A 258,149-nucleotide genomic window follows, 5' to 3' on the forward strand; every position below is an offset into this window, starting at 1 on the left:
GCACGCACTCCGTAGCGGATGGGAAGTCACGTTATAGCTAGAAGAGTACAACACCTCTGCTAGTAGAGCATCGTTCTCTGTTATTAAAGCTCTATATGACTCACTCCCATTCTCTGAAAGGGACCACCTCCTACAAGTGCTAGATTTTCGCTCTCAAACCACGCGGTCTGTAACTAACCCAGGAAAAGTAATCAAACACGCTGGCCATCTCCCATCAAGTGCACCCTATGATTAGACTTGGTGTACCGACCTACAGTTCATGTACTGTCCAAGCGAACGGACTTATAATAGGAGCGGTCTTCCTGCTGAGAGGTACCATGCCTAAAGCAGTCGCTACAGTTGCTACGAGACGAAGGACAAAACACGCCTCGGAGAGAATCCAAGCTCATCTCTCTCTCCGGCAACAACTAACATAAGCAAAGACGCCGAACAAGCATAAAATACAACTCTTGCGATGCAGTTGGGTTCAGTTATTTTGGAAGAGTTTTTCAAGGTCAAAGGTAGATGGGAGACGTATGTATAACGACCATGGAAAGAAAGAGAAAACACTTGAAGGAAAGGAAGAGGATCATCACGACAGGGTGTAATTTTGAATTAGAATTTTAAGACAATAACGTCATAGGATGAAATAGATGGAGCGAGAAGGATTTTGTTGAACGTGTTTTATAGATACAAAAGAGAAGTTTAACGTTTGATTCCACAACTCTCAGAGACTTGAGAAAGACATCGTAGTGCCTGTTAGCAATATCTTAGTGTCAATTTGATTTTAAATGCGAATTCCACTCCCGAAATATAAGCAAGACAGAAGTAAGGATTAGATGCAGGTTTCCTTGTCAAAGTGTGGGTCTTTTTAGGCACTTCAGGCCTCCAAGAAGAAAGGTAAATAGTGATCTCATTCGAATACATAAAAATGCGCGAGCGCGTACACACACACACACACACACACACACACACACACACACACACACACACACACACACACACAGTGTATGTCTATCGAGTCAGTCAGAAAAGTTATGTCAGGAAATGGACTGGTTGGCCGAGTATTAACGAACCCGCTCTCTAATCAACACGGGTTCGAAACTAGACAGAGCTACAGATGATCGTGATTATCTTCAGTGGTAGATGAATTTCGAGGACTCGTTGTGAAACCACCTCCATGCTGATTGGAAGACTGAAGTGGCTTGGAAAAGTTCCATGTTTAGTCTATAGTAATTTTTTTATAGTAAATCCCGTAGTCCACCCCGATCTGAAATGTTAAATGGAAAATTCGAGAAATCAACATTTTATAAGTTTTAAATTGCACGCCGTTCTGAGTAGTTCTCGGTTATTAGATCGACTGTCGCGGGATCGCAACGCTTGTGTTCAAGTAACCCCTTACTTGACTTAATAATGGCCTCAAAGTGCAAGGGCAGTGATGCTGGCAACTGTGATAAGCCAAAGAGAAGGCGTCAAAGGTTTCCCTTTGGCTTCTTTTTAAGTGCAAAAGGTGAAAGTTCTCGATTCATAAAATAATAAATAAATAATAAAAATAAACACATGCTGAGGTTGTTAAGATTCCATTCACATTCAGGTAACTTTTATTACGGTATGTTGTTATAATTGTTCTATTTTATTATTAGTTATTGATTTCAATACTTTAATGACTTCTTGTAAATACAGTTTCTGTCCGTTAGTCAACTGTATACTGGTAGAAACACACAAGTGATTTTGAAGAAAACCCTGAACACGCTGGCATAATATTGACTAAAGCCAATATTATGCCAGCGTGTGTTCTTATAGCCGGTTTTACGTCATGAAAAACAATTTTGAGGGAGGTAGACCACGCAACATTTGTGTGGAGGATTAAGTCACCTTCCGGCGAAAGTTCTTGTAAGGGTACCTATTGTTCTAAGAAGGCATTCGAACCAGTTTTTTTCCAAAACCGAGGGCATCGTCAGTCATATCACTAACCGAACTATTGAGGTTTCTTTAAACAAATCATAAACTAATTATTACCATCTTTTGCCATCTTTACGTCACAACATTAATAATGTGAAATAACTTATTTTATTTAAAACTGACATAACACATTACGTCAAAAAATATTAAATGCAATTGATGAATATCAGCAGTCTTGCTAGAATGGCGTGTTTATTCTTGGTCTCGGTAAGCATCTCCACAGTAAACGCCATTACAGACATCGTCTTAATTAATGTTTTTATAAAGATCTCGATAATATCGTTATTAACCCAAACCTATTGCGCATTACTTAATAAACTGTGTGAATGTGTATTTCTTTCTCTCTCTCCATTCGCACTATGGTTGTTGAAGTGAACAACCAAAAGGTAATAACGTCAAGTTCTTTTGACCTCATTTCATCGGAACATCTTTTAATCTCTCCGACAACGTTCGTTCTATCAGACTTCAAAGTCCTGGTTCTACTATTATATAGGCCGTAGTTTAATCTCTGAGTTTCGCCTTGTTTCATTTAGCGTTTTTTTTTTGTTTTCTTTCTTTTAATGTCGGAGACTAAAATTTTCATGCTCTGCTTTGGACATGACATCTTCCGGCGATATCAGGCTAGCAGCTGTGTGTGCGTACGTATGTGGGCGTGTGTGTGTGATTCATATTTACAAAGTAGGGCAGGGATACATCATTTTAAATCCGAAGAGGTCCTTGTAGAAAGTCACTTTATATCTTGAGACTTTCGGGAGTTTTCTTAAATCACCTTGAGAAATAGGTCCCCACAACACCGAGGTCTTTCTTTTAAGAGTACATGCATAATGAAACTTGATTCGTAGCAATTTTCTAAGGAATAATGGAAACTGACAGTTTACAAACTAGACCTACTTTTATTAACTGATTTCTTAAATGAATAATGGCGAATATAACAATAAAGATTAGAATCATTTTAAGTTATATTTAAAATTTAAACAGATGAAACTTGTGACGATCGCGAATTCAAAAGGAGAAACAGTTTTAATTCATTTTATCGCAATTTATACCGTTATGTTACATCATAGCATTGTACGTTTAATACCTTTCTTACCATCTCAATGTTCTATTGTTGCGCAACAATGATTCTGGCATTATCATCTTAATTGTTGTGATATTTACTGTAAAGCAACGGTTGTAGCATCGCTGTTTAGATGACAAAAATAACAGAAACAATTACCTTCATTGTTTAGTTTTGTTTCGATGAAATTATTTTTCACCCATAGTTACCCAAACAGGAAATACACTAAACGGTAAGATTACTTTTAATATTAATCTCAGACATAGGAGGTTTTAAAATCTGGTGCGCATTAGCTCAGCGTGTGAACAAAATATGGTATGTTTTGTCTTCTCTCTGATTATGGGATTTTTCTTGTCTGACTGGTGTATTCTTGGTGCACAAATATTCCTGGCGTCAATCTCACAAAATAGTAAGTCAAGTTCCTGGTCGAAGAATGAATGTATGGGAAAAGTAACTACGTCAACTGTTGGTGTGCCTCCTTTGCACGCTGTGAAGCAGGCCCTTCCTTTGGTTGGAAAGGGATGGGTTCGACTTGAACACGGGGAATATTTATGAGGACTTCAAGATGAAAAAAAATATTTTTTTTCATCCTTATATTTTTAGTGTATTTAAAGCAGCCAAAAGTCTATTGATGGCAATTAATAAAAAATTAAACATGTTTTTAACCATGAAAATAAGTAGATCATTAAACAATGTCATTCAAACTGAATGACGTCACACAACAAACAGCAATAGATGCACATTGTTAATGATGCAGTAGTTCCGGGACATTTACTATTCTCAAAGTTCCAGAAATAAACTTTTTTTTTTTTTTTTATAACACTTGGGAGGCCGATGAAGGTGTCGTTTCCAACAGAACTCCGAGCCTTCGTAAATCCAACCCCAAAACACGTTAAGTAACCCTTAATTGTTACTGACAACAAATTGAAACTAATAATAACCGTAAATAATAAACGAGTTCGGCAATAAATGACAGATAAAACTGAGTTTTTTCTATAATCAAGATGCTACATTATCCAGACGGATAGAGCGAATGCGATGATGAAATAACTGTAATAAAAGATTTATTAAGATGGATAGAAGGTACCCCCTCTCCAGTTTTGGTGGGTTGTAAGAAAACTACAGACAGACAATAGAGGCGGGGGCCCTTACGTAGGAACACGTGCTGAATGCTTATATCTCGAGCTAGGGCACTTCCGCTAATGAAAAGGTTTTGGGGGCGTTTGGCCTTAATGCACGGTTTCAACGCCTTTACTAGCCAAACCATTCATTTACTTTGTTACAACAGCACAACAATAGATTTTAAAGGCCAAGCTGTTTTTTCCTATGCCTGCGTAATAATAGTACTCTTCGAGGGTGGTGGACGCCTAATCGTCCATCCACACACGTGACAGCCCAGGTTTTAGTGGACCACTCCCACGACCTAAGGAAAGTATCCGAAACAAGCAATCCATGCTCTTCTTCCTCCGAAAAAATCCATTCTGTGAACACTTAGTAATGGAAACTGCCAATTTATGGAACTATGTGGGTGGGGAGGGACAGAAAAAATAACATTTGTTTTCCGCCGGGAGTTGTCAGTAGTTTCTCGGTCTTCTTTTTGCTTTAATAAACTTCGTGAAGTTTCCGTAGAAGCGTCTGACCTATATACAGCATTGGATGAAATGGAGGAAATCTTCATCCGGTGGTACGAGAAGATTTATGATCCTCGCGACATCGCAGTAGGTCGTTGCTGCAAGGTGCGCAGATCTAATTACAAGCACTTAAAATCATAGCTTTTAGGTGAATTTTGGGAATTATTGCATTTTTCTAGCCGCTTCTCACTGGTTACAATATTTAAGTCACTACGGTAGCATCTTATGGGTTCTCTCCCACCTTTGTTTCAACTTAACAATTTGAAGAAAACTAATGTTTAATTTATGCATGGAGTGCAGTTCGTAGACCCACAGTCATCATGATTAAACAAATTTCTTCTATGAAAATTTCTCAAAATTTGCAAAAAAAAAATTTTTTTTTTCAGCCTATCCAGCGTTTTTTGAACATGAACACTGACATGTCTCGTGACAATAACAAAATAGGAGAGAAAAATAAATGTTTAAAAAGGAGAAAAAATAACATTTCTCTCTTTATCAGGTACATAAAGTCTCGAACGTGTAATAGGAAGAACTGTAATCTTTAATTTCTTTTTTTACAGGCGATTTCTTTCAAGAACAAATAGCATTTTGATAACTAAAGTATCAAAATAATATTATCAATAATATTATTAATATTATTACAACTGTTGTTGAAATTGAAAACAAGATAATATGCTTTGGAAAAAATAAATAACATTCAAGAGGTGAATACCATTTATTTCCATTAACAAGAACTGGTTAAATTTAATTAAAATGTTAATTAATTAAAATAGTAATTAAAATTAATTTAATTAAGAAGAACTGGTTAAAATAGAAAGCAAAATTTTATGAAAAGTTCAAACTGCTGGCTTACGTGAAACTACTGGAAAACCATAGCAATATGAAATGACATAGCTCGTGTCGCTAAGTTACTGTTAAAATTTAATTATATTTTTAATGTTTTATTCTACTTGTACAATTAATGCTTGTGACATATAAAAACTCGAAGTAATTTGTTCAGTTTAAAACACTAAGTAGGTCCTAAAAAAATTGTCTTCATAGCAGCTAGTCGGCCGAGTGATTAGCGACAGGTTGTGGATTAAAATCCAGTCGTGGGCGTGGATGTTTTTAGGTGGAAAATGAATTTCGTTGTTCGGTATGATCACCGTCATTGATTGGAAGTCTGAGGTGACAAAAAATTCAAGGTTTCGTTTTTAGAGCTGGGTTTTCAGACCAGGTAAAAGTGAATAAAAATAATAAATATAAATAAAAATAAAAATACAAAAAAAAATCCTTAGTCCACCCCCGATACTAATGTACTGTAGGTTTATAATTTTTTGTGGGTGGAAGATGTAGAAAAACAAAGAGAAGAAAAAACAGCGGATGCAATACTAAATACGCTGAAGGAACTAATAAAAAATGGAGTGGTCTTTATTTTTCAAAAGGAAAAAAAAAATGGGACCAGTTTCCTTCATAATCAATTTTGGAATAGCGAATTCTTACTACAAAAAAATCTTACTAAAATTTTTACCAAAGTAAACTGTTTTACTTTGGCATTTTATAACAGAAATGTGTGTTATTGTTCACGATCAATTTATGGTTAATACACAGAATATTTCTTTTAAAAAAAAAAAAGATAAACAGTAAAATGCAGAACAGTTTCGCATCTTGAAACTGAGGCGAGTTTCTGCGAAAACTTAAAACAGATGATGATGAGACCAAAATACGTCACAATGACGGGTGATTGAGTTTAATACGTTGAGAGAAAGGCGGGGAAATACTTTTTTTTTTTTTTTTTTTTTTTTTGTAAACAGTATTTTATTAGTGACACTTCATACCACATAACTAATGTAAGATGTTAAACAATACTGAGAAAAAGGATAGCGGAGAAAAACAACTGCATTAAAATGGTGAGGACTTATCAGCTAGTACGTTTTATTTATAAGGAACAAATAAGATCACACTTGGAAATTTTATTGAACAAATGTTAGCGAAAGAACAAGTCATGGAAGAAACTAAAGGTTCTAATTAACAACCATGTGTGTGTGCGCGCGCCCTTTATTGGTACAGCTTGCCATTTCTTAGATCTATTTTTATATAATTATTGGGTTCGCTGTTAGGCGAGGCGACTTAAAGTAACCTAAGACTTCCGTCACTTATAGGAAAAATAAATTATTGGACCTTTAATAAAAAAAAAAAAAGGTATTTACACACTGGGAATAGGGCTGATCGCTTATACCATTAAAATCAATTACGATGATCATACCCGAAAGGTCATCCGTAACACGACACGATATTTGTCTTGCAGTGGAAAACACCAGGGGTCGAATCCTATCTAGGGCTTAAGGAATCTTTAAAAAGATGATTTTTCAGCAAAAAGAAGGTTGTATGGTCTCATAGTAGCAGTTTTTTTTCTCTCATAAACTCAAATTTTTTGACATAATATACCGACGTTGTGGGTTGCTTCCCTGTAATCCCAACCAACGAATGCTTTCAACAAATAATTTCACTTATTATAAGTAAGAAAAAACGAAGATGGCAAATAAGAAAAAGGATAATTTGAAGCAATGATTCAAGTTACTGCTCATTATTACACGTGATTGGGTAGGATGAACACAAATACAATTAATACAAAATGCAATTACATTCTTAAAAACAGAAAAAATAATTTCTTATAAATACAAGATCCCAATAATAATAATAAATTTAATCTTTGACCTCAAGTCCTTTTTTTTTTTTTTTCTGTCTGTGACAAAAGCAAATTTTTTTTTTTTTTTTTTTCATTTTAAGCACGAGCTCTTTTGTTATAAGTAGGTGTGAACGCATTACTTTCTTCCACCCTTTTCAAACTTCTCCCGTAATGAATCCTAGGGTTTACCTTTAACGATTCGCTGCACGTTATCACTGCATTTAGTCAGTGATTTATGGTTGTTAATCCTTATCAGTTTAAATATCACCGAAACGTTTTTAGGAGACAAAATACTGATGAACCATACTCTACACTAATCTCGGTATTGCAGAAGTGTTTTATAATGAAGGTTAAACAGGGTCAATTATTTATTTCTTCCTCGGACCGGTTACGAAACGAGCACTTGTGATTACCAACGCTAAAATTTTACATTCCAACACTCGCTATCTTTTAATTCCAACAGCTACTTAAAGGCAGTCATAGCGAGGTGCAAAATAGAGATCATGAACTCCCTTATATTGAATTGGATCTCGGAATGTGCGCAATTCTCTTCACTTGGTGCCTAGAAAGGTCTCATTAATGACTAATAGGGACCAACTACAGCCCCAAGTAAAAACAGGAGTAGGATGGGCAGTTTTCTTGTTCGCTTTGCCTTCAGTGGTCTGCCGGTGCAGTTAAGGATTTCAATTACGTTCCTCAGGAGGACAGGTATCGCACACCTACCTACTGATAGTGTTTCACCCTCCCAAGGGACATCCCTAGTAGATCTGACACAGATAACGAAAATAACAGCATAGCTAACCTATCGTTATGTCCTTAATGGCGCTCTTAAGGCACGCATGGTAACCTGCCCAGCAAAGTTATATCAAGAGAAAGAACAATTATTTATATCTACGGATATATCTAAACTTAGTTATGTCTAAGAGGGAGGCGAACATTCGAAGCTGCCTTGGCAAACCTTTCTTATTTAATATTTCACAGACGTCTATGTGCCTATTAAAAAAAGTGTCTAAACGTTTTTCGAATTATTCAGGAATACCACAAAAACATGTACAACAGTCAATAGAAAAATGGAAAAGATCCTTTTTAATATCCGCTAAAGAGATTTTTTTTGGTGTAGCTCCCAATTATTTATCATATTGCATTGTTACGTAATGCTACATGATGACAACTGAGCATTACGTAATAATGTCCATTGTTACGCAGTGCTCAGTAACGTAACAATGTCCATTGAATGTGTAATTTAATTGGTTCAAATATTTCTGCTTAAAAAGGGTATTGTAGACACCGCACAACATGAGACAAAGAAGCATAAAGTAAATAAATTAATATAAAAAAGTGAAGTAATTTAAAATACCTTATATAGAAATCCTTGCCAAAGACTTCTGTAAGTCAAGAACTCCTCTAAAAATAATACAGTTTTTCATTAACTGATTAAGTATTAATACCCCCTACAATGATGACATCATCGAAGGTTTGGTTTTGTGTAAAATTAAGTATCATTTAAATGCAAGTGTTGTCTACAAAGAGGTCATAAACACTAGGATTGCTATACGTACACCATAAACACGCTATTCCTGGTTTTACAGTAGTATGCATACGATACTGACAGATCTTCCTGGAAACAGATATTTCTTCCTTACTCAGCTTATGAATTATTGCTCTAAACATGAAAGCTGCACCTACAGGCCGTGGGAAAGGAGCTTCGTTACCTGTTCAACCAGACATGCGCACAAAATCCTCTTAAACGCAGACATTAGGGTAGTGCAGGACATTGTTACACCATGGGATGATGTGTTAAACTGAACAAAGGCATCTGTGTCGAACAACTTGCTTCAACACCTTAAGAGAACTTTATATGCTGCTCTATTCGTCTGCACCATTAAAGAAAGGATGTGCAAAGAGCTCGTGCGCAAGCAGTTAACATACATATAACCAACATACGTGATATATTTAACCAATAAGGAACACTAACCTGAACGTTTTTGTGTATGCAACAGACAAATTCGTAGCAATATGTCACCCACACCATGCCCGTCATCATCGCCAACACAGCGGGAGACCACCCACGTTAAAGAGCGAAAACCCCAAAATTCATCGATATAGAAGCCAGCTAAAAAGTGAAGGGTAATAATAATAGACAGGTAGTTATACAAATATCTGTCTTTCAGTGCATGCCCTGCACTAACATGTGAATTATCTCCCTTCGGGTACCATCAAATGCATCACTGAAGGTGTGTTGAACGCAATCATTTAAAGTGACGTCACCTCCATTGCATAAGACTATTAATAATACAATTTGAAAGAGTTGACTGTATTTGTTTTTCTGTTACCTGTTATATTAGCTAATACATAAGCTGCTAAATCATGTGAAATGATAAAAAAACACTCCTGTGGAAGGACTGAATTCTATCTTCATCCCTACCCTCTTTGAGTAGACTAGATAGTTTAATAAAAATGTGTTCTGCCGTCTGATGCCTCTTGGTTTAATTGTGATGCAATAAATTCAATGCAATACAATAAACATTGTGACGTAATAATGAGACAATCCTTTGTGAATTTCTGCTTAAAAACGGTCTGATATATCAATAATCCTCAATAAACGATGTTGTTAGCAAGGTAACTGATTATCTACTTTAATAATTTGACAAAATAGCAAAACATAAAATTAATAAACTTTATCAGTGATGGTATTTAGTTCATAGAGAAAAAAAAGAATAAGTCGTTAAATGGATTTATCCAGTTTAATTTTAAACATAATTTTTTTGGGGGGGAAAAAAAAACCTCTCTCACTCCCGTATTAGAATTCTAGAAATGAAGTCCTAAATAGAGACTAGAGCCGTTTTTGTATTTCAGTATAATAGAAGAAACCGCATTCTTAGGACCGTAAGTTAAGATGGGCTTTCTATCAATTACATCAAAGAACACTCGTAATGAAGAACAAATTTTGAAACATCAGAAAGTATGAAATGTAATAAATTGAATAATATAAAAAAAAAGGAAAGACTGTACTTTATTAGACGCTTATTTCGGAACTATTTTCGCCGTTTAATAGTGCCGAATGAATTTTCGGAATGTCCACCAACCAAACGAAGCTATGCATGCAACACTCGACTAAGACAGAGATAGACCCATACAGGTCTTAATCACAGCGATCTTGATAGCGTAATTACATCGTGATTATATCTTTGGTATCCATAGACAATATGACTTGCACGTGTTGCTGTAGGAGACTAAACAGACCGAGCTAAGTTACCATTTTTCATTATTGTCACTTGGTTGCGTTTTAAGCCCAAACAGGTCATAACCTCCTACTAGTCAAAGCTTTTTACCAGACTAGAAATACCCACTCCCGATCCGCCCTCTGACCCGGTTGTGAGCCTCGCCCATTGCTGTCCGGCCCTTCTCCCCCCCCCCCCCAATCCAGCTTTGATGTGTTATTTCCCGTATCTCCCTAGCGGCGCGTGAGCTATTCGGGAATTCCAATATTGTACCAGAAGCCACGACAATATTGTATTCCAGTCCACAGGCCGCAAGGAGGGGAGGCAGACATGACTGGGGTTGATTCACAATGAGATTCTTTAGGCCCAGTGTGTACTTAAGTAACTTTTCCTTGATTAATTACTGCCTTCGCCCTCAGCTGCCGCAAAAACGTGGTGGGCCACCTGGAAGACGGGGTGGCCCGACAGTCGTCCTGTAATTAATTGAGGTCCACGTTTAAATATCAACGGACCACCTACCTATAGGGGAAGGGGAGGGAAATGTGTGCTTTAGTCACACTTCACTCCTTACGAGTGAATGCAGAAATATTCTCCGTACAATAGTTGGTCATTACACGCCGTAAAATTGCAAAAGTGATCACAGTTCTTTTTTCTTTTTTTTTTTTTTTTGGTTGTTGCACGTGCGCCACAAAAGAAGTGAGCGCGCGCGTGTGTGTGTGTGTATTCGCGCGCGCGCGCGCGCGAATGAACTCGCAACGGCTCGAGTCCTTTCGTGTTTTGATTTATACATAAGGGTTAAACGCCGTCATTACACATTTCAGTGAGAAAGGTTAAACCTCGTGACCCATCAACGGTTAAGCGACAATCGCTACCCATTATGAGATTTCGCCAGGGGTCAACGTGAAAATCGTAAATCGTGAAAGTTTAATTTGTTTTTAATTTACTTATTTTTCGGAGGTCATCTTTTACCACCCAGTGTTCATCCCTGTAAATTCCGTCTGGTACGCTAACGCTCCTTATCGTCGTCCGACTATGGCTGTCGGTGTCCCTCCCCCTCTCAATTCATCTTTCGTCCCTTATGGTCCAGCTCGGACCGGCTCCTTATCATGGAAAGGGTGGCAGCACTGTCACTCTATATGCGAAGTACGGAGCGCAGAGGAGACAATTTGTGGTCACGCGTGGGGTGGAGTAGGGGAGTTGTTGAGAAACTGCTGGCGGATGTTCCTATGCATCTGAACAGCAGTCTATACCGTTCCAGGAGAATAAACGACCAGGTTATAAACCCAATGGTTCATTCCCCCCCCCTTGATTTAGAATCTTTATTCGAAATAGGCGATTTTATGTGTAATGTAGATAATTGAGTTGGAAAGACAATTCTCGAAATCGTCGTTGGCTGAAGCTTCAGTACGTGTTTATAATGCAAGATCCTAATTAGAAGTGAGCGAAATATATTTTACATGTTAGTCAATGCACCGCAAAGATAAGCTACTAAAAATCTGCCATGAGTTAAAGCTCTTCCTTAAAGCTCTTCCAATTTGATTACGTCGATAAAATCTTTTAAATTAGAAGGTGCTAAGTTCGGTCTCCCTTCAATGCAATCTTCTGCTGCGTCTGTTTGGAAGGTGGCATTTAAGTTCATAATGATGGCTTCAAGGTCTCACTAAGATTTATATATTATGTATTACAGCTGTGAGTTAGTCTAGAAGGGTCGGTCGGTGTTGACCTAATAAATCTCTCCACTGTAACTACAGGGTTAGACTTGAGAGTTATGAGTTCAAGTAATTTGGAAAGATCTCCTTTGCAAAGAACATTCACCAAAGAGCTAAAATGAGTTATGCGTACTGTGATGGGTGACGTCGAGGGTTATGAGGGGTGATGGCAATTAGATCCTGCCACAAACAAGAGATCTATGGGTAGGTGACACGCACGTGCGAAAAAAATATAAATATTACTTCGTTATTGCGTTGTCTACAAGGAGTTCCTTCTTAAACATGTGCTACAGTTTCAATTTCTCCTACTTTAACTCTCGTAGCAAAGCGCAAAGGTTTGCGAACTACTATTTAGAGCTTCATCCCAATTTCCTTCATTAGTTTTAAACAGCGGTTTCTAGACTCTCCAGTGGCGTCCCCTGTAGGAAACATTTTTAATCAATCTGCCTTCTATCCATAATTATATTGTCATATATGAATTTATATAAATGAGTGTAAATTTCTTATACTTCTTGAAGTAGGCGTACGAAATTTCGTCATTGGTATGCAAACTTTAGCCAACAAATTTCGATTTGCAGTTCTGTATTATTATCGTAATAGTCATCTTATCTAAAGTACAACGAATAAATTAATACGTGGATTTTTTTGTACGTCAAACATTTTTGCAGCTGGAAAGTCACATCAAACTATTGTTAACTTTATTCATTGGACGATAATTACTTCTTTAAAAAAAAAAAATTGAATTCAGAAATTATTCCTAAGAAGTTGTATTAGTTCTTAAGAAATTATTATTAGGAATTCTTTTCCCCCAAAAAAGTTTTTAATAACTACAAAAGAGGCTAAGTAGTCCAACATTAAGAGTATTTGTTGAAAAATAATAACTCCCTCTCATAAATACCAGAAACAACCACAAAATTATCCACTTTACATTCCCTAAAAAAGCTGATTAAGCGTAATAACAATTGTCCACAAATGCGGATAGAAATTAGATTTTACATACGCTCTCTACGTCTGTAAAATTCTTCATTAAGACAACAGGAAGTGAGAACAATCCTCTGCTCATCATTACACTCAGTTTTACTGAATCGCGCTGCTCTGTTTCTGCCATTCCAGTTTATGGAATAAGTTCGTTCTTTAGATCCTTGACTCGTCTATCCAATAAATCAGAAAAATAAGCGTTAACTTTGCTCATCCTGATGAAATTTATCTTTAAGTAAACTTCATTCAGAAAAAAAGGACATTCCGGTCTTCACTTCCTCATTTCGACATGCTAGCTTTAAAAATAGACATACAGAGTGCCCGTCAACGTATGTAGAAGCTTTCAGGTGGTCTGTTTTAGAGGAGGTTCCTACCGAATATTTTTCTCGCGATTTATGACCACAAGTGAGGACAGCTAATTCTCTCCCTCGAGTGATATTTCTGGGTGGTCATTTGACAACATCCATATAGCAAATTATTAATGAATATTATACCATTAATAGATTTAAAGTAATCTCAGTTAAACTTATTTTTCCTCAACATATATCGAGGAAGAAACAGATATCACGAATCTTTAGTACATCCTGATTGCACTTGCATTGTCGACATAGGCAGAAAAACAGTTACCACTACTTTAAGAGTTAGTGGAAATATTATAATCAGTTTTTTTTTTCGTTTATCAAAAGATTTATGATATTACGTTTGTCGTGGTCCAGACTTTTGTAGAATAATTGCAATCAGAGAATGGTAACTTCAGAGACTAATAGTCGATGGAATGAAGGAAGAGAAGAAGCTGATTTGATACGCTTAGCGTGTCGAGTTGGTGTTGATCATCTATTTCACTTATAATACGCTAAGAAGAAATGTTGGATGCTTGCTCAAAGGAGCAGCCAGAGGGAATAAATGTAAAAAAAATATAAAGTAGAAAGCTTATGTGAAATACTGTTGGGGTGAGTCTGTATGCGCGTGAAAGAGAGAAGTCACCGACTGATCAGTAGTCAAATTGTTCTCTTCTGCACAGCACATGGAATGAATTTTTTTTTTTTCATTTGCACGCATTCAATTTAGTGGACAACTGGGAATTGAGCACACCGTTAAAAATGCTTAAAATCTTCAATAATACGATATCAATTCACAATATATCAGAACCCCATTTCAGCACCCTTGATTAGGTCGTAAATTTCATCATCCTGATACGAGGGTGGTAACGTAACTCGACCTTGATTCGGTGCTTTCTAACATTGCCATTAAGCTTTCATTTTCGACGATGGTTTTCGTAAAAAGGTTAATCATCTTTTATTTATTCAACGATGATATTTAATTAACATAAAAAAATAAAAACCCGAAGTTATTTATTTTTATTATTTATATAATCCAAAATCCCTGCTCCAGAGACCTAACATGGAACTTTTTCAAAGTTCCCAATAAGCTGACGATGATTTCCCACTTGGAAATAAAATTCATATTTCACCTAATGGCTGCCACAAATATTCAGGCCTAAAAGGGAAATTCGAACCCGCAACTATTGGTTGGAGAGCAACTCTGTTACCACTCGCCCAGCAAGCAGGCCGGCATTTACAGACGTTGCATTTGCAGGCAATAGTTACTTTATGAATTAGCTCATTTTTGGCAGAAAACTTTACATTGCAAATTACTTGGTTCGATAGTTTAACTTGTGAGGAATCATTTGATCTGAACACCGATTTCCCATTAATGATATATTTAATTAAAAGAATACACAGTCCATGTGAGATTCTAATGCACTATATTCTCTACTTTTATTTACGTATAACCCACTTCGAAACAGTTTTCCAAATCACTGAATCATCTTCCAATAGTTCCTTAACAGACAAAGGATGATCAGAAAATCATCCACATTCTTATCGTCTTCTCCTGGTCATAATTTTTTTTACAATCATTTTTGATTTCATCTAAATGAACGAATATTCAATATTATATTCCTCAAGAATTCTCATTGAGACGTATTTCTTCTGCAGTTTCTCTTTCCCTTTCGGAGCAACCAAACCGGCTGCGTTACACTTTTTGGCCCATCGATCAACGTGCCACGAGCTATTTGGTTTAGAACGTTGACACTACGTACCGGGGGTTGGGGATTCAGATTTATAGACGCCAGCCATCGGTGACAGGTTTTCGCGCGTGACATAGCACTATCGAAACGTACGACTTGTTCGTTATCCATTTACAGTAATGGAACGTCTCTGTGACTAATTATCTTATTCCTCGAGACAAGAGGCGGCTCTCTGGCACCACTACCACCATGCTAATTAGGAAGCTCAAAGCAAGTCACCTCCGGAGATCAAGGATGTGCAGGCGTGGCTCTCTCTCTCTCTCCTCGCTTCATGTCCTTCGTTGGCCTTGTCTGCTGGTCGCCGAAATCTGCATGGGATGCACGTGAGTCCCCACCAGCACCATCAAAGCTTCATTTGGAAACCCCTCCCCTTCTGTTTCGCGTGCTCCGATAAGTGGTTGTGATGATGAACTCGGAAAAGTTTTTCACGGCTTTCCTATGAAGCCTGCAATAGTTTATATAAACATGCGCTAAGTGGATTCCGTTTCTTTTTTCTTTTTCTCTCCCCTACATTATGCAATGAGAGCTCCTTAAGTTTCGAACTATTAAGTGTAATAACAAAAAAGCGTTTTAACAGCTTATAAAAAAATATTATCGGAGTTCCAGATTGGAAAACAACAAATCATTGTTTTCCAGTATGGAACGATTTTTAAAATATTGTTTTGATCTGATCTAACGCATCATAATATTAATTTAAATCCATCTACAACTTTCAGCGTAAAAAACTCTGATATTTAAAGATAATTAGTAAATCTCCACTTTATCAAAGCAAGCGTTATGAAACAGTTCAAGCAGTCAAATGTTAGAAAAACTGTGCAGCACAATAATTAAAATTCGTATAACTCAATCCGATTGTTGTGATGCAACATTTTTTGTATTGTTGTGACGGCATTGCACAACCCAATTGTTCACCCCTCAAATATGACTAAGAGTTAGTTCAAAAATGGAAGAATGACCTGCATATTTTGCCAATCTGGTTTTCAATCATGGGGTGTCGTGTGAAGTGGTAATTCAAGTAGGACAAAACTAGATGTTATCTGGTTAAAAGAGCACATCAACTTCCCCCCCCCCGCTCCCGATTAATGACAGGCTACTTCTGGAAGTAGTGATGCAGCATACTGTTCCATTTTATTCGATCTTCTATTAAACTAAGAATCATTCAAATTCCTTTCACGGCCTTAATATGAAGGCCAGAACATTTCCTGTAGACTGTTATATCCTAAATTTCTTGGGTGTATCGGGAGACGTTGGGTGTTTCCATTGCTTAACTTGTAATTTATTCTCAGGGTCAAAAATGATGCACCAAGGTCTTATCCAAGGTATTATACCTTGGATAAGACATCTGAAATATCTTGGTCTTCCTCCAATGATCGAAAACACTTTTTTTCATGATGCAACGATATTCTGGCATGCTGAGATGCACTCTTTAAATATTAACAATAGTTTTAGATACCATTTGGGAGAATTACTGATTCTCGGTTTATAATTTTACACATCTATTTTCAATAATAAAATCATGAGATTTAGTGATCTTTCTTATAATCACTACAGTAATTAGTCTTTTCATTACAATTGTCATATTTCTGATTTTAAGATCGTTATACATAAATACTTCATCAAAAATAATTCTGAATTTCCCACGATCAAATGTTGCACATGCTCTCAAATGTATGTGGCCTCCCTCGATGAGTCTCTGACTCCCTGGAAGTCTCTCTTAATAATAATAAAATAATAATAATATCACCAAACGTAGCGCCATCTATCGAGTGGAGCCCTACATTGTGAATAGTGTTTTTGAGCTTACTCTAAGGTTATAAACCTGTTGGATATTTTTTTTTCGTGGGTTGGCGAATAGTTAAATAATCAAGAACCTTAACAGAAACTGAAGGTTAAACTTTAAACTTCCATTAAATAGAGTAGCGAGGATGGCCTGAGATCTCGCGAATGAAATTTATCTCGCCTAGAGTCATTTACAAACAGACATGGTTACAGTGGGATTAGAACCAAACCCTATTAAATGGAGAACGAAAGATATACAAACTGGCAAAAGAACTTTTAAGGAGAGCTTAAAATTATTGTCAAGGAAACAAAACGATAGCTATTATGTTTTAATGTGCTCGTGTTCTCCTGGATGGTTTCCTGTTTTGTAGGATGAAAAATATTCCTGGGAGGAAAAGCCCTGCCACTTTCACTAGGAGTCCAGCTAACTCACATTCAGTTGAATGTCCATATTCGCGTCCCAGTAATGAGCTGCGCACTTGCTATGGAAGAGCAGCTGCATCCGAGACAAAAGTCTGCTATTGCAATCACCATGGATCAGTCATGATGCGTTAAAAGTCCAAGATATGGAGAAAGGAACCAATCTTCGTTCTTTTTATGTAAGGTGGATGGACAAATGCAACAGATAACCGGAAAATTGCTTAATCCTAAAGGCATCATCCAACATGAAGTTTGGTGGCAGGGTTGTCATAGTTTCTAGCTGTTTTTCCTGGTATGGATTCGAACTGTTTGTTCTTCCTGGCTGATACACAACACTTCTGGATGGTGCAATATTCTTCCTGTACTGTGGAAGTTTTACTTGAATAGACTTTCAACGTAGCAATGCACATATCATACTTCAGGTGCAACATGATGAGGAAAACTAAATGGGTTTACAGAGTCCCGATTTTAACCTAACAGGACGCCTTTAAGAGGTAATTTGAAACTTCCTTCAATATTACCATTAGTCCATGTACCAATATTGGACTTACTTCTTCTATCCGCATCCTACGTTCCGATTATTCTTCGTTTTCACGCACTAGTGGAGAATATTCTTAGAACACGCATCACACTATTTGTGGTGCGTGTAATTTTGGTATCTCCGAAATAGGGTGCTGCTCCAGTATTTATTTCACTGCAGTAAGAGCAACTGGTGAGTCAAATTTTAGATCCCTATGATTATTCAAGTTCTGCTGCAGGAAGCTACACATGCCGGCCACTGAGTCACTTACGCAGCGCGTATGCAAAAGACTGTCACGTGCATCATGACGTATTCTCGGCAACTATTTAAGAATGCTACTGGTCAATAATCGTCAATAGTGTTGATCACAATGTGAAAAACAAAGGATCTTTCGGAGTTCGATAAAGGGCTTACTGTGGATGTTCGTCTGCATGCAGCTACGATTTTGAAAACAGCACAGCTGACTGGTTTGCTAAAAGGTGTGAAATCATATATAGGTGTTTAATCAGTGGGAAAATAACCCTCAGTTTGTCTGAAAGGCGTAACTGTGGTCTTCTGTGAGGAAGTCCACGGTTTCGCCTGCACTCTTTCTAACCATCCTTCGAGTAGAAATGCCATCTCTTCGATGAATTTTAGTTAGTTTACTTTGGCATTGAAAACTTTATGTAGTTTTCATTTACAGAAGTCCCTATTTATTCATACATCCCTTTTGACTAAGATAATTTTTCTTTGATGAAGATGTTTAAAATGTAAGTAAAATTTAAGTACTCAAGTTTCCATATTACAAAATTCAACGACTGGAACACTTTGAAGAGAATGTCAAAAAAAAAAAAAACATCAAAACTATTGCAAAATTCCTGAACCTCAAACAACCTAATGATTTTTATGTACACAGAATTCTAAATATAAGAGCTAAATTTCGTCACTCGAACGAAGGGAGCTTTATTTTGGGGAGGGGGGGGGATAGATGAAATATAATCGTACCGAGTGGCCGAACAAGTGACCTCCTGCTAAATTATGTGTAGGACTATTGTGATACCTAGTTTCTATTCCAATGCTGTAACCTATCGATTGAGTGAAGTAACGCCTTGCGAAGGTAGGGCAGTTTTATATGCTTCAAGTAGGCGGAAACAGGATGTGGGGGCGGAAAAGGCTATTTATAAGGTGCCTTCTGCACACTTTCCTCGTGTGGACACAACGCAGAGTTGCTTCAGCCCACACCATCAAAATGTTTATAACCATCTCGTCAAGAAATATTTGAACAGAAAACAAAGCTTGTCCGTGTTAACAACTAAAACATGGCGACCTTCGAAACTAGATTATTAGTTATCAGTTATTAATCATTTCTGGATATGCAGTGAGTGGGTATTGTTAAGTGAAACAAAGCAAACTACACAAACGAGGCCATTGTTTACTCTTTTGGACAACACTCGCACAGAGAATAGCAATAAACCCCATCTGTTCGAATTGACCAATTATCCGCTTTGCTAGAAGCGTAATGCCTCGCCTCTATGACTGTTTTAAAGTAGAGGAAGACGTACACCATTCAGACAATGGATGTAATGCGCAGTAAAATGAATTTTTCGTTGAATCGGCGATAAGCAGATAGGAAAGGAGATGTTTCTCCGATTAACTCAGTAGTTTCCCTCTAGACTTCAAGATGAAAGTTACCAAAACATCAATATCTTAATGAGTTTGAAGTGGGGGGGGGGGGTAAACTAATTTTTGGAAAAGCAAGGAACCACATTAAGAGTATATACAATTTACCTTTCTGTGTTTAGTGAATTGTATGCGATTTACGCACGAAAGGCTCTATAACAATAATACATTAGTAGTGAGCGAGTTAAAATTTCTTTTATTGCTTTAGTCTTATTTTTTACATAATCTGGAAACCTGTTCTGGAACCTTTTAAGCACTTCAATAAGCAGGGCGATGAAGTTAATCCCACCTAAAGACAACCACAACTGCTCCCAGCGGAATTTGAACCACTCGACCACTCGGTCGGCGATACAACTTTTACTTGAGTAAAAGCAGCATTGATGTCACTTTGTAGCATTCATGGTACGGTTTATGGGTATCAGGTCTCCATGAGATTCCTAGGAAAACATCTCCCATACAATGATACTGCCGTCTCTTATCTATTATTGCTGGAAGAATATGACCTCGGGGTGATCGACGCCTTAGGTTTTCGGATGAATCTCGTTTTCTGCATATCTGGATTCATCCGAAAAGGCAACTTTTTTATCTTTCAGTCTTCAATAATCCAGTGACTTTCAGATGCAAATTATCGTCATCGTATAAGTACCCGGACGGGACACTAATCCCAGCGGCTTATATTGTCTATAGTACTTTCCACTATGGTGAGAGAATCCACCATTTGTCCTACTGTTGAATTCCATGATCAATAGTTTGTCGTTTATGAGCATGCACAAGAAGGAAACCTGCATTCATTTACCACCAGCATGGATGAGGAGTGAACCCCACGACTGGTCCGACGATTGATGTTCTGCCCAATATACTTCGACCCGTGGAACCTTAACCACAGCAGTCCACCAACAGCTTGCAATATTCAGTTTTCTGGATAATACCACCCTTCAACCGCAAACTCTACAGTCCTACTTTTCCGATGTCATGATCACGTCTTGTTGTCCATGTTGATCAGCAACTATGTACGTCGCACACTTCCTGAATCTTGCAAATTGGCTTCCACTCTGATACGGATACCACCTGGCGGTCAAAATGGGTGATTGTGAACTTCTATTTATTCGTCCTCTTCTTCTTTCTTCCTCTGCGCGTTTATCCTGCTTCCAATGCAGGGTCAGCGATGCGACTTTTGTTAGTACAACCCCTCCATTCCATATTTCCCACTCCTCCATCCGGCCCCGCCGGGATGGAGATGTATTTTTGACTGTAACAGCGTGTGTTCACGGGGATGGTATGCGTGTTTTGAAGTGCGAAAAACCCGAGTTTCCGGGTTAAAAAAAACCGTATAAGACCGGCTAACTCATATTTAGTCGAAAGAGACCAGATAAAGGTTCCTCACGTGACTGACGGGAATCTAGCCCAGGTTTTTCCGAACAAAGGGCTTCGTCTATACTGACTGAGCTACGGAGGCTCTAACTTCCATTTATTTGTTCAAAGGATTTAAATCAATTCTTCACTGGGTGTTTTTTCAGGTTTGTTTCGTTAAGTTTAGTGCCATGGGTAAAATGTATTGTAAATGGTAAACTACTTAAAAATGTATCAGAATGAAGAGCTGTTGTTCGTTAAATATGTTAATTGCTCATTTCACAATTTACTCTGATTAAATTTACTACGATTTCGCATATTATACTTCTGCTTTGCTTACTGAATCTACAATTAATAAAAATAGTGTAATGAATAGCAACCTGCCACAATGTTGCGAGTAACGAACTGACAGGTTCACCACAACGTGTTCGATTTGCTAGTAAACGGTGGCTAATAAAAGGTGACGTCATCGGTAGACAGATTGCATTACAGAATACCGAGTGCAGTTTGTGCTGAAGGCAGACTAACTCCTGAACCACAAAGGGTAGTATCACATATCGAAGTTTGTTTTCTAACTAATGCATTCTTAGAAATATTTAAAAGAAAAACAACAAACTAATCAAAACGAACGTGTATACTTCGTTATGACAGAAAAAGATATTCATGCAGATGCTTTTATATTATATGTGTACACGTCTTAATTTTTTTAAGTTGTCAATTTTTTATCAAATAAATTAACCTTAAGTACAAGACACTTTGACTTAAAACTAATTAGAAATTTGTTTTTCTTTTAAAATTAATTCTGCAGTCGCAGAAGGGTGTGATGGGAGAACCTTTCCTGTTAATGAAATATCGCATAACCGATGATCGATGGCTGAAAATCGCCATCGCTAAATAGAGGCGTAAGCAGTGAACGGTTACCTCGATGGTTATTAAATTAAAATCGAATCAAACATGGATTTTTAAACTTTCCTCAGTGGAAATGTTATCTATCAATAAACATACGCCTTATTTATCGACAGCGTAAGGGCTGCATTCTTTCTTAGGAGTAAGGATTAGCTTCCTGTACCAAACTACCATCCCATATTCTAATTTAAGAGACGGTCGTTAGTAGTCTTAGAACTTGTATAGATTAAACTAGGTTGTTTATCTCTACATGAGGCATAAAGTAGTCGAAAGATGACCAGAATTATGTTCTACAGAACAAGTTTTAAAACTAGGAGAAACTAAATAAGCTTGCAGCCGAATATTTCAGTGAATATTTCAATAATTTCAAGCATAGTCGCAAAACCTGTTACTTAGTACAAAATAAAACAGAACTCGAGAATCTCATAACATAGTCATGGTTTACAAGTTTATTTTTATATAGTACGTACAGTAGATTCCTGAGGTACACTTTTTAGCAATTATCGGATATCAATGCGATTATCACGAATGAGAAGGTTATCAAAACTGTGTGCAGTCTTTCGCTAAAATTAAGTACGGCATTGTGATTTGCCGATGGGTTTGATTCCATATTTGTATAAATTTAAAAAAAAAAAAATGTCCAAGAGGGAATTATTTTGAGAAATGAGCTCACGAACGATGAAAACTGACCATAAAAGTACACCCCCCGTCCAAAAAAGAAACCGAACTTTTCGAAAATAGAAGAAACTAGTGGCGCCACCTGTTGTGTTTTTTTGTTGTCGAAAGCGGCAACTTTCATTAGTGTTGTGTCAACTGTTTATGACATTAGAAGCCAAGTTATAGTGCCACGAGTGATAGTGTGTTTTGACAAACGGTCGGTCGTCACGATATTCATGCCCTACGCGACGAATCTCGCTATCAATCGTTTCAAAACTTCGAGATAAAACTCACCATTGACCGTTTGGCCAGACGAAAAGAATTCTTTGTGGACAATACCATTGGAATCGTAGAAACAAATCAGCATTGTCTTTACTTTTGACTTCTCCAAGCGACTTGGAGAAGTCAAAGTACGGAATAAACATTCATCACCGAATGTTTTTTGAAGCAGTTGATGTGTTTCGGTAAAACTTTTACCAAGTTTAACACAAAAGTTAATCGCGGCTCTCTGTTCGAAACTCATTTTCCGACCGTTCGTCAAAAGACACTGTCACTCTTGGCACTGTAACTCGGCTTCTAATGAAACAAATGTCATAAACAGTTGACACAAAACTAATGAAGGTTGCCGCTTTCGACAACAAAAAGGTACAACAGGGGACGCCAGTAGTTTCTTCTATTTTCGAAAAGTTCGGTTTCGTTTTGGACAGAGGGTGTAAATTAACGTAAAATTGCATCTGTTCAAAAGAAGGAATATTTGAAATTGTCAACAGCGTTTTAGTAGCCATCTGATAATCCTCAGAGCTCAAAAGTATTTAAAGAAAAATAAAGACTAGATGAGCTTTTATTGTGAAAGACAAATTTAAGGTCTGTTGAACTAGAAAGAATTTAATTTCTCCTTAAAGACGTACCGAATCAGAGATTCATAAAAAAACGAAAAATTTCAACATTTGAAATGTGGTCAAAAAAAAAAAAAAAAAACATGCAATGAAACTTATTAAGGCTGTAAAAAATTTAGAAGTAACTAGATGACTGTGTTTTCAAGATATTGAAATATTTTTAAAATTTCAATAATTTCACTATCAGCCAGTGCTGATTACAATACAGACTTCTCTTTTTCATTTATACACTCAAGAATTATTAAAATAAATGTAAGAAAAATGACACGATGTCAGAGAAAATGTTCCGCTGAATGATCCAAGATTTGCAAACACAACTCCAAATTTAGAAAATAAACTTTACTGCAATGTTTAATGGTGGAAGGCCCATCATAAAAAGTCCATCTAAGGTGGTAATGCCATGAACTCCACGGTTTTCTCAATGCCTACTTCCTGTCCAACCAACTTACATGTAACTTACTAACTCGAGGTCGGTTTTATGTGTTTAAGTAAATATAAGTTTTTGAACAAAAACTTTTTTGGCTTTCAAATCTGGGAAGGTCACGCATAAAGGTGTGTCCACTTCAAGAATAAATCATGACCTGTATAAAGGAGAATTGTTTTAAGCACACCAAGAAACAGTTTCCCTATTTTACAAATGCCTTGTGTTCATTTCCCACGTAGACATAATTGCAATTGCAATTTATTTCAACTATCTTCATTAGGTTTTTCAGATTGGTTTTCTTGTTCTTAATTTATGAGATCTCCCTAGTAGGATCAGGAGAACTATACGCCTAAAGATAGATAGGTAAGAAAATCATAAGACAATAATAAAACGCTTAAGTGTCGTAACTATGACAACACAAGAATGTCTCCGTCGCTGCTTAGCTACGGAAGAAACGTTTTCTAGGAAAAACTCAACGGAGAGGGATTTTTGAGACCGGAAAGGAATTGGCAACGAATAAAATTAAAAACAGAACTGGAAAGAGTACTTTGAAGGTCCTTCAAATTGCCGGTTTTCAAATCTTCAGAATATTTTTGAAGCACTAGTTACTACTGGATTAGTCATTATGTGTGCGTAACTGGGAATGAATCTCACACAGAATCCTGTTGAAACTCTCATTAAATGGAATATTATTATATTTAGTGTTTAGGATTTCTGAAAACATTGATAACATTAGTTGCATCCTCCAAAGTTTGGTTCCGATCGGACCACATTAGTGGCATACAGCAAGCAGACTAAGTGTTCAGGTATATAAATGCCAAAAAATGGTCCTACGCACAGTCGGTGCAATAACAACTAATCACCATACAATAACTGTCAAGTTCTCTTTAAATATAATGCATGACTCTACCCTTAATATCATTACTGATTCTGAAACATCGGAAAACACTGAAGTGGTAAACGGAAATCCTTTGAAGCAGCCTTTTGCTTCAAGGCATTTTTTCCTCCCGGAAACTCTAGTTTTTCATCCCGAAAAAACAGGAAAACAGGCCAGCAGAACATATCATTGGTTTCTTTGGCGCTAATTCCTTCTTCTTATTATTCCTTCTCTCCTCTTTTACCTTGCAGTGCCGAGGATTTCTCTACATTTAACCGCTACCGTAAGGATAAGATGGTTGGCCATATGCCTCCCGGTGTGTCCTATATCTGTAGATGCGAGTGTTCACTGGTCGGTTTGCCTGTTCTAGTAAACGAAAAACCCGAGTTTCCGAGTGAGACCGCTAACTCACCTTTAGTCGAAAGAGACCAGATGAAAGTTCCTCACGCCACTGACGGGAATCGAATCCAGGTCTTTCCGACTAAAGGGCTTCGTCTATACCGATTGAGCTACGGAGACTCTGGCGCTAATTCCAATCAACCCAATCCCTCTTCTCTGTCACTATGACTAAAGAATTTAAAGCAATATTATTCATAAAAAGAAAATATTTTCCATATTCACGCTCCACGACGATAAAACTTCTGCTTTTTTTTTTTCTATAAATGCTAAAAATGATGCCAGTAGCCTTGAGAGATGTTTGTGGGACACCATCATTTCTGCGATGCACCATTTTTGAAGTCTTTACGGAAACCTTCAGTGGCAGATCGTCTTCTCAAATTTAGCTTCTCTTTTTTTCCTCCACAATCCGAAATTCTTATGTAAAGTTATAAATAAAAAGAAAACCCACTGCGCATGTCCATATGCATTGTTGACCAGCACGAACCAACACAGTTTATGGGTGTATGTTTAGCGCTCTCCCACATCTTTCTCAAACACTTTTAACGGTATTTTTTTTTACCTTCGTTTACTCTTTCTTCTAGCAATTTCACTGTCAGTACACACCCCACCTAAGATGTTTCTTCTTTTACACATTTTTGTGCAATATTTTCCTTAATGTTCCTCAACAATAAAGGAACCAGCGACCAGAGCCTATTGTTTCTGTCGGAAACATGAAAGACCGCAAGTGACCTGCTATATAATTATCGCCTTTCTATACAGATTTAGTCGGCCTTCTAAACTCGTTCTCAGGGTGTAGAAGCCTGGTCATCCTTCATTAAATATCACGCCTTTGCCTGTGACGTCATATCCACTAAGCTACATATTTACCAGATAAGTAAAGAAGTTTTTTTTTTGACAGGACACCTATCTGTATACAGTAAAAGCCGAAATCGCATCCGTTTGTATTTAAGACGGTTTGCAAACTCTTCTGTCTTTTCCTTAAGGAAAAGCACAAGTGCAGGAATTTTTAAAAAAATATTCTGCACAGTACTGTGCTGAAGCAGGTTTCAATTGGGGTACGCACAGTCCTTTTCTGAGGACCTCAAATGAAAAAACAATTTCCATTAAAAGTCTATTGGATAAATTCGAACAGAACAACAATTAACAAAAAAAAAAAAAAAAAAATTGTTGCGTAATTTCAATTGTTGGTCAATTGAACTATACTGGCATTCTTATTTCTACTACCTAACATATCTCATAACATACAGAATATGCCAAACTCGGTCCTTGAAATGCCTTAGATTGGCTAGTTAATCGAATTGTTTCTTCATACAAGTCGACTTAAAGAAACTCTTATGTCAACGATGTAATGACACTTACGAAATTTCGGTCATGTTAAAAATGTTACCCATGTTATATGGCCTACAGATAATTTCTAACTATCGAAGTCTTGTTTATCGTTGTTTGCATCTTTAAACTGTCCGATTTTAAAGTAGTCCGAAGTATCTTTCATAGTGTGTACTTGATTAGTACTTTATTTTTATTGTTAATGCTAGTATAAAACCATAGAGGGCGTTTTCTCCTGAGAATTGGGTTCCGACAATGCTATATACTTTGCTTCTTTTTTTTTTTTTACTTTTTATACTAAAAAGCCGCTTTTCGATGAAATTATATTCATTACTTGTTTAATAATCCATGTTTGGAAATTTCCATTCAGTATACTTAACAGGAAAACGAACACTTGTTCGTTTTCCTGTTAAGTATACTGAATGGATACATGTTCCCGAAGGACTGTCCTCTTATCCCACATTCAAGATTTATTTTTCCTTTGACACTTCCACAGTAACCAGAATATTTCGTGTTCTGCAACTCAACAAAATGTATCATTGGTTGATTTTCTTATTTGAAAAAATTGTCAGCTAGTAAGTCTGCTTTAAAATCATCATTCAAGATGACAGGTTACGAATATGCTCTCTTGTAAATAGCTACCAGATTCTCCCCCACCCAACTCCCCAGTTTGGATTTCCTTACCAAATAACCTCCCGCAGTATTTCTCAAAATAATCTGCGATATTGAAATGTCTAAGCAGAGACAAAAACCGAGCAATCGTAACACCTCTGTCTATTATGAAGAACAGATACTACGCTTCAGTTTTAGCCTCTTAGTATATTATAAGAAGGGAACGGAGTTAGTCATAATTTATATGTAGATTGCGCATGTCTCATTGCATGCTAATAATGAGATTAAATAAATTCGATAAATAAACTTCAAAATTTCATGTCAAGTACTAATTTTGTTAATCGCTTGACGAGATTTGCAACTACAGTATTCCTTTATTAGTGTAGCCTTTGGTGATCTACGTGTAGTAACTTATTGTTAATAAGTTAACAATAAGTTGCTTGTTAACAATAAGGTACTGTTATTGTTCATGAATATTAACAATATTTATTAACTATGTTATTTATTAATAACAATGTTAATAAATCTTTGTGCTCTACCAATCACTTCTATTTTCTTTTGTCTAGTTGGTATTTAAAGCCTGTTTTCGCTTTTAAAGTCGGTTTTCGCTTTGTGTTGTTATGGAGGCGGAGACAAAGCAATTCCTGTGCCACCAAAAAGGGGAAAAGAGCATAGAAGGCGGAGATCACTCTTCCTGGAAAAAAATGCCCGTATATGCACCTATGTATATGCAACGGCAGAGAACATCTTACTCCGTTTTCTTGTTCTTACTTCTGAACAAGCTTTCTCATATCAGAAATATTAAAACAAATGAAAGCAACCATACTTTGTCTATCGGTAAAGAAAACTGCGAGAATGCGAAAAATTCTGCCAAGAAAAAAGAAAGAAAGAAATAATAATAAATAATAAACATAAATAAACAAAAGAAACAAATAAATTAAATTAAAAATGATAAAATAAAAAAAATTAATATATAAACTAATAAATAATAATAATAAAATATTGGATGCCAGTGGCTTGATAATAATAATAATAAATCCTTAGCCAATCCACAATATTAATGCATTATAAGTTTCGTGGGTTGAATTCTCACTAAAAACAAAAGCATACGTCAGTTGTAAAATGTTTTTACTGATAAAGATTTGATCAAGAAATGCAAAACAGTATCATCCTCAACCTGAGTAGTCTAAACCTGTCGACTAATCATATACGATGTTAAAATTTTGCTATTTCATAAAATAAAAAAACAACAACATCGGAACTCACGGAGTGTTATACCTGGAGTTCAAGTATTAACATTGTTTACTTCGAAAACTGAATCAGAAATGAAACCCACACATTTATTTGGAAAATGGGGAAAATATACTTTTTCTCTGATTCATCGATAACTGCTGGCATTTCCAGATTTAATATTTAGTGCTTATCGTTGTTAACTATTAAAAAGAGGTAGTTTACAAAAAAAAAAAAAAAAAAAAATCTGTCGTTAGACTGGATATCGTTTACAAAATTTCCCATTCACGACCGCTTTTTAGTGTACCATTCAGCACCCTTATTTGTTATGTTATTCCAACGATCACGAACCTTACCTGTTGGGAAGATGAAGTTAATCATTCGAAGCATTTATGCATCTAAAAAAGGAAGATAATACGAATGCACCGAGAAGTGTTTGGGCTTTGATGCTTACAATTTCCTCTCTCCATAAAAGTATCTTTCTTTTGTTATATCAGCACACGTGTACTGATATAAAGATGGACGTCAGATGAACATCTAACAGAATTTACAAATAAAAATCAGAGAAGAGAACTGATAGATGGGAATATATCGAGTGAAAAAAGTGGGCAGTTTGCCTTTAGTGGTCAAAATTCTAAATTATTGAAACGTTACTGTGCACTCTTAAAAGTGCAACTCTCTTTAAGAATTTCTATTTCCCAATCGGGAGACTTTATCTAGGAGGAGAATCTTCATCTCTTTCCCCTACTTCCGTTTACCGTGATCTGTATTTGTAGTGCAGATAAAGCATCGTTTCCTAATGCGCAATGGCATTACTTAATAACAGGACAATTTAATGGCAGAGCAACTCTCTAAATGGCGGTTTCGGGCACCGCTTAAGTTGGTGTGATTTTTATCGAAGTCAGTAATGCCGAACAAGGCAAAAGGTGAATTTATGATTGATCGCCCCAATCCTGACGCCCAGCCAATTTCCTCTCTGCACTTCACCTTTGTCTCTGATAAGAACGTATCATTTTCTCCGCAGACCGAGAGCAATTACGAATAAATCTTTGGTCATAATATGGTAATAGCGACCCCTTATTAAGAAGTTGGTTTCTTGTGTACGTTAATATTTGATGAATAATTGCACAATATAGAATTCATGAAGTGGGTTTGTATCTTCATCCGTTTAAAACCATTTCATTTCTTTCCTGTAAGATGTCCTTTCTTAATCCAAAATTACCAGCAGACAACTCAACGATTAATTATGTCGTATGAGTTATTCAATCGTTTGATTAAAATCGTTTTGTTGTTTTAAGTCGCTTGTGTTATTAAAATTTCAAGCGCGTCTGGTGATAAACGCGGCGTTTTAAAATAACAGAACGGTATGGTGGCTCCCTCTATTGCTCTACTTGGGTATTAAAGTGATGTTGATTTAGTTTCTATTTTACACACCAGATGGCACAAGTAAATAGATCTATGGAGACGGTTAAGACAAAAATTACCTAAATGATTACATTGAAAGAGGCGATTTATGGCACTTTTTATGCCTATTAGAAACTCATTATTATTGTTAAAAGGCATTCATAAATTTCGCCAACTGATTCCGTATCATATCGATTTTAAGGCTGATTGTCAAATAATACACATATATGAAAAACAAATGAAAAACAAAAAATGTTTTAAAATATTTTTTTTTCGGTATTATTTTGTTAATTTGATTTTATTTCTTATGATATTTTTATTGTGTATAAAATGAAATTAATATTTTTTATTTTACTGATCGGTGAGTTCCCTAATTTTTTTGTTTATTTCTAAATTTTTTTTACTTTTTACAATTTTATGATTTTATCATCATTTTTTATATTTTTTTACAAAACTGGCAATAGGGTAGGTCAGTGAGTAAGGGCACCAAATTTAAAAAACATTTATTTGTTTTTAATCTTTGACTGTTTTTGTTCGCACTTGAGACACTCGTGGAGTTGTTGCGATGCTGGTTTGGAAGGGTTACTCCCCCCCTCCCCCCTCCCCCCCTCCCAAAAAAAAAAAATCGTGGGAAGGAGTGTTGAATCGTGCATCCAGCGAATGAATTGTTGCCTCTCATCCGATGACAGAAGTTGTGAAAAGCTTTGAAAGATGAGCAAAGGTCAAAATGAAGTAAAAATCGAGCAATATACTGCTTGACGCCCAACCTCCTCCTGCTAAAAAAACTATCGAAACAGCGCAAATTTTCCAGCGAAACATTTTTCTCGCGATAAATTGTTGGCAAAAAATCTCGATGGTCATATAAGGGAATGAAATTATGACAAAAGTCGTTTTGCATAACCTCGCATTTTCAGCTGAGTGAAGTAAGAAAATGATATTTGAATTATGAACGAAAATAAATTAATCTTGTAAACACCATCTTCATCATATGGAATTTCTGAAATTTAATATGAAGATTAATTGCAACCGATTGTGAAAAAAGTGATGAACACTAAAAATACCGCATATGCATATCTAAATACATGTAAATCTGCACGCGCATAAACTTGCCAGTAGTAACCTGGCAGCCAAATACGACTTGCTACATTGTTAGGAATTGCAATAATAAACTTCTAGGAAGTTTATTATTGCAATTCCTAACAATGTAGCAAGCAGACGAGAGATGCCACTCATCCCATTGTTAGCGCGCTTACTCATCTTTCTCGTGCAAAGCCCATCATATCAGATTTCATTTCTTTAATGAAGGGAAATGATTACGTCATTCGCTTTACTTCCGGTAAATTGAGAATTTGTTTTTAAATTATACTCTTATCATCTTTCTCTATAGTCACCAGTTGAGAAATCGATTTATTTTTTAATCCTTAACTACTCTACATTTGGAAAGCAACAGGCTTTCATGTTATTTACTTTTCAGTTAAACACGAACTGAATTTATAATCTCCCGTTTTTCGTTATGGTGACAATCAATGCAACAATGGTATCCTTGTACAGCAATCATTCACTTCTGGGAGTGCACAAGGCAAGCGAATTAAATGAACGAAACGCATTTAATTCCTTTGCTCAACTTTGTGTCGCACACATGAACCGATTTATCGCAAGAGTTTCCTCCCGCCCACTGGTGAGTGATTAAAAATCTCCGTGCGCGCGCAACAATTCATGTCAACAGACGCTGTCAACTGCGGTTTCACAAACAGCACGAAGAATAGCGTTGTGTGTTGTGACCAAATCCTAGAAAAGTATGAACAGCACGTTACTATCGAAAACACTTCGAAAGAGGTCAATAGACTACGTGAATGAAACAAACGAATGGGAAAATTCATTGCAAAGTGATTGACTATTTTTTTTTCTTATCTACAGGGTGTCCCAAAATTCACGCAAGAAGTAATTTTGATAGAAAACACAGGTTTTTAATTAAAAATTGTAATTTCTTATTGATTCATAAAGTATACAGTATAGGGTTATGCATGGAATAGCATATCGGGTAAATGGCCTCCACGGCTTTGCTGGCACATATGCACTTTTGTCGAAATTTTCCATGACCGTTTTGCATAAATGTGACTGAATTTCGTTGATACAGCGCTCAATTTCCTCCTTCAAGGCGTGGGTGGTCGTGGGCTTGTTGGCATAAGCCTTAGACTTCAAAAAACCCCAAAGAAAAAAGTCCAACGGCTTTAAGTCACATGATCTGGGCGGCCAATTCTGATCACCAAAACGGGAAATTACACGGCCAGGAAATGACTCATGCAGTAATTGAATTGTTTTTCGGGCTGTATGGCATGTGGCACCGTCTTGTTGAAACCAGATGTCGTCCACATCCATATCTTGCAATTTAGGCACAAAAAACTGGATTATCATGTCGCGATAGCGAGCACCATTAACTGTTAATGCCTTACCAGCCGCATTTTCGAAGAAGAATGGACCGATGATGCCTCCAGCCCAAAATCCGCACCAAATAGTGACACGTTGTGGATGCATTTGTTTCTCAACAATCACTCGTGAATTTTCTGAACCCCGAATGCGACAATTTTGTCGATTAACGAAGCCATCAAGATGAAAATGAGCCTCATCGCTAAAGATGATTTTGTTCGAAAAATAAGCATCCACTTGTTGTTGTTCCATAATCCATTCAACGAACTCTCTTCGCTGTGTGTGGTCAGTAGGCTTCAGTTCTTGAGTCAATTGAACTTTGTAAGCATAAAGATGCAAATCTTTCGTGAGAATACGCTGTAGAGAGCTTCTCGAAATGCCCAATTCAAGACCACGGTGACGAATTGATGTTCCTGGACTCTCAGCAACGCTCTCACGAACTGCTTCGATGTTTTCTGTTGAACGACTAGTTGAAGGACGGCCAGAGTGTATAAGATCACTAATTGATCCAGTTTCCTTGAATTTTTTAATTAACCTTTTCACAGTTGATGAAGTTAAATCACTATTCCGACCATATTTTGTACGAAAATTTCGAACTGTAGCTGCCAAACCTTCATTATTTTTAAAATATTGCTCAACAATGAAAATGCGTTGTTCTTTCGTGTAGCACTCCATTTTTAATAACCCTGAACTGTACGCCGTCACGCTGTCTTTTTTTTCCCTCGTTGGCAACACTTTACCGCACAAATGGCGCTAAATTTAAATCTTGCGTGAATTTTGGGACACCCTTTAGATGTACGTAGCGAATGTGATATGGTTAAAGGCTATTTAATACCCAATTGGATTCTCTTTTTTCTCCGGGACCAGAAAATTTCCTCTGGGTTCTCCGGTTTTTTACATCTTCCATTTATAAATGTTTGTAAACGGGTCCTTTCGATGCTAAATGTCGATACTAACATACTGAAATTGTTAAGAAGTCAAATTTTCTTCCAACGAATAAGATATCGTTCATTATCTTCCGATGTTTCTTTTTTCTTGTCGATTAACTAACTTCCCTTGTCAGATCTCCTGCGCAACTTTGCATATTGCATGTCATCGCCGTAAGCGAACGAACTAATTAAACTCATTTCGCATAATGACATCTCGCGGTGCCGTCTCTCCTTTATCTTTTAACTTTCCTGACGATGTTGTACTTCTTATCTCTTTTAATGACCAATGCTGGTTGTAAACCCTAATTTCGCTAATTGCCTTAATTTTCTGCTTACAGCTGAAGTAATGTTCCTTCGTTCATTCCGACGTTTCCGCTGCAGTGTTTGTAGTCATTTGCTGATGAATCGTGGAACGCAAAGTAATCGCACTGTATTATTCATTTAAGTAAAAGATCATCCATCTGGGTTTAATTACTTGTTTTGTACTTGGCCAATTCTTTCTGTTTGAAAAGAGTCAAACATCTTACTAAACTGCTTGTGTGTGAGAGAGAGAGAGAGAGCGTGCTAGGTGTGACGAAGTTTCACGTTAAAAAAAAAAAAAACCTGAAAAGAATGTGATCGATGGTTGGTGATAAGAGGGAATGTTCATCCCTAGATTGCGATTAGATATACTGAATGCATGTGTTAATCAGCTCGATGATATTAATGGTGTTTAACACTTAATTAAGCATCCCGTGTATTAAACTTACCGCAAAATAAGTTAATCTGTCTTATTTCAACTCTATGAACAAGCCCACTAATGCCAGTTCGTTATAAGGTCTTTGCACTGAGATATTTGAAGATGCATTGAAGATCCGAGCTTCATCAACGCATCTCTTTAAAACAGCGTAATTGTTGTTTTAAAGAGATGCGTTCAGCAAATAGTTCATCAAAATAATTTAATGGCCAGTGACGTCATTAACTGAACAATCGAACTCAAGGTCATTTATGATTTTTTTTTTCGTGTTATTTATAATGCACATAATTTCCAACCTTGTTTTTTTTTTTCCTGTGGGATCGTAAGTGCGAATGTACTGCTTCGTATTAAAATTCAAATAAAGCAAGAGATTTTAAAAAAGGTTGAAAATATTATATTTCATTTATATAATATAAGCTTGCATAAAAAAACTCTAAAAAATGCATCCGCTGAAGACATTTAATCTAATTATCGAAGAGAAATGTGATCCCGCATTTTCTTGAAATCTTTTAAAATGAAAGAGTAGCCAACCTAACTCACCTTCTCAATTCAATAATCTCCCACTCACCAATCCCCTTTCAACAACTTAGTTCTCTTCAATTCCAGCTTTCTATGATTTTTCATGTAATGAACGAAGAGCCCTGATATTAAATGAACTCGTTTTTTTGTAGCTTTGTAACTTTTTGATACAATCAACGACTGGACTGAAGAACCCTATCGTCAGATATTTCCATTTTGTTGTGAATTTAAAGCGAAACTTGCTTATGTATAATTTCCGAGGTTATAGGGGGAAAAAATTCAGAACCTTAAGTCTGGTTGCACTAATAGACAGAGGTTCATTTTTATTACCCGGATTTTTTTATCTGCATGTAGACCAGACAGTAGATACAACCATCAAATTCCTGCTACGTACACCCAAAGATCGTAACATCTCCAGGGAGTCCAAGGACTCATCGCGGGAAGGCAATCTATTCAACTTCGCTAAATACGTTCACCCTCTCCACTACTACTTAATTCTTCAACAACGACACTACTACCATCAACGCCATCTATTGCCCATCATTACCAACAACAGTATTTTTTGTCTGTAAATTGCGTGTGTTCTCTAGGCTGCTTTGCCTGTAAGTGGGCTGAAAAACCCGAGTTTACACGAGAAAAACCCTGCTACCACCGCACGAGATTGGCTAACCCACCTCCAATTGAAAAATCCCATATAAGGATTCCCTCGTCATGACGAGAATCGAACCCAGGTCTTTTCCAATCGAAGGGCGCAATGTTCCGCTGTTCTTCCAATTGCGCTACGGAGGCACTAATTAGATCTTGCTCTTTTCTTGATATCAAACATCTGTTTTGTCCTCCTTTCCTCGCCCAATCTGTTTAAGCGATAAATCGCATAAAAGGCGATTTAGTCGCTTAAATCAATATCACATTAGAAACAATATCTAAAAGGGAAGTGATAAACCCTATAGAGAAGATGAAAAGCGGGATAGAATGCGGTAATGAGAGATGCTTAAGACAACTAAAGGAATTGCCACTAGTCAATTGCGTGGGATCTTTCATAATGTGACAGACTAAAAAGATACGCAGGCAGTGGAGAGAAGCAATGACATCTATCATTCCAAGACAACATCGCACTAAACGTGAAAGGTGGACGGGAATGAGTCTACTGTCAAAATCCGTAATTTTTTTTCGTTACATTTTGATAAAAGAAATTAAAAGTGGAATAGAAATGAAATTAAGGAATTAGCGGGTTGGTTTTAGAAGTGGTTGAAGTATTATACACTACGTTTACTTTACGAAATATCACTGAACAACGTATAGAATTTACAACTTCAAATAGCACAGTTTTGATATTATCAAACACTGACACACAAGCAAAATTAGAAAGATCAAAAAAGGAAGGCCTAAATTAACTTGACAAATGATAGCAGAAAGAGGATGACAGGTTGGGAGAGTTGCAGAAGTGGCAAAGTTATTCGCACAAAAAGATGAAGTTAACTGAAGATGGCGGATGTTGGTCTTGTGTGTCGCTTGCAACGAAGAGGATGGGCAGAGGTTAAACACATTTATAGACATGATATTGTGATACAGTAGCTGTGCCTAACTAGCCAAGATTATAACCAAAACCAAATCAATTCACTTGGTCTGTTACTATTATTTGAAAAAAGCAAGATTCCGATTTTTTTTTTTTTTTTTTGCACTTTCGTTTATGTTTGACAGGATTGGGATTTATATTTCAAATTTCAAGCAATGTGGCAAAGTGAAAGGTTATGCATTTTGGGGTGAAAAGATTAGCAGCAGTATACCACATTGGTGGAACTGTATTCCAGGAGATTGAGGCCAGTTGTGTTGGTGGATAGGGAGATGAAGTTTAGGAGGCACATTGCAAAAGTGGCTAAATCAGCTCATCAACTCACTTGGTTGTTGAAGAATACTTTGACGAGTAGAGACAAGCAAGTTATTGTTCCTCTGTACCGAGCCTTGATAAGACCTCATCTCGACTGCTGTACCGAGATTTGGCCACCTAGGTTTCTTCTTGATGGGGAGGAGGTGGAGAGGATCCAGAGGCAAGTGACCAAGATGATAGCAGGTCTATGGAATGAACCTTATGAGAACAGGTTGAAGATTTGTGGGTTGCAGAAACTAGTTGATAGGCGGAAAAGGGGAGACATGATTGAGACATTCAAATTGCTAAAAGGATTCTATAGGATTAATTCAGATGATATTTTTGAGATCAGGACTGGTGGTGGGAGAACTAGGGGACACCGATGGAAACTGGGCAAGAGTGTGGTTAGCAAGGGTGTTAGAGCTGGGTTCTTTACTTTTAGAGTGGTAAATGAGTGGAATAAGCTGCCAGAGTCTGTTGTGGGTGCTATGACGGTGAACGAGTTCAAGGCAAGGTATGATAGATACTGTGAGAATGTATTCGCATACTTGTGTGGACATGATGTTTAGGGCCTCCCTCGATGAGTCTAAGGACTCCTGGAGTCTCCCGAAATAATAATAATAATAATAATAATTTTTAGCGAAGAGAGGTTATCATTTTTATCAGTCAAACATTATGACACAAGGCAGCATCGATCATTTCAATCACGAAGCATCGATCATTTATATCATGTTATAATAATTCCCAATACTGAAAGACTATTCCACGATTAATATATTCATTTATAATGAACTGGGAAGAGCGAATAGAATACTTACCCCAGGTCAAGTATTATCGGGGCTTCAACAGTTTGTATAAAAATATGGCTTAAAAACGGATTGTATTTTCGACAGCAATGTGTTCAAAGTATTCTTAAAGTTAAATTAAAACCCTAAAACTCGGTATTCATTGCGTATTCTTATAAGGTCGAACAACAGCGGAGAGCAGGCAGTTGGAATGCATGCTGTAGAGCGACGAATCACGGTATTCCCTCTTCACATCAGAAGAACGCGTATGAGTACTGCGGCTGGTTTTTATTTCAGATTTTTTTTTGGCCAACAACTTTACTCTAATGCATGAAAAAGGAATAGCACGTGCTGTTTTTGATGTTCTGGTCAATATTGGTTTACCATTCTGTGGAATTCTAGGTTTAATATCAAAGTGGTGGGTTATCGCCAGTCTGGTTGGCACGTGGATAACGAACTCGCTTTTCGATCAACAGGCTGTGGACTCGAATAATTTGGCAGTTCGACTCTATATTTGTGAAGGCCTTTAGATAGCTGATGCTTTTCGTCGTCCGTGTGAGACCCTCACGCGATTTACTGCAGACCTCCATTACAAGCAATACATTAAAGGCCCTGCCAAAGCCAGAATAAAATAATCTTGCTTTTTCAAGGCATAAAGCACAAATTCGATTACTTAAATTAAGGGGATATTAAATCCCACATAGTTTTAAAACCGAATAAGAAACTCAAAGATTGGAATCAGAGAGTTTCTTGCCGAATATAGTAAACTATAAAGTATCGGCGACAGTAGCGTTAGCCAATGCAAGTGATCCTAGTACGTAGTACAATACCGGACGACTCGTTGCAAAGGTGGGGGAAGTTCAGATCGCTATTCTTAGGTATTTTCCATAATGTAAAAACACATTTCCTAGGAAATGTATGCTGTTATTACATTATGGAGGGAGGTCACTACCCAGACCGGTTTCAACCTTTTTTGAGGCTTCATCAGTGAGTAGTTAGACCAATTAATACTAAAGGGTATAGCGAAAAGAACTTATATACTCTGCGAACGAGTTTTCCAAACAGGTGCAACCATTAAGTTACTTAAGTATAAAGAGCTAATAAGCTTCGTTTCGGCAATGAAAACATTACTTAAATTAAGGGGATATTAAATCCCACATAGTGATCTGAACTTCCCCCACCTTTGCAACGAGTCGTCCGGTATTGTACTACGTACTAGGATCATTTGCATTGGCTAACGCTAGTGTCGCCGATACTTTATAGTTTACTATATTCGGCAAGAAACTCTCTGATTCCAATCTTTGAGTTTCTTATTCGGTTTTAAAACTATGTGGGAATTAATATCCCCTTAATTTAAGTAATGTTTTCATTGCCGAAATGAAGCTTATTAGCTCTTTATACTTAAGTAACAAATTCAGTTGTTTATTAAGACAGCAAAAAGCCTGATTTGGAGTTTTACTAATAACATAAGTTGGGTCAGAACATATTAATTTTCTTCGCCAATGAATTAAAAGATTTAAGACAACTGATGTTTCATTAATCGTAAATGTTCAGAAATGTTTAGTTCGCATCTCAAAACCAATCTTGGCCTAATATTCCCACCGCCAATGTCGCAGCTGATCGGTAAGTCAACTCATCGACATCACCGATGAACTGAGAGTAACTGCCTTAACAGCTTATTATCATCATTCTATTCAAACAACAAATTAATATCTCATCGATTTAATTATTAAATATTTTCTATTTACTATTAGTATTATTTTATCGAACTATTAATTAGCTGTCCCACCATTCTAATTCGCCGTGGGGCCAGTCGAACTGTCCCCTCCTAGTGTTTTGTTCCGCAATCCATGTCAATTGCGCTATCGGACTGGAAAAGAAAAGTAACAAAAAGTCCTCTGATCAATACAATATATATATATATTGAAAGAAAGTTTTTATACCCTAGCAGATCAATGATATCACTTATATCCTATTTTAGCCAAGGTTTGCAGCCATGGCAAAATTTACTCATAAATCACTACTAATCATTGGGGTTCCGCTAACAAGTCCGAAATAGTCGTTTTTGGATCAGTGCATTGCAAACAAGATTGAATCAGACATCTATTTTTATCAACAATAACAAGTTTAATTTCTGACACATAATTATACATATCACTTGAAATCACAAGATTCATTTCATAAAAGGTAATTCTTAGTCTTTCTCAATCACTCAACTTGGTTTCTATTAAATTCTCTCAAACTTACTTCAACAAGCATACTTTATAATACAAATATCAAAAAGTTAAACCCATAACATGAGATCGTTAGTTGCGCTTGACATTCCTAATTTAGCATCAATCAAAAATACCACATACATGTTTACAAATATATCTCTTAGAATCTCATTCCTTTCAAACACTTAATCATAATCTAGGCAATCAATATTTATACAGTCCACCTCATTGAGTTTCAAACATTCCAATGATACGATAGCAGGAACATACTCTATCATAAAATTCAATCTTAAGTACACATATAATCAACTAAAGAAATTTCAATAGCTCAATCATTTCTCCAAGGGAAATTAACTGCACTCATGCTTCACTCATTGGCGATTTACACACATTTACGAGAAATATTAACACTCTAAATACTATCTCCTTAAACTAGACAATTTAGCAGTTTGATAGGGAATTCTTTCTTTATTCACAAACAATAAATGAATATGTAGACTCACATGGGTTTCTTCCCATCTTGCATGTCTTCCGTCCTTCTGGTTTCTTATTCCGGCGCTTGAGTGGGGTTTCTCTCCTTCGTTCCGTGTTTTGGAATTCTCCTCGAAGCGACACCAGGCACCGATGAGTAGTCGTAGCAGCAGGCGAGATATAGGGTAGGCGTTCCGGCGTCTTGAACTGCCCGGCAAAGGATTTCTGCATAGGCCTGGTCGCACTTATTCGACTACAGGACCTTTACGGCAAGATTTCTCCTTAACTATCGCTTCCGGATATCTTCGGCTGTGACTGGAACGACGTCGGTGGATGGGTCTCTCTCCCCCCTCCGGAACTTACACCTCTGGTCCTCTCTCGTGGATGGTTCACTGAGGATGAAGAAAAGGAAGCCCTTCTCATCTTCGAACCAACCCTTTTATACACCAGAGTCCCTGCACCTTAGTAAGTTTTTGGGACCCCTAGCGTCCTCGTGCGAGTCTTGCTAGTAGTTTGGAGAACCCTGTATAATGTTTCTCGAAAATTCGCCGACAATCTTACTTCCTCCCTTTACTGCCTTAATCTTGCCTTCCTTTTTGATTCGCGCCGCGCCCTCTCAATATTGACCTTGAAGGTCACCTGCGATGGGTCTTGCAAACAATCTTCAAAAGACATGCCGAATTTCGGGCGATGCTCTTGGTTTCAATACTTCTATATATCCCTTCTTAAACAATGAGCGAGTTAATTCCCTTTGGGCTTATTTTGCTCTTTATACAGATGGCTTTACATAGAGAACTAAAATATACATTTTTACAAGAAAATTTAGGTGAATTCCTACTGTAAAAAGTCAATGTTTTTAGATAATTTATTTTGGCAACATCGAATTTTTACAGCAATACGATGACATCTTGCAGCAAACGTGAAAAATGTGGCTATAAATAATAAGCTAAATGTGGGCAACTTTAATAACTCTACAACAATATTATTTTCTCTTACATAGTTAAGAAATATGAGTATCTTTCTTAATTAGATGCTTAAACTGCAGTGTTCCCCCCCCTTTGAAATAACAGTGTCATTATACGTAAAACAATTCGATTTATTCAAACGTAGATTCACTTTCTAAATATTGAATAATATTTATTTGCTGTTCTTTTCATCGATTTTGATTTCAAAAGTGCCATCTGTGAATTTAGTTCAATTATCGGATTAAGTTAACTGGGCTGTCAAAAAAAACCTATTAGTTGTACATGGCCTCCCTCGATGAGTCCCTGGCTCCCTGGAGGTCTCTCTTAATAATAATAATACCCGTTCCATGAGAAGGTTATTTTCAGACCACATTATTTGACTAAATTCACCCCTCCTATCTAAGAATTAATTCTGATCTGCTCTTCTGTAGTCTTTTATTTCGAGTCTAAGATTTTGACCGTATACTTTCTTCTTCAAGAAATTAGTACCATCACCGATTACAGACGTCCCTTACAGAACATTATCCCCACACTTTCGAGGTTCCAATGTGTACCTTTCACGCTAACTTCAACTTCTCCGATCACCCTAATAAGAAACGTTAGCGGAGCGTCTGACATCGCTTGACTCCTTGATATTAAACACTGACGAGGCTGCAGCGTCGTAACACAAACATACAGCTTCCTGTTCATTTGATGATCCACATTTAGACAGCGATTGCTGTTTCTGTCCCGACAAACATTAGAACTTCTTTCCCCCCCCATGATCATAATACTCTTCCTGACTAACTCCCAACTAATTAATGTCTTCTCTACATCACCTTTTGTCACTGGCGAAACAGCCCTCTCCACCATCGCCACAGTATCCTGCGGTTTACATTTGCCGCGTGCTCGCTTACGTAATTGGGTTATTGTTGACATTATGACACGACTCGTTGTGCGTCACATTCGAGACCGATGACGTCAGGTCTCTGAAAGAGCACGAAAAAAAAAAAAAGGCGAGGGGGTGCAAGGACATACGTCCGATGACGGACTTTGACATGACTCACTAGAGCCGTCTGTCGTTCCCCACCCCCATAAGGAACTGACATACCGACTCGGATTTGACCGGATACGTTATCTCACTGGAAGACCCCTCTGTGACCTTCCCACCCACATAGGTCATGCATGAAGATAGGAAAATTAATGTTGTTAACTTTGTTATAACATGAATTATGGGAACAGTGCTTGTTCAAAACTTTACAGCCAAAATCTATTATTATTTAAGATATCCCCTCCACGTGTCGTATAAACATCCCTGCCATGGAATTTATTTCTCACCTATCAAAACGTGGCGGCTTAAATTAATGAATTCTATCAATGGAATCATCCCTGTCCATCTTTTCCTGTTATGCGCATCCCCTGCAGGATGCTTTCACCGCTCACCATATGTGTTATACCGGAAAGCACGATTTCCAAGTTCAGTTTTGTTTGAAATGATTCTTCTATGCACGAGTTATTAATCTTTGAAAATACCACGTTACTGCAAATCCCAAATGAGTTTAAAATTACTTAATATTCACAAAACTTCAAATAATTATCTAAGGAGTTCAAAATATATTCATCTCCAAATGAGCGCTATAATTTTTAAAGAAAATTATTTTGGTATCTCTTCTTTAAACACATATTCTTTATAATAACTATAGTTATTTCCTCTTTAAAATGAAAATTTCTATTTAACATAACTAATAAATGGCCATCCTGCTGGTCTAATATTTAAATCAACTGTTTATTAATAGGCCACATTGCTTCTTATCCGATCAGAAGCAATAGCCTTCCATGAAAAGATCAGCTCATTCTTGAAAGCCTCAAAAGTTTCTCGTCTTCCCTTCACCCCCCCCCCCCAGACAGGATGTAAATTTAAACTTCCCATTAACAACGACAAATATTGCCGTATCCTAAAAACTGCGCGGCAAAACAAAAATGAACTATAATCTGAAAAACCGATTACTTCAGGTTAGTTGCTTGGAACAATAACAATGACTAATAAACTGAAACATAAGTTACAGATATTGAAATCCAGGCCGTTACGTGAAATATCTGTGACAAACCTTCTTGTACAACAAATGACATCATATCTACGGCGATGACATACGCAAAGGAAGGCATAATCTGGAATACCACGTCTAAATTGAGCGACAGGGAGTTGATGCAATCTTTATTTAGGATATGAGTCCTTGAATAATATTTTAATTGCAACTTGGGCTAGAAAATCACCAATACACACGTACTAGCAACTCATTTATATCAGTGCACACGCATCTCACATCTTTGGCCGTAAGTTTATAGTTTTGAATGCTGAGATCATGCCAAACAGTAGACTATAACACTACATAGTCTGAATTACAAAAATGCTTTATACTATATTATCTAATAATTAGTTGCAAAAAAATCTAAGGTAGCTTAAATGCATCTCCCTCAATTATTGTGCTTAATCATTCAGTATTAAATCCATACTTTAAAATGTTGAAAATTGCTGCAATAGTTCGATGGAATATTTTATGTTGCAGATGATTCAATGCAAAAAGATTATTCTTAGATTTCAAGCAGGATATGAATATAAAAGCTGTACTAACAGAAATCAAAGCGTATGCGGTTATAATATAGAAAGAGGTTCGGATATTCTAAGTAGACTAATTCTTGAAACCTTAGAGAAGTGGTTACCTCCAATCAGATGATCAATTAATTGGCACCCGGTTCTTACGACCGATTAATGAAGGTAAAATCGGAACTTTCGGGTCTATGATTTAACATGTAGTGACAAGACTGTTATCGCCAATCTTGGTTGTTCTTTCCGCTGTGTTCTCCTTTATTTTTAAAGTATAGAACCATAAAGTGGATCTAAAAGTGACGCACGCTGCAAAAAATGTATAAAGTTCTCTCAAACTTCACTTCATCCATCAAAGCTGACAGTTCTAAATAAAGACTTGTGAGAAAATTTTAAACCTCGAAGATTTCATCCTAGGAAAATACGCAATAAAGTTTAATGCATGTCTGATGGTGTACTTAGGGGGGGGGGGGAATGATGCCATGATAATATCTGAAGTCCTGTAATTAGAATTAGTAAATAAAGAAATCATTTGGAGGGCATACAAAACTAATGTTAAAAATATACATTTCATTTCCAGTCAGAGACGCAGTTGGACAAAGCGAAACTAATAATGGACTTAAATGCACTCGTATTAACGTATTTAAAAGATAAGACACTACGCCCTCTAAGTGCTATAACACACATACCACAACACGTAACCCTAACCTGACTTCATCGAAGGATTATAACTTGCAAGGTTGTTAGCAGTGCTTGTCATGTAATGTTGCACGCAATGTCTTTTAACGCACTGAGATATCGCGTTTTCTCTAGCGTTCTTCGATAGTTTAACATCGCGTCTTCTCTTAAACGAAAATCAGTCCGAATCGGACTCACACTCGGCAGCACATCTGAATATACTCGTATAAGGCATGTACTATCTGATCAAAAATATCCGGAAGTTTGCTCATCCCAATTCTCGCTCTTCTAGTACGAAAGGCATTAATATGGAGTTAGTCTACCCTTTGCTGTTGTAACAGCCTTCGGTCTTTGGGAAGGCTTTCCAATAGATTTTTGGTGCGTGCTGCGGTAATTTCCTTCCAGTTAAATGTAAGGAAATTATCGCAGGGTCTGTTAAATGGAATTTAGATCAGGGCTTTGTGCAGACCAGTCAAGTTCTTAAACACCCAGTTTATCACTCCACAGACCTCGCTTTGTGGGCGTGGATAATTCTGGAATTATCTAGAATGCCATGCAAAGCTGCAGAGTTGATTCCCGTAACTGAATCTAGGAGGCCCAGCCCCGAACCATGAGAAACAGTCCTAGACCTTGATTCTTCCTCCACCAGACTTAAAAGTTGGCATAATACATTTACCAGATAGCGATCTAGCATCCTCCAAACCCAGACTCTCCTTCACTTTAAGGAACGCGTTTTCACTGCTCCAGAGTTCAATGACGGCGAGCTTTACACCATTCCACTCGACGCTGCTCTATCTGTTGTTAGGCGTGTGTGTGTGTGAGACTGCGAGGCTATGGAAACTTACGTTTTGTTCTTTAGCTGTTGACGAAGTTGTGAAGTTGACGTTTCTTGCAGAGGCATTTCAGAATTCGGTAGCGAATGTTTCCATCGAGAAAAGGCAATTTTTTTTGGCACATGCGCTTCGCGTAAATATTCTAAACAATGCGCTTCAGTATTGGCAGTCGCGCTAATCATTCTACGTTGCCTATTAGGTCGCGATTGTGCTATTGTCGCTCTTAAGCGTTTCTACTTCACAATAACATTACTTATAGTTGATCGGGAAGGCCGCAATTGGGCAGAAATTTCCCGAACAAGGTTGACGCAAAGGTGATAACTCTGTGAACGTGCCGCGTCGAAAATTACAGAGCTCTTCAGCCTATTTTACTCCTAATGTTGATCTATGGACACTGCGTTTCCTTCTATACCTGTTTGAGTTACGGCTGTGATATTTCTAGCCATATCCATTACTACGAAGAAGTATCCGGATATTTTTGATCAACAGTACAAGTTGAAAATAAATCGTCTGCCTTAATTTGAGCAAACTGTCCTTTCTCAACATTCTGATTGCTTACTAATGTTTTTTAACTCAAAATTATCTTTTTATATAAAAACCCCCTCAAATAGCTACCGCAGCCGCACATGGACACCTAACAACAGATAGGGTAGCGTTGAATGGAATGGTGTAAAGCTCGCCGTCATTGGACTCTGGACAATTAACCCTAAAAAATAATTAGAAACGACACCTTGAAGTTAACATTCGCAAGAACATTTGTCATGAGAAGATATGTCTGCTTGTTTAATGCAAATTCTATTAGAACCGTTATATAAAAGAAATCACTTGCTCTATTGTTAACCCGTCTTTATTATTTTTTCATATATTTTCTTCTAAATTTTTTGCTCTTTGGTTTTAAGAACATTCAGAGTTACTACGTCACAGAAGTTCCAATACTATGAAAGTATTCTGTAAGTCTTTCATGGTTTTCTATATTTTTTGCATATAAGCTTATAATTTTTGCTTATAAGCTGCGAAATCTTGCGTTAAAAAAAAGGCGGGGAAAACATGATAATTTTTCTTTGATATTTTATCATCCGGTTTCAGTCTTATAATTCTCCTTAATATTCCACGTGGCTTGTCTGAGGTTTGTAAGAAGTTGAATTTAATTATTGCATAAGAAGCTTTCGTTAGCTCCACGTTTATGAGATATTTGAAAATGTGTTGAGTCTTCGTGAAAAGTGGTATTTATTAGGATATTTTGACAAAAATTAAAATTGCATCCTTTCATACGGAAGTACATGATGAATCGGATAGGTGCTGTTCGCTTACTGCTAGCTATATAACTAGAAACAGAAATTCCAAAGTGAGAATAACCGATACATACAGTTATATATAAACTTCTGAATTTTTCTTACTACATGTAGCCGTAAAAAAAAAAAAAAAAAAAAAAAAAAAATATATATATATTGGAAATATAACGATGTCAATAATCAATTCTTCGCTGTCGAGGCTTCATTTTAAAGTTTAAAATAATAAAATTATTTTCCTTGTATTCCTTTACACTAACGTAGGATTTATTATCGAATCTGAATTAATAAACGATTATAAAATATTTTGGAATTTATTTTTGTAATACTAATTTGCAACAGTTCTGAATGAGTAAAATCACATAATAAAAAAATGTGGTTTGTTTAGTAGTCACTATTAAAGTTGCCAAAAGATGGCGCCAACTACGGCTCACAGAAATCCAAGAACAACCAATGGAACGTTCGACTTGCAGGAAAGTTTATTGTTCAGATGGGAGAAAAAATATGGAGGATAAGTTAGTTTTAGTATGATTCAATCTCTTATAGCATCTAGTATACAATAGCTATTATATGTCTAAAGAATTAAATTGAACTATACAAATATGAAATGACCTGATTAAATTTAATCAGGACTTATTCAAGTCAAAAAAATAAATTAAAGTCAAAGAGAATGAGTTTATACAAAATGTTGTCTGCGCGTGCGCAGATGTTGACTGCGCATACCTGTTTTTTTTTTTTTCCTTAGTTGTTAACTAAAGTTTTTCTTTTCACGTAAGCATATTGAGTTAAAAAAAGCAACGCAATCTTGATGCATTTAAAGTCGTATCTTTTTTTTTTTTAATGCATAAGATAAAAAGTATCAGAGCATAGATTGTTACTTGATACCGGTAGTTGCATTGTGACTACACTCACCCTCCCCCCCCCCCTCTTGACAGCGATAGCAATGCACTTATAATCTGAATGATAAAAGTCTCAAGTTATTAAACACAATAGATGACTCACTTTCAAAACTATTCATAAAAGGTACAGTCATGAATCGATGACTAATAGGTATCAGATGAGCAGTACATACGCTAATTATACACGGTTTTTTTTTTTTTTTTTTTTTTTTTTTAATTGTATGAAGGTCTATAATTTTTGTTTACTTTACGCTTCTTGACACTAAAAACTGTGGCATGTTTTTTTTTTTATGGAAATTCATTATTAAAAAACAGTCTTGGTTTTGGTTTTTCTAGTTTCAACGACAGTCTTATTATTGGTAACGATTCCCGTTTATCTATTTTCGATATGCGCCACCTTGTGAGATTCTCGTTAACTAATTCTTCAACAAAAGGATGGGAATAAAGAGTGTCTGCTGAGAAGTACTATTTCAGTCAGTCTTTCTCCTAATCTTCGTTCTCTTAATAGACGTTGCTTCATAAATCGCATGAATCACTAGAATACTGTAAGCTACAGCTGTTTATCAGGAAAACCAGGATGCTATCGGATGTTATCTTTGTTGTGGTTGGCTACGCGCAGTTCCTATGTTGACCCTACAAACGGTGATATCAGGAACGTGCACTTCACTTCCTGTGACTCACAAGAGTAACTATAGAAACGTCGCGAAGGTATCTTTCACGCAGAGATTAAGGACAGTTGATGTAGTCATAAGGAGGGAGTTGAGAAGCTGGACTTTCTACCAGAACAAGATGTAAACACGTCTTTTTCGTTTGTTTGAGAATAAATACACAAAGATTTCATAAAAATTTTCTGCTTTGTATCGCTTTGAACTAGTTTTTATTCCAGATTCAAATAGAATTTAAATAAATGTAAATTTATAACTCAAAAACTGAATACCGTAATTAAAATTTCGGGAAGATTTTTTCAATTTTTATTTTCTATTAATTACAAGTAATTGAAACTTGGAAACCACTCGAGTGTGAGAATCGGATAATTAAAAGATTTGTCACAGAACAGATAACGTAGGTCGCTGGTGGACCCGCCCACAGTATGTTTGCTTGCTGTAAATATTGATTCTTCACTAAAGCAATTCCAATCTCAACTTCACTGATTTTTTTCTTTCTTTTTGAAAGAAAACTTACACAACTGCTCTCAGTCTCGTCTTGATTTGTGGAATTACCATCTATCTAATTCTCATCTTTCATTTCCTGCCGTTTCAGTAAGCTTTCATCCTTTCTTTTAAAAATGCGATTTTTTTTTTCATTTTAAGGCTCTAATTTCCTTTTTTTTTTGTCTATATTAAATTTGCCAAAAAAAAAAAGTTAATTGAACTTAAAATGAAAACTTTGAAGATATCAGACTCAAGCTGAATAACATCTTTTTTTTTTTTTTTGGATTGTTTGTTTGTTTTCATGTCCATTCATGGAGAAATTCCTTATCAGAACTAAGCATTCTGCAGATTTTCTAACTAATAAATGGTGATTATGGAATTTTCCAGTATCAGTCAAAAAGCGATGTTTCGCTGAATGTACCAACCTTTGAATGCTCAGAGGAACTCTATTTTTCTCTCGTTGCATATTATTTGGAATTATGGATCAATACATCTTTCAGCAGACTTCATTCGTGAAGTTGTTTTTTTTTTTTTTTTGCTGAAATGGAGCAAAAAAAAAAAAAAACAGCTTCATATCGCAAAAATATTCTTCCTTAATCCAGATTCAAATACAATTTAAATAGATGTAAATTTCATCTCAGTAATTATCAATCTCTAAATTACTCTTATTCTAAATTATATTCAGTAAAATTAGATACTTTTCTAAACTGGAAGCAGTAAATCTCGGGCTTGCCATTTTTTTTTTTAGACAGGTGCAATCTTACAAATGAATCTGGTGTTAATTTTTTTTTCTTTCTTTCCCGCCACCCATGGCGCCAATCATCAGCTGAAGAATGTTTGTTTACTATATTTTATCACTAATTAAAATATAAAATTTATATATTTAATAGTTTAAAAAAAATTGAGAACGCATCAGGAACTCCATCGAGAACTTCTTGACAGTAGAAACGTTACTGAGTTATAAAATCAATGGACTTTTTTTCGTCCATTAATCACATGATTAACTGATTAATTCCATTAGTAGTTATTTCAAGATTCTAATTCATTTAATTTTACCCTCATGAATATGTATCTACGTAACAGATGTTTCACTTGAATTCATTTTAATTTTCGCTCTCAAAACTGATGACGTCACAATAAAGTATGAAAAAAAAAAAATCTTAGATTTTAGTGGCCATGTTGCAAGACAAAGCGTAACAGAAGAGCAATAATTCTAAGAAAACAAAAAAAAAGCAAACACAATAAATAAATACAATAAAGAAAACTATGGTATGTCTACAAGAGAAATCGTTCTATCTACGGCAGTTCAGTGAAAGTTGACCCTTTCTTTGTATTCCCAGAATGCACGCTTCCTGTTTAAATACTGTTTGATCACCTGACTCATTCTTCTAACCAGTCTGCTTACAAATGAGACTCCAAGAAAGGTTCTTTTATTCTTAATAGAATACAAAGACCAAAAAAAAAAAAAAAAAAAAAAGCAATTTCGTATCTCTTCTTAAACAAACAAGTACGTCGGAAGTTAAGCTGTGCGAACACCTCAACGGAGAGCCCAGGTCACCTACCGGAGAGTTGGCGGTTTCTATTTTAATTTCCAGGCATTGGGAAAGTGCGACTTGGCAAAGTTTCTGTGGCTGCTTGGTCAATATTCTTAGTCTGGAGGCCTGTCAAGAAAACTCTAATTTGTTACGTTGAAATAGGTTATTGACCAACAGTCATAGCGCTTCGCTCGCGCGTGGGCTGATGCCGTTAACTCTCCGCTCCCCCCCCTCCTCTGTGACTCGACGTTGCTAGAAGTCGGTCTCAACAACCTTGTAAAGATTCCTCACGTGCTGGATGATGCTTCCACCAAACTTCTACAAAGCTTGTCCCCTTTTTTTAGAATCAGCATCTGTTTACTGCGTTTGGTGAGACACGGTCGACGAATGATGGATTGTGCTACTCCTCGTTCGTTTTGTGCATCGATGGCATGACTCATGCAAGACAATTTTAATTGGGGGGGGGGTCAATTATATAACTGATTTTCGTTATTTTTAAAAATTAGTTAGTCTGAAGGCTAATAGATGGAGTTATGTTCGAGGAAGACGAGATGTAGCGAACAAATCTACTTTTGGATAATTTCATTTAAACTGACTGAGTAGAATTATCTGCGAGTTCACCAATTAGTTACTGGCTAGGCAATATTATCACAGTTTTACACTTAAACGTGCAATGATCTTGTTAAAAAAATGAAAGTTGCCTTTAGGGTTAAGAATATTTAACATTAATTAAATTAAATAAATCTTTAATATTATTATAAGTAAAAACTAATCTTTATTCAATGAAAAAAAAATACATATATCTTCGCTGTCTTCACCTTTCGTTTTCTCACCTTGGAGCAGAGGGTAGCTAGGGATGGGCGGAGGGGACGATCCGCCCCGGGTAACACCTTGAACCTTTTTGAACTCTTGCAACTAATTCTAAAATACAGTCTCGAGAACTCAGTTCCAAATATTATAATATTGCGAATTTTCCTCACAATTGCAGAAGTGTTGCTAGTTGTGAGAGGAGTTTTTCTAAATAAAATTGATTAAGAATTACCTACATGACTATGACATAGACTTCGACAATGTCATCGACGATTTTGCTAACAGAAGAGCAAGAAAACTAACATTTTAGAATGATGAAATTAAAGTTTTACTTCAAAAATAAACATACTGTTTTAACTTATTCCCAATACGTCGTTTTGACTTTTTTTTTTTTTTTTTTGTAGTATATTTGGTGTTTGGGATGGCAAAAGCTCTAGCTACACCACTGCCTTGGAGACCCCCTCTCTACATTAGTTGAGATAAAAATTAAAGGCAATAATTACTATAATAATTACTATATAAAGCACTCGTAGTTCTGCCAAAGAGCAGATGCATGAAAGAACAAAAAAAAAGCAAGACAAAACAAAAGGTGCAGTATCAATTCCTTGATAGCGAGCTCGGCGATTCACTTCTGGCAAATGTTGACTTGTAATAGTTACTTGACCATGCGAAAACAGAACACCATCTATCCCAGAGAACCAAACAATTATTTTCTAGTGGAAAATCAAAGTTAAATTTCTTTTTTTTTTTAAACTCAGTATGCAATCATTCATAAAAACTAATACTTTGCACTAGCGCCACCTATCAGTTGTTGCACTGGATAACGCTGATTTCTTATCTAAGAATTTTGAGCTGCTCTTCATATTTTAATCTATGTCGTACACTTCTATTTCTTAGGGGGGGGGGGGGAGAATGAACATTTCAGCAGCGTAAATTCTAAAATTTTATCTGTAGGCGATAAATCGTCTACGGATAAAAAACAAAATAACAGTGATGCCATCTTCAGCACTCTACCACCTGTCCTAATGTAAATAGTAGTATTACGTCATACTATGATGTCTCAACAATAAGTTTTATAAGTCTCTCGTAGAGAATCTTGTGCACTCAATAAAGTTACTGAAGCGAATTCTGCCTTGCATATTGTTAATTGACCCCAGCTTATCCTAATGGTTATATCAGCAGTATTTTGTTACGTGTATCACCAAGAAACTGGGAATGCAGCGCTTATCCGAAACGTCCAGCTTCTGGCTACATAGTAGCTATACAACTGATGTAATTGACTATTATGAAATGGTAGCTAATGAATATTTAGATAGCGAGCATATTCTGACACATCACGTGCTCCATACCGGACTTGTATTTTACAGTATCGCGTGTGTATGCACGCGCTAATTGTTATATTCAACTGTAATGAAACCAGTACTATTATATCAATGCAACAAAGTGCTTTGGACACGATTCAAGAAACTTTTAGAGGGTTGTTTTGAATAACTTCGTCAAAAATGGACAAAGATTGTTTAGAAGGTACCGTAACAAAACAAACATTCGTGTTAAAAGAGATGTTATTCTGTAAGAATTTGTATGAAAAGTCCGACTGTGGATCATTTGCGTACTACCTAGGTAGCACATTATTTTCAATTCGTTTCAGTTCCCCTTTACTAACCCACCCACCCACCCACTGCCCGTGATTCACTACAACTGATATAACCTACTTAGAGGTTGTCAACCGCTTAGCCAACTGTAAACAGCTTTCGAAATGTGAAGGGGTTGATAAAAATGTTTGTCTTGCGTCTGCTACATTGTAAACAAAAATTTTTGATGTTGGATTCATCTCGCGGAATAATTTAATGAGGTTGTTTCAAAAACACTGCAGGACTCTGCTAGGAAAATAGAAAGTAATGTAGGTATTGAGATCATTTCAGTGCGGACATCTTTTCGTGACTAACTTAGGAAAATCTGTTTAGGTACTTGAAACTCTCTACCAACTCAAATTAAATGGTTTTGTAACATGAAGATGGGAATTTGTACATTAACTGTCCACTTGTTCTGTAACAGCTTTAAAAGAGTATTATATACAAGGGACCTCTTTCAAATTTAACTCTTTAAACTGACCAAACAACTCTGCCAAAAAGTTAAGCAATGTTTGCCAGACTACAATTTCGTAAATCTTGGCCGTTATGTATTACAGTTTCTCTTTGGATTTGAGATGCTCCTTCCTTTGCATTTTACGTTAATGTGCAGCTGCTCATTAAGTTGTCTGTACAATGAAGGTAGTTTGCGCATTTGAATTTTAGTAGACTCGATACTGCGCAAATATATTTTGATGTCGGAACTCATTTAGATGCGGGATTGGTTTCTGTGGTTGAGACTGCGCCATCAGAAGGAAAAATGGGATGCTGTTATCCAACCCGGGTAGATGTCGGTCTTCGTTATCTTATCACGTGTTAGATACACTCCAACGTACGCTAATTTCGGAAAGCAAAGACTGCATTTAATGCAAACAGAGTCCATTGTTCTTTAATGCGTTCTTTTCTTCTTTTCATACTCAAAGGGAGATTTTAAACAAAACTGAGCACCGGAATAGCATGTGTTAAGATTTCGTTTCCATTAAAAATAATTTCAATTAAATAAAGTACGTACTTAATATAATTAACGCAACGTGTAGAAAATGCTCATGCTGTTAATACCGTAAATTGATAAAAATCATTATGCGATCTCACTTTCAAAATTGCTGAATTGTTAGTGATGTAAAATGCATTTACTTTTGCATTTGCCAGGATATAAAAAAAAAAAAAAAAAAAAACAGCGAGGGGAGTGGGGCAAAGATGTAGAAAATACTTCAGACATTACCACTCTTAAAGTTGGGCGATTGCCTGGGGGGTGTTAAGTCTTGAGAAAGACAGGTTCGTAATATCTTGATACACGTCACAATTTCGAAGTACCTCCTACTGACTTGGTTATAATTGAGCTTAAAAAAATCGGTTACTGATGAAAAAAAAAAAATGTTCGGGAAGAATCTTGAACGCAGAAGGGTGTCGGGGATGATTCTTGCCTCGGGCGACCTTTGATCTAAAACGAGCTGACCTCTGCACTATTTGTGCCTGTGTAAGATGCATCGTAAGGTCTACCATGAAGGTGCATGCAGGTTGGAATTGGCTGACGATGAGCCCATAAATGTGACTTGATAACTAGGAAATTTCAGATAATAAAAAGCTAATTTGTCTTAATCTCCAGTTCATTTTATTAAGTGTTTTCACTAATATAAGTCAGTTATTTTAAATATGAACTTCTAAATCTAGTTATCGAAATGCAGTTCAACAATAACAGCATACTATATTACTGTCTTCATATAATTAGGCTTAGCTAACAATTGCAGTTCTACAATAACAGAAATTTCATTGTTAATTAGGCTTAGCTGACAATGAAATCAATTTTTTTCTGCTAAAAGTTATTCCTATTATATCTGTTATTTATTACAACGAACAACAAGATATTACACCACCCTTTTGTTACTATGCAAACTAACTAACTTAGAGAGTTCCTCTAATTAAATCATAATTGCAACTGCACGCATGATGCGGTGATTTTTCTGGCACTTTCATTTCCGCCAAGGGGACTTCCTGTGAGATAATTGCCATGATTTGAAAGCCGGGGCAGGGGGAAAAACGGCTGATTCAACTGCCACATTTTAAAACGGGCGGGAAATTCTCTTTCTTTCGCTAGCCGACGCCACGCCAGGTGCTACAACATGCCTAAGCTACGTGAAATAGGAACTACGGACCTGTTGCCCAAATAATGATTCACACGTTGACCTTCGTTGGGCGAGTTATATTTAGAAAGTAACACTCATACACTGAATATTCAAATACAAGGACAGACAATGGGGGATATGCAACGAATTATGTTGGGATTATGCTACTGTTGGAAAGCAGTTCCGTTCACACGCTAAGAATGCCGTTACATTTAGAGAATTCTCTAGGTTGCAGATTATTTGAAAATAGTTCTTTTTAGAGCATTCAATCGTTTCTGATTTAAATACAATCAGGACATGCAAGGTGTATTACATCTAACTGGATGAATTCCCGTTATGAATTTTTTTTTCCAAGAATGTGAAACTGCACAGCACGCAATCACACTCCTAGAATTATACGATAAAAATCCCAATTAAGAAGTAGTTTATTTTCATTGATCATCAACGTTGAATAATTCGGCTATCTACTTGCATGTTACCCAAACATTAAGCATCTTTACAGGGGCATATTTTTGTGCTTCAGCAATTTGCCGCTCTTCGACAAATTTTTTTCGCTTCCCTTTGTTTTTCTTCGGCAATTTTTTTTTTTTTTTTTTTTGCTGCGTTTCCTTCGAAGAAGCAAGTCTCAGTCTGCGGGTCGTTTTGTTACACTGATTGACGATGTTACTCCTCGTCAATCGGTCTAGCAAATACGGGCAGACAATTATTCTGCAGCTGATTTTCTTATAACTTGAAGAAACATGATATTCAACCAGGTTTTGCTGATTGGGTTTTTTAGTTGCTTATTGATGCATGATTAATGTTTAACGGATTTAATGCAGCATGTGGCCCGAAATAAGACTTGTTATTGGAATAGGATCCTTATTGTCAACAAGTTTTGCAAAGTAAGCCTGAGCAAAGTGAAAAATTTAATCCAAAACATTGGCATTGCAGTAATATCCATAAAAAAAATCAATGACACAAATGATGAAATATGAATACGGTATTTAATATTATCTGGAAGGGAGGAATCACGTTTACCGAATTAAAATTAACTCTGACATGCGTGCCTTAACTGTAAACGATTTAGATGATGTGATTATCAGTTAGAAATATCGTGCTGCCATCCATTGACAAAAAAAAAAATATTTAGATAAGGCATAATTATATGCAATATGGACGTCATTGAAGCTATACATGTCTGCAGAACAACTTTAAGAAAATATTTCAGTCGCTCTCAATCCCGACCTTCCTCACTGAAACCGATTAATAACTCCCTGGTGAAGTGGACGACCACCTCACACTCATTTCCTACTGGATATAAGAAAAGACATTTTGATATTCAAATAACCAGAAACGCCTAATAACAACACGATGTTTAACTCGCCTTTTATTTCAGAATTGAATAATCGTCAATGACCATTGTTGCACGATAGCAAAAACTATCGTGCAACAATGATCATTTAATTGCATGCTATTCTCTTAGATTGGAACTGACAGGGCACATTCACAATTTTATTTGATGCGAGTGGGATGGTTACCGAAGCGATTAAACATACACTGAAGGAGGTGCCCAACAGTTCTTTTGATTGCTGATCAGTCTAAAATAAAAGACAATTGGAATAATATAACTGGAGCGTTTGAGAGGCTTGCAGGATTTAACGTCCCTCCAAGGGTTACTTAAATCCCATAGGCTTCCTAAAAGCTAAAATACCGTGGGTGGACAAAGTATAATTGAAAAATGCAATCTTGCTATTGTATGCAAATTTAATTATTCTTTCGTAATGTATAATTGAAATAGTTTTATGACGGTATCAAGAAGAAATTTTAATGTAGGTAAGTAGTAATTAAAAAAAATGCGCTCGTTTTTCATTTCTCTTAATTTAAATGATGGATGAATGGTGAAAATTATTACATTAAGAATAATATCACTCATCTTAAAACATTCACCACATTTGGAAGTGAATTACAACAATGTTACCTGAGTGGATCACCAAAAGCAAAGATATAGCACACCACATGGGAAATCTTGACGATACAATTAAGAGAGAGAAAAACTGCCACTTACAAATTAAAGGTAAACTTAGCTTTATTTTGCAGCAACTCAAAACGCACGAGAAAAAAAAAAAATTAAGTTCTATCACTAACATGCCACTTGTGGAATTACATTGGTTGATATGACGAAAGAGAAATGAAAAATGTTATAATAACAAGTTGTGGAAAGAAGCAATCAGGTGTGTCGGTGCCATCAAACGTACACCCAATGGATTATGAGGATTTTATTGCAAACATACAAGTACTCGTACAGTGACAAAGAATCCCATAATAAAATGGTAAATAATAGTATGCAAATTACTGTGAAAGATGCTTCTGTAGAGTAGTGGAATTATTTCGTTTGGGAAAATTATCTCTTCTTTTTATCTAATTTTTTGTACAATGTAAGAAAAAAAAAAAAAAAATCCTTTACCTGTCATCAGTTGTTTGTAGTTATTTTTGATTATTATGATTTAGTTATTTTTGTATCCATACATTAATAAACATAATAAAATGCTTAAAAGCTTCCTGTTTGACTAATAGATGGCGCTGATACTTATCAGCACTTATTAAACGTCTATAAAAAAATAGAGATAATCGTAAAACTAAATTCATATTATTTTGCTCAGTTATGAACAAATATTTATTCCTCTCTCTCTCTCTCTCTTTTTTTATTCATTCATTCAAATGTGGTTAGACCAGTCCGTTGAATCGAAGTTCTTCTAATAGCGATGCACCAAGGTATTCATTCCAAACTCAATGAATACAATAAAAAATAAAGCAGCTTACGCAGACGACTTTTACCGTTAATCTCCTGGGGATGTCTCGTGCCTCCCACGTACTTCTGGAATTCCTACGAGTACAGTCCTGCACTAAACCACAAACACGCTGCCACTGTTTTAGATAGCGTTATTTTAGGATAAATAATATATTATTATCCCAATGGGATAAATAACATTAGGCTTATTGTACACTATGGAGTGTTGGATAATTTTCCTGTAACAGCATTTGCTGCGGCTGCTTGAAAATCCTAAATAACCAGAGACTATAAGAAGTGCATCTGTCGTTCTTAATTTCGAACCACAATCTCTAGAAGAATGGAAAAAAAATTCAGCGTTGTTCACGCGGTATACTTGAATTAATAAATTATCAGTAAGGAATTTATTATTAATGTAATTGTTGGTTAAAAATAAATAAATAGGTGACTGTCCAGAGACCCTTGTTGGCTTTGGATACAGGGACAGATGTAATGATTTCTGCAGTGCTACGGTATATTTAATAATTAGGGAAATATTCAACCCACCATTTTTTTGGATTTTTTGTGCATTTATTTAGCGAGTTCTTTTAGACGAATCACATTAACTTTTTTTTTTCCAAGAAAAAAAAATTCTTGTAACACTTCGATTACAGTACAAAGGAAATTTATTTATTTTTTTTTGTCGAAATTTTTCCACAAAAAAAAAATAAATAAAATAAGATGTACTAATTAGAATCGAAGGGGAAATGAAAGAATGAGTAAACATAAACTGGAAAATTAATAATGAAACTTTAATTTATTCTAAGCCATTATAATACATAAAATAATAGTATAATGATTATGAGAACTCAAAAAAATAAAGAGTATTTTTTTATTATATTAATATTTACAAATATATAGCATTTAAACCAAATGAAACCGAAATGAAAATATTATTAGAACAAATCAAATATTTATACAGTTTAAAATAGTATAAAGTCTCATTAATAACCATCGCAGAAATTTAGAGCGCCTCCTATTAGTTTGAATTTGTTTGTGTTTGTGTTGAAATAAAATACATCTATTTTTTTGGGGGGGGAATGTCTATATTTTGGGGAATTTTTTAAATGCCAATGATAATATTTTGGGGTAAAAAATATATTATATTAATATGTTAAGATATATGTATATACTTACATAATATAATTAAAATAATTTTAAGTAATTTACCGTAATTGTAATATTTTATTTTTTCCCTACACTTGATAACGTTTATTGTTAACCAGCTTGCCAAAATTTGGACTCAAAGATTGAGAGCATACAACCTTCATTATGGCAGAAAGATTGACGATTTTCTAGTTTGGGACAATGGAGAAGTAATTTAGAATATACTCTTTTAAATGATTTTGAAACAAATCCAGTTTTGATCTAAAACTTGCCAATGCATCATACATGTGTGTTATTAACTGATCTTTCCCCTGAAGTTTGACATTTAAATCATTCAAATGTCCTGTAATATCAACTAAGAATGCCAGATCTTGTACTCATGTCTGATAATTAAGAAATGCAACATCATGATTTTTGTTTTCTAGGAACAGTTTGATCTCCTCTAAAAGTAAAAACAGCTTTTTAAAATCTTATGACAAGATAACCAATGAATTTCTGTGTAATAAGTAGTCCTTCATATTCACTCTCCAAGTCTTTAAGAAATTGTGCAATCTGGCGGTGATTGAGGCCTCTGGATCGGATGAAGTTCACAGTATTTGTCACAGGCTTGAGTACGCTGCTCATTTCCAATACTTTGGAGCACAGGACCTGCTGATGAATGATGCAGTGGAAAGATTGCAGTTTGAATGTCTGGATACATTTTTGAAATTGCGATATAAATTTTTATTATTGTAATTATATTATAGTAGGTCGTTGCATCTATATTGTAACTATAAATGTTGTACGAAAACGAATAAATTGAATGCTTAAATCGATATTTCTGTTTTATTATAAAAAGCAACTTTTTTTTTGTATCTTTCCTTGAGGCGTCACGGGCCGCAAGAAATTCGTTTGGTGACCGCATGCGGCCGCGAGAGTCGCCAGTTGAATACCCCTGCGGTAACGTATCAGACAGTGATTAGAGCAAGTCTGACAGGGAAGGCTCACCATTTAAATAAATCTTCTTCCTTTGTACAACCATAAGCACAATGGTGACATTTATTTGCAAGTCGCGAGCATATGATGGTAATTTTTGTGAATAGGCCTTTGTGCTGGACAAGATCTAAAGCATTAGCAATAGCTTGAGCCGCCACAGATTTTGTCAAACCTTTTCAAAGCTCGAATCCATACATGGATGATATTGATGACAAGGAGATCTGTTGTAGATCAAGAGTGGCAGAATAAATATTGATGGTCAATGACAATCTGGTGGGATTCTAGGTAATGAATTAATTGATTGTTGAAGGCTTTCTTCATTATTTTCGATAGAACTGAGATGAGTGCAATGAGACGATAGTTGGATGGTTTTCATATCTTCTTTCCTTGGGATTGGTTGGATATAAGCTTATTTAAATGCTGAGCACAGATTCCAAATGAGTATAAAAGATTGTAAAGATAAAGGTTGGGTGTTAGTTTGGGAGCAAAAATGTTAAGCACAACTGGTGGATACCATCAGACCCAGATGATAGTTGGTGTCCAAACAATTAATGCTTCTTCCGATGGCTTTCTGACAAAAGACCAGAAGAGGCACACAGCGTGTGGTTCTTAGTAATGTTAGGGGGGGAACGTTGCATTTATTAATAATGTGAGAATCGGAGGGAAAGAATGATGCTAGGAGGTCAGGCTTCTCTTTGAATGATGTTGCCATGGTACCTTTGGATGTAAGAGAGGTGTGAAACAGAAGTAGTATTCAATGGCTTTTTGACGAACATTCTTTTTATCTTTTTTTTTTGGGGGGGGGATTTCCATGCATTAAAGGTTGCAAACCTATAGTACAAAGTACCGTAAGCTGACTAAATATTTTTATTTTTATTAATTTTTCATATTTTCTGCATTTTATTTATTGTTTACGTAATCTAGAATCCTTTGGAGATCAAGCATAGAATTTTTCCAAGCTACTTCACACCTCCAATTTGGTCGACCAGGCTGGAATTTGATGAATAGGCAAGTTTGTTGCACTATTCCCTTTCAAAGTGAGATTTGGAGTCGGCTTCACTGTAGGTTTGAGTGAGATGCTGGAGTTTTGGTTTCCAGACATTTGTGATACGCAGAATTCTCTCTATTTCTCTCTCTCTCTCTCTCTTTATCGATCTACTCTGGAACGCTTATTGGAAAATCAAGATTTGGTTAGTGGTGTGACGTTTTGGGCGGAATGAAAGATGAAATCCTGGATTCCAGTCGGAACCAGTTATAGAGCTTTGATCTCTTGTTTGCTCCAGATTATTTTTAAATTTTTTTAAATTTTTCTACTCTTAAATGAAGGCATTCTCTGTAATTAAAGATCAATTGAATTTCTATATTAACAATTATATATCTTTTATTTATTTGAGGGATAAAAGTGAAGTTGTTTGGATTCTGCCAAGTGTGTCTTGCATCTTGCAAACCTCGTTAGAAAAGTGTCTAGAAGAATTTTTTAAGTGCATGCCTTGATACGAATCCACTTCCTCTCAAAAGTATACATCTTATTAACTAATCCACAAAAGTGTGAATGAATAAAAAAAAATAAAATAAAAACAAAAAACTCACCTCCTTGTGTTTGGAAGAGCTCAAAAAAGAAAATCAAATTTCAATGCTACGAAGGACGAGTTATAAGGGCTAAAAAAAATGGAACAAATGAAGTCAAAGAAAATGTAATTTTTCTTACGTATGAGCAAGTATCTAATTTGGCTTGACAAAAGAATTTCACTCCTTTTTTTAAGCTAATGAGCGTTTTAAAAAGTCCAGTCGTTTATGGAAGTAAAAAAAAAAAAAAAAAACATATTGTATGTTACGATGTCAGTTTCTTTCCCAAGAAGCACTCGAGCCACAAAAATCAATTATGATAATTGTTTGTGACGCAAATTACCACAAGGGGAATCCCCGATTTTTTTTTTTTTTTAAACATAATGAAAGATGGTGAAACTGGTATTTTAGATTAATTGCGATGGTTTGTGGCAAACGAGTTTTCACTCTTAACTGTATTATTAAATAAATTAGAACCCGAAACACAAAACTTTTGGATTCTGGAACATCGCAGTATTTCACTTGAAGCGAACTCTCATTAGTTATGGGGTGTGTCACAACCTTATCTGCATCCTTATAAAAAAAAAAAAAAAAAAAGGGGGGGGGGGAAGCTACATGTAGCCTCAAGCAAGGAGAATGAAAAGCAGACGACCTTGACTACTGTCTACCCCACTTTGAGAACATTAGCGGCCATTCTTACCCTCCAAAACAGAGTGTGGTACCCCTTATCACAGCAAATGACTCACCCTCCAAGTACATTCGTCTGCTAGCGAAGTCTTCAAAGCAGCACACAAGCGGTCTTTAAACAAGAAGAGAAAGAAAGAGAGAGAGTGAGTGAATCATGCGCATTTATTTCCATGCTCTTGTTTTGACATGCCGCATTCTTTAGTTCTGAGTTCATTGCCTCATATAAGGTTCCGTGTTAGTATGTCAAGGAGAAACCAGTCGGTATCTTCAAAAAAATAAAAAATAAAATAAAATAAATTTATTGAGTTTTTAACGGCTCAAATGTTTAATTAATAGGATTGTCTTGGGTCGAAACATTAGTAAGAATTATTAACTTAGCTTCCTGTTTAGATGGAAGTTAGCTAATGACGAGGATAGCTGTCGCTTCCCATATAAGACAACGATTGCCTACACATTTCGATGCAGTGAGTATCGTAATCGCTTCTGAAAGCGACACATTAGTCATCATTTAATGAGATATTCGGGCCAAGCTCATACCAAAACTGACGCAATGGCTATTGTTCAGTCATATCACAATCTAACATGTCACAACCGATATCTGCAGTTAAAAAAGTCGATGTATTTCTCTACAGTTAAATTTCCTGAAGAAAGTTTAGTTTTTCCTTACGGAATAAGCATTAAACCTCTTTAAGGATGTTAGTGTTTGTAATTCTGTACTAAACAACAACAAAAAAGTGATCGTGAACTAAATCTTCTAGTTGATTTGTGGAGATGTTGCGCTAATCTCCGAAAGGTTGATTAGCGCATCGCTTCCAAAATATTCAGCTCTAAAGATGGGAGCAGAAACACAACCATATCTTCATCCATTCGTTTTCATGCTTTTGGTTTTTGTTCTTCTTCTATATTCTTTTTCTTCTTCCGCCCAAATATGTGGGAACGCTGAAATTGTAAGAGTAAGAAGCGATCAGTGCGAGCATCTTTCTTTCCTTCCTTCCTTGTTTTAGTTTATGTTTAAACCCCTCAATGTACTTTCGAAACCGAATCCAAGCATTGGATGGTTAATCTTCGTTCCAGTAGTCTCTTATGTCTGTATACTGCGTATGTTCTTCTGGTCAGTTTTCCTGTTTCACGGCATGAAAAAAACCGAATTTCCAGGAGGGAAACTCTGTACCTTCGTATGAGATCGGCTGCTCACCTTCAGATGAAAAGTCGTGAAAAACATTTTTTCACGTCAAACGCGCAATTCGAACCCAGGTCCTTCCAACGAAATGGAATCGTTGAAACGGACTGACTTACGAAGACTCTCAGTCTGTACGGACTCGTTTATTTTGTGCTTTAAAAGCCGAATGGCAATTTAAAATATTCTTTAGACCAACTGTTTTAAACAAACAAACATCAAGAAACATCTTATAAGTCCGTTAGGGAAGAGATATTTGTGCAAAGGTAACAGAAGAACAATAAAATCAAAATAATAAAATTAATTTTAGATGCAAAATTAACGCTAGATTTTGGGTACTAATTTGGCAACGATAACCAGAGCTATTTCTAATATAAAGTACTTAAAATAGAGTTAAGAGATTGGTAGGATGGAGATGCTTATTATATAATGCTGTCTGGTTTAGATTCGGATCAATAACAAACTTGATGATATTAATGTATTGGTGCTACTTTTTTTAATTAACGTAATATTCGGAAGTTAAGAATTAATAGCGGTAATAGTCAAATGGATGTGTAATCTTATTAAGCAAGAAATTCGTAAGAAAAGGACGATGTGAAAGGAATTCAATTTGCATAAGGACGATGTCAGTTATGAGCAGCAGGCAAGAATAGTCACAACTGTTGTATACAACGCAAAGTTTGAGTATGAAAACAACTAGCTCTGCGTGCTAAGGAGAACCCCTTAAGAATTTATCGATATGCTGCTGAATATGAAAGAAAACCTCTTCTGAATGCCGATGTGTGAGGGTGACAGATGCAGGAAAGGTTCAACTAATGAATGCCCGTTGGTGTATGAGAGGGAAGTATTACAGCTGTTGCACAAACTGAATAAGAATTCAACAATAGGAACTGAATATCAACACGGATGCTAAAAGAGTGTCTGAACTGTTATTCCTCTGACCAGGCTATATATATATATAATTTGACTCTCTGAATAGGGAATATTTTCCAGGAGTGGAAAGGATGTGTGCTAATCCTATTGCATAAGGGTGATGCAAAGGTTGATGTGTCTAACTATTGACCTATCAGGTATCTGTATGTAATGGTGAAGATTTTAGAAAACTTGGCAAGAGACCATATACAAATGTGAGTTGACAGAGAATCTGTACTTCACAGTGAAAGCATTAGTTTACTAAGGGAAGGTCATGTGTTAGCAACTTGCTCACATTCTATAGTAATGTTACCTTTGATTTAGACGAGGGAAATGGATACACCATGACACTTTTGGATTTTGCTAAGGCTTTGACAGAATACACCATGAAATACTGTTGCATACATTCGAGAATGTGGGACTGGATTATAGAATATTAGCGTGGATAAGAGGATGGCTTACTAACAGATATCAAAAAGTGGTATGAGGGGTGTGAGTCAAAAGGTTCAGCACTTGGTTCACTGTTATTCAGTCAGTAATGACATTGAGAAGGATTTGACAAGCTATTTGCTTGTCAAATCCATCAGCAAATACAGCTATTTGCTGATGATGCAAATATAATTAGGATAATCAGGAATGCCACTGACATGCAGAATGATATAAGATGGAATTTTTGGCATGTGAAAATGGTTATCAGTTTAATGTTAGGAATATAAAATTATGCATTTTGGTGTAATAATATATCTAGTGGCGTATTATATTGGTGGGATTAGCCTAGAAGAAACTGATCATGCTGGGGATCTGGGGATTTCAGTAGATAGTGCCGTATAGCAAAGATTGCAAGTACAACTTAGATGATAATTACAATGATGAAAGGAACCTTAACATGCAAAGGCCTTGATAAAACCTCACTTGGACTATTGTGCGCAGGCCTGATCTCCTAGTATCTATGGTGATTCTGATAAAGTGGAGAGAGAGAGTGTGCAAAGGAGAGTGCTAAACATGATATCAGGATTATGCAATACTGATTATGAAGACAGATTGAGAATTTGTAGACTGCAGACACTAGCAAACAGGAGAAAGAGGGGTGATATGATTGAGACTTACAAACTTTTGAAAGGGTCACACAGGATTTTAGTTGATGGAATTTTTCAATTTCTGGAGGGTGGGGAAAGGACAAGAGGGCAGCTGGTTCATTCTCAGCTTTCCTTGGAAGCTGAGAATGAATGCCTCAAGAAGGGGATTAGCGCTAGATTTTTCTCTCATGGAGTGGCGCGTGATTGGAATAGAATCCATTGGATGTTGTGTGTGCAAGCGGTGTGAATGAATTCAAGAATAAGTATGATACTGGTGCGTGTGTGTAGTATGTGGCCTCCCTCGATGAGTCCTTGACTCCTTATTGGTCTCACATAATAATAATAATAATAATAATAATTACTTCTTCGTAGAAATGATTCAGACATATTTAAAAGGGATAAATCCGATTCAATTCTTAATATCGCTTGGATAAAGGTTGGCTGAGTGTTAGCGTATCCGCTCTCCAGCCAAATGGCCGCGGGTTCGAATCCCGCCGTGGGCATGATGTTTGTGATTGTCTATGAAAATACTAGTGGTGGTGGCGGTAGATGGTGGTTATGTAGTTGCCATTTGTGGGTGGATTGAGTGGTGTAGACGGCGTTGTAGGTTAGGTGTCCTCCCTCGATGAGTCTTTGGACTCCCTGGCGGTGTCACGTAATAATAATAAAAAGAGTCTGAATATATTAAAATACCAAACATTTATGAAGATAACGTAATATTTGTTTTTCGCCATGCGAAAAAATGATTTGTGAAAGTTAATGAATGATAGTGATGCTAATGGAGTTGGTAATGTTGATAACAGAACTTGAAAATGTGATGAAGAAAGTGTCTTCAAAAGATAGATCAAAGAAATCGCTTAAAATCACTCTTTTGGGTAAAAAAAAAATACAGTTTATAGACATTGACCATCGATGTTTTACTCAATCCTTACTTAATTTCACTTCATTATTTAAATACCCAATTTTAATCCTGTGACTAAACTGTCACACCAAAACAAATGTAGAATCCCTAATAACCAAAAATTAATTTTGTGGGCGCTTGCATCATAGGATCTGGAAATTATAATAATACAGTTTTTCACTCACTGGGAGTAGCAAATTATTTTTCCTATTTCCCACTGGAAAAATTGCATGATAGTTAAAGGATTCTGTAACCTTAATGTAATGGTGGCGCTGCTGTGAGTGTAAACTGTAAACGATCTTTTCACACTATTTTCCGCATTGTATCATTTCTCGAGCAGTAGTAGCATGAAGTGGTGACAGAATCCAAAGCTTCGATGTGTGGGATACGGGCACAGGTCCTTGTCCGCACATTACATCTTTATTTAATTGCGTTCCCTGTGACATGTTTGTTTTAGTAGTTAGGTGAACGAACTCATTCAGCAATCAAAGGTTCTTTCATCCAACTTTAAGAAGAAATAAGTACTTCCTGGAATAAGAAGTAGAATATCTAAATAATTCACTCTTAGAACAGGCCATAACTAGAAAAACTAAGCTATTCAATATTGCTATTCCGAATGTCAAGTCAATGACAAAAACAACATCCGAAGATTTTACTTTTAACTTCCGGTTTTCTTTACACACGTAAAAATTAAATAAACAGTGGTTTTGGAAGGTTGCTTATTTAGTGAATAATTTATACTTGCGTTTACTTTTCCTTGATTATTTTAATCACGTGATAATATGATCTCCGAGAATTAAATAATTGATTGTTTAACTTAAACAAAGAACTTCGTTATTCAAGTTAACGATAAGTTGCTCAAAGACCTATAACGTTCTTCCTGTTTGACAGAGCAGCATAGTTCCAAGGTTGCGCGCGTGAAATCGAAAAATAAGAACAACGACAAAAGTTTGAAACTAATACTTACGCTAACAAATAAAAGCATCGGATGATCCATCTCAGGATTACTTTGACTTCTCTTTATGGACACAAATTAGCAAAACTGTTAACATGGACTTCCTGCACGACTCTTTGAAAGCAAAGATTTAATCTTCAACTGGTAATGAACTTAAGAGCTGGTTAATTTCAACCAAAATTATCCTTTTTTTTTATTTCTATTTAGTCTTTGAAATCAAACAAGTCTGAAACAAGCTATCAAGTTAGTAGAACCTTCAAAAAATGATGTATCCTTCCGGATTATGCTAAAATCACTTCATTCTTAACAAAGTTAGGATAAGAAATGTGGATTCCCCCCCCCCTTTCTTAACAAAATGTTAATTGGCAGAAAAAGAAAGTAAATAATGCATTTATTATGAGATTATTTGTAAAGTAATATTGCTTATATGGCTTTCTTTCGTTTAGTTTCTTAACGTTTATTACTTTAGTTTTATTCAAAAATGAAGAATGTATGTGAATATGACTATAGCTAATTTTAAAGAATATGGTCACTTCAACGAAATGAGAGAGGAACAATTAGCAAAAAAAAAAAAAAAAAAAATCGGAGTAATACTTAATTTCTGACTTAAACTAACCAATTTCTGAAGATGTATCGAAAAGGTACGAAACAATAACTGCTCTGAACAACTATTAACCCACAAATTACGGATCTTCCCAACACTGTCCTCGCATTCGAGATGATTTTCCTAAGAATGCTTGGCTCAGTGATGTTGATTAAAGACCCAACTCTCGCTAATTCACTCCACTCTCTTTCTTTCCCACAGATGTTCGTTTTTCTACAAATATTTCCATGGTTGCCTCTTCTTCAGAAACTGACATCCGTAATTTTCCCCCCACGCTCCACTAAATCTTTGCAGGCACGTAGATCGACTAGTCATCATCCTTCACACTTCAACTCCAAACTCATTTGTTCGCTTCCTTCGCCGATGCCCTTTTGGAAACAACCTCCCATTTTTATGTATTTCCTGAAGATTACAATCTCAAGTCATCGAGTCGAATATTCACACGTTTTCATTTCTCATTAACTTTCAGTCCATACACGATAATTATAGTCTGGAAACTGTGTGTGTGTGTGTGGGGGGGGGTCCATAATAATTGTATAATTAAAAAATAAGTCTATTTAATAATTTTAATATAACAGTTTTAATCCAATAAAAGCATGTTAAAGTTTTTGTATCTCACAACAAATAATTAGCAACGTGATCTGCTGTTAGGCATTTACGTTTTTGTCAAAGTATTTTGTAGAATCGATGCAGATCGTGTGGTTTGTTCTTTCCATAACGGGCTATGATTAGTCTGTTGTCTCCCGTTCTCACCTCAGTCGCAAAAAACGGAAAACTACGGACTACAGTCCCTAAAAAAAGTGACTCATCCAGGTACTTGCCTCTCGTCAGCTTTGCGGTTATCAGCTGCATCGCTTAGTTCGTTCTATAACCGTCGCTTTCCCCTCATCCAGCTGGCAGAACACTTGACGTATTCCTGTATTGTTTGATGGCAATAATCAGTGGCGTGTTGGCTAGCGTTCGTGAAGTAGAACTCGTGAAATGACGTAACAATAGCGTTTAACGCTTTTATTTAACGTATTCAATGAAAAAGTCGTCTGAAATAATAGAGCCCTCGCAAATATGACACTTCATATAAACAATGATTCGCCTCCTTTAACACACCTTCTAGAGTACGGAAATCAGTAGAGACCAAAAGAGCCTTTGGGACACGTGCATGCAGGGCAGTGTCCCGCAGTTCAAGACTCTTCTTCCCCTTCCCCCACAGCACGAAAGAAATATGCGAGTCCGTGATCGACATTAGCAGTGTTCACTTTTGAAGAATCCCCTCCGGTTATTGAATATGCTCTTAGCGTGAAATAACGAAGAATTATCTCTTCTGTGTATCTTATCATTAGATAGTAATTAGCTATTTTCACGGACCGAACATTAGCGTAATAACAACGTAATCAGTGCCCTCTTGCACACTGCAGTGTTGTGTACTTTTGCAAATTACTTTTCCCATTTGCAAATGAAAGGTTTCGTTCACTTCTTAACTTCATTAAAGCATTCATTACTTCATAAAAATTAAGACTACGGGAAAGCAGTCGAGTTAGAAAGTCGTTTACGCGGTTCTAAGATGTTATTTGTCTTTTGTTAGGACTTATTTCTTTGACAGCGCAGTCATTCCGTCTTGACGTATGTCGCGTTGGGATGTTGCGATCCTCGCACGGTTGAAATCGTCTTGAACTTCGTTCCAATCAAGAGGCTAAATTAGCTATGACGTTGATAACGCCCATGTCATTTATTAAGACGGTTTTCAGATATCCGTAGCAGCTGTTAATTAGGATTGCACTTTGAAAACAGATTTAAAGACCGATTCGTAACAAGGCAAGACTGACAAAGAAACAAAATCTAACGGGAGTCTCTCTCTTTATATTTCTCACGCACACAGACACAAATTTCTGATGAACCTGATGCTAAAAATTTAATTTTCACAATCTAATTTTCACCCATTAGATGACCATTTAAATATTCCGTAAATAAATCATTGCGATATGATAAACTAAAGGCGTTAAAATGAAGTATTGTTAGAAATCATTCCAGGCATTATTATTGCATTGTTGCGAAAAGCAAAGCATTCAGATAACATTGATTGTTTAAACAGAGGGCTCTCAACAATGTTCAGAAATATTATTTGGAGTAATGAAAATTTAAATATTTTTTCAACGCAATATTTTTAATCTCTGCAAAAGCAGAGTCCTTTTCCATGCAATCATTCCTTAACTGGTTTAGCAATTTCCGTCATTTTTCAACTCCCCCATTGTTGCACTAGTCCGAGACAGGAAACGTAGTCCCATAGTGCGACACAACACACACACCCCGTACGATTTACTTATACTAGCAGTAGATAGACAACCAATAACGTAAGTGATTTCCTACAGGTTTTCGGTTGTTTCGTGCGACGAGCGGGTTCGTTGTGTCATGCACAGTTACCTAGGCTGCGACCTTCAAATACCCTTCATAGAATAGCTCTTAACTTATCATAAACCTCTTGCACATCAACTGCAGCTGAGCTCATCTTTTCATTCACGCGTATTACTACGACAGCACGAGTACTTTTAAGAAAAGCAGTTCTTTATTCAAGCGTGGAGTGTGTCATGAGTTTTTTAAGTGTGCGACGTTTGCGTGTTGTGTGTGTGTGCGCGCGAGCAAGCGAGATGGAGTACATTTCGAAATTGAAAAACTGGCTAAACTGTACATCGGATAAAAAATAAGCAAAAAAAAAAAAAAAATGCCGTTGGATTGCTTGTTAACAAAAATGTCTTTGATAGATTAAATAATTGTCTGGATATGTATTGAAAGTGTCACGTGATGTATAAGTATTACGTAATCAACCACAACAATTAAAAATAATTGTAACAATAGCTTAAAGAATTCCTCTTGCACAAAGTTACTTGTTCGTTTCCCAGTGGAGTGTTGCTATTTGTCCAACACCTCCTTCCCTACCATCGCTGTCAAGCTCCCTTCATTGAAGGGAAGTGTGAATGCCAAAGTAGCAATTAATTCTTTAATTGTATCGCGAGATGGGACAGAATCCTACTCCAGTCATGAATTATACCCTCGTTCCATTGTTGCAGTGAAATCGATTCACGCGCGATGACGTTTGTTTGTGAGTCAGTGCTTGTTAAGCAGTTGATTGTTCGACTTGGTGGGACAAAGCTAAAAGGAAAGCCATTCAATTGGTGTATCTGTCGCGATGCTCAGTCTCAATTACACGCCGGGCACCAGTATCCGCTAATTCTTCTCGTTCGAGTGTGTGTGACGTAACATATCCCGTACTAGCCCATTCAGTGGACTGCTCAAGTCTTCCATTAGTGCCTGCACGTCACAGCAATAAAACAGCTAATTACAGCACGAATTATAACCACTCGTTGAGCTGCTATGAAGAGCGGTAATTGAACGAATGCTTAAAATGCTGACGAGAACACTTGACCAGCTGGATTCAGAAAGATAAGTTTACACAAAAGGTCGAATTTAAGTGAGCAACATCCGTTTTCGAGATATAAGACAAACATAATCCATGTCTGAACTGTTCGATGAATTTAACGCTTTCTAGCACAATTAATTTCTCAAATTAATAGTCTTTCAACAACACGAATTAAATTCTAATAAATAAATTCCACGAATTATCCTTAACTATTCCCTAAAATGTAGAAATGGGCGCCACAGTTTTAGTTGGAAATTTCACGACATCATAATAAATAAATGCTCGGGTTGAACACTTTTGACTTTGCACAGAAGGTAATAACCAGTCAAAGTTGCATAACTTTCAACGATACCATTTTCCTTCCACATAAAGATGTTCCTTAGTGTTTAAAAAAAAAAAAAAAAAAAAAAAAAAGAAAACGAAAAAAAAAAAAAAAACCCGTTGCTAAACTGAAATATGTAAAGACAGCTGTAGTGGATGCAACCAGAAATCATCATATATGGAGGAATACAAGTTCTACGATTGTGGCACTGTTTAATTCCGAAAGACTGATCGGGGGGTGGAACAGAGCTCTCATGTTATCCATCTTTAAAAGGGGAAATAAAACTGAACGCGAGAATTACAGAGGTATTTCCCTAATGATTGTTCCTGGTAATATTTATGCCAGCACACTTGGAGAGCCTGTGTAGCTTAGCGGAAGTGGCGTTTACACTCTACAGCGCTTGACCGCACGACGAAAGGCGTTCGAATCTAGTCGCCGACTACAGGAACTTTTTCTAAGCCTTTTCTCGACCAGTTCCAGAGTTAGTCGATCTCTGGCACGGGCTAGCGGGTTTTTTCTCCCGGAAACTCTGGTTTTTCGTCCCGTAAACTCAAGAAAATCGGCTGTCAAACCCACACTATTTTCAGACATTCAAAATATTGTGTTAGGGTTAGGGACCACCAGATGGCGGCATTTACTAGCCGTCTTCTTCACTGCGTGCCGATTAATTAGTGATAGCCTTGGGCCAGCTATCTCTGATTGGGTACCAGTGGAGATTGAACTGCCCACTCAGTCTCCAAAAGTTAGATGGGATAAAACAGCCTCGCTTACTCCCTATACGGGAACAAAAAAGGCGTTAACTGATTTTTTTTTTTTTTACTTTAGAAGACAATAAGAAAAATTACAAAGAAAATCTCGAAGAAGAACAAGCTGAGTTCATGCGAAATGATTGCTACCACCTAACATGAAGGGGGGAACTGTTTGATACGCTAAATCTGGGTGGTGTAAATCGAACCTTATACAGATAGCTGCAGATAGACATTAAAATGAAAAGATGCACAGAGAATGATGTGCAATCATAAATAAGGCGAGATAGTACTTTGCCTCTACTATCATTTATAATTTACATGGGTTACGGCTTAAGTAAAGTGATATTAAGCCTGAAATTCAAGTAGAATATATTGAACTTAGTTGTTCATTCTGTTATCATTTTAAATGAATCTGCAACAAACTTTCGAGTCTGAGTATTAAATAATGAATGTCTAATTTTGTCTGAAAATCAACAAACCATTAAAATTGTGAAAACGGATAGAAAAAAAAATAGAAAACATCAACTGCGTTATCAATAGTGAACCTATAGAACAAGTTACACATTTTAGTCTAAATTAGTTATTTAGACTAATTAAATATAGAAATAACAGAATAAGTGAGGCTGATATGGAGGAACGAAGATTAGATCAATGAGACAGTCAGACCAAGAATGGAGATATCAGAAAAAAATGATATTGTTAATATCCAAGAATGCGTAAAGAGATCTGATCTAAGGCAGTGAAGTTTTTAAACAGAATGGAAGATGGAAGATTAGCAAACAGGGTTTGATGTCAGGAAAAATACCGAGAGGAAGAACAGATATAGGTGGATCGATGTACAAGTTTTTTATTGATTTAAGTCAGAACTGAGTAACTAGAAAGACTTTAACGAAGATACCAAATTTCATCAAAACCAGTCCATCGGTGGTGGAACTGTTATATATGTAGTTGTGGAAGGATAAATCGACTCGAATAGGCATTCATTCACATTTATTGCAAAATGCACCGAAAAATGTCGTATTGAGTATATAAAACAACGGATATGCATCCACTGTTTTAGAGTTTTGAGTGCAATACTCCCAAAATGTGAAGCTAATATTATATGCAACCAACTCATTTTTATTTGTCCAGATGAAAGAAAGCTGCTCTTTCCTGAAGAAAATAATTATACTGGTTATTTAAGAAAAAAAAATCCTTTATCCCCTCCCAATCTTAGTCTAGTTTGTTTTTTTTTTTCCCTCACAGGACGACTTTAATCTGACAAAGATCAAGATTAACCATTTCGGTTTCAATGTCTCCTCTGAGAATCATAAGTTCAAGAAAAAATTTTACCATCCATACGCGCGCGCGCACACACACACACACACACACACACACATAAGCTTGAACATCAACAATCATAGCTGCAACAAATAGGGACTGATAATTTTTATTACATTCAGCGTGTTTCGCTAGCACCTGTTATAACTCTTACACACAAAGATGTGACATTAACGTCCCGGTGGGGGATTTTAAAAAAGCAGAGATGTCACACACCGTTCCCCATTCCCTCTTCCCCTTAGTTCGTAAATTTTCACAATTTTCGCTGTTGCTCTTATTACACACTGCCCAATCCCTTCCATTACTTGCGAGATTAGTTACCCTCTTCTCGTGACCCTCGCTTGTAGACAGACACGAATGCCTTTCATTCTTTGGTCCCATCGAGGCTCGTGAAATACACGCAGCTAGCATTCCTGCCGTCAGAAGTGTGAATACAAGATTCCACTTTGTACACTGGAGTGATTCATGGGGACAGTTTCCGGTTGGTCCGTTAATGGGCAGAATTAGAACATCATTTCTCGCTGTTGCTTCTCTTTCACAGCCGGAAGACATCTGTTCTTAATGACTCCCTGGATGGGGTTTTCTTTAATCTTTAGTAGTAATTAAGTGTACTTCCCGGATTTAGCATATACGCAGGTTGACAAAGCTTAGAATACTTTCTCCAACTATAACGATGCCACATCCTATAACAGGCCCATTGTGGAACGGCTAAAGACAGTTCATTCAGATACAGCTGTAATTTGCTAAAGTAGTTGTTTGTGCAACTTCTGTTCATCAAGATACGGGGCGTGATACATTACACTATCCCTTTTAACTTTACGGAGTCGCATTGAAGTGCCTGGTGTTACCTGCTTTTGTATTCGTTATGATGACAGTCAATTTATTAAATGCTTCCTTAAGTTGGAGGAATATTCGTCTTTTTAGTCGAGTTCCGTCCCTGGTCTTGCGACACTGGAGACTCTGTTAACATTAAGTTTGTCTCTCAGTAGCCGGTTTCTCTGTATTCACATTAATTCACTCTATCTTCACGTCGTCCTCCCCTTATGAGAGCCTTTTGTGGTCCGGATTGATATCTGCAATAACTAGCACACTGAATATTCTTTATGGCAGTGCTACCTTTCTAAGCTTCTACTTAACGAAATTAGGTAGGAATCCACGATGCCAGTTACCATAGTAAATGAGAAGTCAAAGTATTTTTTTTTTCTGTTTTCAGATAACGGAGTGTTTGACCTACTCAATTTTGATAGGAGCTGAATGAGATGTTACAGAAGGTCGCTTACAAGTATACAATGTTTTTTTTTTTTTTTTTTTTTTTTTTTTTTTTTTTTTTTGCATTTCTTGTTTTATTGATGTAATTGACTTGAATCTTTCAAGAATATCGTTTTTTTTTATTTTATTACAACTAAAAAAATGTTGTTGTTGTTGTTTAACTTTAGAATTCGGTATATTTTCTATTACTTTTGAAGAGGAAGGAACTCTATGGATTTGCTGCTCCATAGTAGAGATAAATGTCCATTTAATCATGCGTTATATACGGTTATCCGATTTAAGTATTGTTTAATATGATGTTCATGTATTTTTTTCCCCTTCTTGACTGATCAAAGCTAAAACATTATCAAACAATGCTAGAGAGTGTAGTCTCTCTCTCTCACACACATATACGCACGCGCTTATTTGACGATCATCACCATCATCGAATTCCTGATAAGGACCCTCAGGGCGTGGGGGGGGGGGGGATGGGATACGGGATATTATGATAACACCACATGAAAAGTCTATATCATTACGTATTTGTCAACTGACTACCAATTAAGCTCTGGAACCTATCCTGTTCAACAAATTCATGGGAAAAAAATGGCTACTTTTGCACTCCCTTGAATAGTGTTTCGTATCTTTTACGTTCTATCTGAATTCTCAAAATACAGTTATTCTATTCTTCACTTCTTATGTCTCTTTCCCCTCAGAGAAAAGTCAGCAGTCCCTTTTTACGTTCTTACATTAAAATCCTCTGTGTTTGCTAGTAAACACCCCAGTGAACAAGCCAAACAAAACCCATCATCATTACTTTTTAAGTGTGATCAGAAAGTAACGATGATCCTAAATATCAATTAAGTGAGTCTAACTTTATAGCTTACCATCGCTTAATCAGCTAACGCTCAAGTTATGTCGTTTCGCATATCCCTGTTATTCGGTCTGCTGCCAGACACATACATGTCATCGAGTAGAAATCGTGATGGCCTGCATGTGATTTATTCATACCAGCAGTTGATCCCACACCAAATTATGCTACACTTTGAACTAATATATATATATATATATATATATATATATATATATATATATTAGTTCAAAGCATTATGCTCTTTCTAAATAAATCTTTAGAATTTTTATTTTTATTTTATTTCATTTTTTTTCCACAAATGAAACTCAACAGCACATCTTTTTATGACCAATTATATCACAATCTCTCCACCAATTATAGATCATCCTTTCTATTTTAATTAAATACTTTGACGTATTAGACAAGTAATGAAGTCCATGTTTATAAGTATGGCATCAATAGAAAAATAATTGAAATTATTAAATGCGAAAAATTCAGTGTCGGAAGCGTACTTAAGACTGTTTGCGAACAATACAAATACGTTGATTGTAGTAAAAATGTCCACTGGGAGGTGTGAGCTTCACCAACACTGTACATAATTATATAAACTTCTTACCCTCCCGCTTTCGCATACACGCACGTGCCGGAATGTGGGAGAATGGATCACTGCACACACACATACACCAGATTTCATGAGAACGACTACTCTATTTTGATCGAGTGCCCGTGTCTGGAGTGGATTGCTTGTTTAACAAGCCTTTCTTTTTCCGCTAGTGTATGAGAGGTCAATGAACAACAGCAAGGTCGAATATAGATATGTCACCAGGAAATGGCACATAAAAAGTAGTACAGTTCCCTCAAAAGCTCTTGCGGTGAAATAACATTTGGTGTTTTACCAGCTGGATACCATCTTTTGTGTGATCGCAGTAGATAAAAACGTCAAAAAAAAAATAATGAAAAAAATCAGAAAGAAAAAGAAACACATGCGGAAAACCTAAGTATGCCTCTCCATTAGTATCAAAGAAACAAGTGGAAAAAAAAGAGAAAAAAAAATGGGCGCGGAAGTTGAGAGAATGGGAGACAAATAGATTGACAAAACTGATGTCTGCTTTTAAAATAAAACTTAAAAAAAAAAAAAAATAGCTTAATAAAGCTTTTACGCCAGTATGGTAATTATTCAGCCTTAACAGGATGTTGTGGTGATTCAAAGTTTATTATTTAATTAACATGAGTTTTGATTTAACTTAAATAAAAAAAATAAAAATAAAACTTTTTGAGAATTAGCCACATTCAGGATCCCTTACGGTATTCTCAGTTTTCTAATTCATTCGAAAAATAAAGCAGCACAGGTTTCGCTTTATTTGTTGAGGTTGTCATTTGGGAACGTCTTAATTGCATACTATTAATGATTCACCATTAAATTACTTCCTGAACTTTTTTTTGTCTGAACAAATCAGAAAAAAGAAAAACACGAAATGTGTTTTTCATTCAATTGAACCAATCTGGATAATTTCACAAATCATTCGTTTCAAATTTTATAACAAACGTCGATATATTTTAATGTTTAATGACGTATAGTGATGCAATAAACACAACACATTTCGAATAATAAAATGCATTGTTTAGATAGAAAAAGTGAAATCAGAGACAAATCGATTGTTGCGTTATGACATGCGCACTTGTCGTTGATTGTAGAAAGCAACAATCGGGCTCGCGCGATTTTATTTTCATTGTGAGTAAACTAAGTTGCATATTTATAACTGATTTTGTTTTTTGTTTTTTTACATTTTAGAATGAAGATTGAGGCCTCAAGTCGAATCGTCGATCTTCCACGCAACCACGATGGATTTTCATTGCACACCAGAGAAAGACTCATTTCTGCTATTACTCCAATCACAAGTAATGAATGTAACTCGTAATTTTCCAACTTTCGTATGACGAATGGATAGACCCTCCCGTTCTCCATTGTTTCCTATTACGGGGGGAGAGATTCAAATAAGCGCTGCTACACACAGCAAATCTCATTCTTATCGTCCCCCCTAACAACGTGTTCTGTTAGCTGTTCGTTTTCATCTCGTTCGAGCAGTACAACATCCCTTAGTCTTCACTCGGCTCACAACGTGCGGAACGTAAATGGAGGGTGAATCATCATTGGTTCGTCACGACTATGTGAGAACATTTTTCAAGAGCAACCACTCTATCCTCTCCATTTTGTAACTGATAAGCGCCCGTCTGTTGGCAGTATGACTCTGTTGTCACAAACTTCGCTGTTGCCTTAATGCACTGCTCCTGGACACTGCTGTAGATTATTATTAATACATCAACATCAGTGTAAAAGAGCATCCAAGGTGCCTTGTTTCTCCTGTTACGCGAAAATTTATTGCTTGCTTACTTTAAATCTATTCTCGCTAACCGCCGTATGGGAACACCCTCAATGCTGACGTCATGACGGTTCGCCATTGATTATCAACCGAGCAATTAAATTCACCTTTGAATAATCATTGGAAACCACCCGTTAAACCAGATGCTTTAAAAGATAAATGCTGTTCAAACGGAAGTTGTTTGTCAAGCTTTGAAGCGAAATGATTAGGATAACAATTTGTCAATTAATGCAGTATTTCGAATGTTTAAAATCAAAAGAAATACAAACGTAGGTGAAATTGAAAGCTAACAATAATTACTACGATATCATGAAAAAATAATTGTTAGCCAACGCAGGGATTATTAAAAATCGTTTTAGAATATCTGCATTGTTGCGATCATGCTGTTATGAAATCTGCATGATCGCAACAATAGGCTAAGCAATCAAGGGTAATTGTTGCGGGTAAAAAAATTACTCAACACATCTATTGTTGCGATCATGCTGTTGTGAAATCTGCATGATCGCAACAATTGGCTAAGCAATCAAGGATAATTGTTGCGGGTAAAAAAATTACCCAACACATCTATTGTTAAAAATCCTTCTGTAATATAATTCATGTTTTTACTGTTGTTTAAGCATAAAAAACAAAATTAATCTGAATCATGCTACGCTTTGCTTTTCTTCCATAGAGATTTGACATCCCATAATAAAATGCACTTTAACTGTCGTTTCAATTTAATTCGACCTGCTTGATCTTTTGGTTGTACGGAGTTGGACTTAACAACCCGTTATTCCCATGAGATCATCAGAGCACTGCACGCTGCAAAGTCGAACTTCTAGAATTAACTGAAATGAGGTAAGAGAAGTTTAATTTTCCTTAAACTTATCGGAACAGCGCACTTTGTTCCAGAAATGAAAACACATCACGGATCGGTGCTTTAAATGCATTTGCCTGCTAGGAATCAACAGATAAAAATTGTCGCCATGCAAAAAAAAAAAAAAAAAAAAAAAAAACAGGTCATCAGTGAACGGAACTGGTTCGGTGTCACCATCAGGGCAATCACTTTCATCAAAGAGTGCAATAAACTGTGTGTGCGTGCGTGTGATGTTGCAGGAGGAAAAGGATTAATAATTCTTCATATGAGTAGTCGAAGTTATGATTTAATCCTCATTATCCTAAATACAATCAAAATAATTACTATTTTCATTTAAATAAAAAAAAGCAGTGATAAACTTTACACGTGTTTATTCGGACGCTAAAGAATGACCCGAGTACTGATGTATCTCCTAATCTTTTGAACTTGTCGATATCAGCGGTCTGGTTCCGGATCACAACGAAATAGGAGTCTTTGAACATACCAAGTATGAAATTACAGAATTTGCTAACGGTATCCGCAAATAAATAAATAAAGTGGAGAGTTTCTATATGTATAACGTTCACTGTTGGATCACGTGATTTTTTTCAGTGTACGAAAAGCTCTTGAAACAGAAGATCGTGTTTCAGCGTTTAAAATAGATAAGATTCCAATTGAACTTCGGAAAGCTTTTAGAAGATTGTATTCTACTTCCCTAGAGGGATTTATGAAAGATCTTAAAATAATTGTTACTTAGTCCAGTGGATTCATTTTGTTAAGTAACTATTTTCTTAAAGATATCTTAAAATGGAAAAAAAAAACTGTAAACATTTTTAGAGCGTCTTACCGCATTCTCAAGACACTGTTAGCCATTTACCAAATGCACCTTACGCAAGGTGGATAATAGCCAGACTTACTGGTGAATGCTTATCTGCAGACTTCAGCCAATGCTTCCTGTGGTCAACTATTTCATGAAGGAATGCGGAAATGTGTTTGGGTGTGAGTAGATTGCTACAGTGGCTCACCTCAGGAAGTGAATTCCGTAACATTGTCCCTCGTATCATTGTATATTTAGCAGCGAATGTTAACATGTGCAGGCAGGGTTAGGAGAATGTGGTGCATTGTGTACAGCTATCCATAACATTCGCTATCTGTCGTGTTTGTATTTATTTATTTTTTTGGTCTTTTTTTTTTATCGTTGCATTTAGCATTGACTAAGGGTAGATCGTTACTTGCTATAATGTAGAAGAGAAACCCCTCATCCAAAATCCCACTTTAAATTATCACATGACTCGTATTAATTATGCAACTATTACATTGTTTTTTAATTATTCTTTTAGGTGTGTAAGCCTGTTGAGTTATTGGATGCACGTTGAGCAAAAATTATTCATCCAACTAAATTCTCCACTGATTTTTCCTCAACGTTGCTATCACTTTTGTTTAAAGAAACTAATTTATTCGTTCACCATAGCATACCAATATTGAGATCTCCGCGTGTGTTTAATGACGCTAATTTGGCTTCATTTTTTGTGCCCATGGTGATAAATGCGTGAAATGTTATTGACCCATCGTCCTACATATTGGCAAGTTCTGGTTCTTCTATCTGTTGTAAACATAAATTAAATTCAGTAATTTAGTCACGCGTTTATGAAAAACACCGAAAACGTACAAAATATAAATTGGTTACTTGTGTTGAACTGCAATCGGTAATGGAAACACGTCCCCTCACTCAAAAAAATCCTGTATTTTTTGGAGGTGGGGGGGATCATTTTAGTTTTACGTCTTAGTCTATTGTTGCGGAAATGTTCTTTGATCTTCTCATATTTTCATCCGCATTGTTCGTCCGTTGATGTCCCCAAAGCTCAATGTCATCAACGAACACCATTCCAATTTCCAACTTGTGAAAATCAATCAAATGTTTATTTTTATTTTTTTTTCATTATCCCCCCTCCGATAACAAGTTTAAACATGTCAAAGGTTTCGTGGGTTTTTAGTTTTGTGTTTTGAAGTTGAAACCTGTTGTACTTGCACAGTTCATTAAAGTGTATATATGTTGGATAGAGCGGACAGCAGACAGTCATAGTTATACAAACTATTATTAGCGAAGGACTTTTCAGCTGAAAAGCCCTTCGCTTCCTAGACTGGATTAGAACCCAGGTCTTTCCGACCAAAGGGCTTCGTCGTCTACGGACTGAGCGTCGAACCGCTCAATTATAAAGGATCTTTTAAGAAAATAATTAATAACTTTAAAATACAGCATCATTAAATCTTACAGAAAACTCCATAAACAGAAACAAGATACAGGAAACCTTGCATATTAATAAAACATGCATGCACTCACGGGATTCCAAGGGGTCTAAACTATGGACCTTCCACACACACCTTCTTTTACTGTAATGAGGGTCTATTGCCAATTGATAATTCCGCGATATTATAGATTAACTTAATCGAATTTTATTAATCTATTGCTCCCCACCCCCTCTCATTTAAAAAATAATAATAACAGACATGGATAACCTTATTAGGAAAATTAGACTCTTGACTATCTTTAAGATATCTTATGTACACCCTCTGTCCAAAAAGAAGCCGAACTTTTCGAAAATAGAAGAAACTAGTGGCGCCACCTGTTGTATCTTTTTGTTGTCGAAAGCGGCAACCTTCATTAGTGTTGTGCGAACTGTTTATGACATTTGTTTCATTAGAAGCCGAGTTAATAGTGCCCAGAGTGACAGTGTGTTTTGATGAACGGTCGGTCATCACGATATTCATGCCGTACGCGACGAATTCTCACTATCAATCGCTTCAAAACTTCGAGATATAACTCACCATTGACCGTTTGACCAGGCGAAACGAATTCTTTGTGGATAATGCCCTTGGAAGCGTAGAAACAAATCAGCATTGTCTTTACTTTTGACTTCTCCAAGCGACTTTCTTTCGGATTCCCGTCTTTTGGTGGTCTCCACTCAGCACTCTGGCGCTTTGTTTCGGGCTCATACTCAAAAACCACGTTTCGTCACCAGTAACGATCGTTTCAAGGAAGTTTGAGTCCTTACGAGTGGTTTTAATGACGTCCTTGCAGTGTTCGATTCGATACATTTTTTGGTCGTCGGTCAACTTGTGGGGAACAAATCGCGAATTCAATTTACGAAGGCCCAAACTCTCGGTGAAAATTTTGTTCACAGTTGATTTTGGAATCCCCAGTTCATCTTCAATCAATCTCACGGACGATTTCTGATTTTTTTGAAGAAATCACGCACTTTTTGGACGTTAACTTCACTCAGTCTAGTTTTTAGACGGCCCGGCTTTTCGTCTTCGTCAAGCGTCTCACGACCACTTGGAAATCGCTTAAACCACTCGTAAACTTGAGTACGGGATAAGCATTCATCACCGTATGCTTTTGGAAGCATTTGATGCGTTTCAGTAAAACTTTTATAAAGTTGAACACAAAAGTCAATCGCAGCTCTCTGTTTGAAACTCATTTTCCGACCTTTCGTCAAAACACACTTGGCACTATAACTCGGCTTCTAATGAAACAAATGTCATAAACAGTTGACACAACACTAATGAAGGTTGCTGCTTTCAACAACAAAAAGATACAACAGGTGGCGCCACTAGTTTGTTCTATTTTCGAAAAGTTCGGTTTCTTTTTGGACAGAGGGTGTACAGTAACATAAGAAACTGAAGCTGTAATAATTAAACATTTCTCTTACATATGCATTAAGAAACGAAAATTGTTCAGGCAAATACCAGCACGCATCTGTGAGTAAGGTGAAGACTTATCTTGCATTTTTCATCTCAGAAAACTGAAACTGCGCAGTGTTTTTTTTTTTTTTTTTTTGTGACCCAACTAACTCGAAAGCTTTGAACAAAAGAAGCAAAGAAACTTCAAATACCATAGATCTGTGAAACAGAAGGGTCAGCAGTGAATTACATTGTTCTCAATGGGCGATCATCTCGCTGTTCGTAGAATCAAGGATGAACCGTCTGTCAACTACGAACGAGAAGTTGAAGACTTCATAAAAAAAAAAAAAAAAAAGTATGTCAAAATGTCGCCCGTGTCACAAGTAGACTGCTAATAAAGAAAATGCCAGCCTTGTTGTATAACGGAAGTTTAGTTGAGGACCAGCACCACTCGAAAGTCTGCAGTTGTGACTCACTCCCCCTCGAGTATTAGTCACACCCTGCAACAAATATACACCGGCGTTTGTGACGATTGCGATCGAATTTGTCGCTTTGACCGGACAAATCAGCATTAAGCTTCAACTAGCGAAGCGTAAGGATCGCAGACGAAGAAGCTGCAGTAGTTAGTCCATCGTCGATGCTAATTCAGTTATCGTCCGGAAGTAAAGCCCCCTACCACAGACTACGACAGGAATTTTACGAAAGAACTGATTGATATAACTGCAGGCTCATCTTCCTGGCTTCTGTTTCAAGCGGCCATAAAGCAGTTTGCACCCTATCCGTGGAAGATCTGCTCATTTTGTACATCTGCTGGAAAAGGGGACGGGCGTCTGAAGGATCTTAGTACTGGTAATCGGCCTTCCTATCACTCACTCACTTAGGGAGTCAATGGATTATCTGTAGTTGAAGGGAATCTAGGATGGAATGACATGTGCATTAGAAGATTTGCTAGTCATTGTCTCTCTACATGGACACGATGCTTGCTTACAGCGAATAATATTTCTCTGCAGATTGGTACATATTGTTATCTGTGACGTATATTTTGATGCGTGACGTCACAATAGTCCTGTGCCTTGCAGAAGTCATTTTCATAATACATTCAAAATCAGAATCCAGCTTTCTTCAATAAACGTTTATATTTTTTCTTTCTTAAATTAGATTTAATGAATCCTATAAAGAACTGTAAACTTAGGGTTAGACTTCGATAACTTAAAGGCGTGAAAGTATTTAAAAAGATGATATTTCTCGTATCAGATATTTGTATGGGTGTATAATTAGATCGTGTTCGTTTAGAAATTGGACGAATTTGTCTTTCTAAGTCTACCAAGAAGTTACTGAGTACTCGGCTTTGGCTAAATAAGATTTAATGAATCTTATTTAGCCAAATTAATGTCATATTAATGAATCTTAATATGACTGAAATGTTGGGATTATTTAACATGGAATTTAAATTCAGATTTAACGTTAGATTCTAATAATAAAAATAATAATTTTAAATCTGTGCGTATACTCTTACTTGAAACTATTTTCTTAGATGAATTGAAGAAATAATCGAATAAATGATCTGGGAATCGACACAAGTAATATAAGATTGAACTCCTACTTCATTTAATGGGCTTGTTTCTTCATTCAAACGCAAAACAACATTAAGACAATTTATTTTCTTGGACACATTTCTACACAGTCAGACCCTTCACAAATGCTGTTCAATGATGGCAGGTACAATACTTTAAGTTAATTTGCATTCATAATTATAAGAATTTATGATGTGTTATCAAAAATTATTGCTGGACTGTCAAGAAATTACAGCCCTTCATAGGTTAAGCCCACCCAAGAGAGGCCATAAATCTATAGAACATGAGATTAGTATGGAATCCGGAAATTATATTTGAAACAACAAAGATGGAACTGTTTTTTAAAGCTAATCCTGATTTTCATAAAAAAATATTGTGTGTTTATACCTATATTCTAATTGTTTTAATTCATTTTTAATCTATTTTAATCCGGATAAGACTCAAATATACTAATTCAGTCTGTATTGTGTCTAAAATAAAAAAATACATTTCTTTAAAATATGACTGTGGATTAAAGAAATAAATGGGAAAAGAAAACACAGAAAAAGAAGAAAACCGGAAGAGAGGGATTAACCCAAAGAAAGTGTTTTTTTTTCCTTTTTTTTATCTTTACAGAGAACTCAGCGTATGAAGTGCATATTGGATTCATATATATGCGCGCTGCCTTAATAATTTTTTTTCTCCTTTTCATCGTAACCGCTCCCAAGATTCAAAGTCTATAATCAAGAGCATCAGGCGTCCCCTTATGCTAGTTAATAACCCACCTCCATGGAGGGTGGTCCTCGTCAGTATTCGCAGCGCTTTTCAACTTAATGACACTTCGCAAGTATAAAAATGAACGCCGGTGTTGCACCCCCCCCCCCCCTTACTGTCATCATAGAACTGTGCATGAATCGGAGACACATATGGCACCAGAGGAGGTATGAATAAGATATTTCAATTCAACTCGTTCCCGCCCCCACAATTCATTTCCATAAACGCCACTGCGGGCTAAGCTTTCGATTCCTGTCAGGAGTCGGAACTTCCTGACGATGAATGCAAATCGGCTATTATAAGTGAGGAAAACCTGCTATCTCGACCATAACCACCTGTTCTCCATCGGCCTGCCTCTTCTAGAGTGATTCAACAAACGCAAATGCAGAACAGGAGTAAATTTCGGTAGCGCATATTGACGGCTCTCATGACTCATAATCGCGACTCTGCTGCCATATATCCCTCCTTCCCCTCTTTGTCATTCCGGGATCTCGTGTTCGGCGGCATTATAGGTGTACTATAAGATCCCTTCCGGCGTCCTTAAGATAATAGCCGTTTTCGGGGGTAAATTGACGGTACAAAAACACAGAGAAAAAAAATTCCCCAATGAACAAAGACATTCGTTACTGCTAATTTTAGCTGTTAGGCGCTGAGACTTCCGTGTTCTCACCTTGAACTTTCTACAGCTCTTAACTGGGCTGACGGCCCATCTGATGCAAGATAAACAGCTAAATCTACATGAATACAAACAGACAAGCAGACTGCTTTGCATTTGTGCATCTTCTGGGAAATGCGACTGAAATAACCTTCTCCGTGTTCTGTTGGAATTTCATCCTACACCCCGACAAAACGTTTTTGTCATTACGTCGACAAGGGGTGGGGGTGGTGGGGGGGATAGCAGTTTCACAAACGGTTGTGCCTTTCCCGAATTAGTCACTAAACGAACTGGTAATCGTTATGGAAATGCTTCGTGTCAAAACAGTGCGATATTCGTGTCGAGTATCATTTGCTCTTCTTTCTTCTTTGCGTGGAGAAAGAAAGAAAAGAAGAGGGATAGACAGAAAGTAAAATATAGAATGAATAACATGGTGGAAGGGAAAAAATCAGAAGGAAAAAAAGAGATAATAAAACAGCTTGTAAGTGTATAAGTAATCTTATGCATAATTCATAATTATAGATTTTGTTTTAGCATCGTACTGAATTGAAAAGATGAATTTCATACACGTGATACCATATTTGTTAAAAAAAGCTGGTGAAAGATCGAGAATATAGCAAAACGCGGAACACTTTTATTAAAATAATCTTGCCACTACTGGGTTTCAAAGTGCCAAAATTATTTTAAAAACGTTTGGGAGGGAATGCCTGACAATACATCTGCTACTACACCAGTAACTAAAAATAGCACGAGTTGTAAGAACATGAATTAGGAGAAACATGTTACTAGCACTAGTCGAGCATGCGCGAATTACTAATCAATAAAGATAGTCAATGAACATAATTTTATTTCGAGATGCTCTGTTACAACTTAGCAAACTTTTTTCCAACGTTTTTCCAGGTCAAAATGCATTTGTATTGAGTTCGAAACTGTGCAAGAACACCATTTGAATTTTCTACAAACTTATTTTGCAAGAATAGCGATAAGAAGGAGTGAGAGAATCAGGAATTGTATATTAAGAACGTCAGGTTCTTGAACTGCCTTAGGGCCTTTAACTGGTTCCAGTGAAGGATAGAAAACAAGTTGCGATCCTGATGATGTCTGCTTTTGATACTCTAACATACCCAAGACTGCTCGTTAAACATAAACGTACATTCAAAGACGTGCAAACTGATATTTTATGTGTTTGTCGGTGTTATGGCATTTATAAGTGAAGAGAAAAACAGCCGTAGATTTACAATGATGTCTGACTTAATGCGCTTCTAACAAGCAATCAATGACGGAAACACTCCAGTCAGAAAGGCATCTCAAGAATATCAAGTACTCAACAGGATGTCCATGAAACAAAAAATAATCATTGGTTACCGAACGTTCGTTCTATCCATACTGGAATACGCAACTTCGTTTTTTTTGTCAACTTTTTTTTTTTCATTTTATTATTCAAAAATCAGCCTATCAATCAGACATCATCTGATTATGATTATAATTCTGATTTATGCTTCAATAAATGATTAAAATTCTCGTCGGTTATCATTTTAATAAAAAAAAATCTTCAGAGGAAATAAATGTCACTTTTTATAACCCCTTACGTGTCAGATACTGGCAAGCGGGCCGTCTGTATCACCATTTGAACGTATGCTTGTGGCATATTAGATGAAAGGCGATAATCCTGATTATTTCCACGTACTCCATTGCTTTCTATGGTTTATTTTGTCCAGTTGCGTGGTTAAAAACTCAGGTTCTTTCCTTTAGGAAAAACTCCATTTACTGTCCCAAAAAAGTAAGTTAAAAAAAAAGCTAAAAAAAATCCTCTGTCGGTGACGAAATGGAGCCTAAAAATCTTTCTTCCATAGACATCACGAAGGTTACTGCGAGCTACGCATGTGCACATTAACCTTAAACACGTTTAAATAATTATATATTAAATAAATATAAATCAATTATGTTAATGATATAGATGCTTAGCATCAATGACATTAAATCAGAGTACGCTGATGGACTGCCCGACACAATTTGTATCCGGCGCTGATGTTAGCGTTGGAAGCGAAATGCAGGATCTTCACTGCTTCCAAGAGATTTCTCAATCAACTTAGGTTCACGGTTTACTTCACATTTGTTCCTTTTAACTATTTAGCGTTGATCTTTATATATTGGATAATGATATATGTTTGGTTGCATTAATACTCTTACATATTTTTCTAATCTATGTCCTGCCTGCTCTCTCTCTCTCTCTCTCTCTCTCTCTCTCTCATATATATATATATATATATATACACACACACACACACACACACCCTCTGTCCAAAAAGAAACCGAACTTTTCAAAAATAGAAGAAACTAGTGGCGCCACCTGTTGTATCTTTTTGTTGTCGAAAGCAGCAACCTTCATTAGTGTTCTGTCAACTGTTTATGACATTTGTTTCATTAAAAGCGGAGTTATAGTGCCAAGAGTGACAGTGTGTTTTGACGAACGGTCGGAAAATGAGTTTCAAACAGAGAGCTGCGATTGACTTTTGTGTTAAACTTGGTAAAAGTTTTACCGAAACGCATCAAATGCTTCAAAAAGCATACAGTGATGAATGCTTATCCCGTGTTCAACTTTACGAGTGGTTAAGCGATTTCAAAATTGTCGGGAGACGTTTGAGGGAGACGAAAAGCCAGGCCTTCAGTTTTTCTTCAACCAATCGTCTATGAGATTCATTGAAGATGAATTGGGGATTCCAAAATCATCTGTGCACAACATTTTGACCGAGAGTTTGGGCCTTCGTAAATTGAATTCGCGATTTGTTCCCCACAAGTTGACCGACGACCAAAAAATGTATCGAATTGAACACTGCAAGGACGTTAAAATCGCTCTTAAGGACTCAAACTTCCTTGAAACGATCGTTACTGGTGTCGAAACGTGGTGTTTTGAGTAGGAGCCAGAAACAAAGGGCCAGAGTGCTGAGTGGAGACCACCAGAAGAGGAGCATCCGAAAAAGTCGCTTGGAGAAGTCAAAAGTAAAGATAATGCTGATTTTTTTCTACGATTCCAAGGGCATTATCCACAAAGAATTCGTTCCGCCTGGCCAAACGGTCAATGGTGAGTTTTATCTCGAAGTTTTGAAGCGATTGATAGCGAGAATTCGTCGCGTACGGCATGAATATCGTGACGACCGACCGTTCGTCAAAACACACTGTCACTCTCGGCACTATGACTGTGCTTCTAATGAAACAAATGTCATAAACAGTTGACACAACACTAAAAGGTTGCCGCTTTCGACAACAAAAAAGATACAACAGGTGGCGCCCACTAGTTTCTTCTATTTTCGAAAAGTTCGGTTTCTTTTTGGACAGAGGGTGCATAGAGAGAGCAAAATATATTCTGTCATTATATATATAAAAATATAATGACACACCAGCTTTGTATTAAGTGTTGTTCTTATTTTGACTATTATAAGTTATTGCATGTAATTCCGTCAAAATAAAACATGGATTTTGTTGTTCAGAGGAGCAAACATCGGGAAAATTAAGTCTCCACTACTTGTTTTCACTTGGCATAATAACAACAATAATGCACAACTGATGTGTTTCTTTCTCATAGAATTGCTTGACAGTTTTTTCCTCCCTTAAGCGCTACTAGTTACTTCATTTCTCTCTACGATAACAAGATAGCGAATACCACTGTCATCATCTAAAGAGATGCCTTTCATCGCCATCTGTCACCGAAGTTATGCAGAAGAGAGTTGTAGTTTTTTTTTTTGTTTTTTTTTGTGACCTAACAGCGATAGGTGACAACAAATATTCCCAAGCGTAAAGCAGTCTACCTCTTCGTCAGTAGCAGAAGGGTTTGCACTTGAAACTTTTAACGATCTACGCTTGGGGCCATGTAAATTACCTTCACCATCTCGCGAATGTGGTCGTCAGGCTATCAGTTAATTCTATCAACACCATTGTAATGGACAGCCTGTTAGGCATCCAGATCGCTATCGCCTTCACAAGGAAGGTGCTAAAATCACAGTCACTAACTTTGTATCTTGTTAGGAAAGAACTTGTAAAAATTTCTTAGAAGTCCACAGAGCTCACAGGAAGCATCTGCTATCTATTTCTTGAACTGGTCTTTAGTAAGAAAAATATTACGTTTTTTTTTTTTTTTTTTTTTTTTTACTGAAATAATTAGCTACAATATAGTATAAGTGTTGAACTACGTATCAGAGAAAAGTCCATATTTTTATTTCGTCAGTTTATTTTGATATGCAATTCTATAAGCCAACAATGTATCGATAACAGTACAGTTGGGAATGATGCTATCGAAAGAGTTTATTATCCATGTTAAGGTAATTTTTATTTGATGATAATCTCCGTCCTCTTTAAAATAACATTTAAAGTGATTCTACTATTAGCTAACTATTCTGCACTGTATTAAATGAAGCACTGATGCATATTTGATATAATGTAAAACAAGTTAAAAAATTAAGGTGTGAACCACAAATCCAACCCACCTTGGTCTTCGAAAGAAAGTACAAAATTGTGATCACTTCAGTTATGGACTTCATGACTACGAGGAAAACCACTTTTAGACTTTTGAGGATCGACACACACACACACACACACACACACACACACACACACACACACACACACACACACACACACACACACACACTGTTGCCTATCTGGTTGCTGCTGCAAATGCTTGTTCGCATCTTGAGGAATTGAAGTTCCGACATGTAGCAGTTCTAATCACAGAGAAGTGTCATTAGATCCTATATTAATCAGCTCTCCATCCCTTGACTTGAAAAATTTGGGTTCAATACCTTTCTAAGATCCGAGAAGCATTTATAAAACCTTCTCATCTAAAGGCTAGAAGTTAACTGAGAGGGTTTTGCTCTTGGGAAAACGGACAAACCGGCCTCAGTTTACACTTAACTCCTAAATCCTGATACACTTCTGTGGGCTATAGTACCGTGGGAGTAACAAACAAAATAACAGTCGCTGTTCTGCTGCGAGAAATTGCACATATTTCATAAAAGTCAAGAAAGGTAAAAAGAGTTTATCCATAGCGCAATAGAGTGCGCAGGTTAAAAGAGAACATTGTAATGACTAGGGGAGGATGAAAGCAGAAATTTTCTCTTCCACTCAAACTCTATCCGACTAATTGTAGGGTAGACTTTGGCTCGAAGGAGGGGGAACATATAACTAACCGTGCTGGACATAAAAATCAAACATCTAAACACACCCACCCTTACAACATACATGCATAATATGAAGCCTATGAAAGTATATGTCTTGAACAAAGGTCGGTAACCTTTTCATAGTTACGGACCGCATTCGCTTTTGGCTTCATAATAGGGAACGAAGGAATAGCTATTAGGCGTTAAGAGGTAACATTACATATATATTCTCATTTTCTCCTGCATGTTAGGTCTGTTACAGCCGTCACATGACTTCTTTTTAAACCTAATTAGTGCTCTAACAGGGTGATTAATCCCATCTGCATAGAGTATTATGGCTATCAGGAGAACTGAATTCCAGTTCTCTTCGGGATAAGAGGAATCTTTATGTGGATACATAAATACTCAATTGAAAGTTAGTTAGCCAATCTCACGTGACGGTGGCAGGGTTTTTCATTTCGCATACAGACAAATCGGTGACGAGAACACAAAAATTACATACAAAAATTACTATTGGTGGTTGGTCAATAGATGGCGTTGTGTGCTGATGGTAGTGTAGTTGAATGATTAAATACGGAGAGATGGTGAGATGTGTTTAATAGAGTAACGTGCCCTCCCACGATGAATTCTTGTACTCCTTGGAGGTTTCCACTAATATTAATAGAAATTGAGACAAATATATGAAAAAGATTGATATTTCATCATTTTTTTAATAGTATTATTGACCCTTCCCATCTAACTTTAGTTTCTCAGACAGGTGCATTTAACAAGCCAGTAAAACATTTTGATGTCCGCAGATGCGTTGGCCGAATGCACCTCAATTCGAGTTGGTATAAGCAACCCATGTCCGAGCGAAGTAAGAAGATCCTAACGAGTGTGCAGTTCTGATTGCCATAATCCAACAGTATAATTACATCAAGCTAAACATAATAAATCAACATTTATTTATTTCTTCTGGCAAAAAAAAAATAATAATAATAAAAAACAGAAAGAAAGATTCACGCGTTCTCACCATGAAAATTACTTCGGTAGACAAATGTTGTAGCTTATAAAAAGATCGGTATTAGAGCTTGTGTGATGACATCCTTAACCAACACACGATTAAGAGTAGTCTACGGGTAATTCGAATTGCAAAATAACCCCTCCCACCGAGTACGTTTAGTTGAAAGTTTAAATCCTTTATCTTTGCAGTAAATTTGCTGAATTAAGATTTTGGGAATTCAACACAATTCTTTTATTAAAAGGATGATAAGAAGAACAAAGCAAATAATTAAAACCATGTTTGTAGTTTTATAGAATATTGACCTTCCAAAATCGAACCCGGTTTAACAATACAATTGCTGTTTTCCACAACCCAATCGAACGAATTGAACTGTGCAATGAAATACTGAATCTGCGAATTAAACAAAGTGACTACTCCGCGAGAATATGACTGACCTCAGGAGGTCTTCAAGGTCACCTGAGATTTCGAGTGCAGGAACCTCAATAAACATGCTTACATTAAACCACTAGCACTTCATGAAACAAAAGAGCGTATTGGAGATGTCATCGCATCGGTGAACATGTTTCTTAGGACCTCGCTGGGACTGCGAGACATGCACATACATGTTTCTTTTATAACTTTATATAAAAACTTGGCACTTGTCACTGATCAATGTTGTTTGTTTGTTTACTATCCCTTCTTCAAAGATCTAAGCATTTGTATTTGGCGAGGGCTTAATGAAGCACTCTCTAAAATACACTGACACCACACAAAATTATTACCACCCTTATCTCGAGCAGAACCCGCATAGTAAATCGCAGAATAAAAGGATTCAAATAACACCACAGGGTGGCAGAGTGTGGTTAGGTTCACGTGCTATACGTTGTCGAAACCAGTGTTGAAGTTTCATGGGGAAAAAAAAAAAAATAGTGATATCAAGGAGTTCAAAAGGCCTCTGCGACTGCTGAAGATTCACAGAGCGCCCTCTACTTACCGCATGTTATCGTCCAAACCGGCTGCTGTGTCATCAGCATGGTATTTTGATATTATAGGAGTGGAAAAGGTACTCCGCTGATGCGTTGAGTTTTTTTTTTTTATGCATCTTGAATATGAACAACTCCGCCTATGGAGTAAATTAGCATCATATTAAATCATCCTATTACTATCTTCGCATCCTCGTACATCCTAATTTACCTATTACAAAACTAATATCTTAGGACTCCAAGCTATTAGAGTCATATTTGGTTGTACAATGACAGCAAAAATAAATTTTCAAACAGGTATGACCTTTTGCAAATTATAACAACGAAAAACTAACAATGCTAACCAGAACTGAATTCTCGTTACGTAAGCATTTCTGTCAGTGTCGTTCCTTGATTGCCGATCCCCCCATTCTATGAGTCACTCACATTTCCAAACGAGCCCCGTACAAAAGGTCAAGACTTTGGGGGCTGCTTAGAATACTTACTTACCTTGTACTGCATCTGACACTAGCGAAGCCATTCTGGCGTCCTTCCCGTAGGCACATTCCATTGGAACCAGGACTGAAAAGACCACCACGACACGTGCCTCTAAAAGACACCTTACAGAAATCGCGAATAACAGCTATGATTTATGTGTGCAGTCTGCTCACTTTAAACCTGTCTTCACACTTCGGGGACCCACAAACGAGAAGCCAATACGGAAATTAAGTCTTGTTTTTCATGCAGTTTAATACATGGTTGGTTTGATTAATTAGAAATACAAAAAAGACGAAATGTAACCTTGAGAATGCTGCCACCAAATGAATGATCCCCGACTTCTTTTTGGCTCATTTTACAGAATAAATTTTATGACTGATAGTCTCCTTAATTAAAGAGACTGTTAGTTATAACTATAATTACCGTTTTTAATTAAACTAGCAATTTTGAGTAATATGCTTCGATCAGAAAATGGGTTATAAAAGCAAGAATTTTCACGGAGAATCCACCCTAGACTGATGAATCCAATAATGAACAAAATGTTACAAACACATCCCCCTTAAGCTGCAGAACATAAAATAAAATAAAACAAACAACAAAAAAAAAAACTATAAATGATAAAGTCATTTGATACGGCAATCTAGAAAGAAACAAATAAATCCCGTATTTTGAGACCTCAGAACATCTAATCATATTTTTCCTATTCATTTCAAAAAAATCGGAATAGAAATCCACCTGACGCTCGTATATGTTCAATGTTTTATCCTATACCTGGTTGTATCATGTATCACCAAACAATGAATGCAGTTTAAAAAATCGTCTCCCTACTCAATGTATGAGACTGGACGTCCTAAACCCATTTGAATCGAGTATTTTCAATCAAAGGACATCATTGATACTTTCTTAGCCAAGAAGGCTCTTTGCGGGAGTAAAGACTGCATTTTTCTAGCATTACAAGTACTTTACTGGAGTCTATAGCGCATCTGAATGATCTACAAATATTTATTTAAGAATGTTTTCCTTCTACTGAGATGAGTCATAGAAGACTGCAATTTCTTTTAATGATCAGCTATTTTCGATATTTTACAAGAGTAAACCGAGTTTTCGACCATTTTGTTTGACATAATTGTGTCTTTATGGAATTTCAGAATACACAAATGAAAGATGAAGCTTTACTACGCTTTTCGTTTTCGTTTTCCCCCGACAGGTGGCGACATTGTGCCAGCTGTTACAGCAGTCGAAACATGACGTTTCTCCAAACCATGATCATGACGGAGGAACAACGAAATGTGTCCGATTTTTTGTGGCCACCATTCTTGGGTCATAAAAATCGGACACCAAATCATCGGAAGATGACTCCTGCACAAGGAAGAGGATGATGACATTCTATCCTCACGGTTTGGCGAACCAGATGGGTTGTAGAGTTATCGTGAAGCGCAAGTATTTTAGAAAGTGTGGACACGAATAGAGAAGTCATCGTGTTAGGAATGCCATAACAGCCAGTGTAATGTCGCCCCCTGAAAGAAAAAAATGTAAGATATATTAAGAATTCATCTTTTATTTTGCACATTTCGAAAAAAAAATAAATAAATAAAACAAAATGGCATTTTCCCATTTGCTTCGCACTTATGCTGTAACTATACGCATGTTCAAGATTTGGGAAACGCTTGAAATAATCTTCTTTTTGTGGAACAGAATTCTTCCAATCAAATTGATAATTTCTCTTTTATAGAATGTCATTTGATCTTAGTGTGAGCCCACTAAATTTATATTTGGTGCTACCAAATACTTACTGATTTGTTGCCCCAATTTAGACATACATAAAAGAGACCTTGAATATCTGCAAAGTTGCTGTTTCTTTCCTGCCAAAATCACGTGCTGGCAATTAATGTCAGCAAGATTTAAGGTAGCCAACTGTTCGGGATATAGATTTGTGAACACGGGAGTTTGCTGTTTTCCCTATGCTTTTTTTTGTTACTTCAAGTTCATAACTTCCTGGAGCCCTTTTTCGGATACAAATTTCAGAAGATTGCGACAGTTCTAGAATTCTCTTTATTAGTTTTTATAACCAGTAGATATTCCTGCTTGTAAACTCTAAAACTTGAAATTCTAAAGTTTATGGTTTTCTTTTCAATTATTTCTATAAATCATTTTATGAAATCCAAACGAAGCTAGGTAGAAGGATGACCTGTTGTTCCATTTGGTTTAAGACAGTTTCGTCGAAATAAATACATCAATATTAAGTTACAATCTAAATGTTTGTTTCGTATTTAAATAACTTAATATAAAGAATCGAGAAGTGAATATCCCTGTTATGAATAATGCAAATTTAATATCTCTAAAATAAAAACGCTTTTCTAACTGATGGAAGCATGTTCCGCGTAGTAGAATTCCTGTTCCTGTATCCTGGAATTCTTGTATTCCCAACTTTTGCATTATTCACGAGTCTCGGACACTCATGACTGTTCTTAACAATCAGAGCACGATTCCACCAGTTCATTTAGCTAAAGTCCAATCTCACGTTTCCTTTAACAATGGCCACTGTAACAATGCTTCGGAGTTTGTTGTTCTTCTGAACTACAGCATGAAAATGTCACATTGTTGCGTCAAACAATGCTAGGAATATTACTCTCAGTAACATTTTGACTGATTGTTTACTGAAGCTCATTTCTCAGGATCTCGTCCAACAACATCAAATACAGCTGGACCTACTGCGTCGCTATCGCTCAGCACTGATCTAAATCCATACAACGTAATGCGTAGGTTTCATCTTGATATTTATTGTTCATTGACTCGTTCGAAATAGTGGAAAGTTTATTTTAATTCTGTTAACTGTCTAAGTAAGTGAAGTCATTGCCTTATTTAATAATCGCAATGCACAAAAATGACAGATAACTTACAAGAAGACATAATACTCTAGGATTCTGAATGATGCATCCTCTGATGAAGGATTAAGCTTTTGCAACGATGTTAATTAAAAATGTTGAAAGCATTTTTGATTGTTCTGATTGGTTATTCCTCAGGAACACATTTTATTGTTTAAAGGAACGAGGGATTATTAATCCAACATAATATCAGTTATGATCATCAATGCATAGCTTTAGTTTGTGTACTGGGAAAAATTGCACGATTTGCGGTGAACAAATGCTGAAACTAGTACCTGTTTCAGAACGGCCTTAATCTGAAACAGCCATAGATATTATATAAATAGCAACTGATTTGTCCTTTATCAACTTAGCACTCTGCTATCATCGATAAGCTTACAGAACATTAAAATATAGACGCCATACTACAAAAATACAAATAAAATGATAGATCACCGAGCGGTTTTTAAAGGAGATGACCGTATTCTCTTCTTTTTTTAATCCACTATGTAAGTAAATAGCAATAGTTAGCACATTCTTATTTTTAAGTCTGTTATTTTTATTTTTATTTTTTTTGAAAAACTAATTATCATTTCCGGGCTTCTTTTTCGTGCCTATCATTGGTTAACGATAAAATAATTTTCGTAAAAAATATAAAAGAACACGTCTAATTATTACAAACAAAGTTTGATGGGAAATATCAAAAGTTCTTTACCTTTCGAGCTATTTCCGTCTCTTTTTTTTGGGGGGGGGAATGATTTTGTCGAACGCGATAAAAACAACCTGGATGGAATCGTACATCTTTCATCTTTTCTGTAAAAAAAATTTTAAAAAAAATGAATACAACTAAAACACAAATCGAACTAAAATATATTTTGGGGATATATTTATCAATAAATTCTTGTTTAGACAGTAAGTAATGACTTTATAATTAAAAAAGAAACGTTTATATTATTTGCTTTAGTTAATAAAGATTCTACCACAATATAAAACATGATTAATTTCACTGTCCAAAACAAAGCAGTGTTTTTGAACTATAATTCCACTTACAATAATATGGAAAAAAACTTTTTTTTATTAATTGTTGTGCCTTGTATAATTATTCTTGAAGCTTACATTATCACCGATAAGTTCATGAATAATTTGCTATCAAGTGTTTAATCGATAGCTCTTCTGTACATATTAATTCAATAAAATAGAAGAAATCGAAAATATTTGTTAGGGAGGACAACTGCACTGAAGAATAAGGTTACTCTTCTACAGCCTGTAGAAAAATGTTTTCCTGGGAAGATGAGAGACACACATTTACTATAATTCTAAATGTGCAAGAAATAAAATTCTTCAAGAGGTTTGAAAAATTTGAAAATGAGATATTTTTGATTGTAGTGACACACGCTCTGCACATAACGAAACTAGAAATATATAGAGCATCATTGCTTCTACAGAATTGTTACAGATAACACGAAAGCGATTTAGATTGCAGTAGAATAAGAAAACACGCATTTATTCAAATAATGAACGTTATTTCTGACAACGAAATAGTGGGTTACAATTCTGATTTTATTATTTGAATATTCAAAATGAAAGATGTGCTTTTTTTTGGCAAGTTTATAAATAAATCAGTCATAATAACCATTTTTGGTGACACAGTCTTATTTTGTGAATCGTTTCGCTATTTTTATATTTATAATAATCATCCTTAAACTTGGGAATATCTTTATTTGGATAACGCTCAGAACTGATGATCCGAGGGAGTAAGTGGGAGAAGATAAATAACACCGTACGAATGCCGTGATATGCCATAAATAAATAGTGCAAAATGGTGTTGTTTCTCGGTGTCATTGAACCACTTCGGTATCTGCAGACAGCACCTGCTCATTAACGAAATCATCTGTAATTTTTGAATGAGTGATCTGAGCATGCGCACACGAGCCAGGTGAGTTCTGTTAGAGAAGACGCGCAGCTGCCATAAAATGAATATTCCCGAAGGCATTGAATAAAGTGGAATTCCGATGATAACGAAACCTTCTTGGAAGAGGAAGAGTTTTCTTCTTCCTGATGGGTACGAAAGAGCAGGTGAGAAACAATTGCCTTAGGGAGCACTCCTTTATCCGTCCTCCGTTTGAAAAGCAATGCTGCAAGCTAACGAAAGAGGTGGAAATGAGCTAACGTAAATAGTGGAGAATAATGCGCGCCTTTATTGTATTTCCCCCGCAGCCGAAGTCTGAACAGGTCATAATTCGCCATCAGCAGACGAGTTTTCGCCTCTGTTTTAATGGATCACGTGACCTCCTTCCAGGAGAATCGAGTTTAGTCAACGTTTATTTTCTAAACGCAGTTTGATCATTCCCCCCCCCCCCTCCCCCTCTGGCTCTAAACGCAAAGAATCAAATACCGAAGAAAAATCACACACATTATTAGCAGCGGTACATCTTAAGTATTCCAAGAACTCATTACAAACCGTAACTGCTTAAAGGGAAAAACATTTCTCATAAAACTTTATCCTTCGTCTTTCAAATGGTTTTAAAACCGAACTAGTTTCTTGTTGATTTTAACTCTGATCTTCCGAGAGCATGCACGCACGCACGCACACACAGATACAACCACGCATGCCAATAAACGTTCCATTCGCAGTGTCATTTGTCAACAATAATTTTCTTATAATAAAAAGAATATCAATTAATTACTATAGCTTATTATAATATAATAGTTTTTATTTGTAGCTTACTACAAATATAAACGCTGTACTAGCTTACTATACAGATTACTGCACTTAAGAGCTGTCGGTATTCTTATAGCTTACTAAATGTAATAGCTTATTTTACACCGTACTACAAAAATGTAATATCTTAACAATGCAATACCTCATTTTTGTAGCTTACTACAATATAAAAACTTAGCTTTTTGCAACAATGTGATAGCTTATTTTTATAAATTACTGCAATGATGTTTCAGAAGTATTATCACCCTATAATGAGAACTAGATCAACCTTAAATGATACCAGTCATACTTCCAAAAGATGGAAATAGTTAGTGGATTGTGGATTGCTCTGTTATAGTGGATTGCTCTGTTATAAGAAGTGGAGGGTATATATCTTGAATGTTATCACTGTCAAATTTAATGCAATTACTTGGACTATTTGTCGGTTGATAGATAGTTTTTATTCAAATTACTTGCGTTAGCCGATTGGTTTGCTTGTTTTATAGCAGGGGAAACTCGACGATCACCTAATGCACTGTTAACTCACAGTTGAAAACGCTTATAAATATAAATATTCTTTGTGTCTTAGAGTAGTTTTTTTTTAAATTATCATTTGTGACATGAGTATCTTATCGTTTAGAACTTTTTTGGGGGGGGGGGGTGAAAGATAGCTAGAGAGAGAGAGTGAGGGGAAATAACAGAAATGTTTAATAGGTGTATGCGCAGTGGATTGCACCTAAAAACATCGGAAGATAATAATTAAAATGGTGTGAATAATAAAATACAATAAATAAATGTAAACAAGAACAGACGTTTAAGATTTAATTTTTAAGACGTCTAAATAGCTTCGTTCTGTTTGAACCATTGAGAAATGTCCTAGTAATAATAAAAGCGATGGAAGAAGGAATTCCGTATTTAAGCAAATATCCTTTAGTCACGTGCACAACTTACGGATGAAAGACGTCAGCGAACATCCTGTCTGTGTCGCCTGCATGGCTCGACGGAGGTGTTTGGAACATCTTGTTCCAACTAACTTCCGGAAGTATAACTGCTAGAGTAGCATCTGGTGAGAGGATGCGATTAATCTTTCTCTCTCTCTCTGTAGAATGTTTTCAGTATCATCGTATTTCATATGCTGACCCTGAAATGGATTTAAAAGGGTGTTGATTACTTACTTGCGGGATTCGTAACCCCATATAAAGTAGGGTGGGAAGGGTAAACCTACGTGCCATCTTGGATCTTATTAACGTCTTGAAGTAAAATATGACGCTTAAGTACTGTGGTTCATTTTGTTTTTTTCTTAACGTAATCTGCTCTTCCAGCCATCCCCCTGGTCTCACTCAGCGGCTTCTTTTAATGATCTGTTAAACAAGATTACGCAATAGGAAGTGGGAGGTTAGTTCAAGAACCAGTTTTTAATTGTACAAAAAATTCTACGCTTAGGTCAACATGGAGCATGCAGATTTTTTTTTTTTTTTTAATGCAAGTCCAAGTCCGAAAATCTAAATTAAAAATATTCTCTTTGAAGGTGTTTAAAAATCCTCTTTTTATTTCGTTTTTTAAGAGTACCTGTCTTCGTTCCTGAATTAATAAACTACCGAGTCTTTGTAGTTCACGAAATTTAATAACTCCGTTCATTATGCATGAAAAAGGTTGATGCATTTTTATCTTCTCTTGATCCGTTTTAAGTTAAGTTTTTCAGCACGTCAGTGCTAAAAAAAAATTACTATTTTAAATTATAGGTTATCAAAACGTTGGTATTAAGCGCTTATAGTTTTCTCGTGTAAACACCTTGGAGTGTCTTTAGGAAGAACCCGACAAAAGTCTTCATCACGTTAGCATTCATTTTCTCTGATATCGTTGCAGAGCATTTCCATGGTATCCTACTGGAACGGTTTATCCTACTTATCAGTCAATGCATAAAATTTTTCGAGAAAGAAGCCCAGATGAGAATGAAATAACTTCATCTTGGGTATCATCCTGGTCTTTATTAGCTTTCATCTTTGTTCTTGTCGAAAAAATTCTTCAGCGATATCTAGGAATGATTTCCAGTTTTCTGTATTTTAACGAACGTTTTTCGAATTTTCGTCTTGCAACGCTCCCTAATTTGTTATCCCAGTCTAATATGCAATGGTGACATAAATTTTCCTCCTAGTATAAAAATCTTTTCGGGAAGGCTGTATCTTTTCGACATAACGTTCCATCGTCGCCTCGCTGTCCCATAAGCACTAAAAACAATAACGGCAACTTTTCTTACATTTCTAGCACGAATGCAATTGCTTTTAAATCGCATAAGTATTCCAATGATAGTCCTTGTATCTTATTACGTTCATCAAGGCGGCATAGTTTCAAAACTCTCCGATATTTAATGAATGCGCGAGAGATACAGAAACTCCTTGTTACCATTACACAACAAAATAGCTTGTTTGGGAATAGTGTACAAAAACTCTTTTTCTGTGTTCGTGGACTGGCCTTCAACGTTACAGATGAGAAATTCCACCTCTTATTTAGTGAAAATACCGCAATATCTTAGTGTGGTGGAAAAAGTGATAGAAATAAAAGAATGAAACACTGATATTATGGCAGATTGAATGGTGTCATACAAAATCCGGATATGTAAATTAAACAGGAGTAACAATGATGTACCAACCATTGTTACTCCTTTGTAAATTAAGTCAATTAACTTTAAATTTGACTTTATAAATTTGAGGTACACAATCTATGAGAATTTAAACGAGTATGTGAAAATTTTAAATTACAATCTTTCCTTTAAATTATCACATAGCAATGCTGTAATTTACACTTATCAAGGACATGCTTTAATCATTTGCGTCTTCCATCGATTGCGTTCCAGCTTAAAAAATCAAACACAATCATTTCTATATCGATTTTGATCTGTTTTTCTATAACTTTCATAGTTTTTAACTTCCTTCCAGGCGATGGAATTCTTATATTTCTTTCTAGCTGCTTTTTTTTTTCGCGCCAGTAACCACCTTTTTTTACCACCCTTGACGCGACGTTACTTTCCGGTCGCATTCGATCCACTCAGTTCCAAACTCTTTTCCTTCCTCAGTTCTCGTTTTGCTCTCAACCGGCTATACTAAAAACTGTGCCCATTATTCGTCCTTCTGCTCTCCCATCCTTTCACCACACTGCATTTGCCAAGAATTCTTTTTCTTCAGAAGCTATCAAGTGATTCCCGAGCCAAACCAGAGCCTACTCTTCTTACACCTGCGTCTCGAGCTTCCTCTTCCTTCAGGCCACAAAGCTCTCCCCACTGTAAATAACGCTTCTTCTCCAACTGTTTATATTTTTTGTGCTGCATGGAGCCAATTCCACTACCAGATTACCCACTAAGACAGATATATTCTTCCTATATCGGATAAATATATCCGGTCACTATTATTATTGTGACGTAGTTACTTCTGTATAGCATTATTGTGCATAAATCTGTATTGTTTGGTTCGTAACATTACGTCATGAAAATTATCGAGCAACACGAGAGTCTCGTGTTTTGAGATTTGTTTGAATTATATTTGATTTTTTTTTTTAAATATGATACGATCGCTTGCAACCAATAAATAGTAGAAAACAAACGACATGCTTCTATTTGAGTATTTGACAATAGAAACATTTAGATCCTATAGTGCCTGTGTGGTCGTTCCACAGGTTTGAATGATTCAGCTTTCAACCCTGTGCAAGCGAAATGTACATGACAAAAATGTTTGCACTGAATTGACTAAAATTCAACATAACATCGATGTACAAGATTATTTCCTCATCTTGAATAGTTCTGACATTCATTCCATTGGTGCATATGATTTTTTGTGCCTTAAGTCTTTTTTTTTTCTTTCCTAGTGGCGGATCCAAGTTTTGTTATCAGTAAAGTAACAAACGAGGTGCTGATTAGTTACAGTTCGACTTATGAAGTCATCCACAAGAGCTTCTACTTCCATAAAGTTTGTTCAAGACGGATTACCAAACAACTCACAAGTATGGGGGAAAGGCGTTTAAATTGTAACCGCTTTTTATCCGCTATGGTGACACCATCCCAGACAATGACAGCAGTGGTTCTATGACTACAAGTTGGAGCAAGAGAAAGGAAAAACTCGGAATCACAGTCTTCAATAATTAAATAATAAAAAAAGTGATGCTCACGTATTCTTGGATTCACAAGGACCCAAACTATGAATATTATTGAACTGTTATATGGTAAAATCCATCTCTATAATCCAAAGAAAGCACTCCACACGTTACGAATTGGAACACAACAGCTGCAATCATGCAGAACTTCATTCGTTGAACAAATATTTGTTTGATCCACTAAATTCATTAAACGCCAAGTTGTCCTCCTGTTTGTGAGAATACGTTTTTCGATTGGTGATACTTTTCTTGCCGTTTTGGAAATCATTTTTCTGATTTGCCTTACTTTAGTTTGCATAGGAATGCTTGAGAATCTTTTCTTAATATAATTCACCTTAGACCCAATGTCTAGGGTCTAAGGTGAATAATATATAAAAGTTTTGTTTATGACTTTTTCATACGCACATTTTAAGATAAAAATCCTGTTTTCCAGTCCATAAAAACTGCTTCTAATCCTCACTATAGCCTGCGTGTAGCGTTAATGTTTACGTTCTGCACCCAGTCATCAAAGGCCGAGCGACGTGCTCTGGGGGATGCTGCCTGGAGAGGGAGTTTAAAATCTTAATCACACTAAATGTTAACGGCCGAAGAATGATAATACAGTCTTCTTCAAATTATATTATTAGAATAATTCTTTGTTTGTTGCATGGGAAAGAAACGAAGAATTAGATGGGTTATTTTCGTTCTACAGGATGTCACTCGTGTTCAAATCTCTGCATGACCATCCACGCTTTCTTTCTTTCTTTTTTTTTTTTTTTTATCAAAACTATACAAGATTTGAGTTTCAGTTTTTTTTCCCCCTATATCTGAAGGGATTTGTCAGGAATTATGTCCCAAAACTAAGACTATGAGTCCAGTGTTTTATGTTTTTTAATTGCGAGTTTTCTTCTAGACGATTTGCTTTTTTTTCAGAATGAAAGGCTAGAGTTTCAAACGGAATATTATATTAGAAGGGGGCCCATACCCAAATTGCAAACAGCTTTGATGAAAGGAGGATCAATCTTATGGGGATAAAAGGCTGCGAGACTTTGTGATAGTGGAGAAGATGAGATGGCGCTTATTAAAAAATATGTAAGATTCAATAACGCTGGTTATATCATCAACCACCTCACCGGCCATTAAAGATCAAATACGCATCCTCAAAAGCTTCGTATTCATCATCAATTTCAATGTAATATCAATGGTATTACAATTTTAATATGAACTTCGCATCCATCATCTGCATATAAGACTGGAAACAGTGACGTAATTTCATTGTTCACAGAAATATCCAATTTTAGTGAACAATGAAATTACGTCACTGTTTCCAGTCAAAACGAAAGAATTGTATTCTTATTCTTATTAAAATTAACAGATTAATTAAAATTACCCTGCCTCATGCGAGTGTTTCTCTACGTGAATCTCGGGTAAGTTGGGTTGTTATTGCACAACCCAACAACAATTTATAGCCTCAATACGCTCGTTTCACAGTCCTAGATGCTGCGTTAATTTAAAAAAATATATATAAAATTTCCGTATATCGGCGTATAAGACGAGGCCTAAATTTTAGGCTATTTTTAGGTTTTAAGCTTATGATGGTTGTATAAGACGACCTCCCCCCCCCCCATTTCCTCTTTCTTGTTTTAATGCAACGTCAAACCAATGATCATTTTCAAACTTAAAACTAAACCTAAGGTTAAATTTTCCTTCAGGTGTTTTTTGTACATTTTCACGAAAAAGGGTGGATAGACGAAAATGGTGTGAAATTATGGATAAATAATATGTGGAACACGCGACCAGGTGGTATAATGAAGGAATTCAGTTTATTAGTATGGGATATGTTTCGTAGTCATTTAACTGAGAATACTAAAAGTCTTCTAGAAAAAAAAATAACACAAAAATTGCTGTTATACCAGGTGGTTTAACTTTTATATTGCAACCACTAGATGTCTGCTTGAACAAGCCATTTAAAGATCACATGCGAGAAGAGTGGAAGAATTGGATGTTGACAGGTGAAAAATCATTTACAAACGGTGGATCTATGCGCGCTGCATAGCACATGTTGTGCAATTTTGTGATCAAAGCATGGAATAAAGTAAAAAGTAGAGACTGTAATAAAACCATTTAAAAAGTTTGGTATCTCTAATCTTATGGATGGTACGGAAGATGATCTGTTGTGGGACACTGATGACGATGAAAACTAAATCAATTCTCCGGATTCAAACTGGGATCCATATGACGATCATTTAAACAATGAATCTGAAGAGCTATTTTCAACAGATGATGAAGTAAATTAACATTGTTTGTTTTTTAAGACTTGCATCAATTGTAATATTTTAAATAAATTTATGTAACAAAAAATTAATCTAATGTGTTTATAAACACTGCCTATTTTCTTATATAACTACCTCAATGTTCATCCAAGAAATGAAGCTTCCCTTTTTATACTCGCCGTATAAGACCCATGATTTCGAGGGGTTTTTTGTAGTATTTGAGAGTCGTCTTAATACGCCGACATATACGGTAACTAACCAATCGAAAACAATCAAGAGAATCTGCCACGAAGTTTCGAGTTCCGCTAATATCCAATGTTAGTTTTCTTGGACTAACTGGTAAATCTCGGTTTTCGTCGTATACAGAGTAGCCATTTGATAGGCAATGCATACAATTAACTATTCGCCTTTTCACAATCACTAAATGAAAGTAGAAATTATACAGAAAATCAGAAAGTTCTGAGCAAAGTTTCTGTGAAAAGTTCTGAGTACAGGTTTTTTCTTTGTTAATTCCATCTACGAGAGGTTACAAACTTATTGTGCATTTAGTACTGTGGGTAGGCTAGGGACTGCATAATCCAGCTCTAGCGACCAAACCTTGAAGCCATTCATCTAAATTTCTTGGTCCGATTCGGTTCAGTTTGGAAAGCGGATACGCTATCCACTCAGCTAAATTTTTTTTCCAGCAGACTGAAACATTCCGTGCCAGGAATCTAACCCATTCCCCTGGGGAAGGGGAGTTAGATGTCTCAGAATAAATCAGTACTTTCGTCCCTATGCAGCGATTGCACGAAAGAGACTTTCGGAATTATTCCAATTTTATTTTATTTTTTTAACGAACAAATCACTTGGAAGGGTTAACAGCCAACAGGACGTTGCTCGGCACAATGGCGCGCTGATACAAATATCGAAAACATGCCTTAGTTTACGGACAAGTCACCGTATTACTTGGACCATTCCGATGTTTTTAAGATTACGCTAAAACCGCAAGATACAAAACAGCCCTTGAGATGAAAGCGAAAGAACAACCCGACAAATCTGCAAGCGCGCGCGCGCACGCTTCGTGTCTGAAATGTAATAAATTAATGACCTTTAGAGAAACCCATGACACACGTAACAGGTATGTGCATCCACCCAGTTTGAGGGTAGCAGCGTATCCTGAAGCGAGCATGTAGCAACAGAGCGAGGTGTGAGAATATGCTCGTTTTTACTCGCAACCTTTGTTCATCCCCCCAAGCAATTCAGGTACCGGGAAATACCTGCTGCTTCTGGTTTATCGTTCACTCATTCCAAGCGCAGCGCACCTGCTAAAAGAAATGAATTGCTTGACTCGTAGTAGGAGTGAACCAGCAGTGATGGTGGGAGTGGTGGCCACATAAACTCTAATCTTAGCGAAGGGTTAAATTCCAGGTCGGAACACATGCATCATACTGATTGCGCGTGAATATTGTTCAAAGGAAAAACGTTAAATCACAACCGCTGGTGGTCCAACATTGCGCTCAATACAGTTAGTGCATTGTATTGAGCCTCTCGGGGATTCAATTAAACACACATCGTGCAGAGTGCAGTTACAAATGTCTTCTCCAGTAGATTCTATCAGTCTCATTTCATCACCTTCGAATTTCTGCTCCTCCCAATGTCTAAACGAAGGTGTGATTGATCTTTTTGGTGACCGAATGATGGACTGTGGCAATCTACGAGGCGTACTCAGCACAAATGTGTTACCTTAACATTTTTAGATTAATTCTGGGTGTCCGTAGAGAAATACCAATGCATGGAGAAATATCACTCAATTTGTCATCTATAATTGAATCCAAATCGTAACTGTTCCAGTTGGGTAAGGTGGGAGTGCGAAAAACACTTGTCCTCGAATCTTGATCATCAATATCATTCTTTTTGTCAGGAAAAGCAGCACATGTAGATGAACCATTCGTTTAAAACAACTAGCATCAGATTTGTATAACTTGCATTTCTATCATCTGATTAACAGATGAAAGATGGTCAAAATTAAACAGTGAATAGAAACAAAACTCGCCAAAGAACAAAATGGAGGGAGGGATTATCGACAAAGATTTGACTAAGTTAGTGAACATCAATCAAGGTCAAAAATAACAGGCACTTTACGGGGGTGGAGGAAGGACGATATCTAGCAGTAGATGGAAAGAGGTTGAAGAAGAATCTGATGACACAATTTGTTGCGTACTTTCATTCTGTTAGAGAAAACTAACATAAATGCTCAAAAACCGTAAACATATCTATTAGAGATTTATATTACATATAGAAATTTACGTGGAAATACTATTTATTCTGCCTTTTGACAGAATGAATAGATTTTCACTTTTCAACCTGTTGCGGTAGGCGGTATGGATGTTCCATAAAGATTTTAGGTGACATGCAATATCGATTATACACTAAATATAATCGCTTAAGTAACGTTTTTGTTAACCCAAATGAGAACACTCTACCCCTCCAATAATACATATAGGTTTGTTACTCTTTGTTATTTCCCAAAACAGTCCAACCCGGCCCGAAGAACACGTGCATAATAAATACACTGACCTCATAGCCGTCGTTAATTACAGAGATTCCTTTATTCGCAGAACACCTCCCTTTACTAATTGCATTGTCCAAACGTTTCGGACCAAACTTGGTATATAGTGGTATATTAGGTTGCTTAAAGACCTCTGCAAAATCCCAATTATTATGCTGTTTAAGGTACTTCGACAATTATGTATCCAATGGGTTCAATTTTTTTTATGGGGGGGGGATAGGATTCACATAAAAATAAGCTAAACGTGCCCACTTGGAAGACATTTTTCCGATTGTTGGATGTCAATTTAACTCTGATTTCGAATGATATCATACAGCATCACATAACAACCCCAAATTTTTAAATATTATCAGTAACGTAGCTGCTGCTAAATTCTTAATGACCTACTGCTTCTCCATACCCTGGTTCATTTTTCGCATAGGAGACAGAACTGAGATGTAAATCTACCCTGGAAAGTATTTGCAACTGAAAGTAGCCATCATGAGCGGATGGCTACTTTCAGTTTCATGCATCTTACCGGCCCATTCGGGGTATACCTGTTTCTGGCCCAGTGGGAAATTCCCACATTACTCCTCCTGCCCCTGATGTGAAAAATAACACAATACAACACCGTATACTAAACCAAGCTCATCGTATTTGAAACCAATAGGTATAATTCACCTGACCGTGTTTCAAAGTAGCATGTATATTCCATAAATGTATATTTGAATAAGAGATAACGCATAAATTTCCATCAACTAATTTTAAAAAATGGAATATCTGTACAAGACATATAATGTTTGATAAAGAACTTAAATCAATCCACATTTCAAGTTATTGTCCAAACATTTCTGAGTGAGAAGTTAATATTCAATTAACATAATGACTAACAATGCAAAATATATTTTTCTAAATATATATAAAATAGATAAAGCAAGAAATGTCTTATACTTGATTTCGACGTTATTTTATGTATTTAAATTAATTTTTCTTTAATGTTTAAATGTTAAAATTGTTAATTGGACTACACTTTTAAATGTACACCTTGTTTATTTATTAATAAATGCGCATGATTAATAACACTCAACGACGCTTAATTTATCTTGCCTATCCCTAATGATCCTATTTTTTATGAGGGATTACGAGCTAGTAAATGATACAGTTAGTTCACTTTGTGTCCGTTGGAGTGCAGATAAATTAAGGATATTGTTCTTCGGAAAAGTCAAAAATCGAGTGATGTGGCGAGAGCACGAAAGTAGGTTTAAGTTAATGAACCTTGTCCCTTCTGATAATGATGCAAGACCTCTTCAGGAGTTTTTATTATTATTAAACTGAAATGGCAGGATAAAAATAGTTTATAGTTGACAGTTCTGCTCCTGTCCTCATGTAAAAGATTTATAACTGTTTCATTGTTCAGTTCATCTTTTTTGAATTGTCATCTACAATCAACATCGTATCCGCGAGCACTCACGTGAATTTCTGGAACTTGGAAAAATGATCGTTTGGAAGATAACAATATAAATATATTGTTATCTTATAACAATATATATATAACAAGAACAATATATATATATAAGAAGAATACTTTAGGAAATGAGGGTATTTGCATATTAAATTCAAACCATAATATTATTTTGGTTAGGTTCCAGATGCAACTACGTCTCTCCTAAACGAAGTCATCAAAACCTGGGTTCTGTTTCAGAAAGAATAATAATTCTAAGCACATAATGTACATGCTCTTAATTCACCCAGTTTGGCTACGAACTGCGGGAGAATGAATAGACAACACGCCGAACACAAAATGCAGTAAACCAGTTAATAATGTAATTAATGCGGTATAGTTAAATATTCATTAGTCTGCACCACCCTCTCTTTATAGATGCGACGAAATTTCTTTCATGTATGGACCGTAATAGCAACACCGAGAGATAACTCGGTTAAAAAAAAAAAAAAAAAAAAAAAAAAAAAAATTCGCTTCTATTCACATTCTACAAAACGTCTATATTCTTCTGTGCTCGGTGAAAAAGAAAGAAAATTAAAATTCTCGAAAAATAAAAAGTAATAAAAAATACAATAAAACATTAAAAGACAAACTGGGTGTCAAATTTTTTTTTTTTTTTTTTTTTTTTTTTTTTAATAATAGTGTGGACACAATTCTAGTGGTATGCCAAGAAGAAGGATAGAACGCTGTCCCAAAATTAACCTGTCCTGGTTTTTCGCTGCGCCACATGCTAGTCTATAAGAGACTGAAATTTTTCTATTAAAATTACTGACCCATTCGTCATCGCGTGCGAAACATCCCATAACACGCAAACTACTCTATGCATTCGGTAGAGCAGTCTTCTATGAAGAAAATAAATAAAAATTCAAAGGTGGGGAAGAAGAAGAAGACGTCTACACCCACATTCGTAACTATTACACACAATGAGGCTTCTTATTTAACATAGGCAATCTTTTATGGTCGGATTTCTTTGTAATTTCCCTTAGTAAAGGATGAAGTGCACGACTTTTAAAAGCCCTCATCACGCACCTCTGAAAATAGTGAATACTGTGAACTTTATATACAAGGAAGAAACAAACATAAAAAGGTACATAAAAAACTTTATATTATAATTAGCAATCAGTATAGCCGGCAGTGAAGGAAATAAAAGTTTTTCGATGCTAATTGGGTTCCATGAAAATTCATCGAAAAAACAGTTAATCGAACGACAATTCGTCGAAAATGCAATTCATCGAAAAAACGAGATGAATTTTATTCATCCCACAATAATTGCTGTATTGCTATATTACCACTAGTAACAATAATAATGAGCCTGTGTAGGCTAGGTTCATTATTATTGTTAAACAGGCAAATCAGTCCCATGAATAGACATGAAACAGTTATCGGACAAGAAAGACAATAAGAAACCATATTGTTCTATAATTATTCTCTATTCAAGTAGCATTGCTATCTCACTCTGCACGGTTCAGTATTTTGTTCTAAATGGATCACTTTTATCATAACATTTTCCAAAAGTTAAAATTTTCGGCGAATTGGTTTTTCTATGAATTGCATTTTCGACGAATTGTCGTTCGATGAACTGTTCATTCGATTAATTGCCTTTTCGATGAACTCTCCGGATACCGCTGTTTGCTATCTTTACAAATTTAGCTTATCAGGATAAACTTATTATTGTTCGGGATTTAATTTTCCTGGTATAAATACGATATTAAAAGCGACAGTTCCAAGCATATCTCAACAATCCTGAGCGAAATATAATTCAGAATTATTTACGTCTGCATTTTCATTGTTTATTTTCATTTATGAACAATTCTTTGTTAAGCATTGTTTCTTATGAAGAGCACGATTTACCTCTTTGTTTGAACACCTATTGTTACATTACTGCTACATGTAATAACGAATAATTGAGTAGATTGCGCATGTTCTCCATACATGATTAATAACCGCACTATATATTCCTTGTTTCTGTTTATCCTGTATTCATATACACCACTTGGACTTGCACGACTTAATGATTACTTCTGCAATTTATATTTTAATTATTTTTTGAGAACTATAAGTTTTCGGTGGCCTTATTTCATGAAAGTCAACAGTTTCTAAGAGTGAGCGATAACCTTGCATGGATTCTCTCTCTATCTTTCTAAATACTTTTTTTACTCCGTATCGTTTTCATAATTCACTTCGATATTTCTTAAGTTATCATTCATTCAGCCTATCAATCACGAGACGTTTACATCCGCATTTATACATATCACTGATCGTATGACCCTTAACGATACGGCACGTGTAACTTTACTCCCCCTGTTACCTATGGCACAGGAATGTATGAGAGAAAAAAAAAACCTCCCGTCATTTGATCTCTATAGGGATCGGAGCAGAAGACGCTTTGGTGCTTCTGTCGACGGTTGCAACTACTTACTGGATAGATGGTGGTCTGAGTCACTGCTTTCATCCGTGTTGTCTTTACATTAGCATCACGCATCATCCTTGCGGCTACTATCCGCTTTGTTGGTAACTAACCGTCAAAGAAATCCTTCCCCCCCCCCCAGTCCGTTTATACACTAGATGACTAATCGCCAATTAATGCTCCAATGTCGATGACGAATCTCTGGTGTTTGTGGAGTTTCCGTGTTAGGGAACACGTCAAACATGTAGGGGAGAGAGAGTGTGTTGGGGGGGGGGAGAGATTGGATGTGCTTGCTTCGCACGAGCTGTCTTCTCACGTCATCCTTTTGACAGACGGGCCTGTATTAAAGGAACGCGAATCAATAATACATTGCTTCAATTTAAGTGGAGAAAGGGGTTGCACCCCCCCCCCCCAATAGCTGTGGTATTGTTCTTCGCTCGAAAATTATTCCCAGGGAGGTCAGTCTCAGTGTAAGATTTCCAAATAATCTTGTAACTTCTAATGTAAGGCATAACCTCCCACCTTATCGTAAATCCGAATAAACACTATAAATGTTAGTGGGTTCAAAAGGTTCGTGCTATCGCAGAGAGTCTTAGTAAACTGTTGGTGATAAGCAGAATAAACATGTTTTCTCTCCCCTCCCTGCTCCGTGTAAACGAGCACTGATTCACTTTTAAGTGTACGTGCACCCAATACACATACAAACACTGGCAGCAGATGGTTTATGAGTGGAAAGGAGCATTGAACTGTCTGAGAAAGTTCTACTTTAGCAAAATATAGTTCAAGACGTTGAGAAGTAACTACATACAGTTTCGGTATATCTGGTTTCTTACGGGAGTGGCCTAGAATTAAGATTTATTGAGAAAATGTAGATAAATAAAACCGTCATCTAACTATAAGGCTCATAGTATGAATTCGAATCTTTTTAGCTTTTTTGTGTGTGTTTCTTCAAGTGGCGGTGAGTTACCTGTCGCCTACTAACTGGCCTAGACAGTAATTTCAACTAATTCCAGGCCTGCTGAAAGCAACTAGTGACAGCAGCACTTTAAAATAGTCTGGGGAAGAAACTGCTAAAAAACCAAAAATTGATTATCCTGGAGACTTTGCATCAGCAGTTAAAATCTTTTTTGTAGTGATAAATTTATTAAATGCTACTCTAAATAAGATCGAGTATTGCATCCACAAAATAATAATAATAAAATAAAATAATTTTTTTGTTACATTCCGATTAATAATTACCCATTTTCCAGATCAGCTTTCATTCCCACTCGAACTAATTTTTAATAAATGAAAAGCAGATTTAAGTTTCTATTAGTGCAACGTTCGTTTTCTCCAGGAGATTAACTTTCCCCATTGCTGTTCTTCTTTATTACTCCATCTACCTACTGGTTAAAAAAGTGTAGTATAATTATACTACAATATTATACTAGTGTTCTGTCGCCACCATAAAACACTACCGACGTAATTCTTCATGGTCCTCCATGAAGGATTACGTCTTCTAAGAAAGTTCTTCTAGTAGTATAGTTATACGTGAGTGTGGGTAAAGTATCAATGAATACCCTATCCCTCCAGCGAGATTAGATGCCATGGAGGTCGTATGCAAACACCTAAATAAAGAGTTCATTTGGAGTTCAACACGATACGCAAGTTTGTAAGTCTAAGTGCTAAGTCTTATAGTTTTTGAGTCTTATTACAGTGCTTTCACTTTAAACATGCAAAAATGTGCATATCTTAAGCAAAGAACAACATGTCAGATAACAAGACCACAGTCAACAAACCACATAACATGAGTATAATAATCACTACGGAAAAGTCACTCGCAATATCTACATACCTGACATGATCAACCAAATGCTATTCGATAACAGAAACCTAGGGGTGTGCATAGAAATGAAATAGACGCTATATACTGTACATATTATAGCGAGGAGGGAAATTACTCAAAAAAAAAAAAAAAAGTAACGGAGTTCCTTCAAGTACCAATACAAGGACACAAGCACATCCTGTCCAGCATCTTCGTTCCCTTCCAAAAGTTACACAATAACACACGTGCAGGTGTGCATACCCTGTCTTCTACACGCTAAACAAAAAAAAGTTAAACATATATAGACGTACGTATATGTTAAATAGTTATGGATATTTATCAAGAACGAATGTTCTCAGTATTTTGTACTGAACAGGAACTGCAGTAAATATTATAATGTATAACATTATAATAAGCCTATTATTGTTACGTATAAAAATTATTGCTATCATTATTATCAGGTCATTGATTCTCCGTGTTCAACCATCTCTGTGCGATTACTTTAAGCTAATCGAGTCTAATTAAATATAAAATTAATTAGTAGGTGAAAACGGCATTCATTATAGAAAAAGTTAAATACATGCAGCACAGATCTTGTGAACGATATGTTGGAAATGCGACTAAGATGTTGTATGTATGTAAGTAATTGTACTATAAATAAATAAAACGTGTCGTAATAATAATAATTATTATATAAACAAAATTCTCAAGTATTTTTTTTCTAATAAAAAAATTAAAAAGTGGAATATTCATATCAGAGAAAATTTAGATATATCTATTGAACCATCCCATGATCACGAGTTGTCAAAAAGGCATTTAGAATTATTTTCGATATAAAACATTGCCTATGAGATCGGTAAGAAACTCGGTTGTTTTTAACGGTTTCTATAACTGGGTTTATGTGTAGTTTGATTATTCTTCGTTTTTATTATCTCTTTGATGAAATAACTTTTTTCCCCACTTGCATTAAGATGTTCCGTCTTGACGGGTTGATCTGTTGGGCGTTAAAAATTTACACGTTCATCCCGCTATTCATAAGTCCAGTCCAAGGAGACTAAGGTAGTCTTATCGTAATAATACGGAGAGAAGTAACTGCGCTGGCAACAAAAGAAACGCTATCACATGAGAAATCGACTCTATACATTATGGAGAGTATTTCGCACAAATGCATGAAAGAAGCAGCGTTGCACATTCCTGTTGCTATGCCCAGAATATATATTACATATTCTCATACGCTTTTTGCCTAAATAATAATAAAATCTTTCAGTTAATTCTATTATTTTATTTTATTTATTTATTTTTATTTTATATAGCTCGTACCCATTTTTAAATTTGTACAGGTGTTGCTAATTTGTATCGCTTAGCAATTACTGTAACATCCCATACCTAAACACCTACACAGTTTTCGAGGATTGGAGTTTGATGTATATTGGGGCCACGTAGAAAAGACACACCCAGCTTTGCCACTCCCATTTATACACGACAAGAGAGAGGGGGGAAAGAAGACGCCCAGTAGCATTTTTATGGACAAAAACTTCCAACTTAGCTCCTGTCTTTATAGCATAGGATCACAACGTAATAAAAGTGAAATCGTGTATTTTTTTTTTTAATACAGAAATACAGCTTGTGTATTAAAAGAGAGAAAGGAAGAATAATTACTTTGATTTGCTGATCCAGAAGCTTTCCTTGAAATAAGCTCAATACTTAAAATCTTGATGACGAAACAAAAATTTAATCAATGGTCAGACATGAAAGCATTTTGCAAACAACTTTGTTTACATTAAAACATTTAACAAATAAAATTTTTTAATAATAAATTACATTATTTGGCTTTAAAGAAAAATGAATTGAGAAATAAATAACCAAGAAAGAGAAATTCTTACTTTAAAAAAAAATAATAAATAAATAATAATAATAATAATAATAATAAAATAGATCTTCTTTTTCTTTCAAAATACGTACTCAGATATCAAATAAAATCACATCTGAAAATAATGCATGACTAGGGAATAAAAAATCAATAATACGCAGGCAACCAAGATTCAAGATTATTGTTAACTAAAAACTTAAAAATGGTAATCAGAAAGTAACCCGATATTCCATGAAATCAACAAGTGATTTTGAAGCTAGAAATAACTAATAAAAATCTACCATTTATTACATATACAGTTTATTACAGACACCATCCCAAGCAGTCCTAATTTATTGTACCAAATCGAGATTTACTACACCAGTTGAGAACAATTATCCCAATTACAAAATTGGGATAATTGTTCCCTTCTTTATATACTGAGCTAAAGCAATCTAAGCTTAAGATAAGTATTGTTCGTTTATGTTAAATAGCATCAAATTTTAAAAGTGAATCTAAAAATAAATGATACTTTAATGTGTATTCGAAGTCAAGTTCTTTCCACATTATTACGTCATTCGTGTAATTGCAATTCCTGTTAGCATTGTTCGCCATTATGAACTTAAACAATGAAACGTGCAGGTGTGAACGACTTGTTATGCAACTCAGAATCATCGTCCATAGTTGGTAATGGATTCCCCGATCTAATATTCCTTACTGTTTTTCCTTTTAAGAGTTGAAATCTTGCTTGTCACATGTGACTGGTTGGAAAACAATAGATTATGTAATACTTGGTAAGCTCGTTCTTCAATGTTGTTAACCAAAGGTGGCTCTCTTTCTGTTTAAGTTACGTCATCAATTTCTTCTCCCCTGTTTTCTAGCTTTCCCACAATTTAACTTGAACCATGTCGCAACCAATTTCCCTTTAAATAATTGAAGAAATATTTTCAGCGAATTCCCTTAGTGGTCACGTGTGCTTTACAACTGCGTAATTGTTAGTTAATTCGGATAATGCAATGGACGTCTGGCAATGTGTTTACCTTCTGTACTGCAATGCTTAGATGAGTCATGGGACTATTTCCTAACGGGGTGCGACCTACACACTATTCTGTTTACCGAGGAAAAAAAAAAAAAAAAAAAAAAAAAAAAACACCTCTCCGATGTCAATAGGTTTATATCATGTTTGAGTAGCTTATAATATATGAATGCGTATTTTTTGCGACATCACCGAACTTTTACGACAAATTTAGTGTGCGAAGCTTCTTTCCTATTTTTTTTTTTTCATTTTCCTTCCTCTTTGACTCAAAGATATTGAACAAATAAATCATTGTGAAAAATCTCATCGGAAAAATAAACACGTTGCACTCCATTCACTCTCCCCCCCCCCAGCCATAATCGACATCTTTGTTTGCCACAAACTACTTTCTCCGAGCAATCTATTCTTGTCATCTGCCGTAAATAAGAAAGTGGATCGTTGACGGTCTGCGTACGGCAGTAAATGAAAACGGAAGATAGAAGCTGATGTTCCCTGCTCAGGAATCTTAAGAAGCTGGGCTATATGAGGGCGGAAGCATTTGTTGATGCACGTTGTAGACACGACAACCCTCGCTAAATCCATCAAATGTAAAGAATCAAACACTCAGTTGTGAAGAATAATGATGGCATTTCTGTACTGGCTCTTGAAGAAAAAAACTGTGGGCCAGAATAGCGCTTAAAAAAAGTTAATTTTACGGTTCAAAATCCATATTGAAAGATTTTTTTTTTTTTTTTGCAAGAAGCCTTACCATTTCTATTCCTCATTAACAAATTTTGAATTAACAGACGTCTGATCTGATGTCTTTGTTATTGAATTACCAAGCGCTGGAAGTGATCGAGTTCTCTTTAGGTCTTTTCCGTTACTACGATTGTAAAATACAGGAGTTTGATGCAATCATTGCGTGTAAAGCGAACACGTAACATCGCGTGCTGCTTTCTGCATGACACACTGTTGCATTCATGTAAAACAGATGCGCATGACGGTACAAGTTGCAGTTTCTTCATTGTTGTTGATAAGAACAAACATGTTTGCCCATTCATGGCATATTTACTATCGAAAATCAAATTGTACGAAAAACCAAAAATCAGTCTAAAAGAAACCCGCAAAAATATTTTATTTAAATAAGTCACTCATACTTGTAACACCATTCATGTGACTACGTCTCGTTCTATCACTGATAAACCGAAAAACACTACCATATCCCACCACCCTTCCCCCCAAATACAAAGCTACAACACGTGAGAAAATAACACTATAATTAATTTAATAAATATTTTCATTTAATTAAATATTTTATTTAATAAATAAAAATTTGGTTGCATGACATGCTTTAACAAACGGTAAACACAACATCTTATGCGCATTATTACTAAATTTTCAACAATACATAGTGTTGTTGACAAAGATTCATTGTTGCCAACAATACTTCTGTCTGTTACGTTTACTTCAAGTGCTATTCGACTAACAGAATTTTTGAAAATATCATTAGGAATTCTGCTATTCCACATTGTTAAGGCTAATGTAACCGAACTTATTTAAAATTAAAAATTACCATTCACAGATTTACATCAAAAGTTTTTCTAATTCAAAAGCTGTCACAATCATGTTTGAATTACGCAGCATACAAAACAACATGCGTTATATCAAACCAGTCTTCTTATTCAGCAGGTCATTCTTATTCTTCATGCCAGTTAAATGCACTTTGAAACATGCACAGTTTCTTCCCCTCGTGATTGTGGTAAGGTTGCACATTATATAACTCAGTCATGCATTTTCGGAATGCTCTGAGTCAACGCAACTGCCTTTGCTACTGGCTGATGCAAGAACTCTGAACCGTCTTATAGAAAATTTGTTTCGCTTATATCTTCAGCTGCCAATATTAGCTTGACTCATTTCTGTATGAACTTTAAATCGAATACCTGCCTCGTCATACGAAACATTTGAACCCATTAACGAATCCCAAATAGATATTTGCGCTTTTCAATTAGTTAGAAACACTGCCATGTATTCGAACCGTATTTTGTGTGCACGAATAATGAATTGTTTGCGATGTGGGACAGGAAATGTTAGTTGTTCAGCATTATGGCAAAGCAACTAAGAGTATGATGGCGCATTAGATCCGTTAATTGCCTAAGTTCTGTTCTCCAGTCTGCTTGTTTTTTCGGGATGAAAATCCAACAATTCGGGCTGGAAAATCCTACCAGAACCAACTAATTCACTTTCATTTGAAAATCGTTCATAGTGATACTTTGCACTAGAGGGGAAATCGAACTCATATTATTCCAACCAAAGGGCATCGTGGATGCCGACAGGGAGGCGGAAGAATCATGAAATAATTCATGAGATAATCACATTATAATTTAATATCCTATAAAATCATCATCTAATATGAATTAGCCTATAAAATCACCATCTAATATGAATTAGCCTATAAAATCATCATCTAATATGAATTAGCCTATGAAATCATCATCTAATATGAATTAGCCTATAAAAGCATCATCTAATATGAATTAGCCTATGAAATCACCATCTAATATGAATTAGCCTATGGAATCATTATATTCTGTATATTCTCAGATCGTTGTATCCTATGAAATATTAACATAAACAACTAGGAAGATCTGACCCTACACCGATCGAAACAAGAAAGTGTCTTCACTATCTATTTTATTATTTTTTAAAAAAATAACTGCCTACCACAAAGCGCGAGAAGAGAAGGTTACGGAATGAAACATCAGATTACACGGGAAAATGATTCTCAGCCAGAGCTATCCATGAATTCACAAACAAATCTAAGAACAGTCATTGATTGAGAGTGATTGAGGATATGCTAATTCCCCATCCTTTAATCTGTTCTTCTGAAATCAATATCTCATCAGTTATTCTCCGAAGGTCAGATCATGGGCATCCTACGACATAATCACATTCTAATAAAATTACTATATCTTACGAGATCATCCTATTCTAAGAGAGCCTCCGTAGCTCAGTCAGAATGGACGAAGCCATGTGGTCGGAAAAACATGGGTTCGATTCCCGTACGTGAAGAACCTTTATCTCTTTCGACTGAAGGTGACTTAGCCGCTCTCATACGGTGAGGGAGTTTTTTTTTCACCCGGAAACTCGGTTATTTTTGACCCCCAGAGCAGGAAACCGACCTCCGTGAACACACGGATTACAGTCACGAATACTTAAGACGGTCCCTCCAGCCACAGGCCTGATTCGTCAGCTATATGCCGATCCTGGGCCGAGATAAAATTAGGGGACATTCGGATGGTGCCGTACCTCCCCGTAAAAGGGACTCACGGGCGTTGTGTCATCATACGAAATAAATAAAACCACATCCTAATAAAATCATCATACGATCGTCGTTTCCTATGTAAGCATGAGTTACTCTATGATAATTCCGATGATGATATTACGATAATTTATTCACATGAAATGCCAATAAATTAGCCTATAAACAAATTATCCTATAAATAAATTATCCTATAAATTAGCCTATGAAATGACTCATATTCCAAAAAATGAGATAATTATTTTACAGGACTGAAGCTTATTCCATTAAATCAAGCAGAATAATTCATTATTCTGCGATAATGAGTTATAAACAACAAGAAGAAATATCTTACTCTTTCTCAGTGATCTCCAGCAGGCTATCATGCATCATTTAGACGTTAAATTAGCGATGAAATTTCTCTGGCGGCAATTCATTTCTTAGAACGTCGAACAAATGTTGCTCCCAGACATTAAAGGGTTTCCAACCTTTCTCCATCCCCCCCCCCGCCGCTTTGACCTATGCACCACTAACCACAGAAACAGAAAGCCGTGTTGTTATTCCAGAAGGGGGGTGGGGTGTGTGCACACTCCTTAGGGTCATTAACATTTCGTGGCATCTTCAATACAGGTAAAGCACACACTGCCAGTTAAAAACATCTTTTGTGTAATTGACAACACTCTTGGTTTTTATACGTCGTCTGTTAACCGAATTGAGGTCACTGCCCTTGGACACTTAAGCAACTGAGATTATCCCTGATAAGCATTTCAAAACAAGTCGCAATATGTGCGTTAAGGATTTCTGTAATCCGTCCGTTACATGCAGAAGACCCGTTTTATATTAATGCTAAGACACGAAGCTCTAAATTAAAGAGAAGGTTAGCAAATAAATAGTGTTCGGTAAAGGAATTGATTATTGATACAACTTAGTTTCTTTTTTTCCTCTATTCCTCTATATACACTCTCCGTCCAAAAAGAAACCGAACTTTTCGAAAATAGAAGAAACTAGTGGCGCCACCTATTGTATCTTTTTGCTGTCGAAAGCGGTAACCTTCATTAGTGTTGTATCAACTGTTTATGACATTTGTTTCGTTACAAGCCGAGTTATAGTGCCCAGAGTGACAGGGTGTTTTGACGAACGGTCGGAAAATGAGTTTCAAACAGAAAGCTGCGATTGACTTTTGTGTTAAACTTGGTAAAAGTTTTGCCGAAACGCATCAAATGCTTCAAAAAGCATACGGTGATGAATGCTTATCCCGTACTTAAGTTTATGAGTGGTTTAAGCAATTTGAAAGTAGGCGTGAGATGCTTGAGGACGACGAAAAGCTGGGCAGTCCAAAAACTGGACTGAACGAAGTTAACATCCAAAACGCGCGTGATTTCGTCAAAGAAATCCCGAAATCGTCTGTAAAATTGATTGAAGATGAATTGGGGATTCCAAAATCAACTGTGCACAACATTTTGACCGAGAGTTTGGGTCTTCGTAAAATGAATTCGTGATTTGTTCCCTTCAAGTTGACCGACGACCAAAAAATGTATCAAATTGAACACTGCAAGGACCTCATTAAAACCGCTCATAAGAACTCAAACTTCCTTGAAACGATCGTTACTGGTGACGAAACGTGGTGTTTTGAGTATGAGCCCGAAACAAAGCGGAGTGGAAACCACCAGAAGATGGGCATCCGAAAAAAAGTCGCTTGGAGAGGTCAAAAGTAAAGAAAATGCTGATTTGTTTCTACGATTCGAAGGGATTCATTATCCACAAAGAATTAGTTCCGCGTCTGGCCATACGGTCAATGATGAGATTTATCTTGAAGTTTGAAGCGATTGATAGCGAGAATTCGTCGCGTACGGCATGAATATCGTGACGACCGACGTTCGTCTAAACAGTGTCACTCTTGGCACTATAACTCGGCTTCTAATGAAGCAAATGTCATAAACAGTCGACACAACACTAATGAAGGTTGCCGCTTTAGACAACACAAAGACACAACAGGTGGCGCCACTAGTTTCTTCTATTTTCAAAAAGTTCAGTTTCTTTTTGGACAGAGGGTGTATAGTAGAAGGAATGCTTTTTTTTTTTTTTTTTTTTTTTGCGTGTACCACTCTTTCCAGTTCTTTCTCATAATATTCTACCTTTATGTTCTTATGCAGAATGGAGCGACCTCATCAGCAGTTTACTCTTTGAAGTTATCTATCATCGCGCATATGCAATTATCAATAAACTAAAAGAAAGAAAAAAACGAAGATATTTACACAACTTTACTGTACAAAACTAGACTACGTTTCGAATGACAACCCGGACAATGAATTGCACGTATATACTTCTAGAATGCTAAAAACTAGATTAAGAAAGGAACCTCAAAATGTTAAGAATGGGATATAAAGTAGATTTTAAACACAGTTTTAAAACACTTGCAAAAACATTACAAAGAACTTAAAGTGTATTAAATTGTTCGTACGTTTATGAAACAAGAAAAGTCATATAATTCCAAAAAAAAAAAAAAAAAAAAAAAATCATATATTTTTAGCGCTTATCTTAATGCATTAATGAGATTACTGTTAAGTGCTGCATCGTGTTACGCAAAAAAATAACATTAGGAAAAAAGATTAGTAAATGTTCAATGCAGAACTTCCCAATATAGTTTTTAATATTTATTAAAATTATTATTTGTTACATTAAAAAACGGTCAAATCCACTAATAAAATAATAAAGGTATAAGCATTTATCCCTTAAAAAAAAAAAAATAAAATAAAATAAAAAAAAAAATAAGTGGGAAAGATTTGATCGGAATGCCATGAAAAAAAAAAATAAATGTTGGGAAAATCTGATTTTACTGAAAGAATTAAATCAAAAATGATAGCAATATTCATTATACACCCACGTGAAGAACTCGTATTCGCATTTTATTTCTGTCCCCGATATTTTTGTAATCATTAATTTGCATGTGAACCAAGAAATTCCATTTGTTACGGGGGATGTTTATTTATTTTTTCTCGATATCTCTAAGGTTTACTCTTTCAATAACACCATAGAATGATCGATGAATACAATTAAACTAACTAAAAAAAGTATTTCTACGATTATTGCGTAATATTTTCATGTAATTACATCATTATTATTTTTAATATGTTGTCAGAGTAAACGAAATATTTGCGGAGTTGTTCCGGTCTTAATCCCTGAGGTGAATGACTTCTAACATCCCGTCTCCCTCTACGCCTAACTCACTTAGAGGTCATCAAAGGGAAGTAGCAAAAAAAAAAAAAAAAAAAAAAAAAAAAAAAAAAAAAAAAAAAAAAAAGGTAATAAAATCTGTGGAAATATGAAACACGAAAATTAAAATGATTTTAATGAAGCAAGCAACGTGCGTTGGAGTGATGTTGTAGTAAGATGGGTCACCGACAAATTTCTGGTCGCTGGATGCGTTTCTCATGGAGCGAACTGAATGAGAAGAATAATATGAATAAATCTTATTGAAGCACGACTTTCTAAGTGACCCGAATCGGAGGCCAAGTTAGGTCAAACGATTGTGCGGGGAATATAAAGAAAAGAAAGAGAAATAGATTTAAAAAAGAAAAAAAGAAAAGAAAAAACTATTTTTGAATGGCAACAGAAGGGAGGGTTCGTTTTACGCATAACTACTTATATAAACCACTTTATTTTTTTTTACTAAACCATAATTAGCCAACACAACGAGTCTTTCTCTTTTAAGAAATTAATATCCTGTGAACGAACACAAGATCTAAGACAGCATTTCTTCGAATGGTTTCTTTAATAACTTTTGTGGTTACCATCCCCGACACTCTTCCAAAATAAAGACAAATTAAAATATAAAAAAATATTTTTAAATTTTTTTATAACTTAGCCATAGTCACAATGCTGTAAACGATAAGCATAGCTTAATTTAAATTTTAATTACTTAATACTATCACGGTTATTAGATTTTTGGGCTTATTGTGATAAATCTCTCGCTCATTTATTTTAAATTACTTAAAATATTTTTCGCAAAATGCATAGCACAGATTAGTTTTGTTGCTCCTTAAAAACAAGAATTATCTCCGATCTGATAGGCGATGTTTACTGTAATGATAAGATAATCAAAATCTTCAATGAAACTTCAGTGACATCAATTGATTTTTCTACTATTTAGGATGTCAGAATCAACTCCGTTTTAATTCAAATCGCTTTTAGTGAAGAAATTAGACAAAAGGATGTTATACAATTTAAATAAACTAAATGCAAGTACCGTCTTTAGTGCATCAGACAAAAGCCAAATGTTGCAACAATGAAAGCCATTACAATAACTGAAATATGTCTTTCTCAGATTCTACATTGGATCCACACCGTCACCACCAATATTGCCCAGCTGCAATATTCTCAATATTCTCAAGTGGACAGGGTTGTTTCGTTTTATTGTAAATTCACAATTTACTAAGCACTTGAACATCGTCTCATAACACGATAGTTTAGGAATTTTTTGTAGATATTTTTATTAATTTAATAAAAGCAAAATGGGAAGATCTGTCTTCATGGTTATAGATTGGACTCTGCTGCTTTATTGCCAGTAGAAAATCGACCATAACGTTAACTTTATCACGAAGAACATTTCTGCCCCCACAATATTGATTCTAATACGATTAAACGTTATGCAAATCAGCAATTTTCTGCCGGTCATATTTTCAAATATACTCCAACCTAATTAAGAATGGATTGTGGCATTTTCTGTTATTTTGTTTCACAATGATTTCGAAATGCAGTAGCGAAAAAATAACAAAAACACTTCTTTTAAAGAATGATAATTTGCATTTGCTCATATTTTCGATATCAAGAATGCCAGCCAATGAATAGAAAATTTATTCTTTTTCGAATTAAAATTAAATCCAAAAGCTGATCCACTAATATCAAACTTCTTATGTAAAGCAGAAGTAACTTGAAAGCTGCAAGAAAAATATCTTACAGAATACTTTTCTGAGTAATCCTACCAAATGAGAAATTACATGGGAGCAGTCATGCATAAGCCCGAGAATCTCATTTGGTCTATAAAAATCCCAAGTTTCAGATATTTCGGCGATCCTTCCACTTTTGGAAAACCTATGATTACGATCATTGGATATTTTTATTCTTATTTGGCCTACTTAACATTAGATGCTCCGTCGACATGATTTTTTTTTTTTTTTTTTTAATTCGATTCAGGAAGTGTGGGCAAGTCAGTTCTGCACTAGTGGAGATTACTCATCAAGATTTTAAAGGGCACAGCACGGATGGTCGTGGTCTCTTTAATATTGTTAGATGAACTTCGATTTTTCCCAGTAGGCACATCAGTACGAGGACCCACTCAATTGTCACACACAAACAATGGAAATCAGGTTAAATACTTTATTGAAAATTACTTTTATAAAAAGCCAATTATTTCAACGGAGTAGGCCACTAGGTGAAAGAAGGAAGAGGCTTAAAATAGCATGTAGAATATTAATGTCATCCTACTGTGACTGGGTAGAATTATTACTATTAATAAAGGTCCTAAACATTGTAATTATAAAGTAGGCAGTGAAGTGCTGATTCGAAATTTCGAGCGACATTTAGTGAATTTCTTCACATATTCTACATGTATGGAGTGTTTCTCATGAAATGAGGTCGACTACAAGAAAAATTTCGATCCTTTTCGAATAAATGTTTATGAAGACCCTTTACGATGACATATGCACCATCATTCTCCTTCAGAATTTTACATGATAGAATACTCACGTATTAACAGTTTGTCATTTCCGTTTATGCAACACGATAATTCAAGAGAATCCAATTGCATAACAAAATGATTGTGTTCGTGTTTTTTCCCTCTCCTTTGCAGATAGAAAATATTTTAACTCGCTTGCTATTGCTATCGTAAAAGATATTTAAGTAAATAAAACTGTTGAATTTCAAACATGATCACATGTGCTGACCATAGACTGACCATTCTTTGCCATCTTAACTTTCATATGAGAAAAAGCGACATCCTCACAAATGTTTTCTCATTCACAAGTGTGAAACTTAAGTGTAAAAAAAAAAAAAAAAGTAATCATACACGTGTAGCTCCTGCTATGTGGGTTTCATTAAAATGGGATTATTTTTTAGTTAGTCCAATACATTGCTAAGTTATGACCATTGGATTGACGTATTTGAACATTTTATTTGTCATTTATTCCTATAGAAAGATCTAATACTAGATTAGATCTTTGTCACATGTTTCGTAATCTATAATAATCAACATTGACGTTATTTGATATGTATCTGAACTAATTCCAGTTTTACTACGAGTGGTTATTTTTTTTATTTTTTTTTTTTAAAAAAAAGATAGACAGCACATATTATATAGAGATAAATTTCTTTTATTATCTGTTCTCTAAAAATATCGTCTTCACATTGCAATTAAACATAATCACATGGGTTATTATACAATATGAAAATATACCTCCTGAAGATTAAACCATCTGTCAAAAGGATTTCGAAGAAGGAAGAACTGAGACCCATGAGCAGGCCAAAAGCTTGGAAGAATTTGTCCTAGCTTTTACCAGTTTTTGTCTTCATTTGCAACACCTTTTTGCTTTACAGCCCAGAGAAAGACATGAGACTAGATCGATTATTATAATGTTAGTTACTTCGTAAGCTTTTACAGCACTCGCGGAAAACAATGTTTTGGTTGGAAAATAAGTTGTTAAGATATGATACGCGTGTTGTTGCCATAGAAACTACTTCGTATTGTTAGGATATTGGAAAAAAATCTATGTTTCTGACGGATAAATGTCAAAAACTAGAATGTAAACGTTTGTTTATCAAAAGCTAAGTTTTTCTCTTTATTTGGAAAATTTAAGGACGGGTAAACGCTTTAGCGGGTCACTGAGCGTTCTTTAAACATGATAAATTGGTCAACTTCTTCACACGATAATAAAATAAGAGTGCGCATGACGTACCCTGCATTCAGTGATGCATACACATTTTTTTTCTTCTTTTGTATTAAAAAAGCGTAGCCGTTCCCAAAACTCTTCTAGCCGAAACCTTAACGGTAAATAAACGAGTTGGATGACTCACTTATTACATAAAAATATCCCTTTAGCATTAACTTTATAAAAAACGAAAAAAATTATTTCATATATTTATCTAAAATCGTTAAAAAATGGATATTTATGAGAATGATATCTTTTTAAGGTTTGTTAGAAGTTTATTCAGGTGATGTTTGAATGTGATATGTACAGAAACAACTTTTGTAATTAAGGCTAATCGTTCGTGCCTTTCTTTTAGAATTAATATCAAAAAGGGGAAGACTTTATCTAGGAAACAGTTATTAGAATTTCAGGATAACTGGAAGAATTCTGCTGAAGTTAATGAGTAAACTGAAGAACCATTCACTCATTTTTCCTTTATGTAAAAACCATTTAGCGAAACAGGATAATGGTTTTACATTTAATTTTTAAAATGTTTACACTTTAATTATCGATACTGCTTCAAAGCCAAAAAGGATTTACCTTAAATAATCATTTCAACATTTATGGAACAAATAAAGCGAACATAGGTTCAGTTCTAAACTAAAGAATTTGCCAGGCGAATTAATTTTTTTGATCTGAATGGCATTCTATGGATATCTTACCCAATAATACTAGTGATCAGCCCACCAAGTCATATTTACATTTATCAACTAATAAATTTCGGCTTAAAGCAAATTGTATGTATACAGAAAACTTTATTAGTAAATTTACGATGAAAATTCAAAAAGTCAAATGATTTTTGATGTTTGATTTTGTCTTATATATTTATATATATATACACATTAGTTTAACATAATACACAACTCTTCTCCAAAATTTACATTCCTTCCTACACATTTATCTACTACGCATTTTACACAGAAACTAGTAAAGTCTTTAATTTTACTCGAGTATCCATGCATTCAAGTCACTCAACCAACGAACTGCTTGGATGTTGATTCAACAACTAAAATGTTTGCTATCCAAACATCCATTTTCTCAATGATGTTAAACAGATATTTTGGAAGTATGTCTTCTCTGTCTGTTTAATCTCTATTCTGAATTATCTACATGATCTGATCCTTATCAGTTTCATATTTTAACCAATTCAAACTGTAAGGTAAGTTGTAGGTTTTGACTAGGAATTTAACTATTTCTACAACCTCCCAAATATTGGGTTGAATTTGCAGTTATTTTATTTCAATTGTATATTTATTGAAAACAAAAAAAGGATTTTTTTTCCCTTCTTATATATCCTTGAGACATTTGAACGGGTATCCCATTAAGGGAATTTTCTGAATTAATAATAATAAAAAAAAAAAAAAGGCACAGTGAACATTTGTTCATAAGGATAACAAAGCGCTGTCATCCAGAACTTGGAGATTTATAAGTTATTTTGTACATCTTGAATTTATACAAAGATAAAACACTTTCCATCTGATTTCTGCCATCATTCTCTTACTTGAAGAAACTCAAAAGTTCAAGGCTTTTATGTTGTGGTAATCCAGGCTATGAATCTCGCACAGGACACTCCAATAGAAGTCCCATCGTGCATCCACTGAATCGAAATGCTCTTTTTCTTATCAATGTCTTTCAGTTAGTGCTTTAACCAACCACATACTCTTCTTCAGAAACACTGATGCTAAGGACCATGGCACGCTGCTGATGGGCCATACCTTGACCCATTTTGTATTCAACTTCAGCATTCAAGATCTTTGTTGAGCGTTTAGTCGGGCTGATTTCCTCCACTTCAATAGTCTTCATATTCCTGGACCGGATCCGGGAGATGGAGTTTCTGGTGCTTGCGGAGAATTATGTAAACATTGTCTGCATGGTTTACACTCGGGTTCTGAAGGCCCACAAGATCTAAGTGATTGCTCCAATTCCATCAACTGACCCATGAAATTTAAGTTGGGAGATATAATGGGTCGTTTATTTTTTACAAGTCTGTATGCATCCACTAAAGACATGAGCTTATGGTGCATGAGATAGGCTATAGTGATAGTTGGGGAACGAGAAATACCAGCTTGACAATGCACTAATACACTGCATCCTTCCTGTCGGGCTTCATCTAAAGGAAAAAAAAAAAAAAGGGCATTTTAGACAAATCAGTACAAAATTTATTGTATTGCATTATAATATAATCAGTTTTTAAATATCAATACAGCAAAATGATTTATGATATTAACAGACGCAACAAGAGGTATTTGACAATCCCCATTGCTAAACTAACGAAATCAATATTTACCAGCATTTCGTAAGGCCTAACGGGCAGTCCCCATCATGATATTCTTTTCTCCAAGTTCATCATTGAGTCAATTTTATCGACATTCCTTACTCCCAACGAACACGACATGTCAATGTATATCGCGCTTTAGTGTAGACATGCACATCCTATCAAAAACAAGAGTGTACGGTGTCGCTCTATTAAAGTACAATTTGTTCTCCGTCTAACAGGATGTTGCCGCAACATATGTTGCCCGCACGTGCTCTTAGGCATCCCACTCTGTTTTCTCTTCTCTTCCCCCCCCCTCAACACCGGTGGGTTTATCGATCACAAGTGTACTGACTGTTCATTAAGCGCAGCTCATGAATCCGGCACTGGAGTTCAGTCCGAACATCCAGTAGTGGTAATTTAAAAGGCAACCACGTGAGGCCGATAGAACTCTCACGAGTTGAGATTCTTATCGTGCTGTTGCGGGACGCTCTGTTGTTCCTGTGTGTGTGAGCGCTTCCCTTTTAAAAGTCAGTCCTACTTGATACGGTAAACCCTTTAATTAACATCAAATTGGTTTTCTACCAAACCAATGACACGCGTCATTACCCCGAACATTCACGAGTGGTTATGTTAAGGGTTTCTGTAATCCCTTATTTGGCTAATGGATATCTAAACAGCGGAAGTTACCGGCCAGGCCAATGAATGATTCACAAGTTGTTTAGGAAGACCAGGGGGGGGGAGGCAAAGAAAGAATTAATAAATGCAAACTGACTGCGTGATATAAATCTTATTTGATTCGCTCCGAATGCTTTAAACTGACTGATAAACAAGGAAGTGTACTCCTCGTTTAGAAAAGAAAACTGATGGACAGGTTTTAAGATAAATTATCTCGAAGAAAATCTTTATTACTCAAAGAGTTGGGGCATTCCTGGTTATCAAAATTAACTATTTAATGAACAAAAATATTTCTTCAAGTCTGTCAAGAAAAATTCGATTCTTGTCGTCTTCCTCCAAATGATTTTATTTGGTTAATGAAGAGGCCTATGAAGATCACACTGCAGTGTGCCTGTTAATTATATAAGCCCTCAGACCGGAAGCGGAATTCCTCGAAAGTAAAAGAGCTTGGAAATAACGACTGTTTCCTACCTATCATACGAGTAGATGGCATCACACCTGAAATAATGTGAAGGTGTGCACCCCCAGTTGCATTACATTAAGAGCATATTCCAGTCTTGGCCAGGTCTAGTCACCACCCTACTTAAGATCAAAACACCATGAAATATTGTTAAGTTAAAACGATGCTTCAATTTGACAACTTTTCCTTGACATGTGGAAATTGCAAAGTGGATAGGAAACCACGTTTTTGATATCCACAGCATTGCAGTGTATTATATTAGCCTTTAATTACCTCTAAAATCAATATCCTGGCAAACGAAGTTGCGATAAACCTACAAATAAACAGAAGGTATTTCAATAGTTCTGCGATTTTTAGAGATAATCATTTGCGACATCAGGCAATGAAATAACACGTGATTACAATATTTTTGTTCTGTGTAGCAGTAAAATGTTTGGAATACTTTTAAAGGAAAATTTGAGCCGATTTTGATATTTATTGGAGGCCAAGCGGCATTACTTTAAGTCTAACTCAACAGCATTACGACACTCAGTACTTCACTTATCCTCCAACCGTCCTTCACTAAACGATTGTAATGCCACCTTTCGGATATATCAGAACTATTTGTAATAAAAAGAGGAAAGAAAAAGACAAAGAAAAGTAGCTGTACCTGAACGCGCGCGCACACACGTGAACTTCACGTGTGCAGGTGTTATCCTGAAGTACGATGAGTCATGTGTGTGCGAGGTACAGAAACCGAGGGTTTGTAAAGGTAGACTGAAGTGCTGCTAGGCACAGATACGGTAGGACAAGAGTGGCCCGATGTACACTGAGGAAATAGAAACTTTATCTAGGTCACTTATAAGGGAGGTAATGAGAAGGTGACTCACCGTTCCACGTACTTCAGAACAGATGTTTTATGGGGGGAAAGGGGCTAAGAATGAAGTATAAAAAAATACTAAGTACTACCTTGTTGTGGGACTAAAGCAATTCCAAATGGAACGAACTAAAGTAGTTTATTTGTGTCGAGTATTTCACTTTGTGTTCCCACGATCGCATTCGGACCTAAAATACGTCGTTGTCTTCAATGGTGAATGACGATAGTTTTTTTTTTCTTTATAATTTTGGCCGTAATGCCAGAAGTATCAGTTTTAACCGATAGCATTAATTTAAAACTAAAGACTTCTACTGCAATCATTCATACAGATTTGCAACCTCCTTCTTTCAACCACAGATTACCTGTTTTGCTGATGTTATCGTGCACTAACATTGGCTTCGGACCGTATGCGTAACCCTTCCATATGGGTCGCGTATCTCAAGCCCGATTGGACAGATTACACCCATATATATCCGAACTGGATATTAAACCGACTAGGAAAATCGTCAACAGAAAGCTGTCTCATCCAGTGACTCACTGAGGGGAGGATGGTGCGGGTGAACTTTGACTACTACTCTTTGTCCCGCCCTTGCCCACTCCGTGGACGGATAGAAGTCTGGCAGTTCGTGGCCGAAGTGCGACGCTTTTCAGCTAATCAAGACCAAAGCTAAAGAGGGTGATGGGGATTAAAAAGGCTGTTGTTGAATCTGTGCCCTTTTGTATCTCCCTCGCTTGTCACATATCACCCGAGAAGCCAAGAATGGGGGGGGGGGGGGAAGAGATGGAGGAAAGTGAACGGACGGCAAAAGTTCGGACCGACACGAGGTTGACGAACAAGCGCATACAATAGAGGTACGTGGCCTCGCGCAGCTGCCAAGCTACCTGGCGCACACACACACAAGAGCCTGCATTACTCATCCCGATATGCGTTGGGTCAGAGCTACTGTCGGTTAGCGCCACGTCATACTTACCTTCTGTGTGCTGAGTAACAGTGAGTCCGTTTTCGCAGATGGTTGGAGTCGGACCCGCTTTCGGTGCGCAGTTGTTAGACACGTGTGTGAGGGTGGTTTTGTCCGAATTGACATCACCAACAAGTGACGTGTTCTTCGTCATATGTAACGTCATCCTTTCCAAAGAGTACGGATTGGGGTGATTTCACACACGGGGAAACGCATTTCACCCCCCCTCCCATTAAATCAAGTCGATAAAAAGAATTTAAATATAGTTTCCTTATAGATTTCTAATAGTGACTAATTCTGGTAGGATTAGTCACTAATGGAACGAAGGTGTGTGCTTTATTCCGTTTATTTCGAATTAGATTTGCAACTCCCCAATCTACTCTATCACATATTAAAATATGCAAATGAGGGTTTCGTGCAGGGTATTACACATGGCGATGAACTTGATAGACAATTACTTGAAAGAAAATTGAAATCCGTTACTTTGCCATTGGAGCAAATATCCAACACTGCTCTAAGAATGCCTACAACGACAGTTAATGACGTAAACGATCTACATTGCTTTGGTACCCACTAACCCGGGAAGCACTCTAAGCCATTAATAAATGCTGATCTTCTGTTGAGTTGAGTTTTACGGATCTTTGACAACATCAAGTAGCACAATTACTCAAACTGAACAAGTTTATTCAAGCAATAGGACATTCTTTCTAAGCCTTCAATCATGAAATTTGCATGCGTGTAAAATGGTGGATTTTCTTGGTTTGTATGATCTATCAAGACGTTCTCTGGCAAACTAAGATTTATTCACAATTCGAATCGGTTTAACATGTTAACCTCTACCTGTCGATAAATCTGACCACCATTCCGTCAAGCAGATTCTGATCAGAACCAGCATAGTCAAGTGCTGTTTCTGATTAGAAAGCCTCCTGTTTAACTGGATACAAATCTGACGTAATAAGTACAGAAATATATAAACAGCATTCGCAGAGAGCCGTTTTTTTTTTTTTTTAAGTTGCATCTTCTACACATTGCTGATGGTTTGGAATGCACCATGCTGAAGTTTGTAAGGCGACTTAATTCTCGAAAGAAAGAAACTTAATTCAGACCCACTAACTCAGTACTGTGTACAAAACACCCGAAAAGTAATCATTAAGTGCCCAGGAGAAACTCGTTTCCTCCTGAGTAGCGCAATCACTCCAAATCCATTCTCAGTTTGTAGGACGCGATTGCATTTGTATAAAAATTTACCAGTTTACTAATAAGGAAGACAATGAGCAAATAAATGACATCCAAAGCAAACCATTAACACTTCAGAGCATGACATAGGACAAAGCACTCGGTTAGAGTAATTCGCACGGATATAGAAAGTACCTCCCCCCCTAATAATAAGGTGTCAGTAACATAAGCATCCGGTTTCCAAGGACTACTTTATACAACGCACTTCTGTTGTATTATAAAGAGAATGCTCCAATTAGAGCATTGCATTCAACTGTTTTGTTCTCTGCTCCCGTATTACAAGCACAGCTGATATTACAGAAAAAAAAAAAAAAAAAAGCAAGAACACTGATAATAAGAAACTGGTTGATTATAAACAGGATCTGATTAAGTTGGGAGGACATGAGTTTCGTTTCTCCAAAGGAGAGCTTAACTTCGAATGCGATTTTTTTTTTTTTTACTAATCTACCAAATACTAATTGGTGATAAATTACTGGTGATGTATCAGAGAAATCAACTCCGTCAAATGGATTTCTGATTTTCGATGTCGAGGCAATCTAATACCTTCTTAGCCTGCATACCATCATATTTGTCTCAAATCAGAACAGAGAGATTAAAAAAAAAATTAATTCACAGCACTTTTTTTTTTCCCTGATATGATTTGGAATTTAGCTTGAATACTGCACCGTTGCAGTATTCAATGCATCCTTAGAGTAAACGGATAAATAATTTTTAAAATTATTTATCCATTAATAAATATTTTTTATTATTCAAATTAGCCTTCTGTCCTAATATTCTAGATATAATTGAATTAAGGAACTGACTATCCATGCATGAAAAAAAAAATGGACAGGCCTCCTCACTCCCTCTTGTATTAAAAAGGGGAAAAAAACGTATAAAAAACCGAAAAAACAGACCACTTCCGCAAGCCAATGCAACTCCATCATAAACTGTCACCAAAACGTAAGGCATTCACGTGGGAAGAAGCACTTGGCCAGCCCTTAAACACCTCAAGGAACCCCACCTCAAAAGCAATTCCCAAAAACGGGTTCTCCCCAATCAGTCACCAGATGGCGAACATGTCACTCACCAAAAGAAAGCCAATGGCTGATGTAACCAACACTTCGGTGCTGTTCCCAAGGCTTTGTTTCCGTAGCGCGTGTAGATATGAGTCACTTCCCACGTGACAGCCCCCTTTTTTACCTGTGGCTGACTACCTCCGCAACGGAGTCGCACGTGATGATTCCATGCCCCTTCATACTATTAAGTATCACATAATCGCCCGCATGAATCAGCACTTCAGTTGTCCCGGGACAATAAGCACAAAGTAGGGGGCAGGCGTGACGTCATCTGACCCTAGTTTGAACACCTGAGGGGATAAGGCTATGTTGCTTTGTGGGTGTTGCATGCCGGGATGCCGGTACCAGTACAAAGTGCCACGGCTGACTCAAATCAAACATCAAAGATAGACCTTCTTGCTACTAAGACGGCTTCTTTATGTAAACGTATATGTCATAATAGTTTGTTATAGAAATGGGGGAATGCACAGATGGAGGTATGACCCACTTATTTTTTTTATGCTATCCGACACTAGGGAAGCATAACAGCCTATAATGAGGTAAAAAGGGAAAAAATCTTTTGTTTGCCCCACTGGGGCAGTGTTTCTATATTTGTATCGGTATTTGCCTTGTTAAAATCTGGAAAAACTAGCGAAGATTGGGTCACATGATGCGATGATAACAGAATTCTCCTACCATATTGATAAATAAAAGGCAAGCTGTAATGACGTCCGAATTATATTGCGAAATTAAGGCTGTACTATATAAATTAAAAACGTTTTTGATTCGCGAAATAACACTAATTAGATTGAGCTATACAATTCCGGCAATAGAATTTAAACTCCCTGCTTCCTCCCGTAATTTGTGCGTTTTAAACTCCAAACACATGGTATGAACTCTAAGTATGGCACTAAAAATTACAGCATTTTTCTAAAAATGCAAGTCGTTTTGTGCACACAACGATATTAATCTTAAGTAATTATCTGTTAAAGTTCTTGTAACTTCAAACCAATTATTTTATTTAATATAGAATAAAATATACAGACGATAAGCACTTTTGCAGGTCGATCCAACAATGAAAATTTGATACACTTTTCTATTTAAGTTCTTTGTTGAAATCTCTTATCACCAACCATTGTCAAAGTATAAAACAATGCACTGTTCTCTGAACACGCTATTTCAGTTGTTCCCCATATAGATCCCAGGTTGCGTGGGAATTTCCTCCTTGGACTGTATCCACAAGCGCATTCAAGCAAAGCACCCCTTCTCTTCAAACGGAAATCAACGTATTAGAGATTTAGCGCTTTAATTACTAGTCTTGACGCAATGTAGGTGCGTAACGTCAGTTTTCTCTTTTTTTGGCTGGTGTTTTACTTGTGAGCAGACGAACTTGTCATCTTTTGCTCACTTCCGGAACTAAGTGAAGTTCATCTAAAGGACATCAACGTTATATATACGGCAACAATTATGATAAATATAGAACTAGAAAGAGATTAACGGCAACAAAATAAGCGTCTAGTTGGATATTTTATTCAAAGGTCGCAAAGAAATGGTTTGTAACCGATAAAAACTAAGGAGGAAAAAAAAAAAAAAAAACAACTGTTGATTCACTAAATAGTTGGAATACCGATGGTTTCCCAGAGTCCGACCAAGATGTAGGCTTTATTGATTGCATTATCGGGATGATTAATAGTAGTCGGCCGGCGTGATTACGTTGCCAGACAAAAAGGATCTGCCACGCGCAAGTGACACCGCAGCAGTACTCCGGGGCAGAGGGCGCTATAATCGTGTAATACTAATGAACAAGCACTCTACAAGCAGAGTCCGCGTAACGACGCTGGCTTAAGGGGGGGGGGGGTGGCATTGAAGAGAGTAACTACAGGAGACGAGCAACATTCGGAGAAAAAGGTTCGACACCCCTTTTATCCGCTAGGAGTGAATCAATTTATTTACTCAGCCCTGAAGGGAGGGATAAATGTGACGATTTCTTAATCCGAGTGCAATCTAGCAGACAATGTACAAGAAGAGGCGTTTAGTGTGGCGATGTTAAAACCTTTTGAATTCACCCAACCCCTTTATCAAGTGTTTTGAATCATTAGAATTCCATTTACTGATAAGCTTACAGGAGTTTCTTAGCTTGTATCCAAAAGGCCACAATCATACTTGGCAACTTCGATACGGCAGTCAAAGTGGGTTTGTTTATCCCAGAACTTCGTAAAGAATGGCAGGGGGGAACCTCAAAAGTCCACAATGTGTAGAGAAAGTACACCCAGGTGAAGTAGCGGACTGATGGCCGGTTAAAAGGATGCAGTAACCTTTCAAAAAAAAGACTCAAATTGACGAAATATTCGTATTATTTGCCAAAATCTGATTCGAAATAGTTGTTAGCCTAATGCAGTGTTTCTCAACCTTTTTTGGATCATGCCCACATCAACGTCTCAAAGATTTTGATGCCCCCCCCCCTCTAGCATAATAGTCGGCCAAATTCTGAAAAAGTGTAATATAAATATGCACTTTTTCTAATTACCCCCCAAAATATTCAAATTGTCTCCCTGTGGGGCGTACGCCCCACGTTGAGAAACACTGGCCTAATGTATGACTCCCAGCATAGGTGGCAAGTTATTAAGGACATTAATCTGAAATATTTCCTACCCCAAATTTGACCTATTTTTTATATAAGGCTATTATTGAGTACTCGAGGGGTCCTGGTATTATTTCTTCTTTCTCGCTTGTTCAGATGACTACAGAAAGTAAATAGTAAGAAAGTGAAATAATATAAAAAATTCGTATGTCATAAATCAAGAAGCTGACACAATTATGTCTATAGTTAATTTGAGTTCTACTCATTAAACGCCATGACAAGGCAGGTCAAGGATTTTCCCTTGCCACATCCTTGTTGACTGGAGGGCAAGGTCACTGGCTGTTTAGCGCAATCACGCCATAGTAACAACACTAACACGAATCCAAACGCATAGATAAGCAAATACGTTTCCTGATGCCACACATGGAATTACTTGCCTCCCACTTTGGGTGTGAAAAGTGGTCAAGATGATGAATTTAAGTGTCGTAAAAATAAATGACCATCTGGCGCATCCATCCTCCCACACACACTCAAATTGTTCTGATGCTCCCAGTTGCATTTATGACACTCGTTAACAAAAGAAAGACGACAAAAGCTGTCCATTGTTGATCAGTTTAAAAAAAATTAAACAATACAAACTAACTATAACACGATATATCCATTAAATGAAACTTGAGTATAAACCGAGTTATAAAGAACTGTGCTTACCTATAAAAGCAAAGGCCTCTTCGAAATACTGCTTTAGGTTCTGGTGACAGTTATCAGAAGCAGGAAGTTGCTTATGTTTAATCCCTTCTTCCGTGTGGTACCCTGGTAAGTGTGCTGTTACGTTCAAAACGTATGTGATACCCAGGGCACGGAGTCGGGAGAGGTCGGAAGCATCCCGTTCGTTGCCCAGGTAAAGGAACGGCAGGATGGGAGTGGCATGGATGTTTTCTATGTCCGACACCACATCGGAGTTAGGAGACACGGGCATGGTGGAACTGACTAGAGCTGGCAAAGATGTTGGAGGATAACACTCTTGATCCCTTTCTTCGTCTGAGAACGAGCTTTTAGACGGAAAGTCCGTGCACAGATCACCATGGCAACGCTGGAACTCCCGCCATCCACCTGTAATCGGGTAGAAAAATAAAGTTTATTACGTCACAATGAATTTAAACAAAAACGTGCTGAGTTAATTGTTTATCGCGTTGGTAACGTATGTCAGCATTCTATTTTCAAAACAGACAAAGCGCGCTCGTTTTTTTTTTTTTTAAAGTACCGTTGAATGAATTCTGAATATGTATCAGGAAATTCTGGCTGACTATAGAGTAGCCATAAGCCGGTGCTAATGTGGCGATCATCCATCACTACCGACAACATACACACGTTAGCTTTCGGACTGTATTTATCTTGTTTAGCGTACGCTCCGTAACAGGAGATAGCGCCAGCTTCGTCGAGTCTTGAAAGGTCACTGCTATCCGGAGCTCAAATATTTCCATAGGGATGGGTCTATCAGTGGCTTCATCGGCAAGTTCCCCCGGCTATTATCATTTAGGGATGCTGAATTTTATAGTGCATAACACAGAAAGCTTCCCATTAATTAGAGGCCATTAGAGGTCCCTCCATGACGATTCAATTCCCAGGTCGAGGAGGGGGTGGTGGTGGTGTGCCCCGCGTGAGATGATTCATGGGTGTCTGCCATTGCCCTCTGCTTCCCCATCCCTGACTCATGGCTACAAGTTCGAAAAGGGGGGCCGTTTAAAAAGGCACCTTTGCTAGACTTTCGGCCCAGAGATAACAAAGTGAGTCATTACTACTGTATGACATAAATATAGGGACTTTCCTAAAGTTGGGGGCTGAATTCCCCCGACCAACAGCCACCCCATCCTCTCACCCCGTCATATATGTACGTTAAGTTCTACAAGTATGATGCATTCTACTTTGAATGAATTAATTGATAATAGAGGGAGCTGCTTCAGCTTCTTATGACGTTTGTACTTTCCTGATACACCATTCAAGGTTTAATTCATAGAACGTTATAAAAAAAAATGTCTTGAAGAAAATACACAGGAAGTCCAGAAAATAATACCGGCATTTCAAAATGCAAATATTTATTGAAATATTAAAGACTGCTAATATTATAACAGGATTATTAAATATTCACGCTGATAGCAGCTTGGTAGGTCGGCATATTACAATCTACGTGCACTTCAACACTTCCGGAGTGAGTGGCTAATTTGAAATTGTTATGGAAAAAATTAAGGCTAAAGATGTCACCGTGATTATATTAATCGCGTGTTTACTCCAGACATTTCGGACAACTAATCTTTAAAAATATTTCTAGTTAATGGAATTCGAACAGTCTTTTCAACTTAAGTGTCACGACATGGCTGGCGCTAAAGATAATTGATTAGTGCTTGACTACCTTCTCTTGTAGAGAAATCATTTTTGCAGTGATGTCCCATCTTTTACGTAACCACCTCACAAGGGGGAAAACATATGATACAAACCTATTCCAAGGGTATCCAAAGTTTCATTAAAAGGGTAGGCATCCACCCGTTATATATTTATAATTTATCAGACAGATTTAGACTGAACAATTCGTTCAAATTCTAGTTACACACGAATTACTAGTTCAGATTTTTTTTATAGCATAAAACAGCCTTTTTATTGTTACATTTTTGATACCTGTTAAATAGGAACGAATGTCTGAGCATGCGCACGAAACAGCCAGTAAACCAGCCATGTTAAGTTTAGGCAACTATCGACAATTCGATTTGAAAAATATATGCATTCCATATACACGCAGTGTTTTGTAGAAACCCTGTATTTTAAAAAATCCAAGAAAAATCTAAAAAGAAAAGTATCCTCGTGTATTAATTCTAAATTCAGCATTAATCCTATGAGCAGAATAAAAACAGGAAGTGCAAAAACAGGATTTAAAGTTATTGGCTTGGATTCAACCTAGATCACATCTGGATTTATAATTTTGGAAAGGAGGGTTGTATACTTTATTTCTGTATTATGGTTCACTCCCGCTGAACTTAAGACGCATAAAGCGAGACTAATTTTTCAGCTAAAACAACTTGAAGATTCAAAAAGTTCAAAATAATTGTTTGATTTGTAACCAGTGTCTATCAGAGCACGAAGTATTTTTTTTTTCAATTACTACTTGAGTACGTGAAAGCATCTACTACAGACGACATATTTCTTAAAGAGTAAAGAATTGGAAACCGGTTTATGAAACCGAAACACTAGTTCTCAGAAAGTTACCAGGAAAATATTGCATTAACAAGAAAAATGATTAAGAAACAGGGATCTTCGTTCAAAGAGGTTATACGAAACGGACAGAAAAAAGTGAAGCAAAACAGACTGTGTTAATAGAATTAAAAGCGAAATTTAAAAAAGGAAGATGCTGAATTCATATTAAAATTTTAAATTAAAAAATCTCTCTCAAAAGATGTCGAAAAAAAACACCTTACTGGCCATTATGGATCAAATACGCATCATCATACGCTTCGTATCCATCATATATTTCAATGTATTATCAATGGCATTACAATTTTAATAGGCACTTCGCATCCATGGTAACTTGGACTTATGTCTTGGCCGGTAGCGTGATTAAAAAAAAATAAAAATTGTCATCTCAAAAAAAAAAAAAAAAAAAAAAAAAAAAAAAAAAAAAAAAAAAATAGTAATAATAAATCTAAAACAGATTATTATAACCAATGGGAAACTGAAATGACTCAAAAGATAACCAATAAACGCATCGTACCTTACTTCTCCGATCCAATTATCAATACTGTTTTGAAGCAAATATCTTGGCTATTAAAACAATATTAAAAGAAGTGTGTAAATTCAGTTTCTTCACATGCAAAACAACATTCACAATAAGGTAGTTACTCCAGAGACATCGGACGGCACCATAACACTACGCAAAGCCATCATCCTAACTCATACAGACCTTAATCACTAGTGGCAGCTGTTCTTGATCGCACATAAATCCAACGTTTAAGGAAAACGACACTTGAAGCCTCTGGCGCAACCCGATTCAGAATTCTAATCACTTCGACATACCGAGTTGTCAACTTCTGCCGACATCACACCGCACTTCTGCGTTCAAACACGTGATATATAAGTTAGCCTCAACACAAGCCACTTGTAAAACTTCTTATCCTTCTAAAATAACTGGTCCTCCCCTCTCTCTCTTTTCTCAGCGCACGAGATGACCTCACTGCGTAGGAATGAGGGTTTCCTTAATAGCAGCTCTTACTGGCCAACAAGACGCCATTCTTCTGTTTCACCCCCCCCTCCTTCCTACTCTAAGGATAGTTATACGATGTTACTTGGCAAGCCCCAGACTGCTCGGTGCGATCCCAGGTCCCAGCTACGTTTCATCATTCAGCTATCTGTCAGCACCTCCTAAGAAAGAAGACCGAAATAGAAAGAAGCGTTTCTGCCAATTACATATTTCGTGGATGGCTCAGGCACTATAAATTTCTAATCTAGCTTCTCTCGTGATGGCTTGATTAATTCTTATTTTTTCTCAGGTTTCCCAGTCAGCTAAATGAAATCTGATCCACAATAGCTCTCGTATTTGATAAATTAGAGCCGTGTTAGAATTCAGTGTTATTCTACATTGGGTTCAGTGGATGGAAATGCCAAAAGGAACATTAACAGTAAGTTAATAATGACTCAGTTGTTGAACGAAAAAAATTCATCTGACAATCATCGTAAATGATTTTTAACTAAAAAATGCTGAGCCATAAAAAGTTATCTAATCGATTCCAAATGATGACCAAAAGGTTCTTTACTAAATTTGTTAAAAACAAAAATGGATCAAAGGTCCCCTCCCCCCCCGATACTCAAAACTAGGTGCTTTGTGTAATCACATAACTAACTCTTACAATTTTTGTACTCCTGCAAAAAAGAGCGCTGTAGCAATTCCGTCAGTATGATTGCATGGACATATCCGATCATTTTAAACTCGAAAGTGTATAAGCCAAAAAAAAGGATTAGGGTTAACTGTTGCGATGACGTCACCGCACACGAATACGATCATGATACTCCTTTACTATTGATCATTTCTTTATCTGTTGGTTTGAGATATCATTTGTAATATAATTTTCAATTGTTTTTCCCCCTACCTGGCGAGTAAAAAAAAAAAAAAAATGACTTTAAATCAAAATTCATTAAAACGCATACATCTAAAAGAATTGTTACATGCCTATGGAGGAAAAATCCCTGTTATAGAAATAGTTGGATCATTCTGTTTTAATAACTTAGCTATTGGACAAGCGAACAGAAAATTTTTAACAGTTCACTTATTCTTTCCCTCCCCCAGAGACAGGTAATAAAAAACACTGATGGTGAACTATGCTAATTACAGTTCGGAGACTGCTGCTTTAAGAAGCTCGAGATCCACCAGTTTGAAATGCGCAGCTGTCTACACAAGCAAATATTTGATTTGCAGCAATGTGCGACTTATACAAAGCCATCTTGAAAAGGAAGTTAAAAAAAATCTCTTAAGTATGCACCAACGCGGTTGAAAACACTACAATTTTTTGAATTTCTCCAAAATGTAGAAGCATGTATAAGTAAAAATGTATAAGTTGGAGTAAGCGTAAACTAGCAGCAGCTATTTCTCCAAAATAGCTGCTGCTAGTTTACGCGTACTCCAACTTATCAACGAAGTATTGGTAACATTACGTAAATGTTTCGTTTCCTGCTTGGTAAGTACAGAATTATATAAATGCTAATATTATATATGCATATACAGCATGTGCTCATTTTAAAACCCTAAACTCTACACACATAAAATTCTAAGCCGAGGGAAATGTAACGAAGGTTAAATTGTGGTCATTAAAGCATACTCTATCAGACCAGTGGAGCAGAGATAAGGACAGGAAATATGCCAAGGTTACTGTTTAATTAGTGCGCTACAGTTCCGGTAGCGTCCATACATCCACATGTGTGTCATCTCTCACAACCATGATTGCAAAATTAATCCGTGTTTTTGAAAATAGTGAAGTACTTCGATGTGTGGAGATAAAAAAAAAAGTGGGTGGCTTTACTAAATTTTTTTCAAAATAAAACTTGCTGTATTTTAAATCTGACTCATTTCAATCAATTATAGACGTATTTAAACTGGAAGTTATTTATAATTTGTAAATGCTACGATGATGATGAAAAAATCTGGACATTTTTCTCATCGTTATTCTTTAAAAAAAAAAGAAGGGGGAATGCAGGGTGTGGCTAGCGGGTGTATGATCTGAGCACTTGCTCATGTAAGGAAGAGGAGCTAATGGATGTTCCTTCAGATTTATTAATCCTCACATTTCCGACCTATTAGGGGATTTATGGGATCAAGATGTGCTGGCGTTTCTCGCGACCGATCAAGGTCTGCGAAGAGGGCCGGTTAATGGGCTGCCGAGAGTGACTGTGGGTTCCCAACTGCCATCGGTGTGTCCTGCGCAGGCAAATCAGATCGTCCAAGTCATTGATGGTGACTAAGCGTCAAACGCGCGCGCACTCCCAGCGTACCCGGGAAACCCCACCCTTTCAGCAACATTGCTAGCTCTTCTCTACAGCTATCTCGTCGATACTACAATACCTCTAGCCCTCGTGTGGTTTCCGTTTACAAATAATACTCTGTTGACACACAGGCAGAGTGTGACAATGAGGGAATTGGTGATTTCAAGGTACGTTATTTGCATTACGAACCCCCCCCCCCTCCTCAGATGATCAGTTCAAGAATAGCGTGCACTAAGTCGCAAAGAAGTTGTCATTGTAGGCCAGCTTTTAATTTCTTCTTATTTATTCGCTCAACTAGATCGCTATTTGGCAACTACTTAGTATATAAGATAAGACTCCTAATGAATTATTAGCATAATTTTATTTTTAAAAAATCACATTAATTACTTTATACGCGACCACATTATTTGGTTAACCCAAGCTCCATAACAAGAGCGTCAGTTGTATCTAATTATAACAGCGCCATTCATCTTTAATGTTTACTTTGTAACTCAGAATTTAAATAGCATCGATCCTTCCCCACTCCATTCTGCTTCACTGTGACTAACCGTTTTACGAGATTACAGGAGCTAATAGATTACGACAAAAGTTTATCGTATTTAAATAGGCTGTAGTGTTTGAAAAGGCTAGTCTGAGTGATAATTTAAAGCCCATTAATCAGAATGCGAATAAGGAGAATGGATGAGCAGGAGAAGGGAGACACGGTTAGTAAGATAATTGCAACCCACGTTAAACAGCAGCTGGATTATCGAAATTCATTGTCTGTGGAATTTTATTCAACAATAAAACAGTTATTTTTCTCAAAGAATTTTTAAACAATGCGAATTTTATTCATTTGACTTTGTGTCGTTTGGCTTTTGTTTTTATGTATGAAATCCACATTTTGTCATGCGCAAAGCATCTTAAAACAATGACCAATGTTTAATCATTATTGCATTTAGTTTTCATCGTTATGGTTAAGTTTTTTTTTTTTTTTCTTGTCATGCGACACTTCTCTCTTTCCTCGATCCCTTTCTTAGGGAAAGTAAGTAGGCGTGTTACTTGACGGATGGGTTTCCTAAAATACTCATCACATGTGAACATTCTATTTCGGGGGATGAAGTGAATCGGCAAAAATACGAGCGATAGTCCTGCTAGTTAGCTGCATGTCTATGACGCCAGGTGGCTCCTTTTAATCGAGAGAAGACACACTTACACTGAGTGTGTTTCACTTTGCCCAAGCGGTGAGGGTTGCTGCGAGGATTTGTTTAAATAAACATTCGGAAACTGTTTACGTCCTCAGCGGGAGAAGAATATTGCAAGACCTTGCTGTAGACTGCTTAAAGTCTAAGTAGGGCTTTTCCATTTCATAACGGACGCTGAAAAAGTCTTAATGATTTACACACTTGGGATTGCGATAAATTTGCATCACTATTTTTATTATCTATAGAAATGATTAAAGGGTCTGTTTGCCCCTGACATAAATCATTGCGAAGGTCTAGTCTTTCTCAGTACTAGTTAAGGCTGTCAGAATTAAATACCACCGTCTCATTTCTTGGTAAAGCAAAGTTGGCAGCACAAAAAAATAGGCAGCGAGACAGGAAAAAGCATATCAAATAGCAATTTAATATCAATCTTTGAAACCAACCTTTTTAAATCATTTAAACATTATTCTTGGAATAATTTTGAAAGAAATGTTCAACTACTAAATGTACAATTTTATCATTGTCTCAAAAGGAGTTCACAACGTCTTGTTATCTCTATTAAGACTGCCATATGTTCTTTCTCTCTGCACCGTAGTATAAAAACATGTAAACTGCACAGAATCGTTTGCATTCAGAAGAGCAATTAAAAATACTAATTCCGATTGTTGTAAGGGTTCGACGCATTTTCTAGAAGATAATTTCGCGGATAAAGTTAAGACAGTTCTTGCGGTAAAACAGATGAGCACCAAAAATGGTTTAGCACAACATGGAAGGAGTGTTTGGTTTGCTCTGACGAACTGTAGAACAAAAGAAATGCATCGGTGCGAAATCTGATGAATAGATGTAGGCCACACTCATGCAAAGTCAGTTTTCAGTGAACATCAGGGTTGTATGATATACATCATAGTCGAGCTTAGAGAATTCCAAGTCTCCTAAACATCTCACTCACGTTTTGAAGTAGATCCACTTTGATACGAAAAATTTTATTCGTTTTTTCGTATTAGGGGCCTGTTAACTAACCCTATGCCTCCCGGTATATCCCGTGGCTGGAGCTCGTGTGTTCACGGGGCCGGTTTGCCCTTGCGGGTGGAAAAACCCTGTAGTCCACGCCCAAGATTGGCTATGTTTGTAAAAGATCGTAAGCTCCTCACGTCAGCGACGGGAATCGAACCCAGGACACTCCTTTCCATGCATGTGGTTGAGAAGCGCATAGCCACTTGGCTAACCACGCGGAGAGGTGTAAACCTATAAGTACGGGGGTTGAGAAGACTAAAAACGTCAGAGATGGGCTTTCGGATTATCTTAATGCCAGATAGTCTTTTTCAAGTTGTTTCAGGTGTCTAAATATTGAAATTGAACGGGGTGGTCTCAAAGTGCGAGGAAAATCTGACTTCTACGACATTTCATACTCACATCGGAACTTAAACCCAAAGTCCGAGAGTGGAAGCGCTACTTCCGCTCGACCTTTGAAGGCCAGCAATTTTTCTTTTCAGTATCAAACCTAACCTCACTATAGATTCAGTAACCCGTATGCTAAACATTAAACACTAATTTCCATTACGTTGGACATCTGTATTTGAATGCTGTAGCCCAGGACAATCTGCCGTTTACGCACTCAATAGTGCCGAAGAAAGATGGCATTAAACGAGGAAATTGCCGGGGAGTAAATGCATCGATAGCCTTCCATGCTAGCTACAATTCACGTCAATTAGGCTGCAAAGCGTAAGCCACAAAAGGCACCTGTTGCAATCACGGTAAGCACACATCACTTAAACAAAGCGCGCACAAGAACTGCAAAGGAAGCATCCCCGCCATGTGGTTGCGCTGCTTTGGTGTCACACATACAAGTGGGGGCCGTGTCAAGCGTGTGTCCTACATGACTTGATGACTCACGTTCTAATCATTATAGCGGGATATCTTTGAGAAAACTGGCTGACCTCCAGATGAGGAATAACCTCTTTGACTCCGAGTCACCAAACTGCGCAGACAGATTAACTCTCGTTGGTGCTTTTGCGGTCCCGTGCTCTGACAACTCCTTGGCTTCCCGACAAGGAAGCCAAGGAGACTGAAACCTGAATTAAAACTGACTCATAAGTCCTGGGCGCTGCTTATTAATATCTAATGGATGTTGTGTACAGCTTCGTGACAAGAAACTCATGGCTAGAAATAGTGCTGCTACTGCAAGTAGTGTGTACCTCTAGTTCTTCAGATGACGTTAAAAAGGACTTTGAAGCACAAACAGATCTGGTTGCTGGTTATTGAATTGTTGACTGTTGGATATATAACAATGGTCTTTTTTTATTGTTGCGCTTAGAATGGTTACATAAAAGAATATCGAGTATAATTATTCTTCATATAGCCGGGGCAGTTCCAAGTTTACGTTTGACTTCCGGAGGATGGAACTTTCATGAAAATAAAACACATTCAGAAAAATTTAAAAAATCAATTGATATACAGTACAACTAAATCTACCTGCTTCGTTAATGCCTGCAAAAACACTTCAATTATTCTAACTAATTCACCTCAAGGGTATCTCGAAACTGCTCCCAAATGAATGCCGATGTAACTAATATTACCTTTCAATGTTGAGTTAATTACAAAATACGAGAAGTGAGATGTAAATTTAATTATTTGCCATGAACGTAAATGTTGCTGCAAAAGAATGAGTTGAAATTTATAATCAAATGTAACTGCCATTCCTAAAGGTTGTTTTAAATCTTATGACAAAAGATAAATGAATCCAACAATAACGAAAAATGGATTGTTGGATACAAAGTCGTCTGATTCTCTGTTTATTTAACAATTATGTTTAGTTAGTTCGCAAAGAACGCAAAAACTTTCTATTGAAAAGGAAATAACAGTAAATACACAAAAAAACTGTGAGTAATAGGATCAGGTTGTTACATAAAACAAAAATAGAGAAGAAAAAAAAAAAAAGAACGAACGAAGAACAGCGATTGCATCTAATAGTAATATTATATTTAATATACAAGAACGTAAGCTGACACCCTTTGCGTGTGTTAGACGTATTTAACTACCACGGACCTCTTATTACAGCATCACTGTATAAATTAGCGGGAATTGGCACACAGACAACGTTAGACAACGGATGACTAATACATGGCGAAAGGGGGTGCGTAAGTGTTTCACTGAAAAACAGTACCAGGGCTGTTTGCACATACACACATGTTTACAACTGCAATGTCGGTCACAGCAGTAGTAAAAATAAATTTAATGATAGGCACATGGACGTACAGGAGAAAAAGAAAGTGGAGGGGTGGGGCATGGCTATAAGCGTTGCCGTCCGAAGTTGGGGAGTCAATGCGGGGTTAAAACGATTCATTACAAGGAACAAAAGTGAAACTGTTACTAAGTATGTCCTCGTCGAAATTTTGAACACTCCAAATAAGCTTTTAAAGATACAATTTTTCTTAATGATAGAAATTCAATACTATTTGAAAGCAATTATAGACGGGACCCAAGATGTTAATACAAAAATGCTGTTGACGTCACTTGGGCAAATAGATTCAAATTTAATTTTATTCAAGACTTTTTTTTTTTTTTTTTTGAGCACAACAAAAATAATTCGATATTTTAAATAAATTAACTTTTCAAAAATTTAACATCGTGTGAATTGATATTTAACGTCATATAAATTCTTGCTTGTTGCATCAGACTCGTCTGTGTTGTTCACAGGTTGTTAAAATCTCGCATAGAGTTTCCTGCAATAGGAAACTAAATTTCATTGATGCATTCTTTTCTCCGTCACCGACTGCCTGTCTGGATGTTTTTCCTTTTTCCTTATTATAGTTCTTTCGTATGGAAGAAATATAGCACAAGAATATAATAAATATAGAGATTGATGTCGTAAAAAACTCCGTGTACTTAAATACTGCATGGGATTGAACCATTATCAGTGAATCAAGTTACTTTCACCGTTCAATAAAGAGAAAAATATTAATTCTTGGGATAGGAAGACTAAGATAAAGACAAGTAGACAACAGTATTTGCGAATGTGTTTTCTTAGATCAAGATGAACTTAAGGATACATTAATAATTTCTCTCCCCAGTTTCTCAAATGGCCCATGAAGTTGCCGTATGCAACTTCATGGGCCAGTTGCTTCCGGGATATCGTCAAAACACGCTGCCTACTCCATATCCCACCCCCTCCCCAACGACTGAATAGTTCCAATGTAGAATTCTCCACATGTAAAGAATTTTAATCAAGCTATAATTACTCAATGTCTAAAACGAATAAGAATTTGTGAATAATACGAAAACTCAGCTTGGTATCAGACATTTCAAGCTCTTAATAATAATCCGAATTGGATAAAAATCTGGATTTAATTGAAATAGCTACGCATTGTTTAAGAAACAAAATAATTAATGCGACTTAGTTGGTTAATGAACCAGGTAGGGTTGTTTTGTTCTGTTGTATTCCCTGAATGGCCTTCCTTATCGGTTACTCATCTTTCGAATTGTCTTCCCCCAATGTTTCTGCAAACACAGGTTTCCGATGTTCTAACCCCTAAATCAGATCCTAACGAAGCAACCTGAGCACTGATCTCGATTCTCCTGTTCCTCTGGTGACTCCTACCCATCACCTGCATCCTGAGTAACCGACTTGTAGTCGGTTACTGCATCCAGATGAACCGCATTAACCGACTACAAATCGGCTAATTATATGTCCTGATGTTCTAATTGGAATTCATTGTTTCCACAGGCCTGTTTGGATAAGAAACTGTTAGCTTAATATAACAATGGTTTCGGCTAGTGAAGTCCTGTTTGTTAGATGGGATCTACAATCTCTTGTAACATCAACCACCGGAGCAGCGTGCGTTGTACAATTTAGACGATGAATTGAGCACCATTTTAAAAAAGGTCTAATGACAATCCAGATGAAAAAGTGAAATCATATCTAAGTGTTCTGCAGAACTATTGAGGTTTGAAAACCCAACTGGCTCACACAGAAGGAGGGCAACAGGAGCAGCCTAATATCATTTATTTAGATCTTAAGAGAGAATATTAATGTCTCTGTAAGGGGAAAATCTATAATATCGTCTCAATCTATATCTATACTGCATACTCAAGATGATCTGCTGAGAAGTAGAACTACAGAATTCCTCCATCTAAGCGTAAATTCTATTTTTATTGAGTGTAAACGACTTCTTTATTAAAGTTAATATTCACGACTTCATTTAAGGGGGGGGGGGAGATGCCTTCATCCTATTCGAACTGTTAGAGCACAAATCTTTACAAACTACGTTAAAAGAACACGTTGCTAATCTCTGGATTCCCCGAGCTCTTCATACATGACAATGTCTTCCTCAGACCGAGCCCTGCCAAGTTTATTGCGTACAAGAATGGACTCAAGGTCTCATCTCAATTACAGCAGCATGTGGCTTGACGTCTTCATACAATGAGGTCAACAGCCTACTCGAATCTTTCGTTTGCATACAGAAGATCATTTTAAAAGTAGACAAAACAACAGGAGTAACTTTTCATTAATACACCTTTTATTTTATTTAAATAAACTAAAATTCGGCTTACCTTTTAACAAGGCAACTTTGGCTCCACTTTCACACAAAGCCGAAACTACCAATATTAAAGGATGGTAAGAGGGTAATTTGTCCAGTTCGGTTGTCGAGTCGTCGTACACTACAATTTCCGTGTGGAGATTGTCCTTCAGCAACTGTTTACCTTCCCTGCAAGGCACTAAATCCCACAGCGCTGTCCGACCTTGCTGCAATCGCCGACGGTTGATGCGGTCCGTGCAGTTCACATTGACGGCGCCGACGATGTGTTTGGCGTTGTAACTAAGGAACGAGCGGCAGTCAAGTAACACGAAAGGAGAACGCGTCCTGTTGCTCACATGTTCTGCCAGCTCGCTCACCTGCACCAGCCTCACGTGCTTCAAGTAGTTCTTGTTACCATGGCAGCCGCTGTTGGTCGTGGTGAGTTCTGAAGAGCTCGAAGTTACGTTTTCCAGCCGGCATTTCTTCTGGATCGGCACAGACGTGTGGAGGGAAGACTGGGAGGATGATTGGGTGCAGGACGAAAAACAAAGGTTGCATCCGAGTGCTAGATGGAGTCTTGACCGCCGCTGTTCGCCAACATGAAGCATACTAGAGACTTCCGGTAAGATCTGTACTTGTGCGGCTGCGGACATTGACAGATCTTTGGAAGTACGTCGACCTACTTCTCAGCTTTTACGACCAAAACGCGTTTGTTGACCTGGAAAAAGCAAAGGATAAAAAAAAATTAGAGAAAAACAATGTTTTACTGTGGGGTATATGAAAGTCACAGATGAGCAGTAATTGGAACAACAATCACTACTCAGGGATTTAATGCATTAAACTTAGTTAAATTCTTCGAATAGATTTTCATCTGTGGTTTATAGTGATGAGGCTTGGCTTATTGCAATATTTATCGCGATAAAGCTGATAGACAACTGAAGAATCTGTCAAATTCTCCCAAAATTCTAAGCAGTTATAAAAAATGCAATTTTTTTGTTTCTCTAATCACGTCTCAAATTTTAAGCGTACTTAAATATTTTCTCGTAAATATCTGTATTTATTAATGAGAAAAATACTGTACTGCATTAATGCAAGAAATAAGAAACATCCGCAGTATAAACAAATTAAAATGCAATATTTTTGGCATTTGTTTAAAATTTCCAACCAACTTGATTTCAAAACCAATTGCCACAAAAGTTTTTTTTTCACTCTTTTTTTAGTTCATTTGCTCATTTTAACTAAGCTATTACACCATCATACCACGTACCATCCTTGCTGGTACAAGTGCGATTTCAAACAGAAAACAAAAAAAGATCATAAAGCTGGCTAAGGGGAAAAAAAAAAAAAGAAAAAAAAGTATTTGTGTTCCCTCCAGACAAATACCTGACACGTTAGTGTGGTTCCGTTTGAAGCGTGACATGCTAAGCTTGGCATTCCCCCATCGCTGACTCACGGTATCCACAAGAAGACATGAAAGGAAATGGGACGTCTACCTGTAAAATTTCTTTCAGTGAATCAGTTGGGTCAAAATGGAAACGTTTGGACCAACACGTAGGATAAAAAAAAAAAAAAAAAAAGCACTTGAATATAGCAACTTGCAATAACAACAAACTTAAGTGCTTTATCTTATAATTCCGTACTACTTAATTAAGCTAGATGACTTATCTCTGCATCTTCTTACTTATCCATCCCCCCCCCACTACAATAATGTAAACAAATTAATCAACAGAAGGTTAATTTTGCAGTAATAAAAAACTACACTCACACAACAAATAACATTAATTAAAAATGAAGTTCATTGTCATCCGATAAAGAACTTGCTAATTGTAATATGTGCTATACAAATTCCAATACAAACACAGCAATGAATAAGAAGCCAGCTTAACATGCGTATTGCAGAATCGGAACACTAACCTCAGAAAGTTCGTATGATCACAGCTGATTCTTCCAAGTTCGAGTACCGACATTACTTCCAAAACACATGGAAGTAAATCTGTACTGATTCAAGTAGCGACACATTTCGATGGCTTCCAAACAGGCCAGTGTGTGTGCAGTGTTCCTCAAAGCTCTACCACCACGTGCTGCCTTCTAGTGTGCATCAACACGATTGTGCTATGACAATGAACGTTGCCAACAGCATTTCAAACGACAACGCGTGACGTAACGCATGACGTCAGCGCACGGTAATCCCCGATATGAGTGTGTAGACGTAGCAGATGACTGGCCTGATCTGCCTGTTGAGGCCGTCCCGTCTTGTAGCAAATCCGATGACCACTTTAATTTTCCTGAAGATGAAATATATTTATCTTTTCTATAAGCATCCAGATTAAACTTTCAGTTGAATGATTACAGGTGTAAACTGATGTGAAAAAGGTATGAAGAGATTCCTTATTCCCTGGCGAGTTTAGTGAGTCAGTTTTATGAAGGAAAAATAAATTCTAAGAAATCGCTCATTTTGGAATATTTCTTAGAATCGATTTTCGATTGCGAAAGGAAAAAAAAAAAAAATAGCTCGCACTGCAGTTCAGATTATTACTGTTATTCAGATATGCTTTGAGTTAACGCAAGTAAAAGGAAAATGTTTGCACCTATATTTTTTCTAAATGAAATATTCTTTTCAATATGAAAAAAGATTGATAAAAAATAGCCTAAATATATATTAATTTTTAAAGTTTTGAACGGAACAAATTTCTAATATGAATTAACAAAATGCTGTTTAAGTCTAGACAATTGCTATTAGATAACAGTGCTTAAAACTTGCAATTATATAAGTTGCAGACATCTGCCATTGACAATGAACTAGGCCTTTAAACTGAGAAAGCTCAGGAACAGATAGTTCCTGAGCCTTTAATTCCAAAAGTCATTTGTCGTCTGCTTAGAATTAGTTTTATTGTTGTCCGTTCCATCTCTAATTGTTAACGCAAAAAAGTTTATTTTTTTTTGCGTTAACAATTAGAGATGGAACGGACTGTATTAACAGCACAGTGAAGTATTGTACCACGTATTCAAACACGTTTTCGTCATAGTTCAAAAAAAAATAATAAATACATAAAATATATACACACACACACACCGATATTTTAATGGTGAAGCATCTGCTTGTAATGACTCAAATCTATGAATGATGCAATGGCTAATAAACCTACCAAGTTATATTTTTAAAATTCATGAGAATTAATCTCATGAAACGAGAGTATTTTTTTTTTTTATAATAGCTCAAACAAGTCGCTTCATTTCAGTTTTACATTAAAAATTTAAGGAAGTTAAATCGCATTTTGATACTTTATTGTTGTTAGTGATTATACAACAATATCCTTGACTGGTTAATTTCCTGATCGGGCTCAGCCGAACCCATCCGGCAGGGGCCGATTTCGTAGTATGTTCTGCTTTCATATCTGAGTACAGACTACTTCCTTCAATATTTTCGCGTTAATTTATTTGGGTTCATCATAATTTAATTATTTTTGCAGAAAAAAAAATAAAACAAGGCAAAAAAAGGGAAGGTGATTCGCAGCGTATAGAAAAATGCAAGCTACGAATATTGTTAGTCTGCTTTTTTAACTCTGAGATTTCGGTTTAAAATTCAACAATGTAAATATTTCTCAACAATGAATTAAACAATATTCGAAATACAGATTCAATAAAATTAGCTAATTCTGGATACCGTAATAAATTATTTTCCTTTTCTTCATAAACAGAAGCAAGCTAGTCCAGTCTTGTGTAATTCAAACGCTTTCTTGTTAGGTGTACAGCGGAAGTAGTCGGGGCGAGGCTTAAGGCAACTCACAGGAAATGGTCATGGGATGTCAAGTAACTGACAGCCATGATCCTGGGTTAAAGATAAGGTCACACACCACGACTGTACTCCGGAAAATCTGGAACTTTCGGTCTTCAACCCAATTATTTTAAGTGAAAAAAAAATTAATTATTTACGAGTTCTGTAATTACAATATGAACGAAATTTAAAGTCATTCTAAGGAATATAACATCATATTTTTTTTAGTTGTTGGAATGTTATTAAAATGTAAATTATAAATAAAATTAGTTATATGAAAGCCTCAAAACTGAAAGCTAAAGAATTAATATTAACGTTTTCCTTCTCTTACCGATATTAATCCATCGAAGTACTGTAATATGAATGAAAGCCCAGTTTTGTTATGTTCCCATATGTCGCGTCGCAAAATCTTGGCCATTTATCAACGAACTGTACTTTGGGAAACACCATAAACACTTAAATCAATGCACTCTGCTCACTGACATCATGCCATAGTGACGTCATCACAGTGTTGGCGCAATCTATGACAATGTTAATATATCGGAATCATCTCATCCTCAAAAACGTACGGTAGTGGTGGGGTCTGATTAAGATGTGCCTGATTCACATTTACAGCGATTGTTCGCCAATTCTATGCCGTTGAATTGAGTAATATTTCCTATGACCCCATCGACATTCGATGCACATACTTAAATATGAATTCGTAACCTTTAATCATAGTTAGATGTTGAAATAGATTCGCTAACGTTCAACCACAAGAATGAAATAACTGCTCTGAGCCTGTTAATTAAACAGGGGGGGGGGGGAATCTTAAGTGGGGAGAATCATATTATGAAGACTGGAGAAGTTTTTACCAGAGAAGTTAAAGACTGAAAAGTTTAAGACTGGAAAAATCCAATTATTCGTAATTTCAAATATTTGGTCACGTGGGTACCATCTATATTTAGATGAAATTTGGATATCAAAGAACTTTTCTCTAATTTTTTGAGATGTGATTAGAGTGTTATACGTAAGGAGCAAAGCGACATTTAAAGATGACCCCTGACCTTTATTTTTTACAATACAGTCATGAGTCGTTCGACATAAACCCTTCTAAAATGCAGCCTTCGTCTATTTTGAATTCTATGACACAGTTCTGATATTACTCACTCTATATTGTACACGTGAAAATGATCCCTCCCCTCCCCCCCAAATAAAAAAATCTGACTATAAAAGACATGTGCTACTAACAAAATGAAGAAATTAGTTTATATTCAAAATGGGTTCCACGCAAACCCTAACACGCTTAAGGCTATTTTAGCAGTCTGCTTATAAATATAACGCGAAAAGTTATGTCTAGTCGTAACAGCACACAAATAACCCGAGGATGTAACTCCAAAAGGGTTGCCCTATATAAAAGCATGGAGAAAATCTTAAGTGGGTTACCCATTTAAGATTGTTAACATTAAAGAATATTTTTACAGCTGTAATGGTACATCGTGCCAACAGTCCAGTCAGATTGGAATATTCCTTTAACATCTTAAGACACTCATATTCAAATTTTATGTGCCTAAACCATATCTTAGCAACATTTTGACTTATTAAATGAAGAATAGGGAATGCTGCTAAAGTATTATTGCAGTCTGAATTCAAGTAGTTCATCATTTAAATATTGTTATGATAACATTTTAACGATAATTACAGCAATATTTTAATTACCATTGATTCTTAATTAAAATCAATTATTTCGCTTGCCCCCTTTCCAGGGAAACACCACAGTATGGAAAAAAAATTTTTTTTTCCAAGCACATAGTCAATTCTCGAGTCTATCTTAGGTTTATTGTCCCTTGAGTTTTAAGCAGTTTTTGTTTATAATAATGCCCACCTTAAATAGCAAAGTCCTTCCCTAGTCCCCCCCCCCCTCTGCTACTGTTTTTGAAAATCATCTCTTCGCCTTGTAGTAACACCCTTGCAGAGGCAAACAATGGCCTTGACATTTTGACCAAAACTTCATAACCGCCTACTTTTTTTTTTCTCTAAAATTGTATTCAAGAAAGTGGTCTACTTTTATAATTCAAATAGCTGTCTTATTACTCGAGAGTAATCTCTTAATCCAAAAAGAATCAACTGAACAACTTTTAAGCGGATTAATTCAATAAAAAGTCATATTTTAATCTATCTTTTGGAGTGTCAAAAGTAAACCATTGAGTCTGGTTACTGCGCATGTCCAACGTGAAGATTATTAATATACTTACTGGTTACGCCATAATAATGTCTGAATGCAGACTACTCGGGATATTCTGGAGTTAGAACATTTCTTTTTTGAAGTGGCATATTATGTAAGAATTCTTTACGTCTAGTAAAATAGTCCAAAATAATAAAAGCTAACAGGTAAGGATCCTTAATGAAACAGCAGGATCGCATATAACGAACTAGTTGCTCAAGAATTAACATCAAATTATAAAAAAATTTTTTCTTACAAAATATAAAGATCTGAGTTGCAATTTTTTTTTTCATAAACATATGGCTTTGATTACCCAAATTTCTGTAAATATTAAAAATCGTTTTACTTCATTATCTTTACAATAAATTATTCAAAATATCATTTAAGTTCATCAACTCTGGTTCGGATCACTGGAATCCGCCATCCAATCCGAATAACCTCATTAAATTTATTGTTTTGATCCTCTTTCTTTGAATGAGTACAAGTAAAATTGGCAGGGATGGAGGAGTGCCCTCCTCCCAGGAAACTATCACAATAATACAATACTCACCTAACCTTTCCTGGTACGAGAGTATACTAATGAGCAAGCAGTGAATGAACCGACTCTCACAAGCAATTAAATCACTGGGTCTCCGTAGTCGAGACCACGAGGAACTACCACAGGATCCGAGCAGTGTCACCCCTTCAACATGAAACAGGTCCAAACTCACCGAGTGAGTCTGGCAAAGTGACGGGGTCGAGCACGCCGCTTAACGAACTACGGACATTTGGCTGTTGCGAGCAACAGGTCCGTACCGCACAGCGTTCCAGACAACTTTTAGCCCTATGACTCATCCTGACATTTACGTCACAGAAACCGTACACACAGAGCCTGCCTAGGCGCGCAAGGAACGACGGGACAGGATGAATGAGGTCGTCCGAGTCGCCGTCGCCGCCACATGCGTAAAACGCTTGTGCCTTGTTTACGGTGCGTTCGGAGCAGATGGTAGAACGGACAGACGGTAGGTGCAAAAGCCTAGAAACCGGAAATATCTGTTTGCCGACGGCTGAAGGAGGGGAACTAAGCATGGAAGATTCGTTTCTTACATGCGAACAGTCAAGAGTTGTGGAGCGTTCCAGTACGACATCTGGCCTTGAACAATAACGCTGAATGGTCATCAATGGCCCGCCGTGCCGCGCCCTTTCAGCTGCGATCCACCGATCTGTGTCCCACTTTCTTCATAAGGACACCATCCCGCTAACTCGGAGCTGTGCTATTCTTCTCCGCGCTACCGTTGTCTCTTCCAATGATTTTTATTTCCACCATTCAAAGTGGAAGAAATTTTCTCCACAAATCAGCGTCAGTAAATAAAAAGAACCGTGCCTTTAATATCTTGCCCTGAAGACAAACTGTAGCAACTTTTAGACGGCTGAAATTATACTGAGGCCAATGTGGATAAACGCACAGGACTCACTGCATACGTACTGTATGCCCTCCTGGCGGTTTTGTTTGTTTGTTTGTTTCGCCAGTTTTATGTCAAAACCATTTCAATTCCATGTAGCCCACTGATTGAATAAAGCATCTTAAAAATTTCTCTAATTCTAGACGAAATTCGAACCCGGGTCCTTACTTTCCCACCAAAGACAAAAGTCGCAACGTTATCATAAATGGGTCATGGAAGCCCCTTTTAGGTTTTCCACAAATTGAGAGATTCCAGCCCAATAAGGCCTGTTTTGTATTCTCGGTGTCCTGAACCACACAATAGGCCAAACATGAGTTTTAATCTTCAGTGCATTTAAGATTAATCAGCTGAACAAAAATGTTACCATAAACCAACTATTAGGTATCGTATACTCACAATTAATTTCAGTTATAACCAGGAAGGTCATTTGACTGTAAGAATACACCTTGTTGCATTCATTCAAGACAGTTCGACATAACAGTTTGTGTCCATTGGACCATTCGCTGACTGAGCACGTACAGCCGAAAGTTTGCAGATTATTCCGATTCGCTTCGGAATCGTACATCTAAACTTCGCTCATCTTAATATTCCCCTGCTTGTTTGCTGACATGAACAGCTGTCGTAATACACCATCCCAAAGACAGCTGAGCTGCTAAATGCACCTGTCTCAAACGTACGCGCTAAGGAAGGCTTTAACATGAGCTTCTACATATTTGACGTCAAACTGTAAATTACTAATAGTTTGTTACCAGAACTACATTACGTTTTAACTGCTCACAGTCCAATAAAGTCAGAGAAGTGGCAATAATAACTTTGTGGGTATCTTACGGTTGACGCGCACATGTCGATAGAGACTATAGCCATATCTTGTTTTGTCGTATCTAGTTCGCTATCTTAGCTAATTTCGTTTTAACAAAGATAATAGAAGGATGAGGGAGAGTTGCATATAAACCAGCTGCTATCCCTCAACACGCATGGTGGTTCCTGTCTTTAATTCACGCTACACCGAGTGTTAATGCTCCCCACCCCCAAGTGTATACTGCCTTAAGAGGGAGTGCAGTGACACGTTACTTTGTTTCTCCTTTGAGAAGATAAATCAACAGAATTAAAAAGTCGGAAGGAGGGGGGGGAAGGAATTCCAAGTGCATTTTAAAGTTCAGGATTGGAATCAGATCTCATTATGGGCAAATGTCTTTATATATTATATACCCTGAAATGTCCGCGCGGTTAGCCTAGTGGCTGTGCACTTGGCAAATATGCCTGGGAAAGGAGTGTCCTAAGTTCGATTCTCGTCGACGACGTGAGAAGCTTAAGGAGCCATAGCCAAGTTAGCCGGTCTTGGGCATGGACAGCAGGGTTTTTCCACCAGTTTATCCTGGGGTTTTTCATCCCTCAAGCAGGCAAACCGCCCCCTTGAACACACACACACGGATGAAGCCAAGAATACTTAAGACAATCCTTCCAGCCATAGGTCTGAATTGTCAGCTATGCCGGTCCCAAGCCTGGATAAAAATAGGTGGGATTGAGGAGTGCCGTACCTCCCCGTTAAAGGGACTCACGGTCGTTGAATCATCACACGAAATGAATGAACCCTGAACTAAATGCAGACTTTACTGGAAATGTTTAATATCTCTTGCAAAATTGTCCGTTAAAATTACAGAATTTCATTAATATTTTAAAATTAAAATGCATAATTGAAAAAAGTAATATTTTACAAATCGTTGTGCTGTTCAGTTATGAGTTTTTATTTCGCAAAATTCGGTAGGTTTATCTTTAATTAAAAATGTTTGGTAGGAAGCGGATGTCAGCTTTTTTAGGATCCTAGCTATCGTCTGTTAAGAAATAGCATACCGAGTCAGTTCGTCATCATCAATCAGTTAACTTGTGACGCTTAGTAACTAATAAATATGATTCACCGTATTTTCTTGATTTTGGTTTGCTTGTGCCACTGCTTGATATTTGTGGATCTTCAGTTTTGTTTTTATCCCCGTTAAAAACCAATTCATAACTCTCATTCAAAATCGCGGACGTAAGGTACCACCGGTTAAGAAATTTATGCTTGTCAGTTAAGAGGGAGGAACAAATTGTGCAAATCTAACTATATAATAACACGTGAGTTTTCAATTCCTTGCTAAAACACATCGTCTATTTCATTATTGGTAGCGTAACATTTATTGATGATTTTTTTTTTGCTGTAGACGTACACTGACTATGGAACTGTCTGGTTTTCCCTTTCAGTCGTTTCCGACCGTAGGTGGCTTTGTAGGCATTGCTCACAAAGTATTCCTAGTGAGATTTTTTACAGGGTAGTTCACCATTGCTTTCCCTAACCCCCCAATTTTATTCGAGCTCAGGATCGGCATATGGCCGGGAAGTATTCATGACTGTAATCAATGTGTGTGTTCACGGGGATGGTTTGCCTGTTCTGGGGGACGAAAAACCCGAGTTTCCTGGTGGAATAACCTCTTTGCCTCTCTGTGAGACCGACTAACTCACCTTCAGTCGAAAGAGACCGGATAAAGGTTTCTCACGTCATGGACGGGAATCGAACCCAGGTCTTTCTGACAAGAGGGCTTCGTCTATACTGACTGAGCTACGGAGACTCTTTCAACTATGTCTACAGCACAAAAATCATTAATAAACATTACACTACCAATAATGAAATTAGACAATGTGTTTTAGCGCGGAATTGATCTTCCATATGTCCCAATTGTATTGATTGATTTGATAGTATTTAGCCTTACGGTTGTTTGGGGGTAGCTATATATGCCACCATCTCGGGAAATGACTATGAGCAAGGCATAATTTCCCGTTGCCGTACTATATCCTATGACTGTAGCCTGTGTGTTCACGGGATCGGTTTGCCTGCTTGCGGGATGAAAAACCCAGATAAACTGGTGGAAAAAACCCTGCTGTCCACGCCCAAGACATGCTAACTTGACTATGGCTGAGGAAGATCCTTCAGCTCCTCACGTCGTCGACTGGAATCGAACCTAGGACACTCCTTCCCCAGGCATATGGTTGCGAAGCGCCACTAGGCTAACCGCGCGGACCCAATTGTATTATGAAGTTTAAAACATGAGTATGAACATATCATTTACGAAATCGTTATGAAACCCAGTTTACGGTTAAAATGAAAAAAATTTCTTATTTGAATAATCTCAGATTCCATCATTCGAACAACGGATGGAAAGATGCTACGGCTGATGAGTGTTGAACTGAACCGAAACGTAGGCGTAACAATGTTAACTTTGTCAAGGGAAGGAAAGAACATCAGTCTACATAATAATAACGTTTTATTAGCATATTTACAAATAAGTTTTACAGTTATAAAATGAGTCATAATCGGTAGCGCAAGACATTGAAAGTGTGTACTGAAAATGCTAATTGGAATTAAGTGTTTCACATTCTCATTCGAGTTTCTATTGTGCAGATGCTATTCAGCTGAAACTAATTATTTAAATAGTAAATAAAGCCAAATATTTAGCAAATGTGGTAGATGATTTTGGTTATTTTCGCTTCATGGGGAAGAATTCCGGATAAGTGCACTCTTAAATCATCCATGGTACTCATGTATGATAGATGCTAATGAAACAGATTCAAAATCCCTTCTCGTAAGTATTAAGTACGTTCACACTTTTGGAGTAATATCAACTAGCTGGATGCTTATTTGAATTTCTTAGACGTATTAGTTAAATTTTAGCACATTGGTTAATCCTAACAACTCATGACTGCTAGTCAGACGATATTAACGGATCACAAACAAGGGATAGAAGTTATTCGAATGAAACTCATATTTAAGTTTCTTAAAACGAACATTGAAGATACAAATGGTTAAGAGAGATATTTTTCCTGTTGAAACAAGTTTAAAATAAAACAAGTTAGTGAAAGTTAGGCTAAAGATCCCACTGCAGTGATAATCTTGTCGAACACACATACGGAGAAAGGAGGTGGGTAGGATTTTTGTGTCGTATGTCATAGCTATGATTATCCCTAATGAGTGCACGTCCGGCTGAACTACAAACAGCTATGACTAAGTATGGCAAAGTACATTTCCGAATCCTGACTCAAGGTGCAAAAGTTTGTGATACTGTTTATTCTATTTGTGTAGGTAACGAATAACTTAACAAACAAGTTATAGTTCAATGGAAAATGAACCCAATGATGCGATAATATATAAGCCTTAATGAACTTATCTGTAGATAGTAATATGTGGATAAAAATCAACGTTTCATTCATTCTAGTTACACTATCAGCTAAACATTTTTTTTTTTTTTCATTTTTCGTGAAATCATACATTTCAAAGCTAACCCTATTTATCTATTCATCTTTCCAGCTGTGAGGTCGCGTATCCTCTTCCGCATCCCTAACACATTAATAATAATCAAATAACAATTAGACATTGTAGAAAAAAAGATGTCTAGATAATTCACATTGTTGGAGGAAACCAACAATTAACACAAAGAAAAAAAAAATTGGTATCTGCTGCTTCAAACAAGTTCGTACAACAACTGACTAACACCATTAACAAGGGTGAATGCACTACTGAGGAAATTGAAAGTGATGGACCAGTCGGGGGCACAAATGTGAGTGTCCCTGTTAAGTCAGGCAGGAGGAAGAGATCTTTAAGAAATAACGGTTATATATATATATTTTTTAACGATGTGAATTACACAATGATGTACTCACCATAAAATTAGAAGAAGATAATGGGCACTTCTCCCACAGTTTCATAAATATCAACGTTATAAATAAAGTTCTATTTTAAACAGGAGAGATTCGCGAGGTTATTTTGTTTGAAATATAAAAGCAAAGACAACGGGAACAGACTGAACAATAGATAATAATCCATTCTTTAAGGCATGGGGGAATCATTACAATTATATTTAGTGTGAACTGTCGCTTCATTATTTCGCTTCACATCCCATAATGCTTTATCTTCATGCTCAGAATTGCTACCAAATGCGACATATCACAAGCTGCGTCACCGGAAGCTGCTCCGTTCGCCAGCCACCTGTCTTTAAATACGTTTACACCTACGAGTATGAATATACTTATATTTAATAGATGTAATATTTATAAAATCGGGATATCTAGGAGATATCGGGATATCTAGTAAACAATTTAAATAATTTCAAAAAAAAATACTAAACACGTCAATGCGAAGTTGGGATAATTGTACTCATAACCAACGTTATTATCGTTCATTGGTTGCTGAGAGTGAGTCATTGTTTGCATTTTGAGAATGGAGCCTTTTATAGGGAGAAAATTCCAGCACATACCCCAAACTCTGTTAATAGTTGGCTTAAATCGCTTTTTGAATGTAGTTTGATAATGCATCGCGGTTTTGCTGAAGAATAAATTTTAGTTCAGGAAAAATTCAGTGGAACAATCATAAACAACGCACAGATTTATTTTGCAAAGATAAACAAAAATATAAAATAATCAACTGAATCAATTAAAAGTGCATTTTATTAGTTAAAAAATTAGCTAATAAAATGCACTTTTAACTAAGTTTTTAAAATATTATTCCTTTATGATTGATATAGATCAGGTTTTAGTTGAATTCAAATTTTCTGTCTTTTCGAATTACAAATTCCCTTAGTAATATTCTGTAGATTTTTTCCTCATTAGATTTTTATTTTTTATTTATTTTATGTTTGGTAACCACGTGTATTCTTATGAATTTGGTTGTGCGTATTGTAAGAATAGAGAAACAAAGCTATTATTTTAAATAAATATTTTTTTTTGAAAAAAACCTTGACTATTGAACATAAAACGAGAATATGTCCAAACATTCGAGCCAAAGAAAGAGGCGCAGCCAGTGCAATTCAGCTGAAGCCCCCTGTGTAGGCATGTCGAATTGGAGAGGTTATGTTGCTCGCGCATCGTCCGCTACACTAAGAATTTGAGGCATCAGTGAATACCTTGGCGATGGTGGATTTGTATTTCATTAAAATTTTAAATAACTATCGTTGTTCTTACAGAACGCCTATTAACCTCCTCTATGATTCAAGCCATTTTCACTTCGGACAACCTAAATACCCTCGACATAAGTCACTCAATTGGAAAGCACTCTTCAAACAAGCAAAGTTTTCCTTTGGGTGAACGAATTTTTATGCCATTAAGAGATTAAAACGACCAAATCGAGACTTAATAGCTCAACTTTTATATCATGCGCACTGGCCAAGAGCGTGACTTGCATATTCTTAGCACTGTGCAGCTTCTGTAATTTCTTAGAACGTAGGACGAAGCGGATAATGAGCAAATTCAATTGGTTGAATTTTATGAAAGAGAAATAATATAATAAAAACTAAATATATATAGTGTTTTTTTTTGGGGGGGGGGATAAGCAACGGGACGATGTTCCGACACTTTTATTAAAAGTGACACACGGATGCGGTATGGTTTTAATTTTCAACTTTTCCAGCTAGCAAAAAATGCGTACTGGCACCTATTGCTTTACAAATAAATAAATAAATAAATAGAAAAACAGCGTTGTATATATAAGTTCAGAGGTTTCGTAGTTGAGTTGGGAAGATTTGAGTTCGCAACCACCCTAGGAAGCGAAAGCCTTTCTAAAAGTTTAGTTATTATTATCTAAAGTGAGTTAGTCACGTGGTAGGATTTTCACTCCTGTCAGTTTGCGTTTTTCATTCCACAAAATCATACTGGTCAGAGAATACACGTATCTGATCTATTATTGTATTAATGAAGTTTCTGTGAAGCCAAATTACTTGGTCGTGATAGACCATTGAGTCCGTGTTGGGCTCAATGGTCTATCCAGGATAGCAGCATACATGGGATGGATTGTTAAAAAAGATCAAATTAGTAAAAAATTAGTGGGATAATTAAATTTTTCAAAATAAAGATCTCTGGCAGGGTGGATAAGGGAAACATTTCCAGGATCTACATTAATAAGCTAAGGATCTATAAAAAATAATCAATAAGCAATATTGATTCGTAAAATATGAAATAGGGCTTTCTTTCTTAATAAGGTAACATCCTCAGAGCTTCTTTGAATTAAGAACAATACACTCAAAGATTCCAGAATTTTCTTATATTATCTAATTATGATAAACAATACTGTAATTGTATGCGACAATAAGTATAAACAGAGATTGTCATTATGAAAATCCTTGTTTTTTAAGAAATTGTTTTTCTCTTAGAAATGAAGTGAGTTTGGATTTTGGCGCAAGAAGAAATTCCAGCTTAGAGTTTCTTCATTTTTTCCAGCAGGAAAAAAAAAAAATAAAATAAAAAAAAATAATCATCATCAATAACACTATCGTAGCATTACAATAGTGTTATTGACCTCCTGGTCAATATTTTTAGTTCCAATTGTATAATTCCAGCACCCTAGAGAATTTTTTTTCTTCGCAAAAAAAGTTGCTCATCTCATTTCTGCATACTTTCTACATGTGTTTCTTCTAAACGAAGACGTCACCAACCTATTTAGAAAACAGCACAAATACGTTTGTAGTGGCTTAACCTTGAATACATTAACCCGAGGAGATGGGGAAACCAGAGGAGAGGGAAAGAGGAGCAGCTGCGGAGGTCCTTCTTTGAAAAGTGACTCACCGGACTATCCTGGAGCCCTCTTCGTCACAGTAGGTGGTAGAACTAAAAAAAAAAAAAAAGTGCGGGAAAGGAACAAATCTTGTGGTGCCTTCGTAAATTTATTACCATAAAAGTGAACTTCTTTTTATAAGAAAAGGTCTTCCTTTTGCATTTATGATCCTTGCATTATGATCGAACTCGCTAGGGAGGGACACTTTTATAACCAAGACTAAATAACACAATAACTTATGGAAGAGTCATAAGAAGATCCATTTAAGTTTTCTTTTTTCGATGGCAACCTACTTACTATAATATATCTATAGTTAAGAATATTTATTCTCAAAAAACATTTAAATCGGTAATAAATCTCACTAATAGATATGTAAATATTATTGCAATGACGTCAATATAGTTTAGACACTGAACAAACAGATAAATTCTTTTCATTAACATTACACAAAGCAAAATAAATGCGTAATACGTCAACAATCAATTCTACTAAAAAGAAAATGTAAATGTACGCTATATTTAGTTCTTTTATTAATGCTAAACTTTTAATGTTAGAACACGCATTGTATATACATAATACTTATTAAGAAATAATTTTAGCATTAACATTTTTGCATTAATCATAAAAATACCAAGTTGGTACTTGTGCATATAATTTTATTTATTTTTTTTTTTTGTGCAGTTTTTCGTAAAACAGATTAGAATTTTCCTTGATTAGCTCATTTACCAGCTAGGTATCTTATCATTCCCTCATGTGATGCTCCCCCGAAATCGCTTTATGAAGACTTCATATCGAAGGACAAGTTTGGGATAGACGAGCATGACTCACTTCGTGAATTACACAACCTGCCGCTTTCTCTGCCAGGTTACACTTTATAAAAGGTGATATATCGTGTGAATTACATCAGCATGACCAGCAAGTGCGCAGATGATAAGCAAGGTTAACCGTTCGTTCGTAAAACTACGTCTATGTGGAAAAACACACAAGGACTCGATCTACCAGTAATTCCTCAACTTTAAAAGGGATATAAAATCCCCGACATTCACTTTGAACTTTTCCCTTCTTAGAATTAAAAAGCCTTGAAGATAACGCTGAGATCACTGTTTCATTTTTGCTGTAGAACGACTTTGTATCTGTCCGATTGAAAAATTTAGCAACAGATATTACAAATTATGCCATTATTAAAAAGTCCTTCCCTCAATGCATTATTTGCAATAAGGGCACGGCATTATAATCGCTACTTCTATTTGTTGTTATTAGGGGCTCCCACGAGAGTTCATGAACTGATAAAAATTAATCAATTTCTATTTCGCAAGGATCTTGTGTGTATCCAATTTCTATTTCTCCAGTTGCTCCTACAACTTAGCTATCGTGTGAAAGCGTGATTTACATACCTTTGGTGTAAGCTGAACTTCCACATAGAACATGAGTTTCTATGATAATCTACTGTGGCAATGGAAACGTGGAAGCAAACAAACAAAGAAATAATCAAAACTGAAGTATTTTATTATACAGTGAAACACTAAGGTGTAGTTACTGGCGAAAATTAAAGGCGAGAGAGAGAGAGAGAGAGAGAGAACTGAAAAATAAATTTGAAATAAATAAATTAGGTAGAGACTATTTAATTTTTTTTATTTATTATGATTATTTTCTTGTGTCTTTTTTACAATCTCAATCGAAAGGCAGTTCCCAAGGCCAAATCATCGTCAAAACAATTTAAGAAGAAATGGCCTTGGTAGAACTGCCTTTCTACCAAGGCAGTTACTTGGTAGAACTGTCATTACAAAATACTAATCTATCTTAGATTAGTATTTTGTAATGTGTACGTAGCACTGCGGTCATGGCGAGGATGGCGACATCCGTCATGTTTGAAATGAAGGCTTCTTGTCACAGAATGGATCCTGGGGGAACACTCCTGTAAAATTACTGTTTAATTAACTTGACTCGAAAATCCTCTTTATGCGGTATTATAGTACCTTTAGAGGACTTTTTTCTTGGAAAATATCCTTTATGTTATAGATGCCTTTAGAGGTTTTTTCTTTCCTTTGAGAAAGCCACGCTGTCCTCAATTTCTGAATCATAAGGGCAACCAATTTCAATAATTGATGTTTTTATTATTATTTCTACATTAACACCCTCTGTCCAAAATGAAACCGAACTTTTCGAAAATAGAAGAGACTAGTGGCGCCACCTGTTGTATCTTTTTGTTGTCGAAAGAGGTAACCGTCATTAGTGTTGTGTCAACTGTTTATGACATTTGTTTCATTAGAAGCCGATTTATAAGGCCAAGAGTGACAGTATGTTTTGACGAATGGTCGATCGTCACGATATTCATGCTGGACGAATTCTCGTTATCAATCGCTTCAAAACTTCGAAGTAAAACTCACTATTGACCGTTTGGCCAGGCGGAACGGATTCTTTGTGGATAATGCCCTTGGAAGCGTAGAAACAAATCAGCATTGTCTTTGCTTTTGACTTCTCCAAACGACATTTTTTTTCGGATGCCCCTCTTCTGGTGATTTCCACCCAGCACTCTGGCGCGTTTAAAACCTTACGAGCGGTTTCAATGAGGTCCTTGCAGTGTTCAATTCGACACATTTTTTGGTCGTCGGTCAACTTGTGGGGAACAAATCGCGAATTCAATTTACGAAGCTCCAAACTCTCCGTCAAAATGTTGTGCACAGTTGATCTTGGAATCCCCAATTCATCTTCAATCAATCGCAAGGACGATTTCGGGTTTTCTTTGATGAAATCACGCACTTTTTGGGTGTTAACTTCGCTCAATCCAGTTTTTGAACGCCCGACTTTTCGTCGTCCTCAAGCGTCTTTACGACCACTTTGAAATCGCTTAAAGCCCTCGTAAACTTGAGTGCGGGATAAGCATTCATCACTGTATGCTTTTTGAACCATTTGATGCGTTTCGGTAAAACTTTTACAAAATTTAACACAAAAATCAATCGCAGCTGTCTGTTTGAAACTCATTTTCCAACCATTTGTCAAAACACCCTGTCACTCTTGGTACTATAACTCGGCTTCTAATAAAACAAATGTCATAAACAGTTGACACAACACTAATGAAGGTCGCCGCTTTCGACAACAAAAAGATGCAACAGGTGGTGCCACTAATTTCGTCTATTTTCGAAAAGTTCGATTTCTTTTTTTGGACAGAGGGTGTGTGTGTTCCGTTGTATGCAATGGAAGATTATATACAGTGTTCCATCGCTATCTGTTTGTAACTTAGGAGAATACTTTCTGAGCTCCTTGTGATTTACTTATCTTAATCATTCCCCAGTGGTGAATAAGAATTCTACTGATCGGTCTTGAACTAAAACACATAAGTACGAGTCAATTAAGTTGGCATTACTTTTAAACGGCTATTTGTCAGATCTCCAGTGAGATCAAATCTAAGACTTAAGTTTTCTAAAATATTTATTAATAGCTACAGTCCACCAAGATCTTAGTCTTCCCTCAGGTCTGTTTCCTGCTTTCCAACACTATCTTGCCGACCATCCTTTGCCATTCTGTTTAATCTGCTATAACGCTTTATATTAACTCTGTTTCCCACATTCTACCTTCATTTTTAATATGATTATCCCAATGATGCCATCTGTTCACGCCCTTCCTCCTTAATTTTTCTTAGAAATCCCTAATATCTGTGGCCTCAGTTATGCTCGATTTGTGTTATTTCTAAACCCAGCTTTCAGATGCGTAAGTTAAAAAACTGGTTTGAACATGTCGTGTATTACATTTATTCAATTGCCTACCATTATTACTATTCTTTTGTTTATTTACATATTTAATTTGCCATCTGCACTAAAAATGGTAGATAAATAGTTGAAATATTTCTTGTTTTGTACGTTCTCAGAAGGCAAATGTTACTGCCTATTTTCACAGTTTTTGCATTTCATATGCAATTTGTAAAAGAAGTTACTCAACTATAATCATCAAATTATGAGTTCAACTATATTTGCTAAATGTCCTGAGGAACAGTACTGGATTTATTTAAAAGCAAAACATTATTTGTGTAAGGAAAACAGCCGAGTTGGACATTTCTTAATTTCATATCAGGTAATTTAATGCATCTTTCCCTCATAATGCGATCCATATACTTTAAGAATAACAGAGGATATCCATGTGTTATTTTCTTGTATACATTCTTTAATTATAATTGCTGACGTACAACTTAAGCATGACGTACAACTTAAACATAGACTAAGTATTGCATATATGATATTTTCTTTTTTACACCATACAATTGTAGTATTTTGAACAGCTCTTTTTGACGTCTCATCGTGTGCCTTTTTCATATCTATCAAAACAATACTGATTCCTGTTATATTCTCGAATGTTTTTCTTACAACAAAAATCAGGTCCCATAATTGCACGGCTTGAATTCAGTTACTTCTTCACTGGGTTTCTCTTTACAGTTGGTCTTAACCTTTTAAATCTGCGCCTCAAAAGTACGCTCTCCAAGGAAATCACTTACATTGCATGAAAAAGGGATGTGTAGAGAGACAGAAGCATTATACCTCTCCGTCTTGGAGACCAAACATGGAAAGAGTCAATTCAGGTCTCAAATAAGCAAGGTGTTTTCAGACGATGAAGATCATCTATCATTTCGTAGATCCAGTTGGCATTTCCTTCAACTACAAAAGTGCCTCTTTGCGCACTCCTTAAATCTACCGAATCCCTTTTGTGGAAGCGAGCCACACCACGACAAAGTGTTGACAATTTACTAGGAAAAAGTTCATCCATTAGTGGCTGAGGTTTGCATTCCTTAGGTGTGTCTAGGGCACGTCGGTGTATGCCCTACGCGCAATTTAATAGTTGGCGGCAAAAACTCTGCGATACGGGAGTCTTCTGAGAGCTTACATAACCTGATGTAAACTATAAATGAGCTCTACAAACACTCCAAAGGGACGCATTTAAAGCTTCTTGGAAAAGGCCAAGAAATCAAAGCTATTTCTCAGTATGGTGAAACTGGAATAAAATTACTTTGTAGATACACTTATCGTATTTTACAAATTCCAACATAGCTGCATGGAGTTAACTTCTTTCAACTTGTTACTCGTCAATTGTTTTATCTACTTTATCTAAAAAAATAAGTGACATCTCATAAAAAAAGCATCTTATATTTAAAAAAGGTGAGCCAAGTACTGGAAAAGCAGGAGGTTGGCTTCAATTTAGAAGCGACTACTTAGCTGACATTGTTTTAATTGTCAAGGCAGTAAATTCGCATCTGAAATTTGACCACCATCATAACAGCAACAACATCGAAATAATGTTAAAAACAACTGTTTCTAAATTTCAGTTAAATTTACGTAAAAATTACACCAATATTGAAATGAAAAAGTATGGAATTCTGTGCATAAGCAGTCAAATTTTATGCTAACAATATATATCAAGAATGTTTATTGCAACAATTAAACAATTGTTTTATTGTACTTCATATATTGAACTTCTGCGTACAAGTACAGTATAATAAATAATGTTTTATTGTCCATAATAAATAAAACTAATATTTTCTATAGTGAAAATTTTGCGTATTTAGACCTTTGTGTTTTTAAAGAATTTATAAATATTTAAAAGAATGAATCTTAAAGAATAATCACTGGCTAATAAAATTCCACTATGAGTAAGTAGACGACAGAAATTTATATGTGGAATCTAGTATGAGGGTTTATAATAACAATAATAATCGGAGGTACATATAGGCACGATCATAATTTTAGGATGATGAGTATAGTCTTATGAATAAATATATATATTTGTATGTATAACTTTCGTGGTTCTCCTGGCTGGTTGGCTTGGTTGCCGGATGAAAAACTCTGGCATCTCCATACGAGGACAGCTAACCTTTATCAAGAGCTTTCCACTCAACTGAAAAACTCTGATCAAGGTTCTCTGTGTCCTAGATGGAATTTCAACTCATCTTTCCAACCAAAGAGTTTATGTAAGCTAACTAACTGAATACAAGTGTTTCAAACAGAATGTCCCGATTTGAAAATTGTATATCTCTCCAACCACCAACCACAAATGAATGCGACTTGTACCATGTGAACGGCCTTGGTCCAGAGTTTGGCCCAGTCATATCAAACCTGTATTTCGCTGTATTGTACAGAATTCGATTGACTTTTAGAAATAAAGGAAAAATAGATTTTTAAATAAAAATTTATAACATTGCAATAAAAAAATGAAATACACTCATGAATTATCGCAAAAGAAGTAGAACTTGTCTCATAAGAACATTCATCTGTTCATCTGACGTCCAACAATATTAGAAGAAAATCAAAAACACAAAACGTGTAAATTAAGCAACTTACACGTGTTGACCAGAATGCAGCAATTTGGTCATTGTTGCAATCTGTTTGCAGCAATAACCAAAATCAATCGGCGTGCTGGGCACGCAATATTTTTTGAAGGCATTTTCTGAAAATGCATTTCATATTTCATTTTTAATATTCTTTGAAAAATGTCATTATTCCCATAATGATGTGACACTGTACAGTTAAGATTTGTGTTTTGCTATTTATATTCGGGAGTTATGTCATCATGGGAAAAAATAAAATAAACCGATTTATTTGAATGAAATCCATCATGCTTACAGGTTTAAAGTTGTAATCAATTATTAATACATACACGTTTTCTGTATCAAAAATATTTTTATTTTATCATTAATGAAATAAATATGATGTTGCCAAAATAGGAAACTATTTCGATTTATTATTACATTCAAAGATGCATTACTATTAAATGTACAGCTGAGTATAAATGACGTCACAGCTGAACTACTTGGATGCTTGAGATGTGCACCAATTTCTAGTACTGAATAATAAGATTTATAAAACTATTACCCCCATTTCACTTATTGCAACGGCTTTGTCCCCTAAGAAATTACAAAATTCCTTTTGGAAACGTAAACTATTTTCAAGTCACTTCAGGCATCAAGCAGTGCTTAGCAGAATGTACTTTTAAAAGGATCAGTAAACCCTCAGTACAGTTAGGAGTCAAGGGATAGATGAGAGTGACCAATTAGTTACGTTGGTGGAGAAAAGAATTCTTTAAGAAATTCCACTTGAAAAATAGATAAAATATACATAAACTCTCATTTACTGTGCAGTATAGTATCTCGCATAGTTTCCTAATAACCCTTCCGTACGCCTACGTGTTTTCGTAATAAGAATTAACCGAGTAACATCTCATTTTGAGAGAAAATGAAATCTCATTATACATTCCGTTTTCTGCTCAATGTTGTACATCACGAGCAAATGCTCCATGCAAAATACTTCCGGTGTTAATGACATAGAAAACGATTCTACAAGAACAGTAGAGGGCGGTCTCTCGCATGACAACGGGAGTCGCTCAGATATGCCAGCTATCAAGTAGGCTTCTCTTTGTAGATAAACCACCAGTTGACCAGTCTCTCTTTTAGCGTGCCCAACGAATAAAAACACAGCCTGCGGCTCCATGCAGTCTGTGAAAAGCAGAATTCATCGCATGCCCATTATCAGGAAGGTAGGGCTAGTACATGCAGAGGGATGACAATAAGCAAAGTGATATGATATTAGAAGCACCCTTGTAATAAATTAGCTTAGCATTAAGTGGTAAAAAGTCCAAACATGCAGTCAGGTTACTAAACACATCCTACACACGCAGTGCCATCCTTCAGATTTGGGTGGGAGGAAAGGCGATGCAAAGCCATTTGGCATCTCCTACTTTATTAAAAATTACGAAGAAATGTTTATGACAACAGTAAATTAAGGATTTTTTTTTAATTACCTTATGAAGTTCTTTAAACTTGAGGCATACGGTCTCTTCAACCAGAATGCATCCAGTATGTTCATTACAGACAAAAAAAAAAGAAGCTTACTGGGGGGGGGGGGGGTATGTATTTCTGTATCAGGATGACTAGCAATACACGAACCGAATTTGTAGCTGATTTGGATGCTGGGGACACTGGGTTGATGTGATAACCCAAATTTTGGGTTATCACACCATACGTTTTGGCTGGATTCGGAAATAACCAAATCTATTAATTCTTCAGGGCCTCTCAATCCAGCGTAGACAAATTAGCATAACCATAGATTATTCACGTATCCGATAGGATGTTTCCACCCACTTGTGTTTTCTCATGTCCTTAATTTGAACGTTCAGTGGCGTTGAAGTAAGTTTTTTGCAACAAACCTTTTGACAAAAAAGGATTAAATTAATCCGTTTTAAGCTGCTTATCATATATTGCTCTGATAAAAGTTACTTTAACAAACGGGTAACAAAGTTATAATTTGTAATCTATTTTAAGAGTACCCTTAATAATAATATCCCTATTATACCTTATACTAATATGCTTAGTATTTAATTGCTTAACAAAGAAATTATTTTATGCTTATCTACTTCGCCACACACAAGGTTAATAATAATAATAATATTTATTATTATTATTATTATTTCTTCGTTAACACTGATTTTTTTCGGACTATTCTAACGCGAGACTCGGTAGTTCAGTTGATTTTAAAGAAGCGACTTGTTTGGAGACATGTGGGTTCGAGTCCCATGAAGAATATTTATCAGGCTTTTCAGTTCTTTACAGGTTAAAATGTTTTGTACTTTTTAGTGTTTCGCTGTTTAGATTTAAATAGATTTCACTTAACTATCAAGCATTTTTATAGTTATATAAAAATAAGTTTTCCAATAAAAGTGAGATCTCAGTTGACTTAGTATATGGGCTAACAAGCTTGAGGAACGTTCTCTCTCAATTTCTGCCCCTGACTGTCGATTTGCAACCAAAATATCTGCTGAAGGACTTTGGTTACCGTATACACATAGACACCGCCCATCTGATCAATCACTTGATGATTACGCTGTCTTGCTGGAACCTTTCTTCGACAAAGACACATTGCGGTATGCGACATTTTTGCATTAGTAAAACGCGAGAAAAAAAAATTTAAGATTAAAAGAAAAAAAAAAAGTCAAGTCTTGTGGACACTTGCAAAACGGGCCAAGCAGCCGGTACCACCACCTGCTACAAGCACTGTCGGTTTAGCGGTCCTAGATGACATTTTATTTTGTTGCCCGAGGTGAAAATTTCCAACCTCAGATTGTGTCATGAATACTGACGAACTTAAAGGGTATATTAAAATATGCAATCAGAAATGAATTAATGTACATTAGCATGTTAGAAAGAGAACCAGACTATCACTTTGCAAATGCAGCACGAGATATGAAAATTACATTTGGAGTTCTGAGATTTTGAAGATTTTTTTTCCAGTATTTCAAATTGTGATTCTTTATTTTCCAAGTCTCTGACAGTATCCGAAAATGCTGATTATGATTGCCATTTTTTTGCGAATATTTAAAACTCACCTTCCCTGTTTTTACCCTTTACATATTGTGTTTAAAGTGGGATATAAAAATTTTCAGTCCTGAAGACAAATGTAACGTCTTCTTCAATGTCTCCCATTATGTGTAATTATAACGCTTTGTTTTTTCGCTCTCATATGTTGCTACCAGAAATTCGCAGAATTCTCATTCAGCAATCGTTTAGATACAGCATAGGGGTGCTTTGCATCGATTCTAAGTGCAACTATACAGTACCCTTATATTTTGTCTCCTTCCATTAAAGTATAATGACATATGGTCCCTAAACAGTCAAGCAACTTGGTTTTCTTAAAGTAAATTAATGTTACGATGGAACAGTTAATCCTATGGCTATCGGAGAGGGAAAAAAAGTAATTAACTTCCGTATGAGGCCAGCTAACTCACCTTTAGTGAAGTCCATATAAATATTCCTAGGCAGGATTCAAATCCAGGTCTTTCCGGCTGAATAGAATAGGTCATTTCACTTGAGTAGTGGAGCCTTGATTATAATATAATCAATATAATATGATAGCTAGATTATAACTATTATCCTTCACCTAATTAAAGATTCACCTGGGATTGATCGTGCTTAAAAGCACAACATTAGTTCTCCTTTAAGTCAATCACACCACAAAAGCACAAATATGGAAATGATTAAAGATAAATATAAAACGGGAAGCTTCTCAGTAGCATTCTTGTATCTTATCATTTACTAGCAACAATTGAGCTCAGAATCGTTTGTGACGTCATATGTTCCTGGATAGTTTAATTATTGTGATTTGTAACACATAAGTTGTATCATTTTTTGAATTACTTTGCTGTGAAAAACGGCACGAGTGAAATTCAAATTGAGATCATCACGTGAGAAATTTAATACAAATCTCTTAAAAAGATCCATGCTTGATTGTTAGAGCAGAGGTTTCTAATTGGCTAACCCTTACCGATCCACAGAACTAACGTGCTCAGGTTTACAAGCACGTTAACAAGCTCAGGTTTACAAGTTTTGTGGGTGGAAGTTGCATAAAAAAATTAATTTCATAAAATCCAGTCAGAGTAAAGATATGAATAATATCTTTCGATTGCAGAAGCTAAAAGAACTTGACAGGTTCTTATCAATTTTGAGAAAATTTATGCGAATAGTAATAAAGTAGCATCTTTTTTTGTGTGAGATATATTTAATTTTATTTATTTTTTTCAGTTCTTAGACATTGTCTTAATGCAATCTATATTAGATTAGACAACAAAAAGAACTTACAATTTACCCGTAAAAAATTCACGTAATAAACAATTCTTACACATCAGTGATGCTAGGCCGGCACAGCAATTCTTTCTGTGCTGTTAACATACAAAACTGATGCAAACTGCAGTTTCTAGCATCTCTTCCTATCCAAAGAAAGAACAGTGTTTCTTTAACTCCATTCGTTACATCCTGGACCTTTATTCTTTGAATTCATATTTAGAATACGCGAATATTCATGTTTGTACTTATAAGATGTTTAAAAACTGTTTTCGCTGACTTTAAAAGTCGAGTTGATATGCAGAGAAAAAAAAAGATCTAGTAAACACAATACTAAGATACGGCGCCAAAAACGCTTTAATTTGGAAAATTAAGTAATATGTTATGAGGATATTAGAGATCCATCATCTTTTTTATAGCTAATAAAATGAAAAGTTTTATCACAGAATTTATGAGGATAGAAATTCTGCACGAGAACAGAGTTCGCGTCTTTTAATTCCAAGGCAACTCCTATCCCAAGGTTATATTCTCATAAACGTATAAAGTATATGAGAATATATCTTTATACAACTTTATGGTTGTATATAAACATTACATAACCTTATAAAGATTCTTTGAATGCTAGAAGGGTTCGAACCTAGGTCTTCCCAGCAGAAGGATCTCGTTGGATACTAACTTACTGACATTTTCGTTTATACTCTTATAGTTTAAAACAATACCGCTATACACTTAACGATCCGTTTACTCTACTTTCTTTTTTAATCGCTTCTTTAAAGCCACGTGAGCCTCCGTAGCTCAGTCGGTATAGATGAAGCCCTTTGGTTGGAAAGACCTGGATTCGATTCGTCCATGACGTGAGGAGTCTTTGTCTGGTCTGTTTCGACTAAAGGTGAGTTAACCGGTCTCATATGGAGGTTGAGGATTTTTCGTCGCTCAAACAAGACAAACCATCCCATGAACACACACATCTACAGATATAGAATACTGATGTACTAATGTACTTGGGAAGGAGGGGGTAAAAGAGAAGAGATGCTGTGGATGTTAATATGGTTAGTTACAGTAAAAATGCCGATGCTCGATATATGGTTGCCCACAAGTCCTTAACGCGACAAAGAGACTGACACATTAATGTGTATCGCATTCTATTTTATTATTTATCATAAAGATATGTTGATCTGTCTTCAAAGTAGGTCCAGTGAAGATGACTCGATATGTTTTGTTGTCTTGTTTTTAAGCAGACTAAATATCGAGGAGATATCACGTGATTTGGAATATATAACTGGTGCATGTCTGATAAAAGTGGAAATGATTCTGCACAAATTTCCGATATCTTGATTATAACAGGCGCCAGAAAGTACTTCAATCCGATAATCAAAAACATGAAGATAAGGGTTGTAGCATTTATATTTACTGCTGAAGAAGTTTATCAGTTGGTTGGAAATGAAAGATAATTTGTAGAAGAAGATAGTAGCATATAGGTTTTTTTTTATTAGTAATATCTTTATTACTTAAATGTTTTTTTTTTTTTAGCAAGAAAATAACATAACTTTAGTTTTTAAGGACATTACCCTCCTCCTGTATACGTCACTAGAAAGAGAGTAGCTTTTTCCCATATTTAAATCAGATCTATACCGGGATATTGATAGCCATTGTTATAAAATAACAATGCTAAAGAGTATTGTTGCGAGTATTCAGTTGTTAAAACAATTGAATTTACTAATCAGTAAGGTTTATGCTTTAAACAATGACTGGCGTATTTAGCAATAAGCTCTATACATTTGTAACCGATTTACAAATATGTATTCTAGGCGAAGTGTCTTTTTGCTTACTTATCTATCAAGCGTAGTCATTGGCCAACTTGGTCTGATGTAATGTAAATGACAAGCAAAGGAGTGGCGTAGTTAAATATACACTCGAGACATAACTGCTTTTACCAGCAATGTTTTCAGGATGATGTAGTAACCCAATCTCAACTACTCTAAACGTTTTAAGTACCATCAATGGTGCTTTCCCTACTTATTTCCACGTCCTGAATTCATCCGCTTGGAAGTTAAGCTATTTTTAAGGTAAGAAACCTCATTTAAGCTAACTTAATCACGACACACACACACGAAAAAGAGAAGATGAAGTTTTGCTTGTGTTCATGAATTAAAAGCAAGCAACAGTGCAGCCAACTACTATGTGTTAAGGGGTGGAAGGAAGTGGGGCATAACCATGTTGGGAGTGAAGGAGCTGTGCTTTGATTGACGTGACTAATAAGAGGGTTCCTGTAGGTTTAAGGGCAAGGGCCTCCCTGTTGGACTGACTCAGTGCTGCCAACTTTAGAAGATGACGCACGTGATGGTATGTGAGCGAATGCTGCCAACACAACAAAAAAAAAAAATATCTGGCAAAACAGTTCTCAATGCGATCCTGTCACACAAATACCCTACACGATAATCTAGTAAATACAAATGTTTGTGATTATCGCAATGAAATATGCTTCGGCAAGCACACGGAACATAAATTTATGAAGCAAGTAACATGAGAAATCACATAAATAACTTGTGATTAATGTTTATATTCTCACATATATAAAGGATATCTTACTTAGGATAAGAAATTAAAATTATAATAAGGCTCTTTCGAACAAGTTTATATTTACATATCGAAAGTGTCTTCAGGGAGAACTTCTTTTAGAGGACGGGTTCTTCCTGAAAGAAAGTGAAACATCAACTACCTAATCAGTATTTACTGTTCACAGAAATGGAAAGAGGGGATGGTTTATCTTCACTGATATAAACCATCCTATTCCCCCCACCCACCCATGTGCACATAGTCCGATAATACTGCTTCTTGGCATTGAGTCAACAAAAGTCTGGAACTCTATTTGAGGAATGGTTTATCTTCAGCGAGGATAAACCATCCCACTTCCTTTTTTACCTACCTACTTCCAGTACTGATTGGCAGTAACTATGGATACTTGCAGTAAATACTCCACGTGATATACATTCGTAAACTACAGTTTTTGAAAGCGTTCTTGAAATTGTTTAAAATAAATTCTATGGGTGAACATTAAAATAAAATAACCATTATAGTAATTATTCTAGACAGTCCTTATAAAATTCAGCAAGTTGATTTCAGTGTAAGTGCTGAAATCTTATTATAAAATCCAATAATAATAATTATTATTATCGACACTGAAGAAGTGAAAACTAAAGAGTATTTGGATGAATCTCTTTCAATATAATTTCAATCTTTACGAACGTATTTATTTTAGCTTTCATGATGATGTCCTCATCGCCTTTCAAACTCTTCTTCCAACACTGAATACTGCCTCCTCGTATATGATTTAATAGTCTTATGTGAACTCGGCCCATGAAAGGCTGTTACCCTATATTAATATCATGGATGGGCTACGGATTAGATAAACCGGAAATCCTGCTCTAAAGACTACACGTGGAACTTTAACACAATAAGAGAAGAAATCTACCACCTAAGAGCATCCTCAAAAATCCATGTCCATTGGGATTCGAACATACAACCTATTCTTTGAAGAGTATGTATGCTATCTGATCGGCTAATCAGACCACCTGATTCATATCAAATATTTTACATCTGATTGTCAAGTTTATATACGAATATAATAAAATAGTTGGTTTGGTTTATCGGACTAAAGCATTTTCATGATATGCTTCCATGTTTCCATGGCAACAAGAGTTTCTCAATTGAAATGATGTTATTAAACTGATGCCATTTCAGCTTACTATGCGCTCAGAAGTTCTAACTAAGGTGGGGGGAGGGTAAGATAGTGATGGTTGTCATTATCTTCAAGCATTGAGCTATTGAGGAGTAGTTTATCTAAGAAGTAGTGTTGATCATTTTTATAGACTTCATTTTCAGAAACAAAGCGCTTACCTGCATGAATACTGCAGCCATCTGCAAGAGTGGACTCCAAAGTTAATTTCGAAAATACAATGAAGAGAGGAAAAATTAACAAAACGTTACTTGAACATCTGGAGGAATGTCTTTCTCTGTTTCTCCAATACATACCGCTCGAAAATCATTCAAACCAGCAATGAGCGAACATAAGTGTAGATCTGTATGAGCTATCAATATGGAATAAAGTCATGCAGGAGCGATGAAGACAAAAAAAAAAAATCGTAAAAATATTCCTCACATATTCAGCGAGACTAAGCAGTATGCTCTTAAAAGCACGTGTTTTATAGGATGTTACGTATTCATAATATCGTTCTCAAAGATACCCTTTACATCTGGAAATGGTTCATCTTGGGCTACACAAGAATTCGCAGGACTTCAAACAGTGAATCTATCTTATGATGCTACACGAAGCGAGTTCCTCCATTATGGATTTGGATCCGGTTTTTATTTTTTTGTTTTGTGAGGAATTTAGTACTCTATTTTATTTTAAATTCTATTAATAGAAAATTTACATCGTGTACACTAATAACAATTAGTTTTTGTTACGTAAGTGAAACATCATAATATTTTTGTTGACAATTTTTTTTTGGGGGGAGGGGGGATGATATTCTGATTGCCTTTTCTGAATCTGCTGCTGACTCCCCATCAAGAAAATGTATCACACATCAAAATTTTCAGAATATATTACGGTTGAAATCAAGCACTCCGGAATGAAGCGATGTATTTATTTACTGATATATATATATATATAGCTTATAATTATCTTTTTTGAAGAATGTTAAAGGTTTTTGTTTGTCTGTAGTTCTCTAATATAGAAATAGAGATATCCCGTTTTTTTTTTTTTTTTTTTTTTTTTTTTTAAGTGACTGTTGATGCCCAAGAATACTTCGGCAGACTTCAATAATGAAGTTAAGTCAACCAACAACAAAATGAAACAACAATAGATAAATATCGTAACAATAAATTGTTGCTGCATCTATATTGTTGCCAATTTGTGTAGCAAGATTTTAAGAGACATGCGTAACTAAGGCAACCGATACATTTTGTTGTTGAATGCTAAATGCTTGACAAGTTTTGGCTAGTCTAAGTTCTTTTCAAAAAAACGATAGTAACATTGCTAAAATTAGACGAATTTAACATTTAAAACAACACTTTCACAAATATTATTTATTTTATTTCTTCCCAATGTACGAAATCAGTATTCCCAGATAAATTAGTGTGGGGAGTAAAGTGGAATATAAACAGAGCAAAATAATGATGCCGTTCGGAACCATCTCACCAAAATTTATTTAATCAGTTAATCAACATTTTTCTTTTTTATATAGTATAGCAACAGACAGGAGTGAATGAAAATATTTTTACTCCCCACGGTATGCATGAGTAGTCCTGATTCATGCATCTTCCGTTTCCTGAACAAACACTTGATAGGAAAACAAATAGAACCAGGGATTGTCAAGGGAAACGGGGGCTCATGAATTGCTCTTTAGTTATTCAGCAGCTCCAGGTGATTATGGCTCGAGGTCGGCTACAATGGACTGTCATTGCAGTTGAGCACGCATTACGTTCCGTGACGTCATCAAACAAATGTCCGTATCTGATAAGCTTCCCCCTTTCATTAATGGAAAAACCGCAGGTACAAAAGAGTACATCGAGTGAATGAAAGTGTAGAATCAAAGAGAAATATATTTCCCTGTGCTCTCCCCCCCCACAACCCCTATAGGTGCCGCATACTATTTCTCAAACCGTTGGTCATCGCAACATGGCCCACATGCTTTAAGTGGAATATCTGCAAGGCGAAATTTGCGTTTTTTTTCCCCTTATATAATAGACACAAGAAGACTTCGTTTTCATTGTAGTGGTCATTTTGAATATAATTTGCGAAGTCTGATTTCTGAGTTATCGCACGTTACATAAAGGCTCCTATATTATGCTAATGAGGAGAAAATATTGGAAGGAAAAGTGACAGATGCAATGGAATTCCTCGCAGCAAATAAATCCCCAGAGTGGTACAGAAAATAAAATATTTAAGAAGAACGGATATCCCTGGGTGGTCGATGATTTACTTTATATTAACTGCTGACGGAGTACCGGCTGGCTGGTAGGAGAGAGGAATGATGGAAGATGTAGCTTAGATGCGAGAATTGATCTGCTATGGAGGCAAGTTTGGAAATAAGGAATTTGGAAGGGAAATAAGAAGAATTCGAATGCAGTTATCAAGGAGCGTGATAAGGATAACTGTGGTTGACGATTTTCGCGCTATTTTCCCTATAGTTTTGTTTATTAAATGTCTTTATTGACAATTCTTACTGATGGAGAAGCCTCCATCTTCAATTAAACAAGAATCTAACATGTGTCGAGTTTTCTCTTACGTTTTTAAACCAGTACAATTCAGTTGAATCTTTTTAACTGTCATGGATTTTTGAGAATAATGACCTCCAAGAATATCATACAACATCACATATCACGGGCAGAGATCGTCTGGCATCATAACAAAACACAACAATCGATGTCTGCAGGACGCTGCCCTCTATGACGTAACAAACGAGTTAGCAAGTTCTATAGAAAACTTCGTGTTATATTTCAGGTCGCTAGTTTTCATGTTGAAACATAATTCTGATGACTAAAAGTCGCACTTTAGAAAACGAAACAGGTATTATGATGGCGACATGAGTCAGGCACTAAGCATGACTGTTGTTGATACCACGTGAGCGTGACAATCCTTCCTGACTCAGAGGATAGCTCGACTTTCTACCAAGGCCGTAACTTGCAATTTCGTCTATTAGTTTTCTTTTCACATTTTTTGTTCATTTTTTTTCCCTCCTCAATATAGAGACGCATCTGTTGCTTTTCTATCTATCCTTCTCATTCGTCTAGGACGGGTTGAGTCCCCTCCTAATGAGGGGGTTACTGGCGTATTAATACAGCCGGTTCGCCACTCCTCCGCTGCATCCTCTAAGGGCGACATTCATGACTGTATCCGTGTGTGTTCAAGGGCCTGTTTGCCTGCTTTGCGAGATGAAAAACTCCAGATAAAATGGGGAGAAAAACTCTGCTGTCCACGCTCAAGACCGGCTAATTTGGCTATTATGGCTGAGGAAGATCTTTAAGCTCTTCACGTCGTTGACGGGAATCGAACCTAGGACACTCTTTCCACAGGCATATGGTTGCGAAGCGCACAGCCACTAGGCTAACCGCGCGGTCCTTATTACTTCTAGGTCACCGAGAAGAAATCTGGTTTGATAAATATTCCGAGAGAGAGATAGTAATGACACACCAAAAATAGCAATAATTAAAAAAAATTTGTTTATCTCAAATAGTTTGAGCATAATTCTAGACCTATTAAAACTGGCTACTAATCTTTTAGTAAGTCATGTTGACAAAATATTTACTTTTATTATCATTTAGTTAATTTACAACGAAATAATAGAAGCCTTCCAAAATGCCAAAACCGAACAAACCGTAAAAGAAATACTTCCTAAAACCATCGGTCGCTAAAAACATGAACTCTTTAACTACTCTATTAATTAATAAAACGTATTGATTCTTAGTTAAGGGCGGTAAAGAAGTGAAAGATCATGTCAAAAATGAAAGATTCAGCGGTATATGAGTTGGCTGGTGTTATATGGAAGTGGCAGATTTTTTTATTTCCACAAAACAGACATACCGGCCAGAAGAACTCACGCATACAATTTACAGCCGTAATCCCATGTAGATAAGATTAACCTCCATGTTAGGTTTCAGCGATGCTAGGTACCTTACTTGACCATCTAATACGCAAGAGAAAATGGGAGAATTCTATTATATATTCAATTTTTCCATTCTAAACTGTTTATCGAGAGATTACCAGTTGTTAACAATCAGTTGAAACAAAGTCATGGAATTTGATATGTGAAAATGATCATACGTGCATTTTAATATTATTCAACATTACATTAACTTCACCCTTGCATTCAGTCTCACTCAAGTAGCCAGAGGCAAGACTTTATTACATGTTTTGTAATTATAAATCAAATGTATCTGTATTTTAGTACTTTTCGACTTTGATTTCTAAACATTCAATAGTATTAGCTACTTAGGAATAAACTTGAATACCATTATGATAAAAGAAAATTTCAATGGGCGTAATAAATACAGAACACCATGAAGTCGAACAGAGGAACAGTAAACTGCACTTGGTGAGGTATCTTAGCTAATTCACTGAACACGATAGCCACGTGGTCAAAACCGAGTCGATGCCGTACCATACTGCCACTTGAAGGCTACACCAAATTGATTTCGTCTTGTATTTTAGCTACCGAAGACAGAGTACTATCACGTGCCCCCCCCCCCCCCAAAGAACCCTGTGATCCTTAGAGATTCCCAGAGGCGTGGCTGTCATCAGAGCGTGCAAAATGATACGGATGAGTCACTGTTATGGAGGAAGTGCAGTTATTACACGCAGTTCCTTCTCACCACGGACTACGGAAGGTGAGTGCGTCGAATTACAACCTCCCTCCCTTCACACACACAAGTACATCCAACCGTGCCGGCTGCAGAGCTATGCAGGAAACTACTCCAAATATCTCTGTAGAAGTTTAAACATCTCCCTCGCTACTGATTCCCAGGAAATGACTGTACCTCTTCTCCACACATTTCTAAACATTATGAGTTTTTCTTGCCCGCTAAACTGACACGTGTCGTTGTGATTGATTTGATGGTTGCTAGGAGATAGAATTCATCGAACGTTCTCTTGACGTAACAATGCACAATCAATCTCTGACTGTAACGTCTCGTGAAAAATGCAGAAAAATCAAAAATTATTTTTTTTTTTTTCATATATTAGCAACTCTGTTATAAGAGTGTTATGACTGAAGTACGCATTGTGAATAAGCGACCGTTCGGCTTATATGAAAGTATAAATTAATGCAAATATTCAAACGAGAATAACCGAATGGACTGAGTTTAATTCAGCACTAATCTCAGTAGATAATCTTTCTATTGTTAACATTCTGTTAACCTATTTAAATAAATGGCAAAAGGTCGGTAAATTATGTAAATCAAAATTATGCGCATAACTGATGCGCAGCCTTCACTCTGCAATAGGATTTGTATATTAATATTTTCCGATGTTTCTAAAATCTCTGTTTAGAGTGAGTCACTAGCGTGACTCATTGTGTTTAGCGATTCAATAAGGATATTTTTTGTTGTTGTTTGTTTTTCTTGTTTAAATAGCTATACATTCCACAAATATATGGCGTAGCTTTGGTTGACTAAACAGGAATATTCTTAAGTGCATTAAAAATAAGTTTGTAGAAGATCGAAATTTATAATTGAAAGACAAGTTTACTATTAAACAAATTCTTTATGTATGTATACATAAGAAGCTTTCGCAGCAGATATAACGGGCCTTTATTTTTTTGTTTGTAATGCTGCATGAAAAATATAAAATCATCTCGAATAAACTACGAGATCCTGGTCATCACTCAGTTCATTTTAGTTGAGTCATGCCAAACAATTGGATTTATAAAATTATTTAAAATACGTTTTTATGTTTCAATTGTTGTCATTCAACAATGCAATAATATAAAGCAAAACAAGGTTTTCTATTAGCTCTAAAACTAATGAAATAAAATGCACTATAAAATAGTGACTAGCTTCTTGGAAACCTGATTACTGTTTGTGACAGTGATATTAAATCTATCTGCATTGTCCGTTATGTCCGAAGGAAAATTTTCTTGCCTCTATATGAATGAAAACAACAAACTCACCTTCATTTGAATAGCTCCGATAAAGGCTCTTTGCATATACTAAACAGGATTCGAACCCAGGTCTTCGCAACCAATAAGCATCATCGATATCCAGTGAACTATGGAGGCTCCCTGCCATTTGGGCATGATGTAAATTTCGGTTTTTTGGCCTTTTCAAAATCAGTTTTGGATGTGTTGCTAATTTGTTTGTAACTATTTTTAGCTTTGATATACACGCATAACGAAGATGGAGGTTTTGATTAAAAAACTAATCGCATTATGTTTGATTCTTTTGATGACCTGCCTCGGCATACTTAGAAAATCCAAGGCTTACATAAGGGACAACAATTAAAAGTGAAACGAGGAACGAATGTTTCCATACCAACAAGAATTGTTTGAATGAGGCATTAGTTGCAAATTTTTAGATAATAAGGAATAAAAACGTTAATCTCTTTAAGCTAATGAAACAAAAATCAAGAAAATCTCTGCAGTTGGCATCTTACACCCTCTATCCAAAAAGAAACCGAACTTTTCGAAAATAGAAGAGACTAGTGGCGACACCTGTTGTATCTTTTTGTTGTCGAAAGAGGCAACCTTCATTAGTGTTGTGTCAACTATTTATGACATTTGTTTCATTAGAAGCCGACTTATAGTGCCAAGAGTGACAGTGCGTTTTGACGAACGGTCGAAAAATGAGTTTCAAACAGAAAGCTGCGATGGACTTTTGTGTTAAACTTGGTAAAAGTTGTACCGAAACGCATCAAATGCTTCAAAGAGCATACCGCGATGAATGCTTATCTAGCACTCAAGTTTACGAGTGGTTTAAGCGATTTCAAAGTAGTCGTGAGACGCTTGAGGACGACGAAAAGCCGGGCCGTCCACAAACTGGACTGAGCGAAGTTAAAATCCAAAAAGTGGGTGATTTCGTCAAAGAAAACCCGAAATCGTCCATGAGATTGATTGAAGATTAATTGTGGATTCCAAAATCAACTGTGCACAACATTTTGACCGATAGTTTGGGCCTTCGTAAATTGAATTTGCGATTTGTTCCCCACAAGTTGACCGACGACCAAAAAATATATCGAACTGAACACTGCAAGGACCTTATTAAAACTTCCTTGAAACGATCGTTACTTGTGAAGAAACGTGGTGTTTTGAGTATGAGCCCGAAACAAAGCGGAGTGGAGACCACCAGAAGAAGGGGATCGAAAAAAATTGCTTGGAGAAGTCAAAAGTAAAGACAATGCTGATTTGTTTCTACGATTCCAAGGGCATCATCCGCAAAGAATTCGTTCCGCCTGGCCAAACGGTCAATGGTGAGTTTTATCTCGAAATTTTGAAGCGATTGATAGCGAGAATTCGTCGCGTACGGCATGAATATCGTGACGACTGACCGTTCGCCAAAACACACTGTCACTCCTGGCCTTATAACTCGGCTTCTAATGAAACAAATAACAGTTGACACGACACTAATGAAGGTTGTCACTTTCGACAACAAAAAGATACAACAGGTGGCGCCACTAGTTTCTTCTATTTTCAAAAAGTTCGGTTTCTTTTTGGACAGAGGGTGTATAATGCTATACATCCTCTGTCCAAAGGAAAATATGAATACTGGACTGGGATCTGAAGCGATCAGAGGACAAACACCATCCGTAGCATACTTAGGATTATCGATAAGGGAAAAAAAATACAGCGTATGAAGAGCAGTTACGGGTGTGATATTCAGGTAGGTATGCAAACAATTTCTTTGATATCACTGGCGATGGTAATTACTGCTTCATTTCTACTGCTTAATAAGTGCAGTTGATAAACGAAAGACAGTCGGAGTTGCGGACATTAAAATCTCCGAGAAGATGACGTCATCATTAGAAAAGCTACACAAGAAATCAACATTTAGATAAAGTTCAGGATGGGTTGATAGGATTAGAAGAGTGCCAGTGAACAGCAAACGAATCTGATAGAATAAAGCAAAGCAAAGAAATTTTTAGCCACAGAAAATTGAAAAGAGGCAATTTTATGGTCACTTTCTGAGATGGAACACCAAACTGAATATATATTCAAATGCCACCTTTGCCTGGCCCAACAGAGGATCAGACTTTCCTGTAAGTGATGCCATATCTCAACTCCTGAGTATGGCTTATTCGTTCAGGGTAAAAACAAATAAACAAACAAAAAAGCCTAGAAAATCCATCTTTAACAGGATTTTTCTCAAAAAGGAAAGGTGGCGCTTCTTTCACGTAATTGCTAAAGCGAGATGATCGTTTGTTTATTGAGTTGAGCTTCATGTTTTGGATTATTTTGTTTCCTCATTTGAAATAAAAGTTAATTCATATTAATAACAACGTGGATTCATGTGGATTTTTTTTTTAAAGGAATAATCCAAGTTTTCAGAAGGAAATTCTGCTTTCGTCTGAGACTCGTTGACTCATCCATCGGGAGGAGCAGGGGGGGATAGAAAATCTTCACGATCGCATCTTTCTTTCTTTTTTTTTTTTGTTTTTTTGTTTACAATAAAAAGCATGTCCAAATGTCACACACTACGGTTGTACTAATCTGCTAATACGACCTTATTAAACGATGTAATGTTCATATTACCTTGCTGGAAAAGGTTGTTCTTTAAAGACTAACCTCACTAGTAAGCCTATCGTGTGTGTGTGTGTGTGTGTGTGTGTGTGTATATACACACCCTCTGTCCAAAATGAAACTGAATTTTTCGAAAAGAGAAGAGACTAGTGGCGCCACCTGTTGTATCTTTTTGTTGTCGAAAGCGGCGACCTTCATTAGTGTTGTGTCAACTGTTTATGACATTTGTTTCATTAGAAGCCGAGTTAATAGTGCCCAGAGTGACAGTGTGTTTTGACGAACGGTCGGTCGTCACGATATTCATGCCGTACGCGACGAATTCTCACTATCAATCGTTTCACAACATCCAGATAAAACTCACCTTTGATCGTTTGGCCAGGCAGAATGAATTCTTTGTGGATAATGCCCTTGGAAACAAATCAGCATCGTCTTTACTTTTGACTTCTCCAAGTGCCTTTTTTTCGGATGCCCCTCTTCTTGTGGTCTCCACTCAGTACTCTGGCGCTTTGTTTCGGGCTCATACTCAAAAACCACGTTTCGTCACCAGTAACGATCGTTTCAAGGAAGTTTGAGTCCTTACTAGCGGTTTTAATGAGGTCCTTGCAGTGTTCAATTCGATACATTTTTCGGTCGTCGGTCAACTTGTGGGGAACAAATCGCGAATTCAATTTACGAAGGCCCAAACTCTCCGTCGAACACAGTTGATTTTTTAATCCTTAATTCACATTCAATCAATCTCACGGACGATTTCGGGTTTTCTTTGATGAAATCACGCACTTTTTGGATGTTAACTTCGTTCAGTCCAGTTTTTGGACGGCCCGGCTTTTCGTCTTCGTCAAGCGTCTCACGACCACTTGGAAATCGCTTAAACCACTCGTCAACTTGAGTACGGGATAAGCATTCATCACCGTATGCTTTTTGAAGCATTTGATGCGTTTCGGTAAAACGTTTACCAAGTTTAACACAAAAGTCAATCGCAGCTCTCTGTTTGAAACTCATTTTCCGACCGTTCATCAAAACAGACTGTCACTCTTGGCACTATAACTCGGCTTTTAATGAAACAAATGCCATAAACAGTTGACACTGCACTAATGAAGGTCGCCGCTTTCGACAACAAAAAGATACAACAGGTGGCGCCAATAGTTTCTTCTATTTTCGAAAAGTTCGGTTTCTTTTTGGACAGAGGGTGTGTGTGTGTGTGTGTGTGTGTGTGTGTGTGTGTGTGTGTGTGTGTGTGTGTGTGTGTGTGTATGTAAAGATAGATAGATAAAAATAAAAAGATAAACTGCTTTGGGAAAATTTGAGAGTACCTGCCTATGCAAATCAGAAAAAAAATGGACAAATATAGAAATAGCATAACAATCTCTGTAATAAATTTCGCCGATTTAAAAAGAGAGAGAGAAAGTCGGTTAGAACTAGTTGTACAATTTCTAGCCTTTAAAGCTTTTCTAATGCCATAAAGAAGATAATGAATGGCTACAGTTCGTCTAGACGGAACGGATTGAAACCACTCTTTTAACAATATAATTCGGGTCAGAGGCCTGCGCTGGTCAGGACATCTATCAGACTGTACTTTTTGCTTTCAACCATTGTTTGAACTTCTCCATCCCCCCAAAAAAGCATATTGGCTTGTCAGCTTAGAAGATTTCAGTACATGTACATGCACGATCGAGTGTTGTCACAGCAGGTAGTCCACGGAGTCCCATATCCATTACTGCTGCCTTTACAGATCAACCAACATGAATTTTTCAAAGATTAGGTCTATTTGGAAGTCATTATCTGCTCCTCTCATGCTGTTCGCAGTTCAAAAGTTTTGGAAATTTAACGCTAGGGGGCTATCAGTTTTTGCATGGCATTTAGTGGCAGTTGTAATGGTTACTATCCTTGATCATTCATACGACATTTCAGTGAGACATTAGTGTATATCGTTTAAGGTAATTTTTGAGAGGTTATCGAGGAGTTAAGAATAAATAACATTTCACTAGTTTCTACAAAAACGAGTGAAATATTAAAAAAAAAACATACAGTGATACCCAATAAATAAAACTAAAATTTATGAACAGTACGAAAATGTAAGGATGATTTGGTCATCCAGCAGAGGCACAGGCATCGCTGCTCTCATCGGGGATTCATTCTTAATAATAGAAGAACGAACTTCTCCTAGCAAGTGGTTTCTCCCATCACGACAATGCGCCCGCTCATTACTGAAAGCGATTATGAGAGAGAGAGAGAGAGAGAGAGAGAGACTGGCTTGAGGAAATTAAAAACTATATGAGCAAAATGAAAAACGCTTTTTTTGGTGCCAAAGGGTATCATTTTAATAATGTATAACAGAATCAGTCGGAATCGCTAACAGTAACTCAAAACAGAGTTCTAATCTTGTTTCCATAGATGAAGGAGACGGAATTGCTTTGAATAATTCTTATTGTACGAATAATACTGGTTAGAAATTCTCGAAACTTTCAGATGAGATCTCATTATTAAAACATACGTGAACATACGATTGTTTTTAAATTAAGATCGATTATCCGAAAACGGTTCCCTTGGTTCTAATTAATTCATATAATTGGCTCTCTATTATACAGGGATAATAACAAAAAAATTACTTTATTACGAATGAAAAATCAAAATAGTAATTATATTGCTGGAATTAGAAGAATATTTTAAAGTATTCCGAAAATAAAATTCTCAATTAATTATGTATGGAAATTCGAGAAAAAAAATATTCGGAAGAAGACCAGACAGTGGGGGGGGGGGATGCGTAGCACCTAATACCCGTATAAGAAGATTCAATTAGTAATTCGAAGCTTATTTTAAAAATGGTAATACTTTATACTTAATGGGTATTTTAAGAGTAAATTACTTAGATAAACATTATAATTGCTTTCATGTTATCCGAGAACTTTTTCATTCGAAGTACTCACCGAGATCGAGGTAGTAAAAAGAGAGAGAGAGAGATGAGTTTATCTGCATGTTTATTATTCCATCAGAATTTTTTTTTATTTTTTTTATTCAACATTGCATCGTGATCATCTCTTTCTGTTCTCGGTGATGCAGCCAGACAGAACATTACACGTAACAGGAGCCAAAGTTGAATCATTCTGCATTATAAGCATCGTAAAGTCAAACCGTCCATAATGTAAATGCCAGATTGTAGAAATCTTTTTAATATCCGGATTCGTTGTATCATGCAGATTTGATACCGTCACTATCTGATCTTAGGGTGGATTATTCGCTTTTTTTTAACATCCTGCATGAGCTACCATTTGGACGGTCATGAAGCGGTTGTCAAGGTCTCTTGTGAGTCACCTTAACGCTCGTCCGTGAGGGATGAAGTCCTCACGATATTCCGTTTCCATGACAACGGGCGATACACTTAAGGCTTCTATATTTATGATTCTAACCTTGAAATCCTCTTCCGTTTAGCTCATTTATATATATATATAAAATATTCGCCTATCATTACAAAGGATCATGTCTAGAGACGTGACATTATATAACAATAGTTTAGCCTTTCATGTTTCCGTTTGTTCTTTTTTTTTTCATTTTAAAACGGCTTCAGTGGATTGAAAGAATGTGACTCATACTGGTATGCACTACTTATACACTTTCAAGCTTTACCATACGATCGTTTTAAGTGTGCATGATGTATCTAGTTTCGCTTGTTATTCGAGGCCATCAAGCACTGATAAACAGCAACAACAACCATTTATAACAGCCCAGCTGGAATTCGCATAAACAAACAAGAGTCTCATATTTCGCACAAATTATATCTTTCGTCTATTGAAATGAAAATAATACTGTTTAGTCACTGTTTATACGAGATAAAATCAAACGCTCGTAAATTAATTTTTAGCCAATCTTACTCATACAATAGGAAAGATTTAACACGACTTTTTCACATTGGATCTCCTTCTCTCTCTCTTAATGTGAATCGACTACTGGGCTTTCCATTTTACAAAAGATTTGCAATTCCGGTGGAATCGCTTCTACATTGTTAAAAATACTCTTTCAACAATTTGATTTTATCATTTTTGAAAAAAGAATAATGTGTTAGATCAGATGAGCGATGAAAGTGGGTGAGCATTACCATCTGATTTTTAATGCAGCAAATTGGTGTATGGAGAAGTAAAAACATGAGCGGGTGCTTTATCGTGATGAGAAAAAATCCACCCGCTGCTATTTCACTTCTGCGGTCTCTTTAACTGCACGTTCTATAGCAACTATCTTAAAACACCCTGATAAAATAATTCCAGATGCATCAAAACACGGTTTTCGACAGAAGCATATATTAAATTGATTTAACATCAACATCAAATTCAGAACGCCACTTTTGTGATATCATCTGGGTTGTGCCGTCAACAATTCGAAGATCTTTTAGCAGTATATGATGCATTTAATTTTTCACTAGCTGTTTACAGCAAAATTCTCTCCCCTGCAGAGTGTCGTACTTTAAGCTGTTATTTATTCCCATTATGAAGCTTTTTATGACAAAACAAAAATTAAAACGAACTCAAAGCGCAGCTCAATGTGGCTTAAGGAACAAAGAGAAATTGAAATGATTGAAGTAATCACTAAAATTCCCTTGTCACCAGGATGACGAGAAGTGTCGTAATATCTAAAAAATTTTTCGGTACATAAAAAAAAAAAATGCCAGTGATGTAATAAGTCCTGATGAGTCAGAATAGTTTACGATGTAGTCATGCATATCAGTATAAGAAAAAAGAAAATCAAGAATTCTCTCACCCTATCATTAACATCTTCAAATCCGATACAAGAGTGCATCAGGAATATATAAAAAAGGGAAAAAAATGCACTCACAAAAATGGAAAATTAGGAAAACAATAAAAGATTTAGAATTAATATAATCTTCACTCTGTTTATCAACTACACAAGACAAACCTGAGAAAAAAAATACTAAAATTGCGTGAAACTGATTGATTACAATCCAAATTCATGTTTTAAACAGCTCAATTTTAAGCCAAATAACTTGACTGTAGTCATTTTGAATGTTAAAACCTCCAAAAAAAAAAAACCCTCAGTGTGCAGCAAACCTCGTGTCTGCAGACATCAGAAATGGTTTTCTATTGCGTACATTATATTCATCATTCTGATTGGGCAATAGATCTAAGTCTGTCTAGTATTCCAAAAGTAGCAAACGATCTTCAAACAATAAAATTTTGTTTCATTCAGTATTCTTAAAATTCTAGTCTAGCACAGCCAGTTAATATAAGCAATAAACACAATATGGGTCAACCATTCAATTTCTCATAAAAGAGTGAGTCATGCGAATATTAAAAGGGTGTGTTGGGTCCTCGCAATGGCTCATAAATTACATAATGTAATAGTAGATTGTGACAGGGCAGATTTCAGATCATGAAGATTGAATTTTGCTCGTATATAAACGACTGTTAAAATACAAAATATTGTTTTTACAGTGGAATAGTTCCTTACTGAGTCATGTCTAATTGCTAAAAGTATCTGTTAAGTGCGGTCTTTGTATGTCCTTGTCGAAGTGAGGACTGGGAGAGGTCAATCTAATGAAAAAATAAAAAATCTTGTTATGCAAAATGCAGTTAAGTACTTTCTAGGTATTCCCAATATGCCTTAAGATCGCGTTCACCCATCGTGCGCGAACCATAATGGGAAAAATCAGTCTGATGGCATCCATTGCGACACACGCGGTTGATAGTGACGCAGGCAAACTTACAAAGCGAAGGACTTCATCGTTTTTTTTTTGTTTTTTTTTTCACATTGTGCGTGCTCTCTCTCTCTCTCTCTCTCTCTCTCTCTCAATCCTCGCTTGTAACGCACGTCACTGATGACGTATTTTTAACAGGTCAAGGTGGGGAATTTCAACCTTGAGCTGCTAGCCTAAGTGGGAAGATCAGTTTTAGTCTGGAAATGTTACACTATTGTTTCCGCTCAGGTGAATACTGCACAAAGTCCGCTACAACCACAATAACAGATTTAAAAACACGGACTTCAAGGAGAAACAAACCACATCTCAAGCTGCATTAAAAAGAAACTGCATTTAAACTATGTATAAATAGACATGCTTATTTTAACATTGTAAGTAGTGAGAGCCCTCTAGTGACACCTCAGATCGACAACAACAATCTGTTGATTTTAATTTTATTCGGAGAATACTAAAGAATATGTGAATAGCCAAAAGATGTCTTAATACCACGGGGCCTTTATATAAAAACACGCTATACGAGCTCCTAATGCTTTTTTTATTTTTTTATTTTTTAAATAGAGAACTTCGATTGCTTTGGAACTTCTTTATTGGAGGGGAGGGAAAGGTCAATGTTAACAGCAAATTAAGACACTTCGTGGTGTTTGGAACAAACAGAAGTTCCTTGTGCTCCACACGTGTGTTTCATGCTTACAGGATTTCAGGCAAATTGTTGGCTTAAGCGAATCTCTCGTTTTCCAAGAAGCTGTTAAATGTTAAGAGCATTACTGTAGAAATAACCACATACCCGGAACGCGATTCCACTTTTAGCTATTCATGCTAAGAAAAGTCACTTAAGAGGAATCCTTTTTTGATCCCAAGTCCAGAAGTGTTCGTCAGCAAATATAACCACTGGAATTTTGTCCGTTAGTCATCACATTTCTTTGCATTTATGAGTACATATCACTGCTGAGGGAAAACCGACTGAAAATTAGTCGCAAGGAGCTTCGGTAAGGTCTGAATTCGGAACACATTATGATCTACTGTTGCCAGCACCCAGTATGTACCTCTGTATCGCAGCTTGTAAGAAAGACGGGGGGGGGCATTGCGCTCTTCGACGAGAAAGGACCTGAGTTCGATTCTCGTTGAAACGAGAATCGAACTAAGGTTATCTGGACGTTTTTAACTGAAGAAAAGTTAAGCATTCTAATAGGGCGGTAGTATGATTTTTCTCTCCAAAACTCAGGTTTTTGATCCCGCACACAGCAAATCGGACAGAGAACACACACTTTACAGACAAAACTACAACCAATAATATTATATTGGTTTCATAAAGATGGTGCCGCACCTACCTATATGAGCCTCACAACCGTTGTGCCATCATGTGTCAAATAAAATGTATCTAGTGAAATATTGGGCTATGCTACTATCATCATCTTCAGCAAAAAAAAAAAAAAATGCTTCACTGCCTGATCTAGTCATATGTCATCTTTTCGAAGTTTTTTTTTTCTGTCTGTCTGTCTCTCCAAGTATTATTCTTTTAAGCGAGAGAGGAATATTGGTTTCTCTTTTATCTGCGAAATGCTTTCGAACTGATTTAAATAGCAAATATTGTTAATGTAAAGTTTTCCTTAGATAACCTGATCGTTAGCAAAAAATCAAACTAAGAGGTTATTTCTTAGTTGTCCATACTCTGATTGTTCAGGTGATAGTAAAAACATATCTTATTTCGTAATATTCTTTATTGCTATCACGATAATACTCCTGCCACCTGATATACGTAAGCAGAACTATTGCTGCCTTCGAAACCTAAAAACATAATTTCATATCCTTAGTCATTCATACCAACAAAAGTATATTATACAGAAACAAAGGTCTTGAGCACGAGTAGCGCGCTAATAAGTAATTTCCTTATAAAGATTAAAAACTGATTTGACATATTTTGACACGTGATAGAGGATGATGACATTTTGGTTGCTTCTAAAATTAACTTCGTCTACTATCTACCATCCCTGACGAGGAACAGTCACTGCATCATTATTATCCCGCTGAATATTTTACCCACAAAGGTACACCAACAAAATATTTGTAACCAATTTTAAAACACGTAGTATTCCAGTTGTTCAAAACAAGTCTTGAATTTCAGTGCATCCCGCTCTGCATGCGATACCTAATCCATACAGGTTTACATATTATAATGCATTATTTATTTAATTGGATATTATTCAATTTAAGATTGTTAATTTTTCTTCGAGTACATTATTACTTTTCATTAACTCTATTTTAATACGATCTTTCTAAACAATCGTACACCAGTTGCAGACGAAAAAAACGTTAACATAAAAAACGTAATTAAAAAAGATGTCGATTATTGTAACAATGAAATAAACAATAAGGTAACTGAGGAGCATAAATTAATTTCAAGCTATTGAGTGCTAATATACAGTAGTGTATGAACAGCTATACATAAGAAAATTAGCAAATGGAGAATAAATAAAAAAATAAAATAAAATTCAAGGAAATGCAAGTTGTTTTGTGAAACGTAAAAGGCCAAGTGGTATTAAAAGGATACTTTAAAAAAGGAAATCAACGGCTGAAAGGAAGCACCAAAGGAATAGTGCCTCAAGCAACAGACATCCCTTAGAGATTACGAGATACGTTCTCTCCACTTAAATGACTAACCTCATGAATGAAGACGTGTTTATAATCGAAGAAAGAATCCCGTGAAACAAATACGCATTACTTATTGTGTCTTTCATCTGTATTCTTCCCATGACTCATAGTCTATCGGATACGTCGCTTAAATCTTGATTGGGTTCAATGCCTCTCGCGTTCTTTGTTATTTTCCCCTAAGTTTTAGCACGTGGGATGTAAGTAACAAGTTTTCCTTAAAAAGGCCTAGAGAAATCATTGTTTGATAGCGGTCAAAAACAAGGAACTCAACCTACCGCTGCTGGATGAAAAAGAGACTCCTGAAGTAGGTTTTTAGGACAGACGAAAGTGATCGACGGACTAATCCTAAAAATAAATATTTCATCAATCGCACGATAAATTCACATAGAATGTCACCAGTTCGTGCATTTAGTATTTGTCCAAAAAGTGTGAAGGTCTTTGGTATCGAAGCTGGGACTGCACCGAAACAATTTCAAGATGATGTATTGCAGGCGTGGTCCAATAGCCCTGTCCAGTAGCACTGGGGTGGGTTCTGAGCCTTTCGCTGTGTGATATCGCGTCGATGACGTAATCGATGAGCTATGCTGTTGGCAATTATGCAGGCCGCCCACTGTAAACGGGACCACACCCGACACCACTTTTCATTGAGTGTGTCTATGCTGTAATATTGTTGCCAATATTTCTGCTCAATCTGTGTAATGAAACATTAATATTTTATAACATTCTTCTATAGATGTTACCCAAGTTTCCTAAAAAACAGAAAATATTATCGAAGAATTATTTTGGTAATCATTCATGTGAGTGGGCCTTTTATATGATTCCATGTTCTGTTCCTCTGTTGGTTTGTAATGAATGAGTTAGAAACAATAGATAAATTCTATTTTAATACGATCTTTCTAAACAATTGAACACCAGTTGCAGACGAAAAAATGTTAACATAAAAACGTAATAAAAAGGGGTATCAATTGTTGTAACAACAATTAAACAAACAATAAGGTCAAAACTGTCAACAATTCCGACTTGCAACACTGAAAAAAAGTTACTAACAGCTAAGTGTTTGCTGTACAAGAATTTAGGTTCCATTTCATTCTAACCAGTACTAAAAATGCAACTTGTCAGCTATAATAATGATTAATAAGTGCAACAGTGACGGCTATGGTAAAATTGGATTCAGGTACTTGACATACGTAAACTGCATATCTGTTATTAGAGTACATGACGCATGTTTTCTAGCTAACCTCTCTTTCCGTGTGAGAACTAGTTTACTAGGTTTTGTTCTAAGTATATGCTTCGAATTACAGGTTTGTCATTCAGAAACCGATCTGACGTTCTACTGAATGCAGTTAAAAAAAAAAAAAAAAAAAAAAAATTCATCGGCATCATTGTCCTGACAATGTTCATAAAATGATAAAATACTTGGAACGAAACCGAGTAACTTACCGTTACCCCGAAATAAACAGAGGTCAGTCATTTATTATACTGTGATACCAGGGACGGATTAAGATTGGGGGGCGGGGGATTCGCTTTCCTCAAGAAATCAGAATAAAAAATAAAAAAAAAAAACTTTTCACAAATAACAAGAGGTCTGATAGCTGAAGAATACATTGAATATAAATCATAGAAATTATAAAATTAAATTTAATGTCCATTTATAGGTTAAAATATATAAGTTTTAGCATGTCCATGTAGTCGTGAAAATGTGTTGAATTGCAGCTTCATCATTTGTGACTCAAACAAAACAAATGTATTAGTCACTCCACTACAATATTCTTCGCTGACATATAACCCTGATCTCCGATAAGCCTTACCGATTCTTGAGTACACAGAAATGATATTTTCCCAAAGGCTATCTTCATCTGCCACCGAAGTGTAGTTTAAAATGCTCCGATAATTTTGCTATCAAAGAATGATATTGGACTGCTATTCTGGTTGCCATAGACATCTGTTGACTTCTCAACAATAATGGAAGTTGTGTTCGTACGCACTGCGTTGTGAGCAACAATGACGTCAGGAAGAATTTGTTAAATATCTCGGTAACTAAATTAAACAAAATTTTCGAAATAGGAAACGTACAAGTACGATCAAAATTTGATTCAAATGCGCTCTACAGAACATGAATATAGTAATTAAAGCAAGTGCTTTTTCAATCGTTAATTGGCGATGCTTTTTTGCATGAAAATAACTCCAAGAATGTCTAAGTCTAGGAGAAACCTTTATAACGACTTTTCAAGTGAAGGTGACTTATCCAATCATGGAGGTAGGTAGCATAATTTTTTTTTTCCTACAGGAAACTCGGGTTTTACATTCTGAACAATAGCCAAACTAGCACAATTAACAAATAATTAATAGCACAATTAGCAGACATAAGGGCTTTATAGATAAGATCAACTGCCTTACTATAATATAAATTAGTTTTTAGAAAACTAAATTACTCAACAATGACAATTAACTGGGCCTAACACGTAGGCCCAGTTAATTGTCAGGGAAGATGGGATGATTTCAGCCATAACCTTTTTGTATTTGATTATTATAACAAATTACAATAAAATATAGAAGTATTCATAATTTAAATCCCAATATAAAATTTATAATTTTTTTTTTATTTCACTCCCACCAACGACAGATTTTGACTCTATAGTACGATAGTATCATGGGGGGGGGGGGGCTAAATATTTTTTATATTAATTTTATTTTTACGCAGTCTGGCAATCCTGCTTTAGTGATCAAATATAGAACTGTTTCAAGTCACTTCATACCTCTAATAAGCGTGACGATGGGCCATATACCCTAAAGACAATCACGAACATCGATGGTCAAAAGGGGGATTGGAACCTGTACCCTGTTGATTGGAGAACGGAATCAGTCGACCGACTAGAAGGGGGCATCATACGACATTTTAGTTTGTTAGGTTTCGTGCTTTCTGATGTTAAGATATAAGAGCATATTATTCATCATCACTAGTCATCGAAGATGTGAAGGTGGGGGGTGTTGGATTCTAATTATGTAGAAAATAGAATAAATGTTGTTTGATTCAGAATCCAACATGATTTTCCGTCATAAGAACTATATTTGTAGATATTATTTAATGTAAATAACATAAATTATAATTGATATTATATAACTACCTTAATTATGTCAAATATTTAATTGCTTAATCAAAGAAATGTGTTAATGGTAAATAGATTCTGTATTAAATGTTATTAAGCTGTTTTATTTATTGTTATGTCAATATTGTAAGAACTTGTATTTGTAGTTTAACTGCGCATTTATTGAAATGCGATCATTCTATTTATTCCTTTTGTGAAAGCTTAATGTTATGTAATAACTCAATGTAGTTGTATAGCGTAATGTAACATTCGCGAGAATGTTTACGTCTATCGGTTGTCATGGAGACGCGTGAAAATAAACGGGCGCGTGTGAAGGGAGCGTTTGTGGAGAAGAGAGAAAATAGATACGTAGTTGTAAAAGAGAGTCGGAACGGAACTTTGGAACTATAAGGTAGCAAGGAAGTAAACTAAAGAAGTAGATGTAATTAAAAGGTTCTTAGGGAAGAATTGAGTAGATATTTTTTTTCATGAGTGAATCTTATAGTTGGCTGAAAGCAAAGTCAGCCGTAGTAATAAAGGAAATTATTGCCGTAATCGGATAATTAGAGAACTGGACATTCAAAGAAGAATTCTGAATAAATCCAGTCAGTCTACAATTACGACTTATTTCTATACTACGAAAAAAGGAATTGTACGGAGTTAAACTAGTTGATGAATGAAAAATAAGAATAATTAATATACCTTATAGTTTTTATCTGGAGTTTTGAAGCGCGATTAATAAGGCTTAGTTATAACCTTGGAGAATTTTTATAAATGTGTTTCGCAAGTATGATAAATACAAATTGAAAGTGTGTTCACAAAATATTGGAAGTACTGAAGATTATTTCTGGTAAGGACAGTCACATTAGTTTATTTCAGTGTATGAAGATTTAAGTATTAGTTCCGTTGCGCTGTTTGTAACATTAACTAGCTTACCATCGAGGCTGAGAGTTGAACTATAGACATTGAAATGATATCTACCGTGGTTAGTGCCTGTTATGAGTCAATCGTAGAGTGTAGCTGAGAGACACAAGGAAACTGTTTAAATAAGAATTTCTATTGTAATAAGTTGAGTATAGGAACTTTGTGATTCTGAAACTGTGAAATTGTATGTGAAAGTTTGAAAGATTGATTTATTGTGAATGACTTGACCTGATGTACTAGCTTGACTGAGTTATCATATTTAAAAGTGGAATACATGTATTTTGTTATATAACCATATATTAAATGTTTTGTTTGTTAATTTAAATATTGTGTTTGCCTGAATTTCTTTTTACTGCACCGTTCACAAAAATTCGGATCTAGCGGGAATCCCAGAAGGAAAGAAAATAAATACCATCGGCCTGAATGAGTGAAGAGACTGCTAACTAATTTTGAATTAATCTTACTAATTCATATAGACTTATCTAAGGATAGAGTGGCGCAGTATAATAGAAATTTCTCTACCCTTAGATCAGTGATTAATTTGTAATTAGTTTTCCTTTATTTTATGAAGGTGACTTTTAGCAAGATGGCGGATTTAGAACATAACATGAAAATAGAACGTCACGACAAATATAAGTTCTTACTTATATTTGTCGTGACATAACATTACAATATTGACATAACAATAAATAAAACAGCTTAATAACATTTAATACAGAATCTATTTACCATTAACACATTTCTTTGATTAAGCAATTAAATATTTGACATAAGAAATGACATAAGAAATAATAAGAAACTTAATGAGGAACAGAATGATCGCATTTCAATAAATGCGCAGTTAAACTACAAATACAAGTTCTTACAATATTGACATAACAATAAATAAAACAGCTTAATAACATTTAATACAGAATCTATTTACCATTAACACATTTCTTTGATTAAGCAATTAAATATTTGACATAATTAAGGTAGTTATATAATATCAATTATAATTTATGTTATTTACATCAAATAATATTTACAAATATAGTTCTTGTGACGGAAAGTCATGTTGGATTCTGAATCAAACAACATTTATTCTAATTTCTACATAATCAGAATCCAACAAAGGCTTACTCTTCCTTTAAAAAAAATTTATTTATTTTTTTTTATTATTAGGTTCCTTCATGGAGGAACCTAGATTACATATTTCTTTTCCGATTTCTCAAGTAGTACCTAGTTTGAATGAAACTTGGTTCCTTATCATGATTTGTGCATTTATTCTCATTCTGTTCCTCATTAAGTTTCTTATTACTGTCATTAACAAATTCCGCATGTCTTTTATGTCTGTAGTATGGGATCGTCTCTTCCAAATTCAATTCATGCTCTGTATTAATATCACTGTGTTTGGGCTGTTTTGTAATATTTGTGTTCCGTCTGTAATTACTTCTTCTATGGTAATTCCTTTCCTTTCCCAATATTGCTTCTATAGAATCTCCTAGGCAGACTAATTTGTCAGGTCTCTTCTTGAAAAATTTCAGTCGGTCTGAGTGGACAACCAGAGTTCTTTTCATTCCTGTCGATTCTCTTATTCGAAAGTTGACAGGAGATGTCTTTTCAACAACTTCATAAGGTCCTATTGCACATTTTCCAAACTTTCCTGTTCTCTTGTTACTATGATCTTGTCGCAAAAGTACTAAGCTCCCAGGTTTTAATTCCTTATAGGTTCTTAGTTTATTAGCATAGGCTCTAGCCTTTTGTGAGCTGTTTTGACTGGCTTCTGCTACTAGATCATATGCAATTTTGTTCTCAGAGATCATATTGTTAAGATACTGATCAATGTCTGGGAATTCTGAGTTTGCATGCGTGTTCTTGAAGTCACTGGGAAACAGTGGTTCAAAACCATATAAAACTACAGCAGGGGCTTCTTTTATGGCAGCATGCAGGGCTGTCCTACAGGCAAAAAGGGTGTGCGGAAGGAATTTATCCCAATTATACAAGTGATTATCAGCAAGTTTGGATAGGGTTTGTTTCAGCGTACGATTCATCCTTTCACACATTCCATTTCCTTGGGGGTGATAAGGAGTAGTGAAAAGCTTTTTTATCTTCAGTAACTTACATAATTGAAGCATAACTTCAGCTGTAAAGTTTGAACCTTGATCAGTGAGAAGTGTTTGGGGGGTTCCATATCTTGAAATGATCATCTTGAACAACTTGTCAGCTACAGTTTGCGCAGTTTGATTCTTCATAGCTGTGGCTTCAGGAAACCTAGAGAACATATCTATTACAACAAGTATATACTTGTTTCCTTTAGAGGTAGTAGGGAGTGGACCTATAATGTCCATGGCCAAAGCTTGAAAAGGGCGACTAGGAATAGGGAAAGGTTGAAGAGGAGCCTTCCCTCCGTAATTTGATTTTCTTTGACATAGATGACATGAAAACACATAACTTTCAACATCTCGTCTCATTCCCTTCCACACATATCTATTTCTAATTCTCCCCCATGTCCGGAAAAACCCTTGGTGTCCTGCTAGATCAGCATCATGAAAGGTATATAACACCCATGGTATCATGACAGCAGGAACTACTATTTTGTTTTTCCAATTTCCGGCGATATCATGTTTTGCCATCAGGAGGCCATCATCATCCAAAAATAAGGACTGCAAAAACGTGTGTTCCTCCAAGACTCCTTCCCCATTTTTGATTCGTCGATATATTTCTCCCCATGTTGGATCCAATTTTTGTGCTTCTATAATGGAGAATTTGGTCCAATTCTGAAGGTGTGGGGGTTTCCTTGTGTTTTCTTGTCCCTCATTTTCTTCGGCTATCAAGTTCACTATCTTTTCTTTCGCACTGATATCCTCATCTACTTTATCATCTAGGGCCCTGGATAAGTAGTCAGCAACTACATTGAGTTTTCCAGGAATATAACATATCTGTATTTGGAATTCTTGTAATTCCAATGCCCATCGAATAATCCTTTGGTTTTTATCCTTCATCGTGGATAAAAAGGTTAGGGGTTTATGGTCTGATCTTAGAAAAATTTCTTGTCCTAGTAACATGTATCTGAATTTCCTTAAGGCATGTACAATAGCTAGTGCTTCTTTTTCAATAACTGAGTAATTTTTTTCTGATGAAGATAGTTTTCTACTTAGAAAAGCAATGGGTCTAATTTCTTCCTTCTTCTTTTGTTCTATCACAGCTGCAATAGTATTATTCGAGGCATCTGCTGCAAGATAGAAAGGTTCTCCAAGAGTGGGATGAGTGAGAACAGGAGATCTAGTTAATGCTAAATTTAAAGATTTATGGGCAGATTCTTGTTCCTTTCCCCATACGAACTTTTCTCCCTTTTTAGTCAATTTAATTATGGGCTCCATTATTTGAGAACAATTTGGAATAAATTTTCTATAGAAGTTTACCATTCCTAAGTACCTTCGTACTTGTCTCACGGAGGTGGGTATTTTAGCTTTTAGAATGGCAGAGATGTTTTCTTGAGTGGGGATTATTCCAGCCTCACTGACAACATGTCCTAGGTATTCAACCCTTCTCATGAAGAATTTACATTTTGAGCACTTCAACGATAGATGTGACAAATTTAATCTATTTAATACATTATCTAAAATTTCTTCATGTGATGTTAAATCTGGGGTGTAAATTAATAGGTCATCTTGGAAACATATGACTCCCTTTCCTAACATGTCTGAGAGTACAGTGTTCATCAGACATTGGAAACTCATAGCTGAATTTCTGGCCCCCTGAGGAAGTCGACAGAGTTGGTATTTTTGCCATCGAGTGGTAAAGGCAAAAAACTGTCTGTCCTCCTTTCTAAGAGGTATCTGGAAATAGCCAGAGTTTAGGTCTAATTTTGAAAAATATTTTGCTCCTTCTAGACTAGTCAGGAGTTCTTCTATGTTACATAGAGGAAAGTCAATGGGCTTAGTGACCTTATTAATCTCACGCAGATCTAATATAAATCTGAGATTTCCATCAGGCTTTTCTACTAATAAAAAGGGACTATTCCATCTGGAATTAGACTTTTCTATGATCCCAGCCTTTTCATAATCATTCAGAAGGATCTGAAGTCTATCTAGATATTTAAGAGGAGTTTTGTACTGCTTAGTATAGATAGGCGTGTCTGAAGTGATTTCAATGGAATGCTCTACTTTGTTTGTACAAGTCAATGAGCTAATATCTTCAGTGAATGTTCGAGGGTATTTTTGAAAGATTAATAGAATGAAATTCTTTATTTCTGCTCTATCAGTTTTTGATTCTGCTAAATTAATAGCTTCGTGCAATAATTTTCTTTTCTTATCACTCAATCCGTCTTCAAGGTTTAAGGTCTCAATCTCCATCTTGTCACATAGTTTCCTTTCATTGTCTTCATTGTATATTGATTTATGACTCACGCCACATAAGGAAATGGTTCCAGAGGCAAAGTCACACATGAATTTATTTTTCTCTAGGAAATCTAGTCCTAGTATGATTTGGTCATTTGTGTCAGCAACTTCAGGAAGGATAATGAGATCATGTGAAAACTCCACTGGAAAACAAGGTATGGAAATTTCAGCATTTAATTTTCTTGTAGCAATCAGTTCAATTTTAGCAATTCCTGTGATTTTTACTGGTCTCTGAATCAGGGTGATTTTATCAGAAAAGTCATCAACAAGTTTATTCACCATAGAGTTAGAAATAACTGATATATGGGCTCCAGTATCTAACAGAATATTGCACGGAATTTTTCCAATCAGACCTTGTACAAGGGTTAAAGGCAACTTGCCATTCTCCTTGGCCATCGTTACACTTTGCATTCTATGGAAATCGTAGTCTAGTGAATCTGGTTTGTTAGTTAAGGTGATAGAGTTATCTACATTGACTTCCTCATTCCTAATCTCTTTCCTTTTTTTTACAGTTAGAAAGGTATTCAAGAATTGGTAAAGGTGTAAGTTGATCATTACAATCTTGAGTGAGTGATTGTCTTATGGAGTATATTTGTTGCATTTCCTCCAATATTTTCTCTCTTTGCTTGGCCAGACTGTAACATGCTTCTAAATTGACAGCCCTTTTTTTGTAAATGACCTCTCTTAAATTTTTATGCAGTCCCAGTCGAAATTGTTGAAACACAATCCAATCTAAGTGAGGCTTCTCTGCAGGGGACACCCTCATAGATCTAGCAATGTTCATCAACCTGTTAAAATAATTAGTCACATCTTCCTTGTCATCTTGCATGCACTTGTGGAGTTCTATAAGGGTTTTAACGTAGCACCTAGTATGGGAAAACTTAGAAATTAGTTCATCCTTAAACTTCTTGTATTCTAAGGTTTCCCGAAGTATTGGAGATGAGAAAAAATATGTCTTAGCTTTACCAATTAGTTTGTTTCTAAGTAATACCAACAACTGAAAGTCTGTCCAACCTGCTGTTTCTCTAAGTTTCTCAATATAAGTAAAAAAAGATAACACATCATCAGAGTCTTCTCCTGAAAATTGGGGAACTACTTGTTGGGGATTCACACTTCTAAAAAATTCACTGTCTTCCATCTCGGAAATTGAAGTAACAGCCATTGTGATAAATGGAGTATCAATTCAAATAATATAATCCTTTAATTTCAAAAAAAAACTTTATCTTTGCCTGATTTCTGATTACAACCAGTTCATTGTGATCTATTCAATTTACCTTTTAAATTTTTAGGGAGCAATTCCACAATGATTACTACCAAGTTAAATTAAATCTGTTAATCTACAGCTGTTAAATTACTTTCTATCAATTAAATCACATCCTGTCGACTGCGCCATTTGTCGCAGTCGACAAATGGCGCAGTCGACAAATTTTTATCACCCCCCCACCTTCACATCTTCGATGTGAAGGTGGGGGGTGATAAAAATAGCAAAATTCTTGAAATAAAAGTAAAGCGAGTGCATGTTAGCATCTACTTGTTTTCCTTGCCTCTGCCTCTTTTTTCTCTTTCACTAATGAGCATTTTATATGAATCTCCACCCCACCCCCGTCACGAAAAGTAATTCCGATACACATCCTTCCCTCATCAGACACGAACTGTGACAATAGTACAGTCATCCTGTGAAGGTCAGAGAACATCCTCCAGTAGTAATTCTGTAACTTTTACCAACATTACTGACTTACATATTTTTGATCATTAAAACGTCTCCTTATGCGTGCAGGAGTGATGACAGTAAAAACAATTGCTCCATATAACACTATAACTAGCCTATTTTGTTTTGCTATTCTAATTAATGTATGATTCCCTTATTGTGGCATTTTTCTTTGTTTAATGTCAATTGTTATGTCATAATTACTTTATTGTTACAATTCTGCACTTACAGTAAACTATTTTCTTTTGCTTACAGAGATTGTTTTCTATCAATTACTTTGAAAATCCAAACCTAGAATTATTCTGGGACTGAATAACCTATTTATTATTCAGACATAAATTTATAAGACACGACAAATATGTCATCAGTTTCTTCAAAAAATTTTTTTTTTCTTCTTCTTCTTCAAAAAAAAATAAAAATAAAAAAAATTAAAAAAAAAAAATAAATAAATTAATTAAACTCCTAGAATTAAAAGCATCTGTTTTTAGTTCCTAGGAACTAAGAACAGATACTTAGTTTGCACTAAGGAAACAAACCATTAAGAAATCCTCACATATTGTTATTAGTAAAACTATTTTTAATTTCAGGGCGAAGGATGAAACTTTTTATACAGAATGATTAGAAACACACACACACACACACTCTCTCTCGTGTGCGTGCACTGACAAAAACAAAATTCCTACTTGTCATAATTTTCTTGTTTGCATATAGTTCACAAGAGTCGTGCAGTTTGTCTGTCTGCGTATGTAAAAACCTGTTAAACCTGAACAGTAAGTTCAGATGTTGTTTGTTCAACCTTGTCAAAAATTTCTGGACTACTTAAACCAGTTCCCAGAGAGATCCGTAACTTCTAATTAAACACCACGTCCTTCCATTGTAGGGGAGAAAGTGGGAGTGTCTAGTTTTGTCCCTGTCACGTCAATGGTAAAAGTATGTGACATAGCTTTGTATCTAGGGCACTTCAACAGGGCTTAATAACTGCATGCCCCCCCTCATGAAATTATAATACATTGTCACAAATGTTTAAATAGCGTAGGCAGAAGGGAGAATACTTATTTTACTTCCATCGAATAAAACAAGTATTATACACCAAGTACATTCGTAATGGTTGTATAAATATCGGTACTTTTGCAATATGAATGTAAAGACAAACTGTTTGATTTAAAAACAAACTGTTTCGTTAGCACAAAGATTTTTTATTTGATTGAGCATATTGTTTTTTTAGAGAGCTCTTAGAACTACTGTATTTGACTGCAACAATAAAAAATAGATCATATAATAATGGTTGTGTTTTCCCTATTGTTACGTATTACACGTGCAACAGCATATAAGCATGCTGCTAGAATAAAACAAATCACGTACCAATAGCAACTGTTTATTTTAATAAAATCTGCACGTGTAAAATATGCTGTTAATGTACGCGAATATCTTGTATTAACGTAGAAGGCATTAACATCTGTTCGTAGGAACACATTCATCATTACCAACAGTCCGAAATCTCCAGAAGCAATCCTGTCACTCGAACACCTGCTTCTTGTTAAAAGAAATCGTACAGGAAATGAGTTTGGGTTTCCGCCAGACGCTGTGTCGCCAGCAGATGACCATTGGAGATCTTGCTGAGAACGAATGGCCTATATCCTTCAGTTAGAGGTCAATTTAGGCTGCACCCATTCTCTACAGTCTAATTTGTGAATTATAACGTAGAATGCCAATGGAACATACACATTTTCTCCTCACCCCGAATTTCCATCACTAACACGCCCAGGATACCCATCCACTAACTGCCTGCTGCACCTTCCCGTTTAATTGGGAGAATACTTAAAGCCATTCCAGTGATATTTGTTTACTTGATTAGCCATTGACAAAGATGATGGCGTGACTCACACTTCTAAACTTTCAGTGCGAAGTGCTTTAATGGGATGGCACTATAAATGTAACAGGGTACGTCACTAACTAGTTTCTTGTTCCCACACTGTTCGAATATATATATATATATATATATACAGGGTGTTCGGGATAAATTTGACAGTTTCGTAAGGAAAAAGAAAATCTTCTTTGTATCTATTAAATTTAATGAATTGACAAAAAAACATTACAGGCAGAGTTAATTACAATACTATCAACAAGATTTACTCAAAATAACCACCATTAGCATCGATCACAGCTTCAATTCTGCTTCGGAACCTCGAACAAGCTGATGCTACAGTCTCCCTGGGAAGGGCCGCAAAAACTGTTTTAATTTTATCCATTAACTGGGCTTTTGTATTACTGGAAGTGCGATTGGTGTCTTTTTCAACTGCGCCCCATACAAAATAATCCATGGGGTTAAGGTCTGGGGAGTTTGGAGGTGAAGTCGTAGAAATTTTCAGACAACCATTTTTGACTTTTCCCAGAGGTGTGGCAAGGGGCCGAATCCTGCTGCCATACATACGGCCTACCATTGGCTACCCTTGTTATCCAGGGCTTGACTACAGTTAGCAACTCCACGAACAAAGCCCGAATTCCAATGCCAGGGTTCTTCAACACCTGTTCCTGCAGATTTGCGAGGAATTCTGCTGTACGAACGCAATCAGATCGTCTGCTAGGGATCTTTCTTCTTGCTACATCCTCGTAGTCACCATTGCAAGTCTCTAGTTCATGCCTGATTGTTTTTACTGTATTCAGGGAGCATTGGGCAGCAGTCGTAATATCCTTATTTTGATGGCGGGCACGAATCATCATGATACAAGTTATTCTCTTCCATGATTCAGGTGGGTTCCAGCTATCCATCCTTTCTGACATCTTGTATATGAATGAAGAAGGGTCCAAACTTTTAAATGAAGAGAAGTGTGTGTTAATACATGTAACTTACGGAAAAATATAATTAATTATAAATATGTCAAATTTATCCCGAACACCCTGTATATATATAGATTCAGTAAGGCAGATGTTCGAATGTCTGCCTTACTGAATTTATGAATATAAACCTGTGAATATAAAGGCAGATCTTGCTGAGAACGAATGGCCTATATCCTTCAGTTAGAGGTCAATTTAAGCTGCACCCATTCTCCACAGCCTAATTTGTGAATGCATTAAATTTCTATCTTAATTTCGTTCCTTTATCGTCCTTGAGTAAAAAAAAAAAAAAAAAAAGGAACATCACCTGGCATAACACCTCAGTGTCATCATGACGTCATCACTACACTCATCTAGAAATTCTCCTAATACTTATTCAGTGTTGAGGAAATCATCATCAATGAGTCTGCACACAAGAGAGGGATATGAAACAGAATTATATTCTCATAAATCCATAAGCAGCCTATAATCTCTATAAAAAAATTAACATTTTTTTATAGAGATTCTTTATAAATGAAGCATCTTCTTAGAAGATATCTCTGTAAAAAAAAAATAATATAGGACTGTGTATAGATTTATCGGAGAATATCTGTTTCATACCCCTCTTGTGCGCAGACTCATTGATAATGATTTCACCAACACTGAATAAGTATTAGGAGAATTTTTAGATGAGTGTAGTGATGACGTCATGATGACACTGAGGCGTAATGTCGGGTGATGTTCCGGTAGTCTTAGTTTCGACTCCGTGTGTTCGGTTTCAAGATAATATTTATTTGAAAATTTATATTAGTACTTAAATGTCATTTTTAGATAAACAAGAAAATAGATTAATACAAATAAATTTACATTTTCTTACTTGCAATTTTATACAAAAATTATTATCTACATACGAATGCGGAGTCTTTCGGATCTCTTCTTAGAGATCGGTCAGACTGGTTTTATTCGAAGCCCTTTCAGATAAACGCTGTAATTACTTATATACCACAAAGGTTTTCGTAAGTTCATTAATGGTTTAATAATCGTATGTACACCCTCTGTCCAAACAGAAACCGAGCTATTCGAAAATAGAAGAAACTAGTGGCGCCACCTGCTGTGTCTTTTTGTTGTCGAAAGTGGCAACCTTCATTAGCGTTGAGTCAACTGTTTATGACATTTGTTTCATTAGAAGCCCAGTCATAATGCCAAGAGTGACAGCGTGTTTTGACGAACGGTCGGTCGTCACGATATTCATGCCGTTCGCGACGAATTCTCGCTTTCAATCGCTTCAAAACTTCGAGATAAAACTCACTCTTGACCGTTTTTGGCCAGGCGAAACGAATTCTTTGTGGATAATGCCCTTGGAAGCGTAGAAACAAATTAGCATTGTCTTTACTTTTGACTTCTCTAAGCGACTTTTTTTTTCGGAGTGGAGACCACCCCTCTTCTGGTGGTTTCCATTCAGCACTCTGGCGCTTTGTTTCGGACTCATACTCCAAACACCACGTTTCGACACCAGTAACGATCGTTTCAAGGCAGTTTGAGTTCTTACGAGCGGTTTTAATGAAGTCCTTGCAGTGTTCAATTCGATACATTTTTTGGTCGTCGGTCAACTTGTGGGGAACAAATCGCGAATTCAATTTACGAAGCCCCAAACTCTCGGTCGAAATGTTGTGCACGGTTGATTTTGGAATCCCGAATTCATCTTCAATCAATCTCACGGACGATTTTTGGTTTATTTTGATGAAATCACGCACTTTTTGGATGTTAACTTCGCTGAATCTAGTTTTTGGACGACCCGGATTTTCGTCGTCCTCAAGCGTCTCACGACCACTTCAAAATCGCTTAAACCACTCGTAAACTTGAGTACTGGATAAGCATTCGTCCCCGTCTGTTTTCTGAATCATTTGATGCGTTTCGGTAAAACTTTTACCAAGTTTAACAAAAGTCAATCGCAGTCCTCTGTTTGAAACTCATTTTCCGACCGTTCGTCAAAACACACTGTCACTCTCGCCACTATAACTCGGCTTCTAATCAAACAAATGTCATAAACAGTCGACACAATACTAATGAAGGTTGCCGCTTTCGACAACAAAAAGATAAAACAGGTGGCGCCACGAGTTTCTTGTATTTTCGAAAAATTCGGTTTCTTTTTGGACAGAGGGTGTATCTATACGCCTAACATTCCACTTTGTATAAGTATAGCAAAGGGAAAACCTCTTCATTATATGAAGAGGGAGATTGTTTCTCTCCCCCCCCCACAAATAATTGTTGATATGGCCTCTACAAAACAGGATTAAAGTCAATAATGCTTAAAGTATTTTATTAATGTAGGGTACATTAAATTTATCGTCTGGAATGAATAGTCAAGTCTATGTGCTTGAGTGCAGAGTAACGCCCGATATTCCAAGAATAAAATTATTTGCGACAAGTTCTGGATTCTGCAATCCAATCATAAATAGCCCAAATCCTATTTTTTTAAAAAAAATAAAATATGCAGCATTTATTCCTATGATTTAGTTTTATGAGTGCTTTGTTTAACTGATTACATTTAGTCCTTTTACTTCGCTAATCTTTCAAAGCGAGTTATAATAGTCTTCTCATTCCTCTCTTTCTCTCTGTCATAAAAAACAAAAAGAAGAGAGAAGTTAACGGTGAGTTTGTCGATATTTTGTTTGATTTTCAAAGGATGGTGGTGAGATATTGAACTGTATTGCACTGGTTGGCCGAATGGATATCATCTCCTCTCTGAAACCAATAGCTGTAGGTTCAAATCCCATTGTAGTATGAATGTTTGTGTCTCTTAGGTAGTACACGGATTTTCCAACACGTTTATTAGCCTTAAGTGGCTTGGAAAAAAAAAAAAAACAGTTCAATGTTTAGACTCTACAGCAAAGTTACCGAACTATTATCTCACTGAAATCGGTATACGTTTCCAATCTTTTGTGGATGAGATTTACATTAAAAAATATCGTGTTTAAAATAACCATCCAGAAACTAAAAGAACAAAATGAAATCTTCCCGAATCATCTTGGAAATTGGTATCTTTCTCAACTTGTTTTTACACACGTACTGCTGTATCTCGCAACATTCAGAAATTCAATGGTTAGATAATGTAAAGATGAAAAATTCAAAAAAATCTGTAAAAATGAAAAATTCTGAAATATAATTCAAAATTTGTTAATGTTTTTTCCTGCAGAAAAAACTAATATAAAACTAGAGTGAAAAAAAGAAAATTAGATAGCATATAATGCATGAAAGTGTACGATCTTTGCTTTGGAGTATGAATAATAAAAATTAAAAAAAATAGAAAAGAAAACTTCATGCACGAGAAGCTCAGTTTTTATTATTATTATTATTTTTTTTTTTTTTTAATGCTGACAGCGATATTTGCAACTCAAGTTTCAGGATGATAATTAAATATTTTTTGGGGTACAGAATTTTTTGATTCACTTATTCTCAGTTCATTCCTAGCAAAGAAACTTGTCTCATATATAAATATTTAAGCTGATGCGAACAGTGAGGTGAAGGGTTGTAAGAGCTACGTTGCTCAGCTATTTATATTCACCTTTTCTTTTCTGCCAGAATACAGAAACGTCATACAGCTCTATGCTTTTCTTCTTCTTCTTTAGGAAAGCGAGAGAGAGAGAGAGAGTTTAGAATGTTTCACCTTTGCTCTGAAATTCCTGCTTGTTCAATAACGCAGGCGTAAAACCAAAATCCTTAAAACAAAGTACTTCTAGAAGTACTTTGTTTTAAGTAAGGAAACAAACCAGTTGATCTCTATTTGCTGTCTACATTAAAGAGTGCAAACACGTGATTCTAATTCTAATCGACGAGAATTCCATATTTTTCAAATGCCATCGAATATATCTTGAATAGGTTTGTAAAAATCGCGGGTTTTAAATCCTACGAACTGTAAAGGTCATGCAGTAAAGTTCCGCTCTTCCAGATACCATCAAGGATAATATTAAAATCTAAAACGCGCGCATACACACACATATATAAAGAAAAACAATCATTGTGATAGATGTGTGGGCAAGTGTCTGTAGTGTTCAGAAAACCCCATCGCTGTATGACACAGGCTAATACCATCAGCTGGTGTCATACAGCGGTAGGATTTCCTGAGCTACGGAAGACACACACACACAATGACTCCTAAACTATAAAACGTTTTTTTTTTTAGAGAGATTTGATTGTTAGAAAGAGAACAAATGTAAACAATTTTAGGGGACAAGTTGTGAGAACTATTTATTAAATTTTTTAAGCATTTCAAATTATTTATTATTATCATTTTATTCTTCAACTAAAAATGAACTACATTTTGGTTGGGGAGGGATTTACTCTCACGTACATGAGTAGGAAATGTACAATAGTTTAGCAGATGATTTATAGATGACCCTTATTTTTTTATCCGGAAAATATTACTTTTTTGCATTCATAAAAAAATAAAAATTGCTCTTTGCTTTACTTCATAAATTCAAAAAAAGGATGCAAAACAAATGAGTTTAGCTTTTTCTTATTATGGTTGTATTAATAAATCATCTCATTAATATTACTGCATATCAATATGCAAATGAAGGGTGCTAAGTTGAAACACTATCAAGCTTCTTAGAAAGCCTGAAGTGATTTGAAAATTGTTTAGCCTCTGGATACTAACATGTTTATTTCTCCCATTAAACATTCGGTAGGTTTAGTACCTCGTGCGAGTGGAATTTACATTTAAAAAGTTTAGTTTAATTTTAGATGATGGTTTTCCCAAAAAGAGGGTTTTCCCTAACAAATGAGAGTTTCCTATTAAAACAGCAGTACATTAGCCTTGCATTCGCAAATGAATCCAAGTCGCCACTCGTTAATCAAAGGGCCAATTCCTTGGTCGTCAATGACCCCTAAATTTTACTTACTAGACTTCTTCGTAGGGAGATATATCAAGAAACATATTGGCCATTACAAAGATCAAAAAGAATGCACTCGCGAAGTCAGTGATGTGGACTTCTTACCTGCAGGTACTTGAATACGAGTTGGATATTTGCCGCGGTGCAAGAAGCGCACATTTGGAATAAAATCTTTGTATTCGTCTCTGCTAAATGTTGTTTGACTGTTTACTCTCCCTTAGTAACTTCAGAGATATAATTTTTGCAAGTGGTCAGATCTTTATAAAATATTTTATATATCCGAGAAGAGATTTATAAGTGAGTATGAGGTTTTTTTTTTCTTTCTTTCTTCGTTTCTTCTCTCAGTTTGTTTTTCATTACAGATCCATTCTAAAGATTTAAGTATATCTAATGTGAATCGTGGTAAGAAAGAAAAAAAAAATCTTTTATTTTATTATTTAAAAATAAGATAACTAAAAATTACATTCATTTTTCATTTGCTTTGAGCTACAGAGAATTTTTAAACCATCTTGCATTTGATTCAAATACTAATTGAACTTCTCAACTTTCCAGTCATAATTTTACATTTTTGTTACAACTTAAGGAAAACGCAAATAATTTTCTACTAGCGAAATTTGATTCAAGCTTTTTAAGGGTGGGAAAAGAGAGAGAGAGAGAGAGAGGGAGGGAGGGAGATAGAATTCCAATCTACGCTCTTTATTCCTTAAAACAGTGGTTTTACAACCAGTTGGGCACGCGCCTCGTGGCTAGATCCTCTCTAGGGTGGCCAGGAAGCAATGGTCAATCTTTATTTTCCAGCACAACTCTCACACGTACTCGATATTCCACCCATTTATTTCCGTCAATATAGCATTAACAACACTTGCAATGTCCATGTTTATTTTGTTCCGATTATTACACTGTAAGCTACCATTGTGGTCATGACAACAATATACTCAACTACATCATCAAATGTCGATTTCATTTGTAATTGTTGTCAAATTCTCCAATCAGCCTTTTTTTCTGCACATGAATTGTATATCGTACTTCTGTTTTTGCTAGGACCACTACACTGAGGATGCATTCTCTTATTAGATCTGAACTACAGGAAACTGTTTTGTTGTGGCAGCAAAAATGTTGAGAAATTTTGGGAATGAAAATTCCAATGAATTAGAGTAGCAATGTCATCGTTAAATCCGCGTTTAAAAAGGTGTGCTAAAGAAAAAGCTCTCATTAAATATTTTTTATTGTCATTAATATACTGTTACATTTTTTTAAAATGTAATTTTTAAAACAAAGATCCGCGCTGTTTCAGTTTGGTTTGGGTATAAATGTGTACTATAAAAACTCTAGGATCTTAGTTTAACTAGAATAAAATACATGTTAAGAAAACTATAGGTCAATATTGTTTACAGAAGTTCTTAGGGGGTACAAGAATTTTTTTTACAAAAAAAAAAAAAAAAATTGAAAACCACTGTCTTAAACAATGTAAAAGTTATACGTTTTGATTTTAAAAAAATCGGATTTTTGTTTCTAGAATTAGTAGAATTTCCCAGAAGATCGTATACACTCCTGAAAATTACTACACCTGAATTTGTGGATGGGTGACTAATATGGAGTGAGTGACAAACGGAACATGCCGTAAGCTAAGAATAAACGGAGTTCCGATGAACGTTTGCGTATCCCCACCCTCTTAATTTGAAATTTACCTGAAAATCACTGATCATATTTCCAAGTAAATTCAAATTTAACTGTTCTTGTTAAAAAATAAATAAATAAAATAAAAATAAAAAAATGGGGAAATCCAATGGTTTAACATGTTAACTTGAAAGGGATTTTCCCGACATGTAAAAAGAATTCTTTCTAGCAGGTGGGCAGATTCTGAGATAAATTAATAAATAAACACTCACGCTAATAACATACATATGCAAGTTCTTTACTAAGAAAAAAAAAAACTCCCAGCAAAATAAAAATAAAAATAAAAAATTAACTTGTCGCATGAATCCGTATTGTAGCATAAATTGATTGCACCCGAAAGAACTGCAGAAAAGACGGCCTTAGTAGACCACAAGCCATTCAAACTCCCACTAAAAGAGGGCGCTAACGATCTTGGTTTTCATGGAACGTTAAGTCAGAGACTGACCACGGGGAAATGCATTCCTATGCAAAGGCAAATTACCGTACATTGTTGCAGCCATTTGTAGAGAGCCAGTGGCGCCAAAACACGGTACGGGGTTCGCTCGTCATCAAACGCAAAACGCGGAGAGAGTTTTATCGTGAGAGGTACTTTACAAATTGGGTGAAACTGCGTTTGTGCAACAGCTAACTTTCAAATCATTCAATGTCAGAGCAGGTTGCAGTTTAGAGTCCTTCAGTTCTTTAAATTGAACTGAAGGACTTTAAAATAATTTTCTCTTTCTTTGTCATTATTTCATTGGTTGAACAAATTCTTATCAAAATGTGGTCTTTTAATCTTTACAAAAATTCAACGATTCAATTCGTTTTTTTGTTTCATTTATAGGAATAAAAAAAAAGTAAAAAAATAAAGTTTTCTGTATAAAAATTTGTATTAGAATAGTACTTCCCCACTAGTTTTATCCATGATCGTATACTCCATTTCTTTTTAACGAAATATGAATGATTATTGCAACCGATAAAGAGCAAAAATCACTTTTGTAGTTTCCCATGTTGCTTGTTAATACTGCAAAATTTCCTGCTTCAGCATCCGCAAAGAGAATTGTTAAATTAATATCCTGCAGGACACACGTAACACGGTTATTGTAAAATATGAGGGAAATAAACGCTTTCTGTCCGAGTTTATTGTATGGGTAAAAGCAGTTCATAGGAGCGTTGCGAAAGGTGAAGAAGAGGGGGGGGGGGAGGGAATAGGGTTTCCGACAATCAGTTTCACGTGAATGTTTGCTGTGAAACATGTGCACACCATATGAATCACACATCCATCCCAGCTCGTTCTGTCTGCTAGTAACATTGCATACATATGCTGGATGACGCGTTTACAATTGGGTTTTTGGGGTTAGGCGTTTAATCGAAGCCAAGCTGTTTCTTTAACTACATCCTGTTGGGATACTTTGTTTATTTAAAATAAAAAAAATCGGTTTCAAAGCTTTAAAAATAAAATATTTTGAGGATTTCGTCTCTCAGATTTCAGACATGTCTAAATTTATTATTATTATTATTATTATTATTATTATTATTATTATTATTATTAAAAATCAATCACGGCAACTAACGTAAATTACAAACATTTTTTCCATGCATTTTAAAATGTTAAGTACACTTTTTTTTAAGAATAAGATTTTGAAAATGACAAAGGAAAAATGAACCGACAGAGAAAGGGACGATCATCTCATTCCATAGAAATAAAATGGAGAGATTTATTAATCAAAATTGGGGGGGGGGGGGGTCCAAATATAGTTTGGACCCCCCCACCCCCAGTCCGTCTGAGCTTAGACGTACTGGTAACCAAACTAAAACTTCATCGTCTTTTGGGTCTCTACAAAAGCAAACATTATTTCTTGGTAAAGTGCCAATAAAACTAACCCTTTCAACACTTATTACTTAGACAAACCCGAGAATTGACTTCATTTTAAATATTAAAAAGAAATAACTCCATTTACGTCCGACGAAATAGTGAAATATGGGATTCGGGATCCTAAAAAAATAAACTCCCTGCAGTAACTAAAAAATTACTTAGCCAAGATGAATCTACAAATGGTGACGATACATATTAATAATAATAAAAAAAAGGGCACATAATACAACGTTTTTATATCCTCAATAAAACAAATTAAAAAAAATGCCTTTAAAGTAACTAAGCACATAAGTCAATCATTTTAATGCTATTATCAAAGATTTAATTTTCAGTAACACTAATAAAATAACTGTCATACGTTTTAGATGACTGCGTACTTTTTTTGGTATACACAACAAATCTGCTCTAAGCTTGTTTGGATAAATCTGGATACGGACCTCTGAATCTTCTTTGGCGGAACAGTGCCGCTACATACAAGGTCATCGCTGCCGGCTGACACGTTGTTCATCTTCGTACAGTGGTCTTAATGGGAAGGTCCTAACTGCTGTCGTCACGGCTATCCGTATCAAGCACGCGCTAACTTGCGTATTGTTCCACATCGTGTATCTCGTTTTCCACTTCACAAAATCTTGGATGCGTTTGAGTCATTTGGAGTAAAGCTTCGTAAATGCATCAGGATAGATCCGTCACATGAGCACGTCTTTCTCTCTTTTGGGGTCTTGTCCATCAACAAAAATGTGTTAAGAGGTGGCTAAGCATATTTAGGGTGTGGCAGTTACTGGTGTTATCTACAGAAACCATTTTTGTCGCCCGGAGCTGTCTTGAGCTTCGTAAATTTTGCTCAGCCTTAGTACAAGAAATAGAAACAAGTACAAGAAAGAAAGGCAATCTTTTAGATTATTCTTTTTAGGAACTACTGTTCCTAAAAAGAATAAAAACGAGCTAAAAAAAAAGAATTCTGCGTGTATTGTTCATTTGAGTACCTATAAGGATTCATCATAGGAGAGTATGTTAGTTGATACTAAGCAGAAATAAAAACACCTTTATTAATTAATCAAGATGTACTGGTGAGTGAGTCACTAATACACCTTAGTTGACATCCACATAAACAACAGAAAGCCTTGCTATCTGTATCTCGAAGGTCAACATGACTCATCGGACATCTTGTGTATTATAGTTATGGACGCCTCTAGGAGCAAGGTGCAGCTCGTGTATATCTTCAAGAGTTACCAAATTAGATAATAATTCAGGAGGCGTGTACAGGGAGGAGAGGGAGAAATGTTGATCTAAGATAATGTCGCGATAGGCAGTAGAAGCAAACCTCGTGAAGTGCAATGACTCATCTTATATCTAATAAGCTTCTCTTTTTGTCCCCATATGCGATTGGTAATCGGAGATGTCGCAAACGTACGCACAAGAGTAGATATAAGCCCAAAACCCTACAAGCATTTGATTCTTTAAATATCCATTTTTTTTCAAAGGACAGTTATGAATGATATTATTTCATAACACCGAATTTTATGTTTATCAATTTTAAAATAAATATTATTGTAGTGTATATAATTTTATTTATTTACCGTCCTGCTTGATGAGCTCCAACATCTCAATTCCTCTTCTTTTTTCTCCTAACTTACGATAGTTGCTTTCGTGATGAATGTGATTTAATGTGGGTTATGCTTCCTATAAACAGAAAATCTGGCACCGCAGTTGCATAACTCTTACCTCTTCGCTGGCAGAAGCTACAGCTTCACAGACAGAAACACCCTTTGAATACGCACACAATAAGTACAGTGTTTAGACGCTTAAACTTCCTCCTTTTCCAATTCGTGGAAATGGCCTTTTGCCAGCTCATATGATAGCCGACAGTCCTGAGGCAGAATAGGGAAGAGGCCAGCATACGTAGACAAGAATATAAGCCAAGTATTTCGGCATCGCAAGTGAATTTTTAGTGGAGGTCCCCAAAAGAAAAGAAAAAAATTGAAATGCTCTCTGAAAGTCTAAATTGATCCGTTTTCTTCTGGGTTGTGATAGGTATAATATTCAATATCTATATATAATTGTCGAATATCCATCATTATTGAATAAAAACTTGACTAGTAGGAACTCGTCATTATGTACCAACATTTTTCTGAACTCCTCTTTTTGGTGCAAAATGCTATAATCACCATAAAAGAATTGATGCTTCTTATATGTCTTAAAAGAAAAATAACCAATTATTACAACTTGATGAAACATGAGGGCTAAAGGGTTTTAAGATACGTTCTTTCTTGTGTTATATCACTGGATTTAATATCGTTTTTGTAGATGTTTATCAGAACTTTCCAGATCCTTCGTATATGCTATTTCAACAACCACTTTGAGTCTTCAATAAAGCTCGAAATGGGTCTGGGTAGTGACCCTTTCCACAATGCATAGTATTATCCACTTTCGAAAGGATGCGTGCTTTGCATTATGGGATACCAAGGCAATTGATGTGAAGTCATTAGCCTCTATATACAAGTATCCTAGTTGTGAAGATGTTTCGCGTGCAAACTTTATTTGCTTACGCTTGAATAAAAAGATTAAACACGAATGTAATGTCTTGGCAGGTTTAACCGACCTTCGTGTCATATCTTGCGTCTGCATATATTCGTTTTCTGTATATTTTTAAAATGTAGGGGATCAAGATGGGATGCACAAGTCACGTTTATGCTATTTGTGCTCATCTTCATCTCCACATTTCAAAATTATTTCATCTCCACATTTCAAAATTATTTCAAATCCACATTTCAAAATTATGCAGAAAAGAGTGGCGACACAGTGAACTGTACACTCAAACCGAGTGACGACGAAGTACTGTGCACTGTACAGTACTTTACTTGGAAAACGAAGTATGATCAATCTCCTGTGTTGCGAAGCCATTTTTTGTGGGGGGGGGGATACCTCCTAATATTATATATTACAATTATTTCATCTACGGAAAGTTTTACCTTACTGCACCAATAAAAACTTGTGCGAGCAAAGATTAGTGTGGTATACAGGAACCTTTTTTTTTTTTTTAGTGAATCACGCTCAAGACAGGCTATTGACTTACAGCACATTAGTATTAGCACCACGGGCACGGCTATATTAATATTAGTATATTATTATTTAATTTAACTTACATCTGTAAACTCGACATTTTTATAGATGAATGACATGTATTACGATAGAAAGCCAAAGTTCTTAGATTAAAGTCCTTTGGGGGAACTTTTCAACTATATCACCATCACAAGAAGACAACTAAATTTATCGCGCATGTACGAAAGTCACATACAAAAAAAAAAAAAAAAAAAAAAGCCTTTGAATTATCTCTAGTTGGTATTCCAAGATTTGAAGGAAAGACTAGTGTATTGAACTTACACCACAAGAGAAACTAAGAGGGCTTCTTGAAATCACACCAAGTTTTCATTTCTTACTGATGTAATCAATGCTCGAATTCTTAGTTTATATCATTTTCCAACTCCTTCAAAGTGCTAACATTTTCAAGGTCCTGATGGTTCGCGACCTCTGGAGTAGTATTCTCTAGTAAACACATCCTTCAGATGTGTACCAGTTTGTTATTTATTTAGCAGTTGCCATGTCTGGGCAAGAAGCCAGTTTACATTATTTTGAGTGTAGAGTGAAAGAAATAAGTACAAAATCCAGATAGCGTCCAAACACCTCTGAAGGCCTTGGCAAGATGGTGCAGTAGTAGAGGTATCACATGACCAAGCGCAAATGTACTTTAAAGAAAAAAGCCACACTCGCTCATGCGCACTACAAAAATGCACCGAGTAGAAAGATTCGCAAGTACTTGAAAAAGTGTTATGCTTTTGTCTGAAGTGAGGAACACTTAAAAACTCACAATCTAAAAATTAAATCTAGAACTGCTGACCATTTAACACTAAAAGAGTTCGTTAATTCCAAAAGATTAAAATATCAGGGAAGGGATGAACAAATTTACGAGAAGAAAACGAAATCTTTCACTTTCGTATGAGCCTAGCTAATTCATCAGGGCTTTTTTTTTAACCAAATGTACATACGTTCTTTAGAGAGAACCATGAAGGTTCCGAATATATGCGTCAAAACGATTTTGGAAGTGATGGTCTGGCCTTGAAGCGTGGCCTTTCGTAACATCTCCACTGGGTTCGTGGAACTGGCCGGCTAACCTTGAGAACTGAATATTCACAATGATTAGATTGTTCTCTTAAGGTGATATAGCTCTCTTTTTGTTAACACTAAGAAGCTGTGAATCAAAATCGTCAACGTCGTTTTCATTTGGTTTTTAAAAAAAGACTGGAGCAAAATGAAATTTTGAGAAAATGTAAGCCATTGAAAACATGACTAAAGTACGATCAAATATTATTATTTAATTTGGGATCGCTCAGTCTATAATAAAGCGACCATATTTAGTGGTTATACAGTTTATTTGCAATAGATACCATCAAAAGAATAGAAATACAGAACTGACACTGGATAACATTTTTTTTCTCGTCAGGGGGCGACACTGCACTGGTTGTTACGCATTTTAAACATAACGTTTACGTTGTGTTTATGTACACCAGAACTACGAAGCATTGTTATGAATTCTGTGATCCCAGAATGTCACCCACCAGACGACCTCCGCCGATAAATGCCACATGGCGTGGCATTCCTAATCATAACAATTGCAGAACACTTCGTTGTTCTTCTGTCATCAATAACAGTAGAAACGCCATGCTTGTAATGCCGTAATAGCTAATGCAGTGTCGCCACCTACAGGAAAAATATATTTCGTAAAGTTTGTATCATAGCGTGACATCTGTGAAACATAAATGATTCATTTTGCACTAAACTGTGCGATAAACACAACAATAACTTTCACTCGACCTGCTGAATGAGGAAGTGCAGTATTAATCAGTAGCAAAAGAAACTTTTCTCTTTCATTGTTACGCACACGATGAGTCATCTAGTCAATTAACACAATTACCATGAATTACTTCGCAACAGTTTAAATCTGCACATCTGGCAAGCAAATTAGTAATTTTCTGAGTACAAAAATTTGCAAACGGGCTCTCCGTTCATAACATTTTTGTGAATTAGCAACTGCTAAAATACCAATTTCATTTTAACCGATTCAAGCCCAAAAGATTCACAAATATTTAGAAACAGTTTGCTTATTTTATAACAATTAAATAGACGTTTATGAACAATTATGAATGATTTAACAATCGATGTCACGAGTCGTGCTTTTAGATGTTGTTTGTTTGTTACGTGTTGCCTGCTGTACATTGGGATTGTGTTGTGTTATAATTACCCAGTGGTTTAATAATTATAAAAAACTCACTCATGGGCCTACACTAATTGCGTTGACAAAACTAAAAATGAATTAATGTGTTTTTAATTATACTCCTAAGATTTAAGAGTATTGATTACAGTGGCGGTTTTATTTATGTCTGGAATTTGAGAGACTAATCGGTCTAAGGGTAGACTCTTAGGATTAAATGTAGGTGGGTTAAATTGATAAACATCTAAACATATGTAGGAAGATGCGAACTTTGTTAAGCCATATATAACTAACTATACTGCCAAAAAAAAAAAAAAAAAAAATCTAGAAAGTAGAATAGTGCAGATGCTCGGAAGAAGGATCTTTCTTTTTTCGCCCCCCCTTTTTAAAGAATTTATGTTTTATTTTTAGCGGAAACAGATTAATTTTTTTTGGAAGAGGCCGGGTCTCCCTCTCCTATTCAACTTCATAGTAAAATCGCAATAAAATGGATACGTTCAAAGTCTTCTAGCGGAATTTTTCACACAAACATCGCATTCAATCTATAATTATATATCTTACGAGTTATTTCAACACCAGGGGAGGCTCGTGCATAGACACTGCAGCGCCCCCAATTTTTCTCGATATATAAATATATTTATTAATTTATTTATATTTGCTTGTAATATTTAATTTATCATCAACAATCCGAAACAATTCTCTTATTTTGTATAAAAATAATAATAAAAATCCATCTTGTACCACTTATGAGGACGCTAGCGGCAATCTGTTTACCACAGTGTCATATTGCTACGCACGCAAGCATATGCACGTCATAGTGAGATGCGAGCTATTAGCGTAATGCGGCACTGTCCGTCGCGCAGTTCCACTCTTGTTTATATGCAGTTTGCGCCAGTAGTAGAGTGTTCGTAGTGCTTATCGTGTTTACTCCGTCTCTTTAATATTTGGACATTACAATTAAAGACAACATTTGTTATAGATTTTATTTTAGAACATTATTGGGGTTATGATAATGGATTTTATTTTTAAGTAATTTTGAATTATACCAAACTGTATAATTTTATCGATGATAAACAATATTTTTTCATGTTTATTTATTTTTTTTAATTTTTACCATAATTTTGATATTTTATCCAAATTATGGTAAAATGTCTTGTCTCTCTCCGAATTCTGTAGACATTAACGTCCTGATTTTGAAGTTTTGCTGATCCAAGACTAATATAATCTGTAAAGACTACACTAATATTTTAAATACTATATTAATATTATCTTCAAGAATAGTTACAAATACTACTACAAATAAAAATTAAAACATCTTCAAATATTCGTCACATCAAAGAGCATAACTATGGGCTTACACTACGGTTCAAATCTTCCATATGCCGCAAGACGAGTGTGTGTGTGTGTGTGTCCTAGATTTGGTTAGCGTTGATAACAAGTGTCCTTCGCGGGTTTATCGTCTTGGGCAATGAGTAATCCCTCGTGTTCCTCACCTGACAGACTACACACACTTATCCTCGCATCGTTACACGGTTGCTATGGTCACCGCAGATTCGGAGGGGAAATAAATTTTCTTATAGTAACACATAAACGGGCACGATATTTTACGCCAAGATAGTTTCTTTCTTCCGGAAGAGACAAGATTTGTCGAACAGAAATAATTGCCTTAATTTCTACCACCACAGTCCAATTGACTCTGAGAAAAATATATACAAAAATTGATAACAACTTTGTGATTGAGACAAGAGATTTATCTTGATGTTCCCACGTTCCATCTTTGCAATCTTTACGAGGTTCACGTAACATTTGGGATTATAATCTAGAACGAAGCTTTTTCATTAAAAATCTTATAATATATGGCTTAAATGGTGCCATTACGATTCAGTCTGTTAAAGGAGGAAGCATCTGATTATATGGAAAAGTCGATAAATCAGGTTCCAGTTATGCGACCATCCAAACTAAATACAACTTAAAATCTTATTGACGTACAGCTGTTAGGGGAGAAATTCGAATCACTGTCACTGATTTTCAAATAATGTCTCAGAACACTGAACTTATGTCATCAGCATTTCCTTGCGAATGCTAAAAGGATATCTGAGATACAGAAAAAAAAAACGAACTGAGTGCTTCAGGCAAGATATGTGGTCGCTCACCTCTTCATGCGAAGTTAAAGAACTCAGCTCTTTAAAATTACAAGCATGCAAAGCAGCAAAGTCGCTTGAATTTCCCTAATGACAGAACTAATTAGTCAAATAAAAAAAAAATGCGTGTTCAGATTTTAAATCATTAAAAGAAATGGATGAGGAAAAATGATCGAAATATATTTGCAGTGCACATCATTCGGTTCTTAGATATTTGCTTTTCTTTATTACAGTATTCGTTTCTTTCGAAGATGTCGTGATGTTCTTTTCCACATCTAATTATTCTCTGGGAGTCAGTTGCATACCTTCTTGACAGAAATACTAAACGGAATCCAGTTTTATTAATCCTACAATCAACTTTCTGAGTGACACAACACGTAAAATTAAAAAGTATTATTGTTTTCTTCTGGCTATGAGAAGATGGACACCGCGTGACTAATTCAATACACGAGATAGCGAGTTAAAGTTCATCTTAAATTAATTTTAGATAGCTTTATTTTTTGCCGAAGTTTTGTTCTTATGTATGTGTTATTTAATGCAAAGAAATTATATGAATATGTCAGGTTGAGTTGTTTGAATTTTCGGTTGAAGCAATTAAAGCTTTGACGCCTGTATAATAACACTTACTCATTATTTGTTTTCCCCAGCTTTTTATTGAAAAGCACTTAACATGAAAACATCCATTCGTTGGTTTATAAAAACAAACGGAACTCATAAAGAAATATGGATTTCATGAAGACATTCAGCATACAAAATAAGCACCGCGTTGCCAAAATACCTGAAGATTTACAAGATAGGATTTTATTATTATTTTTAATTAATAAAAATAATTTCATCATAAAATCTGTACAAGCGTCATACAAATGACGCTTGTACAGATCTTAGAAGTTTTTCTAAATGTTCCTTTTACGAAAGAAATGGGTTGGGTTGGTTTTTGTAGTTCGAGCACGTAAAATCTTTCTGAGAAATAAAAGCATGATCTACATAAGAGATTATCTCATAATCAAAAGACAAATTTCACCAATATCATGTTTTCCATCAATGATACGTTCATTTTTTTTTTTTTTTTTTTAAATTGGTAGCACGTCGGATAAATCGGGTCACAAGTCGCAAGTGTGTCGATACCATTCTCAGCCGCACACCTGTATGAGTTGAGCTCATCGGTTTCGGCAGTTACAAAAAAAAAACAGAGGCCAGAGCAAAGCTGTAATCCGTGAAGCACGAGCTGACGTTCGTATTATCACCTGCCGAGAACCGTAAATATAGACTCACGTGTCCCAGTTTCGGTACTTAGGGAGGGCATGCACAGGAAGTATACAAAACGATGGAAATGCTAACCTGAAACACAGCAGGGATACCGAGCAGGATCCGGATATGACGGACAACTCCTGAGTGTAATTAGCGTAGGACAAACTTCGCTAATTTTTGGTTTGGTTGAGGTACTAGAAAACGAATTAACTACAACTGAAATACAAACAGATTGGATTTAGACTAGATCAGAGCTGAAGGCAACTAAATCCACTATGCGTCACGATGTCTGTAAAGTGTGCATTATAAAGGTCGGTTTGTCGGATTTCCAGTGGCCTCTTACACACATGAATTCAACTCAGCCTTGTTATGACGTCAAAATCGATGCTACGAATTACATAGTCCAACACAATTTTTGCTGATTATGATCTGACACTTGTTTTTTACTAATTTGGGTGAGCTGATTTCAAATATAAAACCAATTTTTCTCTATCACATCAGGTTTTTCCTCTGAGGCATTTTCTTTTTGCTAATTTGTAAGTTTTTGATAATTTTAAGGAGGAAATACTATTTAGAGGATCAAAAAAATCGATTTTTTAATATTATTTTCTGAAAGTATGTACTTTTACAAATCTGTTCCTAACTTTTTATCAAGAAATTCGAAAAATTCCCGAAGATATAGCCTATTATTCAAAGCAGTGCGCAGATCAGAATCGGAGCAGATCAGAAACGCTAATTTTTGGCGTTTTCCCTTGCTCCACTGTCGTAAATTTTCTACACATGACTTACACACTTTATTTGGAGCCCATGACGTGTCCTGATCTGCAAGTTTTACGTCAAAGTATGCAAAGTACACTTTCTTAACGAAATCAGTGATATTTGTCCTTTGACTGGGAACTGTAAAGCTGCCACAAATGTAGCAGAAGGAATCTACAATATTGACACAATTTCGAGTAGTAGACATGATGTATTTTCTTCACTGCCGACTAACATGCAATTAACAAGACAAAAAAAAAAAAAAACCCAGAGACTTTATTGAAACGTTATAAGCGCTCATCATACTTTCACAATCGATTAACGATTGACTGATTTCGATCGTTCTTTGTCCGCTATGACGCATATAGCATTCATTTGTTTTAGGCAGTTGTCATCGCCTACTTTTCATCACCTAAATGTATTAGGTCGGTTATAGGAACCAGTACGTGCCGTTGCAGGTTCTTACGCATTTATTCGTTTACTAACAAGCGAGAGCGCTCCGATTCTGATCTGCGCACCGCTTTGAATAATAGGCTTTATCTTCGGGAATTTTTCGAATTTCTTGATAAAAAGGTAGGAACAGATTTTTAAAAGTACATGCTTTCAGAAAATAATATTAAAAAATCGATTTTTTTGATCCTCTAAATAGTACTGCCTCCTTAAAACTATCAAAAACTTACAAATTAGCAAAAAGAAAATGCCATAGAGGAAAAACCTGACATGATAGAGAAAAAGAGGTTTGATATTTGAAATCAGCGCACCCAAATTAGTAAAAAACAAGTGTCAGATCATAATCAGCAGAAAAAATTTTTTTTTTTGTTGGCCAGTGTTATCAATATATACCATGAAGCTGATTGATGATTATCGCCTTCCAATATTAGTGTGAATGAATTTCCACTTGTATATTGCAAGTAATGCACATTGGATAAGACTGAGATAATATATTTTCATCACTCTGAGAAAAATTATGTAATCGAAGTTATTATATTACTACGCCCCTCCTGCTCCCCGACGTAAACCCAAATCGCTCCTGTGAGTGATTGTGCTTCAACCAGAACCGCCCCGTGCAGTAGCATATTTTATTGTCCCTTTCCCCTTATTTTTCGTATAGTTTACGCCAATTTTGCCTTTCCCCCCAAAAAAAACTTGTCTCCCCGTACAAATGCACGTCTTGCACCGTCGGTAGAGCCGACCCTGGCTTCAACAGTTTAGAAAACAGGTAACAAAGCCTAACAGTTACAGAAAATGAGTTTCCATATTAGTACGTTTTAAACGTTTCAAGATAAGTTGCTTGAGAAATGTCTGCAACTTCTGGCAAGTGGCTTCAAAACAAGTTGCTTTAAAAACACATTCTCTGCCGTCTTATTTCCAAGTCAATATTTTTTCTGTTTATTTCACAGCATTATTTCAGTAAATTAAAACAATTAACAGATTCTGGAGACATCGAAAAACGCGTTTTACTATAATTATTTTCTATTACTTTTAAACTGTTTTACCCGAAATATCTTAATTTATATGAACAGGTATCAAAATAATAAATCAGAAGCTATGGTTCCTGGCCTCAATGAAATGTCGTTCAGGTTAAGGAAACACTAACCGTACCAAGCAATCTTCATGAAACTTTGTGGCGCCATCTCTCGACAAGATGAAAAACCTTTTAATTAAAAAAAAAAGGAATAGCCTCGGGTTTCTAACATAAAAAAAAAAGAAGAAGCAAAACGATGTGAAATATATTTCAACTTAAGTATATATTTTATGAGAAGAGCATTAATATTTCACTTCCCTTAATAACATTTAGTTTCCAAGTTCTAAACTAAAATTTGTTGAGTGGTTGCAGTCCGAATATTTTTAATGACAAACAGAAGTGCGTGTACAGTATATAAACAACAGCAACAACAAAAAAATGAAATAATCGCAGTCAATAATTAAAAAAATAATAATAAATTTTATAGTAGTTCCGATACCGTAATGATCATAGCAGTTGAACCTACATTGGCATATTTGTCTAATTTTGTCAACTAAAAAAAAACGATCCAGTTGACTCATTTGAATCCAAGATTTTAATAGCTCTGTTTACTAAATTTTCTGACATCTACCAGATGTGAGAGACAGAACCTTTCATCAATCAATCGGCTCAAGAACAAAACCTACACTGCATTGTATTCATGAATAATAACAATCCTGGCTTATCAGACACATAGAACTGTGTTTATGAAATGCAAATATGCCGTGCAATTTCAGATCGTTCACAGATGAATTTTTAATTGCCAACATTCCTGTTGTTTTCGAGATAATTCATGCGATGTATAGGACAGAGAAACATTAATGAAAGCACTCCATTGATGATCGTACTTTTGTAGAACTAAGGGCATGAAGAAAGTCATGCTGTAGTGCAGTGCTTCTCCACTGTGGTCCGCAGGCAGACTTAAATTAATTAAATAAATACATATTTTTTAATTATCTAAGCAAATTAAAATTCAATAAGCAAGTAAAAATTATTGAAATCAAATGGAGACTTAAAAAAAAAAACAAATATCGTCAGAATGTTCAAAGGCGGAAGCAATAAAACTATATTGTTGTTCACTTCACCCCTCGTTTATTATTCGTCATTCTGCCGTAAATTTGTAGCAGCAGAATGACAATAATAAAAGAGGGATGAAGTTAACAATAATATAGTTTTATTGCTTCCGCCTTCCCTTGCTTTTTTGTCAGATTTGAAGTGAACATGTGTTATCCACATTTCAACCAATTGCTTGTTGTGTATTGATTTTTTATTATTGAAGATTTTCCTCCTTCAACCAAGGCTCAATATAACTGGAGAAGTGCTTAGTGATACTTGGACAAAGTGTGTCCTGAGTGTTAACCCCCAGTATTATATATTTATATATTTTTCAGAAACGTTTTGAATAATGGAAAAGTGGCTTAGAAGTAGGACTTTGAAAAGAAGGGCAAATGAAACAGGTGATGCTAACCCTAATTGTGATACAAGTGTGGTAACGGCGAGTAAATCTGATACTATTAAAGAAGAAGAAACAAGCAGTTCAAAGAAAAAATACCGTAGGAAATATAACAGTTCATATTTGGAATTCGGGTTTACTTGGTGTGGAGATGAAAGTGAACAGAAACCTCAATGCGTTTTGTGTTATGAAGTGTTGTCGAACGAGTGCATGAGACCTGCGAAACTCCGACGACATTTAGAAACTAAACATTGTGATGTGAAAAATAAGCCAAACGAATTTTTTCAGCAACGCTTAGGGACATTAAATCATGGGAAAGATATAGTTTCAGCCATGGGTTCCATTAACAGCAAGGCACTGGAAGCATCCTATCTCTTAAGTTTGAGTATAGCAAAAACAGGGAAACCTCATTCTATCGGGGAAAATTTGCTACTTCCAGCTATAAAAGATGTGATAAAAACTGTTTGGCAACAAGTTACTAAAAGATGTTGATTTGATTCCTCTTTGAAATGACACTGTCGGTCGCAGAATTAATGATATGGCAGGTGACGTAGAATCTCAGTTAATCGAAAGAGTTAAGAAGAGCCCTTATTATGCGTTACAAATAAACGAGACTACTGATGTTAGAAATGATGTGCAGTTAATATGCTACGTAAGATATGCACACGATAACAACATTCATGATGATATTCTGTTTTTGCTAAACTTTGTCATCCCGAACAACTGGAGAAGAAATATTTCACACTTTCAATAATTACATAATACACAAAGGGATCCAGTGGGGAAAATGTATAGGCGTCTGTTCGGATGGAGCTCGCGCCCTTACAGGCAGGCATGGTGGGATTGTTTCTATGGTCAAGGAAGTAGCTCAGGATATGAATTGGGTACATTGTTTCATACATCGGGAAGCGTTAGCCTCCAAAGGAATCCCACCAGAATTTAAAACTGTGCTATACAACGCTGCTGTCAAGCTAGTTAATTTTATTAAAAAGCTCGATCGTTAAATAACAGGTTATTTTCAGTACTCTGCGATGAAATGGCAGTGAATATATACAACTTTTGCTTCATTCTGAAATTCACTGGCTTTCCAGGGGCAGAGTACTAACAAGGTCATTTCAGTTAAGGCACGAAGTTTTAATATTTATAAATGAACATAATTCTGATTATGCATCTCCTTGTTGACGAAGCATGGTTATCAACACTATCCTATCTTTCAGACATTTTTTTCGAAATTAAATGAACTAAATCTCTCCCTTCAGGGAAATTCTTTAACTGTTCTTGATGCCTACGACAAAATAAAGGCATTCGAGAAAAACTGATTTTATGGATTAATTATGTAAAAGACAAACAATTTGCACCTTTTCCAACATGGGAATCCTTTTTAGTGAAAAATTATATTTTTGAGGATTCTGAGTTTCTGGAAAGGGTTTGAGACCATCTCAAAAATCTGGAACGGAATTTTGAAACATATTTTCCGAGTAACTTTTATAAGAAATTTCTGTGGGTTCGCAATCCATTTCAGGTTTGCAGTCACGAGAACGACCTTTCGTTATCAAAAAAAAAAAAAAAAGAAAGAAACGTTAATTGAGCTTTCAAGTGACAGTGGACTTGAAATGAAATTCTGTGATCTTGGTTTGGCTCGATTTTGGATTTCGCCTTCAGTTAGACGTGAATTTCCCGAATTATCTGAAGAAGCATTGAAAATCGTCACGCAGTTCTCTACGACCTATCTTTGTGAGAAAGGATTTTCATCGCTCCTTCAAATAAAAACAAAATACAGAAATCGTCTTAGCGTGTGTGCCAATCTTCGAATGAAGTTGACCAATATTGAGCCAGATATCCAGCAACTATGCAAGGGCCGAGAAGCTCAACCATCTCATTAAAAGTAACATAATTAGATCATGTTATTTATTTGTTTAATAAAAATTAAAACTTTGTTCAATGATGATACACTTTTAATCGTTTACTTCCAATTATATCAAAACATGCTTTTAGAATTATTATGTTATAAATGGCACAGTTTTTTCAGAAATGTTGGTAATTCCTACTTAGGTTTTTAAAAAAAATTCAAAAAGTCAAATCGACGTATAGGGAAATAAATTAAAACACTATGTTTATTTTTGAAGTAAAACTTTAATTCCAACATTCTATAATGACATTTTTCTTGCTTTTCTGTTCACGAAATCGTCGATGACATTGGCGAAGTCTATTTCATCACTCAGTTGCTGTTTTATAGACAGTATAGCAAGATTTCTTAAACGGCAAAAAAAGTGCCGCCTGGAGGGGATCGCTTCCCCCACTCTCAGCTACGCCTCTGTAAGTTAGTGATCCGTAGAATTGTTTTAGGCATTTTACTGGTCCTTGGGCTTAGAAGGGTTGAGAAACGCTGCTCTAGTGCATTCACGAAATGTCGACCAGTTTTGGGCGGACCCCCTTGACACTTCTGCGTATATCAGAAGGAGAATCCATTAGGGTAATCAATTAATATTATTAATAGTTTATTATTAATATTACCATTATTATTGTCTTCTATCTCACGAATTTCCCCTTGGATTCTACCTCACATTATAGTGGTTCGCATTTGGTAATTTCTCCATTGATTATTGTCAAAACGTTTTCAAGAACTTGGTTCAGTTTCGCAATTAAAATTTTTTTACAGTTGCTCCCATTTATTTTGTATTCTTATTCTTTATTATTTATAGAAAAATGGATCGATACTTTAAAGTATTAATAACAAATGAATTGGCAGAGAAATTATTGAAAATATCCTATTTCAATACCTTAGAGATCGGCGCACATTACCACCATGAGTTAAAAATAAAAATGATAATAATTCAATTTATTGTTAAGAATGCTATATTTGAGCACTTTTATACACGTGTTAATTGAAATATTGTTTAAAACAAAAAAGCCGGGAAAAAAAAAGGCTGGTCACAAAAATAATAACAATATAAGGCCGAGGACAGATACGTTGTTGCCTGAGGTAAAGACTAAAGCGGTCATTCTATTAAAAAACATATTATTCATTAATCTGATAGTGCCTGGGCATAACAACTCATATTATTACATACGTCATCAAACTATGTTTCATGGGAATGTTTTTTTTAATTATTATTTATTTATTTACTAATTTAAACTTGTCCTCCACTCTATCGTCTTGTGTGTTATCTGTCTGCGACTCAAATAGCACTGTAAACTTTAAACGATTATTTTAATATATTATTTACATAGTTTGCCTAAATAGGTGCACAGAAAATTTAAAATATTTAGAAATTGATTTAGATATTGATAAAATATTTGATAAAATATTTTATTTTATCAAATATTTTACTCATATTTGAAAAAATATTGTGTTTTCTCATCTCGAATAAATATAACTCATGAAATTGCAAAAATATCAAGAAATTAATGCTATTCTGAATAAAAAGAGGAATATGTGCCATATTAATATTTACCAATTCAGAATATTTCACCAGAAAGTGATAAAATTCCATAAGAGTTAGAGATTTCCATAACCTGAATGAGTATTTGTGCTGCCATCTTGTGTTCTGTCTTTATACTAATCTGATTATTTAAATAATGTTAACTGAGTTTTTTGAATAATAGTTCCCTGAGAAGTAATAATTCATAAATCTAAACAGGCTTTCTCTTTGTATATATATATATATATATATATATATATATATATATATATATATTTATTTATTTATTTTTTGTTTGTTTGTTTTCCCTTGTCTTAATCCACATAACATTTTATCATTTTCTTTCAGTTATTTAATAAAATAAATTTTACTTCGTTTCTCTTATTTTTTTTTAATTTTTGCAAATTTTTTCCCTTTTATTTTCTTTACCTCTTATCTTCCCCTCTCCCCTTTTTTTAAAGATTATAATTGTGAGTTATGATATGTTTTTTTGTTGTTGTTCCTGTAGATATAATTAACTATCAATAGTCAGAAAAATGCGGTATAGATAACAAATCATGAACAACAAAAGTATTGCTGAAAAACAAAAACAAACAAATTGTCTGCAGTATGTTAACGAAAAATGTAACGCTAATGATATCGATTAAAATATGCCCTGAACTACTTATAATAAAATGCAGCTGCTGCCTAAATTTTATGCAAGTGTAAATAACCTGAGACAAATAAACATAAAATATATTATTAATCAGAGCCTTCTTTTCATTTTGAGGAATGTCACGGTTTAAAGCAGGAGATTTACACTAACTGTTGTAGCGCCATCTAGTTGCCAGTCCCGAAATTTGATCATACCTCGTAATTTTATCATCACTGTAAATAAAATTGCTCGTAACGCTCTTCACCATTTATACTATTCGACTAGAAAATTAAAAGCCCTACTGATTTATGTGATGAAATTATAAATTTATCAAGCTTAATAAAATCACTTACCGAATTTTTTAAAAAAATTACTGCTTTCTAAAAAAAAGTCATGTGTATGGCAGCGCAGTTAGTACAATAAAAATTATTATTTTTAAAAGTCATTTGAATTACAAAATAAATCTGAAAAAAAAAACGAGTTTGTTGCTGTTTTTTTCCTTTTTCTTTTCAGAAAGCGTAGAATTATTTATTAACACGAAGTTTAAATTGTTTTGATTTTCTTTTCGTTTAAGAAATAGAAAAAAATCGTAAAAACAAATCTACAAGACGTTTACAGTTTATTATTGATAGCACACATAAAGTATAATTAAAAGTAGATTATTTATTAATATTTTAACCAGAAGTTATTTTTTCTTTTTAATTTTAAAAGGTTGAGAAGAAATATTTACAACTAATATTCACTATAACCGATTACACTACAAAAACTTAATCAAAACAATAATATAGTTGATTTCATATTTACTTGCTGACCAAACACGTAGCTTAATAACTGCCGGAATTCATGCCTCGAGCGTGTTTATCGTTTCCACCAGGTAAACAAAAAGAGAAATACATCAGTTAATGTACTGTATATATTATGCACGACTCACACGATCCTAGACAAGTGTTGTTATTTCAACATGTTTTTTTTTTTGTGTGTGTGTGTGTGCTAAAACACCAGGAAAACACATGCTTAATTTATAGTTATATTTATATTTAGTTTACACACATGAATATATATTTAGCCACTTTATCCTACAATTATAATTTCGAAAGCCAAGAGTACTTGGCAGGTCGTGGATGTTAAAGAGTCCATGAATTCCACGGATTATTATCACAACATTGGACTTGATCCATATCGTATACCGTGCGTTCAAATACACTAACCGAAATTAGTAATGCAAGAAAATTTATTGTATTATATAATCACATGATATAATACTGAACTATCACAGCTTCCGTGGCGCAATCGGCTAGCGCGTTCGGCTGTTAACCGAAAGGTTGGTGGTTCGAGCCCACCCGGGAGCGAAAGTTAACTTCCTTTTGCCGGTCTGGTTGACCGAGTGGTTAGCGTATCCGCTCTACAGCCAAAAGGCTGCGGGTTCGAATCCCAGCCGTGGGCATGGATGTTTGTGATTGTCTGTGAAAGCACTAGTGGTGACAGTCGGCGGTAGATGGCGTTGGTGGTTAGATGATTAGAAGTTGGTGGAGTAGTGAGACGAGGAGTTGGAGAGTTGATGCCCTCCCTCGATAAGTCTTTGGACTCCCTGGAGGTGTGATATAATAAAAATATAATAAGTCTATTATATTAAACAGAGATTATTTAGTATTTAGTAACCTGTGTTGATTATTTAGTAACCTGTGTTGTTTATAATATTCATGACACAGTTTTCCCGATACCTCTTAGCCATGAGATAAAGAATGAAAATGTTTTGAAATCTGATATTAGAAAAAGAAGTTATTATTTTCAGTAGGAGAATGCACGCTTCCAGTAGGAGAATTCTTACGTGTACGTCTTGATGGCCTCAACACTAACTCAACACTAAATGTATTCCCAAACATATTTTGATGTTCTCATGTCGCTAATATGGAGATAATTGTTAATATCATAACTATCTAAGGCTTTCTTCTATTTACCTTGTAAGATAACCGACTCCTCTACCCCTAGGAGTACTTAATCACAACGCTTTCTTGTTTTACACTATGGACGATTTAACATTCTCACCCCCATGTTATTGTAAACTCGAGGTACTTCGCTAGAATCTGAGAGTGCACATTAACATGCCAATACGCCAAGTCAGTCAGATACTCGTCCTGTTTATTGGCAATAGTTTCACTAAATCAAAGCCTTTACTTTCAATTTGTTTCACAGTGAATTTTCATTTATATCAAAGTAATTACGAAAAAACTAACACATTCTTGAAATATTGCTTTGAAATTTACCAGAGGTTGCGAAAATCTAAACTAAAACAATATTTACTATAATTTTGAATTTTATGCTATCAATAGGACACAAAAACAGAATATTCCTGAAATGATATATCCGACTAATAGAAGAATTACTGTACTAAATTAAGTCTGTGCTAAGTATTCTAGAATGTAAAACTCATAATAGTGAAGCTCTCCTATTGGAAGATTTTTTTTATTATTACTTTTTTTTTTTTTTTGAAGTATTCTAAGGAACATTTGGAAAATTAATAATGGCAAAGTTCACAACCCAACAACGAAGAGCCTCTAGAGCCAAAATGAACTCTTAAGGCACATTTTTGGCTAGCGAATAATTTCGCAAGAATCTGTAATTAACTGGCCATCACGTTCTTCAGATCTGACCACTCCCAACGTCTTCCTTTTGGGGTTACCTGAAGGAAAAAGGGGCATGGGGAAACAAGCGTTAGACAGTCCAGCAGCTGAAAGAGAGCATTTGTGAATATTTATTAGGGCGCTGCAGCCAGAAACGTTAACAGCTGCCATGGAACATGCCGTAGAAAGGATCTGTCTTTGTGAAGCCGAAAACAAAAGGCATTTACGTTATGTGGCTTTTCATAACTAATAAAAAAAATCACCAGGTTCTGGATTTCATTATAACAAAAAGTAATAAACATAATTAATAAATAAAAAAAGTTATTAAATTTTTAAAATCCCTTCGGGACTTATGAGCCACCCTGTATATTCAGAAGTGTGGTTGGGAGGACTTAATGAAACTTTTTATAGGCATTACTTAAATTACGATCATGACTATCATAATTGCATCAGCGACCATTACCTCCCAAGCATTTCATGTTGGCATTCGATGTAACTAAATATTTATCATTAAAAAAAAAAAAATCATTTACTTGAAATTGATCGTTGTAAGTAAGTTGGAAGAAGCCAGTCTATTTGAATTGTAAAAGCCTGCTCGGGACGAGCTTGTATAGCTCTTTAACCGTATAAGGCTCATCTTTATTTTATTATTATTATTTTTTAATGAATGGAATGAAATTTAAAATTTGAAATGACACTCCAAATCTTATTATATCATCTTATCCAACCAGAGATGAGTTTTCACTTGACAACCGTTGGAGGAACACGACAGTGGAAGAATTATCATTTCCCCCAATGTGTGGGCAACAGTCTTTGCTCCCCATACAGGATTTCCGAACTATACTTCCACGTTTCTATTTCCTGTATATAAGCCACTAAACAAGTCGAATATAAGCGAGTACAACATATCAGTTTAACATTCTTTTATATTTTCCACTATTAGAACATATAAATTTTAAAATTTTGGTAATCATTTAAAAAAAATGTTTAATTGCGTGTCACAACATACATTCATTTGCTGAATACATCTCTAGTGCTGCTGTATTGCGTCAAATAACTTACAATTATCTCATAAGACATACCTTATTCATTACAGAGTGTCCATGCAGAAATGTGACGTATCTTTATGGAACTAATCTCGTAGAATGTAGAGGTGTGGAAGGTTACTCAGCGAGTGATGTGTAGCTCTGTTAAAACTATCGAGAATAAAATATTAGGAATACTGCATTTCCATCACACGTGTCGGTCTGCAGTTATTATAAAAACACACCGTTGAGTACTTTTGGAAAAAACTAAGTATGAGCTAGTGTTATGACGCTAAGAATTGTATTCTAAATACAGACAGCCTCACGCGAGAAATTGAAGTTGTAAACAGAGTGATCTGATTACATTGAAAAGAATAAACACGTGAAATATAAACTTCAGCTTAAGATACCACTATAACAAGAGGAAAAATATAAATATAAGGAAATATGTTTTTTTGAAGTTGAACAGAATAACGTACTTGTTTAAGTCTATCAGCAAAATGATTTTTAAAAAACACAACTTTTTTTATTATTATTGCATCTAAATGGCACTCGATTAGGGGAATCATATCGTATTTTGCTAAAAATAAAAATATAAATATGATTTCACTTTGTCTTATATAGTACAGCAATTTAGTTCTTAAATCTGATAGGTTTCAGGTTTTTTTTTTTCACGCTGGTGTAGATATGGATAAGCTATTTTAGAATGACTAAATGGCGGTGTCTGACTATACTAAGTCCTTATTACAAACCTAACAGGCTCCCGGAAAGATCAAACTATCTTGTGTAATACTGTTTTCCTAGGGTGTTTCTCTTTGTTATTCTTATTCAAATATTATTGTTCTTAGTAAACAATTTGTAAGTGCATTAAAAGAAGGATATTTTTATGCAATAAATAGTTTTCCTTAATTTAGACCTTGTCTTTATCTTTACGATAAAAGATGGAAAACTAAATGTTCAGTAAACATCATCATTATATATATATATAGGGTTACTAGAAATCGCGATTTGGGGGTAGAAGAGGGGTTAGGCAGAGCAAACAATTCAAAGATTAAAGAAACGAACAAGAAAACGTGTTGGCTGGAGAGCACTCTGAACTGTAACTACCGTACACACCAATTTAGAAAGACCTGTTGCTTCTGTACAGTCGTCAGAAGCAACATTTTTGGTAAACATTTGTTTACCAAAAACAGTTGTTTTTGGTAACATGAATGTGCCTGTGTATCATAGATAAATCTATTATATGACATGATCTGCAACATATAAGCAGCTCAAACTGCAATAGCAATAACAACAACAACACTAGAGTACCACGGGTGAGTTATGCACTTCTCTGTATTGGAAAAACCTGCTTCAAATCTCGAAAAGGATGAGGAATACTTTTTTAGGTCTTCTCAAAAAACAGAACTGGTCGGGCATAAAAAAAGTATAAGATGATTTTTGCTACTGAAAAATATACAAAATGACCTGAGAACAAATTTGTGATTGGGAAACAATACACTGCCCCCTTGTGGACTACATTTTCTTGCTATCCACGCTCGTCTTGGGCGTGGATAGCAAGGTTTCTTCTCTCCAGTTTATCTGTGTTTTTTTCCTCCAGCATGCAGGCAAACCGGCCAGGTGAACACACACGGAATACAGTCAGGACTACTTGAGTCCCAGCCATACGTTTGATTCGTCAGCTATGCCGGTCCCGAGCCCGGATAAAATTTAAGGGAATTGAGATGGTGCCGTACTTCCCGGTAAAAGGGGCCTCACGGTCGTTATATCATCATACGATATAATATATTCTGGTCAGTTGCATACAAATAAATTCAAATCCAACCGAACAATGGAGGTTTTTTATTTATTCTTCTATTATATTTCTCATGGTTTATCCACCATTCTATGTCACAAAATGAGGGCCTGTGTTGTCCTTTATTTTGTGTTATAATGTAACACAAAATTAGCACCGAGTTGCTTGTCATGGTTCCAAGGATGACATGCGCCACAGCACAAGCGACAGCATGAATAATATGAAATACAGTTTATACCGAAAATAACAAGAAATATGGCAGTTATTTATATCTAGAGCTCTAAAAAAGATAAAATAATGATAGTGACATGCAAGTCGAAATTTTCCATAGGAAATCGACTGATTATTATTACGTGACACTTCCAGGGAGTCCAAAGACTCATCGAGGGAGGGTACTACTTTACAACTTTCTGTCTTCACCACTCAATCCACCAACTACAACGAACTGCAACTACACCCACGCCATCTACCTCCCACTACAACCACTAGTATTTTCACAGACAATCACAAACATCCATGCCAACGGCGGGATTCGAACCAGCAGCCTTTTGAGTGGAGAGTGGATACGCTCACCACTCGTCCGCCGACTGGTTGACTGATTTGGTATCTGAATTTCTGGCTGATTTGATTTCAAATACAGTTCAGCCGGTATTGCTGAATTGTATTTGATTCATTGGACTTTATAGTTTTTAACCGCAAATTGCAAATAACAAATAAAAATTAATGCATGAACTGATGTGGAATATTGTGTAGATAATCAGTAATAATGTAAAGAATATCGAAAGTACTGCATTGAGGAATGCAAACGTATTTAATGTTCTAAATAGTGATTACCTGATTGGAGGGATGATCTGGTCGGATTTTGATTGTTTTAATGTATTTGTGTTTTGTGATTATTTTACCCAATAATTCGTAACTGGGTAAAAATTGATTATTTTTGCTCAATAACTGTGCTTGATTTTGACTTAATGCAGCATTTTTGGTAAATACGAGATCAATAGAAGCCAATGAAAACGAAACGCTATACGAAAATAAATCTCAATTGTAATTCAGGAAGCGGAAAGTAGTGATTAAAGGATGTGCTACAGGATGTTGTAGTAAGGATATGGAAATAGGTTATGGCCGAATGCTAATATTATTATGCAACATGGCAATAGCAAGCGTGTCGAGAATCAAGGATTGCTAAAACAAATGACAAACCCTCTCGATCTTCTGAGGGGCCCAATGACCGTTACCATGTTTTATTTTCCATAAGTATAGATAGATATGTATTCTCAATTCATTTCTCTACGATGTTTTTAAAATATAAAAAATATATCTTTTTTGTTTCTTCAATTGCGATCATTTAGAGATACGCTTTCCAAAATTGTCTGTTTTTTCGTCTCGTCCACGTGTGTGTGTGTGTGTGTTGGTCTTTCTCCGGTTCCTTTTCCAGCCACCTGGCAGAGAACACTTGTTTTGCTAACCTTTCTTCTCCCCTCCCATTCTGTTTAAGTGGCCTGAGCATATTCCTGAATCCTAACAATGTCACGTTCTTTCCAGGATATTAATCCTCAATTTTGATATGATACTGCCATTGAGACTTTCTTTTCACTCTACTAATCTTTCTTAATACTCTAATATCTGGAGTATCCTTTGATCAAGTGTTTTATTTCTAACCGAGCTCTCAGATCCATAAGTTAAAATTGGTTTGCACACTGCCTTATATACAGATAGTTTAGTGTTTTGTCTAATTTCTCTCTTGTTCCATATATTTTTTTTCAGTTGACTTCTTGTCCTACCAGTTTGCTAATTCTACCGTCTATTTCCATATTTGGTTTGCCATCTTCGCTAAAAAGTTTGCCTAAATAGTGTAATGCAGTCTTTTAAGCAATCTTTCAAGGTAATTACTTCCGACATCTAGAATATCTTTATCTTTAGTTTTCGTGTCTCATTTACTTTATTTACAGTTACTTTTGAAATTTAGTGGTATATTAATCCGTCTTTGGTTTGTTTGTTACTGTTGTTGTTGTTTTACAAAACAACATTCTGCCATTTATATATTTTCAGCATAAGAAAATATTGGTAATCCAATTCCACCTATATATGAGTATACATACAAAGTTTGCTCAAAAATTATCAGAAGGTGAAGTTTATTTCTTTCAAAATAGGTTCAGATCCTTCAGCACATATACATTTTTATAGCACTTTTCAGTTCCTCCAAGTTCCCTGAAAGCAATTTTCTGGATCTCTGAAAATCCCATTGCTGCATTTTGTTTAAATGCAGGGAGAATCAAGAAAGGTAAAAAAAAATCATGAACCTTCTCCTTCTAGATTGTTTAACACGGAAAAAATCGCCATATGGAATTATATACTGTGATACTGTTTGAACCGATTTTCGTTCACTGAATGTGACAGAAGGTACTCTTTTACAGTCTACAAATTTATTATAGTTTTCTTTTTCTTTCCTTTCCTTTCCTTTTTTTTTTTTTCCGCAGTGCAATTAAATGTTCCTATCGAAGTGTAGTAAGTATATAGAAACCAATCTCCTTCCTTACTCTAAAGGAATACAAAACATTGAATCTTTACAGTGCTCTGTCTACAGTCATCATGGGAATAACTTTCAAGTCAAGCGATTAATCATTAGGATAAAAATTCGACCAACTAGGCTGAATATTAATCGTCTGCGACGTTTGTTTGATAGAGGCATTTAACAGGATTAACAGTCTGCCAAATTAAGCGATGAATTCATTTTAATAATAATAATAATAATAATAATAATAACGATGAACAGAAGCGCTTTGCGAAAAACTTCCAAAAAAGTATCGTCTTGAAGTAATTTAGACGAAATAATTCAACTGATTTCGACCAAATTTGGAATATGCATGTTTGTTTCTTTAAATTCAAGAAAGTCCCCCGTAAAATTCGACAAAATCGGGCTAAAACGAAGCCTTTTTCGTTTCGATAAAACCGAAATTGGTTTTTATGTTCTCATAATTTAAGCCTAATCAGATAAAAATGAAGGCGAAGGATAGTTTCTTCCACGTTCTTGGTAGATTCATAAGAATCTACGTTGTGACCTGTATAAACAGGTCACAACGTCTAACTGTTTTAGACAAAATTTGAAATATAATTATTTCTTACTGATTATACCTTAATGATTTTCGCAGAATTAGAGAAAGATAGAGGGTGAGTGGTAAAAAAAGGAGAAAAAAAGCATATGTCACAGATACCACTATAATTAATTGCTCAACCGATTTCGACAAGCTATTTTTCAACTGTTCTATCTCCTTCACCAAAAAAAAAAAAAAAAAAAGTGATATCTCATAAAATATTGCATATGAATTAAAAAGTGAACCAAGTACGGGAAGGCTGGAAATGATTTCAGATGTGGCTACTTGACTTACACGTTGTAATTGTTAGAGATGCAAATTTCTCTGTGGAATTCGTGCAATACTTATAAGAGTAGTCCCACTAACTAATCATCAAAAAATACAACACCAGTAAGGTTTCATCATCCTCTTGCAAATTTATGGTTGAACTCCAGAGCAGAACCTCCCGATTATCTAACGATTGCATGCAATGTGTGTGTGTGTGTGTGTGTGTGTGTGTGTGTGTGTGTGTGTGTGTGTGTGTGAGAAGGTGGAGGGTAAGCAGTGAATAAACCTCTACAAATCTAAACAGATTATGAACAACTTTGCTTTTGGAAATAAGACATTAATTTTATTGATGGTGTCTTCAATAACAAATACAGTACTCGCAGTCCTTTATGTTTTCCTTAATCCATCTCTTTGTTATGTCCGGAAATTAACGAGGAACTTCAACGCAAACACAGATAGAAATTGTTGAGAAATGGACAATATCCATTTCCCAATTCGATGACGTAAATGATTCATTTCCTTATGACGTAACCACTGATTTTTAATAAACAGGACTCAGCGTGTCCTTGTTGAAATGATTAATATTAACAGAACTGAATCAAAAACTTACAGCTTTTTTCTTTACCTGTTGATATGTGATATATCATCATCATCATCATCATCATCATCATCATCCCTTCAGGGATTTAGTCCTGGACTAATAGTAGTTGACGATCTCATTCCCTCTTTTCCTTGGTCGAACTTAACTAGTCCTCCATCTGGAATGAATGAAAGTATATTTTTGGGGCATATTTAAGTGTATCTTAAGTATATTTTCATGATCTTGTTTAAAGCTTAGTTTTATATTTCTTTACTATTTCATTTATACAGATATCAAATCGCAGTGGCGACACTTAGCATCCTTGATGGACTCCTCTGTTCATTAGTTTCCATTCTGTAATTTCTTCATTCATTCTTGCAGCTATTTGTTTGTTTTGGCAAATGTTAATTATTACCAGGGATGGCTCGTGCATAGGCACTGCGAAACTGCAGCACTCCCAATTTTTCTCGATATATAATATATTTATTAATTAATTTATATTTGCTTGTAACATTTAATTTTATGATCAACAATCCTATACAATTCTCTTATTTTGTATAAAAAATAATACAAATCCATCTTGTAGCACTTAGCAGGGCGAAGGACGCTAGCAGCACTGGGTTTTCCACAGTGTCATATTACTACGCGCGCAAGCATATGCACGTCATAGTGAGATGCGAGCTATTAGCGTAATGCGGCACTGTCCGTCGCGCAGTTCCACTGTTGTTTATATGCAGTTTGCGCCAGTAGTAGAGTGTTCGTAGTGCTTATCGTGTTTACTCCGTCTCTTTAAATATTTGGACATTACAATTAAAGACATAACGTTTGTTATAGTTTTTATTTTAGAACATTATTGGGATTATTGACAATTATGATCTCAGAAATGCAACCTCAAGAAATAAGTTCTGTGACAGTAGTGACTGTAAGTGAACTAAATTTATATTGTGTTCTTAGTGAAATTACTGTATTGATAAAAAAATTCTCTTGACAATTCGTATGACTACATCAGAGCCTGATGTAGTCATACGAATAGTCATACGTTAATGAGAATAAAAACATGTCTGAGGAGTACTATGAATCAGGATAGGTTAAATGCACTTGCGATGATTTCAACGGAGAAAAAACTTTTCAACAGTCACACAAACATAAAGGAAAAAGTTATTGACCTTTTCGCTCGAAACAAAACAAGAAGAATGGAATTTAAGTTTTAGTAATTTTGGATTATAATAAACTATATAATTTTATTTGCAGTCTTTCTCGTTACACTTATCGCCATTTTATATATTGGAATGATAATGTGAATGCTTTTATTCCATCTTTCGGGTATTTTCTCTTGCTGTCAATATTGTTAGTAATATGAATAGTCGTTTCATGAACCGGATACCTTCGTATTTAATAAGTTCGATATTTGTTCTCTCTTCTCCAAGAAATTTTCCTGATTTTCTCTGTATTGCTTGTTGGATTTCGTGTAAAGTTATTTCTTTCACTGTATAGTTCCGTAGTTTGCATTATATCAGTTTTAGCTTCATTACTATAATTTTGCCATAACTTTCAGAAGAATTTAAGCCAGGTCATTCCTTTGATTAGTTCAAGACTGACGTTTTCTTTTACTTCCGTATTCATATTTCTTAATACACTATGTATTTGGGTTCTTCATGTGTCCGTATTCTTTTTCCAGCATGCATTTTATGCAACAGCTCTTTTGTATTTGTAATTAATTTTTATTTCTGGCGTTGCAAATAGGGTAATTAGTATTTTTTTTTTTTTCATCGAAAAGGTGAACTCTAAAAGAACCCTGGGGATTTTTCTTTGCTCTGATTTGGTTGAATTTAAACTGTTCTGGAGTTATGTCAAATTTTCTTGTAACAGATAATGATCTGATTCTATTTCTGCTTTCTGAATTCTCCGTTGTCTAGTATCTTAGCTGTTTTCTTATTACTTGCTTTCTTACTTATCCTTTTCACTCCCTGAGGGAGCACAAGACCTCGTTTTCCTATTAGTTATCATACAGCATGTTATACGTTTTGAGTTTCTTGTTTCCCAAGTGATTTTATGGCAGTCTTTATACCGGAATTAATTGGTAGTAAGTTTTATGTCGTTATACGTGGAAGAAAGTCTGCATCCATTTCTAGTGTGTGTGTGTGTGTGTGTGTGTGGCTTCTACACTCGTTCTTATATTTACGTTGCTTACGTAAATATAAGAACGAAGCTTCACAATATTATTTTTCTGTGATTTGTAAGAGGCGATTGGCTGCCTTTCCTTGTGTATATCTGCTGCTGTGAACAAAAGGACAATATTTTGCCAGCATGTATGTATCTAATATATTCGTCAATAACATTGTGATACCTGAAGTGTATCAAGATGCATGATACAATGAGAGAAAATCTGATGGTCTCTCTACAATAAAACCATCAAAGAGCGAAGATTTCTGATGCCGTCTACTTTTCAAAGCTGATAATAGGATTGTTGTTGTCGGTGAAGTGAGAAGTGTTTTTTTTTTTTTTTTCTCTATTTACATATCTTTGCTGAAGGGTCTTCGCGTCCGCTGTTTTAAAGACATAAATACCCGTGATCTTCTCTGTCCCGGCTCAGGCAAACGAAGTAGCGCTCTGTCCGCCCGAGCACTACTTCGTTCGCAGTGGCTGTGATTCCCTACAGCTATCGGGCAGGGGTCGGCAACAGGCGACCCGCGGGCCGTATGCGGCCTTAACGTGCATTTTTGGTGGCCCATAAAAGGTTGACCATACTTACATGGCATGTGGCTCGTATGCTGAATTATTTAAATAATACATTTTATAATATGAACAATAAATTAAAAATAATTTTATACTTGGTGATATCGCTGTGCAACTTGGCTGGAGTCAACCGTGTTTTCTGTGTTTTTCAAGCTTGATATAATAAAAATTGATAATTAAGTATTTTTGTCACTTACTATTTGAGCTTAATTAAACGCTTGCGGCCCGATTATTAAAAATAAACGTTGAATGCGGCCCGCGAGTTTGAAAATGTTGCCGACCCCTGCTATAGGGTATTTCCACCTTATGTGACCGCTAACTCATAAGTAGCACAGAAATAGAAGACACGACACAACATAAATAAAGAAATGAATTTTAATTAAGAAAAAATTTTTGGAAATTTTTCTATTGTTTTTTCTTTTTTCTTTTGAAGGGGTAGAGTGCTCCCCCCCCCCGAGTGCACATGTTTCTGTTGCTTATTTTAGTACTCGTCTGACAACTCCTTTGTAGATTCTTATTTTAGTTTCTTTACTCATGTTTTCTTATTCTTACAGATGTCGCTTGAGACATCCAGATAGTTCCACTTTTATTGCTTTTTCTTGTACTTCATTTTGTAAAAAGCTATATAATTATTTAGTTCTAGTCTTATATATTTTATTTTACTGACTTCTTTAGTTATGTTTCCTTTCATTTATACTTTACGTCTTACGGATTCTCTAGCAACTGTCGTGTGTGTGTGTGTGTGTGTGTGTGTGTGTGTGTGTGTGTGTGTGTGTGTGTGTGTGTGTGTGTGCTTGTGCGTGCGCGTGCGTGCGTGTGTTTTGCAAGAGGAAAAATACAAGTTTCCAATGGGGGGGGGAAGACTTTACCACTTCTACATGAAATCAGCTAACCCACCATCAGTTCTTTAGAGATGTACCTCTCATTCTAGACGGGATATGAACACTTTCAAATCAAAGAACCATCCATTCTGAAAGTTTGTAATCTTTTTTATCTCGCAACTTTATAAATATAATAAGAGTTTACATAAATAAATAAAATATATCAGTTAATAGCGCATATATTTTCATCTCAGTTTCAAAATCTTCATATGGATGTTTTTTATTTATTTATTTAATCGAAGATGAATCATCTGGTCTCATACGAATCATGGTTTTTCTGACAGAAATCGGGATTTATCGTCTACAAAACAAGCCAATAGGGGAAAACACGTAGTTAACAAACATAAACACTGTTCAGTATTTATGGATGAATGATAATGTAGTGTAATATAGACGATGAATGTGGATCGTGTGGCGTTGTGCAGCGTAGAGAATTTTCCCACGATGTAATAATAATAATAATAATAATAATAATAATAATAATGCAGAAATAATTTGAACAGAACAGAAAAATAACATTCCGCTTTAACCAGAATTAACGTCAGGCGCTTTTAGAACGCAAACAACTGACTTGACTAAAGCAGGAAAAAACTTACAGAACTAAGTATGAACCAAACTCGAATGACGAAAACTGTTTTTCATTAACTGATAAAAGAAAGAAAACAGAAACAACAACAAAAACATCATCAACAATTCAAGTTAATAATCTTTCATATCTTGGAGAATGATATATCAGAAGCTTTTATAAAACACCCCTGTAGTTAAACGAATTTATTTAACACCTATATTTAGTTTTCCAGACTTTGTGTTTAATAATGATAGGTGGGAGGAAAGAGAAGAGAAGAGAAGAGAAGAGAGAGAGAGAGAGAGAGAGAGAGAGAGAGAGAGAGAGAGAGAGAGAGAGAGAGAGAGAGAGAGAGAGAGAGAGAGAGTTGATTTCTCTTCAGTGTATTTGATTTTGATTTACGAGTTCTTTTTGCTTTCTGATTCTGATTTCTTGATGCACTCTATACAACTGTCCGAAACTCTGCCAAACAGTTTATTGTCTTGGATCAACTGCTTCTTTCAAATCCAATTGTTTATGAATGTCTTTACCTAACAAATTATTTTCATCACCAATGCGAGTTCACTAATCTGCTTCTTAGAGGCTAACATAACTAGTAAAAAGTACTCTGCTTGGTCTCTAAAGTAGTTTCTGGATTAACAAATACTGAAAATAAATGGATCTTATCATTTTCTCCAAAGACAGTATACATTTTTCTGCCTTATTGTCCTCACTATATGTCTCTGCGGCCCATTTTGAGAGGAAAACAAAAATGTTCTTTGGTTACAAAGACCTGTTTCTCACTCCATGAGGTTAAAAAAAAAAGTCAGTTTCAAGCGAAACTCACTAAGATAGAAGGTCTGACTGAGTTAAGTGTGTTCAAAAGATCGTTTACATTTTTTAACTCTTTGGTTTCTAGCTTTTCCGAAGAGGAAATAAATGTAAATGATCTCTCGAACAAACGTCAGTTACAGGTATAATGCACTCTCCTCATAGTATTATTTGGTATTCCCTGGTATTCTCTAATTCTAGGAGTGATTCTTATGCTCATATTTCATTCATATTTTAGTAGGACAACCACTTTGTGGTTGTCCTACTAAAACTGTAAAATAATACAAATAAAAGAGCGTATCCGCTCTCCAGCCAAAAAGGCTGCGGGTTCCGCCATGGGTATGGATGTTTGTGATTGCCTGTGAGTGACTAAAACATGCAAATATTTTTCATCTTCTTTGGTAGATGATTTTCATGATAACTTTAAGAAGTATTGATCGATCTCTCGAACAAAGCTCTCAGATTATCTGATCTTTAGGCCATCTAGAGTATTTTAAGAACTATAAATTTACAACCTACATGAGTGGGATTCATTTCCATCATGAATATATATGACCTTCATCAAGTTCTTATGTGTTGTTGGATTCTTCTGCTTTCCATGATTCATTCCCAGAGATGAGCATTGTGAGCGGATGATGTTAGGAGTTGGTATTACTGCTGATGCCAAGTTTTGCTGTTGATATTCGAATCCTCGGAAATTCGAATTATTGAATCTCTTGAACCGGTGCGAGAATACTTCAGCGCATCCCTGCTTGACGCTAGAGATGTAAGGGACAAAGCACAAATTCACTCATGCATGACAACAGATTTACAAAACGTTTCAATAAAAAGTCACTTACTATTCTTGACATTTTAGTAAGTGTGTTATGATCCTTCAATTCAAGCATTAAAAGTTAGAAAAACGCGGAGTTCTGATTCTGAATATTTTAACAACAGGTTTATGAGAAGGAGGACTTAGTTACTGATAACTGAAACATTTAAAACCCACTGTAATGATGAACGTCTTAATTCATTCCACATTATCTCAAAATTGAAGATTGAAATAAAGTTGGCCATACATTTATTCATATCACACAACCTCATGCAACATTATCTTAAGGGATTGCTACCTGCCCATGACTAACCTAAAGATGAAAGTTGTTATATATTGATTTGGAAGGAACGTTCAATATAGCATCCATCTTAATTAATGTTACCAGACACAGGATATCTCAAAGGTACAGTAACTGGTCGAATTTATACCTTGCCATTTCTGGAAACATGATCTTCTTACTGCAAATCGCTTTTATATCGCCCGATACCACCCTGATTAATAAAAAGGGTTCTATACAAATATCCGCGGTCCCAAAATTACATTTAACTTGTACAGTTTGTTTGCAAGTTAACAAATGATATACCTTAAATTTGAAGCTTCGGTAATTTAAAAATAAAACAGTGCACAAAACTATTTGTCGTCATCATGCTGGAAAGAAAAAAATCACGACAATGTGCTTCTTACCAGTATAGTGTAATTTCTTACAGCATGCTAGAAACTTACTGTCATTACAATCGACTTTGGAGTAGTAGCAGATCCAGAGGGGAGGCCCATTTATTCATTAATAACAATAAAAATTAAAATAAGCATATTCAGCTATGAACGAAGGTCTGTTATAACAAGAGTTTATATCAATTAGATAAATGCCTATATTAGTAACGCTTTTTATACTTATTAAATACAAGGCAAGAATTTGTTTGCCACCTTTCGCAAATGGTGGAAATATCAACTAGATCTATAAGTGGTGGGTGACTTTCATTCCCAAGCTTGCATCAATAACTGTAGCGTCATACTTTGTCTACACCAAAGCATGCAACAGATGCAGAGCAGTCATCAACAGCAGGCGATAGTATTTTTCTTGTGTGTGCGATTAATGTTCAGCGTTTTTCCAAAAAAGTTTTTTTTTGAATAAAGTGTGAATAAAACGAACAGGAAATGAAAAACAAATGAAAACCGCTTTACAGTATAATGTTACCTACGGATTAGTCCTGCTTATACAAATTTTTTCAAGTTATATACATTTTCAAAATAATATAAAATAGTAATATAAAGTTAAGAAATTCAAATATTTTTTACATTAATTTTGCATTAATAAATAAATTAATTTTGAAGATTCAACGAAAATAGATAAGAGAATTTTACAAGAATGTTTCACATTGGACTCGAGAGTTCGCTGATTATTTTGTGTCGCTGACGCCGTCCTAACAGCCCACTAATATAACAGGCTCGAATGTCGAGAAGACCGAGTTATCAGTAGTAAGCCGACTTTTAGTGCCGGACCACATGCATCCGATCCGATTAAAATTAGGATACGGCCCTTACACGGAACTCAACAATTAATCATAAGTTGATTTATGATACAAAAAAAAAAAAATCAGCTAACGCCTTTTTATTCCCGTATATACGGGAGTAGGCGAGGCCATTTAGCCCTATCTAACTTTTGGAGACTGAGTGGGCAGTTCAATCTCCACTGGTACCCAATCAGAGACAGATGGCCCAAGGCTATCACTAATTAAGCGGTACGCAGTGAAGAGAGACGGCTCAAATGTGCCGCCATCTCGTGGTCTCTAACCCTAACACAATATATTTAATGTCTGAAATAATGTGGGTTCTACGGTCGATTTTCTTGAGTTTACAGGACGAAAAACCCGAGTTTCCGGGAGGAAAAACCTGCTTGCCCATGCCAGAGATCGACTAACTCGGGAACCGGTCGAAAAAAGGCTTAGAAAAATTTCCTCTAGTCGCCGACTAGACTCGAAACCAAGACTTCCTTCGTGCGGCCTAGCGCGATGGTGTGCAAACGCCACATCCACTGAGCTACACAGGCTCTCTTTTATTGGGATTATATTGATCAAGTGTATATAATAAACAACTAAGTTATACCAACTAGTTTCACCAACTAAGTCTGTTGGCATCTTCAGGGTACATAACTGATGTAAGGCACTAAAAAGTAAAAAACTGTTACAAACTAAAATTAACCGATTCCAATTATATTAAACAAAGAATAGTGCGCGTACAATACATTCATAGAGCGTGGATGATCTCACTTGTTGTTATTTAGGAACGTTCTATAGTTGGCACTATAATTCAGTTCTGGCGAGTTGAAGGATCTGATAAGGGTCTTCCAGATCACGGGCAAGATTAGTCCTTGGTTCCTGTTAAGGTTTTGTGTACAACGGGCAACTGTTGTGGCCTCCTTAAAAATTCGGGAGCAGAAGTCCTCCATGTAAGGAATTGTGCTTCTATCCCACTCTATCAACAGATCAACAAGACCTCCAGGAAGAACTATCCCTGATATCTAACAACCTTACCATGAATGGATTTCCACGAAGACTCGTCCACAAGATACTTTTCTCTGAACCCCGACAAAGACAACAAGATGATGTACGTTATATTTCTACCATCGTCATTCCATATTTAGGGACAGTTTCCAATAAGACTGCTAGACTCCTTAGAGACCACATAAAATAAGAGTGGCCTTTAAACCCACAGAAACGATTAGACAATTCTTAAGATCTCCAAAAGATAGCCATCCTTTCTCCAAATATGCTGGAGTTTATAACATACCATGCTCGTTCGGCTTGAATTACATCGGCCAAACTTCAAGGAGCCTTGAAATTAGGCAAAAAGAACATATAGGTGACGTCAATAATAACAGAGAAGAAAAATCGGGGTTAGCGTTTCATTTCTCAAGAACGAACCATACCATAGAGTGGGATAGAAGCACAATTCCTTACATGGAGGAGGACTTCCGCTCCCGAATTTTTAAGGAGGCCACAACAGTTGCCCGCTGTACACAAAAAACCTTAACAGGAACCAAGGACTAATCTTGCCCGTGATCTGGAAGACCCTTATCAGATCCTTCAACTCACCAGAACTGAATTATAGTGCCAACTATAGAACATTCCTAAATAACAAGTGAGATCATCCACGCTCTATGAATGTATTGTACGCGCTCTGTTCTTTGTTTAATATAATTGGAATCGGTTGATTTTAGTTTGTAACAGTTTTTTACTTTTTAGTACCTTACATCAGTTATGTACCCTGAAGATGCCAACAGACTTAGTTGGTGAAACTAGTTGGTATAACTTAGTTGTTTATTATATACACTTGATCAATATAATCCCAATAAAAGTTTTTCCAAAAAATTAACTTACATTTTTTTCCAGAATGGGAACATCTTGGTACTATCTAGGTTTTCTGAATATTCCACATTGTTGATTTTTAACATATATTCACAGCACAGAACACAAACACAAGTCTGAAAATCCATTTGACTTTTTCATTATAGGTTACTGGGGCTAACATATATTCACAACACCTGTCTTTTGCTGATCAATATATCCGCCAGCAATCGGTAATTTCCTATCTCTCAATGCGGATATTTTTTTTCAAATGATTGGTTATTTTGTATTTTACTTTTAAAATTCAGTTAACTACATATTATAACCAGAATAACTGAGTAAAATAAACAAATAAATTGTGTGTGAATTATTTTCCCACACTGTTAATTTTCATTAGACTTGTTAACTGAGTGACTCATATCCGGGAAGTCATCATTCAGAGATTGGGAACATTAGGTAGACGTTTTAAAATAAATAATAATTTCTTTTCATAGACGTATTGCGGCTTCTTCAAAGGTAACATTTTTCCCAGGATCATGTATTACTCATGCTTACTGATGTGACTAAATGTTTACACTAGTGTTGAGTAGCAAAGGTTTGCAATTGACCTCATGTGATCGATGAGAACTAATTTATTCGAATCACTTCCTTTCATAGACGTATCGCGGTTTTTCTTCAAAGGTAAAAATTTTCCAGGGTTGTGTATTACTCATGCTTTCTGTTGTGACTAATTATTTCAAGGTGATATTCGACTATTCTCCTGGAGTATACTTTGGTATTTGCCGTGCAAAAGTGGAAGCACCTACCGATCTCTTTTTAATGGTTTTGCGCATCATAGTTAAAGAAAAATTAATCTTCCCCCTGTGTTTAAAATGTGCATCCGAAATGGCCCCATTATGCTCTCATACGGACCGATCTTTTACAGGTTATTGGTGCACTCCAGAATTAGATTTAGCACGTGCTCGCGGTTATAAAGTTTTAGAATTTTTACGAGGTGTGGCATTTTTTCTCAAAAATTTGAAGGTGAAGAAAAGTGCTTTGCTCATTACATTGATACCTTTCTGAAGTTGAAACAGGAAGCATCTGGATGGCCTGAAGATCAAAACCGACAGTCTTATCTGGATGAGTTTTTGCTAAGGGAAGGTGTTATGTTAAATAGTGAACACATTAGTAATAACCCTAGTAAACATTCACTTGCTAAGCTTTGTTTGAATGCTCTATGGGGAAGGCTTGGCATGAGAATATTAAGAACTCAGACGTAGGTGATTTCCTCTTATGAAGACTTAGTAGAACTTTTTTTAGATAACAGTAAAGTTATTCAAGATGCCAGGTTAGTTTCAGAAGAGCAGATGATGGTTGCCTACTCTCTTATTAAAGACACTGAGTCTGAAAATAGAAAAGGGAATGCTGTCCTCTTCTCATTTGTAGCTGTCTACGGTAGCATAAAGTTATATGAGGTCATGGAACCTTTGCAAAGACGGCTTTTATACACAGATACCGACTACCTTGGGGAGCTAGGCGACGAACTCGACGGTGACTTTATAGTTGAGTTTGTTACCACAGGCTCCAAATCTTATTCCTACAGAACGCGAGGGGGGGGGGCGGTAAGATTGTGACCAAATGCAAAGGCATTACTTTAAATTCTCGCGCGGCCACTGATATTAATCTGGAATCTATGATAGCGGCAGTAAGGGGTGAGCCACAAAACATCCAAATTCCTGTACCATTTTCTGTCCATAAAGACAAATGGAGCTGTCAACTCAAAACGACCTCCGTAACAAAAAGATTTGGATACACTTTTGAGAAGCGCATAGTGTTAACAGACACATGCACTTTCCCCTATGGGTATTTTAAAGGATAATTCCTTACACTCACATACCCCATAAGTAAAAGATGGGACAGAAAACTAAACAACATTCTACCTGGTAGGTAAAAATCCATGATTGTTTCCTAACACTATAATTTGCAGTGTCACCCTTCTCTTGTACAGTTTCCACATCAATGTTATTGTTACTATTATTCCACAATAGCTTTTTTTTTTCTTCTTAGAATTTAAAAAAGAAAAAAATTCGTCTGGACATGATTACATGGTGACTGTGATAAAACAAAAAAAAAATTCTTGATGGGGAGATTTTTTGATATTAAAAACAAGTATCTGTTGTTTTCACATGATCTCTGATTATATAAAAATAATCACAGTCTAATTATGTTATCATTTTCGATATGTTCATACATCCATTTACATGCATTATTTCGGGAGCTACTAAGTCAGGAAAAACAACATTCGTGCTGTTTCTCATAGAACATTGTAATCAACTAATCAAACCACCACCAGAGGGAATCGTTTACTGTTACAGTGAAAATCGGGATAAATTTTAAAAAATTACCAACATGGAATTCGTGAATGGTTTGAAGTTACCTGAATTTGATTCTAATGTGAGAAATTTACTCATAATCGATGATTTGGTTCACCAGGCTAAGGACAGCATGGAAATAGCTGATATTTTCATAAAAGGTTCACATCACCGTAACCTCAGTGTCATTCTACAGACACAAAATTTATTCTGTTAAAGTACACATTTTCGGACAATTTCTCTCATTATGTTATTGCTTTTAAAATCCCCGAGACTCTTTACAGTTTAGCTTCCCAAGTATTTCCAGGACAAACGAACGTATTAGTTCAGATTTATAAAGATGCAACACGGGAACCCCACTCATATTTAGTTTTAGACTTTAGACAGGAAACACCTGATATTTTACGCTTAAGGTCACGAATTTTTCCAAGAGAAGAACCTAATACTATGCTTATCCCTGAATGGCTGATAGACTCAAACGCTATGAATATCTCATCAAGTACTTATCTTTCCTCTCCCAAACAAGCAAATGATGCTTTAAAACACTGCACTTCCAGCCAAATCACCACACTCTGTGAAATCTGCAAAAATGTTTTATGTGGAATTATTCCACTAAAAAACAACCAGAAGTCACACCTGCGAAGGAAAAAAAAATTATAAGAGCACTAAGTAACAAATCGCTTCCCTTCATTACTAGAAGAAACTGGTTTTACAGCACGGGGGAGCACTGTTCCCATTATTAGGCAGTATCATTGTTCCTTTATTGAGTTCACTTATTAGAAAATGAATATGTTTAAAAAATTTACGCTACTCCAATCACCAGAGGAGCGTGAATTGTACACACTCGATGATCAAATGAGTGCCATTTTAAAAATAAGTAAAAGTAAAAGTAAAAGCATATTTAAATGTTCTGCAAAAGTATTTAGGTTTTAAAAACCAATTGGCTCACACAGAAGGAGAGCAACAGGAACATAGATTGCCACATCCAGAACCTTCACTGAACAAACCGAATACCCAGAACCATTTCCATCAACCATCAACGTCAGCCAGTCCCAGTGAGGAAAATGCTTTCACTCCAATCACTGCCCGCAAGAGAGTTCGAAGAAGGAGTACCAAATTCATCTTTTTATCTCCCCGAAAGCTGCGTGGGAATAAGAAACTGGTGTGGAAAAAATGGAAAGTGAAAAACAAAAATTTTTAAATTATTTTTTATTTTCAGTAAATGATCTGTAACAGCATAAGTTACTACAATATCATTTAACTACAAATCCTTAGAATAACATTTGCTAATAATATTTTGCATAGAAAGACCACGACTTCTCAACATTAAAAAATATACACACACGCGACAGATTCCTTAGCTTGTACAGCTACAGTATTATAATGCCATTTATTAGTGTTGATATTCAGAAAGTTAACAATATCGTTTTCGGGTGGACGACCGAAGCTATCGAAAAAATTGCCGTGTTTATCTTTAATATAGATAGCTTGCCAATGTTGTCCTAGCAACCAGATCGGATCTGTGTTCAACGAACATCGACTGTTATTTTCTGATCGGATGTTGTGGCAATTCATTACGAGCAAAAACTCCTAAACCCACTTTTCTTGTGGTGGGTTCTAACTCTAGTATGCTGATTAATTGTTCACTGTTCATAGTCCAGTAACACAGAACGATCCTTTGTTACGGATAACGTACACTCAAATTCTGCATAAAGAACCACTGTGATGATTTCAGGAAGAGGTTGAGCAAATTTGACTTCGAGTCGCACACTTCCTCTTCTTAACAGGCTGACATAGGGGGCAACGGCATTTTGATCTGGCGATAAGTCAAATCCATAGAGAACGTTTCCCTTTACGTATTCCTCATAAGAAATGTTATTACCACAGTCTCTGTTCCATTTGCCTAGCGATGTGAACAGTGACATGTAACATCCACTGTAATGCCTTTCTTTGAAATTCGGAGTCAAAGGTTGTGAGAGATACTGAATACCGTCAGCTGTCACCACAAGAAAATTCAGATTGAAATGATGAAAATTAAATGGATTTCTGTTGAAAGTGCCATTAAATCCATCATTAAATCATTAAATCCATTAAACCCAGTCGCATAAGTAATATAGATGGTATTTCACCTAGATACAGATTGTCTCGTGTAGGATCTGACATACCCTTGGGAATCGAAAAATAAGACACTTGCACACGATTGATAGGATATACCATGTTTGACTTGTCTAGCACAGATAGTGAGCCAGTTGAATCTTTGGATTTATTTTGACTTTGGGACAAAAAGTGTAGCCTCTTCAATTTGCTTTACCTTAGCATCAGCATTTGCAGTCAGTAAACAAAATTCAGGAGAACTGCGAACCATACGAACACGAACAGAAACGTTGTTGATCAAGTACCGGTCTTGATGCATGATGTCACCGTGTATTCGCCCAAGCATCTCGACACTTTTCGATTGGGAAATTAGAGCTTGTCATCTTCGCATCCCACATTCACTTTTGATAAACATATCACTAACTCTAGTTTATGATAACAGGTCTATGGAATGAACCATATGAGAACAGGTTGAGGATTTGTGGGTTGCAGAAACTAGTTGATAGGCGGAAAAGGGCAGATATGATTGAGACATTCAAATTGCTAAAGGATTTCAATAGGATTAATTCAGAGGATATTTTTGAGATCAGGACTGGTGGTGGGAGAACTAGGGGAAATCTATGGAAGCAGGGGAAGAGTGTGGTTAGCAAGGGTTGTTAGAGCTGGGTTCTTTACTTTTAGAGTGGTAAATGAGTGGAATAAGCTGCCAGAGTCTGTTGTGGGTGCTATGACGGTGAGCGAGTTCAAGGCAAGGTATGATAGATACTGTGAGAATATCGTATAGTTGTGTGGACATGATGTTTAGGACCTCCCTCGATGAGTCGCCCAAAATAATAATAATAATAATTAACCACATCAACTTTAACAAATAGTTCATTTGTCAGTTGACTGTTTTTAGCATCTCTGACATAATTTAGTAGGTTTTCAATATAAGCCCTATAAGGATACGTGTCTGATGCCACATTCACTAGTTTATCTTGGAGAAAAAAGGCAATTTGACTGAACAGGGAATGGAAAAAATTATTCACAACACCAACTGAAGAATCTTCGATAGGTTTATTATCATTGTCAGTGATGCGCACACGAACACGTAGGTATGATTTTCCCAAATCCAAATATTCTTCAGATGTACCTGGTATTCAAAACTCCACAGGACCTCCACTGTCAGTACTGGATATTGGTTGGTAGGTGACATAAGAACTTCTTTCCACACACATGTTGACACGAGGGTGGGAAAAAAGATCTAACTCTGACATCATATCCTCAGCAAAAGATGTCATCTCGCTTGCGCTTTTTAGTATTCGTTTTTTTCTTCTTGCTTCCTTGACCTCTCTGAAGTAATCGACTCTGAGCCTTTTCAGCAATGGTTTTCCCAGCTTCTGATGCTCTGTTTATAAAGGCTCGACGTACAGGTACCCCTTCCAATACATCTCCTATCATATGCTGACCGGCTTTTAAGGCTTGACGACCGACAAATTCAGCTGCAGGTTTTAAAAGTGGACTTAGAAAGGAGAGGGCACTTCTAAAAATGCTACCTAATCCGTACCCACGCTGTATTGGGGAGCCCGTAAACATTTAAGCCCCCCTCCTGCAATGTTTAATATCGGAGATAATCAGTCATCCTTCACTTGTCGGAACTGTAATTTAACTATTGGCTTGCCGCCACGAAAGTGGAACAACTCGCCCTGTCAGAACGAATTTCAATGCTAATTGACTGAAATGTTTGTTTTCGTAACGGATAATAATCAGGTTGAACAAAAACGAAGGAGCACTTAGTGCTGCACTGAACAACTCGTAACAATGGTGCACATGAATCACCAACTATCTGTTCTTGGATTAAATCAGAATAAACAAAATATGCGTCTACACCTCTCTTTATATCAATTGGATATTTCCCTGTGATTGTACCGTTCAGTTTAACACCAATCTGATTAAAACCCAGTAGAAGGCCCAAACCCGAGGCCTCCTTGGGAAACAACAGGTGGTAATATTTTGGGATTGTCAGAGAAATGATGTTGTTTGGGTTCTTTTCCCCAGTAATCATATCAAACACTGCTTGAAGAAGTTCAGAGGGTGAATTGCAACTGCCATGGGGAATCTTGTACACTTTGTAAAATCCGTCTTTAGACTTTTTGAAAACTTTATTTCCTCCGATGTTGTTGTTGTCGATAGTGTTGACTCCTCCTCCTCCAACTGCACGTATCATATGAAACTCATCGTAACCGGAATCGATGTTATTAAATTCTCCCGGAAGAAGAATTTCGTCCGGGTGGTAATTCCACACGAGATCAGACGTGTGGAAT

At 35.9% G+C, this 258,149-nt stretch overlaps 1 protein-coding gene and 1 non-coding gene across 4 annotated transcripts; one reads left to right on the top strand and one right to left on the bottom strand.

The window, feature by feature from the left end:
• Window positions 1-125,053: 125,053 nt before the first annotated feature.
• LOC150102721 (dual specificity protein phosphatase 10-like) lies at window positions 125,054-236,872 on the bottom strand. Of its 3 annotated transcripts, none has more exons than XM_090398835.1 (4): window positions 236,572-236,872; window positions 148,980-149,663; window positions 136,438-136,839; window positions 125,054-127,778 (listed from the first exon to the last, which is right to left on the bottom strand). In XM_090398835.1, exons 2-4 carry the CDS (start codon window positions 149,596-149,598, stop codon window positions 127,468-127,470), a joined length of 1,332 nt encoding a protein of 443 aa, XP_090254961.1. In that variant the 5' UTR covers window positions 149,599-149,663; window positions 236,572-236,872; the 3' UTR covers window positions 125,054-127,467. The 3 variants fall into 3 exon arrangements, with proteins under 3 accessions (XP_090254961.1, XP_090254962.1, XP_090254964.1); XM_090398836.1 differs by lacking the exon at window positions 236,572-236,872 and adding an exon at window positions 155,474-155,679; XM_090398838.1 differs by lacking the exon at window positions 236,572-236,872 and adding an exon at window positions 150,860-151,009.
• TRNAN-GUU (transfer RNA asparagine (anticodon GUU)) lies at window positions 234,144-234,217 on the top strand. The gene has a single exon. It is a non-coding gene; the product is annotated as a tRNA-Asn (tRNA).
• Window positions 236,873-258,149: the final 21,277 nt, after the last annotated feature.

Source organism: Typopeltis vanoorti, chromosome 10, assembly GCF_054136105.1.
Source record: "Typopeltis vanoorti isolate ZY-2024b chromosome 10, IOZ_Tvanoo_1.0, whole genome shotgun sequence".
Classification (NCBI taxonomy): Eukaryota; Metazoa; Arthropoda; class Arachnida; order Uropygi; family Thelyphonidae; genus Typopeltis; species Typopeltis vanoorti.

Excerpts from the sequence above, each read along its gene's own strand:
- LOC150102721 (XM_090398835.1), bottom strand. The coding sequence starts at position 149,598 with ATGTCCGCAGCCGCACAAGTACAGATCTTACCGGAAGTCTCTAGTATG. Across the intron at positions 136,840-148,979 it reads CAAAGTTGCCTTGTTAAAAG|GTGGATGGCGGGAGTTCCAG; the intron begins GTAAGCCGAATT and ends ACCCGATTACAG. Across the intron at positions 127,779-136,437 it reads AGAGGCCTTTGCTTTTATAG|ATGAAGCCCGACAGGAAGGA; the intron begins GTAAGCACAGTT and ends TTTTTCCTTTAG.